Raw genomic sequence first — 288,358 nt, 5'->3', positions numbered from 1 at the left:
GAATTTCAAATGTCTAAGTCCCGAGTTTAAGAAGATTGTTTTTGATGATCAAGATCTTGTGTGTAGCATCTAGAAAGCCCTGCTGATCCTCGGAGATGACCATGGCATTTGTCCATTTTGGCCAAAGACATGAAGAGGACCCTTGAAACTATCTTTAAAAATCCAGGGGGACGCCGAAACCGGTTTGGCTCAGTGAATAGAGCGTCGGTCTGCGGACTGAAAGGTCCCAGGTTCGATTCCGGTCAAGGGCATGTACATTGGTTGCGGGCACATCCCCAGTAGGGGGTGTGCAGGAGGCAGCTGGTCGATGTTTCTCTCTCATCGATGTTTCTAGCTCTCTATCCCTTTCCCTTCCTCTCTGTAAAATATCAATAAAATATATTTTAAAAAAAAAATCCAGGGGGACATCAAAGGGAAACTAAATCAATGTCTCTGCACTAAGTCAGGGCTATAGGTCAATACCCTCGACTGGCAGATCACAGCACATTTTTTTACTTTCCCAGGTGGTTCTGTTCCTATGGTTAAATGGTTTGGATCGACTGTATTCTTTTCCTCTGATTCAGTTATGCATTGTATGGGAGCTGGCCCTTTGCTGATCTTATAAACACCTCTCACTTAGGTCTAAGTGACATTGTTATAAAACCCCAGACCCAAGGAGCACTGACATTTCCACTGGGAAACTATGGAAATTCTAATATCCCACTAGATAGAAGGCTTCATGAAGGCAAGGATTGTGTGTTTACTAATCATTAAGCCCACTGTGGCTTAGCTCAATGCCTGCCACATAGTAGGTGCTATGTTTCTTTAAATGCCTAAGGGGCAGGGTATTTTGTTCATTATTCCATCATCCCAACAACTCTGTGAGGTAGGTATTATTACCCTGCCCCTTATGCTGAGATTGATCTCTATGTTGCCTCTTAATTGGCAATCATGCCAGGATGAGTTATCTGAAGAGCATATTTCCAAGAGTCAGTGCCCATTATCATGGCTCCAGCGACCTTGGTTTGAAGGAAATCATGCAGGCCAGAACTAAAAGCAATGAAGTCTGGCTCAGGGCTAGTAGGAAAATTCCTTATTTTTAAGAAGGCCCACATGTAGCAAATGGCAGAGCCGAGAATTTATTCCAGGACCTGGGCTTACAATGAACTTTCTCCCCAAAGTGAATTTAAAATCACCGTGTGATGTTCCATTATGGGATGTTTTATTAAGGAAACTTAGTTTCTAAAAAACTGAGTTATAAACAAATAGTTTCCATGGGAAAGAGGTTTAAGCTCTCAACCTCAAGTTATTTATGTTGGGGAAAAATTCCAATAATAGAGGTGCTCTATAACTATACGAGTGTGTAATTGGAGGCTAAAAAATAATAAACTGCTTAAACAAAATAAATGAAAATTACTGAGTTAAGTCCTCAATAGCATCTAAGACCTGAGTCAATGACTTTCCAAATTATTATTATTATTATAACTCACTGTTACGATAAAAAAGCACAACCCTGAACTAAGACGGTTGAAATCAAAATAAAGTGCAGCGCAGTTCACCATGCCAGAGGTGAACAAAACATAAAACCAAGGAGCTGCCGACCACTCCTTTGTGCCCAACAGCTGCTACCCTACAACCGCGGTTCTAATTCCCGACGGTGCTTGAATTATAACCAGTAGGTATTCAGGATACGAACTGTGCTCCCTAGGCGAGCTATTGTGTTAGATCCTATTTGCTTTATGAATGCTCCAACTGTAGGAGGGAAGCCTGAAATAGGGATTCAGATTCTTAGACACAAGAGCAACGCAGAGAAATGCTGAAGGTCGGGCTGTCTTATAGGGATGGGAGGCACATGGCAGAGGTGGCCATGCGACTTGCATGTCTGAAGTCACAGAGAGGCTTCTGGGTCACTTACTTCCTTGGATCCTTAACGCAGTTTTGGGAATTGCCATTTCTTCCCAATGGGTGAAAAGTCAATGGGTCTGGAATCACCTGCACTCATATATGGGCACAGACTCCGAAAACAAGTTGTTCCCACTCACCCTGCCTGGATCAGATGAGGAATTGGAAAACAGAGATCCCTGATCAATCCAAACTCCCAGCAGCTCAGAAAGTGACCCAGCCGTTGGGGTACAGTCTAGGACCGGAATAGTCCTGAGAAGGATGGCCCAATCCCAGCGCAGTGGGGATGCTCTCTTACATTCTTATAGCTCCTTGAAATTTTCAATGGTTTCATAACAGCTCTGGGAGTGAAGTCACATTCATATTTTTACGGATGAAGAAACTGGAGATGAGTAAGTGATACACAACTAGCAACCAGCAGACTCAAATCCTGAGTCTTCTGACTCCCTATTGAATAGATTTTCCACTACAAACTTAGAGGGTGACCTCAAAAATATGTTTTGTAGGAAGTAATGACTTTGTATCAGACCCGAATTTGCTTAATCTAGATGTTCCATTTTTTTAGTCATATAATTTGGCTACGTTCTTTTTTTTTTTAAATAATTCTTTATTGTTGAAAGTATTACATACTAGTATGTCCCCTTTTTCCCCCCATTGACCCTCTCCAGCCTGCCCCTGTTCCCCACTCCCCACCCCAAGCCTTCAGCACCCTATTGTCTGTGTCCAGGGGCTCTGCATATATGCATACAAGGTCTTTGGTTGATTACTTCCCACCCACCCATCCACCCCCACTTTCCCTCTGAGAGTCGTTCTTTAACTTCATTAAGCCTTAGTTTCCTCATCTGTAAAACAAGAACACACAACACCTAATGCATGGGGTTACCGGGAGGATCAAATGCTGTATGTACACAGCATACTCAGCACGGAACTTGGCTCTCATTCGAGCTGGACAAAAATAGAGGGTTTCGGGGCATATGGAGGGCTTGGACTCTGGAGGGAGGTATCGCCTTCCTCCTCTGTGGTTCAGCATGTCTTGAGCCACGAAGTCCCCAGGTGACATTTTACAGTATGTAAAGCTCCACGGAGATACAACTTGGGAGAGGCAGGGAGGGCTTGGGGCCAGAGCACTGAGTCTAGAATGCGTGTGGAGGAATGTGCACTCCATCCCTACCTGGAAAGCCATGGAGTTGGCGGCAGCCAGAAATATTCTCAGAGGCAGCTTGGCCTTGTAGGACCTGTGGCTCCACAAGCGATGGGCACCGGCTGTCACACCCAGAGCAGTCAGGAGGAAGCAGAAGTAGGCTGCAAGGCACAAGCAGGGAGAATGTCAGCAGATAGTACAGAGCTTTTAAACCTCCCCATGCTTTTCTTCTCCTGAATAGGGACTCTTATGCAGTGGTGTCAGGGGAAGAATCTGCCATTGGAAGAATGAATAACTTGGGAAAACGCGGACATTTTATTGATTTGTAGCTTTCCAGTACCAGACAGAAGCGAAGAGAACCTTCCTCAAGAAACTTTGACCTGTGAACATCATTTTTTCTACATCAAACAAATCTTTTATTTGCTAGTGTCTCTTGCCAGTCTTGATGCAAAATCACAACCATACTGGTGTGCATTTGTAGTTCAGTCTTACACATCCACCCTTGGTGGGGCTGAGATTGATCTCTATGTTGCCTCTTAATTGGCAATCATGCCAGGATGAGTTATCTGAAGAGCATATTTCCAAGTGTCAGTGCCCATTATCATGGCTCCAACGACCTTGGTTTGAAGGAAATCATGCAGGCCAGAACTAAAAGCAATGAAGTCTGGCTCGGGGCTAGTATGAAAACATTGACATCAGGGACAGCTAAGATTTGTCTTCTAGAGATCCTCGCTTAAACCACCACCATGGCCTGGGCTCACAGAGATGGCCAGATAAGGAATTTTTAAGAAGCCAACCTGTAGTGGAGCTCATTATTCTCTCTAACCCTCCCAACCTGTGTTACTGTCTCACTTTGCAGTTGAGGAACTGGATCTCTGAGAGTTGAATCCTGCATGTAAACCCAAGTCACCCTGGTTCTAAAGTCTCTGCTGAAGACCTCATGCCCACCCCCCTCCTGCCCCAGGTGGTAGTGGTGGTTTGCTCTGTGTATGGAGACTTGGGAGAGGTCATAAGTGCATGATGGAAAGAGAACACACAGGGACCAAAAAAAATCATGATTCTTAAGGTTATCATAGTGATTTTCAAGCAATGTGCCCATACAATGCTAAATGCCTTCCTTGGATTATCTTATTAAAACACATCAAACAATCCTTTTGGTTTGTATTATTATCAACCCCATTTTACAGATGAGAAAACAGAGGCTTAAAGAAGTGAACTAATTTCCCAATGTCACAAAGCTAGGGGGTGTCTTTGCTAAGAGTCAAACCCAAGTCTGTCTGATCCAAGAACCAAGTTCCCACCCTCTACTTTGCTTCTGGAAGATATCAAGTAGGTTTTATCTTCACTTCTCTACACTGCCATCTTTAATACTGGATCCCAATCCAAATTATGCAATGAGCTGTTTCCTTACTTGGGCAAAACCCTAATCCAGGCTCGAAGTAAGTAAGATCAGGCATATTACCCTACGCAATTGCTTCTAGCACTTAGCACAGTCAGGGCCCTCCATAAAGACCCACCAAAGAACAAGTGATCAGCTGTGAGTACATCCCCAGGCAACTGTGAATGGCCCTAGACCCCCACTGTAGTACTTCCTTGAAAGAATTACTAGGATTATTTCAGTGTTTTTATACATATTTAAAGGGAGCACAACATTACTTCTTCTAAAAGTCAAGTCTGACTGATCTTGATCTCAATCCAAGATCAAGATCCAAGATCCCATGGGTCTGAAAACAAGCCTTCCCCCTGGCACTAAGATTAATGAGTCTCTGAATACATGTGGATTTCATAAGCTTGTCAAATATTCCTTACTTGAAAGGTTAAAAACAAAAATCAACAATATGCCCGTAAATAACAGTTAATAGTAAATAAAAAGTTCTGGCCTCTTTTTAAAATATTTTATGTTGGAAAAAAATTCCAATAATAGAGGTGCTTTATAACTATACAAGAAGAAGGGAAAAGAAGAGAGAGAGAAACATCAATGATGAGAGAGAATCATTGATCGGCTGTCTCCTGCAGGCCCCCCACTGGGGATGGAGCCAGCAATCCAGGCATGTGCCTAACCAGGAAGTGAACTGTGACCTCCTAGTTCATAAGTCAATGACGGAGCCATGCTGGCCAGGCTCTGGCCTCTTTTGTTAATATAGTTTAATCTTGGTCATAAGCCCATGAAATGGGCAGCTATTTTCTTTTCCTTTTTCTTTTTCTTTTATTGTTTAAAGTATTACAAATAGTAGTACATATGTCTATTTGTAATACTTTAAACAATAAAAGAAAAAGAAAAAGGAAAAGACATTTAACATGTCTCCTTTTTTTTCCCCATTGACCCCCCCCCCCCGCCTCCCCTCCCCCCAGGCACATGCCCTCAACCCGCCCCCCCCCCCCGCAGCTATTTTCCATTCATCCCTGGCCTTCACATCCCCATCAATAATTTTTTTTCAACTGTCAAGTAGTTAGGGAGAAAGTACAATCAATACTGGAAAAATTCATTGTGACTCTTTTACCAGTAGGTAAGACAGTGGACCTTGGGTGCAATGAAATGAATTCTAAGACTCCGTGAAAACCCAAAACAGAATTCCCCCAAGCCACAGTTCCCAGGCAGGGCCTTACCATAGTCTATGGCACTGTCTTCTCCTTTTTGGGGATTTTGAATATTTCAGTTATTACTTACAAGGTTGGTCTGTCTATGCCTGGGGTAGGCGGCACTGACAATGGGCTTGAGCCAGAGCCTGAACTGAGCAGTAGTTTTTCGTGGTCCTTCTTCTGACAATAGGAATACGGCCATGTGGCCCAGGCCTGGCCTAGCATAATATCCCATCTTCCTGGCATTGGGACTAAAGACCTGACCCAACCCTTCTTTCTCTTCTGGCTGAAAAACTAAAAGTCACATATGGAGGCAAGATTGCAATAGTACAGAATGAGGCCAAGAAAGAGAGACACAAAGATGATGAGATGTCAACAAGAGCGTCAGAGAGAGCCTGAACGGAGCCACTGGTTGCAGGCCCTGGGGCTCTATAGTTCTTCTTTTGATCCTGTGAGCCTCCCCAGTAGTTCTCCTCGTTATGTGAGACAACAAATTCCCTTTTCTTATTTAAGCTAGTTGGCACTGGGCGTCTGATACTAAAATTCTGCAGAACCTCTAAGGAAGAACGCATGCAACCTTCTAGTCATAGCCAAAATGAGGATAAACTGCAAAAACCCTGGGTTAGATATGAGAATTTATGGGCTGTTCCATTAACAATTTTGATAAGGCTAATTTGAGAGGTTCCTAACCTCTCTTCTATGATCTTTGTGGAGATTAACATCTAAACTAGTTTTTGATGGATGCTGGCTAGCTGGCTCTGAGGTAGTAAAGTATTCAGACACAACTTTGAAAAAAAGAAGGAGTAATTAGCAGCGCTAATAGCTCACAGGAAAAGGAGCTAGCTCAATAGAAACCAGATTCACAAAATTGCAGAATAGTGGGCAAGTACAGATGGTCTCTGGCTGATGATGGTTCTACTTAATAATTTTTAGACTTTATGATGGTGCAAATCGATATGCATTCAGTAGACATTGTACTTCAAATTTTGAATTTTGATCTTTTCTTGGACTAGCGATATACAGAACAATACTCTCTCGTGGTGCTGGGCAGTGGCAGTGAGTCGCAGCTCCCAGCCAGCCTCGTGATCACAAGGATAAACCACCAATATAGCATTGCCAGCAGTTTTTGGATTTTGTTTTTGTTTTTGTATCCCATTAAGTGTACACGATGCCTATCTGTGTCTCCTGCTTCTGGTGAGAAGAGAAAGGCAATTACTCTTTAGATGAAACTCAGAATATTTGCCCAACTTCAGGCTAATATAAGTTCTCTGAACACATTTAACCCTTTGCACTTGCTTGCTTTTTTCTCAATTCCTTTATTCTACTGGGGATTTAATTTTTTAAATACCCCAGATTTTACAAAGCGCGGCAGTAGAATAAAAAACTGGAGTTTCTTTTCATACAAACTTATTTATTTGGATTTTTTTATATTTCAAATTATTGATACATTCAATACAATTCGACATACGAGCTGCTACCGATGCTAACCGTGTCGAGTCACACTCGACATCCGAGTGCAAAAGGTTAAGGTAGGCTAGGCTAAGCTATGATGTTCAGTAGGTTAAGTGTATTACATTTATTTTCAACTTACAATATTTTCAACTTATGAAGAATTTATCAGGTCATAACCCTATCATAAGTCAATGATTTTGCTAGCAAATTCTCACGTTGGCTAAGGAGCTGAGGGTGGCCTCCACTCAGCAGCCAGCAAGAAAATGAGGCCCTCGGTCCAACAGTCCTCAAGGAGCCGAGTCCTGCCAGCAACAAGGTTAAGTGAGAGTGAAAGCAGATCCTTCCCCAATTGAGCCTTCAGGTAAGACCCTTGAGCAACACATGATGCCTCATGAGAGATCCTGAAGCAGAGGACCCAGCTCAGCTGCACCTGAACTCCTACTCCATAAAAACTGTGAGAAAATAAATGTATATTGTTTTAAGCTGCTAATTTTGGAGTAGTTTGTTCTGTAGCAATAGGTAACTAATGCAATCCTAAAATAGGAATCTTCTCCCAAGGCAAGTCCTGGTTTAGGTACAATTTGCCATCTATAGGAGCAAAAAGTAGATTTGTGTTGCCTGGAAAAGTGGGGGGGAGGGTAGAGGGGGATGACTGCTAATGGATACAGGGTTTGGGGAGTAAAGGGTAATAAAAATGTTCTATACTTGATTTTGGTAATGATTGCACAATCATGTGAGTATACTAAAAACCAATGAATTGTACACTTCAAATAGATTGATTGTATGGTATAAGTTATAGCTCTATAAATCAGTTATTTAAAAATTACTGAATTCTGCCCAGCCATTGTGGCTTGGTGGTTGAGCGTCAACCTCAACCACCTGGTAAAGGCAAAACAGGAGTTTGACCTTGGTGGTTGACCAGGAGGTCACGGTTCAATTACCAGTCAGGGCACATGCAAGTTTGATCCCCAGTAGGGGTGTGCAGGAGGTAGCTGATCAATAATTCTCTCATCGTTGATGTTTCTATCTCTCTCCCTCTCTCCCTCTCCCTTCTTCTCTGAAATCTAGAAAAATACATTTTTTAAAATTACTGAATTCCTATTAGATTTTATTATTTTGCATAATTTCTCTGTGTAAAATAAAATAGACATGTCACAAAACAAAACAAAAATCAACCATTTGCCTAGGATGCCACCATAGGCATCATCACCCCTGGACTCTTGGGGTCACTGGATACTAATGTTACACCATGGATCCTTTCATCTTCCACAGCTGCCAAGAAGAGTCTCTGTTTGGCCTTATGCCTACGTCTGAATCTATCAAGATCCAAGGTTCCAAGGCAGAAACATCTAAATGCCAATGATTGGGTCACAAACCCAAGCTCTACCTGCCAGCAACAGAAGAAGGAGGATCCACAGCCCCTTTGGCTTCCACAAGGGAAAGCAGGACCTCCCATATATCCTGAGTCCCTATTGGGACAATGTGCAGAGAGTGATTGTAGTGACCCCCTCTGGACCACACACCCAAAGAACACTCCTAGAGAAATGCCAAAAAGCTAAGAACCAAAAATCAGAACTCCCTTAATTCTGGACCTGATCAGAGAGAGAGATGGTCAGTCCCCTTCAAGACCCATCCCTGAGAACTAGACAAAGGAAGCAATTGGAGGAGCTCTTTAACCCTTGTTTATCATCTTTGTCTCTCTAGAATCAGAGTGAAAATTAACAGCTATTGTTGGCTGAGAGCTTTCTATGTGCCAGACCCTCTTTGTTCTGAGCACTTTATGCATAGTAACTTGCTGGATACTGTACTCACCTCACGTGTAGGGGGTAGGTAATATTATGATTTCCCTTTTACCGATGAAGAAAACGAGACAGAAAGTGAATCTAAGATAGGAAGAGCACATACTCTGAACACCCTGCTGGCTGTGGGGCCCCCAAGAGGCTGCCTTAATTCTCATGGAAGGAACTTCAATGCATCATGTCCTTCCAGTCAGCTCAAAACACAAGCTGAAGGTCAAACCCCTGTTTTGTATTTAGCCATTACCAGCTGGCAGGTTTACTTATAACAACACCCTCGCCGTCATTCTGCATTCGGTTCAGCCTCGGCTTGTCATAAACATGAGCACCAGGCAAGCCAAGGAAGGCCTCCTGAGACCGTTTACTGAGCTCCTGCTATGGACGGGGCACTGAGCTCAGAACTAGCTTCACAAGGGGACCCCACAAACACCGCCCCTTCCTTTTCCAACACGAGTTTGAGAAGTAAATTGCTTATTATACAAATGCAATGTAAGGCAAGTGCTGTGGAGGAAATGAACAGAACGATATGAGAGATTAAAAGGGCGATCATTTAGTTTGCAGGCACAGAGAAGACTTTGCAGAGGAAGTGAGAACTAAGCTAATCCCTAAAGGATGAGGAGGAGGCAAGATCCAGGCATAAGGACCCACAGATGCAAAGCCTGGACTGGAGAAGAGGATCTGGTAAAAAGCCTGTATCTGACCACCTCACAGCCACGAAGACAGCTACTATAAGGCAACAAACAGAAAATGACAAGTGTTGGTGAGGATGTGGAGACATTGGAACGCTTGTGCACTGCTAGTGGGAGTGCAGAGTAATGCAGCCACCATGGTAAAGTTTGGTGGTGACTCAAAAAGTTAAATACAGAATTACCATTTGACCCACCAACTCCACTTCTAGGTATATACCTGTGGGGCTTCAGAAGGAGTCTCCCCAGGATGTGCCACGCTGGCATGCAGGTTATTTCCAGCTGAAGATAACTGAGGCCCAAAATGATACCGTTGCAATTTAACCTCGTTATGAATAACTGGAAAGGAGCAAAGGGAAGGCCAAGTAGGATAGGCATGCCATTTGTGCCGCGTTGCCGGGAAACTGCAGGTTAACACTCCCCAGGCAGCCACAGGGAGGGACTGGACAGGGGGAGAATAGATTCAAGCCCAGTAAGGTCTGGGTGACAGAGGGAAGGTACTTGTCTGTTAGTCACACCTGGGAACAGGCCATTGGCCGGAGGAGGCAAGGCTAGTGCAAGAACGGGAAGATTGGAGATACTCTGCATAGCAACCATGCGGGTCTAGCAGCCGCCTCGGGCCCATGGCAGACTGTGTGGGCAACAAAGGACTAAGCTTGAATATGGCATGGAATCTCCGGACACTGGCCCTATTTCTGGGTCTGGGTCTGATGAAGGCAAGAGTGGGCTTTTTCACGGTGGGATGATAGAGATGAGCCTTTGCAAGCCCAGGGGCGCTCCTTTGATTTTGCATCCGGTGCCACAAATAAATCTTACCACGCCTCCATCTCCCATACGTGGATCTCCTGGAATGCTTTCCTTGTGGCACCTCAAGAACCCCACTTCCACTACCTGCGCTAACAAAGCCACCCAGACGCCCGTCTCTGCAGAGCTCCTGGCACCCGCGGGCTCGGGATCAGAAGAGATGGGGCTGTCCGTTGCTGTGAAGTCTGGGTCCAGTCAGCACTGCTCTCCCAGCAGCTCCCTTTGATGATGCGAGCTGCCCTCCAGGCCCTGGAGAGCAGAGCCTTTGATTTCCAGGAGCTGGGGGGGGGGGCGATGCAGCGGAGCTCCTGCCTTTAAATCTGCTTAAATCTGCGAGAGGACACGATAAGCACACGGAACTGTCTTCCACTGAGGGGAGGGGAGAGGTGGGGGGAGCAGGCAGAGGCCGAAGGCTCCTGGGCACAGGGAAGGAAGGGAAAGTGTCGGGGGGCTGCAATGGCAGAAGACACTTGTTTGGGTACCTGCTTTTTTACCAGCTCAAATGTTTTGCAAGTCACAGTTTGGTTCTGGCTCTCTCCAGTCCTTCCCAGATTTGGAAGATAGATAGGGACAGGCCAACAGACCCATAGATAGAGATACGTACATCCATACAGGTATATGGCTGGCAATACAGCATAATAGTAAAAAGGACCTGGGATTCAACCCCTGGCATATCACTTCTCCATGCGACTTAATCTCTAAACCTTGGTTTCTTCATCCATAAAGTAGGGGAAATAGTATTTGCTTTACAACACGCATAGATTTGTTGTAAAGGTTAAAAGAGGTAAGCAAAACACAAGCCATGCCTGGTGAGCAGTGAGCACTGGCGCCTATTATTATCCCGTTATGAATGCCGCCCCACTGCCTCTGAAAAATATCCCTCCCGATCACCTCCTCTGAAGACGCGCCCACTGGCATCCCTCTAACCCCGGGGCTCTCCAAGGGGTGGGTGACTCTGCCTCCTTCCCCCTTCGGGGACATTTAGCCAAGTCTTCAGACATTGTCCATTATCACAAACCAAAACTTGAAGGATGCTACCAGCATCTAGTGGGTAAAGGCCAGGGATGCTGCTGAGCATCCTACAATGCCCAAGGCCCATTCCACAGCAAAGAATTATCGTGCTCAAAACCTCAGTAGTGCCGCAGCAGAGAATCCTGCTCTAATTTCTCAGGAAAGTTCTTCTTGAGAGCTTCCCTGTTCATTCTCCTGGTGTGACTGCACCGGTGCTTGCTTCTTCAGACTTTTCTGGTTCCGTGGGGAGCTGCAGGGATCATTTATCTCTAAAATTATTTCATAAACAAGTCGAAACAAAGGACTGGGAGGGGCCCATGCATTTTGATCCTAACAAGTTCACAGGCGGGGCTGCAGCTGCAGGTCCAGGGTCCCAGCGTGCTCAGCTGACCAGCCACCTCCGAGAGAGAAGGCCTGATAAGGGGCTGCCAGTGGCAGGGTAAGACCCTTTACGGCCACTCATCTCACGAAGTAGTGTTTTAAGAATTTCAGTTAGACCTCACATCTTCCCTTTAAAGGTTTGGGTGTAGCCTGGCCGGCGTGGCTCAGTGGTTGAACGTTGACATATGAACAGGAGGTCACAGTTCAATTCCCGGTCAAGGCACATGCCCGCGTTTCAGGCTCGATCCCCAGTGTAGGGCGTGCAGGAGGCAGTTGCTCAATGATTCTCTCTCATCATTGATGTTCCTATCTCTCTCTCTCTTCCTCTCCCTTCCACTCTGAAATCAATTTTTAAAAATATTTAAAAATAAAGTAAAGGCTTGGGTATAAGAAGTTTGAGATTCTGAGGCAACTCCCTCCTAGGTACTATTTCAACAATTCTCTTGAAAACAGAACATTTTCCCAGGGTCTTGGAGACGGCAGGCTGAGAAGCACAGGGCTGCTCTTTACTAGGAAAGCCTAAATTCTGCTGTGCGTACAGTCGCCAACAGCCCCGCTGTGCGAGCCCCACCTCCTCCTGCTAAACCCCCTTCCACGTGCTGCACGTGGGCTGCAGGAAGACACGGTCTCTGCTCCCACGGCGTGAATCTTTAAGCAGCTGCCCACATCGTCCAGGAAGATTCGGCGGGAAAGGAACAAGAGAGAGAAGATACGTTTCTTGCATTTGACATGCACTGCCTCCCTTCCTCAAGCATCCTTTCTGCCTCCAGGTAGGTCACTTAGCTTGCTCTAAAGTCCTGGGTAAATGCTACTTTTCCTGGTTGACTTACAGCTTCTATGACGATTAGAATGAAAGTCATAGCAGATCACTAAGAAACACAAAATTATACATAACTTGTTACCTGCTCTGCTATTGCACTCTGGCCTGTGTGGCTCAATTGGCTGAGCGTTGCCCCATGCATGGAAAGGTCGCCGGTTCGATTCCCGGTCAGGGCACATGCCCAGGTTGCGGGCTCCATCCCCCGGTCGGGGTACTTGCGGGAGGCAGCCAATTGATGTTTCTCTCTCACATCAGTGTTTCTCTCTCCCTCTCCCTTCCTCTCTCTCTAAAATCAATAAAAGCTTTTTTAAAAATAAAATGTGTAGACTAACACTGTTCTGTCATCTGCTCAGAGTGGCCACACACGTAACAAGAGCCATATATTTGGAGCTGCCAATCACTTAACATTTTATTTATTAAAAATGCAAAAAAAAATCAGAATGCAGGCTCCTTATACAGACAAGTGGGGGTGCACAAGGTACCTGCCATTTCCTAGCTGGGGGGGGGAGGGGCATTTTACTCTTTCTTAGTGTCATTTATCTGTGAAACAAGTAAACCTCAAACAGTTGTGAGACAAATGGAAATGTACATAAGATATTTAGCAAATACTAATATCTCAATAAACATTTCTGAAAACGTCATTATTCTGATCACTAGGCAACCCAGGTCTAAACAATGACTCTTTTCCTTACCCTGAACCCTAGCCCTCCCAGGTTCTCTGAGGTGAATCTGGGAAGAGCAAACATTCTCCGAGTCTATGATTCAGGATAACCTCCACCACCCATCTCTTTTCTCTCAAACAATCTAAATCAAAACACAACAGTCAAAACTAGATTTAGGCATAATTGAGTACAAAGATAATAATTTACTGCACTATGGGTATGCCAAGTTGCCTTTTCCATTAACTATTCAGTTTTTATTTTTTCTCTTGGAAAAGAAGTGTGTGTGTGTGTGTGTGTGTGTAAGAGAAAGATGTGTGTGCACATATATTTTATACTGCAATAGCTATGTGCTCATTAGTGACCATATGTGGCAAATTATAATATCAAAAATGTTGGTCCCTCTGAAGGTAGGTTATGATTATAACAGCACCCGCACTGGTCAGTTTGGGGGAAATGGGAGAAAAAAAGAGTAAGTTCTAGCATCATCATCTGAAATATCTGGGTAATTATGTGATGTCATCATTCCTCCCCTCCCCCCCGCCCCCAACGAGCAATTTCTCTGTGGAATTAAGACAGCTAGAGGCTGAAGTGCAGGACCCAGAGGTTTACGCGGAGTCAGCAGGCACCCCAGCAGCAGGGAAGCATGAAGATTGGGTCGAGATACCCAGATCCTCAGAGGGCAGAGCGCTGAGCCCTGAAGGCTCATCTTAAGGAAAAGCTCGAGGCACCGCTGTTCTGTCTTAGACAAAAGGGCTGGGAATTATAGTGAAAATTTGAGAGAAAGCCTCTAGGAGGCCCTGCTCTCTCTCTATCCCCGTTTCTCTTCAAGACTCTTCTTACCCTCCTCCCGCTCTCATCTGACCTGACAGGGTCCTCCCTGGGCCTCAACATGAACTCAGTGGATTCTGACCAAACTTCTGCCATCTAGCAACCAAGAACAAGGTAGAGATGAAAAATGTTCCCCAGTGAGGAATATTTGGTTCCCCCTATGGGAAAAAGGACAAAACACAGTCTTTGCAAGATTGTGTTGTTGTTTTTCCACCACAATAATGTTTCTGCCTTAAATTTTTAAAAAGTCAAAAATATAATAATACTGCATTCTATCACGAAACCCCCTTTGAGTCTCTGATTAATGAGAGCATCCTGAGGCAGCCTGACCTAGTTCACAAACGGGCTTCAAGGGTTTTCATCACACATTTTTATTCCTGCCACGTCTCTAAGTTGCTGTGAAAAGCCCAAGGCAGTTTTGTTTTCTTTGCAGCACAATCCGGTACCTAGTTTTCTGGTCTTCATTGGTTTTGAAGCATAAAATCCAACCTACTTTTAGTAAGTTGCCTTAGTGAAATGTCATTATTCATTCATTCGTTCCTCAGCAAGTATGTACGAGCACATTCCACGTGCCAGGCTTTCTGCAAGGTACTGAGTACGGAAATGGTCCGCGGTCCTCCCCGAGGATCCGCACGGCCTCCAGCTCCTCAGACTGGCAGCCCTCAGTTTTTAAAAACTGAGCCAACAATTAAAAATAGATGATTTCAAATTTTAAAATCTCTATTTCTGTTTTCTCCTGAAAAAGTGAAAACATCTGGCAACACCCGGCCACCTCCCTTTCCTACATGGAAATTTTCTACTGGACCTAAATGTCCCTTCCCTTTATATGGTCATCCCATTCACCCCCTACACACACACACACACACACACACACTCACACTCGGAATCAACCCTGTTCGTTTACTACCTGCTGGGCTCCTGTTCTGGAGCTAATGGCACAGGCACGGTAGACACAGCACTGAGAGCCCACAGTATGTTATCTTCAGACGAAAAGCAAATGAATATGATAATAAACAGCTAATAATAAATCCAGCCTAGGTTACATTTATACCAACCCAGATATAAAATATAATTTCTAATTTTTTTTTTATGGTGGAAAAGGCCCTCGATAGCAAAAGTATATGTGACCCTGAGAACAGTTGAATGATATCAACTCCTTACCTGGAAAATTGGTTGAGGGAAAAGATTTAAGCATTCACCCTGTCTTTTTTTAAATTAAATTTATTTGGGGTGACATCTAATCTAATAATAGACAAATATGCAAATTGACCGCACCTTCGCCACACCTAAGCCACGTCCACCAGCCAAGCCACGCCCACCAACCAATCAGGACGAGTATGCAAATTACCCCAACAAAGATGGCGGCTAATTTGCATATCAAGACAGCGTCAAAAGGGGGGGGAAGAGGAGGAGAAGGGAGGAGCGAAGTCAGGGCTGGGGGCGAACGGAAAAGCAGGCGGGCTGGAGGAGAAGGCGGGGCGGGCGACAAGGGCAGGGCGGAGGCGGGGCCAGGGGCGAAGGGAAACACGGGCGGGCTGGAGGGGAAGGCGGGGCGGGCGACAATGGCGGAGCGGAGGTGGGGCCGGGGGCAAAGGGAAACGCGGGCGGGCTGGAGGAGAAGGTGGGGCAGGGGACAAGGGCGGGGCGGAGGCGGGGCCGGGAGACAAGGAAAACGCGGGCGGGCGGGCGGGCTGGAGGAGAAGGTGAGGTGGGGGACAAGGGAGGAACGGAGGCGGGGTAGAGTGCAGCAGGAAATCCTATTGCAGGATTTTTCCTGCAACGGGAAAGCTAGTTGGTTAATAAAATTATATAGGTTTCAGGTGTATGATTCTATAATACATCATCTGCATAGTGCAGTGATTTTCAACTGGTGTGCTGCAAGAAATTTTAAAGCATGCGGTACCTGACTATTTAGTCAGGGCACTGACCTCTTTTCCCTTAGATTGTCAAATAAAAAAATGACAACAGCCAACGCAATGATAGCCTTCTGGTGTGAATGAATCAAAAACATGCCTATTTTTTTTTTGTCAGATCAGCAAAAAAAATGTATTTTTCGTGTACCGCAGAATTTCAGTAGTTGGTTTATGTGTGCCATGAGATGAAAAAGGATGGAAATCACTGGGATGTTGTATTGTGTGTTCACCACCCCAAGTCAAGCCTCCCTCCATCACTATTTATCCCCTTTCCCCTCCAACACCGCCACCCCCCTCCCCTCCCCGCTTTCCCTCTGGTAATCAATCGCCATCGCCATACTATTTTGTCTGTGTCTATGAGTTTGATTTGTTGTTTTTTTCCTGCTTAATCCTTTCACCTTTTTCACCCAGTCCCCCGGCCCCCCGCCCCTCTGGAAGCAGACAGTCTGTTCTCTGTATCTATGACTCTGTTTCTAGTTTGTTCACTAGAGGTTTTTTGTTCATCAGATTCCACACGTCAGTGATCGTATGGTGCTTGTCTTTCTCTGACAGGCTTATTTCACTTAGCATAATACAATCCAGGCCCATCCATGCTATCACAAAAGGTAAGATAAGAACTTATAAAACTCAACACCAGAAAAAAAAAAAATCCAACTAAAAATTGGGCAGAGGACTTGAAAAGACACTTCTCCAAAGAGGACATACAGAAGGCCAAACAACATGAAAAGATGCTCAACATCTCTAATCATCGGAGAAATCCAAAATAAAACCGCAATGAGCTTTCACCTCACACCTGTCAGAATGGCTATCATCAATAAATCAACAAACGACAAGTGCTGGCGAGGATGTGGAGAAAAAGGAACCCTCTGGTGGGACTGCAGACTGGTGCAGCCACAGTGGAGAACAGTATGGCGTTTCCTCAAAAAATTAAATATGGAACTCGCATTTGACCCAGTGGTCCCATTTCTAGGAATATATCCTAAGAAAACCGAAACATCAATCAGAAAGAATGTATGCACCCCTGTAGTCATTGCAGCGTTATTTACAATAGCCGAGATTTGCACACAGCCCAAGTGCCCATCAGTAGACGAGTGGATAAAAAACCATGGTGCATCCACCCTGTTTTTTAGAAAGAACTATAATTCATTTCCAGTTGATGAGGGAAAGCTTTTTCTTTTTTTGGCAGTGCCAGCTAAAAAATGTAGATTTTGGGGGAAATCACCCTTCTGTAATCCTTAGACATCCAGACACCTGCCCCAAGCCTCCCTTTAGGACCCACGCACTCATTTCCCCAACCGCTGGCACTGTTGGTACCGAATGGCTCACATCTGAGTCTCCCCAGGCATTGCCCTCCATGGAAGGAAGCTGCCCTGCCCAAGGTTTTGCCCCTGTCTGGGGCACCCTGCATCCAATGCTTATTTGATAAAGAGGTACAAAGGCCTGGTTCTCTGCCTCAATTTGCAACATCTCTGAAGGATCATCCTATTCCAGAGCTGCCTGCAGCGTAGGCCGAGGCCTTTGTTAGAACTGCATTGCAGTTCGACTTCTCTCTCTGCCCCACCTGCTGCTCTTAGCCTCTCCCAGGTGTCTCCAAGCATGGTCCCTGATACACCGGCACACGGATCTGCATCTCAGAACCCGTTTCCCTGAGAACCCAACCCGAGACCCCCATAAATAATGGGTTATGGCAAGAGTCAGGAATGGATGTTGTTATGGGTTGAATTGTGTCCCCCAAAATCCACATGTTGAAGTCCTAACCCCCGTGCTGCAGAATGTCATCTTTTTAAAAAAATATATATTTTATTGTTTTTTTACAGAGAAGAAGGGAGAGGGATAGAGAGTTAGAAACATTGATCAGCTGCCTCCTGCACACCCCCTACTGGGGATGTGCCCGCAACCAAGGTACATGCCCTTGACTGGAATCAAACCCAGAACCCTTCAGTTCGCAGGCCGACGCTCTATCCACTGAGCCAAACCGGTCAGGGCCAGGATGTCATCTTATGTGAAGACAGACTGAAGTGAACAGGAAGGTCCTAATCCCATAGGAAGAGGAAATGTTGGCACAGGCACACCTAGAGGGGATTATGACACAGAAAGACAGCCATCTGCAAGCCACGGAGAGAGGCCTTGGAACAGAACCTCCCCCAAAAGGCGCCAACCCTGTAGACACCTTGGTTTCAGGCTTCTAGTCTCTAAAACTGAAATGCAAAAACGCTGGGCTGCTGAAGGCCGCGGTGCATTGTCACTGCAGCCCAAGCAAACTAACACATGCTAAAGTCATCAGGTCAAAGATTGCTGGGAAGCAGGATATCCCCACGGTGTCAAAGTATCACTCCCTTCCCCCAGGTGCTTACAGACTGTGAAGGGAACACAGAGTTTACAATGGAGGAATCCAGCACTTAACCAAGAGGCGAAACTCAGCATTAGGAATAGTGAGTGGAGGAACCGGATAGTAGTTGCTTTATTTGTTGTTGTTACTCCTCACCCGGGGATATTTTCCCATTGATTTTTAGAGAAAGTGGAAGGGAGGGAGGAAGTGGGAGAAGAAAACGAGAGAGAGAGAGAGAGAGAGAGAGAGAGAGAGAGAGAGAGAGAGAGAGAGAGAGAGAGAGAGACATCGATGGGTTACTTCCCACACATGTCCCAACTGGGCCTGGGATCAAACCTGCCACCCAGGTATGTACTCTTGACTGGGAATTGAACCCGCGACCCTTTGGTGCACAGGCCGATGCTCTAACCACTGAGCATACCAGCAAGGGCAGTAGTTGCCTTTTGATATGACAAAAATGAAGTACATTTGAGGCCTTCTTGCCAAATATGCTTAACTTTGAATAAGCTTTTAGACCTAGCTCCCAGTTTATAGGAAACAGAGGGAAAAAGAAACAATCAGACAATCCAAAATGTGGGACATTCTACAGAAAACTGCCCTGATCTCTTCAAAAGGTCAATGTCAAAGGTGAGGGTCTGTGCTCAAGACAGTGAGAACAAATGATCAAACACAATGCAATAAGCTTGATTAAATCCTCGTGCCAAAAAAAATCATGTGTAAAAGATATTTTGAGGACAATGGGAGAAACTTTGAATATAAACTAGGCATTAGATTATTATTGTCATGATAATGTCCTTATTTTTAGGGGATGCTTGGAATTATTTAGGGATAAAGGACCACAACATCTGCCATTTACTTTTATTTTATTTTTTAAAATATATTTTTATTGATTTCAGAGAGGAAGGGAGAGGGAGAGAGAGATAGAAACATCAATGATGAGAGAGAACACCCCCCACTGGGGACCAAGCCCGCAACCCGGGCATGTGACCTTGACCAGAATCAAACCCAGGACCCTTCAGTCCACAGGCCGATGCTCTATCCACTAAGCCAAACCGGCTAGGGCTGCCACTTACTTTTAAATGACTAAGAAAAAAAATTATAAATAGGTAAAGCAAATATGGTAAAATGTTAACTGTTGAATCTCATAGTAGATATGCAGGTGTTCAAATATTATTCTTTAAAATCCTGTGTTTGAAAATGTTCACATTAAAAGTTTGGGGAAAATAAATGTCACTGAGAGCAATACACAAATATTAAATTTCATCTTTCTTCTTTTGCATCGCACACGAAGACACCAACGAAACTTCGGAATCAGAATGCAGAGGGCCAGCACGAGAAAGGAAGGGCTACCCCTTGCTTTGCGCTGGCTTTATGACACTGAAGTGACTCAAGCCCTGGCCTGTGAGGCTCAGCTGGTTGGGTGTCATCCGTGCACTGGAAGGTTGCCAGTGTTTGATTCCTGGTCAGGGCACATGCCAGGGTTTTGGGCTTGATCTCTAGTAGGGGCATGCAGGAGGCAACTGATCCATGTTTCACCCTCACAACAATGCTTCTCTCTCTCCTTCTCCCTTTCTCTCTCTCTAAAAATCAATAAAAAAATATTTTTTTAGAATAAAGTGATTAGCCCAGCCAGCATGGCTCAGTGGTTGAACATCAATCTATGAACCAGAAAGTCACAGTTCGATTCCCACTCAGGGCATATGCCCGGGTTTCAGGCTCGATCCCCAGTTGGGGGCGTGCAGGAGGCAGCCAATCGATGATTCTCTCTCATTATCGATGTCTCTATCTCTCTCTCCCTCAATAAAATGTATTTTAAAACAAATAAAAGTGATTAAAATTAAATACATGCAGAGTTCTCTTTCCTGACTACCAATAAGTCAGCCCTAAATTAAGTGGTTAAGACGAGATCAGACAAAAAAATAAACGATACACCTGCAGTTTCTCTGATGCTTTCTGAGTCCGTTTCTTCACCTGTAACATGGGGAGAATAAAACAAATCCGGAAGGATGGTTTTAGCATTAGAGATGAGGACTGTCCTGGGCTTCCCTTCTAACAGCTGTGACTGTGACTGTGGGTGGCCGCGGTCGCCAGTGGCAGCGGGAAGATAAGAAGCCAGACATTCTGGCCCCAGAGCCTGTCCTCCAGGCCGCAGGGGGCTGTGCTGCCTCTGAGAGAAGCCATCCGTGGCGTTTCTTTCCTAAGGAGCTTTACCGATAATAACTAAGGGAATTTTCACCCTCCCCCATACAAAGGAAACCGTGGGCAGATTTTGTTTACATCTCAGATTGTGCGCTCATATTTAGGATGATAATTGGGAAAAATTCAAGTGGGGTTTCTCGAAGGCCAAAGACAAGAAAAAGAAAAACCCAGCCAGAAGAGTTTCGCAATCGGGGCAAACTTTTCTTGTAACCTGTGTCAAGACCTTAGAATAGTTTATTGCTTTAAAAAAACAACTTCCCTGAGCTTTAGAAATAAATCAATCTTTCCATTTCACATGCAGTGTGGATGATGTTAGGCTTGCCTCCAAGTTGAAGGGGCTCAAGGGCAAAGGCTTTTGATGTTCAGAATAAAACACTGAATTCATTTCAAACCCCAAGAAAGCTATCACTCCTGTCAGCCAATATGAACTTTCTGAAGGTGAAACCCATACCCGGTTTTCTTTTCACTCCACTGTCAACTACTCACAGTACCTCGATGGCACCCTTTTGTCTTAACACACACACACACACACACACACACACACACACACACGAAAATGGCAGCTTTGGATGGCATGGATGTATTTTTTTTCCATTTGTTTCTGTGATGCTTTAGTTCCTCCATGAAAATTTTAAGACATGATACCTTATGAAAATAAAGCCTGGAAAGAAGGTGTGACTAAGGGGAATAGCAATTCGAGTGACAAGGTGAGTCCCGGAATAGAAGGGAGGAAAAGGCACCTGGAGGGTCTCTGAGCCGAGTCCCTGGACACCCTGTGTGAGCTGAGCGCAGAGCATCCTTCCCGAGGCTCTTAAAGAGGCACACGCAACTACTTTCTGCCACCAGCCCACTTGCTACTGAAAAATGACCTTGAATTTTTACAGCGAGGCTAACAGGATTTCCCCAACTGGGCAAACGAGTGGCCTGTACCTGGCAATTTGTTAAGGAGGCAACTGTTGTTGTTTTTAATAGAGATTTGCAAAATATATTTCACACTTTAACCTAGAACACGAATGTAACAAATAAAATTTTCATAACACAGTCCTTACTCCTTACTATACGCAATGCTCTGATATTTTTGTTCTATTTTGTTATTTTTTAAATGTTGGTCATGATCCAAACCACAGCGTTGCACACCCACTAACGGGGTGCAACTGCAGTTTGCCAGGCGCTGGGCTGGAGGAAGCCTTTGCCTCTTTTTTTTAATATATTTTATTGATTTTCTACAGAGAGGAAGAGAGGGATAGAGAGTTAGAATCATTGATCAGCTGCCTCCTGCACAACCCCCACTGGGGATGTGCCCGAAACCAAGGCAGATGCCCTTGACCGGAATCGAACCCGGCACCCTTCAGGCCGCAGGCCGATGCTCCATCCACTGAGCCAAACCGGCTTCGGCAAGCCTTTGCCTCTTGGCCCGCTCCTGTCACACACACAACCCTCTTCATTCTGTTCCTTTCCCCAGGAGCTGCCACAACCTATCTTGGTTGGTCAAGATAAGGGGACGAGAGCTCTTCTTTTTCCTCCGCATGATCAGAGTTCTGGAGGGCACCCATCATTGCTGCCTGGCTCGTCCGGCAGGGTGGGCTGTCCCGCCTCTCATAGAGGGGGTCTGTTTATCTGTACAGTCATCACAGAGTGAAACACGGTGTGTTAGGGCCACCCCGTCTCACACCTGGAGGCTCTTGGGTTTACATCCAAGTGAGGCGAGGTTGCCCCATCAGACAGACCCATCAAATTCTGAACTCCTCACTCTAGGTCAGTGGTCGGCAAACTCATTAGTCAACAGAGCCAAATATCAATAGTACAACGATTGAAATTTCTTTTGAGAGCCAAATTTTTAAAACTTAAATTTCTTCTAACGCCACTTCTTCAAAATAGACTCGTCCAGGCCATGGTATTTTGTGGAAGAGCCACACTCAAGGGGCCAAAGAGCCACATGTGGCTCTCGAGCCACAGTTTGCCGACCATGGCCCTAGGTGATTCAAGTGAAACCTGAACTAGACTGTGGGGCATGGGGATTTGGGTACAACAGTGACAGACAATGGACAAGGCCCTGGCCGCAGCACTGCCCAACTGCAGAGGGCCCAGCCTGCACTGTCCCTGGAAGGGTGCACGCAGGGATGCCATCCACACAGAGCAAAGCGAGCGCCCTTGCCCACCAGCTGCTGAGTTGAGTATATTTCAAAAGCTCAGAGAGGCACTCGGCCTCACCCACTTTGAGTGTACGGGCCCCATCCCTGGGTTATGGTCTCCCCGAGTCAGGAGTTAAGGCCCACCCAAGCACCCCAGCCTCTGTGAACGTTCTTCCTTTCATCTCCCAGGGAAGGGGATGCTCCAGGCTTTGGTTTCTTTTAGGTTCTTTTGAGCAGTAATGGTCTTTCCCACCTGCCCCTCGGACTCCTCACTGACAGTGAGTCCAAACCGTTCTGACTTCACAGGTAAATCCCTTCGCACCTGGTGTTTCACTGGGTCTGGGAAGGCCCGGCTTCTCTCGGCCTCCACTCTTTGGCCTTGAGCTTTTCAATGAGGAAGGCTTCTGTCTCTCTCATCAACTCTGCATCTTTCCTGTCTTCAGCTGGGCCAGTAGTTTAGGCCATTTAAGAGTCATCTACCTTAGTTTACTTGTGCAGGCCTTGTTTTTGCCTACCTATCTTTTCCCCCCCTTTAATGAACATACTTTAGTTCTCACAATTCTTCCCTGGCATTGCGTGTCCCCAGAGTTACCAACTAAGGCTCTCCTCCTTCCTGCAGATGGTCCTAGGCAGCCCGTCGGAGCAGTGCTCCCAACCTGGGCGGCACCTCACCCCGGAAGCTTCAGCAGCCCAGGCTGCACGCAGGGCAGTGAAATCTGACCTCTGGGGGTGGGGCCCGCCGCTGGTGCTTTAAAGCTCTCCGGATGATTAGAGAGCGTAGGCAAGGTCGAGAACCACTGTCCATTATTCCCCTTTACAGCACGTTTCCATGTCTACTACACTTCTCCAACTAGTGGGAGAGCAGAAGCCCCAGCTTCCCGAGTGAAGGCTATTCCCATCCCCATTGCCCAGGAAGGTCACTGCTAAAGGGCACATCTCAAGCCAAGACGTGCATCTCTGAGAAACAGTCTTTTAGTCAAAATAAAGCCAGTTATTTCCCAACAAACACAAGTATGAGGATCTCCAAGGGGACTTAACTCAAGCACGGCGCTAAAAGCTCTGTCCCTGAGAAGAAACACTGAGGGAGGGGGGTTTTATCTCTAAAGGTGAGACCCTCAGGGCCGCAGGATTAAGACGCCAAATCACAAGGGAAATGAAGAGCCATGGGCAGTAGTGACGGTGCCTGCCCGGAGGAGTAGGAAGGCTGCAAAGAGGATGTGGTTTCTGACCTGGGTTGTGGAGAAGGAATTGGATTTTCCCGGGAGGAGGAGAGGGAGGAAGGCATGGAGGTGCTTGGAGAAGGGCCAGAAGTTCTGTGTGGACAAGGTAACCAGGGATGGCTCTTTTTAAGCAAACCTCACCAGTCCACCTCATAAGTGAAGCGCCCCGGAAGCTGACACTCCACCACCTAAATGAAAGAATCCACGTCACCCAGAGGGCTCTATCCCAAAGGCTTATGAGGAATTGCCAAAGCTGTGAAGATGAGGAGGTTGTTGCTCAGAAGGCAGAGGGATTCGTCTGAGGCTGGAAGAGTGAGGCAGGGTTTCCCAGAAGAGAGGAGAAGCTGTACCCCGGGAGCTGAGAGCCCAGAGGGCTGGGGGAGCATGGAGGCTGGGCCAGACCTGGAGGTTGGGTGGGTGGCTGTTGAGCCACGTTAGGATTACAGGGGAACCCAGTCAGTTATCCTTTCTTGTATTTGTACCTCGTCTGATGAGCACAACAGTAAGCTCCCTGAGAGCAGCCGTCAGCTCTGGATCCCACCCATCTCCAAGAGTACCAGCGCACAGCCCTGCACCCAACAGGTCTGAGGAAAGAAAGGCCGGTCGATGGAACAGGAAACGTTCTTGGAATGAATGAAAGGGGTTAAAGTGGAAGGGATGTGTTTAAGAGAAAGAATTTCAAGTATCCACCGTCTTCGTGAACACAAAGAGCTTACTCTCTTGAAATACTGCTTCTCCGAGGGAAGGTTCCTCCAAACAAGCCTAACCTTCCTTCTTAGGGTGCATGGAGGCCCCCAGACCCATCAACCAACTACCAGACTGGGATGCTCCACCCCCTTAGGAAGGTTTAGGGCTTTTCCATTGCTTTCATTTCGTTATGATTTTCAGCTCTGTGACTGATAGGAAGAGGACCAGCCAGGTCTGCCCCTCTTGAGAGCAGGAGCTGGAGATGGAGGCGGTAGAGGATACAGCTCCATTCTCGGGGTGACTTCTTCCTGCAGCCAGCTGGTGGTAGCTGGAAGCAGCAATTATTTTGCCTTTGTCAGGAGGCAGCTGCTGGGCCGAGGCTTGGCTGACACAGGTGCAGTCTGCCCAGGACGGCTCTGAGAGCCTGCAGGGACTGTGAGCGCAGAGCAGGCCACCTGGCAAGAGCACCAGCCTTCTCCCTCCCCCCAGAGGTAACTTTCCCAAAGCCTTCCTGCCTCTGTGCAATGAGACTTGCTGTGAGCCACCTCATGACAGCGCCTGGGGCTCTGGGACCCCCAGAAACAGCCACCAGCACAGTTGCAGCAACTAAGAGCTTTGACCGAATGAACCCAGGGGGCACGTGGACCTGGGTTTGGAGTCACACGCCAGCTCTGCTCTTGCAGCCTAGAAGTGGAACCCTTATTGTCAGAGCTTGTCTGCATTGGGCAAGAAGCCTCTCCAGTTACCAGGAAGGGGTGCAGCTCCGAGGAGGGTTTGGAGTCCTGGACGGGGAGCCCTGTCACGCTCTCCCCGCTAAGACAGAGAGCGCGCTGGAGAGAATTCAGACCCCCACAGCCCCACAAAGATAAGGACCCCAAATGGCCCAATTTACTCCTCACTCCCTTCTCTTCCCAGACGTAGGGAAATAACTACAATTCCCACTTCTCTTTGTTCAAGATAACCATTCACTTTGAAAAAAGGTAAGTTGTCATCTCCTTGTATCAGACCAACTTGCAAACGTGCAGCATCCAGCTTTTGCTTCCTACAAACCCCACAATTCCTATCATGAATGCTCTAATTAGGGCCCCTCTCTCTTCTCCTCTCTTTCATCACCTCCATCTCTGCTCAAAGGACATTTTCTTCCAGAGAATAAGATTCTTTTTCTCTCCCCTCCTATGACTTCCCCAAATCATCAGCTGTTTTTATTCACGCAGCCACTCTGCCGGTGGCTTTCTGGGCCTGCCCTGCAGACAGTATGTGCTAGTCCAGCCTTCTCACCGGCTTGCGTCTTCCTCTGGCTGAAACGTCCCTGTCCGACCCTGCTGAAACCCAGGCTCCTGGTGAGGCTCTGAGAGGGCATGCCTTTCACTGGTTATTGATAGCCCTGCAAGCTGGGTTCCCTTGGTCCAGGTCCGTGGTCGGCAAACTGCAGCTCTCGAGCCACATGCGGCTCTTTGGCCCCTTGAGTGTGGCTCTTCCACAAAATACCACGGCCTGGGCGAGTCTATTTTGAAGAAGTGGCGTTAGAAGAAGTTTAAGTTTAAAAAATTTGGCTCTCAAAAGAAATTTCAATCTTTGTACTGTTGATATTTGGCTCTGTAGACTAATGAGTTTGCCGAACACTGGTCTAGGTAAAGACAGGAAGTGCAAATATTATAGGGACAGAGCTCAGGGAAAGAAATGGAACCCAAGCTACTAGGAAAGGGGAGCTTCTGGAATCTCTTCCGCGGTGGTTCTCAAGCTGTGGCTCCTGGGAACTTGTTGGAAATGCTATTTTCATCCCCACCAGTTCAGGGGATAGAGGGGAGCAGGGCTTCCCCAAATGCCGGCATGAGTGATGGTAATGATGATAATGGCTGGTGTAAAATAACCATGCGCCAGCCGCTGTTCTAAGGACTTTATTAGCACATTTAATCATCACAACAACCCTCTAGGGAGCTAAGTACTATTAATGTTCTTGCAATTTTAGAAATGAAAGAACTGAGAAATGGAGCCGGTAAGTAAACTGGTGTAATCACAGAGTAAATGACAGAACAATAGATATCTCTCTCTCTCTCTCTCTCTCTCTCTCTCTCTCTCTCTCTCACACACACACACACACACACACACACACACACACACTAGCACACACATGCCCCTTCACCCATTCCTCACTCGGGCTTTGATCTTCTCTTCCCAGAGCCCGTGCACGCTACCCCTGGTTCACCGTCATGAGGGAGGGTAGCTCAGTGGCCAAGAGCCGATGCCTTGGGCCACCTGCTTGGGTTTGAGGTTGGTTCTATCACGTCATGAACTTGGACAAGCCACTCCGGCTTTCTGTGCCTGTTTCCTCAGCATCCAGAGGGGATAATTATTGTACCATCTACCTCGCAGGGTGGCTGTAAAGAGTAAACAGAGTAATCTATGTAAGCACGCCTGATGCATAGCATATGCTCAAAGAAACATTCCCTATAAGCTTGAAAGCCTCTAATGTGTGGAGGGGGGAAAAGGGAAGAAACACATGGGAGAGGGAAGAAGGAATGTGGAAGCCCCCCCTGAGAATTCTGTACCAACGTCTCAGGTGAAAATTCGGGGAAGTCCCTGCCCATTCTCTCCTCTGCTGACCAGCGCATGCTCGTGAAGCATTTTGTGTGCCCCTGGGATGGGGATGCTGGGTCTCGGGCACATGTTTAATCTTCCAATGAAACCAAATGGTGTTAACCCAGGCCCACCACACTCTGACTTTGAACTGCCTGTGGAAGCAAAATTCTGTGTCTTTGCTGCTTACACAGGTGCAAAGGCAAAAAGAAAGATGGCCACTGTAAAATAAAATGAAGCCTGTGCCTAAACCCTTAAGAACACCTGGCCACGTGGAGGAAATGTGTAACCATATTTTACTAGGATTACCGTGGCTGTGAGAGGTGGATAGGATAGCAAAAATAACTATGAGAGGATCCAAGCCTGTGGGACAGGGAGGAGCAGACCAGAGGACAAGGAGACCTATGGTGCTGAAATGAATGGCTTAATTAAGGGGGAAGATTCTTAGAAGTAGAAAAAGGAGCTACCATTTCACCTACCTCCTCTCTCTCACACTGGCCTCCCTCACTTCCAAGCGCCAGATCCAAGTAAATAAGCCTCTGGCATCACATGAGCCGAGAAAGCTCCCCAGGCATGATTTCCTCCTACAACCACTCCAGACTCCTGGCAATCCCACGTTCCCTCTCTGATAATCACAGAATGTGTGCAGCTCTGAGACGCTGTTTGTACGCTCACACAGATCATCTTTTAACATCTGCGCCGCTGTCAGAAACTACATGATGGAGGTGTCGCTTGATAAGTTACAATATAGAGTGCAGCCTTTAAAATTGTGTTTTTAAACAATTTTGTAGTAAGAGAGAAACACAAACACCAAAGCAACAGAAAATCTAATTCATTTTTTGCCCTGCCATATAACAAAATTGAATAATCTCTTCATAGCTTCACTGTTGCTTAGGGTTTGTTTTTTTTTAAAAAAACAACACATACCAATATTCAATATTTACAAAATTTGAGCCCAGCTATTTTTGACTTAGCATTATTTTATATCAACATTTCTATTTGTTTTCATAATACACACATTTATCATTCTTAATAATATATTTCATTTACCCTCACAGTATGTTTTTATTTAAACATTTTTAGATATTTTTTCTTCTTTTTCCTGTCCACCCTCCAACCCCCATCATATTCTTCTTTTGAGTTATTTTTCCAGAATATGGTCTCAAACATATGTTATGCAGGCCAGAGGATGTGCTACATCATGACTCGTTACACTTTTCCATGTTGCTTTCCAGAAGTATTGCACTAATTGATGTCAGTATGAGAATACAGCTTTCTCCAAAGCCCTGCCAGATTTTGGTTTTGCAATTAGAACTTGCTTTTACCAGCTCCACTGGCACGGCATGAGTCTGTGCTTTTAAGTTCCTGTGATTACCAGGGAGGCCGAATCCTTTCTCAAGGCTTTGTTTTCTATTTGTGTGGCCTCCTGTGTGAACGACATGTTCTGATGTTTTTGACCATGACTGCAGCGGAAACAGTATTGCCCTTGGACCTGGTCCCATTCCCCAGAGATTCTGGATCTTCATTTCTTTCGTCCATTCTATTTATCACAAATGATTTCCTCCGTAAGTCACTTTGACTCAAGAAAGTTTTGCTCAGTTGACACAGGTCCCCCTCATCAATTCAGCCGGGTTCCTGGTGCTCTGTTTACTGCTGGCTGCACACAGTAATCCCCTCATAAATTTTCCTGAAGGCAGCCTGATTTTCAAGTTCCCCAGCTCTCCAATGAACTCTATTCCAGATTTGTCAAGTATACCCAGCAATTAATCAATGTTGTATGGTGCTACTGGAAAAAAAAATCAGGGCACAATTTTCATGCTTGCCTTGCTGGCCATCTCTGATTTATACTGTGCCTTTCTTTTCAGACAGCATTTACCTAGTGTGACTTCAAAGCATTTTACAACTCTTGCATCAGACTCTGAAAAGAGAGGAAGGAACCAAAGTCCAGATGTTATCAATGGTATAATGGGCTAGTAGAGCTGGGAAGAAAAACAAGTGTTGGATGAGACAAGACAGTAAACACACTGAAACAAAACTTAAGTATTTGAGAGTTAAGTTAGTTGTAATTAACAATACTGTATTATGCATTTGAGAGTCACTAAAAGAGTACATCTTAAAAGTTTTCATCACAAGAAAAAAATTATAAGTATGGGAGGTGATGAATGCTAACTAGACGGATTGTGGTGATCATTTCATAATATCTACACTAATAAAAGAGAAACATGCAAATTGACCGTACCTCCGCTATGCCCACAAGCCATGCCACCAGCCAATCAGGAGCAAGTATGCAAATTAACCCAACCAAGGTGGCTGCAGCCACGGAGTGAGCAAGAGGCTTGGGTTTCCCTGGCAATGGAGGAAGCCAAGCTTCCCGCCCACTCTGGCAGCCCTGGCCTTTGCTCAAGGCTACAAAGTTTCAATTATAGAAGATAAATAAATCCCAACAAAAATGGCGGCAGCCAAGGAGCTGGAGAGAGCAGGAGGCTTGAGTTGCCCCCAGCGATGGAGGAAGCCAAGCTTCCTGCAACCCTGGCCTGCCCTGGCCTCTGCTCAAGGCTACAAAGTTTCAAAGATAAATAAATCCCAGATACCAGGGCCTCCGCTTGGGTCGCCAGGGGGCGTGGCCGGCCTGCAAACCACCACAGGCCCCTTGCCCAGGCTGCCCCACGCCCCAAGGGAACCCCCATCCTGATCCGGGACACCTTTCAGGGCAAACCAGCCGGCCCCCACCTGAGCACCAGGCCTCTATCCTATCTAATGAAAGAGTAATATGCAAATTGACTGTCACTCCAACACACAAGATGGCTGCCCCCATGTGGTCAAAGATGGCTGCCACAAGATGGCCAGCAGGGGAGGACAGTTTGGAGGGACCAGGCCTGCAAGGGAGGGCAGTTGTGGGTGATCAGGCCAGCAGGGGAGGACAGTTGGGAGGGATCAGGCCTGCAAGGGAGGGCAGTTGGGGGCAATCAAGCCTGCAGGGGAGGGCAGCTTGGGGTGACCAGGCCGGCAGAGGAGGGAAGTTGGGGGCGACCAGGCCTGGAGGGAAGTGCAGTTGGGTCCCAGGCCTGCAGGGGAGGGCAGTTAGGGGTGACCAGGCCTGCAGGGGAGGGCGGTTAGGGGCAATCAGGTTGGCAGGGCAGCAGTTAGGCATCAATCAGGCTGGCAGGGGAGTGGTTAAGGGGTGATCAGGCTGGCAGGCAGAAGCAGTTAGGGGCAATCAGGAAGGCAGGCAGGCGAGCAGTTGGGAGCCAGCAGTCCTAGATTGTGAGAGGGGTGTCTGACTGCCCGTTTAGGCCTGATTCTACCGGGATCAGGCCTAAACGGGTAGTTGGACATCTCGAGGGGTCTCAGATTGGAGAGGGTGCAGGCTGGGCTGAGGGACACACACCCCGTGCACGAATTTCGTGCACCGGGCCTCTAGTACTACATAATAAAAGGCTAATATGCAAATAGAACAGCGGAACAACCGAACTGTTGCTATGACGTGCACTGGCCACCAGGGGGCATGTGCAGAACATGGCAGGCGTCAGCCATGGCGGGATGGTGGAGCAGGTGAGCAGGTGCCAGACCAAGGTGGGGTGCCAGTTGCTGTCATCAGGGCGAGCCTCTGGTGGTTACTGAAAATTCTTTGCTCCCGTGTGTTACGGCCCTGCCTGGTGCTTGTACCTGCTGCCTGCGCTGGCCCCACTCACACCCGTTGCCAGCGCTGGAGCTGCTGCTTACACCCGCTGCCGGCGCCCGGCCCTGGCCCTGGCCCCAATCGCTTGGCACCATCAGCAAATACAAGCAGCGGCTACCAGCCCCAATCACCCCTCAGGGCTTCTCCACCTCCCCCTGCTCCTGAGGGGCGATCAGGGCTGGCAGCCATCTCTCACAACCGCTGCGGACAACAGCTCCACTCACACCTGCTGCTGGCACCAGCTGCAGGTGTGAGCAGCCTGCAACCATCAGTACATGTGAGTGGCAGCGGTGGCGGGAGTGGGGCTGCTGACATACAGGGTACTGGGGGCCACAACGGGAGGGCCCGGGTGGGGGCATGGAGGATGGGCAAAGACCCGCTCCTGTGCCCACCATAGCCTCTCGGCCCACAGTTCCTTTCAAGGTGCACGAATTTGTGCACTGGGCCCCTAGTATACATATATTAAATCATTATGTTGTACATCTAAAACCTACACAATATTATATGTCAACTAGAGGCCCAGTGCATGAAATTCATGCACTTGTAGGGTTCCTAGTGGCTGCCAGCTGCCGGCCGGGTACTCTCTCCCTTTCCCCGGCCGGCCCCACCCCCTGGTCAAACTCCCGGACGAACTCCCAGTCAAGGGGACAATTTGCATACTACATTTTTTTTCTTTATTAAGGTATTACATATGTGTACTTATCCCCCCATTCCCACCCCCCCTTCATGGCCTCACCCCCCTGGTGTCTGTGTCCATTGGTTAGGCTAATATGCATGCATATAAGTCCTTTGGTTGATCTCTTCCCCTTACCCCCACCCTCCCCTATCATTCCTCTGAGGTTTGATGGTCTGATCGATGCTTCTGCATACTAAGCTTTTATTATATAGGATTACAACTCAATAAAAACTTAAGTATTTGAAACATGTTACAGAATGGACACAAGCATCACCCAAACGTGTAAGAACTGGATGAGAAATGCTAAACATTGCACACATTACTTGATAAAAATGGCCATGCCCAACTGGCATGGCTCAGTGTTTGAGTGACAATCTATGAACCAGGAGGTCACAGTTTGATTCCCAGTCAGGGCACATGGACGGGTTTCGGACTCCATCCCCAGTAGGGGGAGTGCAGGAGGCAGCCAATCAATGATTCTCATCATTGATGCTTCTATCTCTCTCTCCCACTCCCTCCCTCTCTGAAATCAATAAAAATATACATTTTTTGGGGTGCCTGGCTAGCTCAGTCGGTAGAATGAGACTCTTAAAAATATACATTTTTTTTAAATAGCCAAAAATTTCTTTTTTAAAAAAAGTTGTCATCCACATCTTGGCCTTTATTTTTTTTTTACCTATAAGAAGGATTCCTCACTCAATTCTCTTACTCACAAGCTTTGACTACATAGCCACTCACTCACCCCATCCACCCCTCCACACCCACCCCCTATTCCCTAACCCTAGCTAGCTCAACTTTGGTTCTGAAGAGGGTACTGGCAGATGGTAGAAAAGCTACTCCAAAGAGCTACACATCCAATTGGAGAGGAGAAGGGGCATGTCTCCCTTGTACTAGACACAACTACATTGCAGTTGCAAGTTATAGATGCCAAAGAGCTGCTATTGTTATTATTGTTGCTGTTTTTGTCGCTGCCGGAAACCAATCATTGTCTCACTAATAGAAAGATGTGGACAGGAAACCCGGAAGGCTGGTCAACAACCTTAATTGCTCTGAAAGGTCAGAGCTAATCACTCACTGTTTAGTTGTAACATTGTTAGCTGAAGCAGCCTCCACCTGTTTGTCTTATATAAATTTCTGTTATTGTAATTTCCTGCCTAAAGGATACACCCCTAGTCTTAAATATAAAGGGATCGCAAGGCCAGAGCAGGGTGTAGTCCTCTCTTGGGCTCCGGCCTGGCCCCCAATATTCCAAATTAATACTTTTCTAAGTCTCTTTCTAAGTCGCCTTCTCCAGAACCCGAACCCTGAACCCTGAACCCTGAACCACACGGGACGTGAAAGGGGTTCCCACAGTTGGCACTCACTGAGGCCTTAGAATATGCAAAAATCTAAAGTGAGCACTTAATATGTCTCATCTCATTAGTCACCAACACTATTATCCCATTTTACAGATGAGGCAAAGTGAAGTTTAGAAACTTAGCCAAGATCACTCAGCAAGTAATAACAGAACTGAGGAGTGGCACTAACATAGTGTCTCTCTCAGTACTGTCACTTTCTGGTGATCTGTAATAAACTGTAACTTCCCCCACAAGTGTGCTGTTTTTAACTATAGTAATTTTTAATTTAAAAATTTTAATGTTGACATGATTGCAAGTGCCCTCCTTTTGCCCCCCTTTGCCCACCTCCATCCCTCTCCCTTGGCCGTCACCAAACAATTGTCCGTGTCCATGGAGAATGCATGTACGTTCTTTAGCTAATCCCTTCACCTTCCTTATCTAATTCTCCCCACCGCCCTCTTCCCTACTAGTTAGGAGCTGACTGTTCCTCTAAGGCTAAATTTAAAAAGCCCCAAAATGTGATTTCCCAGGCAAACAGCAGTGGGCACCTTACCATCTTCTGTTCTTTTCGAATAGTTTCACATGCACTGGTAAGATATTTGAGATCCCAATACGGGGGTGGGGGTGAGGGGAGGAGGAGGAGGAGGGTGGGAGGGAAGTCAAGAGGCCAGTGTGTCAGCCCCACTGTGTGTCAGTCCCACTTCCACCACTAACGTCCCTCTCTGGACCACAGGTTCCTCGGGGGCAAAAGGAAACCAGTGGATGATAAGGTTCCTAACATTCCCTCCAGCTTTAAATTTCTAGCAATTTATGAAGCCTGGTAGTGACATCACAACGGTGGGTGCCCGGAGGTGTGGACACAACGCCCCCTACCGGCAGCCTCTCCGCAGTGAGGCTGTGGTCACCAGTTCAGCACCGCCTGCTGGTCCTGCAGCTGCGGCCCAGCTGTGGGGGCCGAGGGAAAGGGGGAAGGGATTCGCGCAGGCTCCACCCTCACCCAGGCCTGCTCTACAGTGTGTACTGCCGGATGTTTCCCCAAAGAAAAGTGCTTAGGATTCCGATGAACAACGGTTTTTTGTTGTTGTTTTTAAATAAAATTTTCCTTTATTCTTTATTGTTGTTGTTAATCCTCACCTGAGGATATTTTTCCCGTTGAATTTTTAGGGAGAGTGAAGGGAGGAAGAGGGGAAGAGAAGGTGGGGGGGAGGGAGAGAGAAAGAAAGAGAGAAACATCCATTGGTTGCCTCTCCCACGTGCCCGGACCAGGGCCGAGGATCGAACCTGCAACCTAGGTACGTGCCCTTGACCAGGAATCAAACCCTTGACCCTTACAGGAGCTGACACTCTAACCACTGAGCAACACAGACCAGGGCTGGATAACGGTTTTTAAAGAGGACAAAAGGGATTACAGAGTGGTTGATAATAAAAATAAGCACAATTTTAAAAGTGCTTTTATTTTTTAGCCTGGAATAGGACTCTTGAAGGCAAGCATATACCTATTCTCTGAAAGTGAAAAATAAATTCTTCTATAGCTTTCGTGTGTTTGTTTAAAATCTGGGCCAAGTAAAGCCTCTGAGCTTCCCCCCTAAGGGTGCTTCTCAGCTTCCACAACCGGCTGTCTGAGCCTGCTCGCCTTTGCCAGCTGAATACAGCAATATGACCTGCCCTTCCAGGGCCACCAGCCTCCACTGCCTTCCCCGAGGGCATTTGATGGGAGACACAGGCCCTTTCAACGTGGAGATACACTCACATAAAGCGTTCACGCTTTTAAAACCCCATTTTAAGTCATTTCTAAAGGCTTTAGAAATGGTTTAAAAAGGAAAAACCCCTGAGCCATGAATCTGCAGTCCATAGCAGAGCAGAGCCGCAGAGCCAACAATGGCCTGGGTTCCCTTGCTCTCCCCACTCACCTCTTCCTGAGACCTCACACGTGAAGAAGGGGCTGTTTGGCCAGGACCCCACACCTCTCCTTGGGTTGCTCACCTGCCCTGGGAGCACAGTCAGAGGAGAGAAGGGATGGGAGTGGGATGTGTGTCCGGGGGGACGGGGGGAAGAACAGGCCATCAGCACTGGGCTTGGGCACCGAGGAGTCAGTATCAAGATAACATCCATAGTGTCCACTTACGCCAGGCCCCAAGGGGAATCTAACCTACGACGGAGTCCCTTTTAACAATAAGCTCCAGAAGGTCCCACCCCCCAATTCACACAGAGACACTGGCCTGTCATACCTTCATGAATGGAACACCGGCCTGGTCTTTTCTCCAAATCAAGGGCACCCAGTTCCCAACCTGTGGTCCATTCCCAAAGGATGCTTTTCCAAAGCCAGCCCCGGTTGGCTCTGCCTTTTCTCCCCGCTCCTCTCACCTCTGGAGCTTTTCTTTTCTTTTCCCTTCCCTACTGCCTTTCCACATGTAAGCCCATCAAACCAATAGAGACTCATTTAATTCCTCTCCTAACTCCACTCTGGTCAGAAAGGGTCTAGAACCAGAGCTGGCCCACGCAGAATTCTCCGTAGGGAACTGGGAGAGCAAGACTCTCCATGCTCAGGGTGGCTCTTCTCTCCCCCCTCTCGACGCCAGGCTGGTCTTGTCCTTTTGCTTTAGCCAACAGAATGTATGCAAGTGAGGCTGTGAGATGTCCAGAGCGTGGGCCTCAGGAGGCCTTACAGCTTCTGCTTTGGTCTCTGAAACACTGGATCGCCATGAAAGGAAGCTGGGTCGGCCTCCCAGGGAATGAGAACTGTGAAAATGAGAAGCGAGGCGCCCAGCCAACAGTCAGCGCCAAGGCCAGCCATGTGAGTGACACCGCATGCAGCTGCAGGAGCCAGCTCAGGTGAAACCAGCGGGGGGGGGGGGGGGGGGGGGGAAGAGGGGGGCACCTGCCAACCGCAGAGCCATGAGCAATGATGTATTGGTGTTGTTTTAAGACACTCAGTTTCGGGGTGTTAGGCAGCAGTAGATAACTGAAACGCACACCTTTTACCTCTATCTCTGTTGTGTATGGAATAAGATACTAGAATGGGATTTTTTTTCTGCCGCTATTTCACGGAGGCACCACGTGATAGATACCAGAGCCCCACATGACTGAAACAAACCCCCGGCTACAGAATTCACCAAGAAAGTGATCGAGACTGGCTCCACCACGCTTGGGCACCTCATCCAGACCAAAGATACGAAAGGAATCAGGGTGGAGGATGTCGGGGGGACAGGTAGAGGGCTCTTTTTTGGAGAGCTCTTAATGAGCTGTGAGAGTCCCCCTTCCCACCCCCCAAGGAAAGGGGCTACAGCTGTATCTCCTTCACTTCAAACCCAGGGAAGCAAGTTCAAGCAGACCACTTGGAGAATTTTTAATAACAGCTGGAAAACAGCTAACTTAATGGGTCCAGATTTGCGCCCCAACACCTAGAACGGCTGTGACAGGAGGAAGGGAGCCCTGGTGTGCTCGTGTGGGGGTTTGGGGGGAAAGTGTGTCCTGTGGACCAGATGTGGTCACTCAAAGGAGACTGCTAGTACGGGGTCAGCGTGAGTCCCGTCTCACGGCACACCTAGAGGGGCAGAGAGACCCCAGCAGTACGAAGCTAGAGGTGGACCCTGGATTACTAAGGTCGTAGAAAGAAATCCAAAGAGACCTCCTGGAATAAAGATGCATGTTCTTATGCCCAGGGAACTGTAAGAGAGAGATGACAACAATGGGGCTTTCTGAAGAACTTCCCACAATGCCCAACAAGGAAAGGTGGCCACTCTCAGAGAGTGGGAGGCATTATGCCTAACTTCCTACCTGTCCCCCAGTCCTGGAGGTTCGGAAACTTAGCTAGCGAACAGAATTGCAGGCAGGAAAAAAGCGTAAGGCAGAGACCACAGAGAAGCCGCCATCTACCCACCAACCTTCCCCAGGGTAGACCCCTAGCCTGGTGCAGGCTTGAAACGGGGAAGGTTGACATGAAATCAAGCTCAAAGGTTTGATTTCTCATCTTGGGGTGGTTCATTCTAATTTCCAAGTTGTGACACGGTACGACTTCGAATGACACGAGGACGTGACATGAGATGACTTTCCTAAGGAGATGAAAAGTCACAGGGTTTGAACGTGAGCTGGGGAAAAAATCACAGGCTGAGTTTTCACATCAACCTTCCTCTATTAAAATAAAATTTAAAAGGACAACAGGGGAGAAGTATTATTTTGATGTATCACTACTTAATTGTTTGTTGGACATGATAGTTACACTGACTTGGTCTATTTACCGTATCTCTGGAATACACTTTTCAAAGGACCAAAAAAAGTTCTCATTGTGCCGTCTTTTTCTCCAGCCACGCATATTTCTCTTTGTTCACATCCCCTTCCCACTCTTACACACTAGGTGGGCTTATAACGTATCACATGATTGCATTGATCCAGGTCCAGAAGGTCCTTAGCTACTCATCATTCAGGACACAGCAGCTATTGAGTCGATAAACTTGGAAATTGGTTCCCCCAGGTGCTTAAAGCTTTGGCAAGCGCTAGCCCAGGACCGTGGGAGGAGGTCAGTACAGGTGTCTGTTGGCTGAAAGCCAGTCTCACTTGTCTGGGAGGCAGGACTTCATCGGCACACCTGCCTGGGAGCTTTTAAAGACTGAGATCTGTAGGTGAGTTTTGGGGCTTCATATGGGGAAGTTGAAATCTAATAGAGAAGATGGGTTGGCGGAACCTGTGTCTGAACTTTCAGCAAGTAAGCTTTTATAAATAATAGATGCAATCAATTATTTAGCATAACCAAACAGGCTTGAAGAATTTTGGTATCACTTGCTAGTTCTCAAGAATTTAATGCATAATCACGGAGATGCATAATGCATGAAGACATGGCCCCACTGGATACCGGCCTGAGAGAGAGACTGGCTGCACTGAGAGGGAAAGGCATCGAAGTTCAATCAATCATTTGCAGGTGATGTGTTGCATTTATTCATGTAGCGTAATAAAGCTGAGGTGGGAAAGCAGCATCAGTGTCTTCTCTGTGAAAAAAAATGTGAGTCAATGAGAATATACAGGGTGGGTAAAAGTAGGTTTATTGTGGCGAGTATGTGAACCACAGTTGATTATGGTATTATTATTTATTATGAACAACTGCAAACCTACTTTTGCCCACCCCGGTATATTGGAGGAAGAGCCAGGGTGTTGAGCTGTTTCTGACTGTGGGACACATGATGCTAGTTGCCATGGGAGTTTAAATCGTGCTCCCACCGCGCACTCCTCAGTGTTGCCATCACCATCCCAGGAAGGCATCTTGCAGGCTGCCCTACAAAGGACGTCACAAAGTGGGCCTTGAAGATTTTGTCAAGGTCCAGGGCTGAAGTCTCATCCGATGACTCCATTTTCTCAGGGACCCGTTTCCTGGAGGCAGATTCCCCTGGTCCAGCCTCCCAGTCTAAACCAGAGGGACAGCTTACTAATTCAGGGGGATACTCGAAGTGCACATAACCAATGCATTCTTTTCCAACAGGGGGCCGAATCCTAAGCACCGGGCTGCTGGGTGAGCATGGCATCAGAGCTAGGGGAGGCGCGAATGGAAGGTTCCAGGCGCCAGGCTGAGGCAGCCTGAGGTGTCCATCACACAACAGAGAGGGTGTAGCCAGTGGTTTTCAAACTTCGTGTCTGCACCCATTAGCGTTGTTAAATCATTTAGCAAGTCACACTCAGACACCACTTAAAACTAAAATATAGAGTAGAACAGAACGCATCAGAGAGTACTGCATGAAACAGGTTGGTAAGAGTGGTGGGGAAGAGGACAGACCCTAAGTGCAGGCCCTGTAGGATCAAATACCAGCCACAGAACCCTGGGCAAGCGATTGAGTCTGGGCTTCAGTTTCTTTGTTTGCAAAATGGGAATGATGATACTGCCTACCTCCGGAGGCTGTCGTCAAAATTAAATGGTTTGATAACTATAAAAGGCACAGAACCGTGCCTGGCTATAATAAGTGCTACATGAGTTTTCATTATTAGTAAGAATTGCTTTGTGAAACTATGGCCCACAACCAGAGATACCAGAATCGAGTTCCTATGACAACTGGAGTCAGACACGCTGAGCAGGATATGAGAGAAACCGTGGACTGAGTGGTTTCCATTGTATTTGGCTAGAAATTGATGGAAGCGGTATCAGATTGCAGGCAAATGAAAACCAGAGGAATCTATTCAATAGGACATCCCAGATGACCAGGCTAGAGCTCACTTCAGCTGAGGAGTGCTTTTCAGTGAATTAAGATGAAAGTGCTTTTGTTGAGATGAGATGCCATAAATATCTCTTTTCTGGAGAGAATTCTCATTCTCTGAGGTGCACTGGGCCTTTTTTCTTTCTTTTTGACTTTCATCTTGAGACCACGGTGACATCTTCTGACCCACTGGAATGGATCGTCAAATTTAAATTCAAACTTGAACTTAAATTTCCTCTCTTCTATGAATCGGGTTCTCATCTCAATTTTTTAGAGTAGCAGCCTTATCAATTGATTACTCCACCCCATACCACAAGCCCTTCTTTCATGTATTTTTCCATGATCCACAGAAATCTGGACAAATAGAAAGGTGAATGGTAAGGTAAAGCAAAGACTAAAATATAGTTTCAAGCAAAAAATAGACCTTTGGAGAAGACAACAGAGCAAATGGGGGAGAGTGAGTGATATTCAAGCAGAAGTGAGAATAATTATAATATTCACCATAGATTACCTATCATACTTTTCACAATGACTTCGAAAGGTGTATGATACTATTTACAGATGTAAGTAAGGAAGCTGGCCCTTAAAAAGGTTAAAAAAAAACAACACAAAAAACCTGGCCGAGACTCACTGCTAGTAAATGGTGGAGCCAGACTCAAAGGCGGACCTCCTGCGTCCAGAGCTCATGCCTTGCCTTTACACGCGGCTACACGGGTTTTAGAACTAGACCCACTGGGTCTCAATTCCAGCTGTAACAACACTTATAAGATACGGAACTTCTCCAGCCCTCACTTAATTTCCTCTTCCATAAAATGGTGGTGACAATGGTAGCTTCCCCACAGGATTTTGTGAAAATCAAATGAGATGTTTATTCAAGGATTTAACATCGCAGTTGGCACACAGGAACTGTCCAAATAGATGCCAACTACCATTACTGTTATGCCAGCCTTTGCGAGGCTGCCCGTAACTGCAAACATTACATATGGGTAATCAGTGGACTAGACCAGCTAACGATGTGCCATTTGGCCAACTGTCTTCGGACTCCTCTCTCTTATAATGGCATTTCCCATGCCCCTCATTCCTGCCACTGGCACAAGGAGAAAACAAGGCACCGCTGAAGGCAAAACGGTCAAGTAAGGAAACTGCACCCAGCTGAAAGGTTTTGGTTCAGGCCAATGGAGTCAGGAAGAAAGGAAAGAAGAGCTGAGGTCTGAGACCACTGTGGAGCTGGTCTCCTCAAGGACACATTCAATACACCGTGGGAGGCAGGAAGAGTGCCGCTGAGGAAAAAATAAATTACTTGGGGATTGGAATGGAAGCTTTTGCTCACATTACTGTGCGAAGAAGGATTCCCACAGAAGAGCAAAGGATTTAGGGCTGAAAAGGATTTAATCAATTTCCCCAGCTCATTTTAACCTAAAAGAGAAGGATTTAATTTCCAAGTCTTAAATGGGCGCCAGAATTTAGATAAAGTCAAACTGGGGGGAGAGAAAAGATAAGGAGAAGGACCATCCACTGTCCAGAAACCAGAAGGAAAACACCAGCCTGTGGAAGAATTGACCAGGCCCACATTTGAGGGCTGCTGTAACTCAGCAAGCACAGGATGTGGTGGAGGGAGTGAGGGTGAGAAGACATAAAAATGAACCTTATTTCCACCCTTGGTTTGTGTGTGTTTTTTTAACTATGTTTTTATTTATTTCAGTGAGAGGAAGGGAGGAGAGACCGAAACATCAATGATGAGAGAGGTTCATTGATCAGCTGCCTCCTTCACGCCCCCTACTGGGGATTGAGCCTGCAACTATGGCATTTGCCCTGACTGGGAATCGAACCGTGACCTCCTGGTTCATAGGTCGATGCTCAACCACTGAGCCACACTGGCTGGGCTTTTATGCTTTGTTTTGGGTTTCGTGTTTTTTTTTTGTGTGTGTGTGTGTGTGTGTGTGTGTGTATCAGCTAGATGAAGACATCAAATTCAACTGTGTTTATTTCTACTTTGCCAGGCCAGGGATTTTAAATTTAACTTGAAATAATCAATAGGCAGCAGCCTTTATTTTTCACACCTGTCTGGCTGAGATTGAACACATCTGCTGCAATTCCTGAGGTACATGGGCAAAATGTTGCAAAGCATCTTTCCTATTCGAGCAAAGTGGAATTTAAAAACATGTTATTAAATCTGAAGATGTTTGGATATAGTATCTAGTATGAATCCCATTATTGAAAATGCCAGACAACTAACTCCGAGGCCCAAGAAACAGTGCAAGTGAGTTTACAGAGGTTACTGGAAGAAAACCAAATGTGAAGAAGCAAAGAGATTTTGATATGCTAAAGTTGTCATTGGACTGCAGACCTGAGCTGAGTTAGTGGGCAGGTGGTCACACATTCAGTGCACACACTTTTTGGTACGACAGGCCAGAGGGAGGAGACAGCGGTAGCTTCTGTTTTCATCACCACTGTCATCAATAAGCATTATTCACTACAATATGTGAGTCACTGAAGGACATTGTTCTCCAGAAGCTTAGTCTATTTAAGGAAACAAAACATGTACATAAACAGAAAAGTAAATAACAATACAAGCTGTGCCAATGGGAATGTGCCTTTCTTAGAAACTGCTTAGTGTCTTCGTATTACAAAAACATATCCATCATGCTGTGCAGAAGCCACACCATGATGCTAGACTCAGAGAAATAGGCCCAAATGCCAACGGCATACAATTTCACTCTAATTCCACTCTAAGTCCTCTGACAATTAAAGGACAGCTGTGATATTAAGATATGCTCTAGCAGTCATTAATGAACGGTCTAATGTGCTGTTTTATATCCCTAAGCATATTTTATATTTATTTAGGAAGGCAATATAAGTATAGTGGCTAAGAGTAAGGACTCTGGAATCAGACTTCCTGGGTTCGAATCCCAGTTCTACACATAGTAGCTGTGTAACTGTGGCAAGTTACTTAACTTCCCTAAGCCTTGGTTTCCTCATGTGTAAGTGGGAATAATAATAGGCTTTGCCTCATATACTCACAGTGAAGATTATATAAAATAGTGCATAAATGGGTGGCAAATAGCTCACAAAAGTATTTGCTTTCACTACTATTATCACTAAGGTGGCTGGGAGCCTGGGTTGGAGTGAGATGCCGTTGGAAGGGGCCGGGGCACTGCATCCACGGTCTCCCACAGGGATGCCTTTTCGACCCACCTCTTCTTGCTCTGTGTTTAACAGCAGGTGAGTGCACAGACTAGAGACAAGGAAGAGGCACCTAGTACACTGAGGGAGCAACATGGGAGGAACTATCATATCCGACACATCTGCTTAAAAATTACCGGCTCCCCCTGGCCATATGGCTCTGCTGTTTGGAGCATAGTCCCAAATGGTTGTGGGTTTGATCCCTGATCAGGGTGTGTACAGGAGGCAACCAATTGATGTTCTCTCTCACATTGATGTTTCTCTCCCTCTCTCTCTCTTTCCCTCTCTCTCTCTCTCACATCAATAAAAATATATCCTCGGGTGAGGATTTTAAAAAAATTAATGTTTCACATACATAGAGAGGATAAAAAGAAATTTGAAATTAGAAGTAAGCACACTTAGTGAAGAACAAGAAGTTGATGGGGACATTGGGTAAGAGTGCTCGTCAAGGCTAATAAAATTCCAGAAAAACATTCTTAAAGGTCCAAGGAAGTCGTGAAGAGCTTTTGAGTCTCCGAAATACAGCCTTACTCCTGCCTGTCGCCAGAGACCTGCTTGTAGCAAAAAGGTGTGGGATCAAAGGGCAGTTAATTATGTCTGTTTCCAGAGAAAGTCCTGCAGGGAAAAAGAGGAAGCAGGTAAAAGGTTTGGGGGTGGGTGGGGAGGGAGGGTCCAGAAGCCCGCTTTACAAGCAGTGTTAAACTCATGTTTAAGGCTCAAGTGCAGTTGTTTGCCAAGGGCTTTGGGGTACAAAGTGCCTCGAAAGCTCTGTAGCAAATACCAGAGAAGGTGTCTTCCCCAGGGGTCCCGATGGTAATACGACCTTCACAGAGGGCAGGCTCCAGTCTCTGTCCTGTGCTCTTAGATCTGTCCTCCTTCCTCCCATCACACTTACTCATTCATCTTTATCACTATTTGTCTTCCCACCAGTCTTCGCACTTCATGAGAACAGGGGCCAGGTCTGTTTTTGTTTCCCATTGTATCTTACTAGTAAGTGCATAGCAAAGAGCTGTATGAAAAAGCCTATAGTAAGCCCACAATAAATATGTGTGGATTAAGTGCATGAACAGATGAACGAACGTGTGCAGGAGACAGAAGCTTGGAGACTGAACACTTGCATCCTACATTCACATTGGAGCTGCTTGTTGGTATTATTTAAATACCTTCTTTCATAGAATTGAGAAAAGCCAGATCCCAGGAACACCAGTCAGGGAGTTAACTTCCCTATAATGCAATTCTCAAGTTACAAATGTCTGCCTCAAAGCACAAGGGTTAACCAAGTAAATCTTCTGAATCTTTTACTTTCCAAAAGAAAAGCAGATAGATGAGCCTAACAAGTATCTTTCAAAAACCATTTCATAGGTCAAAATGCTTTAAACTCTCTCATTAGCAAATACTAACTATTTATGCTTTTTATCATCGAGGTTCCTTGTTAATAGAAAAACCATGAAAATTATTGTGTATCTATGTGTGTATGTGTACATGTACATATACATACATACTTACATACACACCCATGTACATACAAACACACCCCCCCTCTCCTGGGGGTGGTCAGAGCCGGAAAAGCCTTGCCTGTTGGCTCATCCAGTTATAACCTGGCTCTGCAATTCACCTGCTGGCAGCTACTTCTATTGCTTGCCTGGAACTTTCTTTCCACAGGGATGGCAAATACATACGACTGTGAACCGTGCCCTGCTGAAAGTACATTTAAACATTGCTGATCCACCCTGGTCGGTGTTACTCCGTGGTTACAGCTCAGCCCATGAACCAAAGGGTCAAGTGTTGGATTCCCAGTCAAGGGCATGTACCTGGATTGCAGGTTCAATCCCTGGCCCCAGTCAGGGTGCATGTGAGAGGCAACCAATCAATGTGAGACACATCAATGTTTCCCTCTTTCTCGCCCCTTCTCTACTTTCCTTCTACTCTCCTCAAGAAAGTCAATGGATTCCTTCCTTTTTCCACAGTGTAGTATTCCATTGTGTAGATGTACCACTGTCTTTTAATCCACTCATCTGCTGATGGGCACTTCGGCTGCTTCCAAATCTTAGCTATTGTGAATTGTGCTGCTATGAACATAGGGTGTATATATCCTTTCTAACTGGTGTTTCTAGTTTCTTGGGATATATTCCTAGAAGTGGGGTCAAATGGGAGTTCCATTTTTAGTTTTTTGAGGAAACTCCATACTGTTCTCCACAGTGGCTGCACCAGTCTGCATTCCCACCAGCAGTGCATGAGGGTTCCTTTTTCTCCGCATCCTCGCTAGCACTTGTCGTTTGTTGATTTGTTGATGATAGCCATTCTGACAGGTGTGAGATGGTACCGAATGGTCATTTTAATTTGCATCTCTCGGATGATTAGTGACTTTGAGCCTGTTTTCATATGTCTCTTGGCCTTCCTTATGTCCTCTTCCGAAAAGTATCTATTTAGGTCCATTGCCCATTTTTTTATTGGGTTGTTTATCTTTCTTTTGTTAAGTTGTATGTGTTCCCTGTGAAGGAATTCTTACCATTTGCAACAGCATGGATGGACCTAGAGAGCATTATGCTAAGCGAAATAAGCTAGTCAGAGAAAGATAAGTATCACATGATCTCACTCATTTGTGGGATATAATGAACAACATAAACTGATGAACAAAAACAGATCCAGAGACAGAGAAGCATCGATCAGACTGTCAAACCTCAGAGGCAAGGTAGGGGAGGGCGGGGGTAAGGGGGAGAGATCAACCAAAGGACTTGTATGCATGCATATAAGCCTAACCAATGGACACAGACACCAGGGGGGTGAGGGCATGAGTGAGGGGTTGGGGGGGGGGCAAATGGGGGATAAGGACACATATGTAATGCCTTAATCAATAAAGAAAAAAAGGTCAATGGAGGCGCATGGCTGCATTTGAATGGCCCTGAGTGGGGCTTGGCCCGGGAGCCAGGGGACTCTCTAGGCTTCTGGGTGCAGTGGGTCAGCACCAGGGCTGGACTGAGGTGCCGCGGCACCAGGAGGCGCCGGTATTTAAGAGATTATGGCATCTGAAACCCACAGTGTTAAAAAACGGGTCTTTTATAATAATATTGAGGATCATTCCATTGATCATCCTAGAAAAAGGATTTCTAATTTCACTAATAAGAACATGAAGGACGTTAAGAAATCTCCAAAACAGTTGGCCGCTTACATAAATGGAACAGTTGGACACGTAGTGAAAAGCCCAGATAAACTGCGTAAGGTGATCTACCACAGAAAGGAAGTTCATTATCCTCTTCCAAATTCTTGCTTTAAAAAGAAACAGTCCCCTAGAAGTGGGGGCTGTGACGTGGCAGATAAAAGAAAATGAACTGGCCTGCGCAGGCCACCCGCCTGAAAAATTACACCGTGATAGTCCAACATATTTGCTCAACTCCTGTGGTTCCGGTTCTTCACAGACAGAAAGCGCATCATCACAATACCGTGGGGTTTTCCTGAGGTTTCTGAGGATCATGAAACAATGGCACAAGTTTTGCTCAGCAGGAGTTTGAGATTGAATGTAGCTTTAACTTTCTGGAAAAAGAGACGTATAAGTGAACTTGTCGCTTATTTGGTGAGGATAGAAGACCTTGGAGTGGTGCCTTCCGGTGCTTAGCGATAGTTTACAGGAAGAAAAACAATACAACTCACTCGGCTGCTGTGTAGACTTGTTGCCTCTTGTAAAGTCACCACTTAAAAGCAAATTTGAAGAATATATAATAGTTGGTTTAAACTGGCTTCAAGCAGTCATAGAAAGGTGGTGGTCAGAACTATCACCCAAAACAGAAATTATAAATGGAAATATTCAGATTTTAAAACAACAATTAAGCGGATTGTGGGAACAAGAAAACCATCTTAGCCCTAGCTGGTCTGGCTCAGTGGATAGAGTGTCGGCCTGAGGACTGCAGGGTCCTGGGCTCGACTCCAGTCAAGGGCACATGCCTGGGTTGTGGGCTTGATCCCAGCGGGGGGTGTGCAGGAGGCAGCCGATCAATGATTCTCTCTCATCATTGATGTTTCTGTCTCTCTCTCCCTCTCCCTTCCTCTCTGAAATCAATGGAAATATATATATTTTTTTAAAAGAAAAGAAAACCATCTTACTTTGGTTCCAGGATATACTGGTAATATAGCTAAGGATGTAGATGCTTACTAATTACAGTTGCATTGAAAGGCACTGAATCTACTAAAGAGCATTTAGTTATTCAAAACATCCCTGGACTATATGATTTCCAAACAACTCTCATTGGAGAACTGTGAACTGTGGGAGAAATCAAAACCTTTTCTTTTAAAGCCACGTATGAAACCACTAACGAAACCCTAAAGTCTCCTTCACATTGAAGTGGAAAAATATCCAAAAGGAGCAGTTTCAACTTTAATAAGGTGAAAGTGCACTATGATGAAGATGGCTCACCTTTGCTGCTTTTGGGATTTATATGGTTACTTGGCAACATTGTTGAAGAACTACTGGATCTTAATGCAATCCCTCATAAGAATATACTCTATACTATGTGAAAAAATAAGACAAAACTTATTACTAGGAAAAGCAAAGACCAATCATCAGTACTTTTTTTAAGACTGTGCTTTATAAGAAAATCCTCAAATGTGTGCAAGGTATTTTCTTATGTTGAAAGACTTTGAAAGTTTAAAAGATCATAGCAAATAATCAATAATAAAAGTTCTTTGTCCACACTGAGATGCTGTGTAAACAAAAGGCCTTAACTATTAATAAACCAATGTAGATGATACCAAGACCTATTTTTTTTAAAAAGTAAAACCAACCATGCTTCTGGCATGAAAGTTACGGAATTAAATCAGGGGTTTCCATTCATGTGCAATGTTGTTAAAACCTATTCCACACCATCTTTAAAACTTGAGAATATTTTTAATATCTCTGAAATATTTTTGCCAGAATCATCATGTCACATATATATGTGTTATTCCTATATAAAAGAAAGAGGTGAATATGTATTTGTATGCATGCTTAGCTGGAAATGTTCATAGAGTTGGCTAATTTATATTCACTTTCTATTGTATATAGATTTCTAGTATTTTCGGTTCTGTATCATTTAAGCTTCATTTGAGTAAATTTACTAAATATTCAAAAAAAAAGTCAATGGAAAAATATCCTTGGGTGAGAATTAATAAAAAAACAAAACAAAATACATTGCTAATCCATGCCAGCACTTTCTCTCAGAGTCTAGACACCACCTCTGAATCAATTAAATCAATTAAAGTTGGAATACAAGATGCAATGTCTTTGCCTCCTTGGCCTGGGAGTACACATCCTAAAGTATTTCAAATTCTCTTTTCCATGATCCATAGTAAAAAGGGCATTTGCACATAGTACACAAACAAGGTTTCACTAAATACTATCAGCTCTTATTTGTGTGACGTGTTTTGATTTCTTATTCTCTTCTATTTCATTTTTTGTATGCTATCTGCAATCTATTGCTTCTATAACCTATATAAAACATGGGTTGCAGCCTGCAATTTGAAAAATCATGTAATAAAGGAGCACCTTTGCAAACTCCAAATTTTAAGGTCACAGCAAACAACAGGAGGAGCCTGCTCAGTTGGACAGAGCACTGGGCTCATGGAACTATAGCCAGAGGCTCATTGAAACTACAAAGAACCTTTACGTATGGAGGGGACGGGATTAAAGCCATGGAGAGAGAGAAATCTATTTTCTCTAGATTAGAAAATACATTTATTAGAAAACCATTTTTCTCCCCTTAACCACAAATCAGCGGAGTCCCTGAAAATAGGACAGTGACTAAGTCCTGGATTGTGGATTTTACCAAGAAATCCTGCTCTGTTGGAAACCTATTCTACAGCAAAAGAAATCCCCGTGATTATGTGGGCAGAAGAATCACTACCACAAGGCTTGAAGTGTTTAATTTTAATTAAATGTAATTTTAAAGCAGGAGAATTTTTCCACGTGTGGGAATCTGTCATTCTACAAAGATGAGAAAAGGCAGTAAGACGTAGGTAGCATCTCTCTACGGCTGACCTTGACTTTAACATCCCTATGTAATCGTGCAGCAATCAGGCAGACACTATGACGACAGTGTCTGTGGCTCACAGCAAGGCTGGGGTGGGGAGAGGTGGGAAGGAGAGAGCCTTTTAAAAGCAGCCAGCTGAAATGTTCTGACCAAGAAAGGCACCATTTTACTTCTGCTCCTAAGTTCAGATGATGCGAAGCCCTGGGTAAACCAAAAGCTGTCACTATAGTTCAAGAATAATTGGAGCAGATGGCTGCTTAGCACAGGAAACGATGGCACTGAGGACACGAAATCTTCCAGCCTTGGAGCTGCTCTGGGAACGAGATTTTCACCTTCAATCCCAGCTCAGTAAAATGCGGCCCTCTTCTCATCTCCTCACCGGAACTGGGCCTGGAGAAGCCTAGACATTTGTCACTCTTTGATCTCCCCAAACCTAAGATTCATTTAACATACAATGAGTGGCCAGATTATTATGATCTCTGAATGCATAATAATCAGGCCACTCAGTGTATATCCTATATAATAAAAGGCTAATATGCAAATTGTCCCCTCGACCAGGAGTTCGACCAGCAGGCAGGCCAGCCAACCACCCATGTCCCCTCCCCCTGGTCAGGCTGGCTGGACCCCACCCATGCACGAATTCATGCACCGGGCCTCATATATATACTGAGTAGCCAGATTATGTGTTCAGAGATCATAATAATCTGGCCACTCAGTGTAGAATATTCACCCTATGAGCGCCCATAAATTTACACATTCTCCTTCATAGTCCTTCTCCCTCTCTCTCTCTCTCTCTCTCTCTCTCTCTCTCTCTCTCACACACACACACACACACGTTTTCTTTGTCCGTCCTAAATAAACCTACCGGTACTTCAATGTTGGAAACAGATGCAAATTGAACCCTACCCACCAACTACTGGATCACATTTCCCAAATGATGAAAGGGAGCTCATCCCCACTACCCCCAAACTATGTCTCTTTTGCCCAGCCGGTGTGGCTCAACTGGCTGAGCATCGACCTATGAACCAGGAGGTCATGGTTCGATTCCCAGTCAGGGAACATGCAGGCTTGATCCCCAGTAGGGGGCATGCAGGAGGCAGCTGATTAATGATTCTCCCTCATCACTGATGTTTCTCTCTCTCCCTCTCCCTTCCTCTCTGAAATCAATAAAAAATATATTTTCAATATATCTTTCACTTATTCCCCTCCCTCTTCCTGCCAAAAATAAATAATTAAGAAACCCTATATACTATCAGGACTGCAACGACCATCCAGGCCCCGCTGCTGTGTGAGGTCGGAACACCAGCACCAGCCTGGCCAGGAGCCTGCTGGAGGGATAGAACTCCGCCCCACTGGAACCTGTGGGATTGGATCTGAGTTAAACAAGGTCCCACGTGATTCGTGTGACTGCTCCAGTGTGAGAGACCCGGGTCGAGGCAGCGCTCCTCAGCCCTGTTTGCATAGGGGACTCATGCAGGGAGCTTTAAAAGCTACCCAAGCCAGGCCTCCCTCACCTGTGAGCAAAGCAATCAGGAAGCTCTGGCTGCTGGCAGGGTTCCCGGCTCCCAGTGGCTCTGTCCCGCAGCCGGAGTTGAGTAGCACTGCTCCTGTCCGACTCTCCCCTTTCCCAGACGAAGGCACAGGATTGCAGAGCGGCCACGTGACTTGCCCAGGGTCACAGAGCAAGCCAGGGGTAGGGGCGACCCCACAGAGCGAGGTGCCCTAGGGCTCCCCAAGAGGATGGACTCCAACGGAGGGAATGTCTGTTTCCTGCTCCCTGAGGAGCCTGGCTCTTCGTGGGCAGAGTGACCGGCGGAGAAGGCTATGTTCATGGAGGGTCACCCATCTCACACCTTTTTTTGAGCCCTCCTTTAGTCTCCAAGAAATCGTTTAATTAGGCCTAAAGTATAGCTTTAGAAAACTATGTAACCATTTCTGTTTGACCCATCAAATGTATTTTTTAATATATTTTATTGATTTTTTACAGAGAGGAAGGGAAAGGGATAGAGAGTTAGAAACATCGATGAGAAAGAAACATCCATCAGCTGCCTCCTGCACACTCCCTACTGGGGATGTGCCCGCAACCAAGGTACATGCCCTTGACCGGAATGGAACCTGGGACCCTCCAGTCTGCAGGCTGACGCTCTAGCCACTGAGCCAAACCTGTTAGGGCCCCACCAAATGTATTTGCCAGTCCCCTTCTCAGCTGTCTTCCTCTCCCTCTCCCCACTCCTGTTTAGTGGAAAAGCAGCCGGCACACCCCACCCAGAAAGAAACCTCCGAGAAAGTCCAATTCAGAAGGATTAAAAGACAAGACAGATTCATTCCATTTCCGTGAACCCTGGGAAAATGCTTACATTGGAGGCTGGCCTGGGCCTGCCAGCAGCAACAACAAAAAAGCAACGCTGCTACCAGCTGTTAGAGGAAGGCACAAGTGGGTCTCGAGAGTTGCCCGGGCTTTGCAGAGACGGCTAATGAAACGTCCAAATGTCAAAGTCTCCTTGATCCCTAGGGTCCTCTCACGACAATGCAGCTCCTGTCAAGCACAGACCAGCCTGAAAAATGAGACCTGAGAATGGGGGTGGGGTGAGGAATCTATTCAAAGACTTGAATTCCCAGGGGCTTTTATGTGATGGATACCTTATCTCCGAGTTAATGCAGAAGTAAGAAGTGCAAAATGGAATGAAGGCCAAAGGACATGCGTGGGGAGGTCAGAATAACAGGAGAAAGAGAAGGAAGAGGGGAAACTAAGAGTGAGGGTGCAGGAGGAAAGAAATGTGTGGTGACTAAAAGGCTCTGCTTTTCACCTCCTGAATCTGGATGTCACAGAGAAGGAGCTGAATCCTCTGAGATAGCTCATAGGCAAGGATCAGGACTGAGAAAGATGAGACTGGAGGGTCTTTTCATCAAAATGTGGAGGAATTGCACTGCCTGAGCCCGTGGCTGCCCCCGGAGAGGCACGCCGGATGCTCCACAAAGGGAGGGGGGCTCCTCCCAGGCTCCAAGCCAAACCCACTTTTATAGAAAACGGGACGGAAGCTCCCAGAAGCCAGCACTCCTCACCCCACAGCTGGAGGGAAACCTGCTCGGTGCGTCTATTTACAATTCCCATTCAGGCAACCGTCACGTTTGGGAATGGAGTCTGCCAAGAGAGATCGTTTCAGCTCCTCTCCTGTTTTCAGGTTCCCTCTTACGCGGCAGAGTGGCATCAACTAAGCTCCAGGAGGCAATTTAGAAAGTGGGGTTGGTGGAAGGGGACAACCCATGCCAATCTACAAACCTGCAAAGCCTGGGGAGGAAGCTTTTATTTTTAACCCTGGGACCTGTGAGGCTGACCTATATTTCACTTCTGATATTGACAGGAATGACAAGCCTCGAAGGGCAGGACACAGAACTGAGCCCTCGGAGGCCCTTCGAAGGCTTTGCCCAGAGGAGCCGTTGCAGGAAGACACCAAACCCCTACCATGGACAGAGACAGGGACTCAAGCAAGGCGCTGGAGGGTCTGAGTAAGGGGAGCACTCAGACAGAAGGGGGGTGGGGGGGAGGAGGGGTTAGAGCCTGATCTTAGCTTTGCCTTCAGTTCTCAGAAATTAGCCCATAGGCAGACAGAACCCTACAGCTAATAAGAAAAATATGGGTGGAGGTGGGGGGCAGATGAAAGGCCCAGGAAAGGAGAAAGTGGGTGTTGAATTTCCAGATTTCAGTGGGAAAACCTGTCCCACACATCAGAATCCCTCAGACAGACAAAATAGGAGGCAATATAAACAATGCGATCAAGGACTTCTTAACACCGTCAGATATGGTTTTTTTTAATGTGCTATCTCAACTGCTATTTTATTTCTCCTACTCATTTCTCAAAGACTAAACACTGTAAATCATATTTGTCTGGCCAGCCTTATGATGACAAGTCTTCAAATGTGTAATGCCATGTTAAATTTAATTTTATGCCTGAGACACTGGAGATTGGCACAGCTATGTATCTTTGTGTTGTTGCTGTGTGGTGGTTTATTTTTCAAACCTTCACATTTTAATCTGCCATCCAGTCAGTGAACTGGAAACAGAGAGAAATCACTTCAGATTATGAGCGATTTTAGACCTGCACCACCAACCATTTTTTTCTTTTTTATCCATCTGCTATCCACAGGTAAAGCAGTGTAATGATTTAGTGCGGGTGCAGAAGCCCGCGGCTCAGGGGCAGGCGGTCCCGGGAGGACACAGGCCTGAGCTGGATTCCTCCCCTGGGTGTTCCACAGCCACCTCGCACTGCACACTGTAACGCGGAGCCAACATCTTCCTTCGCTCCTGTCCAGAATCCATGGTCAAAGGCACCACCATCCGCGTGGTCCTGGGTACTGGAGGCAGAGGTGGAGGTGGGCTCACTCCCCGCCCTCCCCTGAGCCCGGGCTCACTCAGAGAGGTGCAGCTCGGTGATGAAGAGAGGAGGCCGCAGGGCCAGGCTACCTGAGGTGAGTGAGTCCCAGTCTGTCACTTGCTAGCCAGGAGAGTGCCCTTGGGCCAAGTCACTGAGCCTCTCTGTGCCTCAAGCTCCTCGTCTGGAAAACCTCTTACGGTTTCTGTGGACGTAAATGAGTTATAATATGCCATACATCTAGAACTGTACCTGGAACATATCAAGTGCTCCGTGCTGGCTAAGATTTCTTGTTCGGCAACCCCACATCCACTCGGCTGTCAGGACCTTCGAATTCAAAATCCTCTCCAACCCCATCTCTTTCCTACTTTGTAGCCCTCACCATCTCTCACCTGGACTAACACAACATCTCCCTCCTTGGTCTCCTCCTCTGTACGTGTCTGTATTCTCTGCATCTTCATTTTCAGCCACTCCCGTCCTCTCTCCTTTCCTTTCACCACAGTTACACCAAGCTGCTGTTCATCCCCCGCACTCCTGCACCCCCAGCTTGATGTCTCAGCCTCCGTGCCCTGGTCTGTGTGATTCCTCCGTGGAAAAGATCCCAATTTAGTCATTATTTCCTTCAGACAGCCCTCCCAGAACCCAGTTCCGGACAAATTCCTCATTCTGAGCTCCCAGAGCCCTGTGCGTTTCTCTTGTCCCACATCACCAAGTCATAGCCGTTCTCTGGAGCTTGAGGGCAGGACTCACTCCAAGCACCTTCATACCCCCAGCCTGGGTATAAAGTCCAAATCGATGACTGTGGGTGCCACTGAAGAGCGTGGGCTCTGGCGTCACAATCCTGGGCACATATCCTGGCCCTAGTGTTTACTGCCCAGCTGATCTACATCGAGTCACTGGCCTTGTAGAGCCTCATCTGTAAGATGGGGATGGCTGCAGTACCTCCACCACAGAGGTATTGTGAAGAATGAACAAAATAACACATCGTCTTTAGCTTGATGCCTGGCACATATATAAACTTCAGGGCCTGAGGAAAGTCCTGACAAATTAAAAATACAAACAAAATGGAAATTAAAAAAAGAAAATATGGGCATGAGATTCAAACACTTTTGTGGACAGAACTCAATAATGGATATGCCAAGATAGTCTTGAGTATAATGTTCATGTGCCTGCTTCTGAGACTTCAAAAAAGTAAACAAGAAAATAGTTGAATTGGCTGGTACTTGTGCCCCATTCCCGAGGAGCAAGGGCAGACATTCTGGAGGCTTCTGGAGGATGAGGGTGAGTCCAGAGCGAGCTGTACACCCTGCAGAAGCCAAGGAGTGGAGGGAGAGGGGGCCACCAGAACCCCGGACCCTCTGCCAGTCGCTACAGGAGACCAACGCCCCAGAAGTAAGCTCTGCCAGAACTCTTTCTAACAACAGGTATCACTACACACTTGGCCAGAGGACCTGCTTGCCTAACCCCTGCTTCCACGCCTTTCTTGCCCCTCAGCCCCAGCAGAATCAGCAGCTGGTGATGGCAACTTGAAATGATTCTCTGCCCTTCATGCCCAGCATTTGAATGAAAACCCTCTTGGCTCATTAAAATTCTACATAAGCTTGTAAATCTGGCCAAACACCATCACAAGTACATACTGAATTTTTATTCTTTAACTGACCTCCTTGTCCAGTAGGGCCTGCCTAGAGGCACCACTACTTTTATTTATCTATTTATTTTAATGTCATTTTTTGTTCTGAGACAGAGAGAGATGTGAGAGAGAAACATCCATCGGTTGCCTTCTATATACTCCCCCGCTGGGGATCAAACCCACAACCCAGGCGTGTGCCCTGATTGGGAACCGAACCCACCATCTCTCGGTGCATGGGACAACGCTCAGCCAGCTGAGCCACTCTGGCTGAGACGCCACACTTCCAGTAATGAGAATCCTCAGGAAAACAAATGAGCTGGGCAAGATGGACATACACATATGCGGCTGCTTCTCTGATGGAGCTGAGAGCCAGTCGGCCACAATTCAACCTCTGACTGGGGCTCCGTACCAGAAACACTGATTTTGACAGCATCCAAGGGAGGGATCTGACTATGACGCTGTGGCCTGGAGCAGCGGTGGGATGGGCCCACAGGCTCCTGATTGGACAGACTTCAGAGTCACTGACCCGCTGCACTAGTTTGCTCTGACGGCCATAACAGAGGACTGCAGACTGCGTGGCTTCAACAGAAGTTAGTACTGTTTCCGTGGTGGAGGCTGGAAGCCTCACATCCAGGCATCAGAAGGGTTGGTTCCTGCTGAGGCTGAGGGCGGCTGTTCCAGGCCTGTCCCTAGCTTCAGGTTTGCAGGCAATCTCTGCCATTCTTTAGCTCACAGAAGCATCACTCCCCATTCCCACGTTCACCTCCACATGGCGTTCTCCCCGTGTGCGTATCTATGTCCACATTTCCTCTTTACAAGGACACTGTTATGCTTAGCTAGGGTCTACCCTAATACTTTGTTGTGGAGCGGATGCGAGTGAATGACTACTGGAGCCCAGACCAAATTAAAATTTAGGGAGCCTTTATTAGTCGACCAGTCAGCCGGCCAACCGACCGGGCGACTGCTCTGCCATCTCCACGCAGGGAGACCAGAGAGCAGCAGCGACCCTTTGTGTAGGACCGCTTTTAAGCACATTAACCACATCCGGTTTTTGCAGAACAAGTAACCCAAGACAAAACAGTTTTTCCCAAGTAACGTCAGAGTCATGCCATTGATGACCATGTTATTTACGGGTCATCCTGTTCTCCAGAAAGCCGACAGTGTTCTATGAAAGAAGGCCTACGTGCTGGGAAGGGGCCACGAGACCCTATCTCAAGGCCTGGCCTGGTGTCAGCACTGACAACTCTATCTGGAGCATAGTCCACGGCCTCTCTGGAAGCATGCTCAAAAACTCCCACTCTCTAACAACTTCATTTTAATTTTATTGTCTTGTAAAGACCCTGTCCCAAATGCAGTAGTAGTCTGACATACTGAGGGTTAGGACTTCAACATGTGAATCTGTGGGGGATTCAAATCAACCTATGACGGCCCTAACCGGTTTGGCTCGGTGGATAGAGCGTCGGCCTGCAGACTCAAGGGTCCCAGGTTCGATTCCGGTCAAGGGCATGTACCTTGGTTGTGGGCACATACCCAGTAGGAGGTGTGCAGGAGGCAGCTGATCGATGTTTCTAACTCTCTATCCCTGTCCGTTCCTCTCTGTAAAAAATCAATAAAATATATTTTTTTAAAAAAATCAACCTATGACAACCGCTCTCTCTTCAGAGACTCTGTGACACCAGTAAGCAAGCCGTGGGTCAGTGTGGCGGGATTTGGGTGTTGCTGGCTGGGACACGGGCCCTGTGAAGGTAGGCCTGGCGCAGCAAATAGACTACTGCTCGTTGGGTCGTGCTGGCTCCGTCGGCATGCGAGCAAACGCGGTGAGAAAAACCAGCAAGTGCAGAGCCCAGAAAAGGAGGCTGGCAGGCTGGCTCCACGGAGAGGGAGTCCTGGTGAGCACAAACCACACAGGGTGGGCATGCCTGGCGTCAGCTGTCACCACTACAGAGATGCCTGCCCGGTGAGACACAAGCACATCCCCTCGCGATCATGAGGCACATGCTGAAGTTTGGGCTCATTATGCAGTCCAACCTGACCCCACGCCCAGCTCCCCACTGACACCTCCCACTGCTGTCTAATGAGACTGCCAGTCAGTCACCTCATGCTTCCTGACAGCCCAAGCCTCCCAGGAGGGTCCAGTCAGAACTCGCTTCTCCTTTTTTCTACACCCCTATCCCCAGCACCTTCCTCAAACTGGCTTTTCCTACTTAGCCCAATTCTGCTCCCATGAGGAGGGAATTTCGTCCATTCTGTTCACTCCTGCATCCCAAGGGTAGCACCTGGTGAGTAGGGGAGGGTCTCAACACATACCTTTGAATGCTGGAATGAACGCTATCCCCCTCCTCCCCACCCTCCCACCCCCACCCCCTACACACACACACACACACACACTAGACAGGCATTTCCTCGAGAGCAGGGAGTGAGCCTTACTCATTTCTGTTCAGTTCCTGCCCTAGGACAGGGGTCCCTCCATAGGAATGAACTGAATAAATGGATGCTTTCCACTTAGATGTCCTGTCTACCTCAAACTGAACCCTGAAGTCAGATAACCCTTAACTTATCATATTACTTCTCAAACAAGCCCCCTTTCAACCGTCAGCTCAAGATGATCTCTTATAAAGATACCACCTCTCTAGCCGAAACCGGTTTGGCTCAGTGGATAGAGCGTCGGCCTGCGGACTGAAGGGTCCCAGGTTCGATTCCGGTCAAGGGCATGTACCTTGGTTGCGGGCACATCCCCGGTAGGGGGTGTGCAGGAGGCAGCTGGTCGATGTTTCTCTCTCATCGATGTTTCTAGCTCTCTGTCCCTCTCCTTTCTTCTCTATAAAAAGTCAATAAAATATATTTTTTAAAAAAAGATACCACCTCTCTTGCCCCGTCCCCAGAATTGGCCCCTCCTTCCTGGGAACCCCTGATTGTACTTTCTACATGCCTCTATCCCAGCATCTACAATCACCCTTGTCTTCTCCTACTAGGCTGTGAGCTACTTAAGGGCAAGGATTTTCCTCTTATCTTCCTGATTAACATAGGGCTTGGTAGCATCATTTCTTTTAAAGGTATAAATAAACTCCTTTCCTACGGACCCAAGTTCAAACCTTACCCTCTCCCTTGCTGCCTCTGTTAGATCCAATCAGTTACAGTCTATGCTTCTTAGTATCTCTAAGGTCCATCCATCCATTCATCCATTCCATCCACTCATCCTTTTCTTTCCATTCCCTCAGCCTCCATCCTAACCCCATCCAGTCTTCCTGGCTCTTTCTTCCCTCCTTCAAACCATCCTTACAAGGCTGCCAGATTAAGAATCCTACAGCATTACTTTGCAAAACAAAAACATTAACTAACAGCAGCTCTCTTGCTCTAAAACCTTTGACCGTCCTTCACTGTCTACATGACAAAGTCTAAACTCCCTGCATGCCCTGCCGAATCCTGATAACATGAGCTCCCGACTCTCCCTAGTCAATATTATTTTCCACTCTCCATGTCATTAACCCTTCTTCTCAAGTAAGTCTACTCCTTTCCCCTGAGCAACTGCCCACACTCACCCCTGTCTTGGTACTTCTGCCACTTTCCTCGATTACTGGTTTTCAAGATCCTCCCTGTTCCCCAAGTCCGGCCCTCATTCACGCCCAGTTCAAGTCCCACCCCCTCCATGACCCTCTCCCTGGTCGCCCCAGCCCTGGAAGAAAGGCTGCCCTTTTGAATTCCTATGGAGCTTGTTGCCTGCACCATTAATTTGTATTAGCATTTATTCTTGCCATGCCAATGCTCATCGCTGCATCCAGACTGTATGCCTCCGACGGCAGAACTGGTGCCTGGTTTTGTTCCTTTTCTTTCTTTTTTTCTTTTTCCTTTTTTTTTTTTTTTGTTTTTTTTTTGTTTTTTTTTTTGTTCCTTTTCATAACCTCAACACCTAACACAGTGCCCTAAGCACACACACACACACAACAAGGGTGTGGAGGAAACGAAGCCCCTGGCCATTTGGACGATTTGCAATATGAGCCTCTATTGCTACAGATCTCTCACAGAAATGTAAGCAATTGGCATTTCATTGTGGCCGGCACGCATTTCACCAGCTTGATGGATGCTTCTGGCAGAATTCGGTGCTAGGTGCTCTATAAATATTGTATCAAGTGAATGAATTACAGGTCAGCAAATGTCCTCTGGTTATCAAAGTCTAGCGGCAAGAAGGAAGGTGTCCCCACCTTTCCCTAAAAATCATGAGACAGGCGACTTTTGACATCTCCCCTCGTGGCGTGAGGTCCGACTCCCAGGAGAATCTTCCTAAGGACCAAATACCTATTCCAAAGTCTGTCTTCTTCCTTCTAAGGTTGGTCTGATCGATTCTGTCCTGGGTCCTCTCCCTCTAGTTGACACGGAGATTCTGTCCACACAGAGGGGACAACACTTTATAGCAACTCGCAGAGACAGCTGAGGTGTTGCCATGGAAACACAGTGGTGATTTCAGGAAGCCCATCTGTTTTTAAATTGCTCTATAGACTTGCTCTAACTTTGTTACAGGTCATGTAGCTCAGGGCCCCTAAAACCTTCCCTCCCACGGGACCTTACAGCAGCCTCCTTTTTCTTCTCTCCCTAATTTCAAACCTCACACCTTAGGGGCTGAATTGATGAACTAGCGCCACAGTCTCCTAACATTCAACAAAGTGGAGCCACAGCGAGCACCTCCCCAGGAGCTGGAAACCAGTATCGCCATGGCAACAAGAGGCAGCTCGTGGGCAGGGTGAGTTGGTGGGCTTCTGGAAGGGTCAGCGTTTTCAACTGGTTCTTCTCCTGCTGACAGAATAAACCACACTGTTTACATGAAGTTTTCCTTTCATTAACTCAGGGTGGGGCAAATGTAGGTTTACAGTTGTGAGTACGGAGTTTATTCTTGTATTATTGTTATTGCATTATTTTCCATATGAACACCTGTAAACCTACTTTTGCTCCGCCCTGTATATAGTGATACTTCAGTTAACAAAAAAAGATCTAGCAAGAGGCACAATTTGTTGTCAGGAACTTCAACAGAAACCACAGAGGCAGCACAAGATTCTGGGTAGGTATGATTCCCTTCCTCCCCATTCTATCTTCCCCTACAACTCTCAAAAGGTGAACCATGGCCCCACAACCTTGGCCCTGCCTCTTGCCGTACAGTCTTCATAAGGCCAGGGAAAGCACTGTCTGCTTCAGACAATTATACTGCACCATGGGAGCCCAAAGACACATTCTTGGGAGGACAGTTGTGATAAACAATGCCCCTAGCTATTCTGGGTTAAATTGTGTGTCTCCCCAACAAATTCCTATGTTGAAGCCCTGAATTGTGGCCTCCAATTTCATATGTTGAAGCCCTAACCCCAAGTACTTCAAAGTATGACTGTATTTGGAGATAGGGCCTTTAAAGTGGTGGCTAAGTTGAATGAGGCTGTTACAGTGGGTCCTAATACATCTGGCCAATATCCATATAAGACACACAGAGAGGTACCAGGGGTGCATGTACATAGACCATGAAAAGATAAGCAAAACAGGTGGCCATCTGCAAGCCAAGCAGAGGCCTCAGGAAAAACCAGCCCTGCAGCACCCAGATCTTGGACTTCCAGCCTCCAGAACTGTGAGAAAATAAATGTCTATCATTTAAGCCACCCAGACTGTGGTGTTTTGTTATGGCAGCCCTAGCAAACTAACACATTGCCCCACCAGCAACAATGTAATACCAAGGATGAATAAATAAAAATGTCTGTCTTCAGAGGAGTTGTTATATCTTCTTGATATCTACTTTGATATTAACGTATCAATCTGTATTAATGTTTGCATGATATTTCTTTTCCCATCTTCTTTAAATCTATTTATTTTTATAGTTATGGAGTTTCTTTTGCCAGTATAGTCAGGCCTTACCTTTTAGACAATCTGACAATATCTGCTTTTTATTCCAGGTTTTTAGAATTTCACTAACAGGCCACTTGCCACATGTGGCTATTTTAATTTGATCAAAATTTAAAATTTGGTTCACAAGTTACATTTCAAGTGCTCAATGACCACATGTGACTAGGTATTAGAGAGCACCGATAAAAAAAAATGTTGCCAAAAGTTCTATTGGACATCCTGATTAGACCATTTACATCTGGTGATATTAATATGGCTGGTTGACTCTACCACTTTGCTATTTATTTTTTATTTGTCTAACTGTTCTTCAGTCTCATTTTAACCCTTTTCTGCCTGCTTTGAATTAATTGAACATTTTTCTCATTCCATTTTATCTCCTCATTTGGCTTATTAGTGATAACTGGTGTTTTTTTAGTGGTTGTCTTAGTGTTCACAGTATACATTTTTAACTTATTATTATCTACCTTCAAGTAATATTATCCCACTTCACATGTCATATAAGACTCTTAGAATACCCTATTTCATTTCCCCTCTATGGCCTCTGTGTAATGACTTCCATATATTTTACTTCTACTTATGTTTTAAACCCCAAAACACGTTGTTATTATTTTTGCTTTAAACAGCCATTATCTTTTAAAGATATTTTTAAAATAATAAGTTTTTATATTTATCCATGTATTTACCATTTTGGATGCCATTTACTCCTTTATGTTGATCCAGACCTCCAGTTGGTATATTTTTCCATCTAACCGAAGAACTTCCTTAACATTTTTGTAGGTCTGCGGGCAATGAATTCTCTAGGTTTTTGTATGTCGGAAAAAAAATACTTTATCCTCATTTTTGAAAGATATTTTTGTTAGGTATAAAATTCTCAATGGATGTTTTTTCTTTCAGTGCTTTGAAGATGTTGTTCCATTGGCTTTTAGTTTTGCATTGTTTCCAACAAGAAGTTCGCTGTCATCCTTGTCTTTGTTTCTCTGTAGGTAATATGTGCTTTTTCTATCTGGAAGCTTTTAGGATCTCATTATTACTTGTTTTAAGAAATTTAATTTTGATACTTGAGTAGGGTTTTCTTTTATATTTCTTGAGCTTGGGCTGTGTTGAGCTTCTTAACTCAGAGGATTTTTCATCTTGATCAAATTTTAAGAATTTTTGCCAGTATTTCTTCAAAAATTTTTTGAAGAACTTAGCACGGGGGCTGGCCCAAAATAGATGTTCAATAAGTATCTGTTGAATGAATTCTTGGACTACACCATCCATGAATGTATCATTAATTCTCTCCTTGGGTTTTCTGCAGCACTTAGTAGGTCATTTCAACTATAGTACTTACTACCTTTTATTATAGATATTTGTGTGTGTTTCCCCAGATAGTTATCTCCTCAAAGTCAAGGACCTATCTTGACTGCCTCTAAGTACCCAGGTCCTAACATGAACAAAGTGGTTGAATGAAGAAATGAATGGATGACAAAGCTGAGTGTTGGCTATAAAATTCATTCATTCTGAAATATTTATTGAACACCTCCTGTGTCCTACGCACTCTTCTAGAACTCAACAGTGAATAAAAGAGATAAATCCTTGCCCTTATAGAGCTTATATTCTTAAGGGTGGAGGGAGTAGAACAGGCAATAAACAAAGGAAGTAAAATATATGTTCACTGATGATAAGTGCTATAGAGAAAAATAAAGGAAAGATGGAGAATGGGGGGTGCCAGGTGCAGATTGGGGTACAGTTTTCAAAATAGTGGTTACAGCATGGCCAGCATGGCTCAGTGGTTGAGCATCAACCTATGGAGCAGGAGGTCACGGTTCAATTCCCTGTCAGGGCACATGCCCGAGTTGCAGGCTTGATCCCCTTGATCCTCAGAGCAGGAGGTGCAGGAGGCAGCCAATCAATGATGCTCTCTAATCACTGATGTTTCTCTCTCTCTCTCCCTCTCCCTTCCTCTCTGAAATCAATAAAAATATTAAAAAATAAAAATAGTGGTTGCATTAGTTTCCTATTTCTGCCACAAACTAGTGACATAAAACAACACAAATTTGTTATGTTACATTTCTGTATGTTAGAATTCCAACATGGTCTCACTGAGCTAAAATCAACGTGCTAACAGGACTGTGTTCCTCCTGAAAGCTCTAGGAAAGAATCTGTTTTCTGGCCTTTTCCAGCTCCTAGATACTGCCCATATTCCTCATCTTATGGTCCCTTCTTCCATGTTCAAAGCCAGCACCAGCAGGTTGAGTCCTTTTCACATCAGATCTCACTAACTCTGACTCACCTGTCTCCCTCTTTCATTTATAAGGACCCATGTGAACACACTGGGCCCACCTGCAATCCAGGAGAGTCTCCCCATCTCAAGATCAACTTGATCACATCTGCAAAGTCCCATCTGCTGTATAAGGGAACATATTCACAGGATCCACGGATTAGAATGTAGACATTTTGGCCCCCTTTCTGCTTACCACCATGGTCTTCCAGAAAGACCTCACTGAGAAGGCAATAGCTCAGTCAAGACTTCAAAGTGGGGGAAATAAGCAAGCCTTGTGGCTACCTGGGAGGGGAGTGTCCCAGGCAGAAGAACAGCCTCTAATGGGACTGCACCTGGTGTGCGTGTGAACCTACGAGGAGTCCAGTGGATGACGCAGAAATGAGCTCAGAGAGGTCACAGGGCAGGGGGATCCATCAACAGGACTAGCACATGGACTGAGACGGGAGCTGTAGGGTGGTTTTGAGCAGAGAAGAGACATGCTCAGAGCTACATTTTAACAGGACCACTCTGGATGTAGTGTTGAGAATGAACTAATGGGGCAAGGGCAGCAGCCATGAGACTGCAGGAGGAGAACCATCCAGAGTACCTTGGTCCAGAATGGGAGCAATAATGATGTTTGCTATGTTATTCCAGTCCCTTCCTATATGATGGAAATATTCACAATAATAAAGGGACCTTAATTTTTAAAGGCATATTTAGTCCAACTGCCTTCTTTCATGGATGATATTGAAATGCCCTTGGGGGAGACCAGAACATTTTATATTTTCAAAGTCTTCCAGAAAAAAATTTATATTCCTCTGCTTTGGGTGAACTTCAACTGTCCTTCAGTTCTTTTTTATTATTATTGTTATTATTTTAGAGAGAGTGGCAGGGAGAGGAGAGGAGAGAGAGAGAAACATAGATGTGAGAGAGACACATCTATTGATTGCCTCCCACACATGCCCCGACTGGGACTGGGAATCAAACCTGCAACCCACGTTCATGCCCTTGACCAGAAATTGAACCCATGACCCTTCATTGTATGAGCCGATGCTCTAACCATTGAGGAACACAGGCCAGGGCATGTACTTCAGTTCTTGACTTACACATCCCTTCCTGTGAGAAATTCTCTGACATCAACCCCTGGTCCCCCACCCCATTAGGTGGGGTGCTCCTACTCTGTGCTACAAGTACTCTGTATGTCCCTCTTCATAGCACTTAACACTGCTTGCTGCATTGTTGGTTCTGGGTTCCATGAGCATCTATTTTATTCATTGCCACTCATGGTGCTTGGCATTAGTAGGTGCTTGGCAAATATCCGTGTTGTGAATAAATGGCTATAATACATTCCAATGATAAGTAAATGAAGTAGCCAGTTTCAATGAGTCTCCTAAGGAGAAGACTTCGTGGATGGAATAACATTTTGGATCTCACAGCATTGTAATACATGGCATAGGAAGTGCTGATGCTTCCTATTCCTGATGGGTAGGCCCTGGCCAGCACCCCAGGACACAGGACTTCACACTCCCTATGCCAGCTTCACGGGAGACAGTAGAGGCTCTCTGACCCACGCCTCCTCCTGCACTCTGCAACGGCATGAGCTCTCCCTGTCTGGGTCATCGGTGCCCGGAACTGGCCTTCAGGTCCCTAAAGAGTATATGCAATCCTCTTTTCATTGCAACAAGGATTGCATTGTCCAGTCCTGCATGACCCCTCCTCCCGCCCCAATTCCTTCTCTTTCTGCCTCTCTCTTTCCTCTGCACCTCCTCCCAGGAAATCCTGCCCTTCTTTCTCTCCTGGATATAAGGACAGGTTCCAAGTGGCTCACATTAGCCATTTCCCTCCTCCAAAAAGGCTTGAGCACTCAAGTCCTTCTGCAAGTGGAAGACAGGATGGGTTTGAGTTGGTTTGGGTTGAGTGCCAACTAAACTGAATACCTCTGCCTCGTTTCCTCAGAGGCACTCCAGCTTCACAAATCTTACCAAGAATGAAAATACATGTGTGTGTGATGGAATACTATCCAGCTATGAGAAAGAAGGAAGCCTTGCTGTTGGCCACAACTTAGATGAAACTTGAGGGCACTGTGCTAAGTACTAGTAAAGTAAGTCAGAGAGAGAAAGACAAATACTGTATGATCTCACTTACATGTGAAATCTTAAAAAGCCAAACTCATACAGAGTAGACTGGTAGTTACCTGGGGCTGAAGGGCAGAGGAAATGAGGAGTATTGATCAAAGGGTACAAACTTTCAGTTATAAGATTAGTAAGATTAACAAATTCTGGGAATCTAATATGCAGCATGATGATTAGAGTTAATACTATTATATCATACTAGAGGCCCGATGCATGAAATTCATGCAAGAGTAGACATTCTTTCCCCCAGCTGCCGGCACCAGCTTCCCTCTGGTACCCAGACCCGGGCTTCCCTCTGGCACCCAGGATCTGGGCTTCCCTTGCAGTCCTGGCTTTGTCTGAAAGGTCATCTGGAAGGACATCCAGTCTAATTAGCATATTACACTTTTACTAGTATTATTATAGACTAGAGGCCAGGTGCACAAAATTTGTGCACTCAGAGGGGTCCCTCAGCCCGACCTGTGCCCTCTCACAGTCCAGGAGCCCTCATGGGATGTTCGGCTCAGGGCTTCTGGCTGAGCGGTGCTCCCCCTGTGGGAGCACACTGACCACCAGGGGGCAGCTCCTGTATTGAGCGTCTGCCCCTGGTGGTCAGTGCACATCATAGCGACTGGTCATTCTGCCACTTGGTCAATTTGCATATTAGCCTTTTATTACCGTATTTTCTGGCGTATAAGACGACTGGGCGTATAAGATTTTCCTGGGTTAAAAAGTCGTCTTACACGCCGGAAAATACGGTAATTGGGGCTATAAGAATCAAGCTAAATGCCCCCTCAGTGTTAAGCTTAATACCATATTTTCCAGCATGTAAGATGACTTTTTAACTCAGGAAAATCTTATACGCCCAGTTGTCTTACACACTGGAAAATATGGTATATAGGATACTTGAAAGTTACTAACAGAGTAGATCTTAAATGTTCTCACCACACAAATACAGAAATGATAACTATGTGATAGGATGGAGGTGTTAGCTATTGGTGGTAATCATTTTGCAATATGTATAAAATCAACACGCTATACACTGTAAACTTACATAATGTATGTGCCAATTATATCTCAATAAAGCCAGGGGGGAAATCTATGTGTCTAAGAAAAGTTTCTCAACCTTGGCGCTAAGTAACGTTTTAGACTCGATAATTCTTTGATTTGGGGGCTGTGCTGTAATTGTGGGATGTTTAGGGTACCTTGGTTTCCGTACACTTGATACTAGTAGCAGCTTCGCCTCCAGCTAGACATCTAGAAATGTCTCCAGAAATTGCCAAATGCCCTTTCCAGTTGCGAACCACTGGTCTAAAACCTTTAAAATGCACATAGAAATGTATCCTGTGGAAACTTAATTCTGAGGAAACAATTAAGAGTGTGCATGAAGATGAAGCCAGTAGGATGTAGCATTGTTGATAAGAGCAACAACTACAACAAAAGAACCACCTAAATGTCCAATAATAGGAGGTTAAGTATATCCAAACTTTGGAATACTACGCTGTCATTAAAAAACAATCCACAATCCACATTTATGGGCATGGAAAGATGTCTATGATGTGCCAACAAACAAAAAGAGCTGGCAACAGGACTTATACTATAATTACAGGGAGTGAGAGTATAGTTATGCATAGAGAAAAAAGTCTAGGATATAGCCCAAAATAGGTATCTCTCAAATGGGGAGATGCAGGTAATCGGTTTTCTTTCGCATGTTTGTTTTTCTAGAATATGTACAATGAGCAAGTATTATTTAACTTATAAGATATAAAGTACAGTTACTCAGAAAAAAAAGAAAGCAGTCCTAAGTCTCAGGACTCCCTCCACTCTGCTTCTCCCAGCAGGTGAAGAAATATATTGCCTGAGGAAACTTAACTAGAACACATGCTTCTCTCTCACCCTGCCCACTTCTCCACCCACTCTGTCTTCTCAGGATTGCAATTAAAAGGAAAGACATCAGTTTTGAGAAGAGAGGAATTTGCCCTTCAACCATCAGCAAAGCTTTAATGGTGGCACCCAGGGTAGGGCTGGAGCCGTCCCTAAACCCTTAGGCTCTAACTACTCTTGGCCTTGCCCAGCTGCCCTGGATGCCCCACGGGCCCCTCTGGAGCTGCTGCTGATTCCTCCGGCACATCCCAAAACCTCTAAGCCAAGGAGCTCAGCCCCTTGGCTCCCTCCCTCTCTCCTTCCCTCCCTCCCACAGCCTGCCACTGCCACTTCTCTGCTAATTAACACTGCCGGCTCAGCCGGGGCGGGTGCACAGAAGAGATGGAACACCGAGTCATTGCTTCTGCCGGTTGCCAGCAACGGCAGTAAACTGATTGCTGGGAAAGCACTGGCAAACATCAGTCAGGATGGATATGCGGCCATCCCGGATCACGGGCTATAACTGTCCATCTTTCCTCCCACATGGTTCCCTTGGCCCCCACCGCCAGGCCTTCTCTCCCTCAGACCTGGCTGGGAGCTGCCTGAATTCTGGATGGATTCCGGACAGGCTGGTGCTGTGGAAGCTCAGGTCTCTGGCTCTGGGGTCCTGCAGAGAAAAGCACCTCCCACAGGTGTGGCGTGGGTGTGGTGTGCTGAGGCCAGATAATGGAAATCGGGGGGACAGGAACACCGGTCAGCCATCCTGAACTGGCTTGGTCCTTGGCAACGGTGCCCACGCTCCTCTGAGGACATCATGACCATTAGTTCTGGCCAGAGACCGTTCGGATGGGTGGGGGCCGGAGGGTCCTCATTTTAAGCCCTGCATGCCGGGCACAGTCTGGGCCCTCTCTCAGAGCTCCTAACCCAACAAGCCCCATGATGTCAGTCTGGAGTCAGTAGCATGCTCTCCATTATACAGACGAAGAACTGGGATGGGCAGAATCAGAATTATTTGAGTTCACACCCTGGAAGCGAAGGCAAGGCTTCTTAGCCCCCTCTCCACTCCCGCCTCTAGAATGTAAGGTTCCCCGCAAATGAAGCAAAGTACCTTTCAAACAGCATCAAACATCCAGTGCAATGAAGGAAAGTTCTGTGATAAGAAAGTGAGTCCTCAGGCCCAGGGCCCACAGTCTTGGCAATTCCCTGGGAAACAGGCCTCAGACATCATCACTCGTGACATCCGAGAACGCCCAGGACACACACAGGGCACTTTATTCTGGGCAGGGGCAGCTTCGTGGATGTGTGACACAAGGCCTCACGTGCAGAAAGGCCCGTGCTTAAATACTCTGCCACCCCCATCACAGAAATTCCTAGTAATTGACAAACAGGAGCCTTATGTCTTCACTTTGCACCGGGCCCTGTCAATCACGTGGCTGGTCCTGCTTCTGGGAAAGTTTCTTGGTCACCTCTTCCCACCTTCCCCATCCCCAACCTCAGGGCCAAGACTCCACAGGATCACAGTAAGGGGTGCTTTCCCAACCAGGGATGGAAACCAAATCAAAACCAGCAAAAGCCCTAAATCCATGCAATTAGCCAATCAAGTCTGCTCACCAAGGCAAAGCCACACCCCAAAACTGATGCTGCCCCCTTGAGACCCATTTCTCCCCTCAAGAATCCACACCCTCGCCCTGACCGGTTTGGCTCAGTGGATAGAGCGTCGGCCTGCGGACTGAAGGGTCCCAGGCTCAATTCCGGTCAAGGGCATGTACCTTGGTTGCAGGCACATCCCCAGTAGGGGGTGTGCAGGTGGCAGCTGGTAGATGTTTCTCTCTCATCGATGTTTCTAACTATCCCTCTCCCTTCCTCTCTGTAAAAAATAAATAAGATATATTTTTTAAAAAAGAATCCACACCCTCCCCCTCCACTCCCGTCTTATTGTCACTTTTATGTGACTCACAGGTCACATGACCAGGGGATCTTTCCCCTCTGCATTTTCTTGCATAGATTTGCACCTGTTTTTGTTGCTGTTGTCATTGGTGGGTGTTGTTTTCCCACCTCTTGTCCTCTCATCTCGGCTCACATGTTGCACACACACATTCATAAGGGATATTCCAGGCAGGCCAAGGATCTCCCCGTACCCCCATCCCAAATAAAATGTAAATAGAATAGTTTCAAGACCCTGAGCTGCCTCCATCCAGTTGTTGCTAATAACATATGTCACCCCCATGACTGGCTGGAGGTGAGTGGTCAAACATTAGCATCAGCAAATGTCCTTTGGAATGTGCTCAGGAGCATGGCAGGTCCTGGCCAGTGGGCTGAGCCTATGAAATGGCCGGACCATCCCCCAGGGAGGGAGGATGAGGTCAGAGAACTTGGATGACCCTTTGATGTGCCCATCACAAGGACGAGTTCTCCTCAAAAGAAGGTTATACATAACTGCGTGTTTCTGTCCTGGTGGTACCTACAACCAGAGGAATCAATGCAAACTAGTTTTCTTTGGCAGAATAATGGTCACCCAAAGATATCCATATCCTGGTCCCTCGTACCTGTGACTATGTTGCATTATAGGACAAAGGGGGAGTAAGGGTGTAGATGGAATTAAGGTTGCTGATCACCTGACTTTAAAGATGATAGGATTATCTCTGCTTATCCAAGTGGGCCCAATGTAACCACAAGGGTCCTTAAAAGTGGACGAGAAGCAGCAGAGGAGGTCAGGGTGATGTTATGTGAGAAGGACTTAACTAGCCATTGCTGGCTTGAAGATGGAGGAAGGGGCTATGAGCCAAGGAATGTAGGCAGCCTCTAGAAGCTGGAAAAGGCAAAGAAACAAATTCTCCCCTCCAGCCTCCTGAAGGGAATATAGCCCGGCCGACATTGATTTTAACCCAGGGAGACCTGGGCTGGACATCTAGACACGAGATGATACATTGTGTTGCTGTTAAGTCACTAATTTTGTGACAATTTGTCACAGCAGCAACAGAATACTAATACACTGGGTCCTTAGGATTCTTATCACCGGTATTAACAAGCAGAGCTAAGCAGAGGCAGGGAACGGTCCTCAGAGGTACCATTACTGCTCCCCTCATGATGAGCAGACCATGAAAAAATTGCAAATTAAGTAAAAAGATGAAAAACACCTTTTGTGTTTTTTTTTTTTTGTACTGGGTTGTCCCACAATCCAAGGGGAATCCCTCATTGGCGATGGGGGAGGAGGGGGACCGTAAACACCTACGGAATCCAGAAGCTCCTGAATTTTCCCTTCGTCCCGTCAAAGCTTAATTGTCCTGTCCATTAAGTGAAACCTGGAAGTGACTGTGTTGGCTACAGACACACTAAGGGATAATGGATGGTAACACATAGTAGTAAATGAATACTCATTTACTGTCTGTCCTCTTAGGGAACGCTGGCATGTTTCATGTGGTTTCTCCCAGACCAGCAGTGCTTAACCCTTTTAAAGACAGTCTCCACTGAGAATCCGTGGGAGGAAAAATACCAGCACGTGCAAAATCTATTTCAGGGGGCTCGTGAACCCCTGAAGCACCTGCCCCAGCCCAGAACCCCTGCTGTAAATGCCAGGACACCTGAAGAAGGTAATTTGAGGGCTGTTTAAGGCCTGTGTCCTCCAGATCACTTCTCACTGTTGGCTACCTACATCCTGCCTACACACACAGGCTGACCCTGGCTCCAACCTGCACAACTCCAGAATGATTTATAAGTACATCTTTCTCACTGGTCTGGGAGACCATAAGGGTTACAGACCGGAAGTCAGTGATGAGAAAAAGATGTGAGAAGAATAAAGAATTGGGAAATAGAGCAGTGAGAAATGACCGAGGGGGTGGCTTTTGGACAAGATTACAGACCTTGTAGGTAGAGAGACACAAAATCATCACTCCCTCTTAAATTGAACCTGACTACCACCAGAGTGAGGGTGGCTGAGCCCAGGCCAAGGGAAGAGATTGACACCCTATCCCGGTCCACCAAGAGGGTGGATCTCGGCCACCAGGGGCGCATCCACCGGCAATGCCATCCCAGCCCATCCCCACTCCAGAGCTGTCCACACATCTAGTACCCAAATCACTGCTGCGTAGGGAGCAGTGCTTCTCCGGGTAGTCACCCAAGGATGCCCACCGGGGCTCAGGAGTTAGAAGGACCTTTGTACAAGCCCTGGCTGCTTGGGTGAGTGAGTCCTCTCTGCACTCTACCTCCTCCAGTGCCCAAAGCAGAAGATACCAGGGCAAGTCCTCAGCCCTTATCAAACCCTTAGGGTCAGCCCAACTGAGGTGGCTCAGTTGGCTGCTTGGTGGCCCTGTGCACAGAAAGGTTGCCAGTTCGATTCTCGGTCAGGGCACACGCAGGGGTTGCAGGCTCGATTCCCCAGTAGGGGGTGTGCAGGAGACAGCTGATTGATGTTTCTCTCCCTTCCTCTCTCTCTAAAAACAATAAAAAACACATTAAAAAAAATAAAGGTAAAGAGAGTGCCTGTGCCCTACAGCAATATGCACAATGGGTCCATCGTCAATCACACACATTCACATGGGTATTCAGAATAAATAGGAGAAGTAGGTTAGGTCGGACTCGGCCACCAAATGCATTTGTGGGATCAAGTTTCCCCTCTAAATGAGTTCTGAAATAATTCTGTTTTCAAAGTTTTGTTCAGAACGGCAGTTAAGACACAGGGCTCTGTAACTGCTCCGGAGGCTTACTGTTACGTAGAATTAAAAGAATCACAGTGCCCCCTCCTCTAGCCACCCTGCCCCTCAGGCCTCCTCCGGGCCCGGCAATCATCACACTGGATTGTAACTGGCCATCTTCCGGTAGGAATAATAGCTTGCTCACTTGTGTGTTCCCAGCACCTGGCCCACATTAGGCACATGTCCCTGAATGTATGGAAAGTGGAATTTAATTAGACATCTAAGTCTTCAGCCAGCCTGTCTCCAACCAGGTGGGGACAGCACATCCCAGAAATGCTCTCACTGCTCCTGAACCCGAGCAGAGATCAAAACACCAGTGTGCCCATTCAGCGCCGACACCCAACACCATGGTGCCTGGGGGGCTGCTTCTGCACTTTGAAATGTTTTTTTTTTTCCATAAACCCAATGAAGATCCACTAGGGAATGGCCCTGGCCAGGGAGGGACTTGGGAGACTAGCACTTTAGCTAATCAGCAAAAATGGATCTGAGTGCAAAACTGTCCCTCCAGCCCTTAGACGGAAGAAGCCCCTGGAAGAAGCCCCTGGCAGCCCCAGGGCCTGCGAGACCAGCTGGGGGGACCTCTGCTGCTCAGGGTGGGGCAGTCTGGGCACTGGGCGAGGGGAGCTCTGCTTTGGTGCTTTGCATTTCTTCTTCCCTGTGAGGACTCCCACCTGGCTGGGTCTGGAAGGCTCTCTGCCCTGCCCCTTCCTCGCTGCACCCTCCCGAGGCTGAAGGAAGGAAGCCCAGCAGGGCCCGGCCCTCCCCACCCCCCCTACCAGGAAGGCTGAAGGAGCCCCAGATCTAAGCAAGCCAAGCTCTGGCTTGACAACCTCCAGAGCTAAAAGGAAAAAGAACGCAGAAAGCGTGTCTCCTTTCCAAGGAACAAACAGCGGGAAGAACTGAAATATCCTCTTACGGTCCTGTCTTAGGTGTGGGTGGCCACCCCTCAGGCCATAGACCGCCTAGGTCCCACGGCCACGTGGACAGGGTGCAGCTAGGATCAGCCTTCTGCAGGAAGTTGTTTCGGTGGTAGGAAATTTCAAAATTCCCCCAGTTCAAAAGTGAAAGGTGTCAAACCTGAGAACTCAACTCAGCTGGCATAGGTGATGAGCAAGTCAGTACCTCTCGGTGTGGCCTACAAACCGTCCTCACTGGCGTGTTCAACGCCAGCAGGACTCCCCCTCTGGCTCAAACCTAATATCACCTAGGGCGACACAGTTAACGCCTAGAGCCAGGTGGTGGGAGGTCAGACACATTCACAAAGGGCCCTCTACCTCCCAGGGCAGAGGAGCCTGTCCAGGGTGCCCCCTAACACCTGCCTGGTCCCCAGCAGAGCCGCATGCCTCCAGCCACCCAAGAAGCAGGGCCATGACTGATGGGAGCAGGGTCTGCTCTTCAGCTCATGAAGGTGATTGTACAGCCACTCACCTCAGAGAGGAAAGGGGCCTTGGGCAGGACGTCATCACCCTCCATATTTCGAGAAAACAGACCTAAAGGGCCCAACACATCTCTATACAGCAGACGGACAGCACCAAGGTGCTCATCTGTTTAAGGCAGTGACGGCGAACCTATGACACGCGTGTCAGCACTGACACGCGTAGCCATTTCTGATGACACGCGGCCGCTGAGACGGCCGCATGCCGAGGATGAAACATTTGCTGCTCCTGAGGATGAAACATTTGCGAAATAATGTTTTTTCCTCAAAGTGACACACTACCCGAGTTATGCTCAGTTTTTTGGCGAAGTTTGACACACCAAGCTCAAAAGGTTGCCCATCCCTGGTTTAGGGAGTGAGAATAATGGTCACTCCTCTTCCTGTCGGGCTGGTCCTTCCTGGAGGGCAGGGCGGGGGGCAGGTTGGGGGGAAGTCCTGCTGGTGCTGAACAAGCAGCTGCTGCACCCAGTCCGTCCTCACAGTCCTGGGAAAGGAGGTCTCAGGATCCTCTCTGCTGGGGGAAGGTTTCTGCCTAGGGCTCACAAGGCTTTCTCCAGAGTCTTGTTTTTGTTTTTCACCTCTTCTGAACAGCTGTTCTCCAGGCATCTAAGGGGTGATACAAGCACCTCTCCCCACCTCCACCCATGCCCCCAGGAGACAAGCTCACTCCAACCCACCCCCAAAGCATTCCAGGTCCTTCTCTCCTCACCTCCCTCCGGTATCAGCCTGTGTGAGAAGGAAACAATGTGCAGAAAGCAATTCACACAAACAGGTGGATTCCTACTAAGGGGAGTCCCCCCAGCTAGTCACAGGCAGAAAATGCTGCCTCTACCGACGCTAAGCCATCTATCTGGGGCTGGTGGAATTGCAGGCAATAAAACAGAGCCACGCAACAAAGGTGAGCCACGGGCAGGGGGACGCAATGTTAGGCTGCTGGGGACACAGCCCCACTCCCAGGGCACCTGCCCCAGGGACAGGACTAGCGCCTCCAACCCACAGGGTATGAGAGCCATCTGCGGTGCCTGTTAAATGCAGATTCCTGGGTCCTACTTTCAGAGGTTGTCGGTCTGTAGTTCTGGGTAGGGGCCCCAATCTGCACCTCAAGGAGCGACCGATGACCCCAGTGCAGACGGTTTGTAGGCCACACCGAGAGGTACTGTCTTGCTCATCACCTATGCCAGCTGAGTTGAGTTTTCAGGTTTGACCCCTTTCCCTTTTGAAAACAGCCTCTCAAAGCTGCATAGCCTGAAGAGCTGAAGGCGGTAGGTACGGGAAAGGTGGGTCCTGAGGTTTCCCTGTGGAGGATGTAGCCAGAATTATCCCAACTGACACTCAGTACTTGGGTATTTACAGATGCAACTGTCTGGAATGTGCTTCAACCTAATCTAAAAGAAAATGCTATATAGGACTCAACTAGGATACCTGATCACATTTGACTATCCACTGTGGAACAGATGATATCAAGGTTAAATTCCTGGTTTTGATAACTTTGCGTGATTCTATTCTTATTCTTAGGAAATACATCTTGAAATATTTAGAGATAAAAGGCCATGGTGTCTCCAACTTATTCTCAAATGAGTTCAGAAAAAAAATAATAATACACACATGTGTATACATACACATAGAGAATACAATAAAACAGATGGGACAAGATGTAAATTGTTTAGTCTGGGAAGAGTATATAGGAATTCCCTATACTATTCTTACAACTGTCCTATGTTTCTAAAATTATATATCAAAGTAAAAAGTTACAAACAAAATTCCAGGCGAGTGGAGAGTGTAGGCGAGTACGGACGACAATCTTTACTTTTGTGTGTGTTTGAAATTTCCTACCACTGAAACAACTTCCTGTCCCAAGCCTCAGGTGTGGGTTGGGTGGCGCCGACCCTGAGAGCCTAGACACCATTTACAGCATTAGGGGCCAGGAAGTTTGAGCTAAGAGATCCACCTGAATTTGTGGTGCCCTGCTCCACATCTTGTCCTCCCAGCTAACACCAAAAGGAAGTAACTACAATCTTATTTTTACAGTGTCTTTTTTTTTTTTTTCTGGTGATAAAATTAATGCCAATTCTTTCAGGGGAAAATCTCATATAAAGGCAATTATAAATCAGAACGTTAAAATCACCTTTCAGACACACATTGCCACTATCAAAAAAGGAGTTTTTATTAGGACAGAAGAGTTACCTAAAACCTCAGAATTTAGATTAGACTCGAGTACCTTTCATTGCATGGTTTTGAGAATATAAATTTAAGCCAGAATGGCAGATTGCTTTAAAAAAATTCTCATTCAATTAGAATAGAATTGTGAGAGAAGCCAAAGATTATATGGCTCAGGTGATAGCAAGAGGATGCATATGCAGAGGTGATATTAAAAATATCTGACAACCCACAGGGCACCAGCCAATTAAAGCTATTCAGAACCAATGAAGATGTAAGCCTTGCAGCTGATTGACTCTTTAGCTCCTGGGGTGCTGGGAATTCCAGGAGTGTTTTGAAAGGCACCAGCTATTTTAACAATTGACAGAGCAACAGTGGTGCATGAGGGAATATCAGCTCTAATAACTGTGGTTTATCCAACCCTCCTGGGAGCTATGCCAAGGTGAAGTTCACATCCAGTCTATACTATACTCAGAGGACAGTGACTTAATTCTCTCCAGAGCTCCAGATGGAGTCAAGACCCTGGAGTAATTTGAATATCGCTCAAAAATGTTCATGACTCACCCACTTTTCAAGAGCTACTGAGCCAAACACAATGGATTTGATCGGTGGGGTGTAAGGGGGAAGCATATGTGGGCATTATTCACACTGGCTAATAAATATCTCCCGTTGCTTATAGAGACTCCAGGGCAAAACAAATGCTTTCGGGGACACTCAACTGAGTCACAGGCTGAGACTAGAGACGAGCTTCATTATAACTGAAAGATGAAACAGAGGGCCGGAGACCATGGGATACCAGGACACAGGCTTTATTGGAGATCACCTTGCCGGCCGCCTTCCAGAGGGGGAAAGGGAGAGAGAGAGAGAGAGAGAGAAAAGAGAGAGAGAGAGAGAGAGAGAGAGACAGAGACATTGATTGAGAGAGCTTGCCGGGGTGAGAGTGCCTTTTAAGGGGAGGAAAAGAGGGGATGGGGCTTAGGGCACTCAGCCCACGCTGATTGGTGGTTTCATGTAAGGCACATGATTAGGCACCTAGGGATTTAGGAATTGGGGGCTTAGGGTATATGGCAGGTGCTGATTGGTGGTTCAATGTACAGTCCATATAAGGTGTTCAGGAATGTCCGGCTGCAGGTGGATTTTACGTCATACTCCGTCCATCAGTTGGGGGAAGGGAGGATCTATCAATAACCATCTGCAGAAGCTTCTATTAAACATATTTCTTAGAGGAATGGATTGAAACACTACTCCATGAAACAGTTAAATTTTAGAAATTCATTTCTAATTTCATGCATGGAACTTTTAAAGAAGAGCAGTTTCCCTTATCTACCTATGCCAAGAGAACACTGCTGGTTACGGTACTAGGGCACATCACCAACTGGGTCTTGGGTTTTTTTACACAGAGCCTGGCCCGGGACCATCAGTAACTAATTGTTGGCTTAATAAATGCTTTTCGATGAGGAGGAAGAGGATGCCATTGGAGATGACCTTGCTCCCTGGGTCACAGGTTGCATTTGTAAGCCATTGTCTCTCCAGGGAATCAGGCTGAAACCAACACAGTCAAACTGTAAGTGTATGATGATATTCATAGAACAGGTGGTGATATAGGAAGAAAACAAATTTAAAACTGAGTTCTAAACTCTATTCTTGTCTAGCTTCATTTCCAAGTCCGTTGGTATTAGATTCCCCCCCCCACACACACCCCACTTCAAGGAAATTTCACTCTCAGAAAATCACCACATCAATGTCACCTTCAGATATGGAGAGTGATGACCAGCTCCTGATAAAGCCACCCAACCACCACCCACAGGGACAGCGCCAAGCACTGACCTTACTAGTAAGTACCATATTTGACTTGAAGGTTTTCCACAAATGGCTCCACGACAGTCCTGCTTTACTAGTACATTTTCCCCGTCTGCACGTTAACATACAGTTTTCCGAACTCTCTAGCCAAAGGCTATTGTTTTGTTTCCCTGATCACATGGGTAGCAACTTCCTAAGCAAAATGCTTCTTTCTAGGTTGTTTGTGCAAATAGAAAGTACCTGCTGGGCCGTAACCGGTTTGGCTCAGTGGATAGAGCATCGGCCTGTAGACTCAAGGGTCCCAGGTTTGATTCCAGGTCAAGGGCATATACCTTGGTTGCAGGCACATCCCCAACAGGGGGTGTGCAGGAGGCAGCTGATCGATGTTTCTCTCTCATCGATGTTTCTGACTCTCTATCCCTCTCCCTTCCTCTCTGTAAACAATCAATAAAATATATTTAAAAAAAGAAAAGAAAGTACCTGCTGGGTGAGTTACGTGGACTTTTAAATACCCCACAAAGTCGAATTTGAGGCAAGAGAACAGAAGTCTGGCTGTGACTTCATCACTGAGGCTCTGTGTCACCTGAAAGATGAAGACAATGAGCCACCAAGAAAACTATCAGTTTGGAAACACAGTGTCACCAGGGAAAACCTTGGGAGAGAATGCATCCTAAGTCACTCGTTTTCCCGTTCTCTGTGCCCAGAGCATCCTTCTCCAGCCCGCCGCAGCCCAAGAAAACCCAGGAGAGCAGCAGGGAGCTCTGGAGGATAGGGTGGCACACGGGGAGGACACAGGTGCAGAAGGACATGCCAATTTCTGGGGCATGGACAGAGGCCTCTCACTCCCCAATCTTTCCCCCAACGTTACATGGAAAGTTCTCTACCAAGGGAAAAAAACATTTTTGCCATTAAGAGATAATATGCAAACTTCCCTTAGGACAGTGATTTTTCAACCTTTGTCATCTCGTGGCACACATAAACTAATTACTAAAATTCTGCGGCACACCAAATCAGATTTTGCTGATCTGACCCCCCAAAAAAAAGTATAATTTTGATTCATGCACACTGGACAGCTATTGTGTTGGCTGTTGTCAATTTTCTACTTGACAATCTAAGGGAAAAGAGGTCAGTGCCCCTGACTAAATAGTCAGGAATACATGTTTTAAAAAATTCTTGCATTGCCCTAACTGGTTTGGCTCAGTGGATAGAGCGTCGGCCTGCAGACTCAAGGGTCCCAGGTTCGATTCCGGTCAAGGGCATGTACCTTGGTTGCGGGCACATCCCCAGTAGGGGGCGTGCAGGAGGCAGCTGATCCATGTTTCTCTCTCATTGATGTTTCTAACTCTCTATCCCTCTCCCTTTCTCTCTGCAAAAAAAATAAATAGCCGAAACTGGTTTGGCTCAGTGGATAGAGCGTCGGTCTGCGGACTGAAAGGTCCCAGGTTCGATTCCGGTCGGGAGCATGTACCTTGGTTGTGGGCACCTCCCCGGTGGGGGGTGTGCAGGAGGCAGCTGGTCGATGTTTCTCTCTCATCGATGTTTCTGGCTTTCTATCCCTCTCCCTTCCTCTCTGTAAAAAATCAATAAAATATATTTTAAATAAATAAATAAATAAATAAATAAATAAATAAAATATATTTAAAAAAAAAATTCTTGCAGCACACTGGTTTGAAACTTGCTGCCTTAGGAAGAAAGGCCACACAGTTACTAAATTCATTCATTCACTTATTCCTTCATTCATTCACCCAACACTGTGTATGTTGAGCAGAGGCTGTGTGCTGGGTCCTAGGGAGGCAGAAATGCCATCAAATGGCTCAGAGCTTTGTGGAAGAGGCAGACACTGACAACTCACTGTAACGACAGCAGGATCGGAGACAAGCTCAGGGCGTAGAAAACAGAGGGGAAGAGGACACTGAGATATGAAACCAGAGCCCTGGCCAGGTTAGAGCGTCGGCCCACACACAGAAGGGTTGCGGGTTCGATTCCCGATCAAGGGCACATATCTGGGTTGCAGGTTCAATCACTGGTCCCAGTCGGAGCCCGTAGGGAAAGGCAACCAATCGGTGTCTCTCTCTCATGTGGATGTTTCTCTCTCTCTCTCTTTCTTCCTGTCCCCTTCTCTCCCTCCCCCCTTCCATTCTCTCTAAAAATCAATGGGAAAATAGCCTCAGGTGATATATACATATATGAAACCAGAGTCGTTCCAGGGAATGGAGGTGACACCCAAAGTGAAGGTCATGAGAAGGTCATGAGAGGGGGCAAAGGAAGCCCCTGGAGCAGAGGTGTTGGCTGCCCCCGCAGCCATGCCCTCCTCTTCCTTGAGCAAAGCCTGGGTTTTGTTTGGCTCCTCACCACCATCACCCCAACCCCATGTAACCCACTGGCCAGCCCAGACTAGGCTGGATCCCTTGCCAAGGGCTGGTTTAAGAAGGGACTTGGGACACGATCCTGGAGGTTAGACTTGAGGAGACATCAGCTGGGAGGCAACCAGGAAAGATTTTTCTCCCTGATCCAATGAGACCAGAGGGCAACCTCTCTCGCCTTCCGTATGACACTGCAGTGACCCCATGTGCTGCCGGGAACTCGGGCAGCCATCTGACAGCTATGGGGAAAACTAAATTCAACAAGGGCACCATGGCAGACATGAAACCTGCTCTCTGATGACATTACTGAGTCCTCCCAGAAGTGGCCAGCCTCAGTATTTCCTATCAGGGACATTAGAAAACTTCCCTATCAATTAAGCCGTTTGAAGGTGAGTTTTGTGCTACATGCAGCCTAAAGCATCCTAACGGACACAATTGGCTTCACAATTCTGTGGAAGGTGGCCCTCCCCCGGCCTCCTCCCTTTTACCCGTTCATCGGTTAAACAGGCTGAATTCCCCAGGGCCATGCACAGAGCCTCCGTTATTTTCCCCCAACTCTATTTATGAGAACAAAATTAATTTTCTAGCCCATGAATTAAACATGGCTGCTCCGGCTGAAAGGCTTTAGCAATAGCCTTTGGTTGGCAAGAGAATCAGATCCCGACATGTTTGTTCTAAACACGCTACACGGAGGCAGAGGGTCAGTGGGAATCAGAGGGGAGTTGGAGGGGAGGCGAAGGGTAGGCGGCCATGAAAGGAAACAGGATGAGTTGACCAGTCCCGCTCATACCCAGCTTCTCTGAATTGTCAGCCTGTGGCTGGGCAGCAGGCTGGGGAGCGTCTCTAACTTTAGCACGTGGATAAATCATCTGGAGATCTTATTAAACTCAGGTTCTGATTCAGAAGGTCCTGGATGGGGTTTGAGAGTCTTTACTTCTAAAGACCTCCCAGATGGTGCTGATGCTGCTGGTCCCCGGACCACAGCCTGCGTGACCCACAGAGCCCTCCAACTAAGCACCAGGCCCTGCAGTGACCCCAACAACTGTGGAAATGGGGAGCAGAAATGACCATCCCTGAAATGTGCATTAGTGAGAACCAGCTGCTCAAACTCAGGTTCAAGGAAGGAAATGAAGTGAGAGCACCCCCCCTCCACACACACACACACACACACACACACACACACACGCACACCTTTTAGAAACACAGGAAAGAGTCAAGAACAGAGGAAGAAGGGGACCAGAAGGGGGGCACTCTGGGTGTGGTATTTGGGTACTGTTATACCCTTTGGGGCATTTTACTATTTTAGGCCCAGGACAGAAACTGAGTCTGTGGCATCAAATGCCCTGCTAACACAGTATTCCTACCCTCACCTCAGCGGCAGCCAGCCTGAGGGGCCCAGCTCCAATTTGCCCCAAGGTCTTCCCCGAAAAACTTCAGGCTCACTCAGCCCTCCAGTATCTGGTCTAGAAATCTGGCTCCAGGCCGTTCTATCATAGCAGTAATCGTTGGTGTGGGGGAGGGCTAAGGGGAGGAGGCGAGAGTCAGGCAGAGGTTGAAGGGCAGCCTGCCCACAGCCTGATCTCCTCCCTGTCCTGTCGGCCCCACCGAGTCCTCCTGGCCCTGGTCACCGCAGACTTGCCGAACCATCAGTCCGTGAACCTCCCTGTCTGGCTCTCTCCCCGCAGGAGCTCTGCCCACGCTGTTCCCTGTGGCTACAATGCCATTTCTCCCAGCCAAGGGCCTCCTGCCGAGCTCCATGGCTACCTCCCCCTCCTCCCAGCTCCCTGGGCTGGTGCTTTGTAACTAATGCGGCCTTGGCAGTTACCACCTGTGCGCCTGTCTATCTCTCTAACTGGCCCCTGAGTGCCACGAAGTCAGGGGTGGTGCCAGGGCCCCGCAGGTAATGGGTGAGTAATAAATATTATTGAGCAAAAAAATTAAATCACGATTCTTACCCAGCTGTGCATCAGAAATACCTAAATGGCTTAAAAAAAAAAAAAAAAAAGCCAGAACATCACTCCTAGAGACTCCAATTCAGTACATCCCGATGAGACCGAGGCTTCCTAACATTTTAAAGGCTCCCCAAGTGATACTGCTTTGCGGCCACTTTTGACGGTCATATAAACGGGAGAAATGAATGAACTGTGGATGAATGAATGTGGCTGCAGGTTCACACACAAAAATGAACACACAACAGGCGTGTATGAGGGAGGACAGCTGTGGTTGTGGCCACCAATCCATTTCCAGGAGAAACAAACCAGAGACAAACTGCTGTTAGCCCTGGCCAGGGCTTTCTGATGACCAGGGGGCAAGCTGGAACAAATACCAGCCTTCAGAGGATGAGATAAATGCGAGAAGGCAGGACAGGAGCACTGAGGGCACGTGCGGCTGAGGCGCGACAGCTAACAAAGACTCTTGCCGGCATCCTGACCAACTTCTTTCCTGGGATTCTTTCATTTCCCTCCAGCTGCTGGCTGGACTGTTATTGCCCTCACAGTGCAGTCGGGGGCGCTGAGGCTCAGGAGGGAGAGTTTCCTGCTGAAGGCGGAATTTGGGGGGCTGGGCTTGGAACTCAGACCCTCTGATGCCAAAGCCCATACTCTTAGCCCCAGGGCTGTGGCACTTCCATAGAAACACGACACGTCGCAGCAAAGGGACACATGGACTGCATGCCAGAGACTACAGAATGCCCCAATAAATGCTCAACGCCTTGGCCGGGTGGCTCAGTTGATTCGAGTGTCGTCCCGTGTACCAAAAAGCTGCAGGTTCAATCCTCAGTTGGGGTGCGTACTGGGCAAGGGTGTAGATGTTTCTCTTTCACATCGATTCTCTCTCTCTCTCTCTCTCTCTCTCTCTCTCTCTCCTTCTCTAAAAAAAAAAAAAAAAAAAAAAAAAAAAAAAAAAAAGGCAATGGAAACATATCCTCAAGTGAGGATTAAAAAATAAAAATAAACGCTCAACAAGAATAAAGCCACCCAAAGATGATGCGGTCTTTTGTAAAACCTTAAAGAAACCACCACGGCTGTGTCTTTTTGTAAATCCATCGATGGCTTTTCCAAGCACTTACTGCAATTTTATGCAACACGCAAAACTAGGTGAGGTGAGAACTGAAGCGTTATGATCAAATATGTGGGCTTAAGGGCTGTGCCTTCCATCGGAGCCACAAGTGCTACGGCCTCAGCCAGTCGATGCAGTCAGTGCAGGTTTCACGGCAGACGCCTCCGTCGTGGAGGCAGGGATAGTACAGAGTCCTCTGGCAGACCCTGTATTATATGCCTGTTCTTTTTTTTTTTTTTTAAATATATTTTATTGATTTTTTACAGAGAGGAAGGGAGAGGGAGAGAAAGTTAGAAACATCGATGAAAGAGAAACATCGATCAGCTGCCTCCTGCACACCCCCTACTGGGGATGTGCCCGCAACCAAGGTACATGCCCTTGACCGGAATCGAACCTGGGACCTTTCAGTCTGCAGGCCGACGCTTTATCCACTGAGCCAAACCGGTTTCGGCAATATATGCCTGTTCTTAAAACAACGTTCACTCAGTATTACTGTCCCCACTCCTCAGACGAGAATACTGAGGCCGACAGGCTGGAAAGGGACATATATGACGTTGGACTAAGTGCCCATGCCGGGATTCCAGCCCCGGTTTCTACTCTGCTCCACTGTTTCTCACTTCATGATCACAGTGTAGTCTGCAGTGACCTTGACAAACACTTTTAGAAAAACAGTGAGCTGGTAATATTAACCTCAACCTACATTTATACCTGTCGGGACTATAAAGCCAGCAGAAGCACGCTTGATTCTGTAGGTTTTGCTGCCCTCTGGCCTTGGGTAAGGCTTTTAGTGCTTGCCCATTTATTAAACGTGCAAAAGTGGCAACAACGATGGGCTGGCAATTACAGGCTTTACAAGGAAGATTCATTTACGTTTTTCAGTTTTTTAGTAGTTTAACTCAGCATTTTAAAAAAAATTATAAAGAGAACTCAAGGAGACGGGGGGGGGGGGGGGCGGGGAGAGGAGAGATACGGGGGGAGGGGGGGGGTCAAAACTGAGATCCTAAAAGATTTAGAGAAACGATCTGGCCCTGTTTCTACTGCAACAGTCTCCAAAGAAAAACACGAAAGACCAGGTGAGTTGTCAACCGAACAAAAAATATTCTTATCTACAAAATAGTGGCCTTTTGGAGGGAAATAGAATGGAAGAAACGGACTTGGGGAAGGAGGAAAGACAGAAGGGACTGTGTTCCTTTCTCTTTGGGGACTTTGGGAAAGCCAGAGCGTATTTTCCACGCAGGAGGCAGTGTAGCCAAGTGCTGTGCAGGCTTTGTAGACTGTATTGTGCTGCAAGAGGGCCTACTTCCCTTCTACCTAGGGAAATCAGCTAGGGTTAGGTCCGATAATAATAATGGTGGCTGACAGTACTGTGAGCCAACCAAGGGCCAGGCTCTGCGCTAAGTAATTTATATATATTACCTAATTTGTGATTTCAATCTTCTTGAATTTGTAGACTTAGTCCATGTCCTAACACGTGGTCTATCTTTGAAGATGCCCCATGTGCACTTGAGAAGAATGTATATTCTATAGCAGGCATCCTCAAACTACGGCCCGCGGGCCACATGTGGGTGTTTTTGCCGTTTTGTTTTTTTACTTCAAAATAAGATATGTGCAGTGTGCATAGGAATTTGTTCATAGTTTTCTTTAAAACTATAGTCCGGCCCTCCAACGGTCTGAGGGACAGTGAACTGGCCCCTGTTTAAAAACTTTGAGGACCCCTGTTATAGCTTAGGGGTGAAATGTTCTGAAGATGTCAATTAGTGCCATCTGATCTAGTGAGTCATTTAGGATTTCTGTTTCCTTGTTGATTTCTTGTCTAGAAGATTTATCCAATGATGTTAATGGGGTACTAAAGTCCCCTACTATGATTGCATTGCTGTCATATGTTATCTAATTTAATTCTCACCACTTTGTGAGCAAGTAGTGTTAATATACCCACTTTATAGGCGAGAAAGCTGAGGTTTAAAGCCGTTCATCGCTCCAAGGCCATGAAGCTGGTAAGGTAAGTAGGAGAGAGGAATTCACATTCAGATCTGTCTCTCTCTCTTGAGCCTTTCTCACTCTGAAAACCTGGAGGCAAGACAGAAGTCCATGACCCCACATTCTTGGTCTCCTCGACAACCTTAGGGACTTGACAGAAAAAGTAGCACAACCCCGCAGCCATCAGGACCATCCAGGTGGCGGGTGCAGGTTACCCAATGCCTGACCAAAGACAGCTCATCTTTGGGCAACTCGCAGTATTGGCCAGAATTTGACTGACGGACCAGCACTTTCCAAACCCCAGCCTCTCCTGACCTCCCTGGCCCCAGACTGCTTTGTTAATCCCTGCTGCCTCTCAGCTTCCTCCCCATAGGCTGAATCCCACTCAGGATTGGCCAGCTGCTCCAGCACCAGGGATGCCAAAGAATCCTATATTGGCCTAACAAAGGCCATGTTTGCCCTGGGCGGCATGAAAGAAGAGGGCAAATCACTGTTTTGCATGCCTGGTACTGTCACTGACGTTGTCCTGTGAAGGGACAAACCCCATGAGGTCACCATGAGACACTGCCTTTACCCCTGATCAGGACGTGGGTGACATTTCCAGAGAAAGCAGAAAAGTCCCTGACATTTCTGGAAACCAAGAATCAGAAGGCCTGGACACAAGCCGGGGCAAACCTTTCTGGGAAGGAGTCCCAGGAATTCTACTTTGATACCATGACTGCTGCTCCTCACTCCCCTGCGTCTGCTCCTCTTGGGACTCAGGGCACGTACTCGCCGCTCCTTGGGCCAAAACCCTCAAAGCAGGCACTTCTGTGAGCTCAAGCCTTCAGGTTAAAATTGTCCTCCAATGGAAGTTTGCACTCTGTTCTTGAAACTCATAAACTCACCCCTCAGGACCTGTGGGCAACAAGAGCATTCCGTTCTAAGCTTGCCCGCTCAGAACACGGCGACGATAAGGAAAACAACTTGCTCTCGCCCCAAGAACAGCCGTGAAAAGGTGGGGGTTAGGCGCTGGAGGAGGTGGGACTGAACCACCTGATGGATCTCTCATGGATGACATTTTACCACCATGCCAATTACTCTCCGCACACTGCGCACCGAACATCCTCTGCTGGATGCACTGCATGGATGCCTCCTGTTTCCAGGGCAACCTCACCTGGGTTGGGGAGGCGGCAAGCAGTGGATGGGCGAAGCCTATTTCCTCAACAACGTAGGTCCCTGAAGTGGATAAACAGCCTACTGGGGTGCATGAATTCAGCCCAAAAACTAGATAAAGCCAGAGAGGGAGGGGGTAAAAGAGAGTCCAGGGGCGGGGGGGAGGGGGAGTTTATGGGTCAAGAAAACAGAGCTTCCTCTGAAAATAACCTTGAGTGGATGGTGCCCCTGGCCTTCCAGTTGCCCTAAATATCCTAGCCACAGCACAACCGATCTTAGCAGGTCTTTGTCCCTCATTTCTTCTCTCACAAGATACCCATCAGATAAGATTCATTTGTTTGGAATGTTCCTAAGTCACAATTTTGAAACTAGAAATTACAGCCTCCACCATTGCCTGCTCTTTTTCTTCTTTCTTTCTTTTTTTAAGGATGCACTGAAGCACAGGTAGGGAGAAAATCAAATTAACAGAATGGAGCCAGGGCGGTGTGGCTCAGTGGTTGAGCATCAACCTATGAACCAGGAGGTCACAGTTTGATTCCCCATCAGGGCACCAGCCTGGGGTGCAGGCTCGATCCCCTGTGGGGAGCAAGCAGGAGGCAGCTGATCAATCAGTCTCTCTCATCACTGATGTTTCTATCTCTCTCTCTCCCTCTCCCTTCCTCTCTCTGAAATCAATATAAAAACATTTTTTTAAAAAAAGAGAGAGAATGGAGCTGATGAAAAGTGGCTAAAGCAGAAGACTATGCAGGGAGGTACAAGGATGGGCTTTGGCTACATCCCCACAAGGAGGAAACCAGATTCCTTCAGTGTGCTTACTTCTCCCAGGAACCTGGAGGAATTTGGGGCCAAGGGATGGTGTCCTCTGGCCAAGGTCTTTCAAAACAAAGATTCTGCCTTCACCACAGAGAGCAGCCTGGACAGGGCAGAGATAATGTAGCAAACCTGAAGAAGAGGCCTTAGCCTTGTGGCTCCTGGTGGAATGCCAGAGTCACTGGGGCTCAGTGGCTGCACCGAGTGGAGCCCCAGACATGTAAGATAATATTTTAAGTGCTCACCTTGCCCCGAGCTCTCTCTGACACATCAGCTATTAGGCTGAGCCCCAACCCCGCTCCCCCAGGCAAATGGGCCTCTGAAGTCCAACAGTACTGCCCCTGGAGGGCGAGGGAAGAGCACCATGGAGGCTCTGGGGCACTAAAGGCTTTGGCTGGCAGGTAGAAGTGTGTTCACGGATTCATGGCTGGACATCTTACAGTTCAGTCGTTTGGAGAGAAGATGGAAGACAGACCAAAATTAAACCAAAGCAAAACAAAGACCCTGGCGAAAAGGACACAGAAGTGAGGAGCTGCATTAAGTGGAGGAGGGCTGAGCAGGGGGTTACCCAAAGCTTTTAGGGGACTTTAAAAGTCTTCATGATTCCCAAAAACACACGCCCCTCTCACCATTTTTCGACTCTGCATCCCCCCTCAGCCATGCCACCTAGTACCCAGGGTCTACAAGAGCGGGGTCTACAGGACTTCAAGGAAATCATTATCAACCTAGCATTGAAGCTGGCGCTATGTCAAATAAGCTTTGCAGAAAGAGGCCTTATTTCTTCCTTCCTCTTCCCCTCTGGAAATAAAAGTAGGTTGTTATTTCTCCCGCCCCTGTTCCTTGATGATCTCAAAAAAAACGAAGCTGGAAGCGCTCCTTGGAGTACTCGGTCTGTGTCTCGGCCCAGGATGTCAGTGCCTGCGCGTTTAGTCCCCGACTACTGCCGGGATGGTGATGGATGGCCAAAACCAGTTGGTGCTGGGGGGGTCTTTCAGGTGATTCATAGGTCAGCGACTGGAATCACATAGGACAAGCAGAGCACTTGGGATCGAGAGAAGGGAAAGGAGTTGGGGGGGGGGGGCGGTGAACTCCTGGGCTCCCTCGCCGCTGCAGCCGGCAGGTGCTAGGAAGGAGGTGGCGGGAGAGCCACAGGTGTGGGAATAGACCTGCCCGCACGGATCAGAGGGGTTCCGGGCCTGGAGGGGTCTCTGCGTGGCCACAATCCGAGCTTAGTCCTGGGGGCAGAGCTCTCCCAACGTGAGCTCCTTGTGTTCACCAAGAAACTTCTGGGGCCACAGAAGTGCAATGGGCACAGAAGATCACGGAGGAGGCAGGGAAGAGGGGCCTTGCAGGGGCGAGGGAGAAGGCTGGTTTCTTCCATCTCGTGCGCGAAATCGAGACTGTCCCTGGGTCAGATCTCTCCACCCCACCCCCACCCCCTCTCCACTTCCTTTCTCGTCCTTAACTCGGCCCCAAGGTCCGTGGCCAGCGTAGGACACGGAGGAGCCGAAAGGCGGCAGACAGGAGAGCCCCTGGGACCCGCTCGGGCGACACCTTCGGCCCGCCTGCCCTCCGGGGCTCAAAGCGGAGTTCGGCGGGTGCCCAGCGTCTCCCCTCGCGCGCCTCTCTGCGCACAGCGGCGGCGCCGCAGGACTCTGGGTCCCTCCCGCTCTCCTTCGGGGAGCGGACCAATGCGCCCACTCGGGCAGACCGCAGCGGAGGCAGAAGTTGAAAATATCTGGGCAGGAGGACCTGCCCGTCCCGAAGGGAGGGCAACTGCAGGCCAAGGGGGCCGGGGCGCCTAGGGCCGGCGAGAGGAGAGCGGAGGGGGCCCCGCACCGCGGGCAGCAGACCCGCGACTCCGCGCGCTCCGGCGCGGCCTCGCCACCGTCCGCAGGGAGCAGGGGGCGTCCGCGGGACTTACCCCAGAGCAGGGTGAGCGGCTTGGCTTTGGGGATGAGCACCAGGGAGTACACCGCGGCCAAGTGGAGCAGGCTCATCAGGACGACGTTCCGCCAGACGATGGTCTGCCGCGGCTCGCGTGCGCCCGGCCTCTCCGGACCGCCGCCGCCCTCCGAGTCCTCGACCCCCGCGCGGCTTTCCTCCGCGGCGTTGCAGAAGGGGACCTGACCCCGATCGGCGGCCCGGCCTGGCATGGCTGGAGAGAGGTGGGCGCCGGCGGCAGGGCTGCAGGCAGCAGAGCTCTGAGGGCGGGGATCTCTCCGGTGGGGGGCGGGGGCTTCTGCCTTATAGGGGGGGATCTCCACACCTCCCGTCCCCGCCTTCCCGGACCTTCTCCGGTTCCTTCTCTCTTCTTCGGCGCTCAGCGTGGCCTAAGGATGCCAACCTGAGAGCCTAGCATCTGTTGCTGGCGCCTCACCCATGCCGCTGCCGGGGCTGCGAGGAAGAGGGGCGCGCTGGGGCGGGAGGGGGCGCGCAGGGGCTGGGGGGAGGCCGGCGCGCGCGGAGGGCGGCGGGGGAGGCAGTTCTCGGAGGGAGCCGGGAGGAAAGCCCTGCATGGCTACAGCCAATCACGGTCGCCTTTGGGGCTCTTAAAGGGAAAGGCGCCCCCTCGGCCCCGGCGCCCGGGCTCCGCTGGGCCGGCGGTCGGCAGCCTGGACCCCGGGGGGTGGAGGGCGCGGGGGCGGGGAGTGAGGAGGTTTGAGGCTCCCAGGACAGGGAGCCTGTTGAGCGGCTCACAAGAAAATTACCTTTCCGTTTTGAAAAGCCTTTTTTTTTTCTTCTTCTTCTTTTGAGGACACAGGCCACCATGTTGAAGAATTTAAAATACCTCGACCCAAGTTCAAGGCCAGATCCGAGATGAGAATCAGAACTCCCGGTGTCCGCCGGTTTTAGGGCTCCTTGGGCCCGTGACAGGATAGGAGGCAGCCGCTCGGCTCTTAGACGCACAGTAGGTGCTCCGTTAGTGCCTTTTAGAGGATGCCCAACTTATTTGGGGGGCTGGTTAGTAACCAGCAGTGCCCTGCCCACCGCGCAGCCCGTCGGCGGCGCGACTGTTTATGGCAAATTTTCAGCGGGAGCACCGTGCTTGTGGGCTGTCTCCTCGGCCCTCCGTTAATGGAACAGTACCTTCAAGTCAGCACCATTGAGAATAGGGCTTTAGGAAAAAAATCACCCAGGACGTCGTAAGGACATTAACCTGTGAAAACGCCGTGCCTGCTCGTTCCTCTCCTCCTGATGCAGATAACTTAGAGCTGTCCAGAGAGAGCCCCGATGGCACAGAAATGCAGAGAGGGGTGCGCCGGACGTGCGGGCTGGCAGCAGAAGAAAAAGGGCTCATCCCCGAAGCCAGGGTCTCTGAGTTCTAGTTCTAACTCGCCCTGACCCAGCTTGGCTCTCTAGGGGAAGCAGAGCTAATCATTATTTCTTCCTTTCAGCTTGCAAATTCTAGAAATGTGAACGGGAAGGGGTGCCATTATGTTGACAAGCAAAGCTGATTTTATTATTATTATTATTATTATTATTATTATTATTTTATTACCCACTGCTAGGAATCCTTTCCAGGATTCCAGGAGGGGGGGGGGGGGGGATGACTGCATGAAAGGGCCATAAGCATCCTACTGTTACCAGATTTGAATGGGTTCAGTTACCCAAGTAAAATAATGTCTAATTTAAAACTGAAGCCAGGTATGTGTGGCTGTGGAATTGTGGCCACTTAGCAAGAGTGATGGTGGTGCTTCAGATGGAGCTGAAATTATAGAATGAAAGGAAACCTGAGAACCAGATAAATGTCAGCTCTGTCTAAGGACTAGTGCAACAATAGGACATGACACAGGAGGGTATAAACTTCATCAGCCAGCTCAACCTGGGCTTTATAACAAACCACGTTTTCTTCTCATGCTCCCTCTGCTCCCCACATATTCCCTGTGGCTCTCCAGCTCAGACTATCCTTTTTCCTGCAGTGGTCAAAAGTCTCTCTATGAGTCATTAGAAAATGACTCACCCAACCCTCACTAACCATTCAATCATTTGTTTGGCTTTATTGGGCACCTGCTATGTGCCAGAACTACTAGTGGCCACTGGGGATACAAGAATGAGGAGGATGGTCTCTGCCCTCAAGGAGCTTCCCATCAAGGAGGGAAGACAGATCAAAGAAATGTAACTTCTTGGTCATGACTTGGAAGGACAGGAAGTTTTAGTCCATTAGCAGAAAAAAAAATTTTTTTATTAGGAATCAAAAATACATACAAAGAGTCCAGGGGAGACAGCAAAATAGTTTTGCTTTTAGCTGGCCCTTGGGTGCTTTATCTATTAGATAAGCTACTGTGTCTTGGATCTATTTGAATGAACATCCTTGTCTCTTCCCTCCAATGGGTCAGACTGGGTTGGGCTAATCATTTCAGCTGGTTGGACTAAGGATGGAGATGGGGATGTTTGTATGTGGGTGGGGATGGAGGTAAGTGCTCTTTAGTTATTTCAGACCCTGCCTACAAAAGGATGACTGAAGGAGAATGGCCCTTCCAGACCTCAGCTCAGACTGAAACCTCTACAGGTATAAGATATACTTTTGCTAATAATGACTGTTCCCTTTAGCATAGCCTGCCATCAAGGCTACTGTCTCTTTTCCCATCTAAGGTTTTTGCCAAAGACGTTAGTATATTTTCTTAGCTTCTGGTCAAGACCCCCAGAAGTGTTCATCTCACCCTGTGATGGGGGCAAATGGAACAGTAACCCTTATTCTGTCGAATAATTACCCAAAATGTGATAAGAGCCCCAAGAGTGGTATTTCAAGATAAAGTGGAGGCACCAAGGAGGGAGTAGTTAATTCACACTAGGGCTAGGGGGAGGGTATCTGAGTAAGGATGTTTTTTGAAACTTGATTAAATTTTTTAACTGTGGCCAGGCTGGTGTGGCTCAGTGGTTGAGTATCAACCTATGAACTAGGAGGTCACAGTTCAATTCCCAGTTAGGGCACATGCCTGGGTTGTGGGCTCGATCCCCTGTCGGGAGCTTGCAGGAGGCAGCTGACCAATGATTCTCTCTCATCATTGATGTTTCTCTCTCTTCCTCTCTGAAATCGATAAACTATTTTTTTAAAAAACATTTTTTAGCCCTAACCGGTTTGGCTCAGTGGATAGAGTGTCGGCCTGCGGACTCAAGGGTCCTGGGTTTGATTCCAGTCAAGGGCATGTACCTTGGTTGCGGGCACATCCCTAGTAGGGGATGTGCAGGAGGCAGCTCATTGATGTTTCTCTCTCATCGATGTTTCTAACTCTCTCCCTCTCCCTTCCTCTCTGTACAAAATCAATAAAATATATTTAAAAAATAAAATAAAAAATAAAAACATTTTTAAGATTGTGATAAAATACACATAACATAAAATTTACCATCTTAACCATTATTAAGTATTCAGTTCAGTAGTGTCAAATATATTCACATTGTTGTGGAATCAATCTCTAGAACATTTCATCTTGCAAAACTGAAACTCTACAGACATTAAATAATTCCTCCTTTCTCCCTCTAGCAACTACCATTGTACTTTCTGTTTCTATGAGTTTGACTACTCAAGATACCTCAAAAGTGAAATCATATAGTATTTGTCTTTTTGTGTGACTGGCTTATTTCACTTAGCACAATGTCTTCAATGTTCATCCATGTTGTAGCATATGTCAGAATTTCCTTCCTTTTCAAGGTCAAATAATAATCCATTGTATGTATATACCACATTTTGCTTATCCATTTATCTGACAATGGACTTGGACTTGGTTTGCTATCCCCTTTGGCTATTGTGGAAAATGCTGCACAGAACATAGGTATACAACTATCTCTTCGAGACCCTGCTTTTCATTCTTTTGGATATATATCCAGAAGTGGTATTGCTGGAGTTTATGCAAATTCTATTTTAAATGTTTTAAAACTTCCATACTGTTGCCCATAGCAGCTGTACCATTTACATGCCCACCAACAGTGCACAAGTGTTCCAACTTCTTCACTTCCCTCCCTAACATTTTTGGGTTTTGTTTTGTGATGTTTTGTTTAGTATTTTTTTATGTTTTAGATTATAGCCATTCTGATGGATATGAGATATCTCATTGTGGTTTGGATTTGCAGTTCCCTAATGATTAGTTATGTTGAGCATATGCTTATTGGCCATTTGTATGTCAGCTTTAGAAAAATGTCTGTTCTAGTCCTTTAACCCTTTTTAATGTATTTGTTTTGTTGTTGTTGTTGAGTTACAGGTCTTTATCTACTCTGGATATTAGTCCCGTGTTTGATAAGTGATCTGCAAATATTTTCTCTAATTCCATAGGTTGCCTTTCCACTGTTGATTGTGTCTTGATGCATAGCCTTTAATTTTGATGTCGTCCCATTTATCTGCTTTTACTTTCACTACCTGTGCTTCTGCTTCCGGTGTCTTTCCAAGAAATCATGGCCGAATCCAATGTCATGAAGCTGTTTCCTTACGTTTTCTTCTAGCAGTTTAATAGTTTCAGCAATTACGTTTAGGTCTGCGATCCATTTTGAGTTAATTTTTGTATACGGTGTAGGTTAAGGGTTGAACTTTATTCTTTTGCATGCAGATATCTAGTTTTCCAAACGCCATTTGTTGATAAAACTCTCCTTTCCCCCATTGAATGGTCTTGGCACCTGTTGAAAAGCATTTGATTATATTCTGGTGCGGGTTTATTTCTGGACTCAATTTCATTGTTCTATATGTCTATCTTTATGCCAGTATCACATTATTGGAGTACTGTTGCTTTTTTAAAATTGATTTTTAGAGAGAAAGGGGAGGATGCATCGATTTGCTGTTCCACTTACCCATGCATTTATTGGTTGATTCTTATATGTGCCCTGACCAGGGATCAAACCTCCAACCTCTAACCAACTGCCAGGATGAGCATGGTAGCCTTTTTAAAAAAATATTTTTTTTTCTTGATTTCAGAAAGAAAGGAAGAGGGAGAGAGAGAGAGAGAGAGAGAGAGAGAGAGAGAGAGAGAGAGAGAGAGAAAATCAATGATGAGAGAGAATCATTGATTGGCTGCCTCCTGCACACCCCCTACTGGGGATCGAGCCCGCAACCCGGCATGTGCCCTTGACCAGAATCTAACCTAGGACCCTTCAGTACACAGGCCGACGCTCTATCCACCGAGCCAAACCGGCTAGGGTGGTAGCTTTATAATAAGTTTTGAAATCAAGAAGTATATGACCTCCAACATTGTCTTTCTTTTTCATGATTGTTTTGGACATTTGGACCCATTGAGATTCCATAAGAATTTTAGGATTGGATTTTTCTATTTCTGCAATAAATGCTCCTGGGACTTTGATAGGGATTGCATTAAATCTGGAGATTACTTTGGTTAGTATTGACATCTTAACAATATTAAGTCTCCAATTCATGCACATGGGATATTTTCCCGTTTATTTGTGTCTTCTTTTAATTTCTCTTGGCAACAGTTTGTAGTTTTCAGTGTACAAGTCTTTTGCCTCCTTGGTTAAGTTTACCAGGTAGGATTGGTCTGAGATATACTAAGAAAAAAACCATCATAGCTAGAATGCCTACATTTCTGGCCAACAGTATGTGCCTTAGAGAAGAAGTTGTATCTGATAAAAAGAATAGACCAAATGAAGACAGAAGACAGAAAGTGTTCAATCATAACACCACCTACAAAAAAAAAATACTAGTACTGTGTGTGTGAGAGATGCTTGGTGAGGCATGTGGTCTGGCATGGTCAAGAGGGCATCATGGAGAAGGTGGCAGCAAACAAGGCACCGAAAAAATGACTTGACAGAGATTCCCGGTTGGGTAATTGTGTAAGAAAAGGCTCAGAGATGGGCGTGAGCTTGGCAAAGTATCTACCTAAGGTAGTAGTCCTTCAAAGGGTGAATACCAAGATTTAAAAAAAATTGTGCCAAAATATTTGTGAAGAAAATACAGGCTCTAGGGAGAAAGTAAAGAGAAAGAAAAGATCTATTCTTAAAGTCGGAGATTTACAAGGATCCTCACATCTCTGCTTTTCTTAAGGAAGTTTAGATTTTGGCTACAGAGGCTACAGTTTTGGTATCCAAAAACTTGGGTTTGAATGTGGCCCCGCCACTACGATTTAACAAGTCTCTGTGATTTGGAGTCAGTGACAGCCTTGTAGATCTTCAGTTTCATCCTGTGTTATCTAAGAATTAAGACAGATCTATGCTGGGAATTCCTCTCTGTGCAATTTGCAGTGATGCTGCCTGTCTCGTGGGAATAGAGCTTGCTACAGTGTTTGGTCCCTAGCAACTGCTGAATAATGTGGGTATTTAATTGCTTTTTAAAATGATCCTAGAGAGATGGACTCAATGCAGTTATGAAACCTGCCTGACCAGGAAGCCAGGGTACACCTGGAAGTCCCAGAACGGAAAAACAAGCATAACTGGGTGGGCTGGAGGGATTCAGACCTTGAAAGAATGAATTCTAGCAGCACCGGGGAACTGTGAAATAAAATCACCTGCTCTGCTATGAGCTCCTTCGGCAAAGGAAGGGATGTGCTCTGTGGCTCTTACGTAGTTCAGGGGAGAGGGAGGATGCCTCTTGGATGATGTGCAGCCAGGACAATTTCAAATATAAGCAATCTTTGGGCTCTGGGGGTAAGAAAACCACTCATAGGCCTTAGATTAGATTGCAGGGGCGCATATAGTTGGGAAGTTAGCCTCTAAGATTGGTTTTGAGATATAGCAACACCATGGTTTAGTACAGTGATCGGCAAACTCATTAGTCAACAGAGCAAAATATCAACAGTGCAACAATTGAAATTTCTTTTGAGAGCCAAATTTTTATAACTTAAACTATATAGGTAGGTACATTGTTATTAACTTAATTAGGGTACTCCTAAGCTGGCCTTTGCTAAAAACGTCAAGGGGCCAAAGAGCCGCATGTGGCTCGCGAGCCGCGGTTTGCCGACCACTGGTTTAGTAGAACATTCGTCTTTTCAGCTTCCTTCAGTCACAGGAGAGTTGGCTTCCCCTTTTCTGTACTAAACAAGATTGGAAAAAATCTCCCATTGAGATTTTATAGCAGTGGACGAGGAGTGACCGGTTCTTCTAAAATGAATGCTCCTTGGGCTTTGGGTGTGAAGAGAGGGGTTTTAACAAAAACCCCAGCCTTATTGCTTAAGGCCCTTCCCACATTTCCTGACCACTCTTTAATAGAGTGCTGCAATTTGGCAGAAGGACACTGGGCATGAGAGATGGCCAGATTAGTAGGCCCTTATTTTCTAATTCATAGTTAAGAGGGTCTATGTAATGAAAAACCTCCTGAAGTACTGCAGCCAACCCAAACCTGTCTTTTCCGTCAGAGATATGCTGCCCTTTGCAAGTGTCCAGGGTATCTTCAGTTTGAAAATGCAGTATCTATGTATTGTGCCTCCTCTAGAAGCCAAGCATGAGCTCAGCTCCAGGCACAGGAGTATATGACTGTGCTCATGAGACTCAAGGTCCAGTAGGGGAGGCAGATCAAAATAAAAATAAAAAATCACTCTAAGAAGAGGATGACACAAATGCTAGCGAATGCTATGGAGGAATCACTAATCATGGGTTTAAGGCCCAGTCACGGCAAGTGAACATTTTTAATACCCACACCTCATCTCTCTTTGACCGACATCTGCCTATCTAGAACAAGGTCTACGAACCAAACTCCTCCCCACTCTCTCCCCTGCTCCCAATTCCCAGCTCTCTGAAATAAAACAACAATCCCTATTATTGTCACAGAATAAAGGGAGTATTGACAAGGTTTTCACCCACATCTCTTCCAGCTCTCCAGTTCCCCTCCTCCCAGCAACACCCACCCATTTTCTTTTAAAGAGTTATTTTGGTTTCCAAGGGCAGATAAGTGTAGAGAAGCTCCTATTTCTTTCTCAGCATTAGCGGCTGTTATTGTTTCTGTCTCAGTGACCTCTTTCTCTTCCTGCTGTGTCAATTACCACAGGCTGCTCTTAAAAGGCAAAGGCCCCTGTTGCTCTCTAGCAGGGAGGGGGCATTTGTAAGTAGAGTTCAGGAATGTCAAAAGGGTGACCTAGATTTGAAGCACTGGAGGAGAAACTAGTCCATTTGAGTACCCTATATAATCAAATATAGTCTGTTCTTGATGTGGGGAACAGGTGTATGGAAGGAAAGGTTAATTTCACAAAAATATGTATCTTTACGGAGGGAACCACTACTTAAGGACCTCAAGGCCAAGCAAATATATTGGTTCTAAGTCCTCACATTACAAACTGTTTCTTTGATGCCTGCCTACTCATTTTTAATCAAAGAAAGTGCTGCACCGACTTTTCTCTAGATTAGAAATGAATTTAACTCCACAAAAGATTCCCAAATATAAATAGGCCTGAATTCTTTCATCTTTCTTCAAGGGTTTGGTCCGTATCCAACTTTGTTTTCAATTCCTTCTGAAGACATGTAGGTGACATACAAAGGTCTATGGGAAAGGTATATGGGTCACAGGCTTCCAGAGCTGGAAATGAGATTAGAGGCCATCTAGTCCTAACCTCTCATTGTTGTGTGTGTTTTTTTACCTTCTCATTTTTCAGATGGGAAAATGGAGGCAGAAAGAGGTGACATGATTTGACTAACAGTGGCAGTGAAGACACTAAAACCTAGCTCCTTGACTGACAGGTGCCCCTCATGATGACATAATTTATAGCCATTGGGATAAATGGGCTTCCTATTAGCACTTCCCTGTTAACACCAGGGCTTCCCTCCAGTCCTGAGCCCTGCCTGGTACTGTCACTTCCCTGCTGTGATCTACAGGAGAGACTGAGCTGTGTTGGCTCCTCTTCTCCCCTCTTCTCTACACTGCACCCTGCCCTTTGGGGGAACACTGCATGTGGTTCTGCTGAGGCTTAAAATCACTATGCTCTCACCAGGTAGGGTGGGCACACAGGCTGGGAAGCCAGTCCTGGTACCCTACATCTCTGGGCACAGAACTCCATCAGGTAGTAGGCACAAGAGGCAAAGAGAGACAATTGGAGTTGTCTTTGTGAGCAGTATCTGGATATTGTGAGAGGTTTTCTCTTCCCTTTGTATATCACAAGCCACAGAGATGGAGGCTTTGGGCTGCCAGAGGCTATCTTTCCTACTGTGTAAAAAGAACCTGCCTAAAAAGAAACGAACAGGCAATGCTCAAAAAATATACATATATATATATATGTGTGTGTGTGTGTGTGTGTGTGTATGCCTAATATGCAAAGTGTGCCCTCAGGAGTTGGATCGCTTGCTATGACTTGCACTGACCACCAGGGGGGTGGCACAGAACGAAGGTAGGCCCTGGCCGGCCGCCAGCAACCACTAGGGACCCTACCAGTGCATGAATTTTGTGCACTGGGCCTCTAGTTTATAATAAACACATTCCCCTTTTATGGGAAATGCCAGGTCTTTGCAAGCTAATAGGAGGGGGTTAGAAAAGCAGTCAGAAAGCAAAACTCAGGTTTTTGCTATAGTCACAGTTATGGTGACTTTTGGAAAAATAAGAGTTTGTGCAAAAAACGATGTGCTCCATAGGCAGACTGTGGGTTTGAATCCAGATTCTATTGCTCACCGGCTGTGCCAGCAACTGTAATTAAGAGCTTAGCTCCCTGGGTTGATGTGAGGACTGAATGAGCAAGCTAAGGACCTAGCTCAGGGCCCGGCTCCAGGAACCGTCAGATCCCTTCAGTGTGTCCAAGCAGTCTTCTTTGTGGACTGGACTTCAGCCTGTTAAAACTGATTTGTCCTCTCCCCAAGACTCCTTAAGGCAAAAAAGACGGCCAGGGAAGGTCATCTGATATTTGGAGATATATCCAGAGGGAAAGGAAATTACTTTTAGTTCACTCTTAGGAGATGGTTGCTTTCCTCCTTTCTTACTGAAATGTTTTCGTTATTCAATTCCACCACACATTCTGGTCTCCCTGGTGTGGAAAGTTCCTTTATGGGACAAAGTACAAGATGAAAAATCATTTCATCATTAACCAAATCACAGTTACTGGTCATTCTTTTTTTTTTTTTTTTAATGTGTGGGGTTTTTTTTAAATTGATTTCAGAGAGGAAGGGAGAGGGATATAGATAGAAACATCATGATGAGAGACAATCATCGATCCACGGCCTCCTCCTCCTCCTACTGGGGATCAAGGCCGCAACCTGGGCATGTGCCCTGACCAGGAATCGAACCATGACTCTCAGCCACTGAGGCGCACCAGCCAGGCTCCCTTCAAGACTCCCTTAAATTATATATTACACTCACTACCCTCCTACTACTTTCCTCTTCTATCCAATTTGAATCCATTTTACATTGCCTACCTGGAAACACATCTGTTTAGACATGAAGTCTCTACTGAACTGTGTAAAGCACTTTATATTTACTAGGGTAAAGGAAGCAATTTACTAACAATTCTAGGATGCTACTCTATAGAGCTGGGAAATGTTATAGCCTTTATAGGTATAAAAGAGATCATGGTAGGTAACTGAGACACGGGTTTCCTTAGGTTTAACTTCATATGTAAGAACTAAAAAGCCAACAAGCTCATGCATCTTTTTTTATTTGTTAATCCTCATCCGAGGATATTTTTTCCATTGATTTTTAGAGAGTGGAAGGGAAAGAGGAGGCGGTGGGGAGGGGGAGGGAGGGAGGGAGGGAGGGAGGAGGGGAGAGAGAGAGAGAGAGAGAGAGGAAGAAACATTGATGTAGTTGACTCCCACACATGCCCGACCAGGGCTAGGGATGGAACCAGCAATCCAAGTATGGGCCCTTGACCAGGAATCGAATCTGCAACCCTTCAGTGCACAGGCTGGTACTGTAACCACTTAATCACACTGGCCAGAGCAAGCTCATGTATCTTTTTGAAACAGGGAGGTTTCCTCTATTTCACAAGGTTTCTGATAACACCATCTTCTCCTCCTATTTGCAGAGTGTGAGCCCACTGATACACAAAAGGTTGTGGATTGGGAAATTGTAAGGTACCAGTAACAAAAGCAGAGACAGGCCTACCTGGTGAACAATACTCATGGGCTTATGAGTGTCAGCCAAAAATCAAATTCAAATTCAACAAGGAGTGCAGCTCCATTAAAGTAAAGAATGCAGGCATTATTGAGTAATGATGTCTGTACAGTCATTCTAGGTTTTTCAGACATAACATTGTTTGCTAAGTAAATACATTAACAGACCTCTGGAAACATAAATCCAGAGTGCAAAAAACATACACCAGTTACACCAAAGTATATTTCCTTTTGTTTGATTTTATTACTTTTTCAAGATATATTCCAACCACTTAAAACCACACATTCCCACCCCCCCCCCCCAAAAAAAAAAACAACAACAACACAAAAACCCCACACACATCCCATACCTCCCAGAGGAAGGGGGGGGAAAAGGCAAAAACCTGGAAATTAAAGAATATGGTTCAACCTAATTCAGGCTTATATGCTCACTATGTAATCTGAGCCTGAGACTTGTATGGCTACCGAAGCCCTGAGCAGAACAGATGCTACAGAAATGTAGGTAAGACAACAGTGTACCAGAAACAGAGAAAATATAAAGGTGATTAGATTGCTTTTTCTTGGAATCTAGCTTGGTTGAAAGATTTGGGACATTTATCCCTAAGACCAGAGTTAAGTGTTTCTGTGCAAACTGGTAAAGTTTCGGAACACTGCCACCACAGAGTGGAAGGACAGAATGAGGATGGGGAGCACACGTACATATGGATGTGCGCATGGATGTGCACACACTATTTGCTGAATCTTCATGACAATTCCAAATGAAGCCTCCACTGTGGCAGAGGAGTCAACAGGTGGCCTTGCAGCCATTCTTAGGCAAATCCAAATCTGGTTCAGGAGCCAAGTGGTTGTCAGAAAAGTGTTACCTGGTCATCGTCCCTCCCTTTATCCTTCAGGCAGGTGTCAGCCAGGGGACTATGGTTGCCAGGAATTCCACTGCATCCTTCTGTCCCCCAGGACACATGGGGGTTTTCTGAATTCAAAGGAATATGTAGGCTCATTGGACTCTCACCAGTCAGGGGTAGAGCAGTTATTTTCAAGTTTATCCTCATGCCACACTAGTCAAATGAACTACCTCCATCAGCTTTATGGATCTCTTTACACACAAAGATTCTCATTGGGGTATCCATCCCATCCAGCTCAAAAGGCCTGTGAAGAGTGGAGGTTCAGGTACAATGTAAGAACAGCACCACCCCCACTGGTGTGCTACATCTCCTGGCCAATACTCAGCCCCACCTACCAGTTTCCCTCCCACCCCCCTTCCTTATTTTAAAATTAAGTAGGTTAAAAAAGTTAAAAGCACAAAACATAAGCACAACTGAACGAACGTGGGATTCAGAAAGAATGGCTACATGAACTAATGGCAGGAGTAGAGCTATAGCTTTCCCGAACAGCAATTGATTGTATCATCACCAGATCTTTACGTAGGCACAGCTTTAGACAGAGGGGTTGTGTTGTACAGGTTACACTGTACTGCCTTTGGAGTTGAAAACACTCCTTTATATGGAATTTTTTCTCTACTTAAAAAAATGCTATGACAGTTGTTTTACTTCTCTTTAGGAAAACAAAATACTCTTTTCATAATTCCCTATTATTTTCATCTTTTAGAGACAAAACAATATTTGGACTTCAGCTCTTCTTACCTCCATCCATTTATATGAAACCTCTCCAAGGTTATAAGCCATGTGGAGGAATGTCTCCACAGTAGAAAAACAACATAGTGCTGTATTGAAAAAGGAGATAACAGCTGCTCAGATGTCAATCGCAAAGTTTTTCACTCATACTCGGAAACTCTTTGGGGTTAGCCAGGGCTCCACTGCCCCCTGCTCTTTGGGGAATTTGTGGGTTTTTTTGAGGGGGGAAAATGCTGCCAATTATGCCACTGTCATGTCATGCAGCCATGACATGACAGTGGCATAATAAATATTTTATAATAATAAAAGTAGAAATAATGTTTTATTATTATAAAATAAATGATATTTTATAATAATAAAAGCTTAATATGCAAATCAACCGAACAGCCCAACAGGGGAACGACCATCTGGACAAGCTTCCAGACGAAGCTGGGGCTGCGAAGGCCTACTCTTGCATGAGTTTTGTGCATCGGGCCTCTAGTCTATACACACTGAGTGGCCAGGTTATTATGACCACCCCATCAGTACTTCGTTGGGCCACCTTTGCCTTCAATACTGCAGCAATTCTTCTTGGCATTGACTCCACAAGATGTTGAAAGGTGATGCGAGGAATCTGACACCGTGCCTGATGAATAGCACTGTCCAGTTCTGTGAGATTTTTTTTTTAAAATATATTTTATTGATTTTTTACAGAGAGGAAAGGAGAGGGACAGAGAGCTAGAAACATCGATGAGAGAGAAACATGGACCAGCTGCCTCTTGCACACCCCCTACCGGGGATGTGCCCACAACCAATGTACATGCCCTTGACCGGAATCGAACCTGGGACCTTTCAGTCCGCAGACCGACGCTCTATCCACTGAGCCAAACCGGTTTCAGCCAGTTCTGTGAGATTTGATGGTTGTGGAACCAGCTGCCTGATGGCTCTTTTAACTTCGTCCCACAAATGCTCAATTGGATTGAGATCTGGTGATGGTGGGGGCCACCTAAGCAAGGTAAAGTCTCCCTCATGTTCTTCAAACCACTCCTGCACAATATGAGCACCGTGTCATGGCGCATCGTCTTGTTGGAAGAAGCCATGTCCATTGGGATACGCCATCAACATGATAGAATGAACTTGATCAGCAACGATACTTAGGTATGTTGTGCTATTCAGACTTTGTTCCACACAAATTAAAGGGCCCAAATCATGCCAGGAAAACATGCCCCAAACCATAACACTGCCCCCACCAGCTTGAAGGGTTGTACTCATGCATGTGGGGTGCATGCTTTCATGCTGTTTCCGTGAAATTCTCACTCTGCCATCTGCATGATGCAACTGGAAACGTGATTCATTGGATCACATGACTGTTTTCCAATGCTCAACTGTCCAATCCTTGTGTTCCTGTGCGAATTGGAGACGTTTTATCTTGGTAACTGCAGACAGCAAAGGTGTTCGAACAGGCCTTCGGCTTCCATATCCCATACGATGCAGTGTACGGCTAATTTGCCTACAAACGTCAGGTGGTCATAATAATCTGGCCACTCAGTGTATATAAAAAGAGGTAATGTGCAAATTGTCCGGGACGCCATAATGTCACAAATACTTAGGAGGAGGCTGTGCACACAGGTGAGTGGGAGGGGACTGCGTGCGCGGCGAGGCAAGCCACGGATGGCGCAGGCCCAGAGAGAAGAGGGCCTGCCAGCCGCAGCACGCCGGCAGTCCTGCCTCTGCGCGTGAGCTGCAGAGGAAACACCTTTTCTGACCGCTCATTGGTTAAGATCCCTGTACGCCACTCTCAGTGTTCTTGGTAACTGGGGTAATAAGAATCCAAGGTGATCTAGGGTTTTTCCACCTCACTCCTGGAGGAAAAAACGAAGGTACGCTGCTGGAGGGGCTAAGAAATGTCATATCCTGCCCTAGCCAGTTTGGCACAGTGGCTAGAGCTTTGGCCTGCAGACCGCAGAGTCTGGGTTTGATTCTGGTCAAGGGCATGTACCTAGGTTGCAGGCTCCTCCCTAGTCGGGGCCCAGGTCAGGGCTCATGCAGGAGGCAACCAATTGAAGTGTCCCTCTCACACTGATGTTTCTGTCTTTCCCTCTCTCTTCCACGCTCTCTAAAAATCAATGGAAACATATCCTCAGGTGAGGATAAAAAAAAGAAATAAAGAAAGGTCATATCCTATGAGTCATCTTGAAAATGCCTAAATAAAGTTGTCATTTTTTCGTGGTGAAGAGACTGGACTCTGTGTAGATGAAGACACCTTGGCAGCTGTGGCGGCTGGCAATGGCAGCAGCAGCAGGGTGATGGGGGTGGCGCCTTCCCCTGATCAGCCCGGTTGCCTCCCGCAGAGGGAGGCCAGACTGCAGCTTAGGCCCGCTCCCCGTCAGTAGGACATCCCCTGGGGGCTCCCAGACTGTGAGAGGGGGCAGGCTGGGCTGAGGGACCACCCCCAGTGCATAAATTTTTGTGCACTGGGCCTCTAAGTCTATATAAATAAAAGCCTAAGCCATCGTTATGATGGAATGACCAGAACGATCGGTCACTATGATGCGCACTGACCACCAGGGGGCAGACGCTCAAAGTAGGAACTGCCCCTGGTGGTCAGTGCACTCCCACAGGGACAGCGTCGCTCAGCCAGAAGATGGGCTCACGGCTGGTGAGCGCAGTGGTGGCAGCGGGAGCCTCTCCTACCTCTGCGGCAGTGCTAAGGAGCAGCGAGCCGAATGGTAAGGAGCCTGCTGCTAAGGAGCAGTGAGCTAAGCAGTAAGGAGCGAGCGGGCAGACGGTAAGGAGCAAGGGATCCCACATTGCGAGCGGCTATGTCAATCATCCCTCGAGGAGTCCCACACTGCGAGAGGGTGCAGGCCGGGCTGAGGGACACCCCCTCCCGCCAGTGCACAAATTTCATGCACTGGGTCTCTAGTTTATTAATAAAGCTCAATGCATTCTACAGAGTGAAAACGCTCAGTCTTTTCCTAATATCGATACTAGCTAGTGATCCCACTTTTCATTAATATTTGCTAAAATAAAATCTATGTAGCAGGCTCTAAATTTAATTATTTGTTCAGGACCAGAATGAAACCAGACACACACAAAAAGGATTAAAGCAAACTGAGCAGCTGTTTAAAAAAAAGACTACGTACATTTAAAATAAGATTACACACTTTAATCTGATTGACACGGAGGAAGTAGGGAGGACATGAAAGAACTTAGCTTTAGCTCTGCTTTATACATAACCAGATGCTCCTTTTCCAAAAATACACTAAGGGTTTTAAAACCACATTTTATCAGAATACATCAGGAAAACATACTATGTGTAATTCAAGAAATACGCTATTTGCATAAGAAAATCATCATGTGCAATAAAAGACTAAAACAAAGCACTGGGGTTTGGAGCAGTTTTAAGGTGAGTATCTCTACAGAAATAGTGTAAATGCTATGGAAACATGCTAATGAGGATTGGTCCATATTTTATCATTTTAAAACATGTTTCTTTGGAAAATGGCAATATTGGCTGGGAGTGAAGCTGTCCTTTTAGACACCCAGCTTATTGGCCTGGGTGAGGACAACTTTGAGAACGGGCATGAAAGCAGAGGTCTCGCTGAAGTTGCTGGTGCTGACTATGTGGGTGTGGATGGTTAAGCCTTCGGAGTAGTTCCGTGTTTCAATGCTCCTTGCAATGTTGTGTAAGCCATTGATGATTGTGGGTGAAAGCTGAAATAAAGATGGAACCAAGAGAAGTAATTAAATTAGGGGAGAATTCCCATGAGATCCTCTACAGACATTAAACCATGATACTTAAAAGGAGCTTAATATAAACATTATAAAAATATATAAACCATTTAGCACTTCTAGAAATAGTTTTTTAGACCAAGCAACACTTAAGTTATAAAACAGAACCATGAAAAAATGATATGGTAAGGAAATAATTTATGAATTAATTAAACATGTATGATAAGCCAGACTTTTCTTATAAGAAATGCCAGATTTTCTCCCCATGCTGAAATGCTAAGGTCTCTCTCTACTTAAGAGTTTTAATTCTTTAATTATTTTAGAAATAGACACACCTTAAAAAAAAAATTCTTAATCATGATATCTTAATGTAAGGACCCATTTTATTCCTAAATCTAGTCTACACTAGAGATCCTGAACTTCTGATCTATTTCACTTAGTAGGGCAAAATTCCTCATCAGGTACTAAATTTATCTACTCTTAACTGCTTTTCAGAATCCTGTCATCTCTTAAAACCATAAAACCAACAGTTTTTTTCATTACTTGGCTTACAAGTCCACAATTTTGAGGGAAGACTTTATTTTGGATCAGTCCATGGATCAACCACACAACTACCACTGTTTTATAGCAACTTTCTTTGATTTGGTTCTCATGAGATAAATGGTTACTTTATCTGATGGGATCGGTGTGAGAAATGGGGAAGGGGAATACTGAAATGCAAAAATATAAAGAAGTCCCAGAGTTACTTTTTTTTTTCTGGCCTAGTGCTTTCATTAATAAAGCCAAGCTATTCTAAAAAGGAATGGAGAGGTGGGGACAAGAGACCAGAAGACTGCCTTTTTTCCTACTGTTGGCTATCTTCATAGTCATAGCACATTAACCTGCTCCTCTGTGGCTATATGTGACTTCGCCTTTGAGTAATAGGTGTGCTAGAAGAAAAGGATCAGGAGTCTTAGACTGAGAAAGACTACAGATTTGGTCTCTGGAAAACTAAGTATCTTCCCACTCTGATTTCTTTATTCAAGGGACATATAAAACAAACAGAAGGCCAATTACCTTAACAAGACAGTTTGTCCCCACGCACACTACATGCAAGTGCTGCTCAGATGCTTATTTTAGCTACTGGGAATAAATGACTATCATAAATCCTTCTTTTCCCCACAAACTTACTGTCTGTTCCCTAAGTTTATCATACAGAAACTCCAAGCGTTTGTTGGCATCATCTAGCTTCCTTTTGGTTTGCTGCAGGAGAAGAAAAACAGATATGTTATATTTGAACATTAACTTTTATCCAAAAAAATTGTCCTATCTCATTTCACTAAACCTTACACTCATGATGTTGAATAGCTTCATTTTATAAAGAAAGGGAGGCAACTATGCTGAGAAACTTGATCAGATTATTAGGACAGAGGTCAGTAATCTCCAAACGGGAGAAAGGTGAGAGGATGAGCCTCTTCCCTCTAGTGCACAGAGTACTGGCTGGATTTCATGTGGACTGCAAGCTCACTGGACAAGGTGTGTGCATGTACAGGTGCACTATATCCACAGCAAGAGGCAGGGCCATCTGAAGGCAGCAATGGGTCAATGTACTACAGAAAAGAATGTCTAAGTACAGTTATAAATTATGGGTGCTAGAAAGCAAACATATAAGTGAACTAAGATCTTGTTTTAGCCTTCCAAAAATATTAGGTATACACTTAGTTATTTGGTATGTTTAATCCTGCCTCTTTCTGAGAATTTAAAACATCAATAAAAAGAAAAGAAAATTATCGTCTGGTAACTTAAGGCTACAAAGAGGGAAGTAGTAAAATTAGTTCTTAAGTTAAGGGGATTCCCCCACCCCACCCTAATATTACGGGTACAGTGAGAGCAAACTACTCTAAAATCAAAATGGCCATAGCCAATTTGGCTCAGTGGGTAGAGCGTCAGCCTGCGGACTGAAGGGTCCCCAGTTGCCTAGGTTGTGGGTTCGATCCTCAGTAGGGTGCATACAGGAGGCAGCCAATCAATGATTCTCTCTTATCATTGATGTTTCTAACTCTCTTTCCCTCTCCCTTCCTCTCTGAAATCAATAAAAATATATTTATATATAAAAAAACAATCAAAATGAAAGACTTAAAATTAAAATTAACTTACTGATCTACATTATGCAACAGCTTTACCAGGTGTACCAGTTAATAACGCGGAATCTTTTCAATAGATCGAGTTACACATATGTTGATATATATGCGATGTGATATGTATGCTATTTTGTTGTATGGACAGCTAGCTTCAAAACTTCATATGTCAAATTTGCTGAAGGTGTTAACATCATAGATATTTTTACACTTAAAAATGTCAAATTTCGTGCCAAAAAAAGAGCATTTGCGGTAAGTTTTAATTCATTACTTTATTTTGAAGAAAAGTGCTACTGAAAGTTATTGTATATTCGGGAAGCTTATGGTGAACATGCTCCATCTCAAGATACTTGTGAACGCTGGTTTAAATGCTTTAAAAGTGATGATTTCGATGTGAAAGGCAAAGAACTTCCAGGTCAACCAAAAAAGATGGAAGACCAACAATTACAAGCATTATTGGATGAAGATGCTTGTCAAACTCAAAAACAACTTGCAGAAAGATTAAACGTTGCTCAACAAACAATTTCTGATCGTTTACAAGCAATGGGAAAGATTTTAAAGGAAGGAAAATGGGTGCCACATCAACTGAACAAAAGACAAATGGAAAACTGAAAAATCATCAGTAAAATGTTGCTTCAACGGCACGGAAGTATTTTTTGCATCGAATTGTGACTGGCAATGAAAAGTGGATTTATTTTGAGAATCCCAAACGCACAAAATCATGGGTTGATCCAGGTCAACCATCAACATCGACTGCAAGTCCAAATCGATTCGGAAAGAAGACAATGTTCTGCGTTTGGTGGGATCAGGAAGGTGTGGTGTATTCTGAGCTTCTAAAACCAGGTGAAACTGTTAATACTGATTGCTACCGACAACTATCAATTTGAACCACGCTTTGATCATAAAACGACAAGAATGGGCCAGAAGACATGGCAAAGTAATTAACCCACCCGCTGTATTCACCAGACTTGATCCTTCACGTTACCACTTGTTTCGATCGATGGCACATGCACTTTCTGAGCAGCACTTCAAAACGTATGAAGAAGTGTAAAATTGGGTCTCTGAATGGTTTGCCTCAAACCAAGAATAGTTCTATTGGGAAGGTATCCACAAATTACCTAAAGTTGGGGGAAATGTGTAGCTAGCGATGGACATTACTTTGAATAAAGCACTTTTGATGTTTCTCTTGAAATTATCGTGTTTTCTTTGATTACAAAATCCGCATTATTAACCGGTTCACCTGGTAGACCTGACACTGTTCTTCAAAATTTACTAAGTGCCTATTGTGTGCCATGCTGGGGACACAGACTTATGTCTCAGGGAGCTCATATTCTATTGGGTAGGAAAGTATACTAAATAAACAATATGTTCTATGCCAGATGGTGATGAGTGCCGTAAAGAAAAGTTAACAGGGTGAGGGGGCTGGAGGTGGTAAAGAAAGGCTGATGGCTAATGGGACATTGGAGCAGAGCCTGGAACAAGTGAGGAGTGAGCCATGCAGTTATGTGGGGGAAGAGGTCCTGGCAGAAGGAGCAACAAGCACAAGTCCCTGATGCTGAGATGCTCTCGGTGTATGTGAGGAAGGAATGTCAGCATGTCAGAAGAGGACAGAGGAAGAGATGAAACCACTGAGAATGACATCACAAACTAAGTTGTGCTGCAAAATTCCTTTGTGTTTTTTGGACATAATTAAAGTGAAAATAAGAATAAAGCCATACTATAAAAATGGTTCCAATTGCCCTTGGCCAGTGTGGCTCAGTTGGTTGGAGCACTGTCCCATGCACCAGAAGGTCACGGGTTCAATTCCGAGTCAGGGCAAATACCTTGGTTGCAAGATCGATCCCCGGTCGGGGCATGTTGGAGAGGTAACTGATCGATGTGTCTCACATTGATGTTTCCTTCTCTCTCTCTCCCTTCCACCCTCTCTAAAATCCAATTTTAAAAAATGGTTCCAACTATTGATTGACATGGACTTGTGTGGAGGGGAACCTTTCTAGTCCCTGTTCAAAGTTAATCTCACATAGCCCAAGGGGGAAGGGGCAGGGGTAGCTGGGCAAGAGAGGATATTAGAACTTCTCCGCAACTAGTTACAGAAATTACTGGAATAGTTTGTCTTTTTTGGTTCTCTTCTGCCTAAGGCTTCTGTGGACCCAGAAGGAAGATGGCATGGTGACCTAGAAGAAGTTACTGAGCTGGGCCATGAACTCTGTGTCCTCCCAACCTCTCTATACTGATTCATGCCTGAAAGAGGACTGGAGTTTTCCCACATATTTTATAGGGACGCTTCTGTTTTTGAATGACTGTGGCCTGTCTATTTAGAGGTGTGCAGATCAGATAGTGTTTACCTGGCTATCAGCTTCACCTGCCTCTCTGTACTAGCTTAGTCATTTGGTTAGAGGTCATCCAGTGCACCGAAGGGTCACTGGTTCAATTAGCAGTCAAGGCACATAAGTAGGTTGCAGGTTTGATCCTGTTAGGACAAGAATGGGAGGCAACCCATCAAAGTGTTTTGTTTTGTTTTCCCTCTCTTCCTTTCCCCTCCTCTCGCTCTAGAATTACTGAAAAGTATATCCTCAGGTAAGAACTTAAAAAAAAATAGTCAGACACTAGGTTTACATTAAACCTTCCCTGCCTCTGCTTTCCTAACACTTTAAGTTCAGGGAATTGCCTTCCAAAAGACCAGCAGAAGGCTGCACACATTAATACTCAATGTTGATGAAACAACAAATTCCAGAAGCTGTTTTTCAAGCAGACAAGTGGCCAGTGGCTAAATAAGTCTATTCAATGTTTATTGGCAGAAATTAAAATTTCATCTAAAACAAAACTGGCTTTGTGGAGTTTTTGTTGTTGCCAATTCACAGGCATCCTTTAAGTAAATGAAATAAAATGAGTTGCTTTAACTATGAATATGACTCCAATATCTACAACATTTAACTATTTTTATGATCTTTGCAAAGTTATGTATAAGATTATCTACTTTTAAAAGCTTCGATGTAAACTCGGAAAGAGATCCAAGTCTGAATTTCCTGCATACCACTATTCTGTTCTATTTATGTGCCAAGCGTGAGGTTTGCTGATGAGAAGCAGTACACAGTGGTTGAGAGCATAACTTCTGGAGCCAGCCTCGGTATGAATGCTGGCTTGGACCTTGGTTGTTACTTACTGCTTTTTTGCCTTAATCTCCTCATCTATAGAATAAAGTTGACAATTCTACCCACCATGGGATTGTTGTGAGGATTAAATAAATATATATAAGAAGTATTTAAATACATTTATATATATATAAAGCAAACTATGTTAAGTGCTACTAGTTTTATTATTTTTGTAGAAACTTTTAAGATATATCTTGTAAGATGTTAAGCACTAATTATAGAAAAATGTAATAAAGGCTTATTTTAATTGGGCAAAATATGAGAAAAAATACATACAGGATCTGTGGCTGAAGAGAGGCAGCGCTGAATAAGATCCTCAAATGTGGTCTTTAGAATGAGGTGCTCATCTGGAATAGGTTTCTTGGTAATTTTTTCTGTGGGTAAAGCCTGCACATGCTGGAAGAAATATACCACAAAATGAGTAGAAATGACCAGAAATTACCTGTATACACAAAGCCCTGAAACTGCGATACAGAGAAACCAACTACCTTATAGACAGGCTACTCAAAACTAAATGAAATTTAATATACGAAATCACTGAGATGAGTAAAAATGAAAATCAGATATACAGAAGATACAGCTACTCCTCCTACAGCTTTGATTCTTAAAAACAGGATTAGATATAAAGTATTTAATTAATTATGGAACATATATTGATCACTATTGTATATTAATCAATGGGAAGTAGAGCTGTGCCAGTAAGAAATAAAAAGAACAAGGCATTTAAAAAGTTGGCCAGTTAGAGCAGCTATTTACTCTGTGTGTTGGCTCATTTTTGTTTATCCTGGCATTCTTCTATTCTTTGGTTTACTTTTAGAGGTTGTAATTGGGCTATTAACCAACTGTAAGATTAAGCCAAAGGTTAGGATAGAAAAGACCATGATGTTACTGAGTATAAAAATGGAAAAACAAAGAAGGAATGTATAAGTTTAAAAAATTTTGATATATTAGTTCATTCATTCAAAAAATATTACGCAATTATGGCCCAGGCACTAGTTATGTATTAATGAGCCAATACAGAAATGATCGCAGCCCTCGGGGAGTTTACAGGCTAATGAAAGAGAAAGTTTAAAAATGTCCTAAGTACATGTAAAATAGCAACTGCGGTAAGCCAACAGACAATATAACTGAAATTTAATTAAGGGAAGGCCCTCTTCAGGGATTAGAAGGATAAGTAGGAGTAAAGCAGTTATATTGGTGAGGGGTGGGGAAACGGGTGTTTCCAGACTGAGGAAGAACATGTACAAAGGCAGGATCATGACACAAGGGGACTACAAGGAGACCAGTGTGGCTAGAGCAGAGGAGCAGGAGGAGTATGAACTGAGTCCTTACAGACAAGTGAAATATTTTGGGTTTTATCCTGAGAACAATGGGAAGCTGTAATGTTTTAAGCAAACAGGAGATAAGACCAGATTAGAGTTGGGTAAAGTAAATGCTGGCAGACCAATTCGAGGCTCCTGCATTGCTGAAGACTGGAGATGAAGGTAGTGTGGATCAAACTGGAAATGTTGAGAAGGTAGTTGAGAGAGATTTGGGGATAGATTTGAAAAAGAGGTTAGAAGAAAAAGAATACTAACGGCTCTCCCTTTCAATGGTAACTAAGGTTCTAGTCTAGATGAGTAGAGCATGAGCACTCACGTCTAAACAAAAATCAATGGCTGGGTAGTTTCCCAAACTAACATAGACTTGTAATCATAAAAAAAAATTAACAACACATATTTATAACTTATGTTCTTGTGGAAAAAAGCAAGTCCTCTTACCTCCATCAAAACACTGGTTTTTATAATGCAACTTTTAATATTCAGAAGTTCCTTAGGCAGAACTCGCTTAATAAAAAAGCATACTTGTACGATAGCGATACAATCGTTATAAATTTGAGTTCAATGAGTCAAAGACAAAAACAGAAGAACTAGTTTTATACTTGGGCAGGAATTTGTTCATCTTATGTTAAACTTTGGCCCAGGCTCTTTACTTTTCATGAACAGATCAAAATGTTTATCTTTGTATGTCTAAATCAGTTATATGTAAATGTAATAGATTTTTCATCATCTAAAACCCTATCATCCTAGCTGGTTTTGGTCAATGGATAGAGCGTCGACCTGCGGACTGAAGGGTCCCGGGTTCGATTTCTGTCAAGGTTGCAGGTTCCCTGGACCTGGTCAGGGTGCATGTGGGAGGCAACCTATCGATGAGTCTCTCTCACATCAATATTTCTCTCTGTTTCTCCCTCTCCTTTCCATTCTCTCTAAAAATCAATGGGGAAAAAAAAAGGCAAAAAAAAAATAAAAATCAATGGAATAATATCCTGAGATGAGGATTACTAAAAATAAAAATAAATAAAATCCTGCCAACCAGCAGTTTGTATGTGAAAAGCAAATATAAATTTAGATCTCCATCCGAAGATAAGGCTCTATATAATTAGTTCTTACACATACATAAGAAAAGATATAACTCATTACATTTTTATTTTACAATTTAAAGGGATACACCTTTGAAAACAGATTCTGCTTAACCACTTTGAAGGCAAATATGGATTAAACTGAAATTGTGCCTACTAATTAGGTATACTGCAATTACTAAGTTACTGGAAACACACACTAGCAAATATACAAGTCTCTTCTAGAAAGTTTGTATATGGCCATGTAATTGAAAAATAATATACATACATAACTAATCTTTTAAAAAGCGTTACTATTTTTTATTCAGTTTGTCTAAATTGAAACCAAATTTGCATGTTCATTAATAAAGGTGTAGCCATAAAAGTTAACACATTAAAAAAAGTTTACTGAAATAGAGCCCTCTCCTGTTCCACTTCCAGAGATTTTTACTGTTACCTGGATGGTATTTCCAATAGGACCTCCTGGGGCACCTTCAATATTGGGCTTTGAGAAAGATGGTGGCATGCCTGGTTGACCAAGGGGTTGCTGTAAGCCCTGGAAGGAGGGCTGGCCACCTGGAAGATGTGGCTGGGAGAATGAAGCTTGGTTTGACAGTGGACCTGGAGCTGAAGGTTGTTGCAGCATCTGTGACTGGGGGTCACCCATGGGGTTCATGATTGGTGATGTGATGGGAACAGGAGGCAAAAAGTTTTCTGGCATCTTTTAAAAGATCGTAATAGAAGACAAGAATGAGAAAAAAAATGATAGCAACATTTCCTCGGATTTAAATAAGGGAGTTAGACTATTCCATGATTTAAAAACATTTAAATAGAATATTTTCAAATGAAATTTTATGCAGAAGTTTAGAGTAAAACAGAAGTAGAGCTAATCTGGCTAAGAGGGTTGAAGAGCTCAAACCTAGACCTCTCAGTTTCCCCATTTGATCCCACACTTACTCCTATAATGAGGAGCTAAAATCACGGTGTTTTTTAAAGAGGATGTCAAAGTCTGGAGAATATTATCCAATAATACTAGATTCAGATATGCCAAATATGTTTGTGTTTAATATGACTGCAGTGTAGCCCTAATCAGTTTGACTCAGTAGATAGAGCATCAACCCAAGGACTAAAGGGTCCCAGGTTCAGCTCCGGTCAAGGGCACATACCTCGGTTGCAGGCTTGATCCCTGTCCCTGATCAGGGCGTGTGTGAGAGGCAACCAATTGATGTGTCTCTCTCATATTGATGTTTCTCTCTCTCTCTCTGTGTCTCTCCCTCCCTTCCACTCTCTCTAAAAATAAATGGAGCCGAAACCGGTTTGGCTCAGTGGATAGAGCGTCGGCCTGTGGACTCAAGGGTCCCAGGTTCGATTCCGGTCAAGGGCATGTACCTTGGTTTCGGGCACATTCCCAGTAGGGGTGTGCAGGAGGCAGCTGATCGATGTTTCTCTCTCATCGATGTTTCTAGCTCTCTATCCCTCTCTCTTCCTCTCTATAAAAAATCAATAAAATATATATTTTTAAAAATCAATAAATAAAAAAAATTAAAATTAAAATAAATGGAAAATTATCCTTGGGTGAGGATAAATAAATAAATAATATTGCAATGTAATACCCTTTCCCTACATCACTAAGTGGATACTGCCTGTCACAATCACACAAAAAGTAGATTAAGTTTCTGATTATAACTAAATTTTGGGTTTTCTTGCTGATTTATTGTCTCCCAATTTTATGTTATGGCCTCTTATTACTATACTAGAGGCCCAGTGCACAAAATTTGTGAACGGGGGGTGGGGGATGGAAGGGGATGTTCCTCAGCCCAGCCTGTACCCTCTCCAATCTGGGATCCCTCTCACAATCCAGGACTGCTGGCTCCCAACTGCTCGCCTGCCTGATTGCCCCTAACCGCTTCTGTCTGCCAGCCTGATCACCCCTTAACCAGTCCCCTGCCAGCCTGATCGACGCCTAACTGCTCCCCTGCCGGCCCGATTGCCCCTAACTGCTCTCCCCTGCTGGCCTGGGCGCCCCCAACTGCCCTCCCCTGCAGGCCTGGTCACCCCTAACTGCCCCCCCTGCTGGCCATCCTGGTGCGGCCATCTTTGACCACATGGGGGCGGCCATCTTGTCTATTGGAGTGATGGTCAATTTGCATCTTACCTCTATTAGATAGGATTGGGGGAAAGAGATCACTAGGAGGAAAAAGTAGAAAATGGCTTGGGGAGAAGGAAGAAAAATATTACCTTGTGCTCTAAAAGCTCAATAGTTACTGATATCTAAACAATGCTCAACTATAAGGATATTTCTTCATTCATATTGCATGTGACAGACAAAATATATTTACTAAATTCATGATTACTGTTGAAACCCTAAAACCAAAGTAACTCCTAAAAAATTTTGAGAAGCCTGAAATTTTGTTTCTTACTCTTTGAAAGAAGAGTTGGTACATTATATTTTGCCTCCTCAAAGAGGTTTATTCATAGCACTATACTGTTTTCTACTTTCTTTCCTTTCCTTCATCAATTCAAAGATGTAAGCTGAAATACACTTTAAATATTTCAATCAGTAAGCTTTGCCTTTAAAAGGATCAGTGAAGTGTGGTGTGCTCCATGTGGCTATATGATTAATAGACCATCTGTAGGCAACTGGACAGATAACTTTTTCTAGTACCTTCTTCTTCTTGGGTACTCTGTTCAAAGCTGGAGGATCATTCCAACCGTTCTGAGGACCTATAACAGATAATAGAAGGCATTTTCCTTTAGAATCCTGAAAAGAAGAAAACCAGATTGTATCCATTATAGAATACATTCAAATTCTGCCTAACCCTAAGATAACTGTCACAAAAGTTTTATCAGCTGAGGATCACTATGTAACCCTGGATTCTCAAACTCATTACCTCTAAAAATCACAAGGCACTGGCTTAGTAGACAAGATAACCTGCCATTAAAATGAAAGAGCTATGCTAAACAGTGAAGTATTTACATCTATATTGGTATATAACCAAGATCTGTTAACTATTCTCAATAAAGAAAAAATAAATCACTACAGTCCGCTTTAATAATGTCTTGATATTCAACATACAAAAAGAATAAAAGTACTAATTTCCTATTTCCCAAAAGAGCAATTCAATATAAGCTAACTATCCACATGGTAGAAACACTTTTTTTTAAAAAAAAAAGAGAGCCCAACTATGCAACAGCAGTACTTTTTATCTTTGCCTTAGGATTACTTACAAAGTAGAAAAGGACATTCAAATATCTGAGATAATAATTCTTTTAATGCCACCACCCAAATTCCAGGCTGGCAGCAAATATAAAATTAAACTACTGTCAACTTTAGTAAATTTGCTCTTTAAAAATAAAACACCTGTTGCCTGGCTGGTATGGCTCAGTGGTTGAGTGTCAACCTATGAACCAGGAGGTCACAATTCAATTCCCGGTCAGGGCACATGCCCGGTTGTGGGCTCAATCCTCAGTGGGGGCTGTGAAGGAGGAAGCCAATCAATGATTCTCTCTAATCACTGATGTTTCTCTCTCTCTCTCCCTATCCCTTCCTCTCCGAAGTCAATAAAAATATATATTTTTAAAAACACACCTGTCAAAAAAACTGGTGACAGAAAAAGTGAAGAAAAAAAAACAAAAACAAAAGCCAACACACCTGTCATCTTAAAGTGAGAAATGGATGTAAGTAGCAGAACTCATTAACTACCCTAAATGCTAGTATCTTTAAAGAAAAGAGGAATAAAACATACTAGAAATAAAACAGGGTAATTTCCAAATCACAATATAATCATGTTACAGTTCATCCAGTTTTGTATATATGTATATGTAAAGGCAAAAATTACTCTTTTAATAAATTAAATATTCTTTCAGAATTTTACCTTGTTTTATTGGTATCCTTGACATTAAAATCACAAAATTGCTTAGCAAACCAAAGAATCTGTGATTAATACACAATGCCACAGAAGCTTTTTTTAAAAAAAGATCTTTTCCTACCCAGCATGTGTTCATCTGCCTTGATTTTAAAGACAGAATAAATTTTCTACAAGTTCACTAGAGACAGAATGCCAAATGAGCTTCAGAACTCTCGAGCTAATCACAAACTATTAAACCACATGCTACTATCTGCTTAACAAATTCTTAAAGTTTTGGTTATACATAGATTAATCATTCAAATCTCTCCCATCACCGTCTAATCTTAATCATATATAAGACAATCTTGGTATTGTCATTGTCTGCATGTCTATATCAAATAGATGACTTTTATGATGTAAAGCAACTTGTGTCATCATGTTAATTCAATCAGTTCCAAGACCTGATTAATTAAGAAGCCAAATTTTTTAAATGATACTGATCAGATTTAGGATATCACCAGCTTTGAAGTTCACATGCATTATTGTGAATGTCTAATAATTCCATTCAATGATTCAGAGATTTCCAAAAGTTTATTTTATAACCAAGTCACCTTCCAACATATTTGCCTGGTCTTGCATAGACTGATTTTCTGTAGACAAAATGTAAAAGTCACTTAAACAGTATTATCAAAGACATTCTAAACTCTACTTTTCATTTTATAATTGTTTCTTCTCTCTCCCTCAGGTCCCAGAAAGAACAAACTAACTTTATAAGGGAATAAAACTTTTTAATTGAGTCATTTGAAATGTCAGTTTTTAGGTAAAGCAAATCATTTATGTCAGATCTAATCAACTCCTAAACAGCACTTTTTTCTCTTATTGTGCTAGATGTCTCTTTAAAAATTTTATTCCTTCTTATTTAAAATAAATTTCCCCTGTTTGCATCAATTATTTTTCTATGATTTGACCAATGAAGCTCAGAAATATTACTGGGGGGAGAGTTACCCTAACATATTATACTTAATGTGTCTACTAATTCCCCCCCAAATATATGCCTAACTGAATCCTCCTAACCTCAAACCATGAAATATATTAGGCATGTTTTATTCCAGCCCAGATAATCCTTGTTCAAATTTCTTATCAATTTAACACAGTTTTGTCTCAGCTATAATTTTAACCTCTTTCAATATTTTTGCTTTTATGTCTTTAAACTATTTAAATATGATTTTTAAAAAACACAATTAAATTGACTTCTATGTTATAGAGACATACTTTAATAAGTAAAGCAAGCTACATGAAGAACATGAATAGCTATAGAAGACAGTATTATGGAGGTTCATTATGAATGTGCACAATGATACTTTTAGTCAATATTTTAAAAAATCAACACAGTATTGTCTAATCTGGAACATGATTCTTTTTTTTTTTTAATTTTAACATTTGTTTTTCTTTTTATATATATATATTTTATTGATTTTTTACAGAGAGAAAGGGAGAGGGATAGAGAGTTAGAAACATCGATGAGAGAGAAACATCAATCAGCTGCCTCCTGCACACCTCCTACTGGGAATGTGCCCACAATGTACATGCCCTTGACCGGAATCGAACCTGGGACCCTTCAGTCCACAGGCCAACGCTCTATCCACTGAGCCAAACAGGTTAGGACTGTAACATGATTCTTTTATAAAACTGTAAAGAGGAGATAATCTTTATTCTTTCAAAAAACTACAGAATGGGGATAAATCTCTTTCATACTCTTTAAACATGACATGACTTTTCCCTGGACTGTTTTCCTTGCCTCTGATTTCTGCCATGCTGCCCACAATCTATTTTGTAGGACCACCTCCAGATGAGCCCCCCTCAAGTACCAATTTGACTATGCCTATGAGCCGTTCAAACTCCTTCACTAGAACTTTTCTTCTTATCAGCTATATATATAAAAGCCTAAGCAACCGGTCGACTGGTAGCTATGACGCTCACTGACCACCAGAGGGCAGATGCTCAATGCACGGAATCATGCCGAAACCGGCAGTCCGACATCCCCCGAGGGGTCCTGGATTGCGAGAGGGCACAGGCCAGGCTGAGAGACCCCACCAGTGCACAAATCCGTGCACCGGGCCTCCAGTATGAGTGTAAAAGTCTTGCCCAGGCATTTAAGGCTTTCCAAAATTTGGACCATGTACAAATTTTATGTTCCAACTTATAACAAAGCTATGTGATGTACACTAGAAATGCACTGTCTTTTTCTGCTTCCTTACCTCCATCTGGAATAATTGTGATTACAGACTGAACAGATACTCATTAAGAATTTACTGAATAATGCCCTAACTGGTTTGGCTCAGTGGATAGAGCATCGGCCTGCAGACTCAAGGGTCCCAGGTTCAATTCCGGTCAAGGGCATGTACCTTGGTTGCAGGCACATCCCCAGTAGGGGGTGTGCAGGAAGCAGCTGATCGATGTTTCTCTCTCATCGATGTTTATAACTCTCTATCCCTCTCCCATCCTCTCTAAAAAAATCAATAAAATATATTTTTTTAAAAAAAGAATTTACTGAATAAGCCCTGGCCGGTGTGGCTCAGTTGGTTGGGCATCATCCCATGCACCAAAGGTTGATGGTTCAATTCCTAGTCAGGTCACATGCCCGGATTGCTGGCTTGATCCCCAGTAGGGGCTGTGCAGAAGGCAACTCATGGATAAAGTTTCTCTCTCATCATCAATGTTTCTCTCTGCCCCCTCCTTTCTCTCTAAAAAAAAAATCAATTTAAATGTATTTTTTAAAAGAATTTACTGAATAAAAAATAATTTACTGAATGAATTTTGTGTTGACTGCAACATTAGTTTCTGTGAGTGTGGGCACATTACTTCGTGGTTCACTAATAGTCAGAGGGTTTGAAAATCCTAGTATCTGTCAAGAATCATCCAATGGACAAGCAGAATTCCTAAATCCTACAGGGAACCATGATATGATTTAAGACACATTAGAACAAAGATAAAATTTCCAGTCACAATCACTTACATAACCTAAGCAAAAATTTTAGGAAATAAAATATGATAAAGCTATAACTGTTAATTAAAATAGAAGGGACTATTAACATGCAAAAGGTAACAAAGCAGCTAACTTGGTGCATGCTGAATACTGAAAAAGTTTGTTTGGCTTCTTCCTCCTAAAAGTCACTCTGCTTTTCAGCCAGGTTAGAACATTCTGTTACTTTGTACATAAGCAAAGATTTTATCTCATAGCCAAATGCACTTTTGCTTAAGAAGAAAAAGATAACCATGCAAATATTTAACTTAGATAATGAAGTAATAAATGCCTAAAACATGTTGCAACATGGCTTTTCTAATTCCAACCCTCATAGCTATTTCTATCACATTAGGACTAGATACTATAGTAAAAAAGAATGAACGTGGCTTTGAAGACTAAGAGACCTAGGTTTGTATCTCAACTTGGAGACTATTACAGTACAACCATGAGACCATAATACAACTCCTAGAAAACTCAGATTTCCTCATGTCTATTTAAATAAGAAAATACTTGTTGCCCCGCTGGTATTGCTCAGTGGTTGAGCATCGACCCATGCACCAAGAGGTCGACAGATCAATTCCCAGTCAGGGCACATGCCCGGGGTTGCGGGCTTGATCCCCAGTAGGGGGTGTACAGGAGACAGCCAATCAATGTTTCTCTCATCAATGTTTCTCTTTCTCTTTCTCTCTCTCTCTCTCTCTTCTTCCGCTCTCTAAAAATCAATAAAAACATATTTAAAAAAATACTTGTCAAGTGCTGGTATGTGTCCAATGTACATTTAATAAATGATAATTCACTTCCCTACTTTCCTGCACACCATTTAAGTGGGGATTTACTTGAACACATCTTTCACTCATGAACTCTAGTTCACTGAAATAATGTTGATACTATCTTCACTCACCCTGGTTTTAAAGGTAAGTTTTAAACTCTATAACTGAATTAGCACTCCTCACTACAATATCAACCTATTGAAGTATCTGTATTGAAAATTCTAGATATTTTATTTGTGCAGTAAAAGATGATACATGTTGTGTGTGAGTGTATGTGTGTGATTTTTGGTGCTTTGGACTTTAATATTACATATCAAAGAAGAGAGGAGGAGATATGTGTATAATTCTGGATCCATAAGACTTTATTAGAAAAAAATATTTCCTTGCCCTGGCCGGTGTGGCTCAGTTGATTGGACCATCATACCATACACCAAAAGGTGGTGGGTTCGATTCCCAGTCAGGGCACATACCCAGATTGTGGGTTTGATTCCTGGTTGAGGCACGTGCAGGAGACAATCGATTGATGTTTCTTTGTCACATACATGTTTCTCTATTTATTTCCCTCTGAAAATCAACTTAAAAAATTTTTTTCTTAATAGGTTCTATTTTTTTATAAATGCTTTCAGTAATTAAATTTACTGGTTAGCACAGAAAAGGGGAAAAATTTATACTGGATCCCCCCCCCCCCCCCCCCAGGAGCAACTTCAGTATTAGGAACAAAGCAAGACTGACTCAGCTTTTTGCCCCTCTAGTATAAAACCATCAGTTATAATCTGAAAGAGAAACGATTTCCAAAACCAAAATGCACAGAGCTCTAATTTTGAGTGAGGTTTTTGTATTATCACAACAAATTTTGCTGTCCCTGTCTCCAAATGCTTTTAATGTATCAATGCATTCTATTTTCTTCATAAGCTTCTGACTAGGTACTATTGTTATTCTGAGGAAACTGAGGCTTAAAGAAGTTAAGTAACCTACACAAGGTCACATAACTAGAAAGTAGTAAAGCTGGAATACAACCCAGGAAGTATTCTTAATCACTATGTTAGTGTTTCTTAGCCCTGGTATTCATTGATCCCTTTTTATAGCACATGCTTTTGGGGGCCCTTTTACTATCAAAAATGAAAATCAGATAATATAAACTACCCATAAAAAATGAACATAAGCCCTGACCGGTTTGGCTCGGTGGATAGAGCGTCGGCCTGCGGACTCAAGGGTCCCAGGTTCGATTCCGGTCAAGGGCATGTACCTTGGTTGCGGGCACATCCCCAGTTGGGGGTGTGTAGGAGGCACCTGATGGATGTTTCTCTCTCATTGATGTTTCAAACTCTCTGTCCCTCACCCTCTCTGTAAAAAAATTAATAAAATATATATTTAAAAAAAAATGAACATAATACTCTAATTGTAACATGAGAGAAAATTAATAACATGTATATTTCACTATAAAATCATAATTTTAATTAGAAATTTTCAGGTATAGCTACACTACTAGACAAAAAAAAAAAATGCACCTAGAGAGTTCTAAAATGTTTGAGAGGGTGGTACTGTCCTAATGGAGAACCAGTGCACTACTGTGCTACGATTTTCTCTGAGTTAGCAATTCTGTCACTTGTGTTCTCTTACTCTTTTCCTTTAGATAAGCATATCTCCTCCCCTTTAACAAATAAACATAATTATAAAATTTATACAACCTCACTAAAACTCTGTACTGTTTAATCTCCATGAGTGAATTTAAGGCACAAATAATTTTAAAAATTGAAAAATTCTCAGAAGAACATAGAGCATAGTTTTGCTCTAGTAAAATAATTAGTATCTATTAAATATGATTCCAACCACCACTTATCTTGATAAAAAATTTCTTACACTGACTTTGAATTCAATGTAAATTATATACTCTTACCCTTTTGAAGCTCTAAAGCTTTCCTCATTTCATTAGCAACTATTCATTATGGGAGAATATCACTTTTTGAAATAGTTTTAGAATGTTATAAAAGCTTAATTAACATTTCACATTGTCCAGTATACAAACAGTTAGAAATAATTCCCCTCCATCCACCCATGTGTTCATGAAAAAATAAAGGAGGGAGCCAAACCGAATCCCTTTCAAGCTCAGACCTGTTCTTTGGGACGCAGGCAGCTCACTGGCAGCAGGCAGTGTACCTGTTGTTCCAGGAGGTAGTGCATAAGCTGAAGATGGTGGAGCTCCTGGTCCGCCATGCTGGAAGGATGCTCCAGAGGAAGGGGGAGGGGGAAAAGAAGCAGTAGGACTGGAGGTAGGTGGAGAGACCTGGTGCTGTGCTGCATACAGCTGAGACTGCCCAGAATAGGAAGGAGCGGAAGGTATGTAAGGGGTGTTAGGGTAAGCGTTTGAAGCAGAAGAAGCAGCAGGCTGCTGAGGTCGATACGCTGCTGACCCCCCTGTTCCGAAGGAATACTGCTGGACTGGTTGATAAGCTACACCAAGGAGAAGAAATAAAAATTTTCATTAGTCACAAGTTTATTCAGAGTAACAGAAAACCAAAATTATCTCATTCTATGAAAACTGTTTTTACCATTCTTCTTTTAACAAGTTACAACCAAACATTAACACTTATGTTAGGTTTTGATAACTTAGATGCCCTAAATATACTAAGTCATTGGATCCCGTATCTGAAACCTGCTACCTTCAGATTGATGTGGACTATGAAAATCTTTGAAACATCAGAACCAAGAACTGCAAGATAAACCCTTTTCTATACTAGACTTTCTAGGGGGATCATTTCATAAAATATATAAATGTCTAGTCACTATGCTGAAACTAATATAATATTATATATCAACTGTAACTTAAAAGTAAATTTAAAAAGCAAAATAAATTTAAAAAAAGACTAAACTCTTTGCTGAGACTTCCTGTTCCTGTGAAAAGATTGCAGTGAAACCTACTAGCCACCAGATGGGACCATGGAGAAATTATACATCCAAAGAGAAATTACATATCATCCTATATAATAAAAGGCTAATATGCAAATCGACTGAACAGCAGAACGACCGGTCGCTATGATGCATACTGACCACCAGGGGGCAGACGCTCAATGCAGTAGCTGCCCCCTGGTGGTCAGTGTGCTCCCACAGGAGGAGCGCCACTCAGCCAGAAGCTGGGCTCATGGCTGGCGAGTGCACCGGCGGTGGCAGGAGCCTCTCCCGCCTCCACGGCAGTGCTAAGGATGTCCGACTGACAGCTTAGGTCCACTCCTCGTGGGGAGCAGGCCTATGCCCTCAGTTGGACATCCCCCGAGGGCTCCAGGACTGCGAGAGGGCGCAGGCCGGGCTGAGGGACCCCACACCCCCCAGTGCACAAATTTCATGCACCAGGCCTCTAGTTACTATATAATATTTCATATACTGTACATAGTTTGTTAGTAAGTAATCAGGCAGCCAACTGATATTTTCATGCAGTGACCTGAACTCAGACAAGAGATCTTAATTTCATCACATTCTATGTGACCAGGGGTAGGTATGAACCTCTATAGAGTGAATCCAGTAGAACCATACCTGGTTCTGAAGACAGCACTTTCACATTGAGTGAAAAGTTGTATCCATGTTAAGAACATTCACATTAGCACAGAATGTGCTCATTAAGAGTAGCTCTTAGGTAATGGCCTCTTGTTTTTGCAATAGTTATTTAGTCACTAGAGGCCCAGTGCATAAATTCATGCACGGGTGGGGTCCAGCCGGCCCGCCCTGATCGAGGCCAATTGGGCAGGCCAGGGGGAGGGGCCGCAGGCAGTTGGTGGGCCGCCCCACCCCCGATTGGGGTGGGCAGGCCGATTAGGGTCAGGGCTGGCTGCAGGGGGGGGCGGGGGGGCGCCATGGGCCGTTGGCGGGCTGCCCCCAATCGGGGCGGGGTGGGGGAGGCAACTGAGGGCGGGGCCGGCTGGGGGGAGGGGCTGCAGGTGGTTGGCAGGCCGGCCCCACCCCCTTGTCGAACTCCCGGTCAAGGGGACAATTTGCATATTAGCCTTTTATTATATAGGATATTTTTCCCCTTTCAGACTTTTATTTTCTGCTTATTTAAATTTTAAAATAGTGGTGATATATTACTTTCCAAGGGCAAATATTTTCCTGGGGGGGGGAGAAAAGCCAATGGTGGATATATGTCATTATTATACATTTGTCAAAATTCACAGAAGGGCCATGGCCAGGTGGCTTGGTTGGTTGAAGAATCATCCCGTATACCAAAAGGCTGAGGGTTTGATTCCTAGTCACGTCACATACCTAGGTTGTGGGTATGATCCTTAGTCGAGGCATGTACAGGAGGCAACCAATCGATGTTTCTCTCTCACGCTGATGTTTCTCTTTCTCCCTTCCTCTCTCTAATCGTATCCTCAGGTTAGGATTTTTTAAAAAATGCACAGAAGGTACAACACCAAGAGTGAACCCTAAAATACGGACTTTGGATGATAAAGATGTGTCAGTGTAGGCTCAATGAATGTAACAGATGTACTACTGTGGTGCAGGATGTCAACAGTGTGGGAGGTTTCAGTGGTGGTGGGCAGGTGGTATGTTGGAACCTTCTGTACTTTCCATTCAATTTTGCTGTAAACTTAAAATTGCTCTAAAAAAATAAAGCCTATTTCTTAAAAAAATAAAGTAAGTGAAAAACTACAACAAATGTCCCTTGGAACCATTTTTCAAAAAATGGTTTGTGTCATCTTGCCTGAAGGAAAAGAATATGTACCAAATAATTTCTCAAAGTCTATTTTTTTGTACCAGATCATGGGATAATTGACTCTCTTTAACAGGTGTTAGTAAAGGTTCAGGAACAGGAGCCAAGTATTCTGAATAGACTGACACAGGAGCTGTTTGCTAGCATGCTGATTCAGGATGCTTCCTAGGGAAAATCATGTTTCTCTATAGCCAGGACTTGGGCCCTACATACATTGGTTCTTTCTTTATTTGTTAAAATTGACTTGATCATGGCTTTGGAGCCTCAAAGTAAATAGTTACTATATTAGATAAGACATGCTACTGTGAAAGGACCCCAGGGTCACTACTTACGCTGTGGCTGTGGATAAGGTGGTACCTGGGTGTGCATATGGCCCGTAGATGTGGAAAGCTGAGCTGCGGCAACATTTGGGTTAACATTTCCATGCATTAAGAAACCTGGAGGTGGAGGATTTTCTCCCTAAGAAATGAGAATATGGTAAAAGAAGGATTACATTTGGAACCAAGAATCTTACCCGATGGATTTATAATCTCCGAAATGGAATTCTATTAAAAAATACTTTATTGTGTAAGAAAGATTGCATTTTGCACATTCTACCTTCTTTAGAGCACATTTTCTGAGCAACACATTCTTCGTAGTTTAAAGATCAGACAGGTTCAAAGTAATAATTGCAATGAATGATTACAGATACTAATAGCCTAATAAAATAGTGTCACTGATATTTATGAGTCCCCAGGATTTTCCATCTCTACATATTCCATCCACTATTCCACACTTTGAAAATGTAAGTATAAATGCCACAAGGGAAGGCTGCTTCTCTTCAATTTCTGCAATGCTCAAAAAAAAGGTAGAAAGAAAGAGAAAAGAAAAATGAAAATCTTCAGTGAAATTAGATTTAAACCATTGTTAGAACGTTGATTGATGTTTTTCTCACTCAAGGCAATTTAGGACTGCAAAGGAGGAGAGAGGAATAAGAAAATTAATTAATTATGCTAAAACTGCTTCTTGCATCATAAAAGCATTCAAATGCAATAAGCAGGCGAAGAGATGGGGGAGGGGAACTTGAGAAAGCGGGGTAGAGAATATATAACTATATATATTTAGGTGAGCAGAATTCTGCTCTAAGAGGAATAATGAAGGATATACCTGTGTGTCAGAGAGAGAGGCAGCAGGTGGATGTCTGGGAAGGGCGGTAGGAGTTTTGTTACTCCAGGTAGTGACAGTAGGGGCAATTCTAACCTGAATTGAACAAAGAAACACCAATCACAGAAAATAAAAAAATGAAAATGTTAAAAGAAGAAAAAAAACCCAAAAGGCATTAACAGCCATATGCAAAGCAAAACATTAAGAGTGGCAAGATAGCATTATTAGTCAGGCAACTGCTTTCAAGGTAGCTGGGATTCCAAAAGAAAAACACACATTCACAATAAAACAAGGGGAGTGAGGCAGTGGAAAAATCAATATGAAAACCTAAATCAAAGCACAAAGAACAATGCCATTCAAGTGTTAAGAATAAGAGGGGAAAGGCTAGGTCCTGTAAGTAGGGATAGAAAGAAGACATTCTGAGAAAAAAGATAACTGAATAAAAAAGTTATTTTGAAGCATTAATAGTATTCATGCTATTATTAGTTCAGCTGTAAATTCTCTTTTCTAGATTTCATTAGAGCCACAAAAACAAAATTAGTCCCATATGAGGCTTAGAATCATACAGAGAATATTAAAGAATATTTGGTTTAATCCCCACCCTTTACCATGGAGAAAATCAAAGCCCAGAGAATGAAGGGGTTTGCTGAGGTCCATACAACTCCCTGGTGAAGGAGTTAGGACTGATTTAAGGTCTCCTGATTCCCAAGCTAGTGTCTGCTTCACTATCCCATGTTGCTTACCCCAGAGTCCAGAGGTTTTCAGTATTTTTTTAAGCCATCAAAATCTTTTGTGTAAGTAAGTCTTTGGAGAAACTCCAATACATAAACAACTAATAGCAGGGATGTGCTGGTGAAGTGGGAGTAGAACTCCTAAGAATCTGGTCTCCCTTTCAACCCTTTAATCCTGCCAGTAAACATTCCTTAAAACCATAAGCCACTGTCCTCATTCAGCATAGCATAAGCTTTAGTTAAGAAAATTACTGCTTAATTTATGGTTGAATTTGTCTTTCTTTTCTTAAAAGTATGAGACTGCTAAGTCAAAGTAAAACAAAAGTCTTGATGTTTTTGTTTTCCTAGAAAGACAGATAAGCCCTAGGACATAAAGAGTAAATAATCTCTTCTCCCCATTTTCAGAATGTCTTACTACTTCAGTATCTGAGAGGCAGTGTGGTCCAACTCACAGTGCTTAGAAGTTCTAGTCCCAAACTGCCAATTAATTAGCCACACAATAGTGAAAAATTCAAGCTGTATGTCTTAAAACTCTGGTTCATTACTTGACCTCTCCACCTCACAGTTTTCCCAGCAGTCACCTGATTTGCCCTACCTTTGTCATAGACTTTCCAAGTTAGTCTTAACCTCCACAAAAGTGAAGAATTAAATCTCTTTTATTTACCAATATACCTCTAACAGGTAGAATAAGGACAGGCGCTCACAGTAGGCTCTCAATAAATATTTGTCAAATGAATAAAAAACAGAACTGCTAAAACAGAGAGTACTCTAGTTGTTACCAAATGTAATCTATCTTGATTTACGTACTCACCAAAAAAGTGTAATAGACCAAAAAGCATGATTTGATTTTTTTTTTAATTTTCATGATTTTATATTTACTTTGCTACAATGAAATGTAAGAAAGACCCTGCCGCTCAGCCAGTGTGGCTCAGTGGTTGAGCGTTGGCCCATGAATCAAGAGATCACAGTTCGATACCAGGTCAGGGCACATGCCCAGATTTCAGGCTTGATCCCCAGTGGAAGGCATGCAGGAGGCAGCTGATCAATGATTCTCCCTCATCACTGATGTTTCTCTTTCTTTCTCTCTCTCTCTCTCTTCCTCTCTGAAATCAATAAAATTATATTTTAAAAAAATAAAAAAGAAGGAAAGACTCTGTCAATTCTATTAGCAATCTGTTCTATTTTAAAATGGGCATAGTAAAAAAAATTATAAAATAAAATGGGCCAACTACCTGTTAATTTTGTTTTCAATCAAGACCATTTATTACTTATGAAAACATACTTATCCTTTAAGAACACTAAGGTTATCTGATGGTCTAGAAATATAAGTCTCTACATGAAATAGGAAAAGACAATAAGGGACACATTTTATGCCACTAAACTTTGGGCAATTTTAATTTAATTAATTCGTTAATACAAATATTTAATCATTTTCACATCCATGGTGAACTATAACTTCATAAACCCTTGGTGACTCACTTTTCTGTAATATCCAAGTTGTCCCCCCAAAAAGTGTGTATTCTCAATACTCCTTATCATGCTGATACAGAAGACACAGTAAACCTACACTAATGATTCAGGAAAGAATACTCAAAAAAGACTATTTTCTAAAATTAACCACAAAATTGTTGCCACCACTTTACTCACAGTTTGGTAAATGAATCAAATTGTAGACATTTCAAGAACAAATGTACATGTGTAAGGAAAGTTTGAGTGATGGAAAAATAAGAAATATCCCTAGAGAGCTTAAATGTATATCTAAAATATAATCTATTGGATTAGATTAGAGGGCTAATTTTAAAAAACATGTTAAAATAAATAAATAAAAGAACATCTTAAATATTTGAAGAATATAAAACGTACTATTAAAACAATACGTTGTCTAGTTTTATCATAGCATACAAGGTCTCTTAACCCAACAAGCTAAAACCACCAATTTGAACAGAAATACATAAATGTTCCTACTTCATCTGGACCATTTCACTCACATGGGGATAATATTGTTGAGCTGGAACTCTTGGAATCTGTGTGTGGTCAGCAATTGGTCCAGGCCTGCCCTTGGGCAGCTGCTGCCTCTCATAAGGTACTTGAGGTGATTCCTGTCCTGGTGCAGGCTCTCCTTGTGCTCTACAAAGTCTGTCACGAAGCTGCACAATATTTGGCTATAAGAAGCAATGGAAGAAATCAATGCAAATTGTTAGAGTTCACCCTAATATATGACAGTATGTTGATTTTCTTCAAGTACCTTGGTCCTTGGTTCTCGACCTTGTTTGAGAAGCAATTTGTAGAAGTGAATTGTTCAAAAACGGAATCATTTTTTTCCCATTAGAAGTAATGTAAATAGAATTCATCTGCTCCAGACCTCTACTTTGTTCTCACAAATTTCCTTTTCACTCTGTTGCTATCACTAACCTTCTTAGGACCCAGGGTGACTTATTATAAGTATTTAATAATAATAAGCAGCAACAGACCTCCTTGCAAGATCACCTGATCCCCAATGCTGACCCCGAATACTGTCTGGCCTGTCTTTTTCAGCTTTTCACCTTGCCCCATGGCAGGAGGGGCAGAGCAGGCCAGCAGGCCAGGGCAGGTCCGGGTTGAGGGGAAGGGACAAGCAAAGAGTGACATGAGTGGGATAAAATTAAAAAAGAAAAAAAAACCCAGCAGCAAGAAAAACAAAAATATTCACAGCACAATTTCCTGAGATGTTAACAATGAAAGTTTAGCAGTAAACTGACTCATACTTGCACATTCTCTCCTCTGTTTGTTCCCTGAGAAACTCGTGACTGATCATACAGATATCAACATGAACGGGTTGTAGAGTGGAGATCCAAAGTTTTGTTCAACAACCAAGACATTTTTTCCATGAATAACTTGGCTGAGAATCGAATTGCTAGAGATGAGAGATGTTCAAGAACTGAGGTTTGACTGTAAGCTTGATCATTCATATATCTGTTCATATGCTGTGTATTTTATAATGTATTTTATAACTAGAGGCCCAGTGCACGAATTCATGCACAGGTGGGGTCCCTCAACCTGGCCAGCGATCGAGGCCTATCAGAGAGCCAGCCAGGGTGGGTGGGAGGGGCCGTGGGAGGTTGGCCAGCAGCCCCCCGATCGGGGCCGATGGGGGGCCGGCCAGGCTGGGAGCTGCCCTGCCTTGAGCGTCTGCCTCCTGGTGGTCAGTGCGCATCACAGCAACTGGTCAACCAGTCGTTCCAGTCGTTCTGGTCATTTGGTCATAATGGTCACTTAGGCTTTTATATATATACAGATAGACCTTGGCACATTAGGTTTTGACATCATTCTAATACTCAAGACTTGATACCAAAGGTCCATTATACATAGTATAACTTGTAACGTAACCGACGCAGTGATTTGATTTATGCTGACCACATGGTGGCATGCAAGATCAATGTCACTTATCACAGCTCTTCTGTTGTTTTCTTAGAGTTGAATAATGCTCACAAATCACAAAAGTTGTTAAAAAATATAACTTTGTTTCTTTGTAGGGAAAAAAGGCCCCCAAAGAAATCAACTGCCAAAGATGGTGATGAAAGAAAATGATGCTCTAAGAAAGAGATAAAAGTTAATTTAAAAAGATGTTTGAGCCCTGGCTGGTTTGGCTCAGTGGATAGAGCGTTGGCCTGTGGACTAAAGGATCCCTGGTTCGACTCCAGTCAAGGACACATGCCTGGATTGCGGGCTCAATCCCTAGTAGGGGGCGGGGGGCATGCAGGAGGCAGCCAATCAGTGATTCTCTCTCATCATTGATGTTTCTTTCTCTCTCTCCCTCTCCCTTCCTCTCTGTAATCAATAAAAATATTTTTTTAAAAATATGTTTGAAATAAGATGCCAAACTCAAAGAAACTTCTACAGATCTACAACTATGCAGATCTACAGTATGAGCTGACTATACACATGTTCTATATTTAACAACAAAAAAGCAATGTTAAACTGTTTCAGCAAGAATTAATTTCAATACCTTTAAAATGATAGATTTCTGTAAGTTCATGTCATTGAGACATTTTAGTTATTCTTTATTGTCTTTTATGGAGGGTAATTGTATACTATGATGATATCAAAAAAATCTCAGGACATATTCCCCAGAAAATACTAAGGGTCTACTGAGATACATAGGAGGAAGAAACATTAAGATTATATTTATATAAAAAACATTCTTTAACAAGTCCAAAGAAAACCATAAAGAATAATGTACAGGCAGTCCTTGGGTTACGTCGGACTCAATGTACGTCGTTTCGTGGTTACGTCGCCATCTCCCATTTATTTATAAAAAAAAAAAGTTCTGTCATTTCAACGTATGTACATATGTGCTTTATGTTTTTTATTATTTATTTACCACAAGTAAAGGTCAGGAATTATTATCTTTCTTTTAAATTTTTTTACTGTTTCACTTCATTACTGCTGTGTCCGTGCTCCATGTGAGTGACATAGGTGCTTATGTAGGTGGGTTCCGACTTACAATGAAAATAGCGTTACGTCGCGCCGTAGGAACGGATCTCCGACGTAACCCGAGGACCTACTGTATAGAAAATGTGTGTGGTGCTCACTTTGGCAGCACATATACTAAAATTGGAACAATACAGAGAAGATTAGCATGGCCCACTGAGCAAGGATGACACGTAAATTCGTGAAGAGTTCCACATTAAAAAAGAGAAAATGTATGTGGTTATAAATAGTATCAAAAATAAACCATTTAATTCTAAGGCTAGAAGATGTAAAGATCTTAGATTAAGTTAGTCTTAAAATAAAAGCATCTTATAGCTCAATAATATAAAAATGAGACCTGCCCCAGTTGGTGTGGCTCAGCTGGTTAGAGCATTGCCTGTACACTGAAGGGTTGTAGGTTCGATTCCTGGTCAGAGCACATACCTAGGTTGTGGGTTCAATCCCCAGCCTGGTCAGGGCACATGCAGGAGACCCTAGTTGGGCGCATGCAGGAGGCAACTAATCAATGTTTGTGTTTCTCTCTCCCCCCGCCCCCACCCCATCTCCTCCTTCCCCTCTAAAAAATAATTTTTTTAAAAAATGAGACTGTATTAAGTAAAAAGTCATATAAAACTATTAAGTCAAATTCATCAAAGCCCTAGCTGGGTTGCTCAGTGGTTAGAGCATCAGCCAGCAGACTGAAGGGTCCCGGGTTCAATTCCAGTCAGGGGCACATGCCCAGGTTGCAGGCTCAATTTCCAGTACAGGATGTGCAGGAGGCAGGCAATCAATCATTTTCTCTCATCACTGATGTTTCTATTGCTTTCTCCCTCTCCCTTCCTCTCTGAAATCATCATAAAGATTAAGTTTCTATTCTACCTAATATGCTTATTAACAATTTAGAAAAATATGAGCTGTCTCCTACATGTAAGTGTATATAAAACCAACTGCAGCCCTAACCTGTTTGGCTCAGTGGATAGAGCATCGGCCTGCGGACGCAAGAGTCCCAGGTTCGGTTCTGGTCAAGGGCATGTACCTTGGTTGTGGGCACATCCCCAGTAGGGGATGTGCAGGAGGCAGCTGATTGATGTTTCTCTCTCATTGATGTTTCTAACTCTCTCTCCCTCTCCCTTCCTCTGAGCAGTGCTCCCCCGTGGGAGCGCACTGACCACCAGGGGGCAGCTGTAAAAAATCAATAAAATATATTTTAAAAAAAACAAACAAAAACAACTACAGAATCATACCACCACAGTCCTGGAACACAGATGTAAGTGTTTTTACTCAATGAAATCCTATCTAATAAAGAGGGAATATGCTAATTGACCATCACACCATCACAAAGATGACGGCGCCTGGAGGGAATATGCTAATTGACTGCCATGCCCTCAAAGATGGCAGCTCCCACAGCCACAAGATGGCGACACCCAGTCCCCTCAGCCCCGCCTGGGTGGCAGGTGCACGGCATGGCCAGGCCTGTCCCCAGGCAGGTCCGGCCGCTCCACACGCCTGCCTCTGGAGTCCCCCAGTCCCCTCAGCCCCCCAGCCGCCCAGGGCCGGCCCGAGGTGCAGGCAAGCCTCGGATGTCGGCTGCCAAGCCACCCAGGGCTGCCTGAGGCGCAGGTAACCAGGGCCAGCCGAGGCTTGCGCTGCTGGCAGTGGCAGCAGCAGAGGTGTGATGGGGCGTCGCCTTCCCCTGATCGCTGGGTTGCCTCCTGCCCCTAAGGGCTCTAGGACTGTGTGAGGGGGCAGGCTGGGCTGAGGGACACCGCCCTCCAGTGCATGAATTTTCATGCACCGGGCCTCTAGTCCTATATAATAAAAGGCTAATATGCAAATCGACCAAACAGCAGAACGACTAGTCGCTATGACACGCACTGACCATCAGGGGGCAGATGCTCAATGCAGGAGCTGCCCCCTGGTGGTCAGTGCGTTCCCCCGGGGGAGCACTGCTCAGCCAGAAGCCGGGCTCACGGCTGGTGAGTGCAGCGGCGGTCGCGGAAGCCTCTACTTCCTCCGCAGCAGTGCTAAGGATGTCCGACTGATGGCTTAGGCCTGCTCCCTCAAGGACATCCCCCCAAGGGCTCCCAGAATGCAAGAGGGCACAGGCTGGGCTGAGGGACATCCTGCCCCCTCCCAGTGCACAAATTTTGTGCACCGGGCCTCTAGTTTATTGATAATTCCCTAACACAGACAAAATACTAAAAACAATTTTAACTAAAAAAAATCCTTTAAACAGAATAAAGATTACAATAAAAAGGCAGGGGAGGGTGAGAAGAGATCAACCAAAGAACTTGTATGCATATATGCATAACCCATGGACACAAACATTAGGGTGGTGAAGGCCTGGGGTGGGCTAGACGGGGTCAATGGGGGGGGAGGGAAGGGGACATATGTTATACTTTCAACAATAAAGATTTAAAAAATTAAATTAAAAACCATAGACTCATTCATACACAGTAAAAAAAAAAAAAGTATAGAGAAAAAATATCTGAAAAGCTCAAAAATAAGCTGCAGACACACATTGTGGTTATAAAACCTTTCCTCAGCCTAGCTGGTATGGCTCAATGGTTGAACATCAACCTATGAACCAGGAGGTCAGGGTTCAATTCCTGGTCAGAGCACATGCCGGGGTTGCAGGTTCAATCTCTAGTAGGGGGCATGCAGGAGGCAGCCAATCAATGATTCTTTCTTTCTTTTTTTTTTTTTTTTAAATATATTTTTTATTGATTTTTACAGAGATGAAGAGAGAGGGATAGAGAGCTAGAAACATCGATGAGAGAGAAACATCAATCAGCTGCCTCCTGCACACCCCTCACCGGGGATGTGCCCGCAACCAAGGCACACGCCCTTGACCGGAACTGAACCCGGGACCCCTGAGTCCGCAGGCCGACACTCTATCCACTGAGCCAAACCGGTTTCGGCTCAATGATTCTTTCTTATCATTGATGTTTCTATATTTCTCTTCCTCTCCCTTCTTCTCTGAAATTAATAAAAACATATTTTTCTAAATATTTATAAAATACAAAACCAAAATACTTTCCTCAAACCCCATCCTGACTCCCACCCATGCCCCATTATGGGTTTTAGGTTTCCCTCTTGTGTGCTCCCACAGCACTACCTCAACCACAGCACTCTGCACTTTTGGAATTTCATGTTCATTTGTCCACAGTCATTTTGAGTTTGGAAACTCCCCCAGGAAAAGGATCTTGGCATTCTTGCTCATCACTGTATCCTCAGTTACTTACTGAATTGAATTAAAACCAATACAATGAAAAGTCTGAGTGTTATTGCACACCAAATGAGGAAAATAAATTAGGAATGTAATGTAGCGCTCCTGCCTTGAATAGTTAAAAACATACTTGCCCACAAATGGTATCAGACTGAAATGGCATATCGAATGAACTTCTTCACTAATATCTGGGATGAACCTTGTGGGAATTTTTGAGTTACAGCCCACTAGTCTGATTAAGTATTAACATTTACAGCTTTTCAACATGGAAAATTCCTACAAAGACACTTGTGGACAGAATTAACATTTGGCTTAAGAAACAAAAAGTTGGTCCTTTTCCCATTTATTTTCCTCAAATACTATGTCCCTCCATACAAAGGGCTCTATTATACTACAAAAGCATCCTATCTCTCTGACACAGCGTGGGTACACCTAAAATGATCCTTGAAAAACTGTCACACAGCCCTAGCTGGTTTGGCTCAGTGGATAGAGTGTTGACCTGTGGACTGAAGAGTCCTGGGTTCAATTCCAGTCAAGAGCACATGTCCTGGTTGTAGGTTCAATCCCCAGTGTGGGGCATGCAGGAGGCAGCTGATCAATGGTTCTCTCTCATTATTGATGTTTTTTTCTCTCTCTCTCTCCCTTCCTCTCTGAAATCAATAAAAATATATTTTAAAAAAACAAAACTGTCAAAACAAGCCAGAGGAAAATCATTTGGGCAAAAAATGAAATAGGATCCCAAGTCAAATTTATAGAAAATATTCCTTTATTGACTTTTGGTCGAGAATATGTTTGTATATTTTCAGAAAACAACTCCAAGACCGTGTGGATTCCAGCAACAGAGAGGAATCGACAGGACTACTCCAGCCATGAAGACAGAAGAGAAGCAGTCCAGAGATGGAAGACGCTGACATCGCCTTGCCATACTAGCAGTCAGCAGCTGTGCGTCACTGCAGGTTGCCCAGGACCAAACCAGAGAGAGTCGGACCTGCATTACCACCATTTGTCCACCATCCAGAACTGAAATGTCATTGCTGACATGTACACATAAGGAACTGTTTGACATTGAAATTAGGTCTCCAAAGAACTGTTGGCCCAGAAAGAAACTCACTACAGACTAATTCATTTGCCTGTCAGCATAACCATTATTGCTTGTCTCATTTTCGGTTCTTATAAGTGTATTTCTAATAGCACATGATCTCACTCATCTAGGGGAAATAATGAACAACATAGACTGATGAACAAGAACAGACCCAGAAACAAGGAGGCATGGATCAGACTGTAGGGCCTCAGAGGGAGGGGAGGGGAGAGTGGGGGTAAAGGGGAGAGATCAACCAAAGGACTTGTGTGCATGCATATGAGCCTAACCAGTGGTTAAGGACAACAGGGGAGTGGGGGCATGCGTGGGGAGGGGTGTGGGATGGGAATGGGGGGATGAGGACAAATATGTGATACCTTAATCAATAAAGAAATTAATTAAAAAAAAACTGTCAGACATAACATTCACCTACAGTCATGTGACAGAAAATTTTTGCTACCTAATTCCCCCAATAATACTGAGCGCTATTCTACTGGACTCATCATACTCGTACATTAGAAGGAGAATAATAATCAATTCGAATTACCTGGTTGGTGCTCTCAGGAAGAAAAGCCAAGGCTGCAGCAATACTGCCCTGGGATGCTAACAAATTGGCATATTGACTCATCTTCTCAGCCAAAAGAACTCCTACAGTATTAGTGTCCATGGCTTGCGTGAGTTGTACAGCCTTCCGTAGGATGACAACTTTCTCAATCAGATCCTAAATGAGAAAAAGGAAGGAGAGTAAAGAAGAAAGACGAAGATTCCAAGATGTGTATGAGAGGAAACAGGAAAAAAGTTACTAAGATTTCTAAAACCGACTAAAAGTACAGTACCTATCATCTCTCTTAGAAAGGTCTGGAATAGCTGACCACCATTTAGGGAACTGAAAAAGTAAGGAGGAAGAAGGTCTCTTACTCAAGAATAGGGGATAGGTTACCACCTTCTCCTAAACATCCTTAAACTGCCAGATACTCATAAGCTAAAATAGGCAAATATCCAAAGTGAAAGTGAGAAGCAGATGTCCAAAGGCAGAAACTTGGATTCCAGCAGGTATAAGAGAAACTATGAGTGAACACTTCATCTTATCTATATTATAAAAACAGTACTACTATGACATGACCTTCAAATGGGCTTACTATATTAACCCAAAATTTCTCATGTTGTTCTTCGATAATAACAAATTTTTAAAAATGGGAGCTATACTTCAGGTATAAAGCACAAGAATATCCTACCTATCTGCCCTTCATAAATCCAGAAGTGTGTTTTCTCTCAGAAGCACATAGGAGGAAAACCTTGATTTCTTACCAGATTTTCAGTTTCAAAAGAGTGATCTTTAAAACAACAACCATACTGAAAAAACATCTTTCGGGGGGGGGGGGGGGGGGGGGGCGGAATATATATATATATTAGACTGAAGTACTAAGAGACTCTGCTGATTACATGCTTAGGGAAAAAACTGAAATATATAATTAGTGCCTGAGAATAATTTTTTTAATTTCCTCCCTTGTCCATCTATTAATGCTACACAGGATTACACTGACCTCTTACTTTCATTTCCCCTTAACCATGAAGATTCTCTATTGGTATTGGTGATACCTCCCATTTGTTACCCCACATTGCTTCTTTCTTTGCCCAAAGCAGACAGTTTCACTAGAGGCAGAGAGAGGAGCATGAGGAAAAGAGGTAAAGCAAGGGCTGTTTTCATGCTTTTGCCACCTAGTTCCCTCAATAAGCCACCTTCACAACCTTGACCTCAAAAACAGTTGCAACCCATTTAACTTATCCCATCATCTCAAACTTTGCCCCTCTAAATACAGCAATAAATACACATAACTATCCAGAAAAAGAACTAAAATATAAATAAGTAAGGGTGAAAGCAATGAACTTCTGGAACAAATCAATTTCTAAACTATAAGTAGGGTGAAAGACAACTAAAAAGGAAGCATCCTTTGTTTCAAAGATACTAACCTGAAGGGACAAAGGGTTGCTTCCATCCTGAGCTTTAGTCCAACATGCAACTAATTTCTCTACATTCCCTGCACAAATATAGCAGAGACATGCCTGAGTCTGCAGGAGGCTATCACCTTCACTTTCAAGCCTGGTTCCCAAAAGATCTATAGATCAAGAGGAAAACAAAATACGATTATACCCAAGGCAATCTGTATATGAGATCATGAGCAGCCCAATATCATTTCCAGAACTAAGAATTAAACTTCACAGCCAGTAAGTAGCAGGTAGAAACAAAATCACTGTTATATAAATGCTCAGTAAATATTTGTCAAAGGAATGAGAAAGTGTGTGACAAACTCTGTATAATGAACAACTTCTTAAGATTCCATGCCTACCTATTGAATGAATTTACATTAGAAAAAAAATAAATGAAAATAATATGTGTACAGAAAAATTCCAATAAGCATTTAACTCCATTTTATTACATCAGATGCTTTTGTAAGCAGCAGTCAAAAATATGGCATATTTGAAATAAACGTCAATGACAGCTAGGATTACTATAAATTATTTGTAATAATAAAATTAATCTCTTATAATTTTCACAGTCTTATAATACTTTCAAGGTAGCAAAATGCTGTTCCTTCTTATACTAAGCAGCCTGAAATTTCTGTTCTTACAAATAATAAATATTATTCCTTAGCCACCAGTTTAGTCATAGCGTTCAACAGTAATTTCTACTCAAATGTTATAATTATTAATTTTATCAAGCTAACATTAAATAAGAGCTGATAATATGCCATTTTACATATGAGTAGACTAAGGCTTAGAAAGTAATTTTGACTAGTTTGTACAACTAGTAAGTAGCAGAGGCAAGATTCTAAGACTGGTCTGTCTGAAACCAAAATCATTAAACAATATTATTAAAAATAATGACTAGGCCCAGCCAGTGTGGCTCAGTGATTGAGAAGTAAGTGCCCATCTATAGGGAGGAAGTAAGTGACCATCTATAAAGCAGAAGGTCAGGGTTCAATTCCCCATCAGTGCACATGCCCGGGTTGCGGGCTCGATCCTAGTGGCGGAGGCAGCCGATCAATGAGTCTCTCTCATCATTGATGTTTCTATCTCTGTCTCTCTTCCTTCCTCTCTGAAATCAATAAAAATATATCTTACCTTATAATAGACAAATATGCAAATTGACCGCACCTTCGCTACGCTCAAGCCACGCCCACCATCCAAGCTACGCCCATCAACCACGCCCACCAGGAAACCGTTGCAGGGAAGCTGGGGTGCGGCGGAGCCCAAGGCCGGGAAAGCCGCCCAAGGCTTTCCCGGCCTTGGGCGCCAGCGGGGTGCCTGCTCCAATCGCAGCTCCTGTAATCGGGTCGCAGGGACGCTGGGGTGCAGCGCGGCGGAGCCCAAGGCCCGGAAAGCCGCCCGGGGCTTTCCCGGCCTTGGGCGCCAGCGGGGTGCCTGCTCCGATCGCAGCTCCTGCGATCGGGTCGCAGGGACGCTGGGTGCAGCCGAGCCCAAGGCCACCGCCCAGGGCCAAGCCGGGACCCTGAAAGAAGGTAGAAGGCGGTGGCCACAGCCAAGGCCTGGGTCCCCGGTGCCGGCAGAAAACTGGTGCAGGCAGCCAGGTGAATGAAGGTCTATTGCACGAATCTTCGTGCAAACGGGCTACTAGTTTTAGAATAATAACAATAATAATAATAATAATAATAATAATAATAATGACTAGTGCCCAACTGGTGTGGCTCAATGGTTGAGCATAGACCTATGAACCAGGAAGTTACAGTTTGATTCCTGATCAGGGCACATGCCCAGGTTGGGAGCTCAATCCCCATTGCGGGGTGTGCAGGAGGCAGCCAATCAATGATTCTCTCAATCATTGATGTTTCTATCTCTCTCTCCCTCTCCCTCTCTGAAGTCAATAAAAATATATTTTTTAAAAACAATGATTAGATATGGAGAAGTAATGTAGTTAATAATTCTGAAACATTCAAATAAGAACCCCTTTTTCTTTTCTTTCTTTTTTTAAAATATATTTTTATTGATTTCAGAGAGAAGAAGGGAGAGGAGAGATAGAAACATCAATGATGAGAGAGAATCATCAACCGGCTGCCTCGTGCACACCCCACGCCGGAAATCAAGCCCACAACCCTGGCATGTGCCCCGACCGGAATCGAACCCGGGACCCTTCAATCCACAGGCCGATGCTCTATCCCCTGAGCCAAACTGGCTTGGGCAGAACTCTGTTTTCTTACTGTGATTGGTAGGTTTATAAAAATTTCTAATAAGATTTGTCAATTTTATTTATAATATACCATGCCATATACACAATATAAAGCTCACTTTCTTACCACAAAGGGCTGAAAACTCATCAGGTTTAGCATAAGTCAATACTGCAGCTAAAGCCTCTCTCCAATTTTTAAGGTCACAAGACTCAACAATCTCTTTCCAGTTCTTCATCACCACTGCAGTAATTAGCTTGGGAAAAGAAAACAAGGGGAAAATTTAAAACATTTGGTATATTAGTAACAATTAGCTCTGGCTAACCAATCATATCTTTCAAAAACTATTATTATGCATAGTATTTCATGTTAAATAAAGCAGCAGCAAAGGAAAATATATCCTTGAACCAATAGACATAGAATATAGTACTATTTTTCTTCTAAAAAAAAAATCATACAAACATACTGGATTAAATTCTGAGAAGGAAAAGTATAGAGTGTTATCAAAACATTTAACAGGAAGACATGACCTGGTCTGATGGATCAAGAAAAACTTTCTGAGCATATAGACATTTGAGATATGAAGTCAGAATTAACTTCATCAAGAAGGAAAACAACACTTTAGGCCAAGGGAACACTAGGTGCAAAGTCCTAAGAGAGAAAGGCACATGGAGAATGTGAGGAACTGAAAGGCAGCCAGTGTGGCTGAAAGATAAAAGGGGAGAAAGTGACATGAGACAAGGCTGAGGAGACTGATGGCAACCCATAGAAGGACTAGCCCTGGGACAACTTTTATTAAAAGAAATTTAGTAACATTAACAGAGGCTTAAAAATGTTTAGACCCTCTGCAGCAGAAATTCCTTTCCTAGGACTACATATAGCCTCATTAAATAATTAGAAATTCTTATAGATTTTAGGCATAACAAGGATATTTATCACTAACTTATCTATATTAGGAAAATGTTATAAACTACCTAAACATCCCCAAAATAAGGAAAATAATATATCACTGCTATAGAATATTATAGAACAATTAAAAATTTTTGTAAGAATCTTTAATGATATGGGAAAAGGTTTACAATGTAAGTGACAATATCTATAAGCAAAACAACACATATATATATATATATATATATACACACACACACACACACACACACACACACACACACATGATCCTGATTCTGTGTGTTTTTTTTTAAAGTTCTAAAATACATAGGAAGACGTATGAAAAATTGCAACCAATTTGAGATTAAGAGGAACTAATCTGATGGGAGAATTAGAAGGTGCTAAATTTTTATATTTAAAATGTGCTATGTTCTTTTGAAAATTTTATACAATAAAAAATATGAAAAGTATTACTCATTTTAAAAATTATATATGCAAAAAACAAAAAAAAATACACCAAACTATCAACAATAACTATTCCTGGGTCCATAAGTTATGGATGGGATTTTTGTTCTTTACTGTTTTCTGCATTTCAATGATCTATAATAGCAATTTTCAGCTGGTATGCCATGGCAGGCATATGAGTGTGCCACAAGAATTTTTAAAACATGCAATACCTGATTAGTCAGGGGCACTGACTTCTTTTCCCTTAGACTGTTAAATAAAAAAGGCCAACAGCCAACACAACAATAGCCTTCCAGTGTGAGTGAATCAAAATTATACCCTTTTGGGTCAGATCAGCAAAAAATATATTTTTTGGTGTACACAGAATTTTAGTAGTTTATGTGTGCCATGAGATGAAAATGGTTGAAAATTGCTGATCTATGTAAGAGTCTATTGCTTTCATAATCAGATAAAAGTTACTGTTTATCTATTTTTAAAATAACATACCCTGGTAATTTTGCTTTGGGATTTTGCAAAGTATTTTTTCTGGGTTCGAGCCAAGAGTTCTTGTCCACCTGCTATTGCCAATATTATGGCATCAGCCATGCGGTTATCATGTAAACAAAGGTCAACAGCACTCTCAAAGTTACCAGTCAGCAAAGCCTGAGTAATTAAACCATCAATATCTGCAATAAAGAAATAAAACACCCAAGTTAAATAAATATCTTTCTAACAAGGAAAAATACTACACATATCAACCTCTACATGCACACACACAGGAGTAAAAAATGCTAATTTCTGAATATTACTGGTGATTAATTTCTAACACAAGCAGTTGTGATCTATGGAAATATACCAAGAGCATGTAAGTTAAATCAGTTAACACATTTTCCAGATTTCTTAACCTGGAGTAATAAATATCATTCTATAGTTTCTATCACATAGGTGTCAGAACACTCTACCATTTCTAAGGCATAATTACACATATAAATGATACTGGGTGCTTTTTTTCAACCCTCCATCACCTATGACAAAACATTTCTAACTTAAACTTAAGAACTATTTGCTTTCAAATGGTTAAAAAAAATCAGAAGTTAAAACCAATAGTACTTACCCCCACTGATGGAGATGTTAAATGTTCCTCCAACTGAAGGTAGAAATTCAGATTCTTGTTTTTCCTCTTTAATGTGCTAAAGAGATAAAAAGGACAACAATTTACGAGAATGAAATTGTGGAACAATTTTCTGGCAAAACAAAATTTATATATGATTATTCACCTACTGACTGGATGACATGCCAAGTTATTCCAGAAAAGTGCTCAGATCCAAGTTTACACTTAATATCTATGACTTCCCTATGGATTAACTCCTATTGTACAATCACAAATAAAAATCCAAGATCATCAGAAGTAATGTTAAACAAACTGAAGTATACAGATCCATTGTTGGTAGCTCAAAAGTAACTGAAGCTGATGAATTTTTGTTTTCTTAGGTACCTTGACAAAGAGTAGCTTGAAATATACAAAATAATGTTTTTAATCAGACTAACTTAGATTTCAAAACAAACCTGCTTCTACACATCTAAAATTTTCTGTCCACTAGTTTTAGCTATAGGGTCTTTTTGTTTTTATTGAATAAGTCATAGGAAAAATCATCTGCTGTCCTTACATAAATGAAATATAAACAGATTATTTATGAATAGATTTTGTGTTCTCTTCAATTAGTCATTCCCAGAATAGATTAGTCTGGTAAAAATATATACACTGCTATAAATTTCTGAGATATGTGTAAGACTGAGTAAATATAAATTCAATTTTTTTTTCTTTAGGAGAAAAGTAGATAATAGAGGCATATTGCTGGCAAATACATTATTATTTTTAAATATATTTTTATTGATTTCACAGAGGAAGGGAGAGGGAGAGAGAGATAGAAGCATCAATGATGAGAGAAAATCATTGATCAGCTGCCTCCTGTACGCCCCACACTGGGGATCGAGCCTGCAACCAAGGCATGTGCCCTTGACCGGAAACGAACCTGGGACCCTTCAGTCTGCAGGCCAAGACTCTATCCACTGAGCCAAACCAGCTAGGGCTTTGACAGGGGGAGGAGGAGCACATACTTTAAATGCCTTTTCTTCTATATATAAAAATTCAAAAGAAGACAAAAAATAAAATATATCAGAGATGACAGAACATTTTCAAGAAAAGCACAGATGAGATAGAAGACATCTTCTGTGCTTGTCAGATCTGCACAACTGAATGTAAAAGCACCTAATATATTCAAAGTCAGGGACATTTTTGGATGGGGTAATTTTAGTGCAGAGCACAGCATATGTAAATAATGCTTAATTAGTTAATATGGACTATCATAGGGGAATAACTATAACCTTAATTCTTTGCCCAATTAAAGAGAAACATTTCAACTCAAATAAAATAATCAGAACTTGTTATTCACATTAAGTAATAAATCAGATACTGATCTGATTATGTTCATTAACAAACGCACCAAAACAGTATTTTTTTATTTTAACTCACAATTTTTCAAATTTGCCTTCTAAAAAAAATTCATAAACCTTTATGAACTTTTGAAATATATATAAGGCAAAAAACGTACCATTTATTACATGTTGAGTATCTTCAACGTGTAATCTACTATGTTTGATAAATAGCATCATCAAAATAAAGGGGAAGATTTTATTTCCCTACAATTTTTTCAAATACTCTGAAAGTATACACTGATGACTACTGTTTTATTAAATACATATTATTCTCACCTATTAATTCATGAGTATATCTCCAAATGATCTTCTATTTAATAATAGATAGTTAATCTAGTTATACATAAATGGAAGAACATTTCTTTAATGTACCCTACAATTTTGTCTAGGTATTCCCAAAATTAGTTGAAATTTTTGTAAGATTTTAGACATGATTCTTTATTCTCAAGTTAAATAAATGCTATTACTTCTAAGAAAAATGTTTTTTATAATCATCTTGTAGTAGTCTAAATTTATTGATGAATTATGTTTATAACTTAGTAAAAGTTAGTAAGAAACATTCCATAGTCAGGATAGCCCCTTAATACAAAGAACAATGAAAAAGTCAAAGATGAGAAAAAAGAATTTGTTAATTATCTAAGATGAAATATAATTTAAAAGAAAAGTAATTATAGCATTATTTATTAGTTTAAAAAAACAGAAAATTAAAAGGAAAAAAATTAATGGTACAACTCTTGTGTTCAAGGACTCTTTTAAACTACTGTAAAAATTGTCACCTACAATTCAGAATACATTTACAGTAAATCATGACAGTTTATTTAATGAAATACCCTTTACTTAAACTCAAAGTTCAAGAGACTAATTCAGAAGTTTACATCACTGGTAGTGGGTCCTAAATATTAATATGACAAGAAAAAAACATCAACTTTACATACAATGCTCTGAAGATTTCTGAATAAAATCTCTTTTCAGGTTGACATCATATCCATATGACCAAATTAAGTCAACCTCACATCAACTCTTCATTTTAAACCATATAATTCAGAAGCCAGGTCAGAGAATTAAAGATTTCAGAGATGATACTTCCGTCAAACTAGTAAACAGACTCCTACCTTAAACATCTCTAAGAAAACAATATACTCCATCTTTACTTTGGAATAAGTAGTTAAGAAAAATGTCCATATTTCAATGTGAGATAAACAAATAGCACATATTTTTCCAATGTAACTAAAAATGAAAAAAATAATAAGTACCTCTCCCAAGAGCTGCTCTTCAGCAGCGGGGCTCTCCTCCCCATCACTCTGTGCTACTTGGTCAGAGTCTTTAAGAGCCTTTAGTACACAAAACAATTGCAGAGGAAGTTGAAGAATGTAGCATTAAAAGGTTATTAGTGAACAAGGAAGACAAACGACCCAATAAACAACATTCAGAGCTAGTTTAATCATAAGAAGCAATACTAAGTAAATTTATTTGAGAAACACCATTAGAGGAAAAGCAAAAAGCCATTACAGCTGAGACCTTCCCTTTCTTTCCTACTAAATGCCCCCTTAGCATCAAAGAACTTAACCTTAAGTATCTGAGCAGTCGTTTTGTTTTTCCTCTTTTGTGAAATTCATATACTGTCAAGAGCAAGGAATGATCTACCAGCTAAATAAGGAATGTTCTACCAGCTACTAGTAAATAAGGATTGCTCTACCAGCTAAATAAGGAATGCTCTACCAGCTAAATTTATATTATGTTAACATGAGAATTTATTCACTTATTAAAATATCTACAATCAGCATTTATTTTCACAACATAAAGCAATAAAACAGACAAATTTCTTAAATTACATTTCCTTCTTTGTCATGTCCTAAACCAACGTTTTAGAAGGTAGCTATTTTTAAAGGCCTTCTTACCACATTGGGTCCATCCACTTTGTTCAAGGCCAAAGCAATCTGAAATAAAAACAACAACTCACCTACTAAATGGAATTCTATTTTAAGATACATAGCAAGCGTTCACCTCTTACTCCATTCTCATTGGCAAAAATCCACAAAAGTTCAGATCAGGAACAGTATGTATAAGAAAAGAATAAAATCTCTGCAGAACTGATTCTCAATGGTTCTAGTTTCAATCACAAGGAGTTCCACTGCTCACACATCACCTCACTCAACGACAAAGCTAACTTCAAAATAAGCATGTTTTCTTCTAATTTGTTTTAAATAAAATAACTATAACTATTTTTTAAAAATATTTCTCAGGCACTCACTCTGGAAAGAACTGCTATAAGCAGTATTTTGACAATCAAATTCTATTTCCTTAGTTTTTGCTATCTGGTATGCAGTAACATTTTCATATCAATCTGTTAAAAACCTAAAGAAGTTAAAGCATCAAGAAGAGTAGACTAATAATAAATATAAAAAATCTAAAGGAGTGATCCAAGACACACAGCCAGTGGGGCTGTGATGTGACCCCAAGACTGACAGCATGTGTTCAATATGCCTAGTATGCAGTATCCAACCTATACCACGTATGTGACAACCCTGCAATGCTATAGAAAACTTTAATCATTTTCAAAGAATGACAAGGGTTAATATAAATTACACAAAGAATCTATAATATGTCCTTCAAGGTTTCCAAAGTCAGAGTGTTTCTACTCCTGTTCATGCCAACACTGTGGAATAATAATTAAGCCCCTCTTAGAGAAGAAAACTGTAAAACTAGAATACAACTTCCTTTTTAAAAGGGAATCTTTAAAAAATTAAAAGTATTAAGCAAATCTCTTGGACTTTTTGTTTATTCAGGTTGAGTGCAATAAACACCCTTGTTCTAGAATATTTACTAGTTGCTTGTTAGCTGGAACAACAACTCAACACACAGTTTGGAAATTGTGGGCTAAAGGCATGAACTAGAGTGGAAAATTGTGACAGCTTGAAATAGTACCCTATTTTTCATCACTTAAGTTGTAGTGAATGTGGGGTGATCTCTAACAGTTTCCCTCTCTCTCCCTCAAAGCCACTGGTTACACACCCTCCTAAAAATCTGTGTTATTTCCAGTGCTTGAGGTTCACAGCCTTTTTTTAAAAAAATATTTTTTTACTGACCTCAGAGAAGAAGGGAGAGGGGGAGAGAGATGGAAACATCAATGATGACAATCATTGATCGGCTGCCTCCTGCATGCCCCCCAGTGGGGATCGAGCCTGCAACCTGGGCATGTGCCCTTGACCAGAATCAAACCTGGGACCCTTCAGTCCACAGGCTGATGCTCTATCCACTGAGCCAAACCAGTGGGCGGTTCACAGCCTCTTATCATTCAAAGCCCAATCCTTCTTGACACGGCTCTTTAAATTGAAGGTGGTTCTGGTAGCTTCAAAATCCAGGTATAGAGTGGAATTCCACATTTAACAATAGTACTCAAAGCTTAGGCAACCAAAAACAAATTCTTATAAATATTTATTGAATGAGAATGTCTGTGTGGAACTTTATTTTTAATGTTTTTATTGATTTTTAGAATGAGAGAAAGGGAGAGGGATAGAGTAATAGAAACATCAATGAAAGAGCAACATCATCAATGGGCTGCCTCTTACATGTACCCCCATTGGGCGACACTGTCCAGGCTAGAACTTTATTTTTAAAAACCTATTCTACATAAATATTTTACTTGTGTAAGAACAACCTTTTCACTTTTCCAAAAGTTTACCTTTTTTCCTAGGTCTTCTTTACTGTATCCTAGAAGTTGAAGGTATTTTCCACGAGAATCATCTTCAAAGTTTACCTTTAAAAAAGACATATTCTTGAAACAAAGACCTGCATATAAAGGCCTAATTTTTAATTAATTGATCAAGTTTCATGTGGAATTATTAAAAATATCTAACATCTACTATATCAATTGGAAGGTTCACTTTAAGAAAGAATCCAAACAATAGTTTTTTTTTAATATATTTTTTTAAATAATAAGAGTACTTCTAATTATCCTGGTTGAATAAAGCTTACTTTTAAAACTACAATTTTTATAAATATAAACTAACTCATGTCCAAAGGCTCTATGAATGCAGAAGTCACACTATGAGGAACATTCAGCATCCTAAAACTCTTTCCCAAAATTAATACTTGATAAAAATATATAAAGATAAATTATAATTTTAGAATTTTACCATATTGATTCAAGATCTCTTTACTTTGGAAAATTCATTACCAAGAATAGACATTCCAGTGGAGGTAAATGACCAACCAGAAAATTCTATTTGTTATTCTACTGTCATAAATGCAACTCAGTAAAAAGGATGAGAAATGCCTCCAATCTCTCTCCCCTATATCTCTTCTGTCTTTTCCTATTTTCCTTAACTGGATCTATCACAAAAAATAAATGATCTATTTTTTATTATACTTATGTTTTTTAGTATACTAAGTCCTATGTTCTAATTTTAAAACAGGTCTTGTGAATATTATGTCTTTCTCACTTAAGTTAATCTATTATATAGTTTTTTACTTATTAAAAAAAGTACTTCATATTAGGCTTTTCAAAAAAGAGAGGGGGAAAAAGAGAAGGAAGAACTCTTGACATAAAAAGTTAGGTCATGTGCTCTTCATAAGGATTCCTTAATTTCATCACATTCTTCTAATTGTTTCTTTAATAGGAAGACAGATTTAGAATATAATGGGAGTAGTTAAATTTGCAAGTAATGAAATAAAATTGTTTTAATTCCAACTTTACCTTCAAAAAGGACCACACATTTTTTTCAAAATCCGACTGAGAAGCATCAATTTTTTTCTGACAATAATTGACAAAGCCTTGTGATTGCACAACCTTCTGAAGTTGGTCTGATCGGCTGAGGAATTCCTTTTCAGTTACAACCTGACTAATGAATACGTGCTGCTGTAGCTCAGCTCCCTGCTGAGACTGTACTTTGACATTCTCAAAGGTAACCAGTTTGCCTCCAAACTATAAAAGAACAAACAAACAAAATCAGTTTGAACCACAAAGATGTGGCCAGAAAACATGCTATTGTAAACATGCTAACAGAAAGAACTGTGACCTAAATAAATACATATCCCTTTGGATAAAGTTAGTTGACACACTCTTCCATACCCCACAATTTGACCCTGTCTTCAATTATTATTCCTCTTCACAAAACCCACCTTCTAGATAAAAATGACTACTTATTGTGCCCCACAATTTCTCACCTACTTGATTTTAACAACTTCTACATGCTCAATGCTACTTCCCTTCAAGACCCAGGCAATGTCACTTCTTCCATCCCAGATGTCTTCAGCATATTATATATCTCTTTTGATTCAACTATTCTTTTTTTTTAAATAAATCTTTATTGTTCAGATTATTGCAGGTGTTCCTCTTTTTTCCCCCCCATACTTCCCCTCCACCTGATTCCCCACCCCACCCATGCCCTCACCCCCCACCACTCTTTATCCATAGGTGTAAGACCTTTATCCAACCTCTTCTCACACACTTCAGACCCCTGTCCCCCTGAGAATTGTCAGTCCACTCCCTTTCTATGTCCCTGATTCCATTATATTCACCAGTCCATTCTGTTCTTCAGACTTTTTATTCACTTGCTTTTTAGATTCACTCGTTGGTAGGTATGTATTTGATGTCTTTTTGTTGTTCATGATTTTCATCTTTAACCCCTTCCTCTTCTTCCTCTTCTTAAAGAATACCCTTCAGCATTTCATGTAATCCTGGTTTGGTGGTGATGAACTCCTTTAGCTTTTTCTTATCTGTAAAGCTCTTTATCCGACCTTCAATTCTGAATGATAGCTTTGCTGAGTAGAGCAATCTTGGTTGTAGGTTCTTGCTGTTCATTACTTTGAATATTTCTTGCCACTCCCGTCTGGCCTGCATAGTTTCTGTTGAGAAATCGGCTGACAATTGTATGGGTACTCCCTTGTAGGTAACTAACTGTTTTTCTCTTGCTGCTTTCAAGATTCTCTCTTTGTCTTTTGCCCTTGGCATTTTGATTATGATGTGTCTTGGTGTAGTCCTCTTTGGATTCCTCTTGTTTGGGGTTCTGTGCGCTTCCTGAACCTGTAAGTCTATTTCTTTCACTAGGTGGGGAAAGTTTTCTTTCATTATTTCTTCTAATAGGTTTTCAATATTCTGCTCTCTCTCTTCTTCTGGCACCCCAAAAATTCGGATGTTGTAAGCTTAAAGTTGTCCCAGAGGCTCCTTACATTATCTTCATATTTTTGGATATTTTTTTCTTTTTGGTTGGGTGTTTTTGGTTTCCTCATATTTTTTTTCTCTGGTTGGGTGTTTTTTGTTTCCTCATATTTCAGATCTTTGGTTTGTTTCTTGGGGTATGTTGATCTACAGTTGAGTTTCTGTATATTCTTTATTTCAGACAGTGTATGCTTAATTTCTGACTGGTCCTTTTCCATTATTTTGACATTTCATTGAGGTCCTTGAAGTCCTCATCAAGTTTCTCCACAGTTTTTAGAAGATTCTTGAGTAACCTTATAAATGTGGTTTTGAACTCTATATCGTCCCGTAGCTTACTTTCCTCTATTTCTTTGATTCGTGACATGTTTCTGTGTCTCCGCATTTTGGCTGCTTCCCTGTGTTGATGGAGCGGCTTTGTGTTGTAGGTGACCTACAGGGCCAGTAGCTCAGCCTCCCCAATCACCTGAGGTGGACGGTCTTGGTGCACCCTTTTATGAGCTGAGTGCAAAGTCTTGGTGTAGTTAAGCCTTGGTTGCTGTTGGTACCCTGGGAGGTATTGTCCTCCAGACCAATTGGCTGTAGGGACCCGCTGTATTTATAACTGCTGTGCTGGAGACACGCTTCTGGTGCAGGACTTGTTTCAATGGGGCTTTGGTGCTCTCTGAGTCTGCCTCCTGACTGTGTCACTTATGGATGTGAGGAGTTGAGGTCTGTGTCTCACACTGACCACTAGGTTCACTGGCTTCTGGATCTCTAATGGGGTGCAGGTCAGCTACTGTCTGAGGCCACCCTGTAGGAGCTACAGGAGAATTCCAGTCTTCTCCTCCCTGCTTGGGATTTGGAGATTTTGGAGCTGTCTGAACTGGTTGCTAGCTTAGGTGGCACTCCATTCATATGCAAAAGCCGCTGCTTGGAGCTTGGGTGAGTTTGAAGGTTGTGCGGGGCGGGGTCTCAGGGTGTCACTAGGCTAGGGCGTGGCAAACAGCAATGGCTGGGAGCCAGCCTTTCCGCGTCTCGCACCCCAGCACCGCAAACAACCACTCCTCCGCACAGTTCTGCAAGCAAGCCACCCTCACTTTCCAACCCGATGGCAAACAGTCCAGAGACAGAGAGGCATCGAGGATGCTTCTCCCCGTAGGAGTCTGGGTCCCGCCTGTTTCCCCTTCGGTTTGAAGAAAGCAACGCCTGCTGCCAGCTGGGATCCGCCTCCAGCCCGTATCTCGCGCGCGCATGCCCTGGTACCTCAGTTTTTCAGCGTTTGTGTCCTGAATGCTCCTCTCTGTTTCCGTCTAGTTATGGAGCCTCCTTTCAGCCAGCCCTCCCATGGCTCTGGGTGATAGAAGCTCTGTTCTTTAGTTGTAGCTCTGAAATTGTTGTGTACTGCCGCAGATTAGGTGTTCACCTACGCCGCCATTTTGGGTTCTCCCTCAACTATTCTCTTTTGATTCAACTATTAGTCATATGTATTTGTCTCAGATGCTGTTCTAGAGTTTTAGAGGATGGCAGAATAGGCCACTCTTGCAAAATATACCATTTGACATAATGATAATTTTAAGCTAATGAATACTTGAAAACGAGCAGGAACAAGGCACTCTGACCTTTTATTTTCTTCCTGAAAGTAGGAAATGAAACTCCCATATGAGAGCTGCTCTCCCTATACCAAGAGTAAAGAAACATTCTTAAAACCAGAGATGAGAGTTAAGACAGAGAAATCTGTACAAACAGTTGTTAAATAACAATTATCTCCCTTTAGTCTCTTTCTATATTTTTACTTTTCTACAACTGCCATCTGTTCAACCTAGTACATAAGCACTCAGGCTTTGCCACTTTTTTGAGTCTTCATTTTCCTATGGAACTTCCATGCAATGTAAAAATCTGTATGCTTTTCTTTTATTCTATCCTATGTCAATTTAATTCTTAGGCCAGGCCAAAAAACCTAGGTGGGTAAATGCAAAGTTTTGTCTTCTCTATATTTACAAGGAAGGCTCTGTGTCTACATTATTCTTTTATTACCTAAAGTACCCAATATCTGCCTTGTATATAGCAAGTAGACAGTTAATATCTAATTAATGTATTCATAAAAAATAAACATAGGTAAAGAAGAAAATACAGGACCAAATTTGGTTCTTTATACTCAGTAATTTTTATACAAGGATTATGATCTTTACACCAACTAATCTTTTCTTTTTTAAAATATTTTATTTATTTTAGAAAGAGGAAGGGGGAGAGAGAGAGAAATAAAGAGAACATCAATGTGAGAAAAACATTGACTGGCTGCCTCCCGCATGCAGCCCAACCAGGGATCGAACCAGAAACCTGGATATGTACACCCTGACCAGGAATGGAACCTGCCACTTTTTGGTATACGGATGATCCTCCATTGAACTGAGCCACACCAGCCAGGACTACACAACTTATCTTATTAAATATTTAAAATATTAAAAGTGTTTGTTGTGTCAGGCATAATAGGAAATACCAAGACATAAAACATAAGCCACCATCCTTAAGAAACTAATATGAAAATAAAAATGGATACAAGCACAGATAAGACCATGATATGGAACTTCACAGAAGGGCAAAAAGCATTGCGTTTTCTCAAGTTTTAGGAAAGTTTGAGAAAACTGCACCCAAAAGCAAGACCTAAACTGAATTTAACAGGATGATTAGGTTTATTTATTTAATTGGTTCTATGTATTATCATTATAATGCTACATTATAAGAATGTAAATGCTGTTTGGTAGCCATCAGTTTTTTAAATCATCCAAAACAAATACAGAAAACTTAAATATCGCTACTGAAGATAATAAAAATATTTTAAAAATCTTAGTAATGTAATTTATAAAAATTGAAAAAAAAAATTGGAAAGGTTAAAAATAGAAAGTATAGCCCTGGCTGGGTAGATCAGTTGTTTAGAGCATCATCCCGATATACCTGGGGTTGATCCCTAGTCAGGGCACATACAAGAATCAAAGAATGAATGCATCAATAAGTGGAACAACAAATGTCTCCCTCTCTCCCTCCCTCTCTCTACCCTAAGCTCCAAGGGAAGAAGAGAAGAAAGAACACAACCTCCTCCAAAAAATCTCCTAAAAAAAACCCCACAAAAGGAATGAAAGAGGAGATATAGAAAGAAGACAAGTTTAAAAAGGTGAAGGGAGAAATAGATTGCTGTTGTACAACAATGTAAATGTAGTTAATGCCACTGAACTGTTATGTTTTAAAATGGTCAAAATAGCCCTAAGCAATTTGACTCAGTAGTTGAGCATCAACCTAAGAACCAGGAGCTCATAGTTTATCAGTCAGAGCACATGGCCAGGTTGCTGGCTCAATCCCTATCCAGCAGGGGGCATGCAAGAGGCAGCCAGTCAATGATTCTTTCATCAATGTTGTTTTATCTCTCACTCCCTCTCCCATCCCCTCTAAAATCAATAAAAATCTTAAAAAGAAAAAATGAAGAAAAGAAAAGAAAAGAAAAGAAAAGAAAAGAAAAGAAAAGAAAGAAAAGAAAAGAAAAGGGAGTAGATCCCACTTTTCCTGAGAAGCCATTTTAAATGAAGAAAAAGTCACAGACACATTTCAAACTCAATCTTCTTCCAGCAGAGTGATTCTACAATAACACTTTTCTATGATAAGTCCTTTGTGATTATGGACCATAAAAGCAAATCCACCTACTGAAAAGGAAGCACCAATAGGCCTTCGGATCCATTTGGGTGGCTTCTTCAGAGGCAACACTATACTATGCTGAGCAGCCTGCTGAGGAATTTGTAATGGAGGAAGGGGCTGTCCTGTGCCAAAGGGATCAAGATTTCCAAAAGATGATGAAAGCTAAAAAAATAAAAAAAATAAAAAATCATCATCATAATAATAATGTGAACATTTCTAACTTGTACAAGACATGTTTTCAAGTTATATCCAAGAATTCTTTTATCACAGTTATCCAATTAATCAGTATTATTGATCAGTAACATCATTTTTAAACTAATTACACAATAAGATAAAAAATCTCAACATTTCCTATTACCTTGTCAGCTTGTTTCTGCCTCAAACCATCTGTACTCCCTCCCATGATAGAGTACACACTGATACGCCCATCAAAGGATGCAGCTGACAAGACAGCAGGATTTCTGGGACACCACTGAATATCAAAGCACCACTGTGTGTTGGTGGGAAGTTCATATAAGACCTAGACAGAAGTCAGAAAATGGTATACAGTCACTTTATAGCCAAAATACCTGAATTAATATGATCAACAAGTACAGCTTAAACAATTTTTTTAGAAAGTGTCTTTAGCCAAGAAAAAAAGGTATAAGAATTTCTTTAAAAGTACAAGAAAGTCCATTATGATAGCCTATTACAATAAAAAAGGACTGCTACTCAAAATTTCGACCAGATTTGGAATAAGCACATCTTAAAAACTGAAGTTTTTATTGAAATATTAGTAGATGCATCTGAAAGACCAGAACACTCTATTAGAGTTAGCTTACTAGGCTCTAAAAGATCACTAGTGTGTTATGCAACTGGTTTTGCTTACTAAGATCTAAACAACCATATTTAGACTATTTGAAGACCAAAATTAAAAAATAATATTGAGAAGGAAGAATTCACTGAAAATTTGGCTTTTGGTCAAAGCGAGAAAACAAGTACACATCATTCTTATTACAGTAAAATCAAAACAGAATTCAGCATAAACAGTTTTTCAGAAGGAAAAGAATATTGAATTATTATAAAAATGTCTAATATAAAACCTTTACAATGCAATAACTGTTGCTAACTCAAAATTAGTGTGATAGTAATTGATGCTCTTCAAAGAGCATCGGTTTTGTGGCATTAAGAAAGGGAATGAGGAGTTATTGTTTAATGGGTACAGAGTATCAGTCTGAGAAGATGAAAAAGTTCTGGATATAGATGGTGGTGATAGTGGTTCAACAATGTATACAGAACTGTATACCTAAAAAGATAAGTGCTATGTGTATTTTACTGCAATAAAAGAATAGGTATACTATGAATCTTTCAAAAGAAAAAGAAATAAAATTAGCTTAACTTTGGCTTATGTAACATTTACAATGTTTTATTTTATAAGAAAACAGAATTAAGTGAAAAGGTATTTTAGCCTGCTTGTCTTTCATGCTTAAATTGATTGATAAGATTCAAAGTTTCATGATATTTCAATGACCTGTGTATTTTTAATTTCCCTTTAAATAAAAAAATCTACTACACTGTTTTAGTTTCAGAATGCATGAAAAGTTTATCACTTCAAAGTCTGATAAGCACACAAACTAATCATATGCAAAAATTTCATTTTATCAATTTATATAATTAAGAAAATTAGAACAATAATTTCTATGAATTTTGAACTCACCTGGGAAGGCACAGTGTAAAGGCAAGATTTTTATTATTTGGTGTACAAATCCTATAATACTAGGGGCCCGGTGCATGAAGATTCGTGTACTGGGGGGGCGGGGGAGGAGGTCCCTCAGCCCGACCTGCACCCTCTCCAATCTGGGAGCCCTCAGGGGAGCCCTCTCCAATCTGGGCGTTTCTGTCTTTGCAATCAATCATATGAGCGAATTGTCCGAGACCCCAACCCAGTTTGATTTGTTGATCACAGAATAATAGAGGCATTTTTAGGTTATCTTACCTTTAATTTTTCCTAGACACTCTGATTTTACTTATGTCTCTCACCTTTGCTTTCCCTCTATCCCCCACTGCAACAGTAACTTGCTCTAGGCTCACTTTGCTCTAGTGTCTAGGAGATCAGTCTGCCACCAGAACTATGATTCCCAGAATTCCTGGTGCTCCCCGCACTCTGGGTTTTCCCTTCCTGCTCTGTCTCCGTCCCACAGCCTCCCACTCTGCCAAGTCCTCCAAACTGCCAGTTCTCCCTCTCTGCTCTCCATCTAGTAGCTTGGGGAGCCAAGTTCCCCAAGCCGCTCCACTCTCTGCTGGCGCTCCTGCTCTGATCTCCACCTGGCGCCTGTGTATGCAAATTAACTGGCCATCTTTGTTGGGTTAATTTGCATACCCACTCCTGATTGGCTGGTGAGCATAGTGGAGGTATGGTCAATTTACATGTTTCTCTTTTATTATATAGGATAAGGCGAAACTTACTATTTTAATTTTTTCTCTGTCTCTCCTAACTTTAATGTTTCTACATTCTTACAGACATCACTCCATTTGAAAACTTTAAATCACAAATCAAATAACAGAAGTACTTGTTTTAATATTATAGATTAAAAACTATTGAAGATACTTTTTATTTTTACAGTATTCCATCTGGGTAACTAGCAAAGTACTTGCAATAATCTATTTTAATTTTTAAGAAGAAGTTTATAAAAACTATAATTAAAATTTGCAATCTCTTGTCCAACACTGAAAGAAAGGAGAACCATTCAATTATTAGAAATAATAAAAACAATAGTTGAAAGAAAATTTTAGTATATAAAGCAAAGCAAATAAAATTAGTTATACAATATTTACATTTAATAAGGTAAAATGTCCTACATCTAAATTTCTATAGGTAAAACATGATAAATTTATATTACAAAGTATTATATTCTTGCTGTATAATTCACAAAAGAGAATCAAAACCCATTTCTACTGATTTCCAGAAGTCAAAGAGAATCTTCAGGAATGGTAGAACAGGAAAAAGACCCAACCCTTGAACACTCCTACTCTGAGGGCACTGATTTACAGCAACCACATGTTAAATAAATCAGTCCAAGTATTTCTGAGTCTAGGTAAAACACCTTTTATTGTAAATGGGGGGTAGGGTATGATTACTAGTTTCAAATATACTATTTCAATGACTAATTTTCCCAGATGACTCAACTGAGCTTAATGTTCCTGATAAAAATTTCCAATAGATTAACATTTCACACATACCCCCATCTACTTTCACATGTCCTTAATTGTAATAACGCATTAAAAGAATCCATATGAAAAATTTCTTATTCAGGTAGAGATAAAATATTATGATAGCTATAAATCTATGAAATGTTTCCTCTCCATACCTCTCCTGTGTTTGGGTTGGAGCAGAGAATCTTAGCATCTTTTCCACAGCTCAGTAACAATTCAGGATCTGCCATGCTCCAAGCAATTGCCAAAATTCCCCTTATAAAAAACACAAAGAAATGAAAAAATTTTTAATCTTGAAAAAAACAAATCTCCAAATTATTTCTGTGTAAGATTTAAAGACACACACCGCTAACAAAAATATAATTTCATATAATCTACCTGGAAAGCAATTTAGTGATGCATATGCTCTTTGATCATCACAAAGATATATACTAGTAATACAATGTGCAGAGTATAATAGCAAAAAATAAAAACAAATGCCCAACATGAACTGTGTAATAATAAATTACAGATCTTTAGATGAGAAAATGTGTAGTTAAAAATTCTGTTGTAGAAATCTATTTATTACTATTAAATGATGTTCATAATTAATGAAAAAAGGTTAACTATGCACATAAATTCATATAACATGTAATCACATTAAATATTTACACATCGAAGTTATGTATATGTAAATAAAGATATGCACAACAAAATGTTTTACTTACAAGTAGGTAGGAAATATAACTATTTCACATTTTCTTCTTTTTGTCTACATTTTCTAGCTTTTGTTATCAGAGAAGTTCTAGCATAGGAAATATTTTTTATTAAAAGATTTAAAAATTTGTCTCATAAAGTATTACAGATCCAAATGCCAAAGATCTAATTCTAGTTATTTTTTGTGTTTTTTTTATTTTTTATTTTTATTTTTATCCTAAGTATAACAAAAGTAAAACTATTAAAAGTGTGTCGTTTCTATATTCATGCCTTTTTTGTTTAGAGATGGAAGGAAAGTAAACATTATCATACCATGAAGAAAATACTAGAAACTAAAATTTAAATACCAGATACTAAAAAATATTAGATACTAGAAATATACTAGAAACTAGAAATATATTTGCATATTTCTTAAAACAAAAACCATACAAATTAATATCCCTCAATTCTCCTGAAAACATCACAGTAGCTAAGCCAATGAGGTGATTTCTTTCCCCAAAAGTTGTTTTTAATTTTATATTTCTTACAATTTAAGTCATCTCAGAATCAGGAAAGTATGGTACAGGACCCAAATTGTTCATGACTTTTGTTTCCAATAGTTTATTTTTTTAAAGTTAAAATCTTTATAAAAGTTATAAGCACAGTGTGATATACACCCTAATACTTCTCACCTAGATTCACCGATGTGGCCACATTTACTTAATGTCTTTCTCTCTCTGATTATTTGAGGTTAGTTGCCGATATCATGACATCTTATCTTTACACTTATCTCCTGGGATAAGAACATTCTCCTATATGACTACAATACAAATACATACTGAAAATACTTATTATTTATATGTAATACTTTAAAATAATATAGTTCATATTCAAATTTCCTCAATAATGTATTTTGTAACTGCCTTCCCCCTTTATAATTCAATCATACATGTCAAGAATGCCTTTTTTTAAAATCCATATATTTAATATCACATTTTAAAGAACATTTAGGTTTTAAATTTTTTTTTTTTAAATCACAGAATGGTGGATTGGAAATAACCCTAAAAATCATCTAACCAAACTGTTGCATTTATTAGAGAGAGAAAATTGAGAATTAGAGAGATTAATTTTCTCCTGGCACCTGGTATGGATTTATGCCTTGCTAAATTATGACCATTCCTAAGTCAGTATAATGTAGTGTTAAGGGTATGAACTCTGATGTGCTGGCTGGTGTGGCTCAGTTGGTTGGGCATCATCCCGTGCACCAAAAGGTCACCAGTTCAATTCCAGGTCAGGGCACATAACTATGTTGTGGGTTCGATTCCTGGTCAGGGTGCATACAGGAGGCAACCATTTGATGTTTCTCATATCAATGTTTCTCTCTCTCCCTCTCTCTAAAATCAATAAAAACATATTTTTAAAAAAGAGCATGTTCTCTGAGATCAGAATGTTTGGACTGGAAGTCAGTATTTGAGTCATGTGATTCAGGTCAAATTTAAACTCGCTGAGCTTCATTTTCCAATCTGTAAAAGAGGCTAATAGCACTTAGACCATAGATTTGTTATGAGGATTAATCAAGCTAATATTTAAAGTGCTTGCATACTTTACATGTCATATAAGTGTTAGTTGTCTTCCCACTACAATGTAAGCTCCCTAAGGGCATACATTTTTGTCTATTATATTACCGAATCCTAACACAGTAGTTGGTACAGAGTATGTGTTCAGTAAGTACGTGTTACATTAATTTTTTAAAAAACCTTATCTACATGAGAAAAATATTAAAACTTCTCAAAATCATTCATCTATACTAATAAAAGGTTAATATGCTAATTAGGGCAGATGCCTTCTGGACGACCTTCCGGATGTCCTTCTGGAGAAAGCTGCAAAGGATACGAGGGCCGAGGCTAAGACAGCCACGGGCAGCTGCAAAGGGCCAAGGAGCGGCTGCAAAGGGCCCAGGCTCAGGCAGCCACGAGTGGCTGTGAAGGGCCGAGGTGTGGCTGCAAAGGGCCCAGACTCAGGCTGGCAGTGGCAGCAGCAGCTGGGTAATGGGGGTGGTGCCTTCCCCTGATCCACCAGGTTGCCCCTCCCCGCAGAGGGAGGCCAGACTGTGGCTTAGGCCGGGGGCCAAGGCAGAGGCGGTTAGGGGCTATCAGGTTGTGGAGCAAGTTAGGGGCAATCAGGCCAGCAGGGGGGCAAGGTAGGGGCGATCAGGCCAGCAGGGGGGCAAGATAGGGGCGATCAGGCTGGCAGGCAGAAGGATTAGGAGCGATCAGGCAGGCAGGTAGGCAAGTGGTTAGGAGCCAGTGATCCTGGATTGCAAGAGGGATGTCTGACTGCCGGTTTAGGCCCAATTCCACAGGGATTAATCCTCCTAAACCAGCAGTTGGACATCCCTTGAGGGGTCCCAGATTGGAGAGAGTGCAGGCCAGGCTGAGCCTCCCCTGCCCCCCAGTGCATGAATTTCATACACCAGTCTTCTAACATACATGCACGCCTAAGTGACCAAACGACCAAACCATCAAATGACCTGTTGACTGGCTGCTATGACGCACACTGACCACCAGGAGGCAGATGCTCAATGCAGGAGCTGCCCCCTAGTGATCAGTACGCTCCCACAGCTGGCCAACCTCCCATGGCCAGCCAGCCTCCCGATTGGCCCTGATGGGGAAGTAGCCAGCCGGCCAACCTCCTGTGGTCCCTCCTCTGGCTGGCTGGGCCCCAATCAGCCCCGATCACGGACCAAGCCGAGGGACCCCACCTGTGCATGAATTCATGCACTGGGCTTCTAGTTCTTTAATAAAAAGCCAACTGAAGTATAACATTTGAATAGGATTACATTTCGATGGGATTCTTTTCTCCTTTGGAAGGAGCTCAAGGAGAAGTCAAAAACTTTAAGACTTCTTAGTATGCAAATCCACTACATAGGGGGGAAAGGGTTTTAAAGTTTTAGTTTATATATTCCTAAACAGGAAAGAAGAAAAAACACCCAAAAGTACTTAGAAAATTATGTAACATTAAAAGGGATTTGTTTCTGTTTGAAAACATTAAACAAATACGCATAAACTCCCTGGCTACCTAAATATCAATGATGGGAAATTGGCCAAATTACTAATTAAATTTAATGTTACTAAAACTAACAAGAGAGCCTGGCTGGTGTGGCCCAGTGGTTGAGCATCAACCTATGAACCAGGATGTCACAGTTTGATTCCCGGTCAGGGCACATGCCAGGGTCTTGATCCCCAGTGGGGGGTGTGCAGGAGATAGCCGACTGATATTTCTCTCTCATTGATGTTTCTCTCTCTCTCCTTCTCCCATCTTCTCTCTAAAATCAATAAAAATATATTTTAAAAAATAAATAAACTAACATGAGAAAATTCTCATATCTTTTTAGCACATCCACACATTTATTAAAACTGAAAGCAAGCACTAGCTGGTTTGGCTCAATGGATAGAGCATCAGCCTGTGAACCAAAGGGTCCCAGGTTCAATTCGGACAAGGGCATGTACCTTGGTTGCAGACTCCTCCCCGGCCCAGGCCCTGGTCGGGGTGCATGCAGGAGGCAACCAATCACTGTGTTTCCCTCACTCTTCCATTCTCCCTAAAAATCAATGGAAAAATATCCTTGGGTGAGGATTAATAAAAACAAACAAACAAACAACAAAAAAACACCTGAAAGTAAAATGAACCACATACTTTCTCAAAAGTGTTTCCTTTTAAATTAAAATAAAAAGAAATAAAACAAACTTTTCAATTTTACTTGACATTGAATGTTATGCAAGACTCTTCATAAGTATGATGACCCTAAGAAAGAGCAAATTGTATAAAGTCAAGAGTTGTCCCAAAGTGTTGTGATCTACTGGGATTTTGATCTATTAATTATTACTTGAAATAAGTAGTGGAAAATCCTCCACACATTTTTGTGTTCTTATGATATGATTTGGCTACCATTTTGGGGTACAGAAAATTAGATAACTACTGCTTAAAATAAAAACAAACCAGTTATTTATACTAACTTTTACAAAAATAGAGACAAAGTAGATTCTCTACTTTAATAAAAATTATCTGATAAATCAAAGTAGTAAGTAAATATGTTTTTAAAAATAAACAATTATGTTCGTTGAAAGAGCAGCATGATACCTGGCATGGTTTTCCAGGACACGGAGTGGAGTGGAGGCAAAGCGAAGATCCCACACCTGGACCACTGGTAACCTATCATCTTCAGATGCAAGGACCATCTGAGTAGCAACTTCAGGATGCCACGCCAAACCAGAGCAATGCATCTGCAGACAGTTAAGGCTAACATTTTTATCAATCATATTATTTTATGAAAAGCCAAAATGAACTTAAGGAATATGCCTTTGTTGAAACAAACAGTAGAAAACATCAGCTCAGGCTTAGTCTATTTAAAAACACACACAAAATAACTGGTGGGAGGAAGAAGAGGGTATATGAGGGATAAATGGGGATGGAAAAAGACTTGCTATGGGGTGGTGAACACACAATACAATATACAGATGATGTATTATACAACTGTACACTTGAAACCTATATAATTTTATTAACTAATGTCACCCTAATAAATTCAATAAAGTAGTAAACAGACCTCCCCAAATCTAAAATGTATTAAATTTTATTAAACAATCTTGAACAGTAGTCTTAAAAGTAAAAAGTTTAAATGTTTTCAGTTCATCCAGCTATTTGATACATAAAGCCATTCTGGGCCAGGACCTGCTTTGCTGCCAAAAATGTAACTAGGAGGAAGTTTGTTTTGTTTTGTTGGTTTTTTAAATATGTTTTTATTGATTTCAGAGAGAGAAATATCAATGATGAGAGAGAATCATTAATTGGCTGCATCCTGCACCCCCCACACTGGGGATCAAGCCCCAAAACCTAGGTATGTGTCCTGACCAGAAATCAGACCTTGACCTTCTGGTTCTTAGGTCGATGCTCAACCACTGAGCCATGCTGGACAGGCCAGGAGGGAATTTTATACAAATTTAAATTTTAACACTTTCAGAAAAATAAAAATAAAGAGAAAAACATTTATATATATGTAAAAGGCTAATATGCAAAGTGTCCCTTCAGGAGTTTGATCGGGAGACCGGGAGACCGGCTTGCTATGATGTGCACTGACCACCATGAGGTAGCGCAGAACATAGGAAGGCCCTGGCTGGCCCTGATTGCCGGCCAGGCCTAGGGACCCTACCTGTGCACGAATTTCGTGCACTGGGCCTCTAGTATTTTAATAACAAAAATCCACACCTTTCTTCTATTTTATCAGAAAAATCAAGATAGAATGTCTAAGCAACAACTACCAAATTTTCACATGGGGATAAATTAACATTATTATTGAGAATTACTTGAAAGTTTGGGGATCCTATTAAGTATTTCAGAAGATGACTGAAATGTTTACTGTATGCTTTATTTCAATGAAACTTGCTTTAAAACTTCCAATTCATTGGGAAAAAACAAACCCCTGAAGAAATACTCTTTTAAATAGTTTTTGTTGTTAAAAAATTTTATACGCATTCTCTGATTTAGGCAAAGTTGTTTTGGAAAATGTCAAACCATATAATGTGATTAAAAACAAACTAACAAAACAAGGCCCTAATGGTATCTAAATTATCTTACAGCACATGATAACATCATATTAAGGAATTTGTAAGGTCAAAAATTTAATGTGTTATACAGCAGCATCTAATGGGCAAGTGGAAGAATATTAGCTCACTTTAGCAGTACCTAATAGAAGAGATGAAACCAGGAGTTTGGAAACTACAAGTTCACAGTCATAAAATTGTAGGAAAAATCCTTACACTTTAGAGAAAGGTAAAAATGAATTTAAAAGTTGCTGTATTGCTTTGAAACAGCTAGCAAAGCAAAACACGAAGAATATCGTTGAAAAAGCCCCCAATCTCTCTCTTTATCATTAATAATATCCAACATGGTTTACCAAGAACTTTATTTTCCCTAAAGAAAAATCCTCTCATTCCCACATGACTGGCCCATGAAAATACAGGATTTGACTTTATAGAAATGTGATTTATTGCCAACTCTGACAAATGATATAGGAATACCTACAGAAGAAATACAACATATTCATTACAAATCAATCATATTCTTACCCTGTTATTATGATCACTGACTTTGATGATAGGTTCATTTTTTCTAAGATCCCAGACAGTGGCCCGGCCACTGGGACTGGCTGATGCTAAAATATGCTGGACTTGTCTATTCCATGCAATGCAGCTGATATCTTCTAGGGGCTAAAAGGAATAAATTATTGAAAATTATTTCTCAATTATAATAAAATTTAACTACAAATTCTGATCCTTCTTTTTAAAAAACAGATAACTTAAAAATCTGATCTGTTCATTCCACAAATTTGCTTTACATTCCTAAGTTCTCAATATATACAATACAGTTTAATACTGTCTCATCCACCAGGCATTTATTAAGCTTCTACTATAAATCAAGCACTGTTTTGTTATTTTGCAAGTGCCATGAGGTAGACGATGGACCACAAAGCAGATGTAGGTCAATATAACAACTAGGCAGAGAAAAAGTTACAGCCTAGATGATGAGAAAAAAGTATCTTTATAAATGGTAGACCATAGGCTATCCTTATGCTACCTCCTCTCAGACTGCCAAAATATTAGGTCCCATTATAAGGCTACTCAAATTGAGTAGTCTATATAATATAAAAACCTCAAAAAGGTGCCCTGGCCAGGTGGTTCAGTTGGTTGGAGCATCATCTCGTGTGCCAAAAGGTGGCAGGTTCGATTCCAGTCAGGGCACAAACCTCGGTTGCAGGTTTGATCCCCCATCAGGGTGAGTACAGGAGACAACCGATCGATGTTTCTCTCTCACCTTTCTTGCTCTCTGTGTGTGTCTCTCTCTCCTTCCTCTCTCAAATCAATTATTTTTAAAAAGAAACTAAAAAAAAGAAAGAAACTCAAAGAGGCAGCGGGAGGGCTATTTTCTCAACTTACTAGAAATACATAGTGCAGGGAATAATGCCTTGGATTCATCACACCAATGTAAAACAGATGACTGGCCTAGAATCTGAGGTTCTCCTCTCTAGAATTCAACACTTTTATGAGCCTTTATTAGACTTCAAGCTACTACTCAGCAGGAATGCCAACAAGATAAGTAATACCTTCATGTCTCGTTTCTTTTGTTTTCAGAAGACTTGAATCAATTAAACTTCAAATAATAGTTACCCAGGAGTATGAATGGTTAGAACTACAGCCAGGAGACAATCAGACTTATTTAAGATTAGCCAAGGAAGGGTTTCACTCCTCTAATGGGCCCCATTATAAAACCCTCAAAGCCATTACAGACGGTGGACCTTTGTCCCTCAGCATCCCTCAAGAATGAGTAAAAATAAGAAAGGGGGGATTTGTTACCCCACAGTAGGCCTATGTGACCTGGTAAACCCCTACCCAACACTAACTACTTATCTTTGAGAACAGGAGGGATGCAGTTAATAGTTCTTTCTCAAGAAAGTATCAGCTAAGACTAAGATAGCCTCCTAAGTGACCTCCAAGGGACCTCAAACCTCATTATAATCTAATCTCCATACTAAATGATATACCCACCAAGGCCATGACAGTTGACAATCACCTTGGCAATGATCAAAAGGAACCATAAAAGGACAAAAAGGTAGAACCCAAATTCCAAAAAAATTGCGCCCCCCCCTTTCTCAGAAAACCATGACTATTCCACTCACCATTTGCATAAAGCTCTCCCTTATCTGCCTAGATCATCCCTTCATTTCTACCCCTCCTATATCTATCTACAACTTCTCAACCCCAAGTGGATGAGAAGCTAATCTGTGAGCTATGCTCCCGCTTCACCATTCTCTGGTCATTGAATCACTAACACTTGCACTGTTAAAAAAAAGAAAAAGAAAGAAAGAAATAGGAAAAGGGTTAAGTGTTTCTTTAAAAAAAAAAATGTTTCCTTTCAAATCTATGATTTTTATTCTAAGGTTGGACAGTGTTAAAACACTATATGAGCCGAAACCAGTTTGGCTCAGTGGATAGAGCGTCGGCCTGAGGATTGAAAGGTCCCAGGTTCAATTCCGGTCAAGGGCATGTACCTTGGTTGCGGGCACATCCCCAGTAGGGAGTGTGCAGGAGGCAGCTGATCAATGTTTCTCTCTCATCGGTGTTTCTAACTCTCTATCCCTCTCCCTTCCTCTCTGTAAAAAATCAATAAAATATATTTAAAAAAATAATAAAAATTAAAATAAAAAAAAACACTATATGATATAAAATACTACACCCTATAAAATACAGTATCTAAAAAAATTATTATGGACTTGTCAATTTCTAAAATCAAACAGTTGCTGGCAGATGGCAGGCACTGAGTAAATATTTGCTGTAAAGACTCACTGATACTTTGAAAAAACATTCATTAATACTTTACTTCACTAAAGAAAAATCAATAACATCTAAACATTGGTTTTTAAACAAATAAATTTTCTGTGGAAAACAAATAAATTAAGTGTAGAAGAACTGATTTTGGTACTTTGATTATATCAAAATCAATGTATTACCTGTGTTTTGGCTCCTGGTGTCATTGGAGTTGCAAAATTATTTAGATCCCAAATGTAAATTTCAGATTCATTAGCACCAGAAGCTACCAGGTTAGTCTGCAATAAGAAACAATTAATAACTAAATAGCACTTTACATAATTAAGAGAACGCAGATTAACTCAGTTCATAGCTAGAAAGATCTCTGTTTTAGGTTATACAATTTTTCTACTGAATTAAAGAAGCAAAACTTATGAATTCCTAAATACCATGCATAACAATCTATAATTAAAGTAGTTTTTAGATAAATATATAAAATTCTATTTAACTTAAAATGATATGTGTATTGACATTTTAATATAAGACATTAAAAATAATTACATGGAGCCCTAACTGGTTTGGCTCAGTGGATAGAGCATCAGCCTGTGGACTGAAAGGTCCCTGGTTCGATTCTAGACAAGGGCATATGCCCAGGTTGCGAGCTTGATCCCCAGTAGTGGCTGTGCAGGAGGCAGGTGAACAATGATTCTCTCTCTTTGTTGATGTGTCTATCTCTCTCCCTCTCCCTTCCTCTCTGAAATCAATAAATATATGTATAAAAAAATAATTACATGGGTAAATTCTTAAACAATCATGTAACTGCCCTGGCCAGTTTGGCTTAGTGGATAGAGCTTTGGCCTGCGGACGGAAGGGTCCCGAGTTCGATTCCAGTCAAGGGTACATGCCTGGGTAGCGGGCTCGATCCCCACTAGGGGTCGTGCAGGAGGCAGCTGATCCATGATTCTCTCTCATCGATGATGTTTCTCTCTCCCTCCCTCTCTGAAATCAATAAAAATATACTTTTTTAAAAAATCATGTAACTACATGGGGATTATAATTTGTGGATTTACATCTCTGGAAGGGAATTCAACAGTGGGTAATAAAAACAGGTTACCAATTACTGCTTTCAGGAAAATAACTGAATTCTAAAATAATGGCGTCTATCTCAGGATGCCTCAAAGCCAGCTTCTGGAGCCAAACCAAGATAGGGCTAGTTAAATTCTTGTCTTAAATCCCTCACATAATTCTACTTCATTTATACTCAATCTTGTTCTGAGTAGCAATATTTCTAGATTATCTCTATTGCATACCTTAATGGTCAAAAGCCCCTAAAACTGTGATATGAAGTGTAGCAAGATAATGAATTTCATGTATTAACCTTCATCCTTTATTATTCACTTGCATAAATTCTTCTCTAATCAACCAAAATATAACTAAAAACAGAGGAATTTTATGGTAATAGCTACCTATAATACAAGGTAACCAAAAATCAGCAACTGTTTAATCCAATTAACAAAGGAACTAGCTTTCTAATCTAAAGAATAAACCCCATAAATGGTAGAAATTAAGAAGTTTGGGTTTTATAGTTCTATATCTTAAATATCTATATATATAAACAGGGAATATGCTAATTAGCCAGGCGTCAAGACCGCTCAGAAGGAGGCTGCATCACGACAGCTCAGGAGGAGCTGCGCGCGCAGATGGGCGGGAGGGGACTGCGTGCCGCCCCCAGCCCCAGCGGCCATGGGGAGGCAGGAGCTGGGGGGGGGGCCAGAGTGGAGACACAACACACGGAGAGGTTTGGGGCAGGGGGAGGGCCAGAGAGGAGACACAATACACAAGAGCACCTGCCTCCACCCCAGCGGACACAACACGGCAGCTGGCGCTGCACGGGTCAGGCGCAGGTCCTGGCCCCCCGCGGGGTGCCGCCTCGCTCGGCGGGAGGCGGGGTGCCTCCTCCCACGATTTCCATCGCACGCTGGGCCTCTAGTCTATTTATAATATAAGAAAAATAACTACTTTAAACTTTAAGATAATATGCATTTTTTGGTTGTTGTACTCTAGTATTCTATTAACTTAAGATATTTAACTGCCCAGCTGGCATGGCTCAGTGGTTGAGCATCGACCTATGAACCAGGAGGTCACGGTTCGATTCCCAGTCAGGCACATGCCTGGGTTTTGGGCTCGATCCCCAGTCTGGGGCTTGCAGGAGGCGGCCAATCAATGATTCTCTCTCCCTCTGATGTTTCTATCTCTCTCTCCCTCTCCCTTCCTCTCTGAAATCAATAAAAAATATCCTATCTAATAATAGACAAATATGCAAATTGACCGTACCTTCGCTATGCCCACGATTGGCCAGGATGCACGGGGGGGGGGGGTGCGGGACTCGGGGGGGCCGACTGGGCCAGCGGGACGCTGAGCTCGCATCACCAGCGGCGGCGCGAGCTCAGTGTCTGCGCCATGGCTGTGCTGCGACACAGAAGGGGCCTCTGGGGCAGCGAGCTCACGTTCCACCGTGGACCATCAAAAGCGGGGGAGTTGGGTGCCTGTCCGCTCCGGTACCAGGCCTTTCAGAAGCCTCCGCCACGCTGGCGGCTTCTGAAAGGCCTGGTGCACCAGTGGACAGGCACCCAGCTCCCCCGTGATCGAAAGCGAAAGCGTGCAGGGGACCCTACACGTGCATGATTTAATCATGCACTGGGCCTGTAGTATATATATATATTTTTTAAAAAAGATCTTTGGCCCTGGCCAGGTAGCTCAGCTGGTTAGAGTGTAGTCCCAATACACCAAGGTTGCAGGTATGATTCCCAGTCAGGGCATATACAAGAAGCAACCAATGAATGCATAAATAAGTGGAACAACAACATATATTTCTCTTTCTCTCCCTCTAAAATCAATAAATAACCTTTAAAAAAAAAGACCTTTATTAACTTACACATTTATATAATTAATATTTAGTAAAGTTTAAAATGGTAACATTTGACTCTTGTCTATTAATTAAATTTGTACTATATTTGTGTATATTTCTAATTATCTGATAGAGTACTAATCTCTTTATCATAAAGACAAAATTTCTCAATTAATAAACTGTGGATTAATCCAGACACCACAGACCAACCCAATGTTGGAATAGCATAAACCTTTAAAAGGCAAGGTTTCTAAAAAATGTTCAATCAGATGTTATGATATCTCCAGACTTCTCTGAATTAAACGCATCAGCCAGATCCCCTCCATGCAGTTAGTATTACATATTCTGAACTCTTTATTCTTCAAACAAATATACTCACTCCTCATGCACACATTTTAAGCTTTTGATTCCAAGCATAATAGATTCATATGCTTGTCTCAAATAAGCAGCACATATCTCAAGAATCATGAATAAATGTCAAAAGTCTAACCTGGAAAATGTTCACATCCAAGGCTCTCACTGGGCCGGTATGCTTATCATTTTGGGCAATCACAACTTCCTTGTCTCCAGCTATAATTTTAGAAGGATCATAAAGAATAATATTTCCATTTTCACCACCTGCAATCAGAACTCCAGAGATATTTCCTTTGGAATCCATCTTATGAGGCCCCCAAATCAACTTGTGGTACCTTTAAGAGAAAACGAATAAAAACAACTTAGATGATGTACTGTGTAGAATTGTATACCTGAAACCTGTATAATTTTATTAACCAACATCATCCCAATGAATTCAATTAAAAAAAGCAACAACTAATTTTTGAAGTCAAAAAAATGTAGAAAATAATTAGAAAGTATACATTTAATTCCTTATCATCATAAATACTCCAAAAATACTGTTTCTCCTCTATTCCTGGTAACCATGAATGACTTGGTGAAATGGAATTTTAGTTATTTATACTCATGTGCATATTTGATTTGGTAACTTAAAAGAGTAAAAATATTCTTTTTTAGAGGTAATATTATAGTGTGACAAAGTATACCTGATTTGTGTGCTAAAGATATGGGCTTACGAATAGTTTTACCATTTAGAAACTTTGAGGCCTAGGCAAGTTACTTGACCATCCTAAACTGCTTTTGGTTCATCTGAAAAATAGAGCTACCACTTCCCTTAATTCTGTTTGACTACAGAAGTACTCACCAACAAATGGTCTGTTAAATAGTAAAGGTGTTAAAGGAGTCATCTAAAATTTTCTAAGAAAAATAATGTATTCTGACAGTAAAAAAGTGACATTAAAATTATGTCTGTTATGACAAGTACTCCTACTTGTGGAGAATAAAAGATTATGGTGTGGCATGAAGATGAGATATGAAGGTGTCATGGAGATGTACGATGAGACATAATAAGATGGTGGTGAGTAGCCCTAGCCAGTTTGGCTCAAGTGGATAGAGGTCAGCCTGCGAACTGAAGGGTCCGGGGTTTGATTCCAGTCAAGGGCGCATGCCCAGGTTGTGGGCTTGATCCCCAGTGTGGGCTGTGCGGGAGGCAGCCGATCAATGATTCTCTCTCAGCATTGATGTTTCTATCTCTCTCTCCCTCTCTCTTCCTCTCTGAAATCAATAAAAATATAATAAATAAAAAAAAAAGTAGGAAAAAAGAGTAGAAAACCGGCAAGACAATAAGTATCTGGAGTTTCCATTACAGTGTGAAGGCTCTGAAGATTGAGGATTCCCATGAGACTCCATGATCTGTATTCTGTTAGCTAAGGTACAATCTCTTCATCAAAATCTGCCAAAAGCTAATGAGGCAATAAAGCAATTTTATTACTTAAATAAAAGTATACTTTCAATAGGCCCTAAATACTTGGAAAGGTGATCCAAATACCTACTGTATCAGAAATCACGTCAATAAAATTCTCTGTGAAATATATTTTCAAATATAGATAAATACAAGAAAAAAAATAACCTACTATTCAGAGATAATTACTATTTACATCTTAATATTCATCCAACTAATTTCTTTTCTAATCATACCTTCCTTTTTTTGTAAACAGGTAAGAAAAAGGAAATAAAAGAAAGTAACTCTACTATATTATGAGGGAAAAAAATTAGAAACTATATCATTTCCTTCCTATTCTACACATAACAGTCAGCAATAAAAAGTCAATAGACATGTGGCTCAGTGGTTGAGCATCAACCCAGGATCCAAGAGGTCACCAGTTTAATTCCCAGTCAGAGCACATGCCCAGGTTGCGGGCTTGATCCCCAGTAGGGGGTGTGCAGGAGGCAGCCAATCAATGATTCTCTATCATCATTGATGTTTCTCTCTCTCTCCCTCTCCCTTCCTCTCTGAAATCAATAAAAATACATTTAAAAAAAAAAGTTAATAGACATTAACTCTACTTCCACAGAAATTCACTAATGTATTTTTTCACCAACTATCTCATGTCATTATTGGTAGTATTCCTTGCAATTTCTAATAATGATACATTTATAGACAAACTAGGCATTACTCACAACATATAATTAAATATAATCATGAATTTAAGGTCGAATCTCATACCTGTGAGAAGAAGAAAAGGTGGCACAAGATTTCATATCCAAGGATGGATCAGAAAGATCTAATTCAAATATCTCAAGGGAAGCATTGGTACTAAATGTTGCATCCAATTGCTGAGCAGATGTTCCTATAGAAAATACATTTATGGTAACTATGCATGCAAAAATAAGAGTCTCAGCAAACCATACAAAATAGAAATTAGAGGCATGTTTTTCAATTATCTCAGTCATGAGTGCTATAATAGTAACTGAAATCAGCTCATATGCCATTGAGCAGATGTTTAAATTACTACAGCAATAAGATCCTAACACAGGGCTCGGAGATGACATTTGTAAGAGTGAGTAGTGCAGATAATTTTAAAAGCTCTCTGTAAAAACACCACCATGATTCACTATATCTGTTTATAGTCACAAATGATATAACTCCAACTCTTTTTATATAAAAAAGCTAGCATCAAAATTGTTCTTCATTTAAATTGATATTTAACAGGTTTTTAAAAAACTTATCTATTGTGTTTAGTACTGGAGGAATAAAGATAAAACATAATTTTTATAAAATGGGATGACACTATAAATATATCATGATTAATGCTATGATGTACAGGTGCCATGGGAACACGGAGGAAAGTCATAGAACTCAGCTGACAGGAATGAGGGAGGTATCTTGCCAGGGAAGAAGAGGCTTTCTAGAGATGAAGCTTGATCTGAATCTTTAAGAACAGATATGAATAAATCAGATGTGGAAGAGAAGAAATTAGGTGACTTGTACTATCTTGTTTCTGTTGAACTCACCTGTAGCTAGGTAAATGGGATGATTCTGGGCAGGGCTCCATGCCTGCATGGCAGTACGATCTACTTCCTTTAACTTCATCCTGCTAAAGAGAATTTTTTTTAAATACATTTTTATTGATTTCAGAGAGGAAGGGAGAGGGAGAGATAGAAACATCAGTGATGAGAGAGAATCACTGATCAACTGCCTCCTGCACACCCCCTACTGGGGATCGTGCCCACAACCTGGGCATGTGCTCTTGACCGGACTACAACCCAGGATCCTTCAGTCCAGCAGGTCGATGCTCTATACACTGAGCCAAACCAGCTAGGGCAAGAGAATATTTTACATAGATATATATTGAACATGTAACATAGAACACAGAAATATACTGTACCAACAACTGCATCGTTAGTAAACCCCTAATGCCAATAAATCAAATTAGGTATCATTTGTTGAGAATGTTCAATATTAGAAAGAAGAAACACTTATTTTAAGACAAGCCCTGCCTGGTGTTACTCAGTGGTTAGAGCATCAGCCTGAGCACCAAAGGGTTTTGGGTTTGATTCATGGGTGAGGGCACCTGGGTTGCTCAGACAAGGATAGGTGGCAGTGTATTAGGGGTAAGAAAAGGCACATAAAAAATAAGGTGCATCTTCCTGGAACAGGATCATTCAATAAGAGCAGTTCTTAAAATTAATTTTAAATTAAAAGACTAACTACAAAGAATATAGTAAACCCACAGATTTAAAGATAAAGCAGCTTTTTCTAGTCGGCACCAAGCCATGGATTGCCATAATCTCACCAGGCATAAGCTCCTATGGATATACTTTAAATACACCAAGAGCCCTGGCCAGTGTGGCTCAGATTGTTGAGCGTAGTCCCATGCACCATGAGGGTCACTGGTTTTGGTTCCTGGTCAGGGCACATGCCCAGGTTGCTTGCAGGCTCAATCCATAGGAGGTGGTGTGCCGGAGGCAGGGATCAATATTTATCTCTTATCTATGTTTCTATCTCTCTCCTTCTCCCTTCCTCTCTCTCTCTCAAAATTAATAAAAACAAATAAATAAAAAAACAAACAAAGAAAGAAATGCAGACAGGACCAAGGAGCTGAGCCCACAAAGTGGGCCCAGTGGGGAGTCAACTCAGATGGAAAGAGAAGGGACAGAAGTCAGCTCTTAGGGGTCCCTGATTGCAGGCAATTTTTCTAAGGCAGAAGAGGAATTGTCTTCCCAGGTGTCCAGCTCTAATGACTCAGATCAAGGAGCTGGAGAAGAGGTCCATGGAAGAGCTCAAAAAGATTATTCAGCCCTAGCTGGTTTGGCTCGATGGATAGAGCATCAGCCTATGGACTGAAGGGTCCCAGGTTCAATTCCGGTCAGGGGCACATGCCTGGGTTGCGGATTTGATCCTCAATGGGGGGTGTGTAGGAGGCAACCGATCAATGATTCTCTCTCATCATTGATGTTTCTGTCTGTGTCTCCCTCTTTCAAATCAATAAAAATATATTAAAAAGAGAAGATTATTCAGCACAGGCCGGGCTGGCTTGAGCTCTCTGAAATGACCAAGCAGCAAGACTATGACCTGAAGCCCTAGCCGGCTTGGCTCAGTGGATAGAGCGTCAGCCTGCGGACTGAAGGGTCCCAGGTTCAATTCTGACCAAGGGCACGTGCCTGGGTTGTGGGCTTGATCCCCAGTAGGGAGTGTGCAGGAGGCAGCCGATCAATGATTCTCTCTCATCATTGTTGTTTCTATCTCTCCTTCTCCCTTACTCTCTGAAATCAATAAAGAAATATATTTAAAAAGGAGAAAAAAAAAAAGACCACAACCTGGAGATGAACAAGGCAGAGTCTGCCCTGGCCTACTAAGCCAAGCACTTCTCAGCCCTGCAAGATGTCATCAAGGCCTTGCGCCTATCCATGTAGCTGGGAGAGCAGGCCAGCAAATAAGCAAGCAGCAAGACTCAGCCCCAGTGACAACTGCAAATAAGGATGTTTGATTTCAAAATAAATAATAAGATAAAGTAGAAAAATTTTAAATACCGGTTACTCCAAGCTTTAAAAAAAATCTGTTATTCTACAAAAATGCATTCATATGGCACATTATTCTACTATAAAGATGTACCATAATTTAATTACTTGGTCTGCTACTGATGAACACCTGAGTTGTTTCTACTCTTTTGCGATTTTTTTGCAAAAAATGCTGCAATAAATGCTCATTGTACATATTATTTCATTCATGGGCAAGGACACCTATATTTTCCAGAAGTAAAACTGCTAGATTAAAGAACAAATGAAATTTAAATTATGATGGATACTGCTATGTTGCCCTCCATGGCAACTGTATCTTTTCACATTCCCAAGAGTAATATATGAGTAGCTGCTGCCCTACTGCCTTACCAGAGTTATACTTGTTTGGAGGTAACACTTTAGATTTTTACCAACAGGATCGATCAGTGGAATATGTTAGCTGTGTATAGTTACAATTTGCATTTCTCATAATATAAATAATGTTGAACATCTTTTTTTCTGTGGTCATGGGTCATCCATATTTCCTTTTCTGTCTATTCGTATCATTTTTCTATTTTTCTATTATGTTGTCAGACTTTATCTTTTGACTTTGCTTATATGTATATATTTTTACCTTTCACAAGATTTCAAAAAATGGATTTTATTTATTAGAACAGTTTTAGGTTCACGGAAAATTTGAGTGAAAGTATATTAAATTCCCAAATACCTCTCTTCCCTACTCCCCCAACTACAGCCTTTCCCATTATCAAAATCCTGCACCATAGTGTTACATTTGTTTCAGGCAATGACTCAACATAGACACATATCCCAAAGTCCATAGTTACCATTAGGGTTCACTCTTGGTGTTATACATTCCATGGGTTTAATGTATAATGACACATACCTACTGTTACAGTATCATTCAGAAGTTTCCCTGCCCTAAAAATTCGCTATGCTCCATCTATTCATCCCTCTTTCTCCCTCCCTCCTAGAAAACACTGATCTTTTTACTGTCTCCATAGTTTTGCCTTTTCTGAAATGTAATTTAGTTACAATCATAAAATATTTCAGCAATAGGCATTTAAGGTTCCTCCATGTCTTTTTGTGACTTGACAGCTCATTTCTTTTAAGCACTGAAAAATATTCCATTGTATGGATGTACCATAATTATTTTTTATAGTTAAATTTGTCACCTTTAAAAGGGTTTCTGAATTTTGATTAGTTAGAAAGACCTTTTTCATGTCAAGATTATGAAGAAACTCACCCATATTTTTCTTCTAGCAAACCCATTTATGGCTTATTCTTTACATTTAAATTTTGACTCACTTAGAGTATATACTGGCATACAATGTATGTTCAAAGTGTTTTTTTCCCCCCCTTATCACTCCAAAACCATTTATTGAAACATCTTTTACCTACTAATTTTATTTTATTTATTTTTTCTGTTAATCCTCACTCGAGGATATTTTTCCATTGATTTTTTTGTTTATTTGTTTGTTTTTAGGGAGAGTGGAAGAAAGAGGAAAAGACAGAGAGAAACATGGATGCGAGAGAAACACATTGATTGGTTGTCTCCTGCAGGTGCTTCATCAAGGTCCTGGGCCGGGGAGGAGCCTGCAGCCGAGGTATGTGCCCTTGACCGGAATTGAACCTGGGACCTTTCAGTCCAGACCAATGCTCTATCCATTGAGCCAAACCGGCCAGGGCTACCTACTAATTTTAGATATCATGTTTATCATGTACCAAATTTCTATATTTAGGTTTATTTCTGAATTTACTATTTAGGTTTATATTCTTGTAGGTATTAGAATGTAGGTTAGGCTTTACATTCCTGTATATACTTAGGTTTATTTCCGGATTTCCATTCCATAGGTCCATTTGTTTATTTACATGTTAGGCACTCCATTGTTTTAAATATTGAGACTTTTTATGAGTAAGACTTCAATAACTCCAACCCACTGCTTTCCCCTATTTTCCTTGATACCCTCTTACTACATAAATATTGTAGTAGTTTTTGTCAATTCCAGAGAAAAAAATAGTAATTTTACTGAACCTGCCTCAAGTTTAATAAATTAATGGAAATTAACAAGATGTTTGAATCTTCCTATTGAGAATAGGGTGCCTTTTTAAAAAATATTTTTTTTATTTATTTTTAGAGAGAGAGAGAGAGAAAGAGAAATGTCAAAGTGAAAGCACTGAACATCCAAGGGCTGCCTCCTGCACACCTCCTACTGGGAATCCAGCCCACAACTCAGGCACAACTGATATTCAAACCAGCAACCTCTCTGGGTGCATGGGACAATACCAAACCAACTCAGCCACACAGGCCATTGTGAGAACGTGGTGCCTTGATTTAAGTAATCTTTTCTTTCTTTTTTTTTTTAATCTTTCAGCATTGTTTTACATTTTCTTTGGCATATTGGGCTTACTTATTCCTATTTCATTTTTTGGTTTATTTGTAAATGTGTCCCCCCCTCCCCCCATCCTTTCGTTATACTGTCTATCATCTTATATGAAGGCTAATGATTTTTTTTCTTAAATGTATCTTTATTGTTGAAAGTATTACAGATGTCCCCTATTTTCCCCTATTGACCCCGTCTACCCCGAACCCACTCTGCCTAGGCTTTCACTGCACTATTGTCTGTGGCTAAAGATTTGTTCGTATTAATTTTGTATCCTGCTATCTTATTGAATTCTGTTTCTGGAGTAGTTTCTCAGTAGATTCTGTTGGGTTTTCCACATATATACTCATATCATGCACCAATAGTGACAGTCGCTTCTGTTTCAAACTGTTATTCCTCAAATTTCTTTTCTCTTGTCCAAGTTGGCTAGTATCTGTAATACCATAGTAAACAGTAGTGATTACAGTGAGATTTCTTGTCTTCTTCTTCTTCTTCTTTTTTTTAAGTGGGAAAACCTCCTGTATCACCTCTGAGCAAGATTTTGGGATTTGACATATACATACAAATGTACATATATTAAGTGTATATAATGTAAGGAAATAGCCATTGATTACTGTTTTATTGAATTCTATTTATAAAGACTGGGTGTTGAATTTTGTCAGATGCTTTTCTTTCTTTTTTGTTTTTATTTATCTTTATTGTTAAGAGTATTACAGATGCCCCCCATTTTTCCCACATTGCCCCCCTCAACTAGACTGATGAGCTACAAAGCCCAATTTCAGGGAAAACATTTAATTTTTAAATTCTTAGCTGTTTAAAAGATCTTTTATTTAAATATTTTTATTTAATACCATTAATTGTCTATAAAGTTACTATGAGCACTACAGAAATTAGCTTGTATAAAATTATTGCCCCTCTTGCACTACATAGTTATAGTCAATAGTATTATCTTCCTCAATGTTTACCTTTGAACTGTTAAATATACTTACACTTCTAACTGATTTGTCAGCTTTAATGATGTCCTTTGACTCCCAGCCATTACAGATGAGGCAATCCACTAACTTATTCTACTTCCAATTTTGTTACTACTTCCCAGTTCTTTTAATTTTTTAAAAATTTTATAACCAATTCCTACATTGTCAGATATTTAACATGCACATTTTATTCTTTCTTCCTTATTCCCACTTTTTAGTCTCAGGACTATAGTTAAATATACTCAATGCCCTCCAACAGTACTTTGGCCAGTTTTCTTACTCATCTGTAAAGGATGAAGTTCATCCTCTACTCGTTTCCTTAAGAGGACCTTAGACTAACAATATGCCTTGTGTCTTACAGGTTCAAGTTGTTTATATTTGAAGAGCATTTTACAGATGATAAAATTAAGGCACAGAAAGGTTAAATAATTTGTACATGCTAGCAAGAAGCAGAGCCAAGATTTAAACTCAGACGTTTAGTTCCGGAGTCCAAGTTCTTACTTGTTACTTCAACAAGTTCAGATATTCAATTTTAATCATAGGAGAAATATTAACATTTAGGAGAAATAATGGCATAGCAACTATGATACATGGTAAAATTAAGAGAAGAAACATAGTTTAGCATCTGTGCTAGGTTAGTTAAGTTAGACAAAAGTGGATTAGGAGGTTGAATACTCATGTGGTTAAAAGAAAGGCCTATAAACTCAATCCTCTATTTGAATATTGGCTCTGCTACTTATACTTTGGACACATTATTTAACCACTCTGAGCCCCAGTTTCTACATCTGTAAAATGGGGATGAAAGTGACTATCTCATGGGGTGTTGTAAGGTTTAAATGAAATAATGTATTTTATAGAGTGCCAATGCCTTGCACATAGGTTAATAAGTGTTTAATATGCTAACTAGTTTTTTAAATTACTATCATAAAATTAATCAAGAAAACTATACTAGTTTCCTAAGATTATTGTGGGGGGGGGGGAAATAACAATCCCAATTTTCTAAGAAGTAAAAAGGAAGCCTATTTTCTTTATATGAAACTAGTAGCCCGTTTGCACGAAGATTCGTGCAATAGACCTTCATTCACCTGGCTGGCTGCCTGTACCAGTTTTCTGCTGGCACCGGGGACGCAGGCCTTGGCTGTGGCCACTGCCTTCTGCCTTCTTTCAGGGTCGGGGCTTGGCCCCGGGCGGTGGCCTTGGGCTCGGCTGCACGCAACATCCCTGCTAAGGATCGCAGGAGCCGACCCCCAGTGGTTTCCTGCGATCCGTGCAGGCTCCCCGCTGGTGCCCAAGGCCGGGAAAGCCTCGGGCAGCTTTCCCAGCCTTGGGCTCGGCCGCACCCAGCGTCCCTGCTACGGATCGTAGGAGCCGACCCCCTGGTCGTTGCCTGCGATCTGTGCAGGCTCCCTGTTGGTGCCCAAGGCCGCACCCAGCGTCCCTGCTACCGATCGCAGGAGCCGACCCCCAGTGGTTTCCTGCGATCCGTGCAGGCTCCCTGCTGGTGCTTAAGGCCGGGAAAGCCACACCCCAACGTCCCTGCAACGGTTTCCTGGTGGGCGTGGTTGGTGGGCGTGGCTTGGTTGGTGGGCATGGCTTGGGTGTAGCGAAGGTGCGGTCAATTTGCATATTTGTCTATTATAAGGTAAGATGCCATCTTCTTCCTCTCGGGCAATTGTTAAGCTCAAGTCCCAGCTCCTTCATGAAAACTGCCCTAATGGTCCAATCCACTCTTAACTGTTTATATTTGTCTGTACCACACTTTAAGCATTTTATAATAAAGTTTCTTATTCAACCTTAACAAAACTTTATAACATTCTTTTAGTAGATATTGTTCACATATTTCTCACTGCCATTTTACTAATAGTTGTATATGTCATCTTGTCTCACTAATTAGACAAATGATGTCTTTTTTAAATCAAGTGTTACAATTTTTACCCTTTTTGGACCAAAGTTACTCAGCATAGGGTAGGTACACAGAAATTTTGCTTGATTTCAAGTTTTAAATGTTCATATTTAGGGACATTCAAATAGACTGATAAGCTAAAAAGCTCAATTTCAGGTAAAATACTTAATTTTTTACCTTAACTGTGTAAAAGACCTTTTCTTATGTAAAAAAATAGAGAAAAGTATGGTTAGTACTTTTTAAAAATGGGTTTTATAAAATGCCTGTAAATAATTTCTAAAAGTGAAAACAAAATGGATAAATATGTGTGTGTGTGTACACACACACACACACACACACACACACACACACACACACACACACACACACATATATATATATATATATATATATATATATACTTCTCTAAAAACCCAACTGAATAGAAATACAGTTTCTCTAAGAGCAAAGGTAAAACAAAGGCTACCTAATTCATTAACTAATTCATGAACACTAGTTAATGTGTAACATCTACTGGAAGAGAAAGAGATAAATTCGAAAGAACATAAAATAGTTAAGTGGGGATTCAAAGGATTTATAAAAGTCTACTTTTTTGTCTTAGTACTCAATGTTCCACCAGAAGCTGTTCCACCAGAAGCAGTTCCACTTATTAACGTGTACTGAACACAAGGCTTCAATACTACCTGAGGGGGAAAAAAACTATACTACAAAATGGCGTAGAACTACATTATGTGGTTTGAATCTAACTAAACAGTAGTACCATAACCTACCTATTGTAATCATTCTCAAAACTACTAAGTGGCTCAATTGGTTGGCGCATGGTCCCTACACCAAAAGGTGGCAGAAACCAGGTCAGGGCACTTACCTAAGTAGCAGGTTCAATCCCTGGCCAGGAGCTGGTGGATCAATGTTTCTCTCTCGCATTGACTTTTCTCTCTTTTCCTCTCTCTAAAATCAATTTTTAATAAAACTACTAAAATTGCTATTGAAATACAGCTTCAACTGAATGCATGTCTATTTCCTTCTCTTAAAATTGATCATTCATTGCCCTAACCGGTTTGGCTCAGTGGATAGAGCATCGGCCTGTGGACTGAAAGGTCCCAGGTTTGATTCCGGTCAAGGGCATGTACCTTGGTTGCAGCTACATCCCCAGTAGGAGGTGTGCAGGAGGCAGCTGATCGATGTTTCTAACTCTCTATCCCTCTCTCTTCCTCTCTGTAAAAAATCAATAAAATATATTTTTTAAAAATACTTTCTAAAAAAAAAAAAAGATCATTCATTAATTGTAACTAATACTTTTTTTTTTTTGCTTTTTTACTTTTATTGATTTCAGAGAGAGGAAGGGGGAGAGAGATAGAAACATCAATGATAAGAATCATTGATCAGCTGCCTCCTGCATGCCCGCTACTGGGGATTGAGCCCACAACCAGGGCATGTGCCAAACCCGTGACCTTCTGGTTCATGGAAACACACTCAACTACTGAGCCACATTGACCAGGCTGTAACTCAGGGGTCCTCAAACTTTTTAAACAGGGGCCAGTTCACTGTCCCTCAGACCGTTGGAGGGCCGGACTATAGTTTAAAAAAAACTATGAACAAATTCCTATGCACACTGCACATATCTTATATTTTGAAGTAAAAAAACAAAACGGCAAAAACACCCACATGTGGCCCGCGGGCCGTAGTTTGAGGACGCCTGCTGTAACTAATATTCTTGAAAATACAAAGAAGGCTCAGATTAAACCATGTGTACTTTCCAAGTGAGACTTGCTTTAAAAGCTTTGTGTAGTTTTTTTTAATATTATATGTGACTAGAGACCTGGTGCATGAAATTCGTGCACGGGTAGGGTCCCTAGGCCTAGCCAGTGATCAGGGCCGATCTGTGGGGCAACGGGTGGGGCGATCAGGGGGCCCCCCGCTGGTATCTGCCTTGGCTGGGCTGGGGCCTGCGGGCTGGGGGTGGCTCTGGCATTGAACGTCTGCCCCCTGATGGTCAGTGCGTGTCACAGCGACCAGTCGTTCTGCCTGTTGTTCTGCTGTTCGGTCCATTTGCATATTAGGCTTTTATTATATAGGACTAGAGGCCCAATGCATGAAATTCGTGCAAGAGTAGGAGCCTTCCTCCCCCCAGCTGCTGGCACTGGCTTCCCTGTGGCACCTGGGACCAGGGCTTCCCTCACAGCCCTGCCTTTTGTCCAGAAGGTCATCTGCTTTTATTATTATAGATAGGATTAGAATTCACACTATGAAGAATTGTTCATTCAAGACTATTTTACATGGAACAAAATCATTCTAAAAATATAAAAAGGAAGTTGTGAGGATAGTGCTTGCTCATAGATGCCATCTATAAGATAATATCATATAGTACAGCAGTTAAAGAGTATAGAGCCTGGAGCCACTATCCTCAGTTTAAATCTCAGCTCCACCAAGTCCAACCTCTGACTTTAGGCCTGTAACTTTGCCTATGTGTGTGTTGGTAAAGTAAGTGTCATACACGTACTGATACCATTGGGTTGTTGAGAGAATTAAATGAGGTATTACAGAGTGCTGAGACTAGTGTGTGAGCTATTACAAAAGTAAACAATTTAAAATACTTAACCCAGTGAATCTTCATTAATACATCTACTGAAGAAAATTTATGTTCTACGCTAGCCAGTTTGGATCAGCAGATAGTTGGCTCTCAGAATAAAAGGTCCCAGATTCAATTCCAGTCAAGGGCACATGCCTCAGTTGCAGGCTCGATACCCTGGTCAGGACACATGCAGGAGGCAACCAATCAATGTGTCTCTCTCGCTTTGATGTTTCTCTCTCGCTGTCTCTCCCCCTACCTTCCACTCTCTCCAAAAAAAATCAATGGAAAAAGAAAGAAGAGGATTTTTTTTAAAAAATCAATGGAAAAGATATCCTCGGGCGAGAATGAATAACAACAATAAAAAGAGAAAATTTATGTTCCAGAATAGAACTCTTATTTTTTCATTCAACTTTCCATAACAACAGTATGCCATTAAGTAGAAACTTTCCTCTTTCTGCTCATTTTCTAAATGATAATTTTGTGAAACAATACTAAAACCCAGCAGTACTAGTCTAAGGAAAAAAAAAAAAAACACCAATCTTACAATGCTACATACCTCAGAAAGTAAAAAGAGGAGGTAACAGAACTGGAAACTTTGACTCCCAAACCAGGAATACAATCCCTAGCCAGCAGTGCCTTTTGTAAAAGTACCCATCTTTTGTAGGCAAAATATATCATTATGGATGGGCACATATGTTTAGTACAGGATTTATTTAGTATTATCAATGTTGTAGACTCATCTCACGCAACCAAAACCAAAGAAGCATCTGTGCACTGATTACTGAACTAAATAGTATCATATTTATCTGGAGTCTAACAAATAAAAACTTTTTGAGCTGGAATTAAGCTAAGAGTGACAACATTTCTTTAAAAAAATGAAAAATTAATTTAATATCATCTAATAGGAGATTTTTTAAGAAAATCCTATGTATGTGTGCATTTTTCTAGGAAGATAATCCAGTGCTTCCATCAGATCCTCAAAAAGGAGTGGAATCCCAAAAGGTTAAGAATCACTGCACTTTACAGTTTACAGATCAGATCTCTTTATAGTCTTATGTTATTAGTTTCAGAAAAGACCCTGCTTATATGAAATTAAACATTATAACTAAATCCAATATAAAGCTCACGTCAACTCTTATAGTCTACAAACCCCAGAGCTGTAATTAAGGGACAATGAGATACAAGGAGCACAGAAGAATCACTAATAAAAGGTGAGTAAACTTTTTTTAGCCAACTCTAGAACAATTGGTATGCACAGAAAACGTTGTAGGGACGAAGCTCTAATTAGCAATTAAATACAGTTACAGTTGCCGACAAAGACAATCACATTTCAGTTTTCTACACTTAGAGAAGGCAGTTTAGGAGAGAAGAAAATTTAACTCAGAGAGAACTACATAAAATTAGTCCCTTGAGCAAACAGAAAAGTTTATAATGCCCACAAACCCAGACAATATTTTGATTTATTTCACACCTGCCCTGTAATTTAGCATCGTATAATTTATTGGCAAAAAACATACAACACTTAATGAGACTTCTTTCGCTGTACACGCTACGACTGGCGACCACTGCCCATAAAAGAACCCAATCCTGGCTAAATGACAGGAGTCTTCAGTTGAAACCTACGAGCCTTCCAATCTGGCCACAGTTAAAATACAAACAAGAAATTCTAACCTAACTCAAGCCAGCCAAAGTAATGCTGAGGTCTGTTTCCTTCCCTCACCCTGTGGACCGCACCTCTTTGTGCGCAGGGTGCGAAGGTCTCCGAACCTCAGCCCCCGGTTACCGGCGGTGGCAGGACGCCCCGTCGCAAGCCTCAGGGGGACTCCTGCTCAGCAGTGAAAACGGCGGATGTGAACCGGCGCGACCCCCAAAGCCGCCGTGACGCCAGGCGTCGTCCCGCCGGGCCGAAACGAGACCAGGGACGCGCCGCCACCGGAGACCGGGCCGCAGGCGGGCGCGGACCAGCGGAGACCGACGCCGGGTCACAGCTTTGGCCAGTGCTTTACCTCAAGGCCCGAGAGCCGGCGAAAAGGCCAGGAGGGAAAAGGACAGACACACCTGGCGGGGACCCTAGACGACCGGTTCCTGCGTTAGCGCGGCGCCCGTCAGACTCTCCCAGCATTCGCCGCCGCCCCTCCTCCCGGCCTAGGGACACCTCCACGTTCCGCTTCAACGTGGCAGCCGCAGCCCCGCCCAACAGGCCAGCGAGTTTCCGGGAGCGATGCCTGGCCCCGCCCACCCCTGCGCGCCACCCGCAGCGGCACTTCCGGGAGCGGTGGCAGCTCGGGCGAGGCGCTTCGAAGCGAGCGGAGTTCTCGCTTCGGCGTCTCGCGCGCGTCCGTGGGGCTAGGGTCCCTTTCTGAGGGGGGCGCGCACGACGTGATGCGATGGCTCCGAATGTGCGAACAAGAAGAGTCCTAATGGATGTAGCTGTCTGGTGGAACAGCGGCCGCGGGCTCGCAGGAATGCCACGTAGCACTAATCCTGAGGTGTCAACAGCCCCGGTGGCACTGCCAACACCAGGCAAACCACGTGAAAATCGGGCTGCAAGGGCCATATTGCAGTCACAGTAATTTGTGACTGGGTTCATAAAATTGCTTACTTGGTTCTACAGTATTGCGTTTTGAGAACTTTAAAACCATACGATCTGATCACATCCAAAGGCTGTTGAGATACTTGATTTGTTTGTTACTCCAAAGATAATATTGTGGGTAAGGTATTCCAGTTAGTATCCTATGGTACGATTCCAAATCTATTAGCATTTGCTCCCAGTGAGAGCCTGGCATCTGATTGTGTTCCCTGGATGTTTCTAGCTTAGGGAAAATTATTTTCCAGTGAGAAAGTAAAGCCAGAGGAAAATCACTTGCTAAAGTACTGGAACCTAGATTCAACCAGGTCTCCCAACTTCTGTCTATTCTCTTCCTATTACAGACCAGTCAAGGTCACTTCCCTAAAGCCCTGCTTAAGTGCCTTCATAGGAAATGTTTCTCTTTCTTGTAAACAAAAAGTAAAATACAGCTCTTGATGTCAGAAATGTGCAGACATGCAGAAAATTTTTATGAGTTTATTTGAGCCAAAACTGATGACATATGCCAGGGAGCAAGATCTCAAATGCTCCAGAGAATAACAGTTTTACAGGTGGGTTTTTTTTAATGCATTTGAAATTAAGGATCCTATATAATAAAGAGCTAATATGCTAATTAGACCGAACAACAGAACAACCATCTGGACGACCTTCCAGATGAAGCTGGGGCTGGGAGGGCCTACCCTTGCAAGAATTTCGTGCATCAGGCCTCTAGTATGAAAATAAAAGGCAAGGTAGGGGGTAGACAACAGGAGTTAATGAGCTTACATACTTTCTTGGGCAGTGGTTTAAGGCTTATTTTAAAGGTGTGTTAACTTGTGCTCACTTCCACAGCACATATACAAAAAAATTGGAACGATACAGAGATTAGCATGGCTCCTGCCCAAGGATGACACAAACTCGTTAAGCATTTCATATTTTAAAAATAAAAATAAGGTGTGTTAATGTAGATCAGTGGTTCAACTGGGGCAAAAGCCCCACAGGGGGCAATTTGATCTTTAAGGAGGGCAATTTGAGAATGTTATTAACAGTGAATTTTTTGCATTTCTTATGGTTCTAGGGGCTTCATATACAGTATATATATGTGATATATTTATGCATTTCAGTTCTATTATGTTTTGAAACTTTATTTGCTATTTTTTCATATCACTTCATATTATTTTTTCAACAATTTATTTTTTTCCTTAGTACTTCAACTGTCCTTTCATTTTCTTCTCTTTCATGGATGCCATGTTCTTTGGAAGCTTGTTTAGACCAAGTTAATGGCCTTTTAGGCTTCCTCCATGTGAACAGTTGTTTTTGAATAAGAATTTTATGTCACAGGGTTGGGGGGGGGGTGCATCAGGATTTTAGAGATGCTTAGGTGGGGCATGGCCAAAAAACGGTTGGGAACCACTGACTTAGATGCACACAATGGACAGGGCTTAAGATAATGACAAACCTTTATTAAAGAAGATAAATGCCTGGAGCATGACTACTGGCCAAGAACAGCCAAGTTAGGAATTTATGATTAGATTACCCTGTGAAGTTACTTTCCATAGAACCCCCACCTTTTTTTGTCCATATGGCAAACACTCCTATTTAAGTACTAGAGAGTAAGCGCATTTTTGTACTCTCACTATACTTTAATACCCTTTTAGTGTCTTATAGTTGTGGTTCAACTTAAACAAGTTTATTTCTGTGCGACTGAAATAGACCATCCCAAGCAGATTACTTGAGCTATAGTAGCCAATTTCCAGTGCTCTAAAAAGCCTTCCATTTTCATTTCTAGCTGCAAGGACTAGCTAACCTAAGAGGTGCCAATAATAATTCCTGACTTCAAAATGGGACTATCATTTGAGGCAACAGAAAACACTGAACTCACTACACTACCTGGAAATGTGCACTGGTGTGATAAAAGGGTTCATTAGAACAACTTTCCCAAAACTCAGTGATTCAAGCAGTGGTTGTTCTTTGGTATCGCTTAATACAACCCTTGCAGGCATACTTCTGGTGGTGGGGCCCTCAGCGGGCATGTGTAGAGGGAAACAGACCCCGTAGGCCAGGGTGGTGGATGTGTTTGGATGTCCGGGTCCAGGCCCGGCCCGCCTGCCAGCTCACCAATCACCTCCCTGGATCCAGTCCTAGCGCTGCTGCACTTGGTGTAGTTCAGTCTTTCCAGTGGTGAAGGGGCTTAACTAAAAGTTCCTGTGCCACTGCAGATGGATGAGGAAATTGGAGCGTGTGCTGAGTGGCCTCAACCGCTTCTCCCTGCTGCTCAAGCTGAAGGAGCTAGATCCTGAGCACACTGACCTGCTGGCCTCCCTGCGAAGCCAAGACCTGTCTGTGATTCCTAGATGATTTTGAAGCTGACGCAGCCAGCAAGTCAGTAGTGAAGAGCTAAGACCTGAAGGCAGCATTTGACAAGTGATCACCTGGGGAAGGACTGGAGAAGACTGGCTCCTCAAAGTATCTAGAACCAAGATCAATGCCATGGAGGTGGCCCTGACCAGTTTGGCTCAGTGGATAGAACATCGGCCTGCGGACTGAAGGGTCCCGGGTTCGATTCCAGTCAAGGGCATGTACCTGGGTTGCGGGCACATCCCCGTTGGGGGGTGTGCAGGAGACAGCTGATCGATGTTTCTCTCTCATTGATGTTTCTGGCTCTCTATCCCTCTCCCTTTCTCTCTGTAAAAAAAATCAATAAAATGTTTTTAAAAAATGCCATGGAGGTGAAGTATCCCCATAACTGGACAGAACAGCTGAGGTAGTTGCTGAGAGTCGGGGGGAAGGATGCTTAGAACCTGTCAGCTGATCTCATCAAGGATCAGCAGGCCTGGGGCTTTCCAAGACAAAAATGAAGAGTGGTAGCTGCAGTGTGCCTAATGTCATGGTTCCAAAACTTCCTTCTAAAGGAACTCGTTTAATGAGTATACCTATACTCTTTTCTAAATTTGGGTTAACTTCTGAAATTTTATCCTTTGTGCTTTCAATGGCAGAAAAATCTGAGAGTTCCTTCAATGTGTTTTTCATCTGCATCACTTCGTCTGAGACATTCATCCTTTAAGACACCACTTTCCTCACTTACAACCATGTTTGATTTCATTAAGTTCCTGACTGCATATGCAGAACTAGTACTTGAATGGAGGCAGTGCCAACTTCCCATGGTCATCTATATCTTCTATAATTCCATTTACATTCCATCCAAATCCTGCAGTTTTTTTTGCACAGTAGTGTTGCACTACTGTGCAAAGCCAGGACTACCTGTAATTCTTGGAATTTGGGTGCAAATTTCACAGTAGCATCCTTCCCTGAGCTTGCAGTTTCACCAGGTAATTTAAGGTTAATGAATTCATGCAGACTTCTGAAGCGATGAAACCAGCCTTTACTGGCAGTAAAATGTTCTTCTTTTCTCCTTATAATTATAATTTATTTCAATGTAGCACTTTGATATTTTGGCATGAGTGCTAGTGAAACTGAGAGGGATTTGCTGATTACAGTCCTCAATCTAAAGTAGAAGTAAACGCTCCATTTCAACCATAAGTAGCTTTCTGTTCCTAGTAAAACTTAAACTTAAGTTGATGCAACTTTACCTTGTTTTTTTATATTCATCAGCTTTTAAAATATGAACTGTAGCTTCATGTAGGCCTAGATCTCATCTTGTCTGCTATCACCATTTTCAAATCTAACCATAACCAATTTCACTTCCAGGGTTACCACTTTTTGTTTCTTTATTGCTGACATCTTTGTTGACCAATTCCCTCTTTTGATTATCCATTTTTATAAACATAGGTTTATCACTGGAAGACAACAAGGCAACACAATTATTCTTTACTGTCTGTGTGTGAACTAATAGACGTTCAGTGACCAATCCCAACAGACTTTGGAAGAAGTGATGCAACTGGTTACTGATCATGATGCACATCTTTTATTTGCATAATTATTTATGGAATAAGAGCTAGCAGTAAAGTTATGCAATAATTCACAGTTAATGAAACTTCAACCATGTTGTTGGGGGACTGGTGTTATTTAAACTATGAAAAATGCATGTTGGATCAGTGCAAAGTAAGGACTACCTGTATCTAAAAAGAAAAACTTGGATTAGTGCACAGTCGATTTTTATTATTTTTTTAATTGTTAAAAATATATTTTATTGATTTTTTACAGAGAGGAAGAGAGAAGGATAGAGTTAGAAACATCGATGAGAGAGAAACATCGATCAGCTGCATCCTGCACCCTCCCCACTGGGGATGTGCCCACAACCAAGGTACATGCCCCTGACCGGAATCGAACCTGGGACCCCAGAGTCCGCAGGCCGATGCTCTATCCACTGAGCCAAACCGGTCAGGGCAGTGCACAGTCAATTTTTAATCCAATTTAGTTAATTACTAGCCAACCCTAATCTTAGATTAAAGAAAAAGCTTTTTAAAGGAATTCTAGTTTTCAAAGAAATTCTAGTTCCAAGACTCTGAATTACTGACTGGAGCTAGAAGAATGTTTGGAGATAATGTAATACAAAATTCTTCAAATTAGGATTTGCAGAGTCCAGAGATATTCTTTTGACAACTTAGGCCCCTCTCCTCATTTAAAATAATCTTGAGATTTGCAAAGGAACTACTGTTGTCCAGTTTGTAAAACTTTACAATCATCACAAGGCACAAGATCTTATGTGTTTACAACTTATTCCATAGCAACTAGTACCATGTTTATTCCTGTAAAACAGTATCATCATCCCATTAATATTGTTTTAGTTTTGTTTCTGAATGCATTTATTTTATAAATCTTTTCATTAAGGGCCATAAACAAAGTTTACATCCACTTTTAAGACAGAAAATTAACTTAAATCAACACTGAAAACAAAAGGAAAAGAGGCACGCATGTTCTCTCTTCTGGGAGCATGCCCACACCTTTCTTCCATTTCAGGCGTGCATTTCCTAAACTCTAAAGACTTGCATCCAGGGGAGCAATGGGCAACGGCAGCTCATCCCCAGCAAACCCCCTAAATCTGCCTCCAAGGCCCCCTTTTTTTTGACTTCTCAGTGAGTCAAAGTAGCTCTGCCTAGGTTCATTTCTTTCCTATAACATTTCTAGAAAGTCAAAGCAGCCCTGCCTAGGCTCTCCCCTATTGTTTCTTATATCCTAAGCCCTACCTTGTTTCATTGTCCCTAGCTTTAATAAGTGTACTATACTTTCAAAAGCACTTGGACTCGTATTGTGAAATCTTTCCTGCACAAAGTCAAGAGCCCACATAATACAGGCTGGCTTGAAGCAGACCCACTCCAGGTCCAGTTCCTGTCCGGTAACAATCACACTATTCAACCAAAAGGTTGATCATCAGTGCATCTTTTCCTTTGATTTATGATCAAAAGGGGAAAATGTGAACAGCAACAACAAAAGGATTCTAAGGAAAAAGGAAAACACAAAAACATTGACTATCCACAGTAATTTTTTCCCTTTGTATTTCTTAGACAACATGCCTACTTAATTACAGATTAACCTGGGATTAGATTTGAGATTCCCAGCTTCCAACTACCTGCCCATCTATTATTATTGAACAAAGCTTAAGTTTAACAATGATCACCCACTGGCATATCAAGAGTACTTATAAAATATCCAGTAGTTCAGCAAATTTAAACCCCAAAACATATGATCTCTAAGAATTTCAGGGGTTGGAAGGATTGTCATTATTTTTAAGAAAAGATGACTATTAAGGTAAAAATCTGCCCCCCTCTTCCCCCATGGCCTATTCTTAATCTAATCTACTGTTTCAGAAAGTTATATTTTCTTTGAAATCATATTTATGTTATCTTTGAAAGCTGAAATAAGGAGAAAATTTAATTGAGTACAATTTATCTATTTTGTACAGATTACAAATTATGCTCAAATGTCAATTTTTTGCTCAAACGTTTTTTGTTTTATCAAAACTGATTTATAAACCTTACCTTATTATATAAATCTTCAATGATCAGATAAATCTGACAAATGTTTTCTATAAAAAACACCCTTCAATTTTATTCCTGAAAGAAAAAACATTACAGGTAAATCAATGAACAAAAACTATGTATCTATAAGCCTCACAATTTTCTTTTTCTATTATGTCCTCATCCACATACATTAATCACAATAAGTCATAATGTGAACAGCAGTGAAAAAAGTTTAATCATTGGACATATATACTTCCTTTTTATTTTCAACTTATGCTTTAGTCAGGTTTGTATTGCTTAGCCCTTTAAAAAAAACACATAATGCATGCAAATTTCTATACATTTCAATTCTCTCATGCAGATCAGGTAAGACCTGCAATTTTACAAATGGAAAAAACCTATTAGTATTCTTCTTCTCACAATCAGATCTGGTACAGAAAGGGTAATCATATCTTAATACATTTCAAAACTGTTTGTATGTAATGCTTTTGTTATTAGAAAAGATTTCCAAAGACCAAAAGTTTAAAAACTTTAAAAGAGGAGGGTTGTCTCTCCTAACAAAGAACTTTTAAGCAGTTATCACAGGGAAAAGACTGAAATTATTACAAATCTCAGGCACTAAGAGAATTCTTCAGAACATTCTGATTGCTTAGCAAGGTCTGTATTTTACTCATTAAGAGGGGCAGAGCCCTGGCTGGTGCAGCTCAGTTGGTTGTGCATAGTCCAGAGCATCAAAAAGTCACCAGTTCAATTCCTGGTCAGGGCACATACAGGAGGTAGCTGGTCTATGCTTCCCTCTCTCTCTCTAAAAAAAAAAAAAAAAGAAAAAAAATCTATAAAAATTTATTTGAAAAGAGGGGGAAAAAAAAGGGACAGAAGCACTTGGACGGGAGTGGTGGTGGGGGGTGGGCAGCAATAGAAAGGGAAGTAAAGTATACTTAGCATACTGGATAAAAATCAAGCTTTGGGGGAAAAAGGCAAACTGCTCTAATTTGGCTACTGTGTCTGTGGAGTAGCCCATTTTCTGTCTCAACTGTTTCACTGATAAACTCACTTTCACTTTAAAAAACAAATAACCAAACAAAACTTGCTCTAATATTGCCAATGCATAATTGTATCTTTACCCCATCCTATCTACACTAATAAAAGAGTAAGGTGCAAATTGACCATACCTTCATGATGCCCACCAGCCAATCAGGAATGAGTATGCAAACTAACCCAACAAAGATGGCAGGTTACCAGGACCAAACCAGAGAGGGTCGGACCTGCAATACCACCATCCAGAACTGAAATATCATTGCTGTTATGAACACATTAACAACTGCTGGACATAGAAACCGGGACTCAAAAGAACTGTTGGCCCAGAAGGAAACTCACTACAGACTGATTCATTTGCCTCTCAGCATAACCATTATTGCTTGTCTCATTTTCAGTCCCTATAAGTGTATTCCTAGTATCACATGAGCTCACTCATCTAGGGGAAATGATGAACAACATAGACTGAAGAACAAGAACAGCAATGATCAGACTGTCAGACCTCAGAGGGAAAGTAGGGGAGGGTGGGGACAAGGGAGATAGATCAACCAAAGGACTTGTGTGCTTGCATATGAGCCTAACCAGTGATCACGGACAACAGGGGGAGGGGGGCTTGCATGTGGGGGGGATGGGAAGGGAACGGGGGGAGGGGGTTGATGACAAATATGTGATACCTTAATCAATAAAGTAATTTAAAAAAAAATAAAAAAAAAAAAAAGATGGCAGGTTAATTTGCATACACAGGCGCCGAGCAGCCAGGACACTTGCGTTCCGTACCACCCCAGCCACTCCAGGCCCCTGGGCAGCATCGGAAGGCGGAAAGGAGGCTCCGGCCAGAGTGAAGGCGGTGCCAGCAGCCAGGGGAAGGAAGGCCCATTCTTGCACGAATCTTTGTGCATCGGGCCTCTAGTATTAAATATTTGTGTAAATACCTATAAGTAATTGGACTATATTCCTTGAAAAGCTCTGAAACAGAAATTTCAAACTTTCCAAGTCAGCCTACACCCTAAGCAAAATATTAAGGGTAGGGATATTCAATTTCTACCTACAGTCTAGTTCCAAACACTTCTCTAACCACCTCCATCTGGGCCTAATTAGGAGGGGCAATGGGTTAAAAAAAAAAAAGATCAAGGTAGAGCTTTTTCTGACTATAAAATGACCTTTCTTATGAACTTTCTAGAAACTTTCCAAAGGAGTGTAACATCACTTAAGTAGTTTATATACATAGGCATAAAGAAAATGTGCATCTTAAATAAGAGAGCACATGTCTGGCTGGTGTTGCTCAGTGGTTAGGCATCGACCTATACCTGTATTTTTTAAAGCTTTTTCTTTTACTCTTAATTATTGAATTAAGAGATTTCATATTTGACCCTCAAGTCAAATAATTAGACATAAAAGTATGTATCCAAACAGTGCTCTCTCTTAAAATTTTAATCCTTACCCTAGGACAGTGATGGGCAACCTTTTGAGCTTGGTGTGTCAAACTTCGCCAAAAAACCGAGCATAACTCGGGTAGTGTGTCACTTTGAGGAAAAAACATTATTTCGCAAATGTTTCATCCTCAGGAACAGCAAATGTTTCATCCTCGGCATGTGGCCACCTTAGCTGCCGCGTGTCATCAGAAATGGCTATGCGTGTCAGTGCTGACACACGTGTCATAGGTTCGCCATCCCTGCCCTAGGATATTTTTCCATTGGTTTTCAGAGAGAGTGGGAAAGGGAAAGACAGAGAGAAATATCAATGTGAGAGAAACGCATCGAGTGGTTATCTTCTCCATGAGCCCCTACCAAGACCCAGGCCCAGGAGGAGCCTGCAACCGAGGTACGTGTCCTTGACTGGAATTGAACCTGGGACTCTTCCGTCTGCAGGCAGATTTCTATCCACTGAGATAAAACGGCCAGAGCAAAAAAAAAAATATTTTTATTGATTCAGAGAAGAAGGGGGAGGAAGAGAGAGATAGCAACATCAATGTTGAGAGATAATCATTGATTGGCTGCCTCTTGCATGCCCCACACTGGGGATCAAGCCCAGAACTTGGGCATGTGCCCTGACCAGGAATTGAATTGTGACCTCCTGGTTCATAGGTCGGTGCTCAACCACTGAGCCACGCCAGCTGGGCTGACCAATAGAATAGGACAGAAGTGACGTTATATCAGTTTCAAGATTAACTTTTGAAAGATAAGCTTCCACCTTGGCCTTTCTCTCTTGTATCATTCCCTCTGGGGAAAGCCAGCTGTCATGTGTGAGGACAACTCAGGCAGCCTAAGGAGAGATTCATATAATGAAGAATAATTGAAAGCTTCAATCGGCAGCCATGAAACTGAGGCATGCCAAGTGAAAGAGTTTGGAAGCTGATGTCCCCGCTCCCTCCATCATAAGTGTTTGTTATTTTAGACTACTAAATTTTGGGTAATTTGTTACAAAGCAATACATAAGTAATGCAGAGGGTCACAATTCATATCCAAAAAAATCAAATGTACAACTTCTGAGTTAGCTGGAAAAGTCTGACCTTTTAGGGGAAGAATCAGATTCAGAATTGTCTTTATATTTGGTCAGCAATAATTTCAATACCCCAAGGCTTTCTGAAGCAAAAAAAAAAAAAAAAAAAAAAAAAAACACCCCAGAGAACTAAAAGGATGAAAAATCCAGGAAGAATATAAATCAGTTACTAGAAATATACTTTATTATGTCAGGACAACAAAATAAAGGTTGTAGTAGAACTAATTAAGAATCTAATAAAAGGGTAGGTGTTTCACGAGGAAAGATACCAGTCCTAGAAAGCAAAAAATCTATTTGCTCTCAAAGGGTTATTGTGAGAAATACTGCTCAAAAACAATCATTGTACATCTGTGTGAATAAAACGCTTAGCACAATACCTGTTCAATCAGAATTAGCTGTTTTTTCCCAAGTGACCAATTAATGAGATTCTATACCATAAAACAGAAAATTAGATTTCACCAAAGTCTTTATAAATCCATTTTTAACTTGAACAATCCTCCCTTTCTAACTCACAGGAATACTTACTATATAAGACACAAAGGCACACTACTTCCCCTGCATATTTCAAGTCATCTTCCAAGACCCAGGAACCTTTTTCCAACATCTCCACGTATGGACTTCCTGAAAAGAGATGTTTTCTTTTAAATTACTTTGTGTAACAGCGAATGCCTTTTTCAAATAACATCTTTAATACAGCTTACATATCCTCATTAATATTTTCAATAATCACAGCGGTTCATTATGTGAACAGCAGTGAAAAGGTTTAATCACCGGATATGAAGTTATTGAAGGAAGCAAACATATAATCAAACGATCAAAATGAGAACCTAATGTTACCAGTAAAACAGTGAAAAATAGCAACAAGCCTGGCTGGCATGGCTCAATGGTTGAGCATCAACCTATGAACCAGGAAGTCACAGTTCAATTCCCCTGATCAATGATTCTTTCTCATCATTGATGTTTCTCTCTCCTCTCCCTTCCTCTGAAATCAATAAAAATATATAGTTTTTAAGTTAAAAAAAATAGCAACAAAAAAGCATGTAAAAGTGATAAACAAATGTGAAGATAAACTGATGCAACTCAACTAAAAAAAAAAATTCCATTTATAAGCGTGTACACACTTCTCTATCCAGAAGTACACTAATAATACCTATGGCTGGAGTTGGTTATTTTCATTTAAGCAGTCTACAACATCTAAGTAAATCTGTTCTGCAATCTAGCAGTTTTCAGTAACTCATTTGTAAGAAGAAGAATGCATCAGAATGTGAGAGCCACATTGTTTCATCTTTCCTAGGAAAACCTAATGTCTGGAATCCAATTAAGCAGAAAAGAAAAAAGTCTTTTTTTTTTCCTTCCCTGAACTCTGATGTTGAAATGGCAGCACCAATACCTCGTGAACTGTGACCTTCTGATTCATGGGTTGACAATCACTGAGCCAACCAGCTGGTGGCAGCATGGGTACTTTCAACTCTATCTTAAGAAAAATGAAATAATTAAAAAAGAAAAGAAAATTGAGTACTTATATCTAGGGGTCCCTCCCCCTAGGTTGTCTTCTGACCCTATTTTAACAGCAGCCCATTCGCCTAGAGCTCCACTTCCATCTGTAAAATCTAGCACCCACCAGCCTTGTTCTTTTAATATACCCTATGACAGTCTCCATTTAGTTACCTGTAACTGTTAATGGGGCGGGAGGGCATAAGAGTATTTCCCCCCAGGTAATCACTGCTTATTTTCAAGATTATCAAATTGCATAGGTTTTGAGTAATCAACCCTATTTTTCCCACAAGCCCTACTCCTTTCAAATGCACTTTTCTGAACATAAGAGTTTTTCAGGAACACATATGACAGATAAGGGTTTTTCAGAAACACATAAATCTATTTGTGTCCCAGGGACTGAAAAGACAAATTCACCTTGGAAATAGTCTCTGTACTCAAGAAGCACCTTCTAGCAGATTCTTTACAAACTTTGAGTCCTTAAAAACAGGGCAACCACCACTATGAGGTACCACTTCACGCTTATGAGAATGTGGAGCAACTTGAACCCTCATCCATTGCTAATGCAAAATAGTGCAGCCCCTTTGGAAAAACAGTTTGGTTTTTCCTCAAGAGGCTCAACGTAAGAGTTAGCATACTTGGCCCTGGCTGGTGAGGCTCAGTTGGTTGAGTGTCACCCCATGCACCAAAAGGTTGCAGGGCACATGCCCAGTTTTTGGGCTCAATACCCCGTAGGGAGCATGCAGGAGGCAACCAATGTTTCTCTTTCTCCCTTCCTCTTTCTAAAATCAATAAAAACATATTTTTAAAAAAAGAGTTAAGTGTATGACCCAGCAATTCCACCCTTAGGTATAGACTCAAGAGAAAAACAGGTCTACACACAAACTTACTTGTATGCTAATCTTCACAGCAGCATTATTCATAATAGCCCCCCCTCCAGTGGAAACAACCTAAATGTCCACCAACTGATGGATGGATAAATAAATGTGGCATATACAACAGAAGATCTTCTGGCAATAAAATAAAATAAAATAAAATAAATAAAAAAATAAAATAAAAAATAAAATAATAAAATAAAATAAATAAAATAATAAAATAAAAAATAAAGTAAAATAAAATAAATAAAATAAAATAAAATAAAATAAAAATGAAGTACCTATATATAATACAACATGGATGAACCTTAAACATTCTAAGTGAAAGAAGCCAGAAGTCACACAGGGACCATATATTAGTTTGATTCCATTTATACGAAGTGCCTAGAATAGGCAAATCTACACAGACAAAAAGAGTAATAGTTCCCAGGGACTGCGGGGAGAGAAAACGTAAGGGCTGTTAAGGAAAATGAATTTGGGGAGGGAGTCGTGATGAAAATGTTCCCAAATGTGGTGATGGTTGCACAACTCATAAATATACCAACACTAAAACCTACTGAACTGTACCTAATTTAACCTACCCCAATTTTTGTGGGTTAATTGTATGGTATATGAATTACATATCTCAATATAACTATTACGTAACATAATAAGGCAACCAACTTTTTCCTTAAAAACAACTGTAAACTGTTACTTATTTCTACTTAGCCTCATTCAGGTTTTAACTGGTGAAAAGTTTCTAACAAAACAACCGAATGTGATTGAACTCCAGGTCCTACCCTTTGCACATCTCACAGCCAAGCAAGCTCATTCCCCAAGGATCACTTTTCCCCCAAATGTGACTTTTAAGAAAGCTATGTAAACAACAGCTGTTGACTTCACTCAAACAGGATAAAAACGTAACTGGAAGTAGATGTGAATAAATAATACCTTGAGCTGAGTCTTTCTGTCTGGAATCTGGACAAAGTATAAATGGGGGGGGGGAAGCAATCTTGCTTGGAAATGTAATCCTTCTTTCGAGCTAGAGAAGGAAATGACAAAGTTACAAACATTTCTACTAAGCGGGAGAGAAAGAAACTACTTCATATGCTAAGGATCTCTTCAAAGACTCAAACCATACCCTAATATTGGTCCCATTTTGTTTCTTCTGTGAAGAATGAAATCCCACACCGTAAACAGACCCCGTCCGCAGATCTTCTCGCTCCTGAAAGCTCCTGGATATGATGTCCCCACACCTTAAACAACACCATTTCATTGCCCCTCCCAGTACTATTGAAAAAAAAAAAAAAAACTTACCTAATAACCTTAATTCCCGCATTGTTCCAAAGGGGCTTGCAGAAAAGCGTCCGTTGAATGAAAAGTCGACGCATTCTCACAAATCATTCCAGATCCTCCGGGGTCACATACGGGCACCCAAACGTACCAACAGCTCCTAACATTATCTCCGCCTCAGGGAAGTAACCAGTTACAACGCAAAAAAATAAAAAAATGAAATGCCTCTCTAAATAACTTATTTTTGGCCCAATGTGCCTTCACTATTTCTAGGGCACACGCGTTTATTCCTCTCCCTTCTTCCCACCACAGCTTCCATTTCCTTTCAGCCGGAGACCCAGCGCCCCTGGCTTCTCCGTCACGCTGGTCTCGCCCCTCGGCTTCCCATTCTCAGGGTCAGCCTCACAAAGAGCGCGATGGCACTGGATTTAGCCACAGCGGGAGAGAAGGACAGGAAAACAGGCCCTTTCCAACACAACGCCCCAACCACCCTCGAACCGAGAGGGCGGGGCGATCGAGTGCTCGTCTTCGTGCCCTTGACCTTTCCGATTGGCTGCCGAGACACCACGCAGCCTGTGATTGGTCACGGCGTCTAGCGTAGCGCCCACAGGAAGGAAGGATAAGAGTCCTGCGCCTTAAAAGCCCGCCTTCCCGACAAATAAAGGTCGCGGACCCTCAGCGGGTGGAGCTAAGTTTCTCGCGATTCATGCGGTTCCGGGGGGCGCCGGAAGTGGGACCCCACGTTCCAAGAAGATGGCCCGAAGTTGCTCCGCTGTGGGTTGCAGCACCCGGGACACCCTGCAGAGCCGCAAGCACGGCTACTCTTTCCATTCGTGCGTGAGAGCAGCCTCGGAGCTGTCTTAACTCCTGGCACTGCCAGGCGGGCCGTAGGCCGGGGCGGGTGGGGGGAGTAAGGAGGTGGGGCTGAGTGTGGCGCCGTCCACGTGACGGGCTTGACCCGAGTAACGTGGGACTCGGGGGAAGGAAACCCGGGAACTGGGAGGGTTAAAATCGTTCGTTTTTTCCCGCTCAGTGTTTACCTCCAAATTGCTCATACTTCCTCAATGCCTACTGCTTGCCTATGGCTTTTCGCGACAGTTACTTGAAAGGAATTGTGCTTCCTTTTTTGGTTTATTGAACGTGAGGAGACGGGAAGGGAGGGGAATTTGAAAGAGCTGTGGAAGGCGTGCGCTTCCATTTAGTGTGTGGGTTGCTCATGGGCGTGAGTCCAGGTCAGTTTTCACCAGCCGTGCCGGTCCTTACCAGTTGTTCAGTAGCAGTCGCCGAGCGCTGCAAGGCCGGACGTATTCTGGCTGAATCCGGTCATGGCGAGGAAGTTTCCTTTGGCCCCAGAGGAGGGCAGATCTTCAGACCAATCTAAATTGAACCCACATCTATGGCCCAGGATTACAATCAATGTTCAAGGCACATTGGGAAATAGAAACATGGGTAAAACGTCCTCAAAGACAGATGTATACTTTACAAAGAAGTAAACTAGTCCTGGCGGGGTGGCTCAGTTATTTGGAGCGGTGTCTGGTACACCAAAAAGGTTGTGGGTTCCATCCGGTCAGGGCACTTAACCCACGTTGCGATTGGACCCCCAGTTGGGGCGCAAGGGGGAGGCAAATCAACAGACTGAAGTTTTGATGGATGTTTCTCTCTTACATGGATGTTTCTCTCTGTCCCTCTCTCCCCCCTTCTACCTCTCTCTCCCTACTTCTATGTCCCTCCCCCCTCCTCTCTAAAAATCAATAAACAATATCCTCCAGTGGGGATTTAAAAAATAATAAACTATTAAGGTAATGTGAGATGTAGAGTTAAGCCATTGACAAAGCACTTTTTTAAAAAAATACATATTTTTATTGATTTCAGAAAGGAAGGGAGAGAGAGAAATATCAATGATGAGAGAGAATCATTGATCAGCTTCCTCCTGCATGTCCTACACCCCCCCCCCCCCCCCCCCCCCTGGGATCTAGCTTGCAACCTGGGCATGTGCCCTGACTGGGAATCCAACTGGAACCTTATTTATGGGTCGCACAAGCACCGAGCCACACCTGCCAGGCTAAGGGTATTCTTTAAGACGAGGAAGAAGGGGGGCGGGGGGAGATAAATGAACAATAAAATGGGAATAAGTACATATCTATCAACAGTTGTATCTAAAAGTAAATGAACAAGGAATCTAATGAACAAAATAAACTGATGAATAAAGTAAAATTAGAGGCATGGAACAGACAGGAATCTCAGAGTGGGGTAGGAAGAGATTAACCAAAAATCTTATATGCATATATGCATTATCTATGGACACAGACACTGGGTGAATGCCTGGATTAGGGCAGAAATGGGGCGGAGAAGGGCATTGGGGGTAAAACGAAAAGGGGACATCTGCAATACTCTCAACAATAAAGATTTTTTAAAAATTCAGGAGTGGATTAGCTCTTGTTACAGGGTATCCTGATTGAAGGCTTGCCGGGCAGTGTGGCCCAGTGGTTGAGCATTGACCCATGAACCAGGAAGTGGAGGTTCTATATCTGGTCAGGGCACATGCAGGGGTTTCAGGCTAGATCCTTAATGAGGGGCGTGCAGGAGGCAGCTTACTGATGATTCTCATCACTGATGTTTCTATCCCTCTCCCTTCCTCTCTGAAATTAATGAAAATATATTATAAAAAGGAAAGACTGAATAAGGCTTGACTGAGGCTGAGGGGCTTTTTTCAACAAGGCTCACTCACAGGTCCTTTGGTTGGAGGCCTGGGTTTCTTGCCAAGTGGAGCTCATAGGGCTGCTTATGACATGGCAGATAACTTCCACTTGGAGAAAAACCATTCAGTAGAGTAAGGGGGAAGCCTCAGTGCCTTTTATGATCCAATTTCATTGCCCACTGTCACTTCTGCTCTTTTTGTATTCCTTAGAAGCAAATCACTTAACTCCAGCCCACACTCAACGGGAGGGGAATTAGGCTTCACCTCTTGGAAGGAAGAGTACCAAAGAATTTGTGGACCTGGTTTAAAATCGTCATGGGGGGAAAATTGCCAGAAAAGGAAAACACATTAAATCTGAGCTGATTCTGTTCAGTGTAGGCAGTAAAGGCACAATGTGGTGGGATATTTAATATAAGGATTGCCCCCATACAAATTGGGACAGGATCACTATTGAATTTCTGGATTCAGAAATATGAAATAATTTTGAAAAATGAAATCAGATTAAGTAAATTAAACTTTAACTGGACTTAATGTTTATATAAAGCAGTTAAATAATAAATGGGTTTATATCTGCTGTATCATTACTATAACATTTTCATGTTAATAGAACTTTAATATGATTGCTGTAGATTTCCAACTGATACCATACTGCGCTCAAAATGGATCAGGGCTGTTAATCGCGTGGACCCCAGAAGCAAAAAGATTTGGATCCCAGGACCAAGTGCTATGCTATGTTCCAAACATTTTCTCGAAAGTGACTTTGAGTCATATGGCTTAAGAAGAATGCTGAAAAAAGGAGCTGTGCCTTCTGTTTCTCTATACAAGGTACTTAAATCTAGGTGTAAACAAAACTAAATTTTACTGAGGCTTTAAAAATGAAGATAGCTTACATTATAGCTAAAATCTGCAAAGATTTAAAAAACAACAACACCCTGTGTCTTAAAATAAATCCAATAAATTTTAAATGCTTAGAAAATTAGTTTTGTTTACATTTAAATCTGTAATATTAGTAATACTGCTTTTGGAGCTTGATAAAAAGTAAGGTATATAAATGCAGGTCATATGTGTAAATATACATAGAGGTTACTAAGCTGATCCCAAAAATCAACTTGGGGGCATAAAAAAGCCTGGACTTAGAATTCAGGCTTTTATGTGACAGTTTTTTAAAAAATGTATTTTTTTTATTTCAGAGAAGAAGGGAGAGGAAGAGAGATAGAAACAGCAATGATGAAAGAGGGGCCTCATACACGCCCCACATCAGGGATTGAGCCAGCAGCCTAGGCATGTACTCCAACCTGGAATCTTAACTGTGACCTCCTGGTTCATAGGTAGACCCTCAACCATTGAGCTATGCCAGCTGGGCCCATATCTGACAGTTTTCATAATACTTTGAAATTACCCCCCTTTTTTGGCTCCTCCTAAGAATGTTCCTGATTTTGATGAAAGATGTACCTAATTATTAGTGTTGACATAGAGGAATATACAGAAATAGAAGACTTTCTATGGGTCAGTCACCAGTATTGGTTCAAAAGTCGATGCTCAACCACTGAGCCACACTGGCCGGGCTGATTGTTTTTATTTTATCCTTTGACCCTTTAGCCACACTCTTTTACATGGCTCAGTCACTGTACAGGCTGCATAGTCATCTGTTTTAGCCTGCTACTATTACCCTTACCTTCCTCTTATTCAATGGAGTCTACTTCTTTTGGTGTTGTTTTTTCTTATTCCCCTATTCAAAAGAATAATAGCTGGTGTTAAATCCAAACTCATAAGTTCCAAAGCTTCCTATTTAACTGATCTGTGTATTTTTGATTGCTTTGAACTATTGTTTTGAACCACATATACTTACCCACAGTAAATTGACTTGCTTTCATGCTTTTGTGTAAAATCAATAATAGTTACTATTTATTAAGACCTACAATAGTTAGGCATTATACTAGGAGATTTACATATATTTTTGTGTCCTCAAAACAAATGAGGAGATGTGGGATTGTAGAGATTAGGTGACAGCTAACAAGTAAGGGAGCCAGAATTCGAACACTGGTTAGTCTTACTAGTAATTCCAACACTTAGGCTCTGTCCACTATGCCTTCCTTTTGGCACAAGTAACTTCCCTGTCCCCTCCATTAAGCCATGTTATTGCACCTTCAAAGAACCACTCAAAACTCATATATATGCACAAATTACCACCTTTCTCTAGTTACTTTAATCATTTCAGAAACTTTCAGCATTGTATTACCATTTCTGTATAAATGCAAAAAAGAAAAAAGAAACCCTGTTTACATTGTCCTACAGACTATACATTTTTTAAAAATTAGAGATTATGACTTCTCTTTCATAACTGACTCCACAGCAACCAGGTGAGTGCTTTGTGTTCAGTGGTATTATTATAATCTTCTGTGTGATAATTCCTAAGATAATTGTAATTTTTTTTTTTCTGTCATAGGTTCTTCAAGATGTACAACAAAACGGTAAAGCAAGACAGAAAATCCTAAAAGAGCCACTTCCTGATGATTCTGAAGAGGTTGCTACTGAGGACCATAACTACAGTTTAAAGAGACCTTTGACAGAAGCAGAGAAACTGGCTGAAGTGCAACAGATGCTACCATTGTCCAAAAAAAGACTTGTTCCTGTCAAAAACTACAGGATGATCAAGAAGCGAGAGGGTTTACAATTAATTGATGCACTGGTAGAAGAGAGACTACTTTCTGAAGAAACAGAGTGTCTGCTACGAGCACAATTTTCAGGTATGCTCCCCAATGACCTGTAATATTTACAAAATAGCTTTTAAGTTTTCTGAAATATCTTAAGTACCTGTATTTACTTTGCTGTTGCTTATGAAAACATGCTTTTTGGCTGAGAAGTGAAAAATCTCCGTAGCATAAGCAAGAAGAATGAAAGGTAATCACCACAATCCTTTTATGGTTTTCCAATTTTAAAAGTAATATGTTTATTCTAAGAATAGCAAAGAATGACCTAACCGGTTTGGCTCAGTGGATAGAGCGACGGCCTGCAGACTGAAGGGTCCCAGGTTCGATTCCAGTCAAGGGCATGTACCTTGGTTGCGGGCACATCCCCAGTGCGGGGTGTGCAGGAGGCAGCTGATCGATATTTCTCTCTCATCGATGTTTCTAGCTCTCTCTCCCTCTCTCTTCCTCTCTGTAAAAAATCAATAAAACATATTTAAAAAAAAAAAAGAATAGCAAAGAAGTATATAAATGATAAAAATAACAGATAATCCTATTACCCAGAGTTGAGATCAGACGGTTTATACCAGATGGTGTACTTTTCACTTTTTATAAAATGTTTACCCATGTTATCTCATTCTTTTTTAAAATTTATTTTTGTTGTTGATAGTATTACAGATGCCCTCCATTTTTCCCCCCTTTGTTCCCCTACCTCAAATTCATTTTTTTAAAAAGATATTTTTATTGATTTTAGAGAGGAAGGGAGAGGAAAAGAGAGAGAAAAATACCAATGATGTGCCCTAACCGGTATGGCTCAGTGAATAGAGCTTCGGCCTGCGGACTCAAGGGTCCCAGGTTCGATTCCGATCAAAGGCATGTACCTTGGTTGTGGGTACATCCCCAGTGGGGAGTGTGCAAGAGGCAGCTGATCGATGTTTCTCTCTCATCGATGTTTCTAACTCTCTATCCTTCTCCCTTCCTCCCTGTAAAAAATCAATAAAATATATTTTTTTAAAAATCAGTGATGAGAGTGAATCATCTATCAGCTGCCTCCTGCATCCCACACCCCATCCCCTATCCCCACCCTGGGGTATGACCCCAGAAACCTGGGCATGTGCTCTGATCAGGAATGGAACCGCCACCTCCTGGTTCATAGGTTGATGGTCATCCACTTAGCCACACCAGCCAGGCTCAAATTCTTTACAGTTTTAACTGCTACATAATTTATCACTCAAGTCCTTTTACAATGGAGTTGAACTAGATAATTTGCAGAATCCCTTTGAGTATGAAAATTGTATAAATCTCCAAATATTTTCTAAAATATTCCATAGAATAAATATATGTGTCCATTTGAAAAACTACCTAGTCTTTGTGAACCAGGATGTTTAAAGAGGGGCAAAATAAGAATTGCCAACTTACTCTTTGATGAGAGAAGCAGATAATTTGGATTTACATTCTGGTGAATAAGGAGCATGTCCTGCTTCTAGAAGAGTAGGTATCTCTAGCGGAGAATATTTTGTGTTTTTCCAAGTGAGGAATAGAGGTAATTAATAGATATCCCACCGGGAACAGGGGTGCTTGTTTTGTTTTTTCTCAGTGGTAGGAAAGATTGTCTGTTCAATCCAAACATTCCCCAGAAATGTTTCTCATGACTAATTTTTACCCTCATATAAAAGTAACCAGGGAACAAATAAAACAAAAAATCTCCTTATAATCAAGAGGCTTAATTTTATCCAGTTATTTTCTTTTCTTTCCTGTGTCTCTAAAAATCTCTACTTAGGCTGTCAGTGAAGTTAAATACAGTGATTCATTGGAAACTTTTTTCTTCCCTCTTTCTAGTGAAATGATTCAAGATAAGTTGGTTTACAGGCTCAAAGATAGGATATTAATCTCTGAACAAAATCAGTTAAGATGTGATTGTATTTAAATTTTGGTGCCCAGTGCATTTTAAATGAAAATTTTATGCTCTATACCTGAAAATGTTACTGTATACGTTTTTCATCACAAAAGAATAAATAAATTTATTTTAACAGATTTTAAATGGGAATTGTACAACTGGAGTGAAACATCTGAGTACTCTACAGAAATGAAGCAATTTGCATGTACACTCTATTTGTGCAGTAGCAAAGCCTATGATTATATAAGAAAGATTCTTAAACTGCCTCATTCTTCCATCCTGAGAACGTAAGTGAATTACTTTATTGCATTATAGAGATTAAGGCTATTAGTATTCACACTCTCCTTTATTAGTCCATTTCCCTTTTTAAAAACTTCCTATTTGGTGTTTACATATTAGCACAATCAATGTTTTCACCAACAAAATGAAGACATATAGTCTGACATCTTTTGCATCTGCTAAATGATAGAGACATTCTGAGTGATACAATTCAAATCTTGAAGTGTTGGAATTTCTAATACACTTCAGTAGTCTTAATATGTGACTATCTTAGAAAATCTAGAAGGGTTCTAGAATGATACCATTGGTTTGAAGCAAAGAACAAAAATCTGAATTTTGCCCTAGCTGGGTTGGCTTAGTGGATAAAGCATCAGCCTGCGAACTGAAGGGTCCCAGGTTCGATTCCAGTCAAGGGCACGTGCCCAGGTTTCGGGCTCGATCCCCAGTAAGGGGCGTGCAGGAGGCAGCCAATCAGTGATTCTCATCATTAATGTTTCTATCTCTCCCTCTCCCTTCCTCTCTGAAATCAATAAAAATTACATATTTTTAAAAATCTGAATTTTTTAAAGCTCTGGACAACCTTCATTGGTAGTTTGATGCCAATGAAGGTTGTCCAGAGCCCAGATTATGATAAATAATTTTTTTGGATTTGTGATCAAAATACAAAGATATATTTGTAATTTTCTTACTGTAAAGCAAATAACACAGTGACTGTATTTTAATACCTTATAAATTTAATATTCAATTTTCACTGATTTTACTGATTTCTGGTTTTACTGATTTCTCTTTACTTTTATTTATTTACTTGGCTTAAACAGAAATTTATTGTTTCAGAGTTCTGGAGGCTACAAGTCCAAAATCAAGGTGTCTGCAGGGTTAGTTCCTACTAAGGGCTGTGAGGGAAGGGTCTATTCCATGCCTCTCTCCTTGACTTGTAGATGGTAGTCTTCTCCTGTGTTTCTTCCATTATGTGTTTCTTGGTCTAAGTTCCCTCTTTTTATGAGGATACAATCATGTTGGAGTGACCTCATTTTAGCTTGATTACCGCTATAAAGACCCTATCTCCAAATTAGGTCACATTCTGAGGTACTGGGGATTAGGATTACAATATAACATTTTTGAGGGGCACAATTCAACCCATACCAGTTACTTTCCTGCTGCATAAGCCTCCCATTTCCCATAGACCAAAGGCCAATTCCTTCCTGTGGCTTCCTGAGCTTCCTGCAATGTGGCTTCTCCTGGCCCTGCAGCTTCTCTCTTACCTTCCACTCTGCTCTCTTGCTCCATTTGTAAGGCATTTCTTGCTTCTTGCTTTAGGGACTTACTATTCCGTCTGCCTGAAATGCCCATTCTTTCTGTTAGTACTGATGATTGATCCTCACCTTTCAGACTCAGACTAGGTATTACATCCTTTTAGAAGCCTGGCCTACCATTCTTCTCCCAATTCTGGTTTAGGCACTTCTCTTGCACACACTATATGGAACTGAATCTTAAGTACAATAACACTGTGTTCCACACTATACTATGAGCTGCCCAAGTACAAGGCCTACATCTGGTTCTTTGTTATACCCAAACACCCTAATCCTGAGCAGTGCTTGGAACACAATGGTCCCTTGATGAATATTTGTGCAATTGAAAGAATGCCTACATGGTAATTAGGATTTCGAATAGCTATAAGAAAGACAGTGTATCTCAAGTTGCTGTCTAAAAACCAGCACTCCATTTAATTGGAGTTGGGGCAGAGACGAGCCAGGATTGACAGGAGCCATCTATCTCTTCTGGAAGGTGCCTCTTTGGTTTCTTGTTGCTCCAACTTGAAAACAGAGTCACAGGGGCTCTGAGTTGAAGAAACTCTTAGATACCATGTAGTTAAACCCCCTCATTTTAAAGAAGGGAGAAATTGAGGCCTGGTGGGAGAAAGGGCCTCAATTATCATGACTTTTTTTTTTTTCCATTTTGGGGAAAACATCTTTTTTTGTAAATTGAGATGTGATTGACATAAAATTCTATTAGTTTCAGGAGTACATTTATTCAATACTTGTACATATTTTAAATTGATCACCACAATAAGTCTAGTTAACATCCATCACACACACAACATTTTTTTCTTATGGTGACAACTTTTTCTTTTTTTTTGGTTAATCCTCACCTGAGGATAGTTTCTCCATTAATTTTTAGAGAAGAGTGCAGGGAGGAAGGGGAAGAGAAAGAGAGAGAGGAAAAAACATCGATGTGAGAGAGACACATTGATTGTTCACCTCCTGCGTGTGCCCCAACCAGGGCTGGAGATGGAACCCGCAACCCAGGTACATACCCTTGACCAGGAATGGAACCTGTAACTCTTTGGTCCATGGGCCAGTGCTCCAACCACTTAACCAAACTGGCCAGGTAGTAATGAGAACTTTTAAGATGTACTCTCTTTGCAACTTTCAAATATACAATACAGTATTATTTATTATAGTCACCAGACTGTACATTATATCCCCTCTTAAAAAATGAATGAGAATTTTTCTCCATATACACTATTAAAATACTACTACTAAAACATTTAGAAATTAGAGAAAGGAAGGAAAAGTCATTCATTGTTCCTCTATATTATATATAGGCAATTATTGTTACCATTCAGGGAATTTTCTAACAGGCTTTTTTCTGGACTTAGATTACTAGTTTTTTACATAGTTGTGATCTTTTTTAAAAAATATATATTTTTATTGATTTTAGAGAGGAAGGAAGAGGGAGAGAGAAATAGAAACATCAGTGATGACAGAATCACCTTTTGGCTGCCTCCCGCAGGCCCCCCACTGGGGATCGAGCCCGCCACCCAGGCATGTGCCCTTGACTGGAATCGAACCAGAGACCCTTCAGTCCACAGCCGACGCTCTATCCACTGAACCAAACCAGCCAGGGCTAGTTGTGATCTTTAATAGCTGCATATTATCAGGGAATTGCATCCTAGTAACTCAGGCATTCTCCAGCTATTGGACATTTACATTGGAGACTCCCTTAATTGCCCCTAAGAGTATACTTTTGAAGCTATAAGGAGCAATGAGAAAAACTGAACAAGGCACCAGCAAAGCTGGGTTTCACACTTGTGCATAACTAGCAGCACAATATAGGTCAAGAGGCTTAACCTTTCCCTCTGTCCCAGATTCCTAACTATAAAATGAGGTAGATGTACTATACGTCCCCAAAGTTTCCTTCCCCTTCAACAATTTCCTCATTTCAGTGAATTTACAGGTCAGACTGGTTTATGATCTGAATTCTAAATACATCAATTAGAACAAACTGAGTAATTGATTTATATACTTTAAAAGAAGTAAATGAGAAATTAAAAATTATTTTGTGGTATGTTTGCATCTTAAAATACTACTCTGTTTCTAAGTTTCTCTATTATCTTACTATTTTATGATAATTCTATTTACTTGAGAATTTGGCTACTTACACTTGGCTTTATTTCTTTAGAGATTTAAGGCTACTTCAGTACCATTTAAGGCATTTTCTCTCCTTTAAAAAAGAAGTATGCTTTTTATTTATTTTAGAGAGCAAGTGAGAGGGAGAGACAGAAACATTGATGAGAGAGAAATATCCATCAGCTGCGTTCTGCACACCCCAATGGGGATTGAGCCCACAACCTGGGCATGTGCCCTAAATAGGAATCAAACTGTCCTCTTGGTGCATGGGTCAATAACGCTTAACCAGAGCCACACCTGCCGGGCAGCATTTTCTCTCTTTTTAAATTTTTTTAATTTCTTCATTTGTGTCTTATATTTTTCAATTTTTTTATTTTCCAGATGGTTATCCAAATGCAAACCCAGTCCAGGTTTCAACAGCAACGTTTTTTCTTTTCTTCAACAAAGAGTAGAGAATGGAGACCAGCTATATCAGTATTGTTCACTGATAATAAAAGGTGTATCTCTCAAGCAACAGGTTCAGTGGGATCCCAGCAGTCAACATTTGCAAGGGTTTATGGACTTTGGTCTTGGCAAACTTGATGCTGATGAAATGCCACTTGCCTCAGAAACTGTTTTGTTGATGGCAGTGGGTATTTGTGGTCATTGGAAAACACCTCTTGGTTATTTTTTTGTAAACAAAGCGTCTGGATATTTGCAAGCTCAGCTGCTTCGTCTTACTATTGGCAAACTGAGTGACATAGGGATCACAGTTGTGGCTGTTACGTCTGATGCTACAGCTCAGAGTGTTCAGATGGCAAAAGCATTGGGGATACACATTGATGAAGACAACATGAAGTACACATTCCAGCATCCTTCATCTTCTGGTCAACAGATTGCATACTTCTTTGATTCTTGCCACTTGCTTAGATTAATAAGAAATGCATTTCAGAGTTTTCAAAGCATTCAGTTTAGTAATGGCACAGCACATTGGCAGCACCTTGTGGACTTGGTAGCACTAGAGGAACAGGAATTATCAAACATGGAAAGAATCCCAAGAAAACTTGCAAATTTGAAAAACCATGTACTAAAAGTGAATTCAGCTGCCCAACTCTTCACTGAGAGTGTGGCCAGTGCGTTAGAATGTTTGCTGTCATTAAGCCTGCCACCTTTTCAAAATTGTATTGGTACCATCCACTTTGTACGCTTAATTAATAATCTCTTTGACATTTTTAATAGTAGGAACTATTATGGAAAGGAACTTAAAGGACCTCTAATGCTTGCAACTTTTAATAAAATTAATCAGGTATTAACTGAAGCCAAGACGATTTTTGTTACATTATCTGATTCTAACAATAATCAAATAATTAAAGGTAAGCGAAAACTAGGATTCTTGGGATTTTTGCTTAATGCTGAGAGCTTAAAATGGCTCTATCAAAATTATGTTTTCCCAAAGGTAAGGCCTTTTCCATATCTTCTTACTTACAAATTCAGTCAAGACCATCTGGAATTATTTCTAAAGATGCTTAGAAAAATACTAGCAACCAGTTCTAACCCTACCTGCATGGCATTCGAGAAAGCTTACCATAATTTGGAGACCAGATACAGATTACAAGGTGAAGTTTTTCTAAGTGACCTGAGCATCCTCGACATCTCAATTGCTCGAAGGACAGACATAAACCTGGGGACAGTTCAACGTCATTATGGTGTCAACATTATAAAGACTCCTTTTCACAATGAGGATATTTGCCTAGACTGGTCTAATTGTTCACTAAGTGAGGCATTACTAGACCTATCAGATTATAGGCGAAATCTCACCTATTGTGCTGGTTATGTTGCAGATACATTATCAACTCTTTTAACTTGTGAGGACTGTGTCAGTGCACTGTATGCATCGGATCTCAAAGCCTCTAAAATTGGGTCACTGTTGTGTGTTAAAAAGAAGAATGGTTTGCATATTCCTTCAAAAAGTTTATGTCGAGTCATAAACATTTGTGAGCAGGCTGTAAGAACCCATTCAAAAATGCCAGTTTATGAACAACTTCCTAAACAGAGGGAATTACATCTTCAACAGGAAATATTATGTGAGCTTTCTGGACATAGTTATCTTTTTGTAGATTTAGATGAGCATCTCTTTGATGGAGAAGTGTGTGCCATCAATCACTTTGTAAAGTTACTAAAAGATATAATAATCTGCTTCTTAAAGTTGAGAGCTAAACAGAGGGAATTATATCTGCTTCTTAAAGTTGAGAGCTAAAGATAGAGCTCATTTCCCTATAAAACAGCCAGAAAGACTTGAAATGAAAATGTCAAGGAAACACTGGTCATCTTTAGAGGGTTGCAAATGTTTAAGTTTTGCTAATACCAATAAATTCAGGCATCTGCTAAGTAACCATGGATATCCATTCAAAGGAGAGACCCAAAATAAATTTAAATTTATATTAAGAATAGTTGGTCAACACTTATTTTCAAGTTCATCCTACCATATTTTCTAAATTGATCATTCTGCACAGTGGACGGGTTTGTATTCTTGGAATTTACAACTTGCATATTTTATAAAATCTGCTTGAACTTTGGTATGGTTTGCGGCATTTTAACATTACCAACCTGAACAAAGCAGTAAGAGCGGACTAGACAAGAAGTACTGGCTTTGAATTTAGTACCGTAAGACTGACTAATGTGACTGGACATAATTTTAATTTGTTCAATCTACTTTAAAAACGAGAAAATAACAACTAGGAGTCACAACACATTGACTCCTTTTACAAATAGACTACATTCCTTAAATGAGCTTTGGTTGACAGAATACCTTGAGTATAGTTTTATTTACATATGAAAATTAATGGTTTTAGATTTAGGCTAAATTAAGATATCAGATACCACAAAATCCCTTTGCCAGGGTATCCTAAAATAGAAATATTTATGCTTTATCAGACGGACAGTAAGCATCTGAGCCATGAAATAGTTCCTTGTGCTGCAGTGAAGCTGGGGATTATAGTTTTAGGGACGTACACAGGTGATGTAATTTTCACAATTTATTGTCTCTGGACTTTGAAATAGTACTTTTGAATAATAGAGTGGATAATTACTTGACTCCTATTGAAAGAGCCCAATGCTCCTCAGCAAATGAGAAATTTTTATGTCAACTTCTGCTTTTCTGAAGCCTACTCGTATTTACAGGGAGGCTAAAATAGTGAAACATTTCAGTGTTGAATGAATAATGGAATTTTATAGCATGTAGTAATTTGGGAAAAGATGGTCAATTGAGATAATAGATATGAAAAAAATTGTCTTAAGTTTTACAGAAATTTAGGAGTAACTTAAATACTGTCAAAGATGGAAATATAATAAGGCCAATTTTCTCACACCCAGAGTTGAAAAGATAAATAGAAAAACATGTAGGTATATGTACTTTCATAAATGGGAGTATTTTAATGGATAAAAGAAGCAAGCAAGCACAGCACATTATTCACCTGTGTATGTAAAATACTCTTATTGAATGAATGTTAAAAAGTACAGTTAATAAGAAAACTAAAGATTGCAAAAGATTATTTACTGGGTATAAGTTGAGTTTTATTAATTGAAATTTACCCTAAATAGTATATTTTAATATTTTTTATACTCTACCTCAAAGGCTTAAGTTTTGAAATGTAATCAGAGTTGCACTGCAATTTATATTAAGAACTATTGCTGAGAAATCTGAACATTGTGGTTTTTGTTTTGTTTGCCATAGAATTAGTTTAGATTCACCAGGATAAATCTTATTTAAAGGAAACCTGTTTGTAAGTCACCACCTTTATAAATCCACCTTTAGTAACTCAATAAATTTTATAACTGAATAAGTTTTCTATCTGATCTTTACTAAAAACTAGTTCATATCTGCAGTGTCTTAGTTACTTTGACGACTGTACTAATATATTCTTATTTTAGAAATTAGTGGTTTGCATTATTTTAAGTGCTGGATAAATTGGAAAAACATTGAAGATAATATTTCCATCACTGCCTTTAGCACAGTTAATTGCTTTTGCTCTAGGGAAAGTGTGCTATGGAATTTTTTAAATAGTCATGTTTGATTAGGGTTAGTTTATAAATTTTATTCAACACCTTTGTCCTTTTTTTCTTTGGAGAAAACTAACATTCTCTTCAGAAATGTATTCTTACTTTTCAACAAATAGTACTGGGACAATTGTATATCATCATGCAAAAGTATTAACTCTAAATAGATCAAAAATCTAAATGTAAGAGGTAAAGCTATAAAACTCTTAGAAGAAAAGAGAGTCGGGAACTTACATTGTGATAGTTTCTTAGATATGACACCAAAAGCACCATCAACAAAAAATAAATTGGACTTGATCAAAATTAAAGAAAAGAGATGTTGTGCTTCAGAGGACAACATCCATAAAGTAAGACAACCCACAGGATGGGAGAAAATTTTTACAAATCATTTGGTAGAGGATTTGTATCTAGAATATACAGAGAACTTTCATAGCTCTGTAATAAATAACCCAATTTTTAAAATGGGTAAAGACCATGAGTAGACATTCTTCAAAGGAGGTCTACAAAGGGCCTGTAAACACCAGAATATATGTTGGACATTAGCCATCTGGGAAATGCAAATCAAAACCACAATGAGATATCACTTTATACCCACTAGGATGGCTGTAATAAAGTGTTAAGAATGTGGAGAAGTTGGAATCCTTATACATTGGTGATGAGAATGGAGAGCCTGGAAACCAGCCTGGTAGTTCTTCAAAGGGTTAAAGAGTTACCAAATGACCCAGCAGTTCTACTGACAGGCATATACCCAAGAGAAAAACATGTCCATGTGAAAACTTGTACACAAATTTCATAGTAACATCATAATAGCTAAAAAGTGAAAAAGACAATGTCCCGCTAATAAATGATAAAAATGTGCTGTATTCATACAGTAGGTCACATGGTAAATGTATATTTTACTTGATAACGATCTGCCAGAACTTTTTTTGCCACGTGTCTGTACCACTTTGCATTTCAACCAGTAATGTACGAAATTTCCTGTTGCTCTGCTTCCGCCCCAGTATTTGGTTTTGTTTTGAATTAGCCATTGAAATGGGCATGCGTGATATTTCATTGTAGCTTTAAATTTCTTAGTAGCTAATGATGAACATCTTTTTTGTAGGTTTATTTGCCATCCACATAATTTTTATTTTTAAAAATATATTTCTATTGATTTGAGAGGAAGGGAAAGGGAGAGATAGAAACATCAATGATGAGAGACAATCATCCATTGTCTGCCTCCTGCACGCCCCCTACTGGGGATTGACTTTGCAACCCAGGCATGTGCCAGGACAGAATCAAACCATGACCTGGTTCATAGGTTGATGCTCAACCATTGAGCCATGCTGATTGGGCCCATCCACATTTTAGGTGAAATGTTCAAATCTTTTGCCCACATTTGAGAAGGTTGTTTTCTTATTGAGCATTAATTTCATATTCTGCAAAGAAGTATATTATCAGATGTGTTTTGCAAATATTTTTTCCTAGTCTAGGGCTTTTCTTATGTGTGCTTTGAAGAGCAGACATTAATTTTGTTAAGTCCAATTTATTGATTTTTTTTCTTAGTTTCATATCTAAGAAATCTTTAACTCAAGATCACTTTTTTTCTTCCTGTTTTCTAGACATTTTGTAGTTTTAGGATTTACATTTAGATTATAATCCATTCTCAGCTAATTTTGGTGTGTCGTATAAATTGTTTGGATGTTCACATATGGATATCCCAGTACCATTTGTTAAAAAGACTGTTCTTTCTTTAGTGAATTACTTTTGAACCCTTGTCAAAATTTGACAACATATAGATGTCTATTTCTGACTATTCTGTTCTCTTCAATTTTTACCAATACCACAGTTTTCATTAGCTTTAATGTGTTTAAGTCAGATTGGAGTCCTCCAACTTCATTCTTTTTTTTTCAAAAGTATTTGGCTATTCTAGTTGTACCTTTCTATGTAAATTTTATAGTCAACTAGTTGAATTTTACAAAAATTCCTACTAGGATTTTGACAAGATATGTTGAATCCATAGATTAATTTAGGGAGAAATTTAATAATGTTCCAATCCATAAACATGGCATCTCTCTCTTTAAGGTATTTTATTATTAGAAATCAGTGTTTCCTACATTTCACATACAGACTTTGCACATATTTTTGTTACATTTCATGTCTTGTGGTGCTGCTATAAATGGTCATTTTAAAATCTGTTTCTAAATGTTGATTGCTACTGTATACAAATACACTTCAGCATACTGACCTTGTTAGTCTTAGTGCTTTTTAAAAAAAGATTGTCTTTCCTATATAGGTATTCACATAATCCACAAATAGATATTATCTTATTCATTTTCAATCTATGGCCTTCCCCCTTATTGTACAGTGACCTCTAAGACAATGTTGAATAGGAGTGCCTTGTTCCCAATGTTAGAGGAAAAAAATTGTTTTCACCATTTATATATTACCTGTAGGCTTTTTTGTAAAAAATTTTTATCAGGTTTAGGATCCCTGATATTCCCCATTTGCTGAAAGTTGTGTTTTTATAACCATAAATGGATACTGAATTTTGACATGTAATTTTTTTGAAAAAAATATTGATATGTAATTTACATACCATAACAGTCAACCTTTTAAAGCATACGATTCAGTAGTTTTTAGTATACTCAAAAGGTTGTTTTCTGCAACTTTTGAGAATCACATAGCTTTTGCATGTTGATATAAAACATTGACTTTTTTTAACGTTACCTAACATTGATTTTTTTTTTAATGATACATAACATTGATTGGGGGGGGAGGGGTGGTGGCATCCTTCTTATTCCTGGGATAAACCCAACCTGGTCATGATATATTATTTTTATATATTTCCAGATTATATTTGCTAATATAATGTTATTAAAGTCTTTGACCTTATAATAAACATTACCCTGAATATATGCATTTTATTGCTTTTGATAAAATCTAAAGTGCCTTAAATGCAATGCTTTGATAAAACTACTTAAAATAATTTTTAATTCAAAGTTTTTTAAACCTTATAGCTGACAATAAATACTTGGCCTGGCCAGTGTTGCTCAGTAGTTGAGCATTGACCCATAAACTAGGAGGTCACGTTCATTCCCAATCAGGGCACCTGCCTGGGTTGCAGGCTTGATCCCAGTGAGGGCATGCTGGAGGCAGCCAATCAGTGGTTCTCATTGGTATTTCTATCCCTCTCTCCCTGTGAAATAAAAAAAAAGGAAAGGCACCCTAACAAAAAAAAAAAAAAGATTAATTTACATAAAACTACGTAATAGAAAATAACTATATACTCAAGGTTTTCTAGTGATTGGCTTTTCTCTGGGTTGGTGCAACAAAATTCCTATATGAAATGCTTAAGGGATGCAATATGATCTTAGGTAGGGCAGGACGTCCTGGTTTAAACCTGTATTTACATAAGCATTCTCTTAGCTACCAAACTATACAATAGAAGGCTTCTAAAGGTATTTTTATTCACATTTTACATTAGAATTGAGCAAAAGTCAGTTGTCCATATCAAATGATGGGGAGGCTAAGGCAGTAGTCTTCCCACAAGTTGTTGCTCTGCTTGTTTTATTACCAGTAACATTAAGGTTCTGGGTTCCCATATAGTCCAAAGACCAGAACTGCAAGTTGCTTTTCGTTCTTGTAGGAAGGTGCTTATCATAGGAATATCAAACTTAAGGGAAGGAGTAAGATTGAGTTTCTGCCCTTCAAAAAAATGCCCTCACCGATTTGGCTCAGTGGCTAGAGCATCGGCCCCGCTCCGACTGAAGGGTTGTGGGTTCAATTTCAGTCAAGGGCACATACCTCCATCCCGGGCCCTGGTCGATCTGTGAGGGAGACAACCAATTGATGTGTTGTGTGTCTCTCTGTCTCTCCCTCTTTCTTTCACTGTCTCTAAAAAACAATGGAAAGATGTTCTCTGGTGAGATTAGCAATAAACCAAGAGAAAAAAGAATGTCTCATTTCAAAGCTATTTATGTTAATGATAATTGGGCAAAATGATGGGTTTAGTTTTCAGTTGTGCTTTCAAAGTAATGTTAAATTTACCTGAAATCAGGTATGTTTAAAAGGTTTGCATGTTAAATGGTTAAAAGTGGTATTAAAAAAAAAGTGCAAAATCTTTTTTTACAGAATAGTATAAATGTTTATTTTTTGTATGATTTACTTTGCTGTCATGTTTTTACAATATAGAAAAGTGTACTCTTTGAATAGCTCTAGTAAATATAAATTTAATCTTTCTACTTTGGGATGTAAATAGAGCTAAAAAATTATATACCCAAACCTCCCCAAACAGTATTTTAAAATTGTTGAATTAATGTGGATATTAATCTTATTCAGCAATTTGATGCAAATGCCTAAATACAAAAAGTTGTTTAGTAAGTACTACACACAAAAGAAAAGGCTTAATATTTTAGCTTCTTGAAAATCAGTAAAACTAGTAGTATTTGATTGCACCTTCAAATTTTTACAAGCAAAACATTCTCAAGCAATATCATCATACATAATCTATAATTGTAATCCAAATTTCACAAACATTTTCTGCACACTGTATATAAATACACATCACAAAGGTGCAATTAGAATTGAACACAGAATATGTACAAAAATGAACAAAGTTTAGGTTTAGACCAAAAAGGTATTGTAATCTTTTGAAAAATAACTCGATTAGATATTTTATCCTTACACTAATTTACATTTATACAAATTTTAATTAAACATACTAGACAGAGGTGCTAAGAATGTTTGCATTATCTACATTTAAAGTTTACTGCACTATAATTTTATAAATCCAAATTTAAATAGATACTTCAATGAATAACGGACTCTTTTGGATTACTTAATTTCTATTGCCTATATCTTGTGTGTTCATATGAACATATATACACAATTAATATATACAACTATAGATTTCTTGTAGGAAATGTAATCACATACTAATAATTATTGAGGATTAAGGTACCTAACAAATGCCTGAATTCCAACATGGTTTTTTCTTGTCATAAAATCAGAGTCCTATTATAACAGGCTCTTAAATTCATAAAGCTGTTGAATTCTGAAAGTGATTTAGGTTATTTTAGTAATTATATGAAAACACTCATACCTTCAGTGTACCAAATCACTGGCTAAAAATAATGCCATATTAAGCTTCCCTTATAAAAAAATACCCACTACAATTTTGAAAGCTTTGTTAGGAGGCCCATTTCAGTAAATTAACTCTCATACTGGTTTGAAACCTCTTAGTTCAAAAGTCTATAAAGAGAACTGCTTATACAGATGAAAAATCCTTCCCTACATTCATCTCTTAGAACTTCAATATTCTTTATTTCTCCATCTAATTCAACTTTTATACCTGATAATTATATAAGGTTCTATTTTACCACTACCTAATATGTTTAGCTTCTATTTATAGGAGCCTTTCATTTTAATGGTACCCAGTAATCACCTTGATAATTTATTTCAAATACCTACCACTTCCTTGAAAGAAAATGAAAAAAACATCCCAGAGCATTTCTTAGTCACTTATTATAAAAACACATTGCCCATCCTTTGAGAATTAATCTATTATCCCTTAATGTCTTAAAAAAAACACACACAAAATAACTTTTTTATTTTAAAAGTGTGCCTATGGATTACTTCCCCGTCTTACATTCCCAAAGTGACAATAGGATATCATTCCAGAATCCACCCTAAAAAGTTGATTTTTCTTTAAAAATATAGTACTTTTTTAAACATCATTGAAATATGTTTCATAAGAACTTGTTTATGTAGACGTTCTATCTGCTTATAGTCTAGTCTAGTACCAGAGAATGACTGGGAAATACCAATGCTGCTTTGGCTTTTTCTACTGAACAAAGTCATACAACGCCATACATTATAAATTATAGTAATTTATAAATGTTCTTTGTCAATAGAGTCAGAGGCTAGAACATCTAATTCTTAAGAAACACAAGCAAATTAAAAATCTATATAATACAATAAAGAAAAATTCAATTTAGAAAGGGGCATAAGCAGATTTAACTAAGATTTAAAATGTACTAATTTCCTCATTTAAAATTTCTTCTCAATATTATAATTTCAGGTCTCACAAGGACTGAATTAACAATACAATAATTGTTAAACTATCTTCCAGAAAATCCAGTGTCCCTGCACCTTCAATTTTCTGTATAGTTCCATTCATCAGTCTTTTGCACAAGAGTTAGCAATTCATAGCACAAGGGTCACTTTTTGCTTTTCCTGCAGAGTTGATAACGCTCATCAAACATCGTCCGAATTCTTCAAGTATCATCCGTTCAGCTGCTGCCTTTGATTTTCCCTTCTTGTCTGCCTGCTCAGCCTGGGCAAGAAGGCAATTGCACGTGGCTTCAGCTACTTCCTTAGTAACAAATGTAAATGGCAATCTGAAATGATGTAGAGAAAGAGAGATGATGGGGTGCTGAAAAACTACAAAAGTGGGTGGCACTGTTTCATTTGGAAATCTGTTGACATTTTCATGATTCACCAGCACACTCAATATTACATTTATGCAATGAGCACAGCACATCTTAAAGAGCTATAAACAGGCCTGGTTTTATGATTGAGCATATTTGAAAAATATTGTTCAGAAAATATAACATTTTACATAAAATATGTCTTATTACCTAGACAAAGTTATCTAGTTAACTAAAAGATGTAATTCTACATGCTGACTTGGTATTTCTATAACAAAAGTCCTGATTCATAAATGTAAAGTCCATGAGTGCAGTCTTTGTTTTATTTACTGCTGTTTCTTCACTGTATAGAAGTGTCTGACACAGAGACACTCCAAAAATATTTGCTGAATGAAAAGATGAATTATTGGGAATCGAAAGCACTATCTCCTGGACAACACTAAAAATAAAGTACTTCCCATATTTCCACATATTTGTTTCTTTTAAAAATCAAGCACCCCAAAATTTTGCATTGTTCTATAACAATAAACAAAACAAGGGGAAACCAAATGCTGCTCATACATGGAGTTTCATTCATAAAGATGTGAACTACTGAGTTCTGAATTAGAGCAATCCATCCTGAGGCTTACAATATGTAGCCAAGTGTTAAAAGCCTTCAGGAGACAAAATTGGGCAACCTAAATCTAACCACTAACTCAGCAACTTTTAAGCAGTCACTGATAGAAGAAAAATGCAGAACAAAAAAATGAAGTGTTTAATTCAAGCCCTCTCTGACAAGACAGGGTAATTCAGGATTTAGCCTGGTATAAAATTGTATATAGAAATCTTTAAAATACAAAAAGTACTTTAAATTAGAAAATATTATAACCATGTTAATGTTACAATATTGTATAATTAGTAATACTGTGTAATTGTAGTGCTCATATCACATTTGGAAATTAGAAAAATAAAAGGAAAGAAAAATTCATACTTTTGCCACTCAAAGACAAATGTTACATGTTGGTATAATATTTTTAATAGTTGTTTTTACATAGTTTTGATTATAATATATTATTTTGTATTCTTTTACACAGAATTCATAATGTCAATATTTCTTCATGGCAATGAATTGAAAAATTAATTATAAATATCTGAGTGTAGCAATATCTTTAATCTCCACATGGAGATAGATTTAATATTCTGAAGGGTTATTGGAAGCAAGATGACCAGAAAGGATCCCTTATTAAGATGTCAACCCATGCCCTGGCCGGTGTGGCTCTGGATAGAGCGTCGGCCTGCGGACTAAGGGTCCCGGGTTCGATTCCCGGTCAAGGGCACACGTGCAGGAGGCAGCCGGTCCATGATTCTCTCTCCTCATGGATGTTTCTCTCTCTCCCTCTCTCTCTCTCTTCCTTTCTCTCTGAAATCAATAAAACTATATATTTAAAAAAAAAAAAAAAAGATGTCAACCCATTTCCACTTTATTCAGTGAAGAACCATTTGCTGATTATTACAGTTGTAAAAGTTCTTTAGAATAGCTGAAATATGTTGTACAAAAGAAGTCTTACTTTGTAAGTATTAGATCTTATTTCAACTTAGACATTTTTAAATTACATACCATTTGCAAGGGCCATTGCATTTAATAATTCCTCAAATTAACTTCTAACAAACTAATATAAATCCAAGTCAGTAAACTTGTAGAATCAGGCCCTGCCAAACATTGCAACAGAGATGCTTTTCTCCTCATGGTCTGTGGTAAGGGTGATTTGAAGGCTAAGAAAACAGGCTCAGAGATGAAATTCTTGTTGAATTCACACACTACTACAGAGCACAGATATATTTAAAGTTGCCCTGACTTGAAATGAAGCTCCAGCTTTTCTACTCCAGAGCTGGGCAGTCTAGTGAAATAAGGAGCTATAATAATACAGTGTTTGGCGCCAACAGGGCACAGAAAAGGCAAGAGAAGGTAATGTGGATGAAACTAAACCTGACCAGATCAGGGGAGACCTGCATGGCGGCCTTACAAACTAAAGTAACCTCATAGGATGACTTGAAATTAAAACTTTCTAATTAAAAGCTAGTCATGGAGGGTAGTCCTAGGCCGGTATCTTTCTTGACAAAGATCAATCTTGACCTTAACTGAGCCATTCTATGGTCTTTTTGCATTAATGATAACCTTTGGAATGTCAGGGTAATTTGTTTTACCTCTAATCCAATCCCAGCGATTTCCCTACTTTGCTTTCTCCCATCTCCCTAATCTATCACCAATGAATTTCATAACACCCTTATGCCTCCTCCTTTGACTGTAATGTATAAAATAAGGTGCAAAACTACCAATCTCTGAAGCATTTTCTCAATCCATTGAGACTTTGCTTCCCAGTAATTTTCCTTAGTTTGGCTCAAATAAACTCCTAAAAATTCTTACACGTCTGGACATTTCCTACGTTGACAGTAAGAAAGTGCAAAAATAAGGAAAATGACACAACCAGTAAGAGTTATGAAAAATCTGGTTTTCTTAGAGGTTTGTCAAATTATATAATCGCTTATCTTAGGGAGAAAGCCAATGAAATTAAAGCCAAGTGAACTAAAGCATTACTGCATTTTAGAACTGTGCAATGTAGCTACAGTGATTTTTCTGTTGCCTTTAAATTCCTTTACAATAATTAAAGATAGCAAGAAAATGTAAAAATCAGATTTGCAACAACCAAGTATGAACTCAATTTTGTCCAAAAGGAGAAACTTTACCAAAAATGAATATTCATGTCATATTATAAAGAGATGAAACTATTAACTTACTTTCCTCCTCCGCTACTCAAAGCTGGTGTTGGCCTCGTAAGCAAGTCTGAAATTTGAGAGGATAACTTAGTCTTCGCCGCTGTTTGTTGCTGTACCCTTACTTCAGCTGCATCTGCCAAGTGCATCAATGTCTTCCTTTCTGGGCTTTCTTCAAAATTCTTACAGCCAATACATTTGCATATTGAGGAACACATTATTTTTGCCTAAAAGATATACAAAAGAAAAGCTTCGATATCAAAACCAAAACAAGTTACTATAGACTCCCTGATAAAATCAACATATAACTAACTGGTCAACTGGCATAAAGATAAAATGGGAACATCTCTTGCTGACAAACACCTAAGGGGCTAACTACTCCTGTGTAGGTAGGTATTCTTAAGTCTGAGAGTGACTATGCAATGTTTGTGTTTGAGTTCATTCCCCGCCCACCCCCCACTATAGATTTTCCTCCTGGTATGAAAAACATGTTCTTTATAAAGAATATGAATGATTCATTATAATATTAAAAATAAGGGTCATCCAGAATCGAACCACCTCAATCAAGTCATCATGAACATGTTAGTGACCTCGCATTTATGCAAACACACAACAATATCACATGAAAAAGATTTTATAGTTGCTGTTTTTATTATGAAATATCTCCCTCTCTGAACTCCCTTCTCCAGATTCCTCAAACCCTTCAATAGCCCATATTAAATCATAAAAAGTATGTAAAATATGTGTATATATGAAAAAACATAGATCTTATGTACATATTCATATACTACCTCACAAATCCTAAAGTCTTTTTCATTTTTTAGTTTAATGAACATTTGTTTCTAGCTCATGAGTACCACAAACAATGCATAAAAAGATTTTTTGTATATGTGTGTGTGTGTGTGTGTGTTTATTTCTATAAAATATATGAACTGAAAAGAGGCCACATGCTAACCTGACAAGCTCAGGGAAGGCCACAAGAATGGTCTGAAATGAAAACTTTTTTTTTAATATACTTTATTGATTTTTTACAGAGAGGAAGGGTGAGAGAGAGAGTTAGAAACATCGATGAGAAAGATACATCGATCAGCTGCCTCCTGCACAGCCCCCACTGGGGATGTGCCCGCAACCAAGGTACATGCCCTTGACTGGAATCGAACCCAGGACCTTTCAGTCCGCAGGCCGACGCTCTATCCACTGAGCCAAACCGGTTTCGGCTGAAATGAAAACTTTTTAAAAAATATATCTTTTTTATTGATTTCAAAGAGGAAGGAAGAGGAAGAGAGAGAGAAAGAAACATCAATGATGAGAATCACTGATTGGCTGTCTCCCGCACGCCCTCCCTGGGGATGGAGCCCACAACCCAGGCATGTGCTGTTACAGGGAATCGAACTGTGACCTCCTGATTCACAAGTGAATATTCAACCACTAAGTCACACTGGTCAGGCTGAAATGAAAACTTTTTAACAAAAAGCAGTTTATATGGCAGGTAGTCATGTCCTAGGCTAGAATCTTGCCTGACAAAAGTCAATGTTTACCTCAACTGAGCTTGTCTTTTTTGCATCTATGATAACATACCTTTGGAAAGTCAGGGTAACTTGCCTTTTTTTCTGGACCCCTCAGAGCACAATCTATGCACCAGAGCAGACTACAAATCCTCTCATGGTTATTTTTATCGTGTTAACTGTGACTATTAACTATCCTGTATCCTCCTATGTAGAAGATGTATATATCTATCACTTTTAAAATATAGTTAGAAATATCAATGATGAGAGAATCATTGATTGGTTGCCTCCTGCACACTCCCTATTGGATTTCGAGCCCACAACCCAGGCATGTGCCCTGACCAGGAATCAAACTGTGACCTCCTGGCTCTCATAGATCAATGCTCAACCACTGAGCCACCGCAGCCGGACTATATGTCTTATCATTTTACTTTTTATCCAATCCCAGAGGTTTCCCCAGTTTTGCTTTCTCCAGCCTCCCTAATTTATCACCAATGAATTTCACTTACATCTTCTCTTTTAATTGTAATGTATAAAATAAGGTTTAAAAAACTGCCATTCTCTGAAGCATTATCTCAATCTGTTGAGATTTTGCTCCCTGGCATAGTTGACAGTTTAACTTGAATAAACTCACAAAAATTCTTCAGAGGTCTGAATGTTTCTTGTTTTTAAAAATATATTTTATAGATTTTTTTACAGAGAGGAAGGGAGAGGGATAGAGAGTTAGAAACATCGATAAGAGAGAAACTTCGATCAGCTGCCTCCTGCACACTCCCTACTGGGTATGTGCCCGAAACCAAGGTACATACCCTTGACTGGAATCGAACCTGGGACCCTTGAGTCCACAGGCTGATGCTTTATCCACTGAGCCAAACTGGTTACGGCGTTTGAATGTTTCTTATGTTGACGGATAGATTTCTAGACTTGGGCTCACTGGTCAAAGGGTACATGTATTTTAATTTTAATAGATGTGGACAGATTGTTCTTTCAAAAGGCTATGATACCATACCTCATCAACAATGTATGAAAGGAGACTTTCTTACATTCCCTCCAACAACGTATATTATTGCTCCTTTTAATATTTACCAATCTGATTGGGGGAAAATAAAGTGAGATCTTACTGTTCTTTAATTTACATTTTGCAGACTCCTAGTAAATTTAAGTATCTTACTGGCTGCATTTTCTTCAGTGAACCCATGTCAATTTAAATAATCAATTTTTCTCCATAACACATAGCAAGATAAACAGATCATATTATGAACGTATTTATCCTGCTTCTTTCTTATAACACACTAATAAATTCCATTTACCAAAGGGAAAAAAATGGGTATAAATTTTGAGTTAATTGGGTTACTATGAGCCAGTCTGGGATGAAGTATCTAATGATGAAGAGATAAAATCTCTGAAGGGGTAGGGGCATAGACATACCAATAAGGTACATTTGGATTAGGTTTTCGTTTTAGGAACCTTAAGAAAGGTACTAATATTTAACAGGAATTCAGGAGGGAGAAATTAGAATGACAAGGCAGCCATTTGGCTTTGCTAATTCAACTTATTTTGTGGTTAAAAAAAGAAAAGGAAGGTAGAGTAAAAAGGTCACAAGAAAAGGCACAACCATTTAAGTAATGTGGACAGTCACTCATTCTATCAACAAGCTCTATGAAAGGAACATAAACGTTATCTAGATGCAGACCAACTAGACCAAAAAAAAAAACCAATTCAATTCAAAAGACCAACAATTAAAAAAAAAAAAAAGACCAACAATTCAACACAAACTGTCAGACATCGCAGCTAATTCATATTGAGTCAGCCACTGCTAGTCAAAGTTTAGTGAATTCCAAGTTTTTCTATTTCTTAGTCTTTTAGGACAAAAAATTAATGTCCTGAATGTCAAGGATCTATACTAATAAAAGGGTAATATGCTAATTAGACCGGGGTGACCGGACATCTTCCAGTTGTCCTGCCTTCCTTCTGGACAAAGCCACAGTGGCGGCGGCCAAGGCAGAAGTGGTTAGGGGCAATCAGGCCAGCAGGGAAGGGCAGTTAGGGGTGATTAGGCAGGCAGGGGAGGGCAGTTAGGGTGATCATGCCAGCAGTCAGACATCCCCCGAGGAGTTCCAGATTGGAGAGGGTGCAGGCCGGGCTGAGGGACCCCCACCCCATGCACGAATTTCATGCACCGGGCCTCTAGTTTCATTATAATAGACTAGAGGCCCGGTGCAAAAATTCATGCACTGGTGGAGTCCCTCGGCCTGGCTGGAGAATAGGGCCAATTGGGGCTGTCTCTCCTAGTCCCAATCGGGGCCAATGGGGACTGGCCAGCCAGCCAGGGAAGGACCGTGGGAGGGCTCCAGGGCGTGTCTGGCCCATCTCACCCAGTACTGATCGACCAGACCCCAGCAACAAGCTAAACTACTGGTCAGAGCATCTGCCCCCTGGTGGTATCATAGCGACTGGTGGAATGGTGGAACTTAGCATATTACGCTTTTAGTATATAGGATAGGGAAGCTTTCTCTCTTCTAACATTTCAACCAGTCTATTGTCTTTTCTACTTTGATTCACAGATTTGCTAAACAATTTAATTAAATGATTAGTTCACATCTGTCTGAATTGATTGTTCACTGACACATCAACAAAAGGGTTTCTTTGTCTTTCTGACCTAGCTTTACATCAATTTCCATTTTCTCTCTTTTTGTGGACTTGGTTTTATGGCTTACAATTTAACATATTCATGATAATTTTTATATGATATGGTTTACTAGCAGAAGCCTATTTGATCAGGTGTTCAAACAACAACAAATAATAGAGTCAAGCCCAGCCAGTGTGGCTCAGTAGCTAAACTTTGACCCATGAACCAGGAGGTCACGGTTCGATTCCCAGTCAGGACACATGCCTGTGTTGTGGACTTGATCCCCAGTAGGAGGCAGCTGATCAATGATTCTCTCTCATCATTGATGTTTCTCTCTCTCCCTCTCCCTTCCTCTCTCTATCAATAAAAACATAAAATAAGTAAAAAAGAGTCAATCTCTTCCAACACTGAATGAAAACCTGGCTTGTTGGACTCAGATTTTAAGAGACTTTAAAAAATAATCTTGATTATATGCAGTTTTCACTCACACTGGCTTTAGGACTAACAAAATTCACTTTCCTATATTTCCTGAGTGATGTTTTTGACCTATGCAATACATAAATGAGGAATTCAGTACACAAACCTTTTAAAAATATATATATGTTTTTTAAATTGATTTTTAGAGAAAGAGGAAGGTGGGGAGATAGAGAAAAATATCAATGATGCGAGAGAATCATCAATCGGCTGCCTCCTGCATGTCCCCTATTAGAGATCAAGCCCACAACCCAGGCATGTGCCCTGATCAGGAATCAAACCAGTGACCCTTGGTTGCATGGGACAATGCTCAACCAAGTGAACCACACTGTCCAGAGCAGTACACAAATCTTGCATACTCTTGGAGCAGAGCAAACCTTACTAGGGGAGAGTACAATCCTTGGTGGTATTACCTGACCAAGTGCAAGGCCTTCTGCCAAAACTAAAAATATAGTGAAATTTGAAAGTATAAAAATATACCAGATGCGCCAAAACTGGTTTGGCTCAGAGCATCGGCCTGCGGACTGAAGGGTCCTGGGTTCGATTCCGGTCAAGGGCATGTACCTTGGTTTCAGGCACATCCCCAGTAGGGGGTGTGCAGGAGGCAGCTGATCGATGTTTCTCTCTCATCGATGTTTCTAACTCTCTGTCCCTCTCCCTTCCTCTCTGTAAAAAATCAATAAAATATATATTTAAAATATATATATCAGATGAGAAGAGTCAACTGTAGGAATGACTCAACTCCAAAGATTCCTATTAAAGAGTTTCAGGTGCACCAAGAAACCAATTACAGACCTGGCCAGATGGCTGGGTTGGTTGGAGCATCGTCCAAGACACCAAAAGTTTACAGGATAAATTCTTGGGCAGGGCATATACCTGAGCTGCTGGTTCTATCCCCAGTCGGGGCACAAACAGGAGGCAAACAATCAATGTTTCTCTTTCAATTTGATGTTTTTCTCTCTCTCTCTAACAAAGAAAGAAAAAAGGGAGAGAGGGAGGGAGAAACTAATCTTGGCATGACTAGATTCTTGTATTTAACCTTTGAAAAGAAAAATAATAAACTATATAGTACTTTCTCTGAAGCAAGAGAATGGTTTACATGGCATCTGTCAAAGGAGAGTTTCAATTCCATTCTTCAGAAAAGATGCCTAGGTGCTGGCTGGGTGGCTCAGTTGGTTGGAGTGTCTTCCCATGCACCAAAAGGGGTGGCTCCATCCCATTGGGGAACATATGGGAGGTAATCGATGCATGTTTCCCCTCCCCCTCATCTCTCCCTCCCTTCCTCCCTTCCTCTCTCTCTAAAAGTCAATAAAAACATATCCTCGGGTGAGGATAAAAAAAAAAAAAAAAAGATTCCTGATTCATAAATAAAAACAGCCAGTTGAGTGGGGTGGTGAAGAGTAAAAACAGATGCAATCACTTCACAATGACCAATAACTTTTTCCAGCAATATTTTACATTCCTCCTTTCCTGTTTTTATGTTAACAAAGCAAACTTCTTAACATAATTTACTTTTCCACAGAGTAATGTTCTTCAACAGTGCACTATTGGCATTTGGTCAAAATAAATCTTTGTTTTCAGGACTATACCCTGAAATGCAGGCTATTTTGTATCTATATATATTCCAAAAAGCCCACGGGGGACAGACTGGATAGTACTGACCTTCAGCTGAGAACCACATAGAGTTTCCAATCCACTCTGATGTTATTATTTTTATTGAAAATCAATAAACTGGTGCTCTGATTTGCATACTTCTGTGTATAATGATCAAGAAGTTATGAACTGGTAAAGCACCTAATGAGATCCCAAGCTGTGATGACAAAACTAAGGCACAGGCATACCTCAGAGATATTGCAGATTTGGTTCCAGACCACTGCAAGTGAGTTATAATCTTTTTCTTGTGGAGGGTTTTGCCTTTAATTTGTAAAAAAAAAACCCACAAAACCCTCAACACCTGTGAAGCACAGTAAAGCTAGGAGCAATAAAATGAGGTAGGCCTGTATTGCTCTCTGAGCCTTTGTTGGGAGGCCAGAAGGTCTTCCTCAAATGAGGGCTCTTGGACCAACTATGCATATTTTCAAATTGCAATAGCAAAGTAATCTCTCAATTTTCAAGTGAAATTTTATAGTATGCTCTTTCTAACGTGATTTTCAAAAGATGGCTACATTATTTTCCCCAGCCAGCATCTCACCTCATAGCATTCACAGTAGTTTTTAAGACATCCTGAGCGTTTGCAATTACATCCTTTGCTGTGACGTCGATCTGATTCTCCCTCCTTTCCTTTTCCTATTTTAGGCTTAAAAGCTTCTGGATTTCTGTCAAGGCATGCCTATCAAAACAGAGCACATACCAAGTGATGTTAAATCATAGGAAATTAAATTTAAATACTGCAAAGGGGAATTAATTTTCCTTGTAAAACAAAGAGTTCCACATAAAACAGGTGAAAACTAAATTTTTGTTAAATGAAATAAAAAATAATCACCTTTATTGCTTTTTGTCTTTCATTTTCATGTTCCAAATTATTATAACAATTAGTACAATTGCAGTTGTTGCAAAATTCACCGTTTGCAAAGCAATCACAATATCTGGAATATAAAAGTTGGTATAAGTTATATTTAAAAAGTCATTGTGAAAATAAACAAAACTATAAATTATCTGATTTAATAGCATTATATACATGATAAAACATTTTAGAAATGTAGTCAGAGCTACCTAGAGTTTATATATATTATCAACTACATGATAAAGCTCAAAATTAGTCACTGGCTCCTAGAATTTTACTTTAGAAACTTAGTTCCAGTAGTAACAGCTGTCAACACTAGAGCTACATGATTTTGTGTGCCCCTTAAGTAAATTATTTCAAAATCACAAAAAAGGAGAAATAAGGGTTATATTCTGTTAGTGGAACCTTCTCCCACATGACCAATGCTTTTCATTTAATTGTTTCATGTCAAATCTCTTAGTTCAGTACTAATAAGCAAATTAATCATCCAATAATTTTAAAACTACTCAGCGTATCACCTAATTCAAGAGACCAAATGACTAAGGTCATAAATAAGATCAAATTTATTATTAATGAGGACAGAGACTATGTCTCTCTCCTGCTGCTGTTTCCCTAACTCCTACTTTGTGCCTCATCTATGGTCAAGATCCTACAATTATTTTTTTCTGAATGAATGAAACAGTATTTTCACACTATCATACTCTCAAACATTCACACTTGTTTGTTTCTTTAAATTACTTAGACTTATGGAATTGGTCTATAAAGAAATTTTAGTTAACTACATTTATTTTTAAAAGCATTTTTGGGTATATCAAATGAGGAAACAGTAGCAAAAAGACTTACAATTTCAAACACAGCGATTTTGTACAATTACAGGGCTTTCTGGGCCGACTTGCAGACTCTGATGGGATTATACTATATAGACACACAAAAAAAGATACACATTTTAATCAGTTAAAAGTATTCAAAATTAGTAAAGTCTCCGACCTGTAAATTCCTCCTAAGACAAAGCTTTAACAAATGTATAAATCTATATATATATATAAAAGCCTAATATGCAAATTGTCCCCTCGAGAGTTTGGGAGATTGGGAGTTCGATTGCTTGCTATGATGTGCACTGACCACCAGGGGGCGGTGCAGAATGAAGAAAGGCCCCAACTGGCAGCTGGCAGCCAGGGAAGGAAGGCCCTGGCAGGCAGCTGAAAGGCCCCCGATTGGCCCTGATCGCCGGCCAGGCCTAAGGACCCTTCCTGTGTATGAATTTCATGCACCAGGCCTCTAGTCTCTAATAAAAGTTTGCTATGTTGTTCCATTCACATTAAGTTCAAAAGCAAGTTGTAACATGAAAACAGGCAGAGAGTCAAGATATGAGGTAGGGTGGGGATATTAACTGGCCGGTGTGGCTCAGTTGGTTGGGCATAATCCCCGTGCACCAAAAGGTTGCCAGTTTGATTCCTGGTCAGGGCACATGCCCAAGTTGCAGGCTCGATCCCCAGTGGGGGGTGGGGGGGTGCACTCTCACATTGATGTTTCTCTCTCTCCCTCTCTCTTCCTCTCTCTCGCAAAGTCAATAAAAAATCCTAAAAAAAAAGGACATTATCAAGAACTTCTACAGAACATTCCACAAAAAATACTCTTCCTTCAGAGAACTAAAGTTTAAATCGTTCCAAAACTTTTCAGATTTAATTATAAAAGGTAGTGAGTAGGAAAGAGTGTGTGGGGCTGGAATTTTGGAGGGGAGGGGAGAGGTAGACTAGTTCCATCCAATACTGCAAAGACAACAAACAACAGATTAAAAAACAGATTAAAAAAAAAAAAAAAGGTAAGGACCCAACATAACAATTTAAAAACCAATATCCTTTAAAAAATATATTCAGGGTGGGAAAGGAGAAAAGAGGGAGGACAGAGAAAGAATAAAGCATGTAGAAAAATTAGTATATCCAAGAAAAAGAAAGTTGGGACTTCTCTCTCTCTCTCTCTCTCTTTTTTTTTTTTTTTGATGAGCTACTAATATATTTAATACATGAAAATAAAATACATGATTCTTAAAATTTAAAAAGTCCACCCACATATCACCAAGAACCCCCCTTCACCTCCCGACATCATGCCTGGGAAAACTCCAGAGGCCTCCAGACTCAGCTGGAAACTCATCCTGAGCAGAAAGCTTGGTTTGTAGGGGAGAAGAAGTAAAAATACCATTATTCACACTTGGTGGCAAGACAATGTGTGGAAATGATGGTGGAGGTGGAGGGCCTCTGGGGGAGGGGAGGAACCCTTGGGTTGGTACTGATACAGTGTTGGCTATGACAAAACTAGAAGAAACATCTCAAGGGATGGCCCCCAAATAAGATAATTTGGGAGTTCTTTTGACTATCTCACATAGCTTTAAGGGGAAAAAAATAAAATAAATGTATTTTGAAATATATATATTTGATGCTGCATTTAACCTGACCCAACAATTAAACTTATATATTTTCCAAATACTCACCCATTGAATGGAAGCCTTGCCTGGGTCTGGACACCTGATGTACCAGTAAAGTTAGAGTTGCTTGCTATAGACACATATGAAGACTGCTGTAGCTACATGTAAAGACAGATAATTTTAGACCATATTTACAAAAATGGACAATATTAGCAGATATAATTATCAGTGAGAAGCACAAATTCATTTATTAAAACGGAAAAAATGGAATGAAAAATCTCATGCAAACATACTACCTCAAGGCAGCTTTTCTAAAGATCCAAACTAATATTAGAGGTAAAAACAATGTGAACATTTAAAATTACAACATGGTACAAATATAATAAATTTTTCACAGAGGAGTATCTTATTAGAATTAGAAAATTCCCTAAAAGTACTGTAATCTCATGTAATGGCTAGAAAAATGCAATGTATCTACTTGTAAATAAAACTTACTATATTGATCATTCATCATATTGCAAGTTATAGAAAATGAGAAGTTACATGCACAATAATTAAGTTTCTATTTTACACTGATTTCTAAACATAAAAGATATGCTAAAGATAAAAATATTGAACATTAATGGTATTTTAAAATTAGCAGCCACATACCATACTCCAAAGTACATTTCATTAAAGAACAGATAGGTTCTGTTTCTCCTCTTACAAGCTGAATAAACCAACAATTCAACAGCTTAGAACATGGTACTAATTTGCTTGACTCTTAACTTTTTAATTTTTTTTATTTTAAAATATATTTTATTGATTTTTTACAGAGAGGAAGGGAGAGGAATAGAGAGTTAGAAACATCGATGAGAGAGAAACATCGATCAGCTGCCTCCTGCACAACCCCTACTGGGGATGTGCCTGCAACCAAAGTACATGCCCTTGACTGGAATCGAACCTGGGACCCTTGAGTCCGCAGGCCGACGCTCTATCCACTGAGCCAAACTGGTTAGGGCTTAACTTTTTAAATTGTTTTTATTGATTTCAGAGAGAGAGGAAGGGAGAGGAATAGAGAGAGACTTTGACGAGAGAGAAACATCAACTGGCTGCCTCCTGCACAGCCTCTTCTGAGGATCAAACCCACAACCAGGGCATGTGTCCTGACCAGGAATGGAACCAGTGACCTCTTGATTCATGGGTCAATGCTCAACCACTGAACAATACTGACCGAGCAAATTTGATTGACTCTGACCTGAAAAAGAAAACTTCTGCTTCCTAGAAGCAGCACTCCTAATCCAAGCCAGCCAACTGGATAATCTGTGGCTTTGATCTAAAGATTGACCAAATGAGTCTGGACAGATCACTCAAGACATGTCACCTGGAAATCCATCTAACAGTCTATTTTCCAAGAACAAGTCAGTGGCATTATATTCATATGTGAAGAAGAGCTTTATTAGGGTCACAGTCCTTTCTGAATTCATTTGGACTCTGATCATTTTAACTTCATCTTATTTTCTCTTATATCTATACTAGAGGCCCGGTGCACAAAATTAGTGTGTGTGTGGGGGTGGTCCCTCAGCCTGGCCTGCACCCTCTCCAATCCGTGACCCCTTGGAGGATGTCCGACTACTGCTGTGGGATGGAGCCTAAACCGGCAGTCGGACATCCCTCTTGCATTCTGGGACCACTGGCTTCTAACCACTCACCTGCCTGCCTGATTGCCCCCAACTGTCTCTGCTTGCCAGCTTGATTACCCCCTAACTGGTCCCTGCCAGTGTGGTTACCCCCTAACTGTCCCCTGCCAGCCTGGCCATCCCCTAACTACCCCCCTGCCGGCCTGGCCGGCCCCTAACTGCTCCCCTCCCTAGTCAAAAGAACTCCCCTGGTCACCGCTTAACTGCTCCCCTGCCAGCCTGGTCGCCCCTAACCGCCTCTGTCTCAGCCCTTGCCACCGTGGCTTTGTCTGGAAGGAAGTTGGACGTCTGGTCGACCCGGTCTAATTAGCATATTACCCTTTTATTAGTATAGATGATCTTGCCTTCTCATCAACCTGCTCTCAGCTCCAAATTGTCTGACTTATATATTTGACTTGTGCTTTATATTTCTCAATGCTAAAAATACACAAAAATAAACTCAGAAGTTTTCATTAACATTTCAAGATTTTGGAAAGAGCTATCTTAATACTAGTTAGATGGTTTGAGTCATTTTCAGAATGTGACAACGCTAGACATCTTAGACCTAATATCCTTTAGGAAATGCAATGACTTCATTTTTGCCTCATACCTGAGTGACATACTGAGCTGGAAGCACTGCATAACCCACATTCCCCGTCCCTGGAGCCGGTGCCAGCACCGTGCCTGGCGGCAGGTTAGTGAGGTTTGGCTGGATCTGTGGCAGTGGGGTGGCAGGCATGATGAGCCGTTGCTGTGGCTGGCTAGTAGTAACGATTTGTGAAGTTGGATTAATTGGTTTTGGAACAACCTAAAAAAAGAAAAATCAAATAATTACAAAAATAAATTTTATAATTTTCCAATTCAGTATACATCTCTTATACTTAAATCTTAACTTTCACCCACAGATAAGACAGGAAGATGGTGGCTGCAAAGAAGATTAAAAAACTGCCCAGCCAGTGTGACTTGATTGAGTGTCGACCTATGAACCAGGAGGTTAAGGTTTGATTCCTGATCAGGGCACATACCCGGATTGTGGGCTCAATCCTCGGTGGGGGGAATATAGGAGGCAGCTTATGAATGATTCTTTCTCATCATTGATGTTTCTCTTTCACCCTATCCCTTCCTCTTTGAAATCAATAAAATATCTATGTATATATTTTTAAAAGTGGCTGGAGTCAATCAACTCTAGGCTATAACTTGTTATGAAAACTGGGAAGTACATGCAGCCTCTAAAAATGATCAGACAAGCAAAGTAAAACTGGTCACCCTCGCCAGCAACTGTCCAGCCTTAGGAAATCTGAAATAGAGCGCTACGCCATGTTGGCCAAGCCTGGTGTCCATCACTACAGTGGCAATGACACTGAACTGGGCACAGCATGTGAAGATTATGCACACTGCTATCACTGATCCAGGTGATTCTGCTATCATTAGAAGCATGCCAGAACAGACTGGTGAAAAGTAAGTCAGGCAAAATTTTTCTTTAATAAAACTGGCCAAAGCTTAATTTTTTAAAAATATCTTAACTTTCAATTATAAAAGTAAATTGTCTGTTTGGGAGATACCAAGAAAAGAAGTTATGTGATACTCACTTGTTTGACAGTCTGTGTAAGTGGAACTGACATCCGCACTGGAGTGGTGCTAACCACGGGCTTTGCTTTTTTAAAAAGGGGGGAAAAGGGGACAATTTACTTCCATACAATAATATTTAAAACATTTAAGGTACTTAGCTCTCTCAAGATAGCCTCATGAAAGAGCTTAAAGAATTCCAACCTGTTTCTTATTTGGAACAATCCTAAACCATCTACCAAGAAACTTTTATCAAAATTCCTTAACCCATCTACCAGGTAGCTATAGTCACTTTATGAGGGAATGTTTCTCATTTAAAACATTCTTCTAAAAATACTTCAATGTGTATGCAGATGATTTATACATTCACTACTAAATACAGTCAGTTGAAACATTGCATAAATACCTGCCATTCAGGAGCTTGGGTAACAATGCTATTCTGTACTATTTCTAATTGCTGGGTTTGTATTCAAACCAAAGAAAATATCATTCTTGTATAAGTCATCATTTTCAAAGTACCTACTAGAAGGTAGTATAGCATGAAGGTTAAGAATACAGTATGTGTGGGCAACCTAGCTGGTTTGGCTCAGTGGATAGAGCATCTGGCCTGCGGACTGAAGGGTCCCAGGTTCAATTCCAGTCAAGGGCACAAGCCCGGGTTGCGGGCTCAATCCCCAGTAGGGAGCATGCAGGAGGCAGCCAATCAACTATTCTCTCTCATCACTGATGCTTCTATCTCACTCTCCCTCTCCCTTCCTCTCTGAAATCAATAAAAATATATTTTTTAAAAATAGGTTTTAATAAAAAGAATATGTGTGGGCTCATAAGTCATCTGACCCTGGAGATTCAAATCCCAATTATGCTTTTTTCCAACTACTTAAACTCTCTTTGTCTGCATCTCCATCTGCAATACGGAGATAGTTAACTCCTTTAAAAGGTATAAGGATTAAATATGTTAACTCATAAAAATTTATGAAAATATTGTCCAACAAATAGTTAAGTGCTTAATAAATGTTAGATGCTATTATTGTTATTGTTGTTACTACAAACATTACTACTATATAAATGGCATTGTGGACAGCTTCCCATGAAAACTAAAGTACAAGACACCTGCTCAAAGATATTACATTAAGTAGAGCAGATTAGACAATACCCCAAAAAAATAAATCCTGTTAAAAAAGGAAGTGCTGTGGGAATTCAAATGAGACAGAACATACATGTGACTGGCAGAGGATGGGAGTATGGAAAGAATGCACTGAGGACACAGTGTCCGGAGACAGGTCCTGACCAGTGGACAGGTTGCAGAGAGAGCACACAGCCTGGAGGAGGACATTCCATGCAGGGGCAGAAGCATGAGAAATGGAGGCTCGATGCTAGGAAGCTGCAAAGCATTTCACAAAAATGTTGGTGAACAGACCAGTTTGGTTGGAACCAAGGGTTAAAGTAGGCAAGCACAAGCCAAAAGGCAGATTGCAGCTGTTTTGAAGACCTTGAATGTTAAGGTAGAAGTCTATTTTTAATTCAGTAGGCAATGAGAAGTTTCTAAGAATTCTGAAGTATTACAGAAATACTATTTGGAACAGCACAAAAAGAAACTGTATTTGAAAGCAATGCATAAAACAGAATGGAGTTGCAAAAAAAAAACAAGAAAAGTTAAAAAGAATGCAACAAATGAGGGTCTAATCTGGGGTGACAGTGCTGGAAATGGAAAGAAGAGAACAGCTGCAGAGACATGACAGAGGTGAAAGGAGCATGAATTATCCACCATTTGGATGGCAGAATTGCAGGTATAAGGGAAGAAAAGTCTTTGCTAAGCTTTCAAGTGACTGGGAAAATGACAGCTATTAAAACTAAAAATACAAGGATGAGCTGATTTAAAAGGAAAATGAAACCTGACATAGAGAAATGCTATGATAAAATTCAGGACTGGCACTACACCTATTAGGTACAGGACTGGCGCTGGACCTGAAGAAATACAACATGTGCTACTATCACCACTTCCATAGTCTAAAAAAGGGAGTTAGAGAGATAGAAATAACAGCCCTTCCGTTTTTACTTATGCAAATGATCTAGCCTGGCCTGAAAGGGAAGTTGAGATAATGGGATCTAAACTGCTCTGAACTGAAAAGAAAAAGAAAAAGAAAAAAAGACTTCCTTTGATAGAAAGGTTGGAAGGATTGATGGCTGAAGAGGAAAAGTTGAGAGTCCTGGAAGAACATTAGAGAACTCAGACCTAAAAGGGAGCAGGTGGCAAACCAGGAAGAAGGGGGAAGGAGGACAGTTAGTGATGATGACTGCATATCTCTGAATATACAAAAAGCCACTAGATGGTATGCTTAGCAAGGATGAATTTTAAAGTAGATATGAATTATCTATAATAATAAAAGCATAATACTAATTAGACTGGACAACCTTCCAGACGAAGCTGGGGCCAGCAGCCGGGGGAAGGCAGGCCTACTCTTGCATGAAGAATTTTGTGCATCAGGCCTCTAGTATCTCAATAAAGTTGCTATACAAAGAGTGTATGACCATGAATTATAGGAGCAGTGACATCTGATACTGATTTGAAAGTTTCCTGTTCTGTTTGATTATCCTCAGTTACTTTATCTTTTAGTAAAATTGTAATAACCACTGTTGACTGGTCTCAGCAATACTATAAGGAATTAAAAGCCTGAATTCATGCTTGGGACACAGAAGAGTGGGCTCCCTATACCACTTGCACACAGAGCAGCAATTCTGAAGCAAGTCCAACAACTAAAAGAACGCAAGAAGTTCCTAGTGGTCTGTGAAATAATGAGGAAGAGGTGTGTGGTTTGTCCTCAAACTCTGATGATTCTTATTTGGAGAATAAAGGAAGGATAATTGTCCCTGTGCTTGAGCACACACAGAACTAGAAACTTTGGGAACTCTAGGTTTCCATTAGCTTGGCATCTGCATTCTGCATTTTAATGGAAAGCTGGGGAATTAAGAAAACAGAACACTTCTAAATTACCTAGGGAGGGGGGTCATGTTAATGTTCTATATCTAAGTGAGCAGTCCCCATCTCTCCTCTTTCACTTTAGAGCAGTCTTATTTCTACTGCAGTTTTCATAAAAGCTGACATAATCTTTTTGTTTTTAACAGGAATTCTGAACAATCGTTTTAGAAAAGCCCCTTGCAAACGTCAGAAACCATACCTGCAAGTTCTTCAGGCTTTAATTTCTTAAACTGATTTCCTCCTTCACCAAGATGGTAGGAGATTATATTCTAAAAAGGTTGAACAAGCATGCTTTTGGTCTTTCTACAGTGCTGTCTGCCATCCAGCCATCAATTAACAGTATGCAGCCTTTGAATACTGGTTTTTGTATGGCTTTAGTGGGAAAATGTACAAGTTGAGCCCAATTCTCTTTTGCATAAATAAATCACTCTTAGGAAATCAAGCCCTTGGACAGACGTATTGAGCTATAAACTGTCCTAATCCTTTCACACCATTCAATTTTTAAGTAGTTAAATATGAAGAAAGGTTATGTGTGTGGGTCTGTATTTCGGGTGGCAGAAAAAATTAAAACACAAACAGAAAATGGAAGGACTATAAATAGGAATACCCTCCAGAAAAAAATACAACTGAGCAAAATATAAACATATTTTAATGACTTTGTATTAGCAATTACAGATTCAAAATAAGAATGAAAGTGACATACATTTTTACTTATCATTTATACCTTGCCTACTGATCATTTCAACTGACCCAAACTGTATCAAACATCTCCATAGTTTAGAAATAAGATAATTTGGTTCCATCTAAATTTATCTAACTGGCATAAGTGGTAGGCTTTAAAACTAACAATAAAATGGCCAACTGCAAATTGATGAGTAATTATGATATCTGGTAGCATAGCACACTGTGTACCAACTTCTAGCAGAATGAAATACTATAGTCATATACAACTGATTCTATTTCACTGCTTCCTAATTCAAACTGTCAGCTGAAATACCATAATTAATCAGATCAGCAAGAAAAGGACTGATGTTTTTTAATAATGTTCAAAGCATTAGCATTAATTACTATTTAAAAAAACGATTACTAACCTTGCTGAAGAGGCTGAGTGTTTGTACTGGGATTCTGACTAACTGGCTGGGTTGAGCTACTGGCTGTTGTGGCAGTAACAAGTCGGACATAATGAAACTTGCTTCCAGGCACTTGGATCTGCTGGACATTTGGAGCAGTTGCCAGAGGAATAATTGTCTTAAACTGTGATGTGCTCACACCTCCAACAGTGATGGTCTGCACAGCTGATTTCACTGCCTATTAAACAATACAACATGTTTATCATTAATCTGGTATTTAACTTTCCTACACCTTTTAATTTAAGACAATCACTCAAGTAAAAGCATGTTCCTGTAGTTCATCAAACACTGTTGAAAGGACAACCTGTTCAAAGAGAAATGAAAAGAACAGTAATGAATACAGGAGTGAAACCACAATTAACCCTTTGCACTCGCTTGCTTTTTTCTTGATTCCTTTATTCTACTTGGGATTTAATTTTTTAAATACCCCAGATTTTACAAAGCGCGGCAGTAGAATAAAAAACTGGAGTTTCTTTTCATACAAACTTATTTATTTGGGTTTTTTTATATTTCAAATTATTGATACATTCCAAGAGTATAAAAAGAGCTGCTACCGATGCTAACCGTGTCGAGTCACACTCGACATCCGAGTGCAAAAGGTTAATGAGTTTTTTCTTCCATCTCTAATAGTTACCTTCCTTGAAAATCCAGGTCAGATGACTTGCTATGAAAAAGTTATTACTTAAATTACAAAAACTTATACAATTTTGTTCATATCAGGTAAAATGTATAAGAAAAAGATTATTTTAAAACTCCAAGAATTAAACTCCATATTCAACACAGAGAAAAAAGGATAAAGATACTTGGCTTTGTCACTACCCACCAAATTAACTATGACAAATTTCATTTTCCCATGTACTAAAGGAAAAAGAAATCCAAAAGAAAAGCCCTCTTTAAGTCTAGTCATTTCTGAAAGGCTTAGAACACTCCACAGATACAAATGTACCCACTAACATATGGGTAGGACTCCAAATTTAGTCCAGAATTACACCAACTTTGGCTGTCTAGGGAAACTAATTTTGGGTGGTTCAGATCTGAGTCGATATAATCATTTTTAATTTTCTCCTTCAGTTTGACAAAAAGTAATATGACTTCCTAAAAAGCTATGCAAAACATTAGAGGCAGAAGAAAACTGATGTCTTTTAAGTTTCTCCAATCAATGTTGTTGAGTCAATGTATAACAGACTGTCATACAAAGCATGACATGGATTCTCCAACTACTTTTGTATAATTATTTTATAAAGAACTAGTGGCCCGGTGCATAAAATTCGTGCACGGGTGTGGGGGATGGTGTTCCTCATCCCGGCCTGCACACTCTCCAATCTGGGACTCCTCGAAGGATGTCCTACTACCGGTTTACAGGGATCGGGCCTAAACCGGCAGTCGGACATCCCTCTCACAATCCGGGACTGCTGGCTCCAGCCGCTCACCTGCCTGTCTGATTGCCCCTAACCACTCTGTCTGCCAGCCTGCTTGCCCCCAACTGCCCACCGCCACCGGTCTGCTCGCCCCCAAATGTGCCCCCTGCTGGCCTGCTCACTCCCACCTTCCCTCCCCACTGGCATGCTCACCCCCAACTACCCCTCTGCTGGCCTGCTCACTCCAAACTGCCCCCCTCCCTGTCCTGATCACCTCCAACTGACCCCCACTGACAGCCTGCTCACCCACAACTGACTCCCCTGCTGGTCTGCCCCTGCCATCCCATCCTGGCCTGATAACCCCCAGGCGATCCAAGGTGCCAGCCCCTCCTTTTTTTCTTTTTTTTTTCTTCAGCGCCTCCTTGAGCAGAGGCCAGGGCTGGCTGGAAGCAAGTATCTAGGATTTATTTATCCTCTATAATTAAAACTTTGCAGCCTTGAGTGGAGGCCAGGGCCTGCCAGGGTGGGCGGGAAGCTTGGCTTCCTCCATTGCCGGGAGCAACCCAAGCCTCCTGCTTGCTCCAGCTCTGTGGCCACCACCATTTTTTGTTGGGATTTATTTATCTTCTATAATTTAAACTTTGTAGCCTTGAGCAGAGGCCAGGCGGCCAGGAAGCTTGGCTTCCTCCATTGCCGGGGGCAACCCAAGCCTCCTGCTTGCTCCAGCTCTGTGGCCACCACCATTTTTTGTTGGGATTTATTTATCTTCTATAATTTAAACTTTGTAGCCTTGAGCAGAGGCCAGGCGGCCAGGAAGCTTGGCTTCCTCCATTGCCGGGGGCAACCCAAGCCTCCTGCTTGCTCAAGCTCCATGGCCGCCCGCCATCTTGGTTGGGTTAGTTTGCATGCTCATGATTGGCTGGTGGGCATGGCTTGGCGTAGCAGAATGATGGTTAATTTGCATGTTTCTCTTTTTAGTGATTACGTCCCCACCTATTTTTCAAAAATCCCTCATGCTAAAGGGTAAGTAACATGATGGAGACCTATATTCATTATATGAATAATAATTTATAAAAAATAATTCTGAAGAATTTGTACATTTCTTTAAAAGCCCAGGGAATTAAAAAACAGAGAATGTCATTTAGTTTGGAAACTCTACAGGTGACAGTCAATGAATATTATTTCAGCATCAAATAATTCACGTGTTACCATTAGGCAGAAGTACCACAAAGCAGATTTAAAATAAAGATAAGAGATAATAGCCATAGTAGTCAGTAAGTAAATGAAAATATAAAGCTTAAGGGATAAAATGTGTACATATGGAAGCAACTAAAAAATCAAGTAACCTATAAGACAAATATGTACAATGGTGTAAGACATACTCTATGCTTGCTCTATCAGCTCAAAATGGGGGTGGGTGGGGAATACCACCTTAAGCAACAAGGTGCCTCAAACTTAACCGTTAAGTCCAGGTTCATAGGATGACGACTCTCAACTACTGAGCCATGCCAGCTGGGCCCAACTTTGTTAAAAAAAAAGCGTTGGGAAAAGAAAAATAGGAAGATGAAGAAACTAAGAAATATTAATCATTCACAAATTTATCTAAATCCCAAATTCAAACATAGTGTACAAAAAAAAAAAAAGATGGCCCTAGCCGGTTTGGCTCAGTGGATAGAGCATTGCCCTGTGGACCAAAGAATTGCAGGTTCAATTCTGGTCAAGGGCACATATCTCGTATCTCAGTTGCAGACTTGATCCCTGGCCCCAGTCGCAGGAGGTAGCCAATCAATGTGTCTCTCTCACATTGATGTTTCTCCCTCTTCCTCTCCCCCTCTATCTTCCACGCTCTCTAAAAATCAATGGAAAAATATCCGTTGGTGAGGATTAACAACAACAAAAAAAAAAACCCAGGACTCTTTCCCCCTCCCCATGTGGGAGTCTGTGCTTATTTCTCAATAAATTTCCACTTTTTACTATACCATCTTTCGTCCGTGATTTCATTCTTTGAATCCACTGGATAAGAGCCTGGGAACCATCCTGCCCAGAGGAACACCATGCATTCCAGTCCAATTTTCCCATATCAGCATCATCCCATGCACCAAGAGGTCGCAGGTTGGATTACTGGTCAGGGCACATGCTCAGGTTGTGGGCTGGATTCCCAGTAGGGGGTGTGCAGGAGGCCAATCGATCGATGTATGTTTCTCTTTCTCCCTCTCCCTTCCTCTCTCTCTAAAAACCAACAAAATTTTTAAAATAATAATGAAAAATATAATGTAATCTCAGTAACAAAATGTTGTAAGCTTAGGATTATAACATGTTTTAAAAGTGTATTCAGATGTGGAATAAAAATAATTAGCAAGTATAAGCAAGAGTCAGCTTTGGAAATCAGAACTGTCTTTTTTTCCTCTTTGAAAAAAACCAAAAATTAATAAATATATTTTTTTAAAAAGATAATTGGTGAAATGTGAATTAAGTAGGTATTTAAAGGCATAAAAGGATTATGGGTACGTTAAAAAAAAATAGTGTCCACACATTTGTAATACCTTAGTTAAGGGCACATGCCCGGGTTGCAGACTTAATTCCCAGTAGGGGATGTGCAGGAGGCAGCCGATCAATGATTCTCTCTTTTCATTGATATTTCTATCTCTTTCTCTCTCTCTCTCCCTCTCCCTTTCCTCTCTGAAGTCAATAAAAACATTTTAAAAAAATTCTCATAATCTAACTCTCTCTTTATACACTTTCCACGCCCTCCAAAGCATTATTAATTCTAATCAGAGAGGCTGTTTTACTGTTCCATGTGTACATCTTACCTACTTCACTGCTAGTCCTTTACTCTTGTGGCTGACATCCACTCTAATTCAAATCTACACAAAACTTTAGCTCAGGGATGCTTGCTCAATTCATCCCAACTGTGATTGAATCCCCTTATATAGGATCTTGTGCCATCACGTCTTTTCTTGCTTTTGCAATTTTACATGTTTGTATAATTATTTGATTCATTTGTCACACTTCCCTCTTATACCTCCATAGATTTTGACAAACAGGGGGCAATCAGGCTGGCAGGGGAGGGCAGTTAGGGGGCGATCATGCCGATAGGGGTGGGCAGTTGGGGCGATCAGGTCAGCAAGGGAGGGCAGTTAGGGGGAGATCAGGCTGGCAGGGGAGAGCAGTTAGGGGGCAATTGGGCTAGCAGGGGAGGGCAGTTAGGAGGCAATCAGGCCAGCAGGGGAGAGCAGTTGGGGGTGAACAGGCAGGCAAGGAAGGGTAGTTGGGGGCGATCAGGCTGGCAGGGGAGCAGTTAGGTGCAATCAGCCCGGGTAGGGGAGTGGTTAGAGGGTGATTAGGCCAGCAGGGGAGGGCAGTTGGGGGTGATCAGGCCAGCAGGGGAGCAGTTAGGGGCAATCAGGCAGGCAGGAGGGCAAGTGGTTAGGAGCTAGCGGTCCCGGATTGTGAGAGGGATGTCTGACTGCTGGTTTGCGGGATCGGGCCTAAACCAGCAGTCGGATATGCCCCAAGGGGTCCCAGATTGGAGAGGGTGCAGGCCGGGCTGAGGGACAACCCCCCCCCCCACCCCCTCGTGCACGAATTTCATACACCGGGCATCTAGTATTTTTATAAATATAAATGCTGAAAAATATTTTCACAAATAATATTTACACATTAATACTTTTATTTCCTTTTGAATTTTTACCAAAAATCCCATTATATTCTACCATAAAAAATTATTTTTAATGATCTGAAACTCACTTAAATCCTCCAATTTAGTAGAGAGAAAAAATGAGAATCTATCTGAACTATAAGCAAGTTCTAATAATCTCATTTTTAATTTCTAAGAAATATGTCAAAAAGGCTTGTTATCAAAGGATAGGTGCCTTGTTTAGGATATTTCCCATTGATTTTTAGAGAGAAGGGAAGAAGAGGGGGAGAGAGAGAGAGGGGAGAACTGGTTGGTTGCCTCCCACATTTGCCCTATCCGGGGCCAGGGATCTGAACCTGGGTATGTGCCCTTGACCAGGAATTTAATCCACAACCCTTCTGTGTGTGGGCCAACGCTCTAACCACTGAGTACACTGGCCAGGGCATAAGGTTTTTTATCTTTGAATATCATAGATGTCTGCATTTTATCTGAATTCATCCAATGATACTTTTAGGACTTGGATATTGCAGTATGTATACGTAAATTTACCTCAAAAGAAAAAACTCCAAACAGTGAATTCCTGCTAATGGTATGCTAGATGAAAAATTTGGGGAGAAGTATAATGAATTTGTGCAACTTACTTTGAAACACATTTTTAAAACGCATTAATGGATTGAGGAATGGACAGATAAATGATAAAGCAACTATAGTAACATGTTGAATCTAGCATTTAATTACAAAAGCAACATAGAATTCTACTCAAGCTAGAAGACCTAGAAGTAGGAAAAGTTCAAAAAGTTATAGAAATTAGAAAAGTAAGGAACTTTTCTTAAACCATCTGTACATAGCTTATGCTCTGAAATTCCTCACATGGGAGTTGAATACATTCTGCATTCTAAATAACTATGTGGTGATTCAACTACTTACCACAGACAGGGCAAACAAGAAAGATTTGCTTGCCAAATAAAAGCCTTCCCAAACCCCCCTCCTCCCCCCCCCCCACACACACACACATAAAAGGAGTACTCACTTCCCTGGGTAGGAAAGCAAAACTGAAAAAAAGGTGTACATGAAGTGAATTCAAGAATGTCCAGGATAACTTGCATAGACTCTCAAAAGTAATGAGTAGGACATTTGGAAGATGTATTCATGCCCATTAAAACATTAAAGAAAAAATTACATCTGAAACTAATATAAAATATTGAATATAAACTATAATTGAAAAATAAAATTAAAAAAAGAAATACATTAAGTGGGAAAAGAAAAAGTACCCATCAACATCACATAAAGTGTGACAGGCCTTACATTTTAAGAATATTTACTAACTCTCAAGACCAAATTTATGAGAAAAAAATGTTTCAAGGTTTCTGACCATTGCTTCTTTTATCTAATTATCCAGAACCCAAGCTCTGTGAACCTTTACCTTTCTTTTATTATTCCCCCTCTTATAACTAGGAATTTTTTTTTACTGACTTTATTGGGGTGACATTGGTTAATATAATTACTTGGATTTCAGACATACAATTCTATAATACATCATATGTATATATTGTATTGTGTGTTCACCATCCCAAGTAACCTTTACTTTTCTTGAACTTCAGTTATCCAAAAGTTCAACTATCCTGAAGCCTTTAGATCAGATTTTATATAAATCAACAGCCCAGCTTCACTCTTTGTGCTAAGTCACCTACCTTTATGAACAGAATATGGTTTCCCCATCCCAGATGTGTATAAGCGTAAAAATGCAAAAATTAAAAAACAAGCCGAAACCGGTTTGGCTCAGTGGATAGAGCGTCGGCCTGCGGACCGAAGGGTCCCGGGTTCGATTCCGGTCAAGGGCATGTACCTTGGTTGCGGGCACGTCCCCAATATGGGGTGTGCATGAGGCAGCTGATCGATGTTTCTCTCTCATCGATGTTTCTGACTCTCTATCTCTCTCCCTTCCTCTCTGTAAAAAAATCAATAAAATATATTTTAAACAAACAAACAAACAAACACCCAGCCTGCTGGTGTGGCTCAGTGGTTGAGCTTCGACCCATGAACCAGGAGGTCACAGTTTGATTCCTGGTCAGACACATGCCGGGGTTTCGGCTCGATCCTCAGGAGGCAGCTGATTAATGATTCTCATTATTGATGTTTCTCTCTCCCTCTCCCTTTCTCTCTCTGAAATAAATAAAAACATATTTCAAAAAACAACAATAACGAAAAAGACACCAGATAGTTATTCTAATAATAAAATGAAAGGCAGACTCAGAAATGAACTAGATGTTGCAACCATCAGGTAAGGACTTTAAAATATTTAAAAACCTAGTGGGAAAGAAGATAACACCAAGAGACAGAAACTATAAGATATAAAGATTCAAATGAAAATAAAATAAATACAATTACCAGAGGTGAAAAAGTCCTTCAATGGATCCACTAGCAAACTCCACAGAACTAAAAACAGAACCAATGAATTTTTATACTAATTTATACTCTGATCAGTAGTGATCTTCTCATGTCACTTATCAAACATCTATTTAGTTCTTTTTTCCTCTCTATATTTTTCATCACCATTTATCCCCCCTATACTCTCCTCCACCTCCACCCACCCACCTACAGACCCCCACAATCACCACCCTATTGTCCCTATCCATGAGTTCTCTCATTCTTAGTGAATCCAGGTTTTGGGGTACAAATATTAACACCAGATCACCAAAGTTCTTGCCTTCAGAACTGAGTACAAAAGAAAAAAATATTTTTAGAATACTTCATTGATTTTTAGAGAGAGATAAAGGGAAAGGGGGAGAGAAATATCACTGTGAGAGCACAACATCCATCAGCTGCCTCCTGCATACCCCACCCCCACCCCCCACTGGGGATCGAGCCTACAACACAGGCATATGCCCTTGACTGGGAATCCAATCGGCAACTTCCTGGTGTACCGGAACATGCCCAACCAACTGAGCCACATTGGGTAGGGCCAAAGGGATAATTTTCTTTAAAAGGTAGAGCGAGGATATATAGGACAGCAGTTAGGCAAGCTGCACTTCTATCACTATTCTATAGGTTTCCCATTAGCCAAATAAAAGATGTTGCAGAAGGGATAAAGAATCTTGATGAGCCAAAAACATGCCTTCTGAAGTAAGGGCACACAGCAGTAACAGGCTGTGGCGTGGACTTCAGGAGATAAGAGAGGGCCAGGAGGAGTTTGTCAAAGGTATCTGGTGTGCGCATCACACCACAACAGAGAACTTGACAATGAGGACATACCCACAGGTGTCTCCAAAAACCTTCCTAAATGCACAACTCTAAAACTCCACACTTGGACACCTGTCACAAGAGGGCACTGGCAGCTGTATTACAATACAATAGTCCTAGTCATATAAAACTTGGTCCTTTTTCTTCTAATCTTCCTTCCAATTAGAAGTCAAAAGCAGAATGGGGGGAAAGGGATAAGAATGAAGAAACAGCCCAGCCCATGTGGCTCAGTGATTCAGCGTCCACCCAGGAACTAAGAGACCACAGTTAGATTCCTGGTCAGGGCACATGCCCGGGTTGCAGGTTCGATCCCCAGAAAGGGGTGGGCAGGAGACAGCCAATCAATGATGTTTCTCTCGCATCAATGTTTCTATCTGTCTCCTTTCCTCTCTCTCTAGAAAAAAAAATAATTATGTTATAATAATAGTAATATCATCATGGAATGGGTATTAAAAAAAAAAAGTGAAGATCACACTCCGCGACTACATGATCCCTGAGCCAACTCAGATCTGCGTAAGAAAGAAGCTTTCAACAGGATATAAGCTTTTGACTAGACTTTCATAACTACGTAAACTTAATCACCAAAGTGAGGCTTATAGCTAAAAATAACCTTTGGTCAAGAGGCAGGGAAGAAAGATCCAACATGGCATGGCTAAAGTAAAGGATGAGCCCAGCTGGCATGGCTCAGTGGTTGAGCATCAACCTATGAACCAGGAGGTCAAGGATGGATTCCTGGTCAGGGCATAGGCCCAGGTGGTGGGCTCCATCCCCAGTGTGGGGCATGCAGAAGGCAGTCGATCAATGATCCTCTCGTCATTGATGTTTCTATCTCTCTCTCCCTCTCACTTCCTCTCTGAAATTAATCTATAATAATAAAAGCATAATATGCTAATTAGACCAGACATTCTTTTGGATGAAGCTGAGGCTGCAGCCGTGGGTTCAAGGAAGCCGCTGTGGCTGCGAGGGAGGGATCCAGGGAGCCGCCGCAGCTATGAAGACCTACTCTTGCACGAATTTCATGCATCGTCCCTCTAGTTAAAATATATTTTAAAAAATAATAATAAAGGATAAGAGAAAATAGCTAGTTCCTATTTTTATGCTATCAGGTACAGCCCATATATCAGACATATTAGTCCAGTACCACCATCTGCTCTGTTATTCAAGTCAGGAATGTAGGAGTAAGACCCTAACATCCAGTCATTATGTCTTGAACCTCTTTCAACACATCTTTTCCTCCCTAGACCCTTAATTACTAGTCCAGCTCATATTTGAAGTACTATAATATTTAACTTAGTGATTCTCTACTATAGCCTCAACTTGAGAATTTTAAAATATTAAGTTTAATTCCTAGGTCCCAGGATAGACACTATGATTTAAATGGGGTCCAGCCATTAGTTTTTTCAAGTGGTCCCCAGGTCCTTCAAAATGCAGCCAAGGTTGAGAATTGCTAACATAATTGGTATTTCTCCTAGGATCTAGGCTTACCTTCCTCTAAACTATCTTTCATTAACGTTTCAAGAGTCATCTTTTTAGCCGAGACCGGTTTGGCTCAGTGGATAGAGCGTCGGCCTGCGGACTCAAGGGTCCCAGGTTTGATTCCGGTCAGGGGCATGTACCTTGGTTGCGGGCACATCCCCAGTAGGGGGTGTGCAGGAGGCAGCTGGTCGATGTTTCTTTCTCATCGATGTTTCTAGCTCTCTGTCCCTCTCTCTTCCTCTCTGTGAAAAATCAATAAAAAAAAATATATATATATATAAAAAAAAAAAAGAGTCATCTTTTTAAAAATGTAAACCTCATATTATCCTAAAGGAGTAGTTTAGGATCACTTAGAGAGCTTTCAAAAATTCTGGTTCCAGGCCAAACTTTGGACCCATTAAAACAGAGTCTCCAGAGATAAGAACCAGGCACTGATTTCCAATTTGCAGACAAGGCTGAGAACCATTATCCTAGCAACAATGGGAAGCAACAGAAAGTCTTTAAGAATAATAAAATAGCCCTAACCAGTTTGGCTTAGTGGATAGAGCATCAGCCTGCGGACTCAAGGGTCCCAGGTTCGATTCCGGTCAAGGGCATGTACCTTGGTTGCGGGCACATCCCCAGTAGGGAGTGTGCAGGAGGCAGCTGGTCGATGTTTCTCTCTCATCGATGTTTCTAACTCTCTATCCCTCTCTCTTCCTCTCTGTAAAAAAATCAATAAAATATATTAAAAAAAAAATGTAAGGCAAATGTTAACGTTTGTTCTATTTATGAACAGTAACAAATTAAGGAAAAAGGCAGGTATAAAGGGCAGTATGTTTTCAGAATCACAAGGGTGGTGCCTTACAGAATAATAATGCTTGGGTTTCCAACTGAATTTGTCCTTTAAAACACATCTTTTCAAAATGTCATGCTTACATCAATTCTTACATCTGTATAATGTAAGAAAGTGAGCTAATTCTGCTTACTTGACCTAAGAGTAAAATGATAGGTGCTCTGACACCTTAAAATAAAACAAATTATGAAAAGCTTTCAAATGCTTTGAATGAATTGCACATAAGCTTCAAAACTTTGATAATATGGTTACCAGCATTTGATGGCAGTTTCTAGTACTCTGGGTACTCTGTTACTCATCAAAAGTTCAGCTCTCCATAAAACAGCTTAAGCAGAAGATGCAGAGTATTTTATCAAAAAGAGTTATATTGCCCTAGCTGGCTTGGCTCAGTGGATAGAGCATTAGCCTGCAGACTGAGGGGTCCCAGGTTCGATTCCAGCCAAGGGCACATGCCTGGGTTGCGGGCTTAATCCCCAGCAGGGGGCGTGCAGGAGGCAGCCGATCAATGATTCTCTCTCATCATTGATGTCTATCTCTCTCTCCTCCCTTCCTCTCTGAAATTAATAAAAAGAAATATATTTTTAAAAAAAAGAGTTATATTAAACATTTTAGATTTATATATCATTATACATACATGTGACTTAACCAAAGACAGTAATTTTGCACAAATATTAACTAAAGAGCTAAACACATAATGTACCACAATTAAAAGAGCTTTGTTGTACCCATATTCATATAGGCCATGAAAATCTTCTTAGCATACAAAATGATTACTAGGTTACTATGTGTTTAGAGTACGTGTTTTATGTCATATAATCCTTGATTACTAAATTAACCCAGTATTTAACTGAATGTCTATTCAGTTGCCTAGGAATATATTAAAACCGAAGGTATCTGAAGTGACTATAAAAAATAAAGGCATTGACCACAATACTTGGCATTTGTGGTTAAATTTTTTACCTTATTTGGCGATTTCAAAGGTGAGATGGCTATTTTATTTGGTGTCTGTGTTGTAGAATTTAAAGTTGATCCAATAACACCACTTTCAGATATTGTTATGGTCTTTGATGGAGTCCCAGGAGTAGACTGTGAAAGAACCCTACCTGCAAATGAGAAGCAGCACATCAGTTTGACTTTTTATAATAACAATATAAAAATGTATGTGATGATGATCTACCCTCACGATGACTGTAGTATATGTTTACTATTCCATATGTATTCACATATGAACTTCAACATTCAAGTGAGTTCCTAATGAATTATGATGAACCTAAGAGGAAAGAAGCAAAGGAGTGTTTCTTAGCAACACTTAGTATCTTAATATCACTTTAAATCAGTGATGGGCAACCTTTTGAGCTTGGTGTGTCAAACTTCGCCAAAAAACTGAGCATAACTCGGGTAGTGTGTCACTTTGAGGAAAAAACATTATTTCGCAAATGTTTCATCCTCGGCATGCAGCCACATGAGCGGCCGCGTGTCATCAGAAATGGCTACGCGTATCAGTGCTGACACGCGTGTCACAGGTTCGCCATCACTGCTTTAAATAAAGTCCATGAAAACACCTCTGCTCACATTCTCATCAATCTTGATAAATCTATCAGAAAATAGGCTCAGGACAACTAAGCAACATGCCTTGTGTGACACAGATCCTAAAAGTCAGTATTTGAAGTCTTAAAATTTCAATCTCTGTTTCTTACTATACTACAGCCATCTTACTATTTGAACTTAAACCACAGGATACAATTAAGTCCACATCTATAGAACATAGTTACTGAACTAACTTGAACACTATATGGTTTAATACTGTCTGATTTTAGACTGCCAAAAGGAAAAAAAAATCTTACTGGCCAGATTCCAAAAAGAATACAGAAATACTGTGTTCACTTCTGAACAATACCCTTCAGCAACTACACAAAAAAAAAAAAAAAAACTGTAGTGTGTCTAGAGAGCTTAGGGAATTAGAAATCACATCATGGTGAGTTGAAATACTAAAATTCTTAACATAGGCAAGAAAGGAATACAAAGACATGATATATCTCCAAATTCTTAAAAGACTGTGTAATGCCCTGGCCAAGTGACTAAGTTGGTTGGAGCATCATCTCGTACACCAAAAGGTTGCAAGTTCGATCCCGAGGCATGTACAGGGAGCAACCAATTGATGTTCTCTCTCTCTCTCTCTCTCTCTCTCTCTCTCTCTCTCTCTCTCTCTCTCTCTCTCTTCTCTCTCTCTCTCTCAACATATTCTCAGGTGAAGATTTAAAATAAAAAATGAGGCTGTGTGATAGTCATTAGTGCCATTCATCAAGTATTCTGGGGACTTGGTAGAGCTGCACTTTCTATCCTTCCCCATTCCCTGTGTTTAGATTTGGACCATGGGACTAGTTCTGGCCAATGAAATATGAGTAGAAGTAAGGAGTGTCATTTCTTTGCAAGAACACTTACTTCCTGTGGAGGCCTTTCAAAGCTCTTTTTCTCTGCCACATTTGAGGTGATGGCTCCCCTGTCAGCCTGGGTCCTTGAGAGATTCATGAGAAGAATCTCCCTCTCTAAATCCACAATGGACATGCAGAAAGGCATAAAGTATAAACAGAGAAATAAAAACTGGGGATTTTTTTAAATACTTCTGAATTTAGAGATTATTTATTATGGCAGGAAAACCAAGATTATCTTGACTGATCCAGGCTGTCAAGTTGAAGGATTAGAACCATCAGCTGCACAGCACTAATGCATAGAAATAAAAATATTCAGCTTAGCACTAAGAAAAAACTTCTAACAAAATTTTCAATTGAAATGACTGTTTCAACACATGAGGTTTTTAGTCACTGAAAGTGTTTCAAGCAGATGCTGGTTAATCAAATCAACTGAGGGGCCTGCTTGCTTTTCATCGAGATAGCATTTCTGATTATCTAATCTCCAAATCCCTTTTTATCCTTAGCTCTATAGACAAATTCAAGCAAGTATGCAAGTTATACAATTTCATCCTGAAATCAGTTTGCAAAGCATTTATAATCTAGTCAGGTGTTGTCCACCTGAATCAAAAGACATATTCCAGAAAGCTACAGATGGGGCAGTTTGGGACAGAGAGCTAACATATCTGAGCGAGGGCTAATTCTATCAGAGATTAATTCATTAGTGAATATTTTCACATAGCTCTGATAATAAGGACCTCTGTATCTCACTTAACCATCTCAAAAGTCTTATGCAGTGGTTGGTATCAACACTTAACATAAATAAGATGAATAGATACTGTATTTACCCATAAAAGAGAAAAATCAATGGAAGAGCCATGACTAAAATACAAGTCTCCCAATAGCTCATTCCATACCACTGCACTGCTTCCATGATATACATATTCACTTAACAATGCATTCACTAAAACACATCTTTGTGCCAAAAACTGCTAGGTATTAGAAGGACAGAGATAAAAGAACTACTATCAATGTGCTACATACATACATGCTATCACACTGATGGACCATGAGACAGTCATAAAAGGACAAAGTCAAAGTGAGAGAGACAGAAAGTCTCTGCTGGGTCTGGGAGGAGATAGGAATGGAGAGTATTATTTAACTAGAGCAGTGATGGCAAACCTAGGACACGCGTGTCAGCACTGACACACGTAGCCATTTCTGATGACACGCGGCCGCTGAGGCGGATGCATGCTGAGGATGAAACATTTGCAAAATAATGTTTTTTCCTCAAAGTGACACACTACCCGAGTTATGCTCAGTTTTTTGGCGAAGTTTGACACACCAAGCTCAAAAGGTTGCCCATCACTGAACTAGAGGCCCAGTGCATGAATTCATGCATCAGTGGGGTCCCTTGGCCTGGCCTGTGGGATCAGGCCGAAACTGGCTCTCCAACATCCCTCGATGGGTCCCGGATTGCAAGAGGGCGCAGGGCAGGCCAAGGGACCCCACAGGTGCACAATCGAAGCCAGGGAGGGACATGGGAGGTTGGCCAGAGGGAAGAGACCGCGAGACGGCTCCAGGGCGTGTCCAGCCCATTTCACTCAGCCCTGATCGGCTGGACCCCAGCAGCAAGCTAACTTACCAGTCAGAGCGTCTGCCACTGGTGGTCAGTGCACATCATAGCGACTGGTTGACCAGTTGTCTATCTGCCCCCTGGTAGTCAGTGTGCATCATAGCAAGCGGTTGAGCAGCCTTAGCATATTATTAGCATACTAGAGGCCCAGTGCACGAAATTCATGCACGGGTAGGGTCCCTAGACCTGGCCAGCGATCAGAGCCGATTGGGGCCTCCCTTCCTTTGTTCTGTGCTGCACCCTGGTGGTCAGGACACGTCATAGTGAGCAATCAAACACCCAAGGGGACACTTTGCATATTAGCCTTTTATATATATAGATTACACTTTGATTGGTTGAACGGCCAACTGGTCGACCGGACACTTAGCATATTAGGCTTTTATTGTACAGGACTAAAGGCCCGATGCATGGAATTCTTTGTGCAAGAGTAGGCCTTCTTTCCCCCGGCTGCTGGCACCGGCTTCCCTCTGATACCCGGGCTTCCCTTGCAGCCCTAGCTTCTTCCAGAAGGTCGCCCGAAAGACGTCTGGTCTAATTAGCATATTACGCTTTTATTATTATAGACAGGTACAGACATTCCATTTTGCAAAATGAAAAGAGTTCTGGAGATGGACAGTAGTGATGGTTGCACAATGATGTGAATATATTTAATGCCACTGGATTATCCACTTAAAATTATTAAAATGGTCAACTTTATGCTATATGTATTTTACCGCAACTTTAAAAAAGTTAATTAATTTTAAAAAACTAGATGGTAAACCAAAAAAATTACCATTAAGGAAAATTAATCCTGGCCAGCATGGTTCAGTGGTTAGAACATCTAACTGGGGACCAAGGGGTCATGGGTTCAATTTCTGCTCAAGGACATGTATCTGGGTTGCAGGTTCATTCCCCAGCCCCAGACCGGAGGCGTGCAGGAGACAACCAATCAATGTGTCTCTCTCACATCAATGTTCCTCTCTCTCTCTCTCTCTCTCTCTCTCTCTCTCTCTCTCTCCCTCCCTCTACCCCCCCCCCCAAGAAAATCAATGGGAAAAATATCCTCAAGTAAGAATTAACAAAAAAGAAAAATAAAGAATTTAATAGGGAGACAAACAAGAAAGACAAGTATTACAAAAGAAATTCTAAAAAACTAGTGTGAAATTTAAAAGAAGTCTAATTAAAGTATTTGGTAGGTATGATTAAGTTTTATGTAAGAGTATTTTACTAAGGGTCAAAAGCTTCCAAGACAGGAGGTAATCCAAAGATAAAATGGATGAGTTAGCCATGAGGACAGCAAAGAAAGGTATTTCAGGTAAAAGAAACAGTGCCAAGGTCACAAGTTCACTTGGTAATCCCTTAAAATAAGTTAAATCTGTAGGTCTGGAGCTGACAAGGAGGTAAAAATGAAAAAGGTATGTATGAGATCATAAATGTTTTTAATGCTAAGAAAGCACCGGCATTTGAACTTAATCCTAATGGATGGAAGCCCAGAAATGGATACAGCCAAAAAAATTCTAAGCAAGGATGGGACAAGATCAGATTTCCATTTCAGAAAAATCACATATTTACAAACATAGGTTTATCTTGACCGACAGAAAAAGATATCCATCTTCAATGAGAAGCTCAAAAGTCACTAAAAAAAACACATCTAAATGTACTTTGAAAGATCATTAGCTACAAAATAAAGATAGGTTTCCTTGAATAAGACAATGCAACAGGAGAGCTACTTCAATGGTTTAAAATTTGGTTTTCATTAATTTAAAAGGCTATAAAGAACTAGTTAACAGCAGAAATTATCCCTCCAAACTGAACTTTAACGTCAACAATTCTAGTGAAATTTAATAGAAGTCTACCTCAATTTTGGTAGGGCTAATAAATCTATAATTAAAGATGAAGCTATAGTCGGTGTGCAACACGTTACAAATGACCCCAAGGCCCAGCAATGACATAGTCATATTATAGTCAAATGTAAGAGGTAAAACCAGGACATTAACTAAAATATATATTCAGATACTTCTGCAGACACCACACTTGTTTAGTATACAATTTTCCCACATAATTTAAAAAATTTAAGGGATTCTCTCAAACTCCAAAACAGTAAAGAACACTGTACTGAGACATTCCTCTCCTGGTTAACCAGTTCCACCTAAGAAAAACCTCCAAGGGATCTGGAGGCTGCTTTTCCACAACACACCCAAGCCTTGCTCACTCTCAGCCAACTGAAGCCCACTTCCTAAACCAGCTCCAAATCCCAATCCTTTTCCAATCTCTCCTCTGGGGCTATACCTGCCTCCAATGCAGTCCTCAAGACACCAGCCCCCTATATCTACCACAAATCTCTACTGAGGACAAAAGAGAAAGAAAACATTCACTCACCCAACACTGTCTTCATATCACAATCTTCCTATGCTTCTCTCATTTGCTAAAATGAGAAGCCTTCTTACACACAATTCCAAACCTCAAGAAAATGGCTAATCATGGCCACTGACTTCAGAGTTGCCTACTGTTACGCTGTCTATAAACTTACCAAAGACAGTAGTAGGTAGTTTCAATTTATACCCCTTCTCCCACCCATGGTTAGTTAAAATCTGAAGCACATTCATCAAGAATACACAAAGGAACCTTGGCCAGGTAGTTGGAGTGTCATGCTCCCAAGTTTCAGGTTTGATCCCTGGTCAGGTTACATACAAGAATCAAACAAAGAATGCATAAATAAGTGGAACAACAAATGATGTTTCTCTCTCTCTCTCTCTCTCTCTCTCTCCTTCCTCTCCCTCCAAAATTAATAAATAAAATATTTTTTAAAAGAATGCATATAAGAATGGGTAATTAGCATTTGAACTTCTCTAGTCAAAGTCTACCATCCAGAGGTGCTTCTTTAAAGCACAATGGATATTAGAAATGAGCTCTAAATTGGTGAAAAGCGTCATGTCAGTTTAACTCTGAATTAAAGACCAGTCACCATGGCTTTGTGACTTTCTCTAGAAATACTGAGCTGCTTGCCAAGCAAGGAGTTAAGAAGAAAGATGGTCTTAATCAAGCTATTATAGAAAGAGACAAGGAAAAGATAATCAATGGTGTTTGCAAGGGATCGATAATGATGGGTCATGGACTCCATGTTGAATAAGGAAGACTGTGAAGACAGGAATGGGCTGATTATTAATAAGAAAGTAGGAGGGTTAATGGATCAGAGATTTCAAAGTCCAAGAACTGCCAGACTGGGAGTACAAAGGAAGATAATCTAGAATAAAGAGAATGAAATAATAAAACCGATAAAGAGGTCTAGCCCTGGCCAGGTAGCCCAGTTGGTTAAAGTACATTGTCCCAATACCTCAAGGTTGTGGGTCCGATCCCTGGTCAGGGCACATACAAGAAGCAACCAATGAATGCATAAGTAAGTGGAACAACAAATCGATGTTTCTCTCTCTCTCTCCTTTCCTCTCTCTATAAAATCAATTTAAAAAAAAAGATTTCTGAGGTTTTACAGTTATTGAGTAATGACAATTTTTTAAAAAATATTTTTACTAATTTCAGAGAGGAAGAGAGAGGGAGAGAGTGATAGAAACATCAATGATGAGAGAGAATCATTGATCAGCTGCCTCCTGCATGCACCCTACTGGGGATTGAGCCCGCAACCCAGGCATGCGCCCTGACCAGGAATCGAACCGTAACCTCCTGGTTCACAGGTTGACGCTCAACTACTGAGCCACGCCAGTTGGGCTGATGACAAATTTTAAAGTATATAATAAAAGAGAACGGGGTCACATTATGGAATTTGCTGGCAAAAAATAGCTAAAATTCTGTTATCACTTAAGTAACTGCATCATTGTGACAATTTTCTATCTATAGAAAACTGCATATGGAGCATATTAAAATACTGAAACCAAAAATTCAAACAGAAACTATGAAATACTATACTCCCATGTGTATTAATTTAAAACTATTAGACTTAGCACATGTGCTCTAGAGACAAATTGCCTAGGTTCAAACTCCAGGTGGCCATTTACTAGATGAGTACCTCCATTTCCACACTGACAAAATGGGGCTGGTATTAGTATCTACCTCACAGATTTGCCAGAGGATTATAGAAGTCACTATATGTAAAGAGCTAAGAATAGTGCAGGGCACATAATAAACACTAATAGCTAATATTATTAGAGTTTAAGTCTTTGTATTACTTCCATGGTAAAATTCTACCCCAAACTAAGGAGACTAAAATAATAGACTGATTTTGAGATAAGGCATTTTGCTGAAGCACATATTTAATAAGTGAAACATTTCTTATTAACGAGTTTGGTTTATAAAAGGTTATTTCACTAATACATTTCAAGGTGGCAGAACAGCCTTTTATAAACATAAAAGATAAATATATAGCTTAATAAACTATAAAGAAATATAACCTGCAATGACTGGTGGTGATACTTGAGTTGTCTGTCCTGTAACTGCTTTACTATTAATTGGTTTTGCAAAGATCAGCTTCGTGATTACTGGACCAGAGGTTGGTGTTCGAGGCTTCTTAGCAATCTGAAATATATAAATAACTATGAAGACCATTTGTTTCTATAAAACACCTTTGCAATCACAATTAAGCAAAAGATTGGTATTCAGAAGTACACATGAAGCCAGTTCATTTAACAATATATATCTAAGTATTAATGTTAAAAAACACGTATAATGTAGCCATTAATTAAAATATTACAATACCCTTAGACTAATATATAGTAATACCTTTGCATTTCATTGTAAACCCTTATTTCAGTCTCTGGGATTTAGATATATGATTAAAAACAAATCAATATTTTAAAATAATGTTTAATAAGTTTACTTAAACATTTAATAATAAAACACTATGACAGCAATATTCTTTTCAAAAGAACAAATTATTCAATAATAAAAAGATGGAGCAAAGTAAGTTAAGAGAGAATAGTGTAAATGATGAAACCACTTATAAATATAATTAAATTGACCCCTGGAAACAAAATATAAATACACATTAAAGATGTGCTTATGATTAGATGTTCAGCTTTAGATCTATCTATCAGGAGTAGATAAATGAAGAACTGAATAAGTTAATGCCCTCTGATACAAAGAGACATCTTGGGCAAAACAAAGACTATTCTAAAGGCAAAACCACTCAAATATTATTTACTAAGATACTGTTCCTTGAAGAGAGACCATTTTAGTCATCTCTGATCTTAGGTTATATATTGGCACACTGTTAACCTGAACTAAAATTCTTCACAAGTCAAAGAAGGTAGAATTACCAATGTTTTTATATTGAAATTATCAATGTATGCAAAGACATAGCTTCTTCTAAAAGTTAGAAGCAGAAACTTAGATATAATAAAACTTTTAGAGCAGGAAGGGAATTAAATATTAATTTTATCTTTGGGCAGATATGAAAATTGAGGCCTTGAAAGTATTTTTTTATTATTGGAAATAATGACTCAAAATGAATAAACATGACCAACTTGAATCACAGAAAAATACCAGAAGCTGAACTAATATCAGCTTGTGATCAAACTATAAATTAAACTAAAACCTTTTGTTACACTTAGCACATATTACTTTCTTACACTGAGAACATATTACTGACAAAACAAAATGAAATATAAATCACTTTTTAAAAAAACATGGGATCAATTACTACATTAAAAAATACCCAACTTGCAAAACTCTGATATACTCAAATAAATTCATAATTGTACTTTAAAAAACACTCATTCAATTTGGGAGACATACAGGAGATATTTTCCTCAAATGTGTTTACAAACTTAAAACTCTTTGCATTTCATTGTAAATCCTTAGATGCTAGATGGTAATAATTCATTCAAGTAAGTCAGAATATGTCATTTATTGACTTAGTATTAATAATCTCAAGAGGTAGAAGTATTGATGTTTTTAAAATCCATGTCTCAAAATAAGTAATCTTATCTATAAAGATTAGGACCTTAAAGTATTTACCTATTTTTAACTGATTTTCACAATCATCTGACTATATGAATACTTACCAATAAAAAAAAACACTAAACAACACAACCAAAAGCACAATAATTTATCAAATGAACAATCTCAACCTGCCCTCTAGTTATGTTTTTTAATAGAGCTTTGCTGAAAAATAATGATTTCCAGTTCAGTTAAGGAACCATAATTTTTACAATTATGAATTCTATAAACTACCCTAGAACAAAATTACTTTATTAAGTAAAAAAACAACCACATAAAGCATCATTTATATCAAATGTATCCAATCAGCAGATTAAGACAAAAACGAATCAAAAAGGAAATTTACAAATAAAATAGCCAAATATCTGATCAAATAATATATGCAGGTAATTTTTGGCACTGTGTTGTATAGGTATAGGAACTAGTTTGGAGTAATGCTGTTCCATACTGGTAGTTATTTATTTCTCTTATTATACTATGCATAAGAAACATGGGAAAGTGTTTATATATCTGTAATTAAGTGTGACTATACCGCTTTGTTACTGCCTCTGGCCTCAACTGTCACCTCTTCCCTTCATTTTTCAAGATGGGTCTCCTTCTTCCACCCTACCTGCTGTCCATACCCTAACAGTTTCAATACTCATTAAACTTAAGACAACGCTGAGGACTGTCTAGGAAAAAAAACAAAGAATCATATGCACTGTGTAATAATAAACCAAATATTCTGGTGCCTAAGAAGGAAACATATAGATGTGTAGGTTACTTGTTTTTTCTGTGCTTCAGAGCTTTGTAGGTTACTTTTGAGTTAGAAGGACTTGGGTTGCCTAAAAATAACTGGACAAGTAGAATAATATCCTAAACAGGGTTTCTTTTGTTTTTGTTATTGTGGTGTGTGTTTTTTTAAACCAAAGTTCTTTTTCATAAACAGAATCATGGTTTATAAAAGTAACAACAATAAAAGAAGTTGTAAAAATTAGTTCCCAGTCTTTGTTTTTATTGTCAGTACTTAGGTGATTATAGTAAAAAACTAGTGGATACAAGTAAATTGGTCATTAAAACAGTATGCATACATTGCTCTTATAAATGAAAAAAATGACATTCTACTTTACATTATCAGTTTCTTGTGAAATGATTATGAGCCATATCCCCAATAAAAAACAAGTTTCAAAACTGATTTTTTTAAAAGTTGAGGACAAGATGATAGATGGTAATAATTCATTCAAGAGACCTTCATCAAAATAAGTAAAAGGAAGTCAGAGATAAGTGAGATGACAATGAACAAAAAAGAAAAGAACACAATATTCAAAAGTGCTAGAAGGGACATGGGCAAATTACAAGGTTTGAGAAATCTTACAAAGTTCTTAAATAAAAAGCCCATGACATAATAACCAAACATTATTTCTAATATCAGCTGAGAGTAGATAGTTCCCCAAACCTTCCTATTTCTTTACACACCTGCTTTAGTTCTCCAACTCCTGCCTTCTTTTTTGTAAAAGGCAATTCTTTCAAACAGGGAATGTATTTGTGTTCCCTGGTCTTAAGTGCATCATTGCATTTCTAAGAGTAGTGGTGACCAAAAAAAAGGCCTACTTGGGCAGGAAAAATGGGAAGCCATTTAACAAATGTGCTGTTAACCTTCTCTGTTAAGGTCCTTTTCCTACGGATAATAGGTACCATTTTGAAGGATCCTCAAAGTTTTGAGAACTACAAGTACTTTCATCACGCTCAAATAACCATCTTTCAGCTAAAGTAAAAAACTCAGAGACGATAAGTAACTTATCCAAAGTTCCACAGATGTTAGGGTAGCCGAGAGGCGACTCAAATCTAGTTGGTCCAACTCTAAAGCCTATGTGTTACCTTCCATCACATGGCACCTTTTCCAAAATGTAAACATGAGTGATGAAAATGGACAGTAAACACCAAAGAAAGGCACACACTGGCTAGTATGTACTATTTCTGGCTCCAAGGGTTTCTTAGAGCAGCAAGTTTTCCTAGACTTTGACCATCTGTTAACTGAAAAAATCATATCTGAATGATTTTTTGACAGCCCATCAGCAATTGTGGCATCTTTATACTAGCAGAACATCCTTGTAATCAAACTATTACAAAGAATAAATGCATTTAAAAATGAGTAAAAAGCTATAAATACACTCATCTGGAATTTAAACAAAATTAAGTTTGCTCTAAGTTCTCTAGCAAAAATATCCAAAGGATTAAACATATCAAACTTTACTAGAAAAAAACGAAATACCCACACACAATTACCAAACACAACATTCAAAAGAATTCAGTAACAGCTAAGCATTTAATTACCCTACAAACACAACTACCAATCAACTTAATTTTTAACATGCATTTTAATTCATAAGCCCCCTTTTTTACCTGTACTGTTTTTAACTGTTGGGTCTGTAACACAGAGGGCTGAGTTGTAGTATTAATCAGTTGATTTCCTGGGGTCAATGCTGAGACACCAATGACAGGTTTCACCTCTGGCCTCCCTCCAATGGTAACTACTTTAATTTGCTGCGGTGGTAACTTAGCATCTCCTGACTGGGCCTGAGTTGTAACTTTCTGAGCCTGGGGTAGTTGGCTATGGGGTAGTGCTAAAACAATTGGTGAACCAGACTTGCCCAAAGTTGTTAAAATTAACTTCTGTCCATCTGGTTTAAGGGTCTGATTGCCAAGTTTAAGATCAGATGTCTGTGATACTTTGTTTAAAATAATCTGATTGGCAGATATAGTCACAGGAGTCTGAGCACCAAGTTTTTGAAGGCCACTTGGAAAAGCTGGTTTCACTGTGGTATTAGAATCTGCTTTAGTAATTGTGGTATTCACTGCAACTTGGTTAGTGTGGTTACTGTACACTGTGATTGGTTCCGTGGAAATGGGCGTGGCTGTAGAGTCACCAGTAGAATTTATGTTGACAATTTCTTCCAGTTCTGTCTCCATGGGAATTGGGGATGAAACAATAACAGCCTCAATACTATCATCATCCACTAAAGTTATACCAGTGTCCATTATCTCCTCTGGAAGCAAGCTATTCACCTCAGCTGGCACCACCTCCATGATCGTTCTCCTGCTAGAAAGTTGATCAGGCACTGCAATAAAAGTTGAAAAATAAAAAATTACTAGGGTTCAAAATAGTTTTAAGAGAAGGACAAAAATATTTGAGAAAAATACAAATAATAAAATTTTAAATGACATTTTTTATTAATGTACTAGTAGCCCGTTTGCACGAAGATTCGTGCAATAGACCTTCATTCACCTGGCTGCCTGCACCAGTTTTCTGCCGGCACCAGGGACCCAGGCCTTGGCTGTGGCCACCGCCTTCTACCTTCTTTCAGGGTCCGGGTGCCGGCAGAAAACTGGTGCAGGTGAAAACTGAACCCTAGCATCCCTGTGACCAGATCGCAGGAGCGAGCCGACCCCCCAGGTCGGCTCGCTCCTGCGATCGGAGCACGCACCCGGCTGGCGCCCAAGGCCCAGCGTCCCTGCGACCCAATCGCAGGAGCGGGTTCGGCTGGCTCCTGTGATCTGAGCAGGTGCTTCCCTGCAACGGTTTCCTGGTGGGCGTGGTTGGTGGGCGTGGCTTGGTTGGTGGGCGTGGCTTGGGCGTAGCGAAGGTGCGGTCAATTTGCATATTTGTCTATTATAAGGTAAGATAATTGAATAAAGGATATTCCTGATGTGGATGTGAGTTAAACCATTTTAACATATCCTCAACTTTCAAATATCTGAAATATAAGTCATATGAGACACAAAACTAGAAGCCAACATTCTCATTCACCATGTCGCAATTCAAAAGTATACTGCATTCAGGCAACACTAAGTCACATAATTATAGGAAACTCCTTTCCAATGCCCACTCATAAAACTTTTAAATCTTTGACATGTCTGATGATCATCTTATTTCTTCCCATTTTTTTTTCCTATTGTCAGACTTAAAAACTGCTGAAGCACACAAAGAAATAAAGATTTTAAAATGTAAACAGATATTGGAAAAATATCTTCAAATCTCCAGTGAGCTAGATCCTAAAATGATGGCATTTATACCATTTCTAAAAATCCATTAAATACTCAAATTAATGTTAAAAGAGTTTTTAGAGTAATCCATCTAAGCAACTGAAGATCAAAAGGCTTATTTGGCCCAAGTTTGATCAATTAGCTTCATACTAAAGAAAACCTTATTTGGAAAAAAGATTCTCAAATCCTCCTCAGCCATTTAAAATATCAAAAATGGCATCATTTGAGAAGTATACAGCCAGTCCCCCTAAAGAAAAAAATGTTAATAATAAATAAAGCAGGTTATGAACAAATCAGAACTGTTACGCTTTTAGTCAAAGGTAGTGCAGAACTCCCAATAAAAGAATCCGTTATCTTCACTTATTAAAGAAAGTACATCATGTTTATGACTGACTAAATAGCAATAAGTTATTTGCCTATAAATATCAAAGATTCATAGGAACCTAATCAATAATTCTTCTTCCTTTTTTTAAAATATAAAAATGCAATACCCATTCCAAGATTAAGAGTAACAGGCATGAGTTACAAATTATAATTATTAACACTGACAAATATTAATACTGCCCAAATTAGTCATCATTATTGAGCACTTACTATCAAACAGTAATGAGGGCAATTTAATTTACCCTCATAACAACTCTGAGATGGTAACACTACCAGCCCCATTTTGCAGATGAAGAAACTTAAATTAAATAATTTGTCCAAAGTCACATAAATGGAAGAGCCAGGACTCAAACTCAGGATATGTTTTATGATAACAAAGTTCATAATTTTAATCACAAAATTATATTGCCTTAAAGTTTTACCACTGGTATTTTTAAATGGACAAAAAATAAGTCTACTCCTTTAGTCAATCTCACCCTATACAATCATTGATCTATTCTGCCACTATAGATTAGTTCTGCTTTTTTGCCCATTCTAAAAGTGCACATAAATGGAATCACATGTTATGTACTCATGACATAAAGGAAATCATATGGTATGAGCTCTTCCCTCTTAGCATGTTGGGATTTATCTTTACTCTTGCACTTTGTTCTGTCCATTTTTACTGTTGAATAATATTCCCTTGTAAGAATCTACCATGATTTGTTTATCCATTCACAAAGTGATGGACATTTGGATTGTTTCCAGTTTGAGACTCTTATGAATAATTCTGCTATGAACACTCAAGTTCAATTTTTTTATGTATGCATATTTTCTTTTATTTTGAATAATACCTAGAAATTAACTTGCCAGATCATAAGGTAAGTTTATTTTAAACTTTGCACGAAACTGCCAATTTTCCAACTTGGTTGTACCATTTTATACACCCACTGGAAATGTACAGGTTCCAGCTGTTCCACATCGTCACCAACAATTGGTAGTCAGTCTTTATAATGTTAGCCATTCTAGTAGGTATAAAGTGATATTTCATTGTGGTTTTAATTTAATTCCCAGATGACTAATGATGTTGAGCATCTTTTCATATGCGTATTGCTGACTGGTGTATTTTCTTTTGAAAATTGCCTGTTAAAATCTTTTGCCATTCTTAAAATACTATTGTTTTTCAGGCTTCTTTTTTAGTTAGATGAGTTCTTTATATATACTGTAAAATCATCAGTCACAATAACTTGTAGCTCAAAAGAATCACTAGGGTTTTGGGACTCCAAAGTACTAGCACTTCTCTACATATGGCTCTTCCTGATCAAGAGAATCCATTCTGGCACTTATGGGCATTTACAATACAGGCATGTAAGCCTGGCTGGCGTGGTTCAGTGGTTAATCGTCGACCTATGAACCAGGAGGTCACGGTTCCTGGCTCAATGTGGGGCTGTGCAGGAGGCAACCAATCAATGATTCTCTCTCATTGATGTTTCTCTCTCTCTCTCCCTTTCTCTCTGAAATAAATAAAAATACATTTTTAAATACATAAATAAAATCAATACCAATTATATCTTAGCAATAGAAACCACAACAGTATGCAACAACAAAGCCCCCACCCCCGAAAATGTCACATTGCCTTTCCTCTCCTACTGCAAACCTTGCCCAAACCCCATCAGTTGCATCTGAACACCCTATACTCCCACAGAATAAGATAGGATGATGACTTGAGTGCCAATATCCGATAGAGCCATAAAAGCTTAACTCTCTCTGCCTAAAATTCCTCCAGCATATTTAGACATGTGGGTTTGGCCTTTGATTCCCCTTTAAGAACTGGGAGACCTCAACCCAGCCCCTATTCATCTTTCTTCTTAAAGCACCTGAACTCCAGGTGTAGAAAGAGAGGTCAGGCCATGAGGGGAGATAGTGCTCTGATAGTGCATTTACTTTAAAAGTTTCAAGCACCCACATTTGCAGCTCAACTAAACAAACTCTTAATATTTTCAACCCACCCAAAGCTCTATATCTTCATTTCCCACACAATTTTCTCACCTTTGGGGACTCAATTCAGCTGCTGCAGCCACACTGTCTTTCAACTGAAGCCATGGAGATGAGTATACAACAACCAAAGCATCATTAGGGCTATCTCTCAGCTCAGCCCCTAAATGTTCATTAAGAGGGAGAACACTGGAGGACTCTTATTCCTCCCTGCCCCTGTCACCCTTGCCCACAACTTGGGTAAGAATATTCAATACCCAGAGTCTTGTCCTATCCTCTAACCCAGCCCACACAGCTCTCATCTTTTCTCTTTCAGAAAGCCATGTCTGTCGGCACTTCATCCTCAAGATCAAAACTGTCAAGAACTGTGAGGAATTTGAGATTTTTGACCCTCCAAGCAAGCTACCAAAGTAGCCCATTACTGTTCTTGGATACTGGCAGACCACACAGTAGTCCTTAGGTCAGAGACGCAGGACTTACTACTCACAGCACAGTAAGGAACATGAGCACCATGTGAGTATCAGTTCCTTCACTGCCCAAGTGCCACAAAACAGACGTGAAGATGCGGTGCTGTCAGGGGTCTTGTATCCCATCTGAGGATATTACTGACTTCTATTTGCTAATATTTTGTTAACCGTTTCTGTCTTCACTCGTGAGGGATATTGGTAAGTTTTTTTCTTGTAGTGGCTGTCTGGGGATAATGCTACCCTAATAAAATGAGTTAGGACATGTTCTCTCCTCTTCAATTTTCAGAAAAAGTCTTCCTGAAATGTGCTAAAACTCACCAATAAAGCTATCTAGACATAAATTTTTCTTTGTGGGAAGGTTTTTAACTATAAATTCAATTTCTTCAATAGGTGTAAGGTTATTCAAGTTCTCTCTTTCTTCTGGAGTAACTTCTGATATTTGAAAGTTTGTGTCCTTCAAGTAAATTTTTCATTTCCTCTAAGTTGTTGAACTTATTAGCATAAATGTATACATAACATTATTTTATTTTAATGTTTGTTGAAAAATGTCAACTCTCCACTCTACATTTTGGCAATTTGGGTTTTGTTTTGTTTTGTGTGTGTGTGTGTGTTTTTTATCAGTCTGGCTGGAGATTTAGCAATTTACTGATCTTTTCAAATAAGCTTTTTGGCGTCATTGATAGTCTCAATTGTCCATTATTTATTTAATTGACTTATCTTTGTCTCCTTCCTTCTATTTACTTTAGGATTAATTTGTTCGTTAGAAGCTTAAAATGGAAGTATAAATCAGGGTTCAGCAAACTACTGTCCATAGACCAAATCAGACCCCTGGTCTGTTTATGTATTACTCTCCAACAAAGAATGATTTTGACATTTTAAAATTATATATAGTTCATACATATATGCACTCATTGGTTGATTCTTGTACGTGCCCTGACCAAGGATCGAACCCACAATCTTGGCATATTGGAATGGCACTCTAAACAACTGAGATACCTGGCAGGGCTATATATAATTTTTTTTACAGAGCCTAAAATATTTTCTATCTGGTCCTTTATAGGAAAACTTTGTCAACCCTTTCTTCTTTTCTTAAATAAGCACTTAACATTAAAATTTTCCCCCAATGCTTCTTTAGCTGCTAATAGTTTAATGTTTTTATTATCATTCACTTCAAATGTTTTCTAATATTCCTATTATTTCATCTTTAACAGTGGGAAAAAAAAAAAAAAAATTGTGCTATTTAGCCCTAGCCAGTTTGGCACAGTGGATAGAGCATCGGCCTGCGGACTGAAGGGTCCTGGGTTCGATTATGGTCAAGGGCACATGCCTGGATTGCAGGCTCAATCCCCAGTAGCGGGTGTGCAGGAGGAAGCCAATCAATGATTCTCTCTCATCGATGTTTCTATCTCTCTCTCTCTCTCTCTCTCCCTCTCCCTTCCTCTCTGAAATTAAAAAAAAAAAGTACTATTTAATTTCCAAATATTTGTTTACTTGCTATCATATTATTGATTTCTAACTTACTCCTATTATTGCCAGAGAATGTAATACTCTATAACATTTCCATCATTTGAAATTAGAGATGTTTTATGGCTCAGTATATGGTCTATGTTGGTGAACACTGCATGTACATCTGAAAAGAATGTGTGTTCTGTAGTTACTGAGGATCGTGTTCTATAAATGTCAATTAGGTCAAGTTGGTTCATAGTGTTGTTCAGATCTTCTATATTCTCAGTTTTTCCTCTTCTGCCAATTACTGAGAAAGGCTGTTGAAATCCCCAAATACGATTGTGGATTTGTCTACTTCTATTCTGTGCATTTTTACTTTGTATACTATGGAGCTCTGTCATTAGGAAGAACAAGTTTTTTTACTTGTCCTATTAAAAGAAACTAGGAGTTACAGGGCTAGAAGTCTCCTTTTCAACTAGGAATAAAGTTCAAACTTCCAACAAGAAAAGGTCTGATTGGTTTAGCCAGTCTCTATGTAGAATGGGGCTGTGCAGAGTCCTAGGCACCTCATAGCCACTGAGCAGACTATGATAACTGCTTTATGATTTAGACATCCATATCTGTTTCAGGGTCACAGGCCGAGCAGCTTATGCTAAAAAAACTCTCAAAAGGAGCTTGTGGGCATGGCAGGAAAGGGTATGGCCATCTAGTTACATGAATCATCACTCTAATTTTATCCCTTAGGAATGGAAGAAATGCAATAGGACATGCAACCTCATCATCACTGTGTAGAGGACCACTCCAAGAAAAAAAGAATATCATCACAAGCCAACTGGACTGAGGAGCTCTGACTCACTTTGGCTGTACAGGGCTTATTTGTGAAGGGATGGTAGGAAAAGAATGCAGAACATACAATGCATTCCCCATGCCTCCAATATTTTTGCTCATGAAGTTCTAAAGGCAAAGTACAATTTGAAAGTCAGTACACTGAAGTTGCCCCCTCACAGTTGAACATGGTTGAATAATTTAAGCCTAATGAGACTTAAAGATTGACTCATTTCAGAATGTAATGATTTATAAATTTGTCTAACTTGTATTACGTTTTAAAAATCTATCTAAATTAGTTCCACCACTCTCATATCCACTGCCCTAAGGCATTCCATAGCCTTACTTGGGTATTTCCATCATAGCACCTATCACAATCCGAAAGGAGCTTTGTTTCTAGTCTGATTCTTCCTCCCCCATTTTTAGAATGCAAGCTCCATGAGGACAGGGACTTGTCTGTCTTTATCACAACTGTATCCCCTTCCCCCAGTGCCCAGAACAGAGCTGGCAAATGATAACTTCTCAATACAAATCTGAAGAATGAATAAATTAATCATGGAGAAGGGATATTATCTAAAACTCTAGCATTATTTACATTAGGCTCTGAAAGATAACTCTGATTTGTCTATTTGAGTAACATAGGTTTATCTAATGCTGAGTCTTTACAACACTTAATAAACATATTGTCATAACTGAGAAACTCCTTTACAACTAAGTTTCTAAATACTCAGATTTAGCTTTTAACCAGTATTCTCTGCAGTTATATTCCATCTGAAAATCTACCAGGTTTTCTTAGCTTTTAACTAGCTTGTGATTTTTATCAGTCATTTAATTAACAAATACTAATTGCTTCCCAGCTTTGTGGAGGGCATTATGGGAAATTTACCAAAGACCTTGCCCTGACAGTTTAGAAATCAATAAAAGAACAGCATGATCATAGTTGTACTTTGGGAGGACTAACTTTATCTCAGTATTTATTGGGCTGGATGCAGGGAGACCAGTTAGAAGGCAATTACAATAATTAGTTCAAGACAGAGATAAATGGAGGTCTAACTTAGAATAATGACAATGAAAACAAATAAATTAAATATAAAATGAAAAATAACGTTAGATAGAAATGACAAATGTTCTATGTTTTTATATTTTTTAAGAGTTTTATATAGAATATTACCAATGTTGAAACCTGTTCTTTTCTTAATTATAGGTGGAGGACAACCTGGGTGAACAACTGTTTCATTCTTGTACATAATAATCTGAAGTGATAACCTATCAGCGTATTACAGATGAGCGAGTAATTTGCAGAAGTTTAGACAGAAATATCTACATGTTTAATAATTATACTTTTGTAATTAGAGATTACCATCAGCACTGATTCATTATAAAATTTGAATTTTAGCTTTCATTTCTAAAAGCAAACATCAACACTCAAAAACTAGATATACAACAATATTTCTTAAACTTAATTGGGAGTAGCAGACTATAAGCCATGAATCCTAATGAAGATTTTTAAAGTTTATATTTTCATTTTGATACTTTTAAAAAATATATTCTGGATCACCTGGATAACAATCTCACATCCACAACCAATGGTACTAGAATTAGGGTGAGCTAAAGAAAAAGACACAGAACAGTCTTACAAGATAAATGATATATTTACACCAAGTGAAAGCCAAACCACCTAACCCGTGAGCATTCAAATACAGAAAAGTGGTATAGAAATTAGGTTATAATAGGATATATAGTATATAGAAAACTCCACATCTTACCAAGGCAGACAATAAATAGTATATTCCTATGCAAAGAAAGATTTTGTTTCAGCAAAACAACATCATCTATCACCCTAGATTTAATTTGTTTTATATTTCATTTATAAATTTACTTTTGTTACTTGCATACAAGCAGTAAGCCTAAAGAATTTACATCTATATACATATAAAATTAAATATTTTAATCAAATAAAATTATTTAGGCCAAACACTGGGGATTCACAATATTTTTCCCCCTTTTCATGCTTAAGAGTAACATAGTGTGGGGAAAACACGGAGATTCAAATCAGAAATACCCATTTCCAAATCCTGGTTCTCTCAGCAGTTTAATGTATAAACCTAAGCAATAATTTCTAAGCCTCGTTTATTTGCAGGGTTAATTGTGAAGACAGTTATGTGGTACACTATAATTCAAATGAAAATATTTTCCTCTATCTAAATTAGCTTCCTCTGATTTCTTTTTTATGGCATTCAATATTCTATCAAACAGCAGGGTTTAAGGCCTTCATCTTTGATGTCTCTCTATAGAATTAGTCATTTATCACAATGCCTCCTTCCCACTACAACCAAGAATTTCCACATCTCCAAAGCTTTTAGCCTACAATGTATCTTTACCGTCATCTCCTCTAATCTATAACACATCCCACATAAAAACTACTGGATCTCTGTGGCTGTCACTCTCCTGTTTAAAAAATTTCTGTAATTTTCAAAGCCTTCTGCATGCATTAAGGCCCTATTCAACCCTTCCAACCTACCTCCGATTCCTAAATTAACCATTCCCTGAGACAATGATATTGAGGTACCTCCTATCCCTAGCACAATATGTAAAGCACAATAGATAACAGATAACCAATACTAATATCTGGAAAAAATAATGAAAATGTATAATGCTCCTCTCACCCCATAAAGACACTGGACTATCTCCAGTAGCATAACTTTTCCTGTATTTCTTTCTAACACAATTCTAATTATTAATAGACAATTGTTATAACTACAACAATCTAAAAACTGGTCTTTAAAGACAATCACGGAGAATCACAAATGACAACAGCCCTTTGTGATTGAAAAAAATAAGGAAACCAATGAAAAAGACATTTTTCATCTCCATCTTTAATTATTTTTAAAATTCTTAGTCTTGCCCAGCCGGTTTTGCTCAGTGTTGGCCTGAAGACCAAAGGGTCTCAGGTTCAATTCCTGGTCAAGGGCATGCACCTCTGTTGCAGGTTCCCCAGACCCAGTAGTGGTGCGAGTGGGAGTCAACCAATTGATGTGTCTCTCTCATATCAATGTTTCTCCCCCCTCCTCCTCCATTCTCTCTAGAAATTAACTGGGAGAAGGGGGAATGTCCTCGGGTGAGGATTAAAAAAATAATAACAATAAATAAATAAATATTCTTACTCTTACTACTAACCTAGCAGCTAGGTTGGCATGGACCAAATAATTGCAACATAAAATCTATAACAAGAAAAAAATCAAAAACCACAGAATCAAATTCCTACTAGATATAAGAACATCAGACAAATGATTTTTAAAAATTCATTAAATAAATCTTCTGAGTACCTCTCAGTCCCCTAAAAAAATTTTTGGTTTCTTAGCCTTCTAATGAACGAAAGCCAAATGTCCAAGATACACATAAAATATTTTACCTCTGAATAAAATATATGTATGATACTTATTAAATACTATGACATCATCTCTGTAGGAAACTTGGATAAGGAAAATTACTGTAATCATAAAATTACAAGTAGGCATTTCTTAAATATTATTCACCTCTGTTTCCTTTCATATACTCAATGTCACTGACCCAATCCTCTACTACAAAAGCTGGGGAAAAACAGGGCTTGAAATTAACATATAAAATTTTGACTCATATGTAACTTTTCAGTAACACTACTGTTCTGTGCAAGGAGACAGACCCCTTAGGGATCCACAGCACAATCTAAAACACACAGGGATCTTTAGATAACCTAACAAAATTAAATTATGGATGTTATAAAGTCAATCAGTCCAATTCTCCAGCTCTTTAAACAAACGTGTCCAGAATTTTAGAATATAAAAATTCTCAATTCATCTTTACCAACTTAATGACTCACATCAGATGCATGCATCAAGCTATCACAACTTCCTTAACAATGAAGGCAAAACTTGTGAACCAAAATAGAGCTCCCAGAGCTGTGATTCACTTGAATTATAAAATCTATGCAAAATCTTCCATAACTTTACTCTCTGAATTGACAAAATGGATGGGGGGGGGGGGGAGTCACAAAGCATACATGACAGTATCTCAATTGTTATTTACCAATGGCAGGGCCAAAGGGGTCAACTCTACAGATGACAGAGCCATAAAAGAAAAAGGCAACATTTTAAATTCTTACAAAACTGGTCCATATGCTCAAAAAATGTGGGCATCCACACCCAAACAAGTTATAGACTATGATCTAAATCAAGAGCTTAAATGCAGACTAAAATGCCAATGCTCTGCCTCCCTAAAGGAACATACAACCCCATAAACTGCTGACCATCATCAAACCAACACCCACCGGAGTGGATATTTTGAACATTAAATCAGAAAATCGTGGTAAGTGCTAGCGGTTCCTCTAGGCCTCAGCAGCAGCCTTAGGTATCAGAGCAAACTCGAGCCCTCTTAATACTCAAAGAATAATGTTGATGTCATTACGAGGCTACTGATTCTCTGCACTCAGGACTAGTCATTCCTTGATCCACAACACCATTCTATCCCCCCACCCCAGCCCCAAAATAAAGAATCTCGAGACAGAGAAGCCCTCGGGTACCCGCTTCTCTACCTCCAGCGGCAGCCGCCTTCTCCGTCCGGCTCCGAGGTGGGGGCTCCAGAAGGTCCCGGGCAGTTCGGAGCCCGGGCGGTGCTTGTTTTGCCCGTGCCCGGTAGCTCTGGCCAGATGCTGGCTTCCCCAGGACGCCCGAAGTGGAGCGCTACGGGGGACCCGGGGCTGGAGAGGGAGCCCGGGTGGCGACGCCGCCGCCGCCGCCGCCTCTGGTATGTCAGGGGCCGGGATTGTATTTCGAAAGATCCGCCATTTTCACCTCGTCATCACCATCACAGCTCAGCAGCTTCCCCGACAGCCCCAGCCCCGGCCGCCGCCGCCGCCGCCGGTAACCTCCCCCTTCCTCCGCCTCCCCTCCCGGCCCTCCCCTCCCGAGAGGCGCACACCCACGGATCCGGGTAAACCTCCCGCCGGCCCCGCCAGCCTTCAAATGCACGGGAGGTACACACAGCCCACGCCGAGACCTCCCACCCCACCAGGAAAAATGGTGATCCTGCGGCCCGGCAGCCACGCCAAAGGAAGTCGCGCCACCTGCGGGGTCCCCAGTCTGGCATATATTTATTTTGAAGAGCAAAAAGCCATGGGGAAGACGACAGAAGGACAATAAAGAACCCCAAATTCTTTCACTTTCAAAAAGGCAAGTCGAGGTGACGGCACGTATTTTATTCACTGTGCCCATCCCAGGCACTAAAAACAAGATCCAGACCTTTAATGTCACTCACCAACTCCGACATTTTCCTCCACAGTCAGCACTACTTGGACAGAAGGAGCTATTTCCACAGGCACGTCTCACCTCTCTGACACATTTGTAAATTACAGTCATTGATCCTCACGCAGACACTGTGGTCAAAACCAAGTTCTGAACTATTTTCCTCTCCACTTAATTTCACCTGATCGTTTCTGTCCTTGAACACTGTAACTTCCCGTTTGTCATTGGCTTAAGACGCCAAAGTGCAACTACGTTTAAAATGTATTGATCTTGTTCGTGGATGAACAGTGAAAATACACAGCTTGCTTTAGAACAAGACCCCAGAGTTATCTATCTACCCCCACCAGCTCTTATCATGCAGTTTAATAAATAATTAAAAGAGAGCACAGATTTTTTTTTTTTGAAAGAGAGAGATTTGTTGTTCCACTTATTTATGCATTCATTGGTTGCTTCTTATACGTGCCCAAACCCGGGATCGAACCCGCAACCTTGGTGTATCAGTACGACACTCTCTACCCAACGGAGCTACCCAGTCAGGGCTAATATAGGTTTCTTTTAATTAATCATCAAAGAAATAACAAGAAAACATAAGCTGCAAGGCTTCTAAGGAGACCGGAATTTAAAAAAAAAAAAAAAAAAACACCTAAATTGGCTACCATTGTTAATTTCAGAAAGATATGCTAATCACCCATTCAAAAGCCGAATTCCATACCTGTCAAATACAGCATAAGCTCTAAAAGACCCATCTGAAATGAGCAAACTGAATTTCAAGGTTTCGAATAGGGTCCCTCTACTGTCTTTTGTAAAAGTTAGTCTAAGAAGAGTGAGGTAGGAGTTGAAAAGGCCATTTCCTTTCCTTACCTTGCTTGAGTGACAACTCCATATAAAAGTCCGTAGATTCAGGCTTAACCCAGTGTTATTGACTACCCAGCCTAATCGCCGTCTCTACACGCAGCCTGCCACGGGCTTGAAAGTATCCAGTCTTCCCAGCGTCTTCATCTTTGAACTTTATTTCCCCACCGCCAGCCGCGTCCACCCGCACTCTGCTTGGTGTTTACCGTTGCTTGGCCAAGCTGAGTCCCGGCCCGCTCCCTTCCCCCGTGCACCGCGGGGACATTATGACATTTGGCTGGTGGGCTTCGCGAGGAAAACGGACACACACGGAGATACTATACAAAGGGGCGTAGGAAGAACGGGGCGGCGGGCAGCAGGGAAAGGAGGGGCTGGTTCGAAATGACACAGCAGCAAAACCGGTTCCCAGAGAGCCGGGGCCGACACGGCCGGCTTCCCGGGCCGCGCAGTGTGCTTGTCAACAGCCGCCGGAGCCCTTCCTCCAGACCGCCAGGAAGGGCGGGAGGCCGGGTGACAGCCGCCCTCCCGGGTGCGGGCGGGAAGGGGCCGAGCCCGGGAGGATCCTCCCGCCCACTGCGGCCCGGGGGTGGGGCACGGCGACCCCCAGCCTGCAGGTTCCCGCTCTCCGCCACCAACGCACCAGCCCCGACTCCCGGAGGGAGCGGTCAGGCGCCCTTCGGCCGCGCCACCACCCGCAGCGGGGGCCGGCGCCCCTTCCCGCCCGCCCGCCCCGATGCCCCCACCCCGGGGTCTGACACTCACCAAAGCCGGCGGCGCCGCCGCCTTCTCCTCGCGCCGCGCTCCCTGGGCTCCCAGCTGCCGCGGCGGCGGCGGCGCCTCCGAGACACAGACCCGGGTTTGTTCAAAATCACGCGCCCAGCGCCATTCCACCGCCGCATCCCATAATACGCTGGGCCCTCCCCGCCCGCGCGCCCCTCTCCGCCCGCCCCTCCACTCCTCCCGCCCCGCCTCCCCGCAGGCTTTCTTCCCCCGCCCCTTCCGCGGCGCCGGCCCCGCCCCCTGGCAACCCGAGCCCGCGTCATTCCGCAGGCGCCGTCAGCACGCTCCAGCGCCACGTGACTCCGAGGGGGTGCTCTGTCAAAGCTTTCGCACGGAATGTTCCATCCGGCTGAGATGGGAGGGGTGGAGCGGGATCGCGCCCGGAGCTGGGAGGGCTGCCTTCATCTCGCATCCTTGTTAGGGAGTCCGTGTTGTCTTGTAGGTGCGATTTCCAGCATCCTGCCGCTGCTTGATGTTCTTGGTGGGAAGGTGATCAATACTCACTAATGGAAACTCTTGTCGATATTTAAGCACTAATTTTGTAGGCTTAGCCAAAGAGCCCCTGGAGACCACGCAGAGTTAAACTTATTTTGAAAGGGAGTTTTTTGCAATATACAGCTAAGACTAATATAATCAACATTTTTTGTATTTAGAAACCTTTTCCTTTTATTTTTTCCCACTCTCTTTATTATAAAGTAAAATAAGGTGCCTAAATCTGGAGTTGGATAAACAGGCACTGAGAGGTCATTCAGTTAATAACTGCTCCGTGTGAGACAAGAACTACTCAGAAGAAACAATAGAAATTACAAATGAGTGTAATGTAAAATAGTGTGGTACAGTCTACAATTGCTAATGGAGCATGGAGGACATGCAGGTCAACATGAGAGACTGTAGCCCCTGAACAATGGAAGAGAAGAGACTGTAGCCCCTGAACAATGGAAGAGGAGAGAAGCTGCATTCACTGCAATCTAGCAGTCCGGGCTTTAAATTCTGGCACCTCCATTTATTAGTGTATAACATTTATCAAGTTTCTTTTCCCATCTACAAAATAAAGCCTCCCAGGATTCTGAGGGTTAAATGAAGAGAAGGGTGTCAAGCAGCTACACAGTCTCTGCCTCAGATATTTGTTCTATTTTGCCATAATCAACACCACCCTATATCTCCCACCTCAAATTCAGTGGTTAGGATTTAGCGAGGGAAGTGACATGAAATTAGCAAAGGGTTGGAAGTGGTAAGGTCTGTGGCCTGTGCAAGGACAGTGAGAAAACTGGTTTTGTTGAGGATCAGTAGGTGAGCCCCCTTTTCCAAGAGACTTGAAAGCTAGTATGAGAAAATATCCTCATGGTTAAATTATTAGTGGTACTGTGGGGCACCTCTTGGAAGGTAGAAGGAAGTGAGACGGGGTAACCAAACCCAGGTGAATTCTAGGGAAACGAAGAATCTCCCCAAAAGCAGAGAATTTCCCAGTTTATTTCACAAAGGCTAGCATAACTCTGATACCAAAATCCAAGACAAACAGTACCCAAAAAGTGGGGGGGGGGGGGGGGATTCTTATGTTCTCACTGACTTTGTTCCAAAGACAAAATTGAGTATTAAGATAACAAAGTCAGTAATGTGGTAATAAAAAGAATTCCCCCTGTGACAAAGTATAGTTTATTCCAAGAATGGTGGTTTAACATTAAGAAATCTGCTCAGGTACTTTTTCAAATTAAAGGAGAAAAGCCAAATGATATTCTCCAGGGATGCATTGTTTAATATTCAACAGCCATTTCTGAATTTTAAAAATTCTTACTAAATGAGAAATGAACACATTTTCTTAATTGGGTCAAAATAATCATCAGAAAACACCAGTAGCTTCATATAATAGAGTGAAATGGCACAAGCATTCACATTAAAGTCAGGGACCTGACAAAACAAACTGTAATACTGGACACCTATTATGCGCCAGGCATACTGCTAAGTACAAAGTATACTATAGTTGATAAATTTTTCTTAAAGTAGGTTAGTTAACAAAAGATTATTTAGAAGTTCCTTTTGTCATAAGGCCAGCACTCAGAGAGGGTCACTCTAAGCCGGGGGTGGGAAACCTTTATTCTGCCAAGATCCATTTAGATATTTATAGCAACAATAGAGGCCCGTTGCATGAAGATTCGTGCAATAAGCCTTCCTTACCCTGGCTGCTGGCACCAGTTTTCCTCCAGTACCCAGGACGCAGGCCTTCGCTCCGGCCGCAGCGGAGAAACCAAGCCTCTTCAGTCTTCAGTCTTCAGTTGTCTTCAGTCTTCAGTCTTCAGTCTTTGATCAGGCCAGAGCCTTCAGTCTTCACTCTGTGCCTGCATTTCCAAATTAACCCGCCATCTTTGTTGGGTTAATTTGTATACTCACTCCTGATTGGCTGGTGGGTGTCATGGAGGTATGGTCAATTTGCATATTTTTCTTTTATTAGTGTAGATTTGCAGGCCATAGAAAATTATCAATTTAAAAATTAGCCTGCTAGAAGGGGGGGGGGGACAAAAACAAACAAAAATATTTAGCCTGCTATATTTGGTCAAATATTTAATAAACACCCCTAATGCCTTGACAGGGCCAGACCAAATGATTTTTCGAGCTTTATACAGCCCTCAGGGCCAAACATTCCCCATCCCTGCAAGTTCATGCCCTTTTCCCAGCAGTAAATTTTTTGTTACTTAGTGCTTGGTAGACTGATTGCGGGGGTGAGGGTAAGGAAGACAGCTTCTTTCCCATCCTGTTCCAACTTCATACTTACACAGGCTTTGGGTCCCTGGGTCTCGGTGATTCTGACCCTCCCCAGCATTATGACCTCTAAAAGTCTAGGCTCAGGACAGTTTCTAGTCCTCTCCCAGGAATAGAGGGGATTTTTTTTCTCTTTTTTCCTATAACTCCAGTGGCAATGGGCCCCACCTGTCCCTTGAGGAACAACAGGTTTGCTGCCTTCCCCCATCAGTTTGAGTCTTATGTTTCTTAGAGGAGAAGGCTCTGGGCTTCATATTGCTTTTCCTGCAGTGGCAGCCACTCCTCTCCTTTAAACCTGTACCACCTCCCAGTCTTTGCCACCCTGCCCCCAATCTTTGTCCTGGGTGCCCAGTGAAGATCCCTGGAGAAAAGCCTGGGAGTGGATATGAACTCCCCTTATGATTGTGACTCCGATGGGGTTCCCATGCCAGCCCACACTCAGTCTTTAGCAATTTATTTAAAAATGTAGTAGAATTCTTTTTCCCGTTTGAATGCTGCACCATCTTCCTTCCCATGCTCTGCCACCGGTGAACCAGTGTTTTGCATCTCTTCTGTGTTTAGAAGCATCAGGCTTTCCTTACATCTCAGGCCAGTTGTCCTGTGACCTCAGCTCTCTGATTGACTTGGTAAAAGTGATAATTTTTTAGATTACCGAGCTTATGTTGTGGTGATAAGAGTAATGCTTTCTCCAGCTTGCTGCACCAAGGCAGAAGCTAGAACTTCTCCAGGTGTTATTTTTATTAAGAGAATCTGAGGGTCTCTATTGTTGGACCACAAGTCTCATCAATTTTTATCCAGGACAGTCCTTCTGCTAAGTCTCTTAACCCAACCCTTCCTACTTGTCTTTCTGTCTCTTATTAGAGTTCTTGCTTTACAATCCAAGTTTCACTATCTGCATCTGGCTATTTCCACAGTTGGTAGCATATTCAGACCATCTTCTCCACTTACTGGTAATAGTTTCTAATCAATCTTTGGATTTGTGTACTCCTTGATTTTAGCGCCACCCCCAGAGAAGGGAGATGGACACAACATAACATTCAACAATGCTGGAATTTTCTAGGTCTCCTATGGACCCAACTATGTTCTTTACTCAATTTAACAAATATTTTTGAGCACTTACTAAATAAAAAACACACTGTTCTGGGTACCCGATAGTCTACAAAAATGAATCAGGTTGTCACATCTCTTTCGCCTTTCTCGCTTCTTCCAATTCAACTATATGACCCCACTTGAAACATGGCTATGTGGGAACCAGCAGACAGACACAGTGGACAATAGATGGCATGAATGAAGCTTAAGGTTATAGTGAGTCTAGAGGTAGAAAGGAAACAGGATCAGAACATACTGGATAATGAAGAGAGTATAGCTTGTAAAGATCCATGGACCTCCAAGAGGAGGGATAGGACCTGATGGGATTGTTCTGAAGAGGACCTGCTGGTCATCCTGACACCTATGGGAATTTGGAGGAGCAGAACAATTGTGTTGAAACTTCTCTTCTTTTGATGCTGGATAAGCATTAGCCTTTGAAACTGCTACAGAAGACAACTTAAATCATAAATCCTATCTAATAAAGAGGGAATATGCTAATTGACCCTCACACCATCACAAAGATGGCGGCACCCACAGCCAATTAGGAGGGAATATGCTAATTGACTATAACACCCTCAAAGATGGCGGCACTCACAGCCACAAGATGGCAGCACCCAGTCCCCTCAGTCCTACGCGTCTGCCTCCAGAGTCTCCCAGTCCCCTCAGCCCCAACCACCCAGGGCTGCCTGAGGCTCAAGTAACCAGGGCCAGCAGAGGCTTGTGCTGCCAGCAGGCAGCAGCAGAGGTGTGATGGGGCATCACTTTCCCCTGACCACAGGGTCGCCTCCTGCCCCTGAGGGCTCCCGGACTGTGAGAAGGGGAAGGCCAGGCTGAGGGACACCTCCCACTCCAGTGCCTGAATTTTCATGCACTGGGGCTCTAGTACATAAATAAAAGCACTTCAGAAGACTAAATTCAATACATACACACAAGATTATGCAACAAAAGTTCCCTTTTTAAATGGAGGTTTTACATTCAGTGAAATGCACAGATCTTAATTGTACAAATTGATAAGCTTTGGTAAATCCATACATGCATATAACCCACACTCCTACCAATATATAGAACATTTCTATAACCTCCTACTTCTTCCCAGTAAATTCACACCCTTCCCCATTTCCCCCTCCCCAGGCAATTTCTGATTCTCAATCACTGTGGATTAGTTTTGTCTAATTTAGAACATGTAGATGGAACCATAATGTCAATCTTAAAAATAAGATAGCCATCATTTACCAGCAAAATTAGTTTATTTGGGAATAGCAGAGAATTATAACTTGAGACAATCAAGCTATGGCAAACCATAGGTATATTCAAGAATACCAACGGAAAGATTCCAGAGATAAACAATTCATAAATTGTACATCGTTCTGACTATCAGATGAAATCTTGTACTGTCATCTGCTCCATCCTGTCCCGGATGTGAATCATCCCTTATCCAGCGTATCCATGCTGTATATACATGTTAGTCATTTAGCAGATGTCTGGGTTACCAGATTGACTGAGATAGTACCACAGTGCTGTGTTCAAGTAACTCTTATTTTAATTAACAATGGCCCCAAAGCACAAGAGTAGTGATGCTTGCAACTCAGATGTTCCAAAGAGGAGCTGTAAAGTCCTTCTTTAAGTAAAAAGGTGAGTACAGTACAATGACATATTTTGAGAAGAGAGAGACCACATTCATATAACTTTTATTATAATATATATTGTTATATTTTATTATTAGCAATTGTTCATCTCTTACAGTGCCTAATTTATAAATTAAACTTTTTTATAAGTATGTATGTATAAGAAAAAAAAGTACATATAGGGTTCAGTACTTTGTTTCAGGCATCCACTGGGGGTCTTGGACCGCATCCTCTATACATAAGCAGATATTACTGCATGTACTTTTTTGGGCATGTATTTTTTCACGTCTGGTTTCTTTCACTGTGTATTGTTTTTGAGATTCATTCATGTTGTTACATGTATTCAGAAGAAACAACAAACCTGAGCAGTGTGAAGAAGAGTCAAGAATGTCCCCTGGATTGACTAAAGCTCACGTGCTGCTGCATCCCTTTGTCCAGCCTGTCCGTCCCACCCAACTGCCATCTTGCCCAAGGGAAAGGCAGAAGGGGATGCTAAGGAGATAAAGCCAAGGTGAAGGACAAGCCACAGAGAAGATCCACCCGCTTATTGACTAAACCTGTTCTTCCAAAGCCAGAGCCCAAGCCTCAAAAAGCCCTTGCAAAGAAGGGAGGAAAGGTACTCAAAAGGAAAAGGAGGAAAGCTGATGCTGGCAAGGATGGGAATAACCCTGCAGAAAATGGAGATGCCAAGACAAACCAGGCACAGAAAGCTGAAGGAGCTGGAGAGGCCAAGTGAAGTATGTGCATTTTTGATAACTGTGTATCTCTGGTGAATACACAGTTTGAAAAACTTCTTTTAAATCAAGTTTTATTTTTTTTAAATCTATGTTGTTAGCACACAGAACACTTCATTGTTGTTTTTTTTGGGGGGAAGGATATATAGTACTAACAGAATGTCTTCAAAGCTGGACTGACATAGGAAAAAACAACAACATCTTTCTCCTCTAGTTTTGAGAGACTTCCTCTTGGTTCCTGGGAGGAGGAAATCCCTTGACGTTGACACACATTAACCACCTTAGCACAAACACCTTGTGGTGTGGGGAAACTAAAATTCATTTTTATGTTCTTTTCTCCCTCTCCACTTAACCATAGACTTGACTCCTTTAAGCCCAGAGACCTTTTGGGACTTGACCCCCCAAAAATAGGTTACTAGTATGTTTGGGCAACTGGACTTTCCAGTGTCACCATTGAGATGGCATCCCTCAAAAGAATAGCAGTTCCTTTTTTAGATTTTAGATCTATAGACTGGTAATACTGCCATTTTCATTTCACTTCCTGAAAGTCAGGGTTAGCTTGTGAAAAGTTGTTAAACAACATGCTTAATGTGAAATGTCAACCCTCCCTCTAAACTATCTCTGTTCAAAGCATCAGATAAAGACTTCATTGGGTTTTATAGTGGCTTTCTGATTTTGGTAATCTATTAAATAAGGGGGTTTGAAAGTTGTTGTATACTGTTAATGATTGTCTGCTTATGTCCTTCCTGACATACTATGATTGTTTATGATAAGTATCTTTAAAAAAGCTGGATACAGCTTGGAAAAAAAAAATCCAAAATGGAGTCACTTGTGCTAAGCCCTACAAAGACTTATTATCTAATCAAACTGAAGTTTCACCCTCTCCCAGGAGTGGAATTTTAAACCAGTCAGTCTAAAATTCCCTGGTCAGCACTAGTGAGGCAATCTACTAGATAGATGATAGATAGATAGATGATAGATAGGTAGGTAGATAGAGAGATAGATTTCAGAGAGGAAGGAAGAGGGAGAGAGAGAAACATCAATGATGAGAGAGAATCACTGATCAGCTACCTACTGGGGATGGAGCCCATAACCCGGGCATGTGCCCTGACTGGGAATCAAACTGTAACCTCCTGGTTCATAGGTTCGCGCTCAACCATTGAGCGACACCTCTGTTTTTTTCTTAACAATAGTAGAGAAGTTTGATTTAGACATCCAGATATGAAATTGATTAAACTGCTTCACAAAGTCATGTGTGTGAGTTTATTCCTCAGGGCGAGAGAGTAAGATTACTATCTGCAGATTTGGGGTACAACACCAGGGCATGAGGTAATCTACTTGATAAGACTTCCCCTAAGTGAAGGTGACCTTCCCTTAAATAATTAAATAATCCTTGCTTAAATAATTCACTCTTTTTAACTTTCTTATCCCACCCTTTTTCTATCTATAAAAACCTTCCATTTTTGCACAACTCCTTGGAGCATTCTCCCTGTTGCTAGATGGGATGCTGCCTGATTCATGAATCACCTAATAAAGCAAATTAGATCTTTAAGTGTACTCAGTTGAACTTTGTTCTTCACCACATGTATCTGTAGTTGTTTTTTTTTTTAATGCTGAGTAGTATTCTATTGAATGAATATACCACACCTTGTTTATCCACTTTCCTGATGATGAACATTTGGGTTGTTTTCACTTGGGGCTATCTATACTAATAAAAGGGTAATATGCTAATCAGACTGGGTCAACTGAACATCTTCTGGACGTCTGACTTCCTTCCGGACAAAGCCACGGTGGTGGGGGCCGAGGCAGAGGCAGTTAGGGGCTATTAGGCCAGCAGGTGAGCAGTTAGGGGGCGGCCAGGCTGGCAGTGGGGCAGATAGGGGGTGGCCAGGGAAGCATGGGGGCAATCAGGGGGTGGCCAGGGCAGCAGGGGGGGCAGTTAGAGGGTGATCAGGCAGTCAGTCAGAGTGGTTAGGGGCAATCAGGCAGGCAGGCAGGCGAGCAGTTAGGAGCCAGCAATCCCAATTGCGAGAGGGATGTCCGATTGCCAGTTTAGGCCCCATCTCGTAGGTCTGGCTGCCCCCTAACTGCCCCCCTGTTGGCCTGGTTGCCCCCTAACTGCCCCCCTGTTGACCTGGTTGCCCCCTAACTGCCCACCTGCCAACCTGGCTGCCCCCTAACTGCCCCACTGCTGACCTGGCCTCCCCCTAACTGCTCACCTGATGGCCTGATTGCCCCTAACCACCTCTGCCTTGGCCCCCACCACTGTGGCTTTGTCGGGAAGGAAGTTGGACATCCGGAAGATGTCCAGTTGACCTGGTCTAATTAGCATATTACCCTTTTATTAGTATAGATAGCCCCAACCGGCAGTTGGACATCCCCCAAGAGGTCCCAGATTGGAGAGGGTGCAGGCCAGGCTGAGGGACCTTCCCTCCCCGCCGCCCCCGCCCCCCCGGGCAAGAATTTCATGCACTGGGCCTCTAGTATTTTTATACAAGTAAATGCATGAAAATCATGGTTTTGAAAACACAACATTGAAGATATATTGAAGGAGAATGATTGAATCTTGCTAAGTGGCCTGAGAAGTGTAAAAGGTATGTCAAAGCACAGAGCAAAAAATATAAAGAAACCTGATATATGACTATTTGGAGTTCCAGGAGAGAAAGAAACAGTTTAAAGAGATGTAACAATTAAACAAATAGTAATGGAAAATTTTCCTGACCTAAAGATAGACTTGCAATTACAGATGAAAGGGGTCACTAAGTCTCAGGGAAGGTCAGTGAGAAAAGACATGCCTAAGCATACCTGAGGAAAACTCCTACAAAGAGAAGATCTTAAAAACTTCCAAGTGGAAAAAACAAGTTACCTGCAAAAAGGAGAAAAACAAGAAGAACAAGGAGGACAGGGAGCAGAAGGAGGATGTGGGGAAGGGAAGGGATAGGAAAAGGGGCAGGGAAAGGCGTAGAAATAAGCATGAAGACCAGTCAAGGAAAGGCTACTTGTAAGAGATTTCTTAAAAAACTAGAGGCCTGGTTAGTGCACATGGGTAGGTTCCCTAGGCCTGGCCGGCAATCAGGGCCGATCTGTGGGGTGACTGGCAAGGTGATCTGGGGGGGCCCCTTGCTGGCACGCACCTTGGCCAGCCTGGCACTGCCTACTCGCTGGCCCCACCCTCCACTGCTGCCCCCCCCTCCCCCATTGCCCTGCCACCACTGCTGCAGGAGGCAACCAGTGGGGTGATTGGGGGGCAGCGCTGGCCCTAGCCCTGCCCCCCTTCCTCCCCCGCCGCTGCCGCCGCTGCTGCCCTGCTGGCACCCGCCTTGGCTGGCCTGGGACCTGCGGGCTGGGGGCAGCTCCTGCATTGAGCGACTGCCCCCTGGTGGTCAGTGCATGTCATAGCTACTGGTTGTTCCACCAGTTGTTCCGCTATTTGGAATACAGTATACTATACACACACACACACACACACACACACACACACATCTTGCTTGCAGAGAGGAAGGGAGAGAGAGAGAGAAACATCAATGGTGAAAGAGACTTCCTGCACACCCCCTACTGGGGATGGAGCCCACAACCCCGGCATGCGTCCTAACCAGGGAATTGAACTGTGACCTCCTGGTTCATAGGTCGATGCTCAACCACTGAGCCATTCCAGCTGGGCTGTAAGAGTTTTCTATAACAAAAGACTTGGCCCCCAACACCGTGTTGTCAGGAGTCAAAGGCAGGCATGGAATGGAAAAACTTCATACCTTTTATAGAAAAAGGGAATTCAGGTTTGCCCTGATAGCGGCTGTTGGCCTGGGGAAGCTATCACGCAGCCTAACCTAAGGTGGGGCAAACTATGTGATTGGTTAGGGTAGCATATTTGGCTTTCTCTGATTGATTGTAAGTTCAAAGTGGGGGGAAATTTCAAGAATCTGTCAGTTATTGATCAATTGGTGGCCTTTTGGGGCTGATTGCTACAGGAATTGTTGTTAGGCTTCCTGAAGGTTGCTGCATGTTGTGGATCAGAGCTTTATTTTTAAGTATGTTTTTGCATATTCAGTCTTTCACAGAGAAGTAAGAAGGAGGGAGGAGAGAGATCACTAGACTTTAGACTTTCCCTCTGAAATCCTGGAAGCTAGAAGACAGTTACAGGTCACTGAGGGAAAAGGATAGCAGCTCAGCCAAAATACCATTCAAGTCAGGACAATAGAAAGATATCTGTGAATATATACAGGTTCATAAATATGTTACCCATGCACAGCATCTGAGGAATCACAAGTGAACACTACCAAACAAACAAATCAGAACAGAGACCTCATGTCAAGACAGGGACAATGGCCCAGCTGGCATGGCTCAGCGGTTGAGCGTTGACCCAGGAACCAGGAGGTCTCAGTTTGATTCACGGTCAGGGCACATGCCTGGGTTGTGGGCTCGATCCTCAGTAGCGGGTGTGCAGGAGACAGCTGATCAGCGATCCTCTCTCATCATTGATGTTTCTATCTCTCCTCTCCCTTCCTTTCTGAAATCAATACAAATATATATTTTTAAAAAGACAGAGACAATGAAGAGAAGGGGAATTTGTGGTAATTTCTTGAAATTATATAGTAATACTAGTGACCCAGTGCACGGATTTGTGCACATTGAAAGGATATTAATTAAAAGGTGGCCAGCAGGGCGGGTTTGGGCAAGATGGGCCAGACACGCCCTGGAGCCAACCTCCGGTAGTCCCTCCCCGGCGTTTGCAGGGAGAGCTGGGTCCCTCCAGCAGGTGGGGTCCCTTGGTCTGGCCTGCGGGGATCGGGCTGAAACTGGCTCTCAGACATCCCCGAAGGGTCCCAGAGTGCGAGAGGGCACTCTGCAAAGTTGCTGTCGTGCAGGGTGTGGAACGCAAACCCAAGTGTGCAGTAAACCAGATTTGGGACCGACAAAGCCCCAGCAACAACATAACTCACAGCCTAAGGTGGAATCATGCGGCCCCGTGAGGAATCAGGCTCCCTCCTCTCTGGTTTCTGGGAGCGTCACCCGAAAATCGAAAATCGAGAATCACCGCTGCCAAGTCACTACAGCTCAGCAGCTCCTGCGTTGAGCATCTGCCCCGTGGTGGCCATAGTAACCGGTCGGACAGTAGGAGGAACATTTAGAAAAACCAAACACTTGGTGAAATGGAACAAAAGTACCAACTTTTTTTAGTAAAACATAGGAATTATGTGGAATAGAAGGGGTAGAATTAAATATGTTCCAAAAGTCTCAACTAGGAGTGAAGGGTATAGAAGTAAAAATATTATGAGGTATAATAAAGAGGCAATAGGGGCCCTTTTGCTCTTTGAGCAGCCATGGCAGGCAGCAAGAATAAGCGCCTTACGAAAGGTAGAAAAGAGGGAGCCAAGAAGAAAGCAGTTGATCCATTTTCTAAGAAAGATTGGCATGATGTAAAAGCACCAGCTATGTTAAATATAAGAAATATTGGAAAAACACTCGATATGAGAACTCAAGGAACCAAAATCATATCTGATGGTCTCAAAGGCTGGGTTTTCGAAGTAAGCCAGCTGATCTGTAGAATGATAAAGTTGCATTTAGAAAATTCAAGCTAGCACTGGCCAGTGTAGCTCAGTGGTTAAAGTATTGGCCCATACACCTAAAAGTACTGGGTTTGATTTCCGGTCAAGGGCATGTAGATGCAGGTTTGCTCCCTGCCCTGTTTGGGGCATGTGCAGGAGGCAACCAGTCCAAGTGTCTCACATTGATGTTTCTCTCTCTCTCCCCACTTCTTTCTTTTTCTTCCCCCCCTTCCTCCTTTCCCCCCTCCCTTCTTTCCTCCTTCCCTCCCTCCCTCCCTCCCTCCTGTCTACACTCTGAAAAGCAATGGAAAGAATATCTTCAGGAGAGGATTATCAACAACAACAAAAAATGACAGACCATGATTGAAATTCATGTTGGTGTCAAGACTACCAATGGTTATTTGCTTCATCTACTTTGTGTTGGATTTACTAAAAACAAACAAACAAAAAATGGAGACAATCAGATTTGAAAGGCCTCTTATGCTTAGCACCAACAGGTCTGCCAAGTCTGGAAGAAGATAATGGAAATCATGACCTCAGACAAATGACTTGACAGAAGTTCCAGTAAGTTGATTCCAGGTAGTATTGGAAAAGACATAGAAAAGCTTGCCAATCTAATTCTTGCTCCATAAGGTCTTTTTTAGAAAAGTCAAAATGATGAAGAAGCCCAAGTTTGAAATGGGAAAACTCATGAAGCTTCATGGTGAAGGTAGCAGTTCTGGAAAAGCTTCTAGAGATGAGACAGGAACTAAAGTTGAAAGAGCTGATGGATATGAGCCCTCAGTCCAAGAATCTGTTTAAAATTGAGACATTTAATGGTGACAAGTTAAAAAAAAAACTGTGATTTTTTTAAACATATATATATTTTATTGATATTTTACAGAGAGGAAGGGAGAGGGATAGAGAGCTAGAAACATCGATGAGAGAGAAACATCGATCAGCTGCCTTCTGCACACCCCCTACTGGGAATGTGCCCGCAACCAAGGTACATGCCCCTAACCGGAATCGAACCCGGGACCCTTCAGTCCTCAGGCCGACGCACTATCCACTGAACCAAACCAGTTTCAACAAAAACTATGATTTTTAAAAGAAGAGGCAATAAGGAACTAAAGTGTCTAGAAAGGAGGAAATGCATGAAAACCTGTTCTCATATATTAGTACAGAAAGTGTGTGATAGTGAATATCAGAAACTGATTAAAGAACTAGCTTCAGATAGCAAAGGTGGCTAGAGAGATATCAATATAAGGGCTGATGGTGAGCATTAAATATGTAATACTTATAGAACTAAGATTAAATGAGGATTGCCCAGCCGGGCGTGACTCAGTGGTTTAGCATTGACCTATGAACCAGGACGTCACAGTTCGATTCCCAGACACATGCCTGGCTTTTGTGCAGGAGGCAGATGATCAGTGATTCTCTCTCATCATTGATGTTTTTATCTCTCTCTCCTCCCTTCCTCTCTGAAACCAATAAAAATACATTTTAAGAAGATTAAATGAGGATTAAAATGAAGAAAGTACTGTTTGCAATGGCTATATGTGCTCATAATGTAGATACAGTACAATTGAAAAATGAGAGGCAATGGGGAGAGGAATAGCAGGAAAATAGTGAACTCTTCTCAGCCATAATATTGGGGGTGGTAGTATTATTTTTGTATACTGAGGTTGTTGTGTGTATAAACATGGGGTGAATGAAGTGAGTAATTATGGAATATACTAATTCTGGATGTGGACGGAGCTACAAGTGTAATATAGAAGAGGTTAAGTAAAAGCACCTACATTGGATTTAGAAGTATTAGTATGAACTCATTTTATATTTTATCTTTCATATTTTATCTTTCAAATATGTAGATATTTCCTAGTTCAGTTCTATGAAGAGTTCCCCAGCCCTGGCTGGTTTGGCTCAGTGGATAGAGTGTCGGCCTGCGGACTCAAGAGTCCCGGGTTCCATCCCGGTCAAGGACATATGCCTGGATTGTGGGCTCGGTCCCCAGTGGGGGATGTGCAGGAGGCAGTCGATCAATGATTCCCTCTCATCATTGATGTTTCTGTCTCTCTCTTTCTTTCCCTTCCTCTCTGAAATCAATAAAAACATATTTAAAAAAATGAGTTCCCCAAATGAACAATACAGTAGCAATGAGAATCCCTAGCACTCAGATTATCTGTAAACATCAATTCCTGAAAGGAACAAGGACTTTTTGAAAAGGTGGCTGATTCTGGGTCTAGGCTAGGAAACACACACGATCACTCTAGAACAATTTTGTCACACAGCACTAGCAACATGTGGAATAAATATACCACATGTAAGGATTAGTATTCAGAAAACAACAGAATATACACAATAACCTATGCTCTTTTTTTTCTTCTCTATCGAGGCATATGTGAGCTGGACACATGGGACATACAGTGGAAGATGCACCAGGAAAAGGTCCACAGGATGAATACCTTTGCATATTTGTAGGGAAATTGAGGGTGTAGAGACAAATTAGTTGAATATGTAAAAACGGTGTGTTCGGGGCGGGGAAATGGCCTTATTTGACAAGAGTTTAGTAAGAAGAGCTCCTCTATCAGTGGTATTGACATCTGCTACACCAGGGCTACTCAAATT

At 41.7% G+C, this 288,358-nt stretch overlaps 4 protein-coding genes, 2 long non-coding RNA genes, 2 other non-coding genes and 3 pseudogenes across 23 annotated transcripts in view; 7 read left to right on the top strand and 4 right to left on the bottom strand.

Moving 5' to 3' along the window:
- SCD5 (stearoyl-CoA desaturase 5) overlaps nt 1-87,840 on the bottom strand; it is a 143,405-nt gene extending 55,565 nt beyond the window's left edge. Inside the window, exons 1-2 of the mRNA XM_008143616.3 lie at nt 87,609-87,840; nt 3,053-3,183 (exon numbers count right to left, since the gene is read on the bottom strand). Of these exons, the coding sequence (XP_008141838.2) occupies nt 3,053-3,183; nt 87,609-87,840 (363 nt within the window). The remainder of the gene's footprint in view (nt 1-3,052; nt 3,184-87,608) is intronic.
- Nucleotides 45,170-46,315, top strand: LOC103287892 (KATNB1-like protein 1; annotated as a pseudogene).
- A 15,568-nt stretch (nt 87,841-103,408) lies between the features above and the next one.
- SEC31A (SEC31 homolog A, COPII coat complex component) lies at nt 103,409-182,934 on the bottom strand. 10 transcript variants are annotated; one of them, XM_054727783.1, is made up of 30 exons: nt 182,772-182,934; nt 170,929-171,008; nt 170,141-170,264; nt 168,071-168,269; nt 166,520-166,663; nt 164,876-164,971; nt 162,438-162,578; nt 160,453-160,595; nt 155,793-155,892; nt 152,804-152,965; nt 152,455-152,607; nt 147,319-147,546; nt 146,305-146,379; nt 144,521-144,559; nt 143,876-143,953; nt 141,241-141,316; nt 140,634-140,812; nt 138,924-139,050; nt 136,582-136,727; nt 135,158-135,331; nt 127,843-128,016; nt 125,127-125,219; nt 124,313-124,439; nt 121,436-121,729; nt 116,095-116,133; nt 114,301-114,359; nt 112,093-112,356; nt 109,535-109,654; nt 105,160-105,231; nt 103,409-103,971 (listed from the first exon to the last, which is right to left on the bottom strand). In XM_054727783.1, the coding sequence occupies exons 1-30, from the start codon at nt 182,885-182,887 to the stop codon at nt 103,792-103,794; spliced, it is 4,002 nt and encodes a 1,333-aa protein (XP_054583758.1). In that variant the 5' UTR covers nt 182,888-182,934; the 3' UTR covers nt 103,409-103,791. The 10 variants fall into 10 exon arrangements, with proteins under 10 accessions (XP_054583758.1, XP_054583759.1, XP_054583760.1 ...); XM_054727784.1 differs by lacking the exons at nt 116,095-116,133; nt 166,520-166,663 and having other exon boundaries at nt 121,391-121,729; XM_054727785.1 differs by lacking the exons at nt 116,095-116,133; nt 166,520-166,663.
- Nucleotides 130,418-130,525, top strand: LOC114232276 (U6 spliceosomal RNA). The gene has a single exon (XR_003618315.2). It is a non-coding gene; the product is annotated as a U6 spliceosomal RNA (small nuclear RNA).
- A 73-nt stretch (nt 182,935-183,007) lies between the features above and the next one.
- LOC129151806 (uncharacterized) lies at nt 183,008-186,047 on the top strand. The gene is made up of 3 exons (XR_008558442.1): nt 183,008-183,476; nt 183,697-183,903; nt 185,551-186,047. It is a non-coding gene; the product is annotated as an uncharacterized LOC129151806 (long non-coding RNA).
- Nucleotides 183,816-196,333, bottom strand: LOC129151805 (uncharacterized). Of its 4 annotated transcripts, none has more exons than XR_008558440.1 (5): nt 196,276-196,333; nt 196,086-196,176; nt 193,312-193,407; nt 189,271-189,345; nt 183,816-184,060 (listed from the first exon to the last, which is right to left on the bottom strand). It is a non-coding gene; the product is annotated as an uncharacterized LOC129151805 (long non-coding RNA). The 4 variants fall into 4 exon arrangements; XR_008558439.1 differs by lacking the exon at nt 183,816-184,060 and adding an exon at nt 187,041-187,128; XR_008558441.1 differs by lacking the exon at nt 183,816-184,060 and adding an exon at nt 187,227-187,410.
- Nucleotides 184,168-184,271, top strand: LOC114232284 (U6 spliceosomal RNA). Its single transcript, XR_003618321.1, has one exon. It is a non-coding gene; the product is annotated as a U6 spliceosomal RNA (small nuclear RNA).
- Nucleotides 196,334-197,109: 776 nt separating the features above from the next.
- THAP9 (THAP domain containing 9) lies at nt 197,110-210,831 on the top strand. Its single transcript, XM_054727782.1, has 6 exons — nt 197,110-197,260; nt 199,755-199,950; nt 201,572-201,872; nt 203,846-203,996; nt 207,780-209,589; nt 209,624-210,831. Exons 1-6 carry the CDS (start codon nt 197,181-197,183, stop codon nt 209,870-209,872), a joined length of 2,787 nt encoding a protein of 928 aa, XP_054583757.1. The 5' UTR covers nt 197,110-197,180; the 3' UTR covers nt 209,873-210,831.
- Nucleotides 210,832-215,907: 5,076 nt separating this feature from the next.
- On the bottom strand, nt 215,908-274,131 carry LIN54 (lin-54 DREAM MuvB core complex component). 4 transcript variants are annotated; one of them, XM_028148347.2, is made up of 13 exons: nt 273,989-274,131; nt 260,359-261,074; nt 256,431-256,554; nt 248,965-249,107; nt 237,420-237,636; nt 233,375-233,439; nt 232,396-232,593; nt 230,194-230,285; nt 228,549-228,620; nt 227,685-227,787; nt 227,394-227,531; nt 220,619-220,821; nt 215,908-217,813 (listed from the first exon to the last, which is right to left on the bottom strand). In XM_028148347.2, the coding sequence occupies exons 2-13, from the start codon at nt 261,040-261,042 to the stop codon at nt 217,612-217,614; spliced, it is 2,241 nt and encodes a 746-aa protein (XP_028004148.1). In that variant the 5' UTR covers nt 261,043-261,074; nt 273,989-274,131; the 3' UTR covers nt 215,908-217,611. The 4 variants fall into 4 exon arrangements, with proteins under 4 accessions (XP_028004148.1, XP_008141826.1, XP_028004149.1 ...); XM_008143604.3 differs by having other exon boundaries at nt 261,022-261,074; XM_028148348.2 differs by lacking the exon at nt 273,989-274,131 and adding an exon at nt 273,236-273,653 and having other exon boundaries at nt 261,022-261,074.
- Nucleotides 232,704-233,247, top strand: LOC129151782 (60S ribosomal protein L30-like; annotated as a pseudogene).
- An 11,395-nt stretch (nt 274,132-285,526) lies between the features above and the next one.
- LOC103287889 (40S ribosomal protein S3a-like) lies at nt 285,527-286,552 on the top strand (annotated as a pseudogene).
- Nucleotides 286,553-288,358: the final 1,806 nt, after the last annotated feature.

This window comes from Eptesicus fuscus, chromosome 2 (assembly GCF_027574615.1).
Source record: "Eptesicus fuscus isolate TK198812 chromosome 2, DD_ASM_mEF_20220401, whole genome shotgun sequence".
Lineage (NCBI taxonomy): Eukaryota > Metazoa > Chordata > Mammalia > Chiroptera > Vespertilionidae > Eptesicus > Eptesicus fuscus.
Note: the sequence above shows the minus strand (reverse complement) of the source record. Positions and strands in the feature narration are given on the sequence as shown.

What these genes read in the sequence shown, in the direction of transcription:
- SEC31A (XM_054727783.1), bottom strand. Translation starts at nt 182,887, where the DNA reads ATGCTGGGAGAGTCTGACGGGCGCCGCGCTAACGCAGGAACCGGTCGT. An exon ending in GTCCTGGAAAACCATGCCAG is followed by an intron (nt 155,893 to 160,452) that starts GTATCATGCTGC and finishes GTTTTTTATAAG; the next exon opens with GGGAATTTTGGCAATTGCTT. An exon ending in ATAAACTTAGGGAACAGACA is followed by an intron (nt 103,972 to 105,159) that starts GTAAGTTTGTGG and finishes TCTTTATTTCAG; the next exon opens with CTTTCACCCACAATCATCAA.
- THAP9 (XM_054727782.1), top strand. Translation starts at nt 197,181, where the DNA reads ATGGCCCGAAGTTGCTCCGCTGTGGGTTGCAGCACCCGGGACACCCTG. An exon ending in CTTCTGTTTCTCTATACAAG is followed by an intron (nt 199,951 to 201,571) that starts GTACTTAAATCT and finishes TTTCTGTCATAG; the next exon opens with GTTCTTCAAGATGTACAACA. An exon ending in TCTGCTTCTTAAAGTTGAGA is followed by an intron (nt 209,590 to 209,623) that starts GCTAAACAGAGG and finishes TGCTTCTTAAAG; the next exon opens with TTGAGAGCTAAAGATAGAGC.
- LIN54 (XM_028148347.2), bottom strand. Translation starts at nt 261,042, where the DNA reads ATGGAGGTGGTGCCAGCTGAGGTGAATAGCTTGCTTCCAGAGGAGATA. An exon ending in GCAAGGCTTCCATTCAATGG is followed by an intron (nt 228,621 to 230,193) that starts GTGAGTATTTGG and finishes GTGTCTATATAG; the next exon opens with TATAATCCCATCAGAGTCTG. An exon ending in TTGAGTAGCGGAGGAGGAAA is followed by an intron (nt 217,814 to 220,618) that starts GTAAGTTAATAG and finishes ACATCATTTCAG; the next exon opens with ATTGCCATTTACATTTGTTA.